Source organism: Pimephales promelas, chromosome 13 (assembly GCF_988280905.1).
Source record: "Pimephales promelas chromosome 13, fPimPro1.hap1.1, whole genome shotgun sequence".
Classification (NCBI taxonomy): domain Eukaryota; kingdom Metazoa; phylum Chordata; class Actinopteri; order Cypriniformes; family Leuciscidae; genus Pimephales; species Pimephales promelas.
In genome coordinates this window covers 28,090,700-28,379,057 of record NC_142781.1, presented here as the reverse complement: position 1 = coordinate 28,379,057, position 288,358 = coordinate 28,090,700, and the positions used below count along the sequence as shown (strand labels likewise).

Genomic DNA, 288,358 nt, shown 5'->3' with positions numbered 1-288,358 from the left:
GCAAGGTAAAGCAGGCCTGTCAGTCAATACAGACAAGATGAATATTTTAAAGTACAAAGAAGATGATGACAGGGACAACTTCCTTTTTTAAAGACAGGACATTAACAAATTGAATGCAAATGATTTATGAATATCGACATATGAAGTTTTTGTCTCTCTTTGTTTATTTTGGATGATAATGGTGTAGATTGCCTTAAAGGGATAGTTCACCCAATAAGTGCGTCATCACCCACCCTCATGTTGTTTCAAACCTGTATGAGTTTCTTTCTTCTGTTAAACACAAAAGAAGATATTTTAACAAATGTTGGACTGTTCGTTGAAATGTTAACTGTCTAGTTACCAAAATGCATCAAAATATCTTCTTTTGTGCTCATAAAAGAAACTCTTATTGGGTGAACTATCCCTTTAAGGCAATCTACACCATTATCATCCAAAATAAACAAAGAGAGACAATGCAACACTTCGATGTAAAACTACTTACCAAATGTGAGACAGTTCTAGAATAGGCAGTTTCGACTTCGTAAAGAATTCCTTCGCGGCAGAGCCTGAACAACAGAGGACGGATTCATTTTGGGTTGGTAAATTTAGTAGATAGGTATGTTACTGTTCAAAATGAGGTCTTAATTACCAGGGATTAAACCAGTGAGATCTGCCTGAATGGTCTTAAACTGGTTAATGTAATACTGTCTTTGCTCATCTGTGATTTTCCAGGGGTCGTCGTAACCGCTGGTCTGCCTTTGGATTTCATTTGTGATCATTGCAGACATCACAGTCCTTACTGTTGTGCTCTCCGGCTGGAAAAGAAGAGGGAAAAAAAAGATTTAGATTTTGTAATATACTCGTATATGTGCGCTACGGTTTAAAAGTTTGGGGTTGGTAAGGTTTATTAAACAGTATAAACAACTGCTCAGCTACCTTCTTTTACAATTCCTTGTATTACTGGTAATTTGCTGGACATGCATCCAATTTGGCTTTGGCAAATATTTAATATAGTCTACTTTTGTGCTGCCGTTCACACAAAATTAAACACCTGTTCTGCCACAGAAGCCTTGGTTCCAGCAGGCTATTGGTGACAGACTTCATTGTATACATAACAAATGTATACATGGAGGCCTGCACTCTATTACCTGAGCTGAGGGGGGATGCATTGGAAGTGTGCTGGAGGGAGGGGTGTCTGTAAAGCTGACCCAAGTTTCTTGGACAGGAGGGGGTGAATGGGCGGACCACATCCCGTCACCTGTTACCGGTCCTTAAACAAGACACAGATAAGGGAAAGACATTAATTTAATTATTTAATATTAAACACCCACCATTATAACAAACTGACCTTTAAGTTAGATTTGCCATGGACTTGCTCAGGTACACAGAAATAAGAGCAACACTTCATAATAACTTTTATTAATTTATAATTACCACATCGATATTAAATATTATATTACAACATTTAAATAAATCTATCATATCATTTTTTAATGTTGGCGAGGAAGGTTATTCTGTTTCCAAAATAATGAATCATGCCATTATTAAACAGAATACCTGGCTGTGCTTCTCTAAAAGGCGGCCAAACAACTCCTGGCACTGAGGGCTGTCTGTCCACGTTTCCACCGCTGGCCTGGCGTTTGTGCTTCCTCCAGGTATGGGGCGAAGTGGGAGGGGACTGGTGCGGCGACACTACAGGAGATGTGGTGTCCGGCTGGAGCCAGAGATAAACTAAATTAATTACTTAGTAATCCTTTTGGCCAAACAGACGGCCTCAGAAGAGAAGACACATGGTGGAGCTGACAAGTAGTCATTTATCAGATCTGGGACAGGACATACAGTACAGGACTAGAAACTCCATGAAGCAGCCAGGAGTTAATTGCCATGGCACAGTCCAATGATCCTTTGTGGGGTTCAAACTTGCAACTCTTCATCTCTTAAAACTTCCTGTTTTATCTTTCTGCTTTCAGCATCAAAGACTACATTCATGATCAATAAATAAAAAAATAAAATAAAAAATAATAAAAAAAAATACTTTTTCTATTTAAATAATAATTTTTGTTTCCACAATTGGCTATACAAAGCGTATTACTGCAGCAAAAACAAATACATTAGGGATGGGCAACGATTAATCGCATCCAAAATAAAAGTTTGTGTTTACATGATATATGTGTGTGTGGTGTGTATAATTATTTTGTATATATAAATACTAACACATGCATGTATATAATTAAGAAAAAATGTGTTCTTAATATATCAAATATTTATATTTATACATAATATTAAATATGTATAAATATATATTAAGTATATACATGCAAATATATACATGCATGTGTGTGTATTCATATGTACAAAATAATTACACACCACACACAAACATATTACGTAAACACAAACTTTATTTTGGATGCGATTAATCGCGTTTAATCATTGCCCATCCCTAATCAACACACCTGTTTATTTAACTACAATGTTAAATGCTAAGTTAAATGCTAATATAAGTTAAATAATAATATTAGATATTTTTTAAAAATATATTAAAATAATGGGATCTGGCCTTATACTTATAACCCCATTTTAATAGACCCCAAATTAATAGACATGTTTTAGTTTTCAAGTAAACGAACAGTCAATATTGTTGTCCTATTAATATTACCAACATAAGACAATGACTGACTACATTCATCCTGAAAGGCCTAAAAAAACAGATTTTTCTTCTTCATATTTTGACATATTTAATGATAGTATGTGGGATATATGCTGTAGTACCTGAGGATCAACAGTGGGCACACAGGGCTGAATCATCTCGTGCGCTGACACTTTTTTGGCTTGCACTCGGACTGGAGGTCTGGGGAAGTAGTGTCCCTGATTCTCTGCGTCTGCGAACATGACCGCGTGCCTCGTCTCCAGCTCGTTCTTGCCCATCACAAAGCGAGGGAGCGGTAGATCCCTGACTGCAAATGCAACTCCACATTAGACTTCTACACACAGAGCCAGATTTAACATTCAGCTACTGTCAGCAGACTCAGCACTACTAAACTGATGGGGGTTTTTTAGGTCAAAAGTTTTCATTACTAACTTTAAAATCAATGGAACAGAAATCAATAGAAAACAAGTTCATCCCAAGCATATCTAAACTCCAGGGCATTGTCAGCAATTTCCTGTTGACTGTGAGTTCTTGCAGTATCTTCAAGGCTATGAGTCGGCTCTTATTTCCTGCTTATTTATACCACTGTCAGTTTCTCATTCGTTTACAAGGTCTTTTGTCTAATCTTCCAAAATTCTTGTAGAGCGTTTGCACAGGGCTTCCTGTTTGGAACTGTTATATATGTGTGTATATAATAGCAACAATAGCCTTCTCTATAAATTATTTATTATTGTTTTTTATTAGTGACACATTTGGGGAGAGGATATATTCCAAAACTTTTTTGAAAATACAGTATGAGAATTAACTGCATAGTTACAAGAAATGTTTACCTTGGCTTGGATATTATAAAATTTGCATGCATAGAAAATAAGTCCTCAGATTCTTTCTTGTGGTACCCAGTGACAAACCTGAATGAAAGGCTCATTATGCGGGTCATTGTCTTCTCAGATGTGAATCAGAGCATTATTTTGATGATTTTGTTTTATGTGAATGATTAGGCAAGATGATTTTCAGATCATTTTGAAGCAAAAACGCCTTATTTCAGAAACTTTCATTTTTTTTTTTTCAAAAATACAAACATGTAGATACATGTTCCTCACATATTATGGTAGCCCTGTTTGTGCTAAATAGAGTGCAATTACACCTTTGCCAATAATATGTTTATAAGCAACTGAAAAAAGCACAAATGTCAGGGCATGTCAAAACAAATCTCAAGGACCCCAAAAACACCTTAGACCCCAGAGGGTTAATCAAACAACATAAGACAAGGAAATCCCTCACTGCTCTTAACTAAACAGCTTTTGTAACTTTAATAATGATTAATTTTCATTCACTGAAGACTATATGCAGTTATTTACGTATTTACATGTGATTTCTTTATTCAATTTCTGTATCTGAAGACTACTGTTAGATATCTGAAAAACTTAAAGGGTCACTCCACCTCTGGAAAGATGAATGTGTATTTAAAATGGGTAATTTATGTAGAAGAAATGTGAAATTATTTTTGATTTGGAGCTTTTTAGACTGAGAAAAGCCAGAAAATGTATTTTTGGCTTATGTGGATGAAAAACAAACACTCCCAGAATGCATTTGCTTCGTTGCCCAAGGAGACCACGCCTACCGTTAACAGAGCGCAGTAGTTAAACAACAGTGTAGGCTATTGAGTCTCCGTGATGAGCCTGCCCGAAAATGTGTTTCGAGATCGCCCAAAATGTCCGGGATTCGGCTTTTGCGTTCTACAGTCGCCATTCATCATGTTTACTGTTGCGAGCAGAACGAGTGAGGGCCGTGTGGAGAAAGATGCGAGGCCGGTGCCGTGATTACCGATGAGCAACACCTGTGAGACATAAGTTACCAGTCTCGTATCTCTCATGAAGGAGCGGGAATTTTCTTAGCAATGTTAAAACGCACATCAACCAATCACTTTTTAGCGTTCATGTAAACACTACATTCAGATTCACCAATTAGAATGAATTCAGTTAGACTGAAACAGCTGTGCATGTAAACAATGAATGGCGACTGCAGAAAGCAAAAGATGAATCCCAGACATCGACGGCAGGACATGTCCGGGAATAAGAGGATGGTAACCCCTAAAGTTACTACTCAGCTTTCACCACAGAACAAGAGAGATAAAATGATGATTTTTGTGTCATTGTAGGAGGAAGTGAAAAAGGTAAATAGCAGATCTCTCTCGTTTCAGGGGAAAATGAGAGAGTGTTGCATGACCATTCAATACTATGACTGGGTTTCTAACAATGGAAAGCTTAATGCAAATGGGTGGAGTGCCCCTTTAAGAAGCACTGTTTATTTAATTAGTATCTTTGCTCTATTGTATTTATTAGTACTGTTGCTTGTAGCTTGATTATTTGTTTGATGACTATTTTTATTTGACAGCAGGCAAATAGTCAGTTTTCCCTGAACATAGCACATACTGATCCAGTGATTAAAACTAAACCATAATCAATTTGAACAGTTACACCCCTAATAGAGAGAGAGAACAACCATGATAGACAACAAACAAACTGGAACATTTGCATTTGGCTTAAAGGCACAAACAGTTCACAGAAATATACAAATGCAAGAGAAAGGAAGTATTTTTTATCCTCTAGTCTAATTCTTGTTATGTAATGGGGCAGCAAATGTCACATTAGATTCATCTGCAAAAATGGATGCGATAACTTCACATTAAAATAGTATTTTGATTTGGTGCATACAGTACATACAAGTAAAAATAGCTATAAATAAGGTTTGTTGCTACTCACCACTGTTCAGGGTCTCCACACGCAGGGGCATTCCAGACTGGGCCAGTGCAATGAGCTTCAGTGCAATGTAGAACTGACTCCGACCGAAATGGCCGAGACGTGTGGCCCCACAAAGTTCAGTAATCTAAGACAATGGAAACAAAACTTTCAGTTTTGGTGATGTAGGCCTAAATGCACATAAAAATACAATATACAGCAAAGAACTAAAAATAACTAGTTAAATATTTTAATGACTAGTTACTCCAGTCTTCAGTGTCACATGATCCTGCAAAAATCATTCTAATACACTGCTTTAGAGCTCAAGAAAAAAAAATCTTATTATCAGTGAGTGGTTCTGCTTCATATATATGTGGAAACTGTAATAGTCTTTGATGAATAGAAAGTTTAAAAGAACAGTAGTTGTTTGAAATTTTGTAACATTATAAATGTACTTGCTGTGCTTTGATCAATTTAATTCATTCTTAATGAATAACGGTATTAATTAATTCTTTAAAATAAAAAAATATATATCTATAACTGACCCCAAACTTTTGAACAGTAGTGTAGTGTATGTATGTTACAGGCCAGGCATAAAATGAAACACAGTATACATATGTAACAAGGGGAATCTGCTCTCCATCTCTCTATCCAACAAGGATCCCTAAAATTAGAGAACAAGCAGTATGGCCAAGTATTCACCAATATAATAGCAGCCTACCTAACTCCCTTAAAAAAATAATATTTAATACACATTACTGTGCCCACTTGACTGAATGACAGTTTTCAATCTTAAATGCTAAATATTGATATAAAAATTAATGAATCATGTGAAATCAGAGCAAGAACATATAACAAAACTCTAATATCTCACAAGTAAACCTTCAATGAAATGTCCTTCTGTCAATTACTTTAGTATTACAGATAAATAAATCTGTTGCTCAGACAACAATAAATATGTAATATTCACTAGAAACTCATGGACACACCCCTTCACGAAACTTTGGCCAAAGATCTAGAAGCAACTAAACTAAGAAGACCACAAGTTTTTGAAATGTTCATGATCTAACAATACCCTACCAACAGATGAGTGTTAGCTAAGCACCAAGTGATGAAACAAAAACATCTCTATGACACTTCAAAAACCATCAACCATATAAGGGGTCTCCCAAAAGAAGCTTGACAGACAGTATAAAACTGTTGAGTTTTAAAGCATATTATCGACAAGTTATGGACCAGCTGTAATACAATACGTTTGAGTGATGTCTAATTCCCTAAATAAAATATCACATTATGCAGAACACCACCAAACCTTCTTTTTTGTTAATTATACTATCAAGTGAGAAAAACACATTTCAAGGGACATCAACCTAATGGATTTCCTGACATAAGCAGAAAAATACAATTTATGCTCATATGTAAGAGGAAGCAGGCATAACTAATGAGTCTACAGACTTGCACAACAGGAAACAAAGTTTAAAGATGCATCACCAATTCATCTGTGCAACTCGTCAACAATGAGATAGATTCATCACTCCGGTCTACATACTCTTGACATCGCCCATATGAGCCATTAGAGTCCTTGGCATGTCTGAGACGATGAACTCAAGTCACCAATTCGATCTATTTACGTTACGTGTAACGTTATAAGCATAACAACACATATCTGCTGACTAATACACACACACATATCTGAATTAGATGCATACTCTACCTGAAGCACCACTTCGTTTGAGAGCTGGGCCGCCCGGAAGAGGTCGAGAACTTTGCCATTGGAAGCCACTTTCTTGGTGTTATCGACATCACAGGAGAGGAAGAGTTCAGAGTAATATTTCTGCTCGACATCGCTCAGTGTTAAACTCTCCATCGTGGCATCAAACCCGCAGCTGGTGTCTTCACCTTATCGGGCCAGCGTCTTGCCTTTCGGTTTATGAGCAAGACAACAAAAAAACTAGCAAAACACAAGTAAGACCCTTCTATGAATTGGACGGAAACGAAAAAGGATGCTTTGAGGTGCTTGTTGTTTTTATGTACCGTTAGTCGCTGTCTTTGCTCTTGTCTTTTGGCCCTCGCAAAGTCAACCAAACTAATAGAGCCTGGGACGTCAGAATTCAGCGGTAACAACGTCGAGACTTGGTTCAGCTGTTGCGCTGGCTCTTCGAGAGCTGGATATGGCCGTCGGTGGAACAGTGGAGCTCGTGTAGCCGCGAAGTGATGTTAGGAATAAAGTTTCGGGCTCTTCGGACTGCTTCCCTCTGCAGACAGAGCCGCCATTCCTGGACCCCGTGACGTCATGGCCCAGGCGCTGAGGACCCGGATGGAGTGTGGCGTCACAGATGTGCCGTCAGCGATCGTGTTTCAAAAATCTGCTGCTTCATATAAAAAAGCAAATTCGGCTTATCTAAACCACGTTTTAATATTTTGTTTTAATATACACTGTTTTGTTTACTTATTTTGTTTCTTAAATATATTGGGAATAAGTATAATGAAATCCTGTATTTCATAGTATTGCAATTTATTTATTACTGTGATTTAATAAATTTTTTTAAACTTTTATATTTTAAATTGAGACAAAATGTTTTATTGTATGGTCCTGTATTAAATCTGTTGGGGTGTATAAATATATGTAGAAATGTGTATAGTACTTTAAAATAATTTTGCTTACAGATGAAGATATATTTGATAACATTTAGCATGACATGCATTATGTGTGTGTAAATATATATATATATATATATATATATATATATATATATACTAAACTGCTCAGTCAGCAGGGCGATATCCTTCAAGTAGCAACATCTGTCGCACAGTGGGATGGGGCCATCGAGGAGGGGAGGTGTTATATCATGGTGTGAGAAGAGTGTGGGAGGGGTTAGTGTTGTTATTAGGAGGGGCTAATGATAATGATACAATGGGTTGTTTAAAGTGGGAGGGGTTAACGGTGTGGTGGGGAGGTCATGGCTCAGAGTTCGTAATGAGAGAATCCGATCTGATAGCAGATATGTTAACTGGACTTTTTCCACACAGACTCATCATATGCGTTCCAGTCGAGCATCATTGCACTCTAGATTGCGATGGAATGGATTACTTTAATTTTGACTGTGTCAATTGTTATTATTTCTTTTCATCTTATTTTTGGTAAAAGTCACCCCAATGCTCCTCCTTGCATAAGAGGTTGGATACCTTGGTTTGGTGCTGCTTTTGAATTTGGCAAAGCACCTTTGCATTTCATCCAGCAAGCCAGAGCCAAAGTAAGTTTGCCCTTTGAGAAAATTACTTGAAGATGTATAGACATATAAATAAATTTCTAATACTACTAATAATTAATATTTTAATTTTCATCTTTGCAAGTGACAGTGCAGTGGGATTTGTGAAATTTTGGTTCCAGTGTTGTTAATTTTTCCCACAATATATATTTATATTAAAAAAAAAAACCTGTAAAACTGTATTTAAAAGTCTGCTAATTGTCTGGGGCATAAATCATACAGGTTTGATGACAGTGGGTTCAGAAGTCCAGCTCCTCCCATGCAAATTGTGATGAACCTGCTGCACTCAACTATTATGCGACAAATTTAAAAGCACAGTGTGGTAATTAAAATTGTAAAAAAAATAAAAAAATAACAGATATGTATTATAATTTTATGTTTTACGTTTTATTTTAAATCTATATTATATAACCAATTTAATCATATTAGAAAATGTTCACTCAGGCTTTCTATCTAAACAAGTTTCTTTGCTCTACCATGCTTGCTTATATTCATAATGCATGCATATTTATTAACATTGTGGGATTGCAAGAATTTTTTTTTTACCTTCATTATCTATAACTGCAGAAATATAACCCAGACACTGTGCTGGTGCCCTGTGGCCAATCTTGGTGTGTTTTGTTTTTGAGCTGTGCCATACTAACCGAGTTTGAGGACAGCTCAGTTCAGCATCATTAATTTATGCAACTAGGGCAGGAGCTGCACACAGTGGCCTTTTTTTTTGACACAGTTTTTGTTCTGGCCACGACTGTGCCAGTTCTGTGAAAGCATTGATGCTAATGAGAGGTTTGCTGAATGGACAACTGCTCTTCTGCCAAAGCAAAAATCACACAAAAAGAGTGTTTTCAAGTCATTTAAGGTTCACTTGGGGTCACTAAATAAATTGCCTGTTTTGCACTGTATTTTTTCGTTATCATTTGTATGAAATAGAAATAATAAAGTACAATTCCTAAAACTATAATAGCATTTGTTTTTTTCTAGTATGGACCAGTTTTCACTGTTGTAGCTGCTGGGAAGAGACTGACGTTTGTGACCCTAAATGAGGACTTCCGAGCTTTTTTCACTTCCAAAGATGTTGATTTTGAACAAGCAGTGCAAGAACCTGTTTACAACACAGGTACATGTTACCAATAAATGCAATCAATTTGAATCAATGTCATTACTCTCTTACACACGTGACCAGGCACGTGCACACATAAAGGGGCTTGAGCACCTGTCCTTTTTATTCCTGGAAAGAAAGTGCCCTTTTATTCTGCGGTGCTTTAAAAAAAAAAATAATAATAATATATATTCCTGTTTGCGCACAGCCTCCCTTTCAAACAAATATATTTATTGAATAGTATATCTAAATATCAGGTCAGGAGTTCTGAAGCGCTCCCTCTCTCTCTCTCTCTGTGTTTTCTTGGGTTGTGTTGAGGTGAGTGGCGATGAACAAAAGATTAAACTACCAGTGCCTCGAATTTACTGCTGATTAGCCAAAGACAAATATAGTTAACCTGTGTCTTGCTATGCATGCCTCATGAGCTAGCTAATGTAATAAGTTAGCTAGTTTAGCTAAGGAAAATATATCATGGCCATACAGTGCTATTGTACTAAATGGGGTCCAGTTGAATACAATGTGTGTCTAATAACATCATCACAATCGATAAACTGATACGCAAATTAGGCGTCAACTAGTTTTGTGCACATTTGCATCTAATTGACAGGGCAATGCTGGTAAATAGGATAAACAAAATAACTAAAGCCACAGAATGTCCCCAGTTAATGACTTGCACACATCAAATGTCTATCCCCCTGGAATTTAGAAAACTAAATTGGTGAATTAGGAGAAATCTACAGATGCAAACAGATGGAGGATAGTAGGTTTAAAACAAACTCCTTCTGAATGTGGATTTTGGAGGTTTTTGATGATGTTGGTATCGGGAGGTATTTGATGATGATGATGATATAGTCCTCCCTCAAATGTGAAACCAAGTCCATGTCACCATCAGGTGACAAATATATACGTGATTGAAATTATTTGCATAAAAAAACATGCACATTGTGGCATGGTTTCCTTTGCTGCTTTATAAACCTAGTGAATACTAAGGAGACCATGGTTTCATTGGACCAAGATTTGAGGAAATAATTTTTTTTAAAAGGAAGTCAGAGTTGTGTTAATATATACTTTTTTGTTTTAAAAAAGTAAAAAAATACGTATTTAGGAGAATTGCTCTTTTTTTACTTGAGCCATGCCTCTCAAAATGTCTGCATTTCCCTGCACATGACCTTGGAACTGACTGAACTCAATATAAGATAAACGTCATCTGTATTCAGTGATAATGTGATTACTCATGTTAACCTTGTTTGCGTTCCTGTCCAGCTTCTATCAGCAAAGACAGTTTCTTTAAGACCCATCCGACATGTATCAGCATAATCAAGGGCAGACTGACTCCGGGCAACGCAGCAATGCTCTCCGCTCATCTCTGTGAAGAATTTAATGACCATTTGGAGAGCCTTGGAAGCGAAGGATCTGGACAGCTAAATGAGCTCATCAAGTATTTCCTCTTACATCAATTATTTACATTGTGCTATAGTTTCCCGTAGAGAACAGTAGATACCTTCCATGCACTTTGAAGCAACTGGTTAACATGGAAATGACCAATTCTGTGCCTAATAATGCCACTGCATATCATTAGATTATGATTATGATATGTAGACTATAATATTTTATAATCCACTACATTAATCCTGCAATCTGACAAGATAAATGCAAGTCTTTAAAACTGAATTAGACACTTTTTAACTTGTTTTCAGGAGTGTTATGTATCCAGCAGTGATGTGTAACTTACTGGGTCGATGTAACTCCCCCAGTAGTGCCCTATCCAGGCAGGAGTTCCTTGAGAAGTTCACAACATATGATGATGGATTTGAGTATGGCTCCCAACTCCCAGACATGTTCCTGAAGTATGTGAGCTGTACTGCCTCAATATGACTGAAAACTGCAATTATTAAGCACAATTAGTTTCCTTAATCATGTTTCACAAGTTACTTAAAACGATACTCGACTGAAGGTCTTGCATATCTACATATTTTTCTTAAATGCATTCAAAACATCTATAGCCAAAGAGGTAAAGGATGTTCCTTTTCTGTCCTCAGGGAATGGGCAAAGTCAAAGCAATGGCTCATTTCTCTGCTAAGAAATATGGTTGCCAATGCAGAGGAGACTCTCTACAGTGAGAGTTATGGAAAGGTAATATAGGTAATCTATACTAAAAATTCCTCCACATGTTGATGATAAAACAACTATGGCAATTATGGGGATTTTAATTTATCCCTGGAAACCGAAATGGAGTGCTATCGTCCAACTGTTTCTGTCAAAAACAGTGTGAAATGACTTAAAGTTTTACTTTATGTTGATCTCAAAACATATGGCATAGAGTCTTGAAATGTTTAATGTTTAAATGTATGAACATGTTTGCACAATAGAGGGAGCTAAAGAGTTTCATTCAGGCTTCCAAGCCTTTTTGTAGGACGATAAGACATTTGAAATTTCAGTTTTGTTCTTCTCATTATCATATATTTGGCATTATCATATATCAGCATAATAGACTCATTCTATCTGCCATACCTGGTCATTGTTTAAACGAATAGTGTACCCAAAAATGTAAATTCTGTTACTCACCCTCATGTCATTCCAAAGTAAACCTGTATTCGTTTTTGAAGACTGTTTTTGAAGGTTCCCATTGACTTCTATTGTATGGACCAAAAAATATAATGGAAGTCAATGGGAATTAAAACTTTTTGGTTATCAACATTCTTTAAATCTGTCTCTCTTTCTCCTTAGACTTTACTACAGCACCTGACTACTTCAGTATCTGACAAATATCTACCAAATTATGGTTTACTTTTGCTTTGGGCTTCCCTGGCAAATGCTATACCAGTAAGTGAGAGGTTTATGTCAGTGTTGTGTGAACCCAGATTAACAAAACGTACTGAGACCAAACGTTTCACTTTTTTCCAGATAACATTTTGGACCATTGCTTTTATCGTGTCCAATCCTGAAGTGTATAAGATTGCAATGGATCAGATCAGCACTGCCCTCGGAGACCAAGGTAAAAACAAATCTCTCAAAACAAAGGGGTTTCTATGTTTCCTCAACATTAGACAAAAAACCTGATATATTTGGTAGCACTTTATAATTGCTTTCATTATAAACATAAACTAATTTAAAAAATGTGGGTGTCTATAAGATTTTCCAAAGCTTTTTTTGTAGTCTCTTATGCTCACCAAAATACAGTATATATTGTAATATTATTACAGCTTAAAATAGGAGTTTTTTTATTTTTACTGTAATATATATTAAAATGTAATTTATTCCTGTGATGGCAAAGTTGAATTTTCAGCATCATTACTCCAGTCTTCAGAGTCACATGATCCTTCAGAAATCATTCTAATATGCTGATTTGCTGCTCTCAATATTTGGGACCACTTATTCCTGAATTTCCTCACAAATCCACTAGAGGACAGCAAGCTCTCATGCATTGTGTTTTTCAAGCCCTACAAATCTGTTCAGAAAATAATTCATATTTCCATAAGCACTAATAATCATTATTAGCATGTTATCAAAATGAATCATAATGCACTTCTATATGCATATTGCTAAAGCACATGACAGTTAAATAGGATATAATAAAATTGTTTCATTGTGCTTAGACAGATCCAACCAGGCTTTGTTCATAGTGAATTAGACATTCTCTTAAGCACACATCATGGATAGTCACTATAGTACTTATGTGTTTGCTTTGCATTGAAGACAAGGAGAAGACAAAGGTGACCCTAGATGACTTAAAGCGGATCCCATATGTGAAGTGGTGTATCATGGAAGGCATTCGGCTGAGGGCCCCTGGAGCCATCACTCGTAAAGTAGTGCGACCTCTCAAATTACAGGTTAGCCATAACAGATTATTTAGTGTACAATCGATTTTTTTTCAGTGTTTCTCTTGGATTTATGCAAAACAAATACTATAGTAGCACATAGATAAACAGCATCTTTCCTGTGTTTTAATATAAACCGTAAATACAATAAAGAGAGAAAAGCTTAAATTACATTCTTAAAATCCCTATCCATAAGTGCAGGCTGTGTGTTCAAACAAATGTTACATTTGTAGACTACTACTAATACTAGAGAGAGAGAGAGAGAGAGAGAGAGAGAGAGAGAGAGAGCTGTAACTGTAAAAAATAACCGTGATTTTAACGGTAAAATACTGTAAAAATGCTACAGTGCAAAACTGTTAATTGGTAAACAGAAAGTTTCTGTACTATACACGGTAAATAACTGTGATATAATTTTACAGTAAAATACCGTTAAATTTACAGTTTTTGAAAGTGAAAAAGAATAAATTGACATTCCCACAATTCCCTGTGTGACACTTCACATTTTATGTATTTTTGTTGAAATAACTATGGTTCCTCATAGTTTTATTGTTTTTTTCCTAATCAGTTATGTAGATTAGGGTTATATGTTACATTTAATGTTGTTAAATTAATGTTTATTGCATTTTTTTAATTTCATGTGTGTTACCATGATGGTGCTTAATGTTTGTGTGAATGACATTGTGCAGCTTCTTTAATTAAGTGTTGCTTTATACAAGAATTCACTTGTGATGAGCTGTAATTGCTCATGTAACTCGCATCACTGCTGTGATGATTGTTGGTTGTCAGTATATTACAATGGTCTAAAACAGATATCAATACATCAATAAGTTGGTAAATCCACATTTTATCAGAAAATAAATTACGGTTTATTACTTTAAATTTTAAGTTAAGTCTGTAAAACCATTAACGCTCCTACCGTATTTTTAACGGTAAAGTTCTGGCAACCACAGCTGCCGTTTTTTTACCGTAAAATTTACGGTTTATTTTTTACAGTGAGAGAGAGAGATCTGCCTCACAGATTGCAAAGCAAACATTAACAGGCTTTCTGTCAGCTAAAAAGGAACTGTATCTATGTATGTGTGTGTTTTCTGCTTTCAGAATTATATTATCCCACCTGGAGACATACTGATGTTGTCTCCTTACTGGGCTCACCGAAACCCCAAGTATTTCCCAGACCCGGAAGATTTCAAACCTGTGAGTTACTTCACCTTTCTGAATGACCTCATGCCACAGGATGAGGTTAACCCAAATTCCACTATAAACCAAAATAAAATAGACATAAGACACATGCTCATAAAATGCTTTTCCCCCAGCAAGTAAAGTGCTTTACTATTAAATGCTCCTGCACTTTTTGAGGAGTCTTTTTACATCGTTTTTTTTTTTCTTGCTCTATGAGGTATCAAAGATAGAACCAGCATCTCTTTTATTAGTATTTTCTTTCAATAAAACTTCCTTCCAGTTTGTCTGGCAAGCTGTGTAGTGCTGGTCACAATGTGCTTGGAAACTCCAGCTGTGCTCCATTAAAACGGGAATAATAGGCCTGACAGTTATCTTCACAATTAACCTTCCGGCAAACGCCTATAGAGATTCCATTACATTTCTGTCTACTAATGTCTTGAAAGAAATAGCATCACTCACAGAGACTGTCTACATCTATACTACATTTAAAACTCTCTCTCTCTAACAGTGGAAATGCACTTAAATATTTTACACACTGAATATGGCTGTGGTCTAAATGAACATTCAGTAATCTTGTCCATTGGAAAACTATACAAATTGTTTTGAATCTATGAAAACCTTGGAGGGCTGGACTTTTTGACCAATTCAAAAGTTGCTTTAATTTTGTCGGCTTTTGAGTTGCTAATGGAACTCGAGCAATTATTGACTTATGCGCACAATAAAGCCGCATTAGTGAACGGATGGACATTGCATTCAAAAAGTTATTCAGAGATTACTGTAAATATGTCTTGTTATTAAATGAAACCTTGGAGCGCTGGAATACGGGCTCTGTTGGTGTATTCTGGCCCTCGTCTGAGTAGATTATTTTTAATGAAACTTTTCTTCCCACAGGAACGATGGGAAAAGGCAGATTTAGAAAAGAATGTCCTCTTGGAAGGGTTTGTGGCATTTGGAGGGGGGAAAAATCAGTGCCCAGGAAGGTTAGAAAAACTGTTGTGTTTATACGAAATAATCTTTGTGTACACTTAAAAAAAATTTACATTCAATAAACTTCAATAAATAGAGGAAAGTATTCCATGCAATTAAATATATAAATACTATAATTTAATATTTTTCATGTATTCTATAAAATTGTTTAAATGTTATATATATATATATATATTTTGTCTAACGTTTTTCAGGTTTTTGTCAAACGTTTAATATTGAAAGTGTCAAAGACAACATATTGCAACACATTGATTGTTTTTATAACAATATTTTCATCCAACATTTTCATCCTTAACATCCATCACATAAACCACAATGATGACAGCCAAATATTTAAGGAAAAAGATGCACTTGACAGTTGACACATCACTTATTACTCAAAGGGGCAACAAACACAACCACCAGTGCCAACACAATAAACAGTCTAATGACTTGCAGATTTAAACATGGCTCTGCGTGCTGGGAAACAATTGCATGAAATTCTATTTTAACTTATTTTAACTAATGAAATACTGAGGAAAAAAATTTTTTTTAAATGTATATTATCATGCATCATAGTACTTGTTTCTTTTTCCTTTGACAGCTGTTCTTTGTCTTGAACTTCTCTGAACTTTAGTTTAGTCAGCTTAGAGAGGTTAGGGCTTTCATGCCATGCACATCTGGCTGCATTTTAGTTCCTTTTCCAGTCAAGCACGTACAGCTCCAGTTTACTTGAAATCGATAGAAACCTTAGTCAAGATTACATTTAAGTAAGCAATAAAAAATTAGCAATAAAATCTGACAACAATAGTGAGATCAACAGTGAGTAACACTGTTGATATCTGAAATCAACTGTCAATCAATTTAAAAATTATTCACACTTTTTTTTTTCTGTAATTAATCGCACCTAAATTTTTATTAGGGCTGTGCAAAGATTAATAATAAAGTTTGTGTTTACATAATATATTTGTGTCTATAATGTATATTTGCGATGTATAATTATATAAATACACACACATGCATGTATATATTTAAGAAAATGTGTTATTCATATATAAATATTTATATATAATATAGATTATGTATTTACAGTATTTACGTGGAAAAAAATTCTTAAATATAGACAAGCATCCATATGTATTTATATATACAAAGTAATTATACACATCACACACACACACACACACACACATTTATTATGTAAACACAAAGTTTTATTTTGGATGTGATTAATCGCAATTAATCTTTGCACAGCCCTAATTTTTATATTGTAATAATTTAATGTAGAAACAACAACAAACTAACGAATGACGAACTAACAACAAGGAAGAACAAAAAATGAACATACTGGACATCCAGAATATACAAGCAAGAGTTTGTTGTTAGTCACCAGCAGCACACCAGCCCCAGACAAACAACGAAACTCAAAATTGTACTATTACAGTATAGCTAACATTACCACAACAGCATATCTTGGTTCTGTTAAAAATAGCAAAACCAATAATACTCATATGTAGAGCTGAAACAACGCAACCTTAGGGCGTTTTCAGGCTTTCCTGCTTAGGTCTCTTCAGTGCTGGAAAGCTTTTCTAATATAAAAGCGGGTCCTAAAGCTCTTGCCTGATCATAATCATTCTTGTCCAGTTATATTGCTCTGACCTTTTCTCTTTTGCAATGTCTCTCAGCCATCACTCTTTCTACAGTCTTTGTTCAAATCTCTTGCTCACTCTCTGTCCTCCCCAATCATGAGTGGACACACCCCCTTACTTCTGATTGGCAGAGTCAGAGAGTAACGGAGTACATTTACTTGAGTACAGTACTTAAGTACAATTTTGAGGGATCTGTACTTTACTCGAGTAGCATTTTTGGGGAGTACTCATGACTTTACTCAAGTACATTTGAGAGGGAAATATTGTACTCTTTACTCCACTACATTTCTATCCATAACCGTTACTACTTCTAACATTTTTCCTAACTCCATGTAGGACGTTTTTGTACATAAATGTAAGCACTGTGGTAGTAGTAATGCAATATTTCGAAAAATTACTCTTGTACTCTTGACACTTGACAAGTAATTTTAAAACAAATGAAGTACTTTTACTCAAGTAGACATCTGACTGTAGTACTTTTACTTGTACTTGAGTAAAATTTAGCAAGGAGTATCTGTACTTTTACTCAAGTAATAAAGCTGTGTACTCTGTCCGCCTCTGCTGATTGGCTACTAACATTATACTAGTGTTTTGGGGTACTCAGTCCACTCTTAGAAAAAAAGGTACAAAAGCTGTCACTGGGGCTGTACCTTTTCAAAAGGTACACTTTTGTACCCAAAGGCTGCATATTGGTACCTTAGTGGTACATATTAGCACCTAAAATGGACATATTACCACCTAAAATGTACATATTAGCACCTAAAATGGACATACTATCACCTAAAAAGGACATATTAGCTCATGAAATTGACATATTAGCATCTAAAATGTACATATTAACACTTAAAATGTACATATTACCTCCTAAAATGTACATATTAGCACCTAAAATGGACATACTATCACCTAAAAAGGACATATTAGCTCATGAAATTGACATATTAGCATCTAAAATGTACATATTAACACTTAAAATGTACATATTACCACCTAAAATGGACATATTAGCTCATGAAATTGACATATCCTAAAATGGACATATTAGCACCTAAAATGTACACATTAACACCTAAAATGTACTTATTAGCTCATGAAATGGACAAAAGTTTACCTTTTGAAAAGGTACAGCCCCAGTGACAACCTTTGTACCTTTTTTTTTCTGAGAGATTCACTTTCAACAGCGTTTTTCAGAAATCGCTCATTGCACCTTTAATGCTCTCGGGGGCTGTTTTTGCCTTCAAGGTTTGGTCAGAGTCTTTACCCTGTAGCAGGAACACTACGGGTTGCACTTGGCCTATAGCAAATGCCACAAGCTGCACCAGCCCATCTTTTCCCCTTTGGCTCTATTGATGAGAATGTCAGTTCCCTTGGGTTATTTACACCAAGGCTGGCACGATAAGTTCATAGCTGTTACCACCTAGAACTTTGCCAGCGTGTGATTCGATTTACAGGTGATGCTTGTAAATCATGGAGCTGCATTATTGATAGTGCGCACAATGGGCCCATTCCTGGTATAGTGCCATGTTGATATAAATCCATGGCACTGCTTTTATGTTGCACTGAGCATTCTTGGCCCTAATGTCCCAGCCCTTTGGGCCCCGGCTGATGACATCATCAAGACCACCACGGGGAGTGTGCGGCCGGGGTCAGTATGACGTTAAAGACTGGAAGAACTTTCCCAGCAGCACAGGAAGATCAAAAGCATAGGCACAGACCAGTGACCTTTCGAGACCCCCCAGAACAGATGCATGATAATCGGTCTGGGAATATATGAGATGGAGAAACAGATAACAAAAAAGTAAGAGAGAGGTGGAGTAATATAGAGAGGAAGGCAGATGCATATTGGGAGCTAATAAAAAAATGAAATCATGAATTATTTAAACAAATATGAAACATTTTCTATTATGCATAGCACCACTGTTGGGGAAAGTTACTTTTAAATGTAATGAGTTACAATATTGCGCTGCTCCATAAAAAAAGTTTCTAATTGCGTTATTTTGCATTCATTTTCCTCACCTGGGCAGGGCTTGCTTGTTTGTTTGTTTTTTAATAACAAAAAAAGTTATATTTTTGGCAAATGTAAAGGCCCTTTCACACAAAAGTTCAATAAATAAGCCTCAGGCAGAAGGAAATGTAAATTTACGCCTGTACAGTAGAAGGTGCAGCTCAAACAAACCTTTCAGTTCAAGAACAGAAGAAGAGAGTTCAACTACATAAAAATTAAACTACAATTTGATGTTTATTTACAGTCATTTTGCTTATTGGTTTGGTTGAATTGGGTCATCAAAGGCACTGGTTAATAAAGTGAGAGTAAATACATAAAGTAGTTGTGTTGTTTAACATTTCACTATTGACGGTTTGCGTAATATTCGGAGTTATAATTTTACTGTTTTTATTAATTTTGAGGGATACTGAATCTGTTTTTGTGTAAGTGAGATGACATTTAGTCTAGATTAGAACTACTATAACCATTATGTTTACACAGCATACACAACACCTGCACCTCACTCCCGATTTGTCTCAACAAAGGGAACAGGAGTGGTGTCAGTTAATAATTGTGAAAACAAAGAACTTGCGTTACTCATTTGAAAAAGATATTTGTTGTACATTTAGAAATAATGCCTTACTTTGCTGGTTACTTAAAGTCGACGTGTCATTTTTTCCTTGTTGTGACGTACAGTAATTGAGTAAACAGCTATGGAGACAGAATTGATTGTTGCCATTTTTTGTTTTAAATTTTACTGGAGGACATGGGGAGGATGTTTCAGCCCCGGCGCCGCCGATTCATGTATTAGCCAAGACTGGTGCATAGGCCTATTCAGTCCTGAATGGCCGGATTACACTTTAAACTGTTGAAGTATTGGGTGTTAACTTATGTAAATAATGTAATAAAATATGAAAAGAAAAGATGCATAGGCACACACATATTGGCCTATATATTCAAATGTTCACTAACATCGTAGGCTATTGATGCAGTTTTGTAGGCTAGTCATGTATTCTTTTTATTATGTACAGAAATGGACCATGGTGAAAATATTTACACAGATTTTCAACCCTATTTGAATTTAAATCCCATTTGAATATAAAAAAAGTCTAGTGCAAACATTACTCTCGTCATCGGCAGCTGTCAGTCACTGTTGCTAGGCGACAAGAACAATCCTCCGCAGGCTAGACCGGTCCGAGCGCTTCAGATGCGCACTTTGATATGGGACGCAGCTGTAGTTAGCAACAATTTGTTAATATTGTGACAACAGACCTACTTTTTTACTTTAATTTTCAAAATAACCTGTGGTGGAATGTAAGGAACTACATACTTTGTTAAGTATTCGCATACAAATGTAAAGTAGCCTACTTTTTCCCTCAAAGGACAGCAACACTACGCATTGTTTTACATTAAACTACACAAAGTCATATAGTTTAAATGCATCAACGTAACGTTGCATAAAATAATGCAATAATGAATAATAAAGAAATAATGAATATATATTTTTTTACTTTAAAAAAAAAATAATATAAGTGAAAAAAGTTAAACAAGAATATATATATATATACACTCAGCTAAAGGATTAGGTACAGAGAACTCACTGTCATGTTCAAGAAACCAATTTGAAATGATTCGAGCTTTGTGACATGGTGCATTATCCTGCTGGAAGTAGCCATCAGAGGATGAGTACATGGCTAGCCATTAAAAGGATGGACAGTGGCATTTAAACGATGGCCAATTGGCACTAAGGGGCCTAAAGTGTGCCAAGAAAACATCCCCCACACCATTAAACCACCACCACCAGCCTGCACAGTGGTAACAAGGCATGCTGGATCCATGCTCTCATTCTGTTTACACCTAATTCTGACTCTGAATGTCTCAACAGAAATCGAGACTCATCAGACAAGGCAACATTTTCCAGTCTTTGCAAATTGTAGCCTCTTTTTACTATTTGTAGTGGAGATGATACCCAGAGTGGTACCCATCCACCTCAAGGTTGTGCGTATTGTGGCTTCACAAATGCTTTGCTGCATACCTCAGTTGGTTATTTCAGTCAAAGTTGCTCTTCTATCAGCTTAAATCAGTTAAAATTTTAACCAATTGATACATTCTTTACATGAAGACCCTAAAGAATCACACCAACTTGTGGATAATGGGCATCCGATGACCCCTTTAACATCACAATCACATTCTCTCTGGAATAATTTAAAATTCCATTGAAATATTCAATCTATGCTTACCAACTTCCTGCATTCAAATGTCACATTGTCATAAGGCGGCTCAGTAATAATTTCTCAGGCTTGTACAGATCTCTCAGCTGGACATGGCCATAAATTAGTACACTGAGTGTGGCACACGCACACCCACGTATTTCATTTTTCTCACTCAATATGATTTGATTTTGATCATTTTAGAGGATTGCTACTTGCGTCAGTAACACAGTGCCCCTGAATGAGTCACGGCCCTCAAGGTTATTTGAGATGATTATTTCAAGAATCATGACTTGCATCTCTCACCCTCCCTTTATTGCCTGGCATAATTCCTTTCTCTGTCTCACCCAGGAATCTTTCATTCTTGCACTCGGCTGCATCTAATATTCCTCTTCTCCCATCCGCCAAACAAGGCCACTGTGGCTATGATGAATGCAACTGGAATTTGAACGCAATACAAGACATTCATTCACATTTTGCTTTTCTACCTGCAATTTCAATCACAGTTTTCCCAGTATTCAGCAGCACTCGAGGGAGGGAGGCAGCTAGACATCATGCAATATACCATCAGAATACTAATACACATGCTATTCAAGCCGGCTTGTGAAGTGATGAGCACTTCAGAGTGACGAGTTTGCTTCTAGAAATGTTTCTTAATGAGAAAGAGCACATGAAAAAGAAAATGAACCACTTGTTGTTTATTGTGTCATCAGGTGGTATGCCATTATGGAATTGCATATGTTTGTTGCCCTCATCCTCCACAAGTTTGAATTCACCCTGTTGGATCCAGTGCCTAAACCGGTAAGCAACATAAGAAAGAGTAACATCCAATAGAGAATGGTAAATAAGCCTTGAAAGAGATGGCTTCAAAGTAGGCATTAGGTTAATCATTTCCAGATGTGTTCCTTCCTATGGCAGTATTTACCCAACAAGGGGCCAATCTAATGCTTAAGCACCATCCTGCTCTTTACCCTTGCAATTCTTGGGCCTGACCAAAAATAACTTTGTAAGTTTTGCCCACCAATGACCAAGTTCATTCCAGAAGCGTGAATCATGCATTCATATATGGGTCATATACATGTATTCAGTCAAAAAAAAATCTGTTTTACAGCAACTTGATAACTTGTTGATATTGAAATTTCGGAAACATTTTACAATAAGGTTTCATTTGTAAACATTAGTTAACACTTAACTGTCACTGTCCCACAGGTGGGACGTTTGCCACTATATTTTTAAAACAATAATATCTTAGTAAATACCTTAAATAATATTGACAAACTATATATCATTTGAAAGCTTACAATCTCTAGTTTCCATATTTGGTGACTGATTTTCAAAATATATTACAGAGGAGCCATAATTTATCAATATGCAACAAGAATATTTTCATACTCATAAGGCGTGTTCAGACCTTTATTTTAAAATAGCAGTAAACATGAAAATTCATGAAAAAATGGTGGATACCTCAGTTTGTTTTCATGCCAAAAGTTCAAAAGATAGAATCCATTCAATTATTTTGGAAAAAAGGTCTGAAAAGTTTGAAATATCAAGAAAAAAAATAATAAATTCACCATTTGTGACGTGGCAGCTATGACTTACATGCGTGTTCTTTGTATGTGTTTCTTAGAGGTTCAATTCATATCAAAATCTGCCAAACTTCCCATACTACTTCTGAATAGGATCTCTACTTCAGAAATTGTATGAAAATTGTGAAAATAATGGTTCATATCACTCAAAACACGAATGGAAATGCAGACGCCCTTATATGGGCAGTAATGGAGTCTGATTGTGCCCTAGTGAAAAAGTTTGGTACTGCGCTCAAACAAAATCTTACTGAAAGCTCATTTTTTGAGATATCAACCTAAAATTTGAAACACAACTTGTTCAGATTTTTGGCTTTGATCTTTCTGCCGTTTTAGAGTAGCCCAGGTTTTGAAAATATATATTTTATGTAAAATATGAATAATTAATATTTTTACATTGTACATTTCCATAAACTCAAACTTCTATAACTTTTTTTCTGTTTCACTTTCTTAATTTATTTCACTTCTACAAAAATCTGCCAAATGTCTTCTTTAAAACAAGACCAATCATATGTCTATATTCCAAAGCATTCTTGAATTACAACCATTTAAGTTCGAAATGTGCATTTTCATCTATATTCAAAAAAAGGGGGGGGGGGGTGACAGTTAAGAGGTTAATGTATTAACTAACATGAACTAACCATGTCGCAACACATTTGTTACTGTATTTGGTCATCTTTGTTAATAAAAATCCAGCTATTCATGTCAGTGCATTAACTAATGTTAACTAATACAACGTTTGATTTTAATAATGTGTTAGTAAATGTTTAAATTAACCTTCATTAACAAAGATCTGTAGAAGTGCAGTTCATTGTTAGTTCAAGTTAACTAATGAAGTTAACTAATGAAACCTTATTGTAAAGTGTTACTGAAATTTTTGATAAAATAAATGAAAGAGACTTAATTTCAAAAACATTAAAAAAAATCTCTTGAAAGGTGGTGTAGTTATATAGATTTGGATAAAACGCTTAAAAATGCTTAGAAATTTAAATAATGCAATAAATTCCTACAATGTAAAAAATATTGTTGGTTTAACTAAAAAAAATAAGTAACCTGGATGCGTTAAAACTTTAAGTTCATTGAAATTGAAAAATTGAGTTAAAACAATGAAGGAGATAAAAATATTATGTTATCTGAACCGCATAAATTATCTAAGTTGATTTGACAGAAGAAAATACATTATGATTTTTACAGTGTACATTGTAAAATACTTACAGGGGTTGTACATCACATGCATGTGGTCATTGCACTTGGTAAATATATGCATCTGCTTCTTGTAGAGCCCTCTGCATTTGGTGGGAACCCAGCAGCCAGATGGACCCTGTACAGTGAGATACAAGCACAGATAGAGCGCATGGGTTCAGAGGGCTGTGCTACTGCTTTAGAGCTCTGTTGACAGTCTTGACATAAGGCTTGTGGTGATCAACCGCATAATATCCTGGGCTGAGCTTCAGAGGTTCTACGCTGAATGTTAAACAGTGACTTGGACACAGGCAAATACTAAATCAGAAAGTCAGACAATGCTAAAGGTAATTTAGGATATTAGTTGTTTATATTACAGTTTTGTTGGGTTAACCATAACTGATAGCTTATATATGTCAGAAAGCATGAGGTTGTGGAAATTCCTCTCTCGAACTGAGAGACTACATCATTTTCAGGATGTATGAAGTAAACAAAATGTGATGCCGTATGCGACCGCATATTACAGCGAAACATCTTGTGCATGATATGGACAAAGTAAAGACAAAGTTTATAGACAATATAACTAAGTGGAGGTTACAGAAATATGTAAACACACTATTACATGGATAAACACTGTGCTTCTTTTCTGTATAGTGGTGAAAAGGATTGTTTCTATAAACACATCTGTCTAATAGTCTGTAAGTTCTTCACTGCATCTGTGTACACTCATTTTTGGATAAAACATTACATGAGACAAGTTATTGAGCAATTGTATGTGCTTGGGTGCAAGCATCTTTAATTTGTAAGGCAAACAGAATGTTTACATTAATTAAATATGATGATGTACTTGATCGGATTTGTATACATTTGGAAGGACTGTGGACTGTGTTTCTTTCAATAAAGGACAAGTTTAATTGTGTTTCAATAAATAACATGTTTTGCTGCAGAAGTTTCCTTCTTCTTTATATTTCCATTTACTTACCAACCATGTGACTGATTTTGCCATTTGAACATCATCTTTTGTTGATCTTGGAACAAAATTCCCGTCAAACAAACATAGCCTAACATTAAAATCTTATTGAATAGGATAGGAATGTTCATCCAGGACCAACTATGTTGGATCCAGAAATGTGTCCTACTTTGCAAAATCATGGGAGGTACATCAAATAGCCTAGATCATTCCAGAGACGTTCAGCAGAAGGCTAATAGGATACTCGAAAGTGGTGTGATGTAACAAAAATAAAGCACTTCATTTGACATTATTGTTCTAAGAAGAATCAATTAAAAAATAAAATATACAAAAACTCTAAAAACAACTGTGTGCTACTGGTCAGATAATACAAGTTTTGTAATTCAACATTCATTAACACACTGTAAAAACAATTTGTTGGTTTAACTTAAAAATTAAATAACCTGGTTGCCTTAAAATTTTAAGTTGATTGAACTGGAAAAAGTGAGTCATCAGAAACTCAAAATAATAAGTTATCTGAACTAAATAAATTATTTAAGTTGATTTGACGAAATACATTTTTTTATTTTTTTTATTTTTTTTACAGTGCATGATCAACAATAGAAAAATTACACAGAAACTTCCCTTTTCACATCAAGAGGGTGGTGGTCATGATGATATATTTGATGATGTGATTTCACCCTCTAGCTAGTTTTTAATGAGGTAAACTGGTGATGTTATCTTGTTTAACTGAATAGAGCCAAAGCTACATAAATTAATATTTAGCATGAGCACTAAATACATCTAGCCAGCCACTTAAAATCTGATTTTACTTGAGCTATTGACCTATAAGTAAATAAAAAAGCATTAAATTATGTTAAATAAATCACTGCTGAAATTTTGTTAATATTAGGCTTACATACAATAATAAGAAATAATATAATAAAATGACCCACTAAGATTAAAAAAAAAGTTCTTACAAGCTGTTTTCCTAGCCTGGCAAATCTGATCTTCAGCTAAAAAAAAAAAAATTAAAAAAATAAAAAATAAAAAATAAAAAACAGCGTAGACCAGCAAACCAACTCCAATTGTTTCTCTCAGCAGGGTTTCTTTTTTTTTTTTTTTTTTTACTATAGTAGGCTATAATTAGATACCCACAAACACTATCACATTTTATCGCATTCAACTCACCGCACAATTCAACCCATGCTTCAAGTGTTTTCGATTCTGACAGAATTTTAAGTCTCTGCTTTGCCCTGCACCACATTTACTAAAAACAACCTGCTGAACGTGTCATAGCGCCGCCGCAACATCTAACTGGCGAAACCTCTGACGTAGTTTGGTGAATTTACATATTCGCTTTTAGGAGAAGGCTATTGGTCCCAGAATCTCCCCCGCGCACGCAGCGCTGCATTTCATTAGTGGTTAGAGCAAACATCATTTGAATGCCGGGAGGCGGTCATTGGTGAATCAAGCTGTCTGCAGTAACGTCAGGAGATTAGTGAATCGCAGCTGGAATGCGAGCTTGATTCACAAAGGCAAGAGAGGGAGACAAAGCCACCGCGCAGAAGATACGCACACCGGACTGCCACATCCCGCACAGGTACCGAGAACCGCGTCGACTTGCTCCATTATATCATCCTGTATCTGTAGGCTACTGTATTGTTTTGACAGGTGTTGCTGCTTTAATAAATGCTCAGAGAACGAGAGAGTGTCAAATGAATGCAGCTTTATAAGTGTTTTTACTATTCTACATATAGTAGCCTATATATTATGTAGTAATAACTATAGTGTATGCTACTACTATAGTGTTTACTTTATTCTGCACTGCTTTAATCCTGCATGCATGTCAGTTTAAAAAAAAATTACTTTTACACGAGTTTATGGGGACTTAGAAAGTCTGCATTGGTAGACAGATATGCTTCAATAACCAGTCTTACAATCTTAAAAAGAGTATGCAAGACATTTGATGATGCTATTGAATTTGTAATAGTAGCCTAGTTTATGAAGTGCACTCCTTGACCTTGACAGTGGTGTGCTCTAATGACAGTTGCTGGAATTGAAATGTTGATGTGGCATGTTCACCATAAGGGTTTGTTATATTAGTCATCAGACAGAGAGACATGATAAAAATAAACCCTTATTGCGAACAGAAGAAAAGTGAATGTTAGGTGATGACGACAGAGGGACCGCTCCTCTAGTGATGACTCAAAGGGGATGCAGCAAACAGGTTGCAGTAGACTGTGATTGACACTTACCCTTTTCATTTTGCCCTTTATGCACTGTACAAACAATGCATATTATATAATACAGAGTTATTTATTTTTAAACAGACACTGTTTGTACCCAAAGGCTTTTAAAATCTCTTAGTTGTAACTAATAAGGTCATGTACACTGTAATATACTATAATACACTATAATAACTATTAGAGTATTTCGTTATACATAATTTTCTTAAGGACCAGGGACCAGGGTCCTTTATATATATATTAACTTAAAAATAAGTTGAAGAAAAATAATTTTCTGATTAGTGTGCAGTGCACACTAGCCAATTATCTATTTATAATTGTTGAATGCAGTTTTTCCAGAATATGCTGCATCTCAGATTGACCACATAAAAAACAATATTGGAAAACAATCATATTTCTGAAAATAACCTTCCAAATTGCCCAATTTAACATCTGTAGAATGGGTTTTAATTAGGTCATGAAAATAAAACTAATTTGATTGGGCAAACGAGATTAATTAATTAAGAGATTGGTTACATAATTGTTTGAGTATGTATGTATACAGATAATACACAAAAAAAATTGGGGTCAGAAAGTCAATATTAAAGCATACATGAGGGTATTTAAAAATGAAGGTTGATTAAACAATATTTAATAGCATACTTGTTTACTGCATTTGTTTGTGTGTACTGTAACTGTTTTCCCCTTTTAGTTTGTATGGCTAAAATGAAGATTTGGTGAATGATATTGATTATTCATTAGGTGAGTTAGGAGGAGGAACCATACATTTCCGAATGTTTAGTGACCTTAGTCATGCCAACAAGCAAACATGTCTATAGCTTTTAGTTAAACAGTATACTTTTTGGCTGAGCTTTAAATACCATTTCCAAAATTAAAGGCACTAAAAATCTAAATCTGAGCACCAATAGCATGCTTATGCTCATCCTTATCTCATTCAGGGTCATTGTAATATTGCAAATGAAATTGATCCCTGTCTGGAAGTCTTCATATTAATCAAGTTCCTCACAATCTCTGCATTTCATTAGTCCTCGTTCTATTTTTAGCCTCGTTTACACAGGGCAAGAATGAACCAGACAGCTCCATCCTCTATCTATAGCCTTGAGTGAAAGTGAGAGCATGCGTGTGTTAGAGAGCGTGTATGTGTGGCTGGTGATGGGCTATTGATCCCAAAAATAGCTGCGGGAGATTTAACAGTGCGTGTGACACCGGCGACAGTGCTGGCGGTTGCCCACGGACCAAGCTTGTCAGGGGGGATCATGGGAAGAAAGGGCATGTGGAAAAGCTCTATGGAAATGGGTGCAAGCTGTTCCCCACTTACCGTTGTTGTTTGTGTGGGCTGACAAGAGACCAGTTCTGCTTTAAGCCCATCACCTAATCTTTTGGTGGAGCGTTAGTTACCGAGGCCAGGGGTTAACATCTGCTCGATGGGGTTCTGGGAGGTAACTGTTCTAGTTCCGTGTCACCTGTCGTGAGGACAAGCGCTTCCTATGCTGCCTGCAGGGTGGACAGAGAAAATACAGGTCATAAATATCTTAAAGCAAGACAAGGATTTATATATTTCACGTGAGGGTACTTTAAGTAGCTTTTTTATAGTTTTCCCTGTTTTGTAATTAAAGAATGTTTTAAACAATATATGAGTACACACATATATTATTGCCTCTATTTGTTTGTGTTTACTGTTACTGACCCTTTGTATAGCTATAGTTGAATGATATTGATTGATTTTTCTTCAGTTTAGCTCGGTTTTTAGTCAGTCCAGTTTCATCAATGTAGTAAGTAGACTGCAAAGTGTGCAACCTGTAAACAATTGAAAAAAATCATGCGGATCAAACAATATTTAAGAGTATAAACTTTTGTACTTTTGAGTATTGACTGTTTTCACCACTTAATTTTGTATAGCTACAAAGAACATTTGGTGAAAGATTTTGACCAGGAACCATATATTTCTCATGGTTAGTGACCTTAGTCATGCCAAAAAGCAAACATGTCAATGGAAAACATTGTAAGTGGACTGTAAATTGTAGAATATATCCTGAAAGCAATTGATGATATTAGAAATGGTTGTGTACCCCTTACAGCCATGAAGGGAGAGCATTTATTTGCCAACATGAGAAGTGCTCCGTTCCTCCAGCGGGTTTACCTCCTTGGAGGAGAGGAGCTGGTAGTCCTGCAGTCCACCGTGGGGGAGTCCTCACTGGGAGACAGTTTCCAACAAATCACCGACTTCAATGATCTCCCCATGTCCCTCTTCGCCTGCAACGTAGACCAATCAGTATTTGAAGACCATGAGGGCAAGGTAAGGTTAAATGAATTTCCTCACATATTCGCCAGCACTTCATTTTAAAAATCACTCCTGTAAAGCTGAAATGGAAGTTCATTTCATTTCAGAGTCACAAAAATGATTGTTTCCAAACAGGATTCGAAAAACTTTTGATTGGTTGAGTTCAAGAGTCAAAGAGCATGAAAAGAACGGAGAAGAACATTAAAAATAAACAATATTTTTTCCCATTTAGATAGTTTTAGATGTATTGTGGCACAGTAAAAACCTCATGGAGACATAGGAACAAAGGCAATTTGATTGGTAGGTATGCTAGAATGCTCCAGTGGAAAAGCAATTCCCTCGACTTGCATTACAAGATTTTGAATTAGGCCTCTCCAACCCAATTATCCATGTAGGCCACTTCAGGTGTGAAATTCAGCTTGAGGGCTCTCATCGCCGCTGCTTTCTCCTTATTTGCAAACGCTCTAAGGAGTGAGTTTACACCTAGAGGCAAGGGATATATCTTTCACTTCTTATGAAAGCCTATTTGTGGTTTTGCTGCTGCTGGTATGATTTGCTTATGATGACCTATTGACAAAATGCAGATTACTATTATGTTTCTTCTTCCCATATTTTCAGTTCAGCATCTTATTTTCTCACAATAGATACAGATCCAAAAGGCGGCATGGCTTATTAAAGCTATCTTATGTAGTAATGAAAAGCTGTTCAACACATTGGTGATAAAACATGGGAGAAATGTTTGAAGTCACGATGAAACGGAAGTAGCAACAGATCTTTTCTTCTTTATTGTGACATAGATTCAGGTGTAATGGGTTATCTTCATTCATTGATTGTCGGTTGGATTTTTGGGTGTTGCACTCAAAAATGGTGACAGATGAACATGGGCTTGCAGAGCCGGAGTTATGCTGAATAAATGATTGGAGAATTCCTGCATACAGTATATCACCAAATTCTCACCAGAAAATTCCAGTTATGAGATTTTGATAAAGCAAAATTAAAAATGAAACATATGGATGAATATGCATGTAGATTATAGATAGAATTGTCATTTCATACCAACTATAAAGAGTGAAAACTCACCCAAAAATGTAAATTCTGTCAGGGTAGTTCCAAACCCATTTGATTTTCTTCTGTTAAACACAAAAGGAAATGTTAAGCAGAAAGTTAACCCTGCATACAATAAAAGTAAATGAGAGTGGGTCCAAAATATTGCTAATATTAGCATTTTGCTTAACATCTCATTTTGTGTTTCATGGTAGAACGACATGACAAAATTATGACAGAATTTTCCCTTTTTTGGTAAACTATTCCATTTAAGATCGATCGTTCAATCATTTTGCTATAGTCTGTAACAGAGGTATTGGCCGATAATGTATTGCATATCGTGATGTATATTTTTGGATTATCGAAAAAGAAATAATGTAGAGCAGGACTTGGTTCAGTCTATCAGTTGTTGATTGGATGGAGGAAGATCTTAATGCAAACTTGCAGTAGATTGCAAGAATAGGGGCAGGGTTGAAGTGGACTAAATGATTGGGAAAATCCAGCATACGTCACCAGAGAGAAGTCTATTGTTTCACTGGAAGATGTTGTTTTGACATCATCATTTTGATTAAATTATATGGGAAAAGAAAAAAAATGAATGAATCACAATGAGATCATTAAGACACATTTAGAAAATGTAATGCCAACTTTAAGCTCTTTATGTTACATTTCTTGGAACAGGAAACACAGCGGTTCCTGTATATTTGACCTCTAGCTGAATATTTAGCCCAGACCTTCTTCGAACAGTTTTAAGAACACCGATCATGTGATATGCTGAGCTCTACCATGTCTGTCTGCCTCTCTGACCTGAACTGGATTGCATCTCACACACACACGGAAAAAGAAATCTGAACACACACGCACATAGGCTACACTTCTTACACTGATCCATCCTGACAGCTACTCTCAGACAGACTAGATCATCTGATTGAAGGGCTGTATAAAAGGTGGTCCATGACTCGCTCCATTGAGTCACAGGCTCCAGAAGGGCTCCTTATGAAATAGAACAAGTGCCCTGTCTTTTACTCTCGAATGACTCCACTAATACGAACATGCACACACAGTATTCTTGAAAAGTGTCCCCTTGCCTCGCATTATCTTGAACCTGACATGGCACGAATCATGTGGTTAATTTCTTTACATAACAAGAACTGTGTTGAAAGTTATTGTTTTTAAGGTGAATTCAGTGATCCATAATCAGGGACTTTGTTGTACCATGCTGTTAGTTTGGTTTGGGGCAAGGTTGTGTGGCTTCAATGCTTTTGTTAAAAGTTAAGTTACATTGTAGCCTGAATAGAGTTTAACTACAACACTGTGACACTGTGGGTGTCATGCAGATTTTTATTTCAAAGGGTATGCAAAATTTAGTTTTATATTGTTTTTTAAAAACATAATTATGCATCCATAGTGTCCATTGACAGCTGTATATTATGCTGCTGTCACTTTATATACACAGATCTAATATACACATGCAATTTTTTTCACTGCTGTTTACGTTCATAGACATAACCGACTGTGTTTATGTGAACTTTGTGTGTTTTTATATAACCTTATGTGTATTTGACAGTTTAAGCACAATAAGATGTGAAAGAGAACTTAGTTTAATTCTCACGGGACACGCCGTCTGACACCCAGCTTTCTGTGCGCGTGCTTCGGAAATCATATATCAGAAGTTTAAACTGATATGGCTTGAAAGTGCATGCAAATTAAATTAAACTTTAATGATGAAAAAACTGCAATGTCACATGAGCATGACCACGATAGATGATAATCAAAACCAAACAAATGTTTTGTCCGTTTTTGGCAGAGTATCCGGGCCACGAGCTGTAAAGACACAGCATTATTCTGAGTAATGGGTGGGGAGCAGCAACTCATTTGCATTTAAAGAAACAAATGCACGAAAAAAAAAAAATAATCCACTAAAAAAATAATTTACACATGGTTAATAAATGATTCGTGGGGTAATTTGAGCTGAAACTTCGCAGACACATTCTGGGGACTTATATTTCATCTTATTATAAGGAGCATTATAGGTCACCTTTAATCGTGTACCAGTCCTGGTCCTAATCAAAAATGAATAAATTATCAAAACAGTTTAACAAACAAGAAGTTAATACAAAGTTCTGCCTTTTTAGGCACAATATTGACAGTTTTTGCTCTACCAATAAAAATAATACTAAAGTCACCTAACGTCTAACAAATCAGTGTTTTTGAACAAATCAGTTGAATGAACGATTCACTGACTCACTAGTGAGTTCGTCATGAAACGTCACTGCACAGATCACATCTCTCTCGCAGAACTTTGATGTCATAGACCAGTCGATCTGCAAAATTCGACACACCTAAAGAGTAGTCACTAGTTTAATTCATAAATGAATGAATCATTTAAACAAATCATCTAAGTGACTCAATCATAAAAACAGCCACATGACGCCACTTCCTGGCATATTGATGTATCTTGCAGAAAGCGTTTTCGAAAAAAACTCAAACTGTTGTATGATTCATATTAAATATTATTTATAGTAATAATGTATATAACAATAGTTTCTCTTTTTTATTATTTAAAACATCTTACTTAGATCTTAGATCTAATAAAACATGGCTGTTGACAACCCTAGGGTAAAAATAAAACGTAGTCAAACAAACGCAGCAATTTGTGTTTGAGAAAAACTTGTGCCAAACAGTTCTTTAGCCACATAGCTCATCTTTGAGAACTTTAATTATATTGTCTATTACAGAATACGAACCCCTATCATAAAGAAGGGAACATATACTTAATTAGCCAGCTAATTGTGCTGATAATTCTGCTCTTAATGTTTGACTTCTTCCCCTACAAATGCCATGAAATATTAACTGATTAACAGAGCATGATTACATCTCCTGGATTGGCCAACTTTCATAAATGGCTTTTTGCTGAACTGTTGATAAAGATCTTCTCCCCTTCCTCTAAATTGATTACAGAGCACATGGTTGTGGGATGCAGAAGCTGCCTGATAGCTACTCAACTGATTGCTGTTTAATGAATCTGTCTCTGATTGGAAGGGGACAGTTTTGAATTAATGGGTGCAATGGGACTGACTGGCCCATTTATTTATAACTTGTGTTGATGGAGCTACGAAGGATGTGCTATCGTCGGTCACCATAACGTAAACAGCATTTCAGCTTGATTTTTTTTTTCTTGTTTATAAAGTGAACATGTAATCAAAAACCAGACTTAAAAAAGTATTTGATACACCATGTAGACATATTCTGATTCTATATCAACAACTTTTTTTCACAAGCTTAATTACTGTATGTACATGCACAATAACGGTTCCCAGTTTGTTTGAATAAGACCTAACCAGGAAAGATTTGCGGTCACTTGAATTTCAGTATACTGAGGTAGTGACAAATTGGGTCCTCTTTTAAATTCTCTGGCAAAATGTCTGTTTTAGTTAGCTTATGTACTAGCATAGCATGCAGATAGCCAAATAGGAGATTAGCCTGCTGTAAAAAAAAATATTTTCAAGATCTGTTATCACAACATATTTTCTTTGTCAAATCAACTTAATAATAATTTATTTAGTAGAGATAACTTATTATTTTGAGTTTCTGATGATTAAATTAATTTCCTTCATTGTATTAACTCACTTTTTCCAGTTCAATCAACTTAAAATTTTAAGGCAACCCAGGTTACTTACTTTGTTAAGTTAAACCAACAATATTTTTTTACAGTGTAGTAATCACAACATTTTTTCTTTTGTCAAATCAACTTAAATAATTTATTTAGTTCAGATAACTTATTATTTTGAGTTTCTGATGATTAAATCATTCTCCTTCACTGTATTAACTCAATGAACTTAAAATTTTACGGCAACCAGGTTACTTACTTTTTTTTAAGTTAATCAATATTTTTTTACAGTGGGATATCTTAGCTACACATTCACAATTATCATTATCAGTAATCTATAATTACTTGCTAAATAAAGTAAATGTCTAAATATTTAAGTTGAATAATGAATTATTTATTTGATTTATTAGTTCACATATTTTAAATGTGTAAAATTTGGGTGTACACTGTAAAAAAAATATTTTCAAGATTTGTTATCACAACATTTTTTCTTTTGTCAAATCAACTTAAATAATTTATTTAGTTGAGATAACTTATTATTTTGGGTTTCCTTCATTGTATTAACTCACTTTTTCCAATTCAATCAACTTAAAATTTGAAGGCAACCAGGTTACTTACTTTTTTAAGTTAAACCAACGATTTTTTTTTTACAACTGATTGAGACCTGAGTTCAAGATCTCTGCAACCACAAGTGAATGCCGCAAACACGTAGATGCTATTATAGTCAGCTGCCATAATGTCATCTGCATCATCTTAGAAGATATTATTATATTTCTATCCTTATTTTTCACTCATGTGTATGAGATTATTGCATTTGAAACATTCTACCCCCATAGCCGGCTGTTGCTCGGACGTAGCCCCCTGTGACCCTGCAATCCCTTCAGCGCAAAGTATTCAGCATCCCTGATTGGATTTGGCTAACATCCGGAGAGCAATGGAATGCACCAGATTTATGAAGCTTAATGACAGATGACAGCGAGACAGAATAGGCTGTTGCTATTCTCGTTTCTCCCTCTCTCCCCTCTCGCCTGGACGCAGACTGCTGTCGAGTGCCCCCACTTTGCTGATTGATCAAGGGAGGTCAAATTGTTGCAAAGGAGCATCAGCACCGTGCCGTTGCCTTCAGCCGTGATTCGCAGCGCTGTCAAAATGTTTGATTGTGTTTGGCACCTCTGGAAGAGGCACTTCTTGCGCATCTGAGCCGCTGAATCAATTTAGTAGGCTGTGATTATATTAACCCCATGAAAGGCCCAGGTGATGCATAGGATCTATTTAAAGACGTATGGCGTTATTAGCTCCCTAAGAATAGGAAAGCAATCTTACAGATTTTACAAAATTGACTCTTCTGTCAAGACTAAAACCAACTGTCTTCCTTTCTAATTATGCTGTTTTGACAGCATGACAGTTTTGAAACTTTTTTTGTTTTTACTTTCAGTGAGAACTTTGTCAAGCGGCATTCAAAGACAATTTGTCTTTTACTATTTAAAGTGATTGCCCAGCCAAAACTAAAAAATCAAGTAGTCACTCTCAACTCATTCCGAACCTGTATGACTTTCTGTCTTCTGCGAAACACAAAAGATGACATTTTGAAAACTGTTGGTAATCAAACAGTTTTGGTTCCCATTGACTTACCATTTTTGTCCATATGAAGTCAGTAGGAACAGAATCTGCTTTCAGTTACTTGGTTACCTACATTTTTTTTTATAATGACATACTGGGAAGTAAATGATAGAGTTTTTATTTATGGGTGAACTATCCCTTTAACATTATTTGGCATTTGTCTCCACATTGTGTACTACATACTAAGAGCTGTTTATATAGTTTTTATATTGCGGTGGCATTTACTGATAGAATTACCCACGTCAGCCAGAGGTACGTCATGGCTATCCGTCATAGACTTTTTCTGCGTCTCTCCCTTGAGCTCACCCTGCATCAATACAATCTCCACTTTGGAAATGTCACGCACGTAAACCTAGACATGATTCACATAGTGTCTCACTTATAAGCTGCCACTTGAGTTGTTAGCATGGCAAACATGGAGAAATGTTCTCTGCGACAGGGGATCGATTACCAAGCTTGCAGAAAGGCAGAGTGAGATTTATCCTTCAGATATGCTGTTTTTCAGTGCATGCAGTTCACATTATAAGAGGTGTGTGTGATAAAGGCCCCCAGTTTGAGCCATAATATTCTTCGCTGTTACCACTAAAATAATATTCCACTTTATTTAATAATTTATTTATTGTATAATGTATTTTTGTCCATTAAATATTAATATACACAAAATATACAAAATCTGCATTTAATGGCATAAAATAATGTTAAAATCAGCGATAATACCTACATTTAAATAGCTGCTCCTCAGTGTGAACTCTGCCATTGGGGCCAGTTGTGGCAGAGACACATTCTCATTGTAAAAACATTTCTTGGCTCTGGAGCAACTAGGGGTTAAGTCAGTGTCTTGCTCAGGGACACATTGGTGTCTCGCAGTGGATTCGAACCCAGGTCTCTCACACCAAGGGCATGTGTCTTATCTGTGTCACCACCACCAAAAATATAGAAAAAAAATATTATTGAATGATTTTCAGTCAGAATGGTATTCTACATCCTGTTTGTTATCTCTGTCACCTCTGGCTTGCTTAGCTGGGGAAACTTATCACTAATAATTTAGTGATAATTTCACTAATAATTTAATAATTGACGACCTTTACAATGGAGATGAATCAACACTGAACTGACTTCAGCAGAATAATGGCGTTTTTATTTTCCTTTTAGACCTGCTGTACAGCCGAAATGACTTCTGTTTACATCATTGAATCATTTTCCTGTTATCACTCTGTAATGAAGTTCATTGATAAGGGAAGGAGCTGGCGGGAACCGGCGAACATTCAATGTTAACTTTAATCCAAAACAAGATGAAAGTATAGCGGAAGCACCTCACGGACGACTGCCACATATAACCGTATTAAAATATAAAACATAACATAAAATCCAGGCCTGGTCCTCTCTCATCCTTCACTGTCATCACTCCTCCTATTATCATTGTGGAGCCCCTACATGGGACTCACATCAGATGTGGTGTGCAGGTGACGCTCATCATCACTTGCGCCACCAGCCACGCTCCAGAGACAGAAAAACTGAGTTTCGAATAGACACAAAAATGGACTCTTCATTGTACAGTTTCCTATATGATGTCACTACAAAACCCTGACAAAAGACAGAGGAAACTAGAAGACTTTAGAGGAGCTCTAGTTTCATTGGGGTTATGTAATCGAGCTTGCTGGTCATGAGTTCTGCTTTATATGGTCATATCAGTTTTAAGTGGAGTTACAAGTATGGCCTTTTGTTCTGCATGAATTCCTTTCCTCAGGCCGAAGTACTATGGCCGTTCCAGTGTGTGTGCTCGACTACTAACCCCAACCTCCTGCTTGAAAGGCTAAAGTTCACCAAACGGATGAAACCATAGCCCAGTAATGTGACACTGCAGAAATATCAGACGTCTGCTCTCTTCAATGACGTTTATAGAGTGCAGGGACACGGAAAAAAACAGGCTAATGCTATCCTCAAGTGAGCTATTAACATTCCAGTGTCACTCTTTTATTGTGCTGGCTAGCACTGATACGTGGTGCTATGGTTCTTGTTTTGCAAACTGTCAAGGTTAAATACATGAATGGGGATCTATTAGCATTAATGTTGCTCATCCATGCGGAACTGTGCATGACGTGTGCATGACCTCTCTGCTGTACCTGTTCCCAGTGCTGCGCTCAATGTTTTTGCCAGGGGGGTTTAATACCTCCCACTCACTAGTTACTACTCATGCTTATGTCATCATATAGTGCTCTCTCTCCCTGCATTCTACTGATCAGCCCCATTTCATAACGCTCATACCTCTCATCCGCCGGCCATCTTTTATAGCATTTTCTAAGTGTTAACGACACTTCATAACAATCCTGTGTCCATGGAATATGGTAAATCTTTTCCAAAACCTAGCGTGCTGCTTACCTAGACAACACATTAAAGGGATACTCCACTTTTTTGGGAAATAGGCTCATTTTACCACTCCCCCAGAGTTAAACAGTTGAGTTTTACTGTTTTCAAATCCATTCAGCCGACTTTCTGATATTTAGAAGAATATCAATAACCAAACAGTTTCTGATCTCATTGACTTCCATAGGAAAAAAAAATATACTATGGAAGTCAATGAGACCAGAAACTGTGTGGTTGGTTACTGATATTCTTCTAAATATCAAAAAAATCGGCTGAATACATTCGAAAACGGAAAAACCCAACTGTTTAATTCTGGGGGAGTGGTAAAATGAGCCTATTTCCAAAAAAAATTGGAGTATCCCTATACTATAAGTCATAACACATGAAGGCTGTTGGCAGCATAATCATGACACCTTCTAAGATACCTTACTTTTGCAGCAATGAAGGTAATGCAATGCATTGTGTTGAGCTGAGTGAAAAATTGAATTCAAGATGGTAAACAAGGCCAGAGAAATGCAATAAACGATTAATTATATTTGAATAGTATTTATTATTATTAATTACATTATTTCATTCCATACTGAAAAGGATTGAAAAATCTGGTTGAATAATATTCACTATGCTTACACTACTGTTCAAAAGTTTAGGATGGGTAAGATTTTTGACAATGTTTTTTTGAAAGTCTTTTACTAAGGCTGCAATTATTTGATCAAACATACAGTAATAACAGAATTAAATTAAAATATCTATTTTCTATTATATATCTTAAATTTGAATGCATTCCTGTGATGGCAAAGCTGAGTTATTAGCAGCCATTAACACTTCAGAAATCATTCCAATGTGCTGATTTGCTGCTTGCTTCAGGCACTTGCATGTGACATTATATTATTAACATTTTACTAAAATCGAACAGAGTTACAAGGTTTTTGAACAATGAATTTCTTAGAATTTGGACATATTTGTTTTGTCCGTCATTAGAACGTCAGTAAGTGCATCACATTACGTTTTCATCACCTTACAGGTTATAAAGTTTACTGTAGCCATGTGGGCACTCGGTTTTCTTAGATTGAGGCGTGTGTGAGGTTTTAGCGGCAGTTTGAGGATCCCATAGACTTAAGAGTTTTAGTCACAAGCTCTTTTTAATACTTTTCATTGGTTAAATATTTGCAAAACCCACAGACAGACATAATGGGTAACCAATAGTAATGATTTAGGAAATGGAGACACAAGGTTTCCACCCTAAAGCAACAATATATTATGTATATTGGAATGCAGTGTAAGAAACTTTGGATAAAAGCATCTGCCAAATGAATTAATGTAAATGTAAACACATGTTGCATTCATTGGGTATCCATTTGCATCTTGGAATAAAAACTGTATAAAATGTTCAGTATGAGTTGTATGGTAGTGTACTGTTCTAAACATCGCCAATTTTTGCCCATCTCACATTTAATTAATTTTCAGCATCGTATTCATATAACATGCATTACATGCCACAGCTGCCTACCATTTAACCTTTGTAGGCATGGGCAATGATGTTGCTTCTCTGTTCAAGACCACAAATCAAAGCCTGTTGGAAAGATAGCCAAAAAGCTCTGGGCTCTGATTTATTGTAATCAAAGGTTAGAGAGTGTCTATTAGGATGCAGCTGCTACATGAATTAGCACCACAATGAATATAAAAGTGCTCTAATAGACTAGAGAATGTTGGTGCCATCATAGATTCATCCTTAGAGATGAGTAACACCTAAAATTTACATGGGCATGAGCACATTATCATTGCTTTAAAGTTTAAAATCATGGACTTATATATATATATATATATATATATATGGAAAAAAATGCTATAAGAGATGGCCAAAACAGCCCATTTAATGCTAAAGGTCAGATAGTGTGGAAATCTACTTTATTTCCACTTAATTATGTAATTATTTTAATTTTAAGTTACTTATTTTAGCATATATATTTTTTTAAAGTCACTGAAATCACTTTGGTGTACATTTACAATTACATTTTAAAGGCGTAAATAAATCTCTTTCACAGAAAAAATATATACATATGTTACTTACATTATCAAAGATGAGTTTTAGGCTAGCGGCAACCTTCCGTTCTCTCTCTTGAATCCAACACGGACATGACTTAAACTGCAATTCATTTGACTGGCCACTAGAGACAGGCTGTAACGGAATGGGTGGATTAAGGTGCAGGACTCAAGTGCAAAACAATGGGTATATTTATTTAGTAAATAACACAAAACTACAAAAAAAAAAAAAACTCCCTCATGGGGGAAAACTAGACTAAACTAAATCAGGCTGGATACAGGAAGCACATGGATAACTTGGACAATGAACCAGCAGCACAGATTAAATAGGGGAACAAACATAAGAGGGTAATGAGGCAGATGGGGGGAAATTAAACAATAACAAGATAACAAGATGGGCGGGGTTTAGACAATTGACAGGGGAGCACATGTCACAAGGAAATAACATGACAGCCATAACATGACAGCCATGTGCTCACAACAGACCAGACTAAACACAAACACATGACAATCCGGGAGTGTCACAGCTCTGTCACTAATCCAAGAGAAAACACAAGGGTGACAGTGACACGGGCTCCAAAAGAAAGTTAATCCCATACCCCGGTTAATATGTCTAACAGAAAAAGATATGTTTACAGCCTGGTACAAAAAATGTTTTTTTGACTATATTGCTAATTTTTCCCTTCATGACAACTGTGAGGGGGGTGAAATTTTTTTCTAACTCATCCGTTTAAATTTTATTAAATTATATTAAGTAGCTGTTTGTCTGCTGTCTGTTAGCGTCATGTCGCCTCAGCTAATCCCAACTCTTTTCACATTTTTTGGTTATCCTGGAGTGAGGCGCTGCCAAGATGGTGGCAGTCGGCTCCGCCCACTTTGGGCTTAAAAAAAAACACTCTAGTACAGATACTACTATACTCTCTTTTAGGTGAAAAACTAATTTACTGCAGGGGGACTTTAAATCTAAAGTTTCCATCTTAGTTTTAGTTTTAATTTAACCTTGCAAGAATCCTTGAAAAACATTTTAACTTGACAAACTGTTGCTTGGATGTTTCCTCATCGTTGTGAAGTGTTAAAGTCTATTACTGTGAGACCGCTACAGAGGGAAGATCTGAGGACGTTTTTTTTTTTTTTTAGCTATAATGCTGGTAAAATATTAATGTCCTCCTAAAGTATGCACGGTGAGTCAGGGTGAGGTTTTACTGCATCGAGCGCTGGAAATAGCTCACTCAATCCACATTACTCACAGCAAGGCTCTTTTTAAGAATCCTGCGCAGAGATTAGTGCCATTGTGACTTCCAACCCTGACAATTTCCACACATATTATCAAAGTGTGCGCTATGAGTAATGACTGTAGAACTGGGACAGGACCCATTCGTTCCAAGAATTCTCTTTTAAAGATATAGGCTAAATGCACAGTTAATGTTAACAGATATATATATATAGTATATACATACACATTTGCTCACAATGGACAAAAGGACTTTCTCTTTTTCCCTGGCTATACTGCCTTAAAGGCGATGGGTGTCATTTTTCATGTTATGAAAGGACAATTTAACAAAAAATAAAAATTGATAATTAATAATAATTTGTTACATTTATATAGCGATTTTCTTGGTACTCAAAGCACTTAACATATGGAAGGGGGAAATCTCCTCAACCACCACTAGTGTGAAGCATCCATCTGGATGATGCAATGGCAGCCATATTGCACTATAAAGCAGATTGATGCAGTCAATCAGTGTATTATATGGGGATGATTAGGGGGCCTTGATGATGGACAGAGGCCAGTGGGCCAATTTGGCCAGGATGCCTGGGTTACACCCCTACTCTTTTTCGAAGGACATCCTTGGATTATTTGTGATCACAGAGAGTCAGGACTTCGGTTTAACGTCTCATCCAAAGGCAATTGCTTATTAATAGTACATTGCAATTGCTTATGTATAGTAGCAATATGGGCATCATGATGGACATCATCTTCTGATCCCTGAGCTATTACTCTAAAACCAGTCCACCCCCGCCACTGTCACATGACCACTTACAAAACAGGGGTTTACTCCACTGATTCTAAGAAAAGCCCCAGTAAAGCTTTTTTTAACATATTATAGTGTTTTTTTTTCTACAATGACATATAACAGGCACAGATTTAAAATTGATGTGATGATGTATACTCTAACGTAATACTTTTTACACTTCACCCAGTCTTTCTGCAGGTTACATCATTAAACCAGTCTTTAGTCATTCATTTATATGAATCATTCAGAAACAGTTCCTTTAGTCACGAGTCAAGGCATAGGCCATTGATTCAGATTTGTTCAATAACACTGATTCATTCAGGAACGAAACAAGCGTCACGAGTGAGTGACTGAATCATAAAATCTAACTATTTGTTCAAAAACAATAATTAATTTGGTAACTAAATAAAGGACTGCTTTTATGAATGCGTGATTGACTAACACCACCTGCTCTTGCTCAAACACTCATGGTTTATTCGATTGTGGAATTGTTTGGAGATATTTACGAGCAAAATAAGACAACATTGTCTAAACATTGTCTAGGACTGTTAAAAGCAACATCACACTCGCAAACGTATTCTGAACTAGTACAAAGATCTTGTAATATAATGCTTCAATATATAATGTAAAAACCCAAGATTCTTTGGCTGTTTGGGGGACCTTTTATTAATAATTGAATATAATTTAGAGCTCATGCCATTCTTTTGGGAACTGTATATTTCCCAGAGCTTCTATCGACTGTTGTTTACACAAGTGAGTCAGTGAGCCAGAGGTGAAAATGAATTCGTTTTTCTTTAGTCTGGGACCTGCGCCACCTTGTTCATGACTTTGTCATTTTTCAAAATAACATTTTGATTTCTCTAAAGACTTTTGTAATCTTGGCTCCTATGCAGAATTAAGTATAAACAAACAAACAACTGTTTCCTATTCATCTAGCCTAGCGTTAAGATCAACATTTCCAATATGATGCTTGATAACAAATCACCTAATGACTTCTTTGCTTTTTCATCGGGTTCCTCTGTTGCTTTTGTCGTCACATAACAAGGCCACATTGAAGGAATGTAATATTAGATTCAATTTTGCCTTGAGATGTGCAATTTGTGTATCTGCTGTTCTCTGAAGACATTTTTGAACAAACTTCTTCCCCCATCAATAAAGAGTAAAACAGTGCGTAAATGTCATCAAACAAATCCTGTTAATGCTAGCAGATTACAAGCATGTCTTTAGTTAAGACATGGTATTTAGTGTTTGCGGGAAGGAGATTAAATGAGATCCAGCCTGTTTCCTTGCAGAATGACAAATTAATCAAATTAAGAAATAATTTTTCAATTCCCCTGATGCATCTGCGCAACGAGTTGTTTGTAAAGATATTTATCATCCTAAAACAACTATTTAATTTTTCCCTTTTTGTGTGAGACCAGGGAGTTTATCTACAGCAATAGTTTATTTTCAGCTGTTATCTACGCTGTAGTGTTGCTGTTGGCCAATATTGTCTGGTGTACTTGTCAGATCTCTGGATCTCAGCTTTGCTGTTGTCAGTTGCTATAAGTGTTTAAATGCCCAGGGAGGATCTCTGCTGAATAAGAAGATGCTATATCATTTCCATCACATCTCCTGGCAAATCACCAGTGAATTTTTGCTTGTGTCGCTCTTATTCCACCTTGTAAATTTCATGCAAATAGCCAGCTCAAGCCTCATTGAGATCTTTTTTAGTGCCAAGGGCATATGTGAATATCATTATTCATCCTCCAGCTCCAGGATGCTACATTACAGCAACCTTTTCCTTTTTTTCTTCTCTTTTTTCCGCTACTGCATTTTAGCAACCACACAGCAACGCCCTGGCAGCCTCCCAGAGCATATATAGGCAAACAACGTAGCAACCACCTACACCTTGTCAACTAGTCAGAACACTTAGCAATAGCATATTCATTCCCTGGCAGCCACCCACCCCAACCAGAACAGCTTTGCAACCATTCAGAACACCTTAGCAACCACATAGCAACGCCCTAGCACCCACCCAGAACACCCAGTAAACCACGTGGCAACGCCTTGCAACCACCCAGAACAGCATTGCAACCAACGCATTAACAGTATTAAACCAACTTAAACTAAAATGAAATCTGAAAATATAAAATCAAAGCTCATTCAAAATATGAATAAATACTATCATAATAAATAATACAAAAATAATACTGGTTCTAGCAACCACCCATAACAGTGTGGAAACCATTCAGTAAAAGTTAGCAACCGCATAGAGATGCCCTGGCAACCGTTCAGAACACCTTAGCAACCACATAGCAACGCCCTAGCACCCACCCAGAACACCCAGTAAACCACGTGGCAACGCCTTACCAACCCCCCAGAACAGCATTGCAACCAATGCATTAACAGCATTAAACCAACTTAAATTAAAATGAAATCTGAAAATAAAAAATCAAAGCTCATTCAAAATATTAATAAATACCATCATAGTATATAAATAATACTAATTCTAGCAACCACCCATAACAGTGTGGAAACCATTCAGTAAAAGTTAGCAACCACATAGAGATGCCCTGGCAACCATTCAGAACATCTTAGCAACCACATAGCAACACCCACCCAGAACACCCAGTAAACCATGTAGCAATGCCTTAGCAACTACACAGAACAGCATTGCAACCAATGCATTAACAGCATTAAACTAAAATGAAATGTGAAAATATAAAATCAAAGCTCATTCAAAATATTAATCAATACTATCATAGTAAATAATACTATAATAACACTGGTGCAACCACCCATAACAGTGTGGAAACCATTCAGTAAAAGTTAGCAACCACATAGAGATGCCCTGACAACCATTCAGAACACCTTAACAACACCCCACCCTAGCAACCACCCAGAACATCCTAGTTTTACCTCTTTGTTAGACAGGGAACAGTGGAGAGAAATGAAAAAGTGAAAGAGGAAAATTGATCATGTCACATTGAAGTCGCAGAGTATAACCAGTGCATCACATATCTATATTTGCCCTTTTTCAGTAGCAGCCTTGTCGAACGCAAATGAATTAGCCTTTGCTCGCACTAGGATGTTTTATATCTGTTGATAATGTACTACTTCTGTGGACAGTAGTGGTGCAGATTGGTGACAGTTGGGGGATTCTTGGATAAAATCTCTTCTTCCGGGGATCAGAGAAAGCTTAAGGCTTAAAATGGGAAACGAAACTCTCAAATGTCCTGTTGCAGTCTGACATGTGGGTTATATGAAAGCTAGTTGTTATATTACTCAGAATCTGCACTGTAAAGGAGGTGTTTACCCCAGCTGCTCTGACGTTAAATTGTTATTTAGTTTGTTTACTGGCAGTCACCATGTATACATATATGTATGTGAGAGATAAGGAGACAGGTCAGTCAGGGAGAGTAGTTATCTGGAAGTGTGTGTGTATGTGTGTGTGTGTGTGTGTGTGTGTATTGGCAGGGGAAAATGTGGGCTGGTTTTTTCCTGCCTTGTTGCTTTGGAGTGGAAAGTTGATGGAAATATCCAGAGTGTGTCCCGGTTGCCCAGGGCTGCTGTGTGTGCCATAATAATCTCGACTCAGGACTCGTGTGTGCGTGTGTGTGTGTGTGTGTGTGTCTGCCAGGGGGGAGTTAGTGGTCACACCTGACGTGGGGAGCTCTCCGAGGTCCTGAACGCCTGCTTGTTACACACACACACACACACACTTACTGAGCTATTTAAATGAGGACATACTATAGATTGTTGATAAAGATAACTAAAACTACTCAGTCCCTAAACATACTCCACAAGGAATACAGTATTTTGCTTCATATTACATACTAAAAATAAGTGAAAACAAGTCTTAAACAAGTCTTAATATCTTATAGGCTACAGAATTGCTTCTATTAAACATATCTTGCTTCAAGTTCGATGTTTTTTTAGATTGCCTACCTGAAACTATACCAATAGATTTTTTGGGGGTACCTGAAAAACAAGAAAAAATAATCTACATATGCTTAAACAACTGACTCTAATCTGACAGTGTTGTCTGCCTGTTAACTGTTACCCTGCCTGCACTAATCATATAAGCAATATGTAATGTATTGTTGTAACAATAGGAAATGCAGTATTTTAACCCACACAGTGCACAGTATTGTTGTTATCGTCACTTTAAATTCAGAATATTGTCAGTTGCTTCAGCATCCTGGTTTGTGTTTTCTTTATGAATGAAAAGCAGTTTTGAGGTTGAATAGGGCACTGTTCAATGTGACAGCTCTTTTTAAAGCTCATGGATAATGCTTAACAATTTTATGCTTCTGTTGTCTTCTCTTGTGTATATAATTACTAGCAATTTCTCTGTGGCTGTATTGCTTTTAAATTTACACAATATATTCTTTAAATTTTAATATTGTGAAGCTTTTAAAGCTGCAAGATGAATTATCAGTTTAGTCCGTCTGACAGCACTTGACTCTATATCAACCTGTATATATAATGTAGTATAAAGATATTGATAATGTCTTATAATTCACATTGCAACATATAGGGGAAACTCAGGAAAGTATAATACCACTAATTTTACTCCAGGAATATTTTTTTAGGGTTATAAATATTTGTATTCAAACATTAATCTTTTTTATATATTTAATTTCAGGGTAATTTCCAGAAAGTTTCCATGGGAAATTAAACTGGGGGATTTTGGAAGTATTAAAAAAAGTGACCAGGGGCTTCATGAATACTGTTACCATAAATTCTTAGTTACACAGCACATAGAAGTGGTACAGTCATGGACAGAAGCCCTATCAACTCGTATCAAGCTCAGCTGAGTAGCTGAGTATTATATCAGCCATCTTCAAAACTGTTTCCTTTCAAACTGCACTTCCTGTGACCTACACCCTGCCGCTTTCTTAGAAGCACAGCTGCTTCTTGGGTTGCCTAAAGAGTGCTGATCCCTGACATTCACACTCACTTTCAGAAGCCGTGCAGAGAAAGAGATGGGCTCAGGGACCAGGAGACCCTCAGGGGGCCTTCAGACACTGTGCCATATGCTGGCAGTGACGAGAGCTGTGCAGGCGGCCAGTGGGTGAGCAGACCACAGGGTTGCCAGACAGTGGGGGATCAGGCACAGGGGTTTCTGAGGCGAGATGATGATATTATTACACGCTAGGCTGTGTGTGTGTGTGTTCAGAAAATAGAATTACAATTTCTGTCTTGTTCTCTTTTTGTTCGAAAATAATCATGGTGCACCACTGGAAAAAAAATATTTTCAAGATTTGTTATTTTATCACAACATTTTTTTCTTTTGTCAAATCGACTTAAATAATTTATTTAGTTCAGAAAACTTATTATTTTGAGTTTCTGATGATTCAATCAATATCCTTCATTGTATTAACTCATTTTTTCCAGTTTAATCAACCAGGTTACTTCATTTTTTTTAAGTTAAACCAACAATATTTTTTTACAGTGTTTATAATTTTTGGACTGCCAGCTTTTTAGGAATTATTAAAGGAGCCCACTTTGCGTGCATTCATGTTTCTCAGAACGACAATATTATCGTTTGTCGCAATAATTTCTTGGACAATTTATCGTCCAGCAAAACTTGTTATCGTGACAGACAGGCCTAGTCTCATCATCTTGTTTAGCTCAACCCATATAAGCCTGGTTTAGTCATTCATTATCTGTAAAGTCTTGTTTAGGGTTACACTGCAATTCAGAGCATTCTCCCTGGTTTCATGTCTCTTGGTTTTGGGTTTCTTGCCTGTTCCGTGGATTACTCTTTTTGCCCATGTTCCCTGCCTTGTGTTTTCATATGGACTGCCTCCCTCTGTTTGACCTTGCCTGTACATTGGATTACCCTGTTCACTAAATACTGCATTTGGATTTTCAACCTTCTTGTCTTGGAGTAGTTTGTGACGCATGCAGAATTAGGCATTAATAAGTACTAATAACAGCCAAAGCTAATATCCAAGTAATATGCATAGTAGTTAATAGTGGGATTTGGACCCTAAACTAGAAGTGTTACCAAAACAGTTATTTAAATGGTATTACAAATTCATGGTATTAGCTTTTGGTGAGCATATGGACTTTCAAAAACATCAAAAAAAATCTCCAACCCCAATTTTTTTTAACTGTAGTATTAGTGTTTTTTTTAAGAATGTCAACCAGCCTGATACAGTGGCATTAAAGCAACCAATGGCGTGAGTCTGGGGCGGAGCTAACTGTCCAGCCGACCAATAGCAGATGGAGTGAGTGCTTGAAAAGTAAATATTTTTGCAGTTTTGTTTCATGTTGCTCAGAAATGATACACTTCACCTTTACTTTATTTGAAATGTAGTCCAATATTGTCATATAGCAAACTATATTACACTTTGCTAGTTTCTGCTGGGGAAAAAAAGATTTTCAGTCACTTTTCTTGCACTAAAATGTTATACAACAACATTAGATTTCTTAGACGCAGCACTAGATGGCAGACTTGTTTGAAATGAGACTGACCTTTTTTTTCTCAGATTACTTTACAGTCTCTTTGTTGTCCATTCCTTATGGATTTATACATTATTATACAATCTTTACTTAAATAGATGTCTAAATAATAATATATATCTGGAAGCAAAGATTTGAAGCTATATCCCTCAGGTACCATGACTTATCAGTAAGATTACTGGATGAAACGAGTAGCTAATTGGTGGAAAAATAAAAGCATTGACAATTGACTAAATATCACACTCCTGTGAGGTGAACATGGACCTCTTTTTTACAGCGCTAGACTAGTACAAAATAGTCTCTTACTCCCTTGGGAAAGTATGCTTGCAATGTTTTGTATTGTTGAACATTTGGACATGCTATAATGTTTTACTGAACTACATTGGCATGGCCTTCCTTCTGTTAAACAAGATATTTCTGTCTTGATTGAGTTCTTAAAGGGATAGTTCATCTAAAAATAGGGTTTGAGAACCGATTCTCATTCAGATATGGTTCTATTTATTTATTTCTATTTAATTAAAAAAACCTTCAGATTAAAAAGATACTTTGACAGTGTTTGACAGCAAAAGAAATGTAGTCTGAATTTGAAAAAAAGATGAAAGAGAAAGACAGAGCTGCTAAGAAATAAAATGAATATAATAGAAAGGCAACATTATTACAATGAACTAGATGGTGTTGTCCAATTTGCAGAGAATTACTGATTTGAATGTGATTCTGACTCTTTTGAGCCAGATCTTTTTAATTACTCATTTAGAAATCCATCTCAAACCGAACAGTTATGTTCCCAATGACTCACTAATTTACTTACAGTGTCATGCAGCTAACAGGGAATGTTCTCAGAACTTTAGCTATGAAAATAATCTTCAAATAATTCAAACAGAATGTTCATTCAGAGTTATCTGGTCTTTAATAATGTTCTCAAAACTATAGCACAAAAGCATTTATGAATTTAAATTTACCTGTATGAATTTCTGAACACAAAAGAAGATATTTTTAGAATATGGTTAACCACAACAAGTCAATGAGTCCCATCACCTATTTGGTTACTGATATTATTCAAAATATCTTCTTTTGTGTTCAGCAAAAGAAAGAAATGGGTTTGGAACAACTTAAAAATGAGTAAATTATGACAGAATTTTCATTTTTGTGTGAACTATTCCTTTAATGGTAATGAAAGCAAAATGTTCCAAGTATCCCAGTAAACTGGGATACGCTATTCAGTTTTTTTTTTAACACCATAGTAATAAGTTGGCCTTTTCTAGAATACGGTACAACTAATTAGGTGATTTTAATGGTGAAATGGACAACTGCATCTTATAGTTTCTTCTGTCTGAAAGTTAATTTTTTGCTTGTTTTCCCTGTTCACTGCAATAAGGGTCTCTCTGAGTGTTGTTTCTCTTCACTTCAATTGCGATTTACAATATACCACAATAACTCATGAAAGTGCACTTCTAACAGGATGGAGAGAAGGCAGCGTTACGTAACCCCCTCTCGCGCTCATTCCACAAGACTCTTACCTCTCTATAATTGGCAAATTCATGGCAAACAGCCCCAGATAGCAGAGGTTAATTGTGTTTTAAGAATGGGCACGATGACAAATTATAAGCCAGCGTCTTTGTGACCCTTGTGTATTGGAGCCTGTCTCTCTTTAGTAATCTCCTCTAGCACACGCGCTCATCAGAAAGCTCTCAAGACGAGCAGGCAATCATACATGCCAAGACGCACTTCACACGTACATATTTATTCTGATCCAAGCTGTCATGCGTTTTCTCTATGGTTTATATAGAAAATAGGTAGAGTTCTGAGCAGGTGTGTTTGTTTATGCATTCATTCCTTAGGTTAGGCAGCTCAAACAGCCCTGGAGCCAAAGTCATCAGGCTGTCAGCTTCAAATGCAATTGAACAAGTCAAATGGAACTGAAAACGTCTTTTGCAGAATTGGCAATAGTGTGCGATAATGTGTGACGCATATGAAGTGGAGAAAACTTTCAAGAGCATTGCTAACCGTTATTTGAAAAAATGTTTGTAGAAATAACCATATAGTATAATTGGCTATTGTTAACTGCAGGTGACATGATCTCAAACAAGAGTTTGTATAGAAATAAATAAATAAATAAATAAATAAATAAATTTATACACACACATGAGAGCAGAAGCATCATGCCCTTTCAAACTGTGTTTATACCTTTGACTAAATTCCAATTTCCTCCACAGCCTTTTAGACAAACACTTTTCACCTGAAATATTTTGTTTTTAGGTATCATGCTCCCTGCAGTTCACAAACCATAACGTCATTGAGCGTTGACAAAAGTGACTGTATTATATTTCCTGGCATCCAGAGTTGTTTAGTTAAAATGACCAATATAACTATGCTGTCTGCAAGCTAGACTTGAAGTCACCACAAAACATTTGATATCGACAGCACTGTCATGGGATCCTTTTCACCAACACCTCCAAGCACTATCTACACACAAATTAAAGGACTAGTTCACTTTTAAAAAAACAACTTTTGCTGATAATTTACTCACCCCCATGTCATCCAAGATATCCATGTCTTTCTTTCTTCAGTCGAAAAGAAATTAAGGTTTTTGATGAAAACATTCCAGGATTTTTCTCCATATAATGCACTTCAATGGGAACCAAACGGTTCAAGTTCAAAAGACAGTTTCAGTGCAAACTGCAAACTATTCAAAGGGCTTTAAAGGATTCCAGATGATGAATAAGGGTCTTATCAAGCGAAACAATCGCTCATTTAAAAAAAAAAAAAAAAAGTTCAAGTTTTATAAGCTCAAATGGTCGCCTTGCTCTGTTCTGTGATGCGCGTTCGTGACTCTCCTGTTCGAACTCGTTCATCAAAATGAAGGAATCTTTTCCAGAGTCAACTCATTCATTTCGTTCGTTGAATGAACCAAATGACACGAAAAAAGATTCTTTCATTTTGATAAACGAGTTCGAACAGGAGAGTCACGAACCCTTATCACAGAACAAAGCAAGGAACCATTTAAACTTATAAACCTTAAACTTTTTTTTTTTTTTTTTAATGAGTAATCATTTCGCTTGATTAGACCCTTATTCATCGTCTGAAATCATTTAAAGCCCTTTGAACAGTTTGCACTGAAAGTCTCTTTTGGACCTTGAACCGTTTGGTTCCCAGTGAAGTCCATTATATGGAGAAAAATCCTGGATTGTTTTTATCAAAAATCTTAACTTCTTTTCGACTGAAGAAAGAATGACATGGATATCTTGGATGACATGGGGGTGAGTAAATTATCAGCAAAAGTTGTTTTTTTTAAATTGAACTACTCCTTTAAGTTATTGTCTTTCTTTTGTGCGCAAACCTTCTAGAGAACAATAAACACTCTTGATTTTTTTTTTGTTCAAACAGGTAAATTATTTGGTTTTACATTCTTAGTCAATCCATATTCATCCCAGAACATCTCACCTTTCTAAGTCTAAATATACTCCTCTAATCCACTGATAACACAATCAATCAGATTTGTTAATGCCAGTCCAAGTCTTCTTGGATTACAGGTATCTAAATATAACTCAACTGGAATGAAATAGAAGAACTTTTTCAAACACTAACACGGCTGAGCTCAGGGGTTGAGGATTAACTTCTGATAATGACGTATAGGCTTTGCTAATCTCTATCTGTGTACGGAGACACAGCATGTTCAGATTCCAGATCGCAGCTGTGACTTTATTATGATGCAGCGTGAAGGTCTCGAGCAGCTGCCAGTACCTTTGACAACTTTTGGGATTGTGTGTTCTTGTCTTGGCCCCGAATCCTAATGGTTAAATTCACATGAGGTCATATTGTTTCCATACATCACAATGTCTCCAAACGTTCCATGTTTAACTATGAGATAGACATGGAGACCACTCTATTTTCCCAGAAAGCTATTCCTCAGTCTGGGTCTCTCACAACTGGAACTGGTTTATTTGACAGTGCCCAATGTTCATTTTCTCTTTAAATAAGCAGAAGCGATGAGTTGTCTCCATGCTGTTAAAATAGCTCTGATGAGATTGAATTCTCCATCACGGGCCCAGACAAATAAACATACGACTGCCAGATCTTCCGTTTCATTTCGATGCAAATGCAACAAGTGCATTCGGTTTCCATTGGCGTCCAAGGGGACCAAGTATAGCTGACAGAAACTTGGCTGAACTGGATGTTTAGTGAGGTGATGACAGAGGTGAAATCTATTTTCAGATTATCGTTGATAATAAATTCTGTTTTTATATTATTCTTGCTGACATTCGATTATAATTTTTTGCAACATTTGGCAGCCTTATTCATTGGAACATGAGCAGAAAAAAATCATGTAGTATGTATTTTGCAAAAACAAAAATTGTTGCATTCGGCTTAGTGTGATAAATTATGCAAGGAAGGATTTATACACAAATTTGTTCTGCTCGTGTTTCTTGAATGAAGCCCATTAACTAAATAACAATAAAAACAGCATGGGGCTACTTTTTGTCACGATGCACACAAAGGACGACAGAATCCAATATCTGTAGTTTATTTAAGGGCAATCCAAATTCGTAGTCCGCCAGGCAAGGGTCAAAATCATACAAAGCAGTCCAAAAACAATAAACAAAACGAAAACCGACTTGTAACAGACCTCAGCAGAATCATGTGACATACAACGCTGACTACGTTTACATGCAGCCAATTTTCGGGTTATGGTCGGGTTAAGGTCACTATTCGGGTTTCTGAAACATTAGGAATAACCCGTTTTCATGCGTGAGCAGAGAGAGTTTCTCCTGTATACAAGGAATTGCAATATCCCGATGTAAACGGTGACGTGCGGTTAGCGTCTAGACGTACGGACAACCTTAAGACGCAATATGCGTCATTTCCGATTCTTCTTCCTGTATCCAAAGAAAACAACAACAGCTGCACGCAGATAATGAATAGTTCGGGGCAGACAGCGATCGCCATTGTTTGTGCTTTGATGCTGGCAACGTTAATGACCTCGCTCCAAAAGTATGCTGTGCTGCGTGTTTCCCCGGGTCTCGCCATGTTTACTTCCGGTACTGCACACGGATTTTTGTATGCGCTGAGAAGTTTCTCTACTCAAAAGACCAAGATTCCTTGCAAATAGAACATGCACAGAACACAAATCACTATGGGGATATGCCAATACGCGTTTACATGATCAAAAATTCGGGTTAGAAAAGGGGTACCCCAGGTATAATATAGGCTACCGGATTTAAAATCCGGGATATGAGCATATTCGGGTTTTTGACGGTGTTTACATGGCCGTTCGCGACCGGGTTATTGCTAATATCCCGGTTTTGAACATGTTTTTGGCTGCATGTAAAGTAGTCAATGTGATAGGGAACAGCCAATCCATCGACCGGAAGTTGAAGTCTCGCGGGAGCTGCCATCTTGTAGAAGAACTTCACTTGCGTTAGCATTCCCATTGACTCCCATTCATTTTGGCGTCACTTTGACAGCGAATAACTTTACATCTGAGGTGTTTGAAGACCCTATTTGTCCTTTTATTTATTTCTAAAGAAACATGACAATGTATAAAATGCTCCATTACCTTGTAGCTTATGTTATGGCCCCGTAGAAGCAGTTTTAGTGAAAGTAGGCTAACGATTGCGTCATACCCACGCGACTAGCTGTCGCGTAGTAGAGAGATTACCGTATGGACAAGAGAAGAAGCTCGCGGGCAATCTGGGAAACGTGGAGGCAAAATGACAAAATAATTAATCAGAATACCTAGCAGAATTGTCTCCATCTCCAAGCTCATGGACAGCTCCTATTCACACTCTCCGCCTCTGCATGTTTGGGAAGGGAATGATTCAGATTTTTCATGCCACATCCAATAGAAGACAGACAGGGTGCTCTCGTCACATCTACGTAGTCAAGCTCTATTTGAGCCTGCGCGTCAGGGACGGAATTGCTAAAAAAAAAAAAATCGTCTCAATGAAGTTCCAATGAGATCGCTCTGTCCATTTCTTATACTGTCTATGGGAACAGCTGAGTGCAATCATGAGTGATGGGAACAAACAAAGGATTATGGGAAATGCGGTTCCAGACTGAATGGTGACAGGAAGGGAAAAAGACCTCTAGTGGACACTCGGGGGAACACAAACCAGACACTGTGACACTTTTTTAGCAATGTTGCCGAGCTATTGTTGCTTGGGAACTTTCCCATTGAGAATGGGCAATGAATTTCTATCTTAATACATTAGATCGATCGTGGGACCTGTATCTCACCTGGTTGCCCATTGACGGCAACATTGCTCAAAAGGTTGCCCAGTGTATCATCATCACCTTAGGCCATGTTCACACAGCAACAGAATACGGTTGTCAGTCCTGTAGAGTCTTTAAAGGGTTAGTTCACCCAAAAATGAAAATGAAGTCATTAATTACTCACCCCCATGCTGTACCAACCCCGTAAGACCTTCGTTCGTCTTCGGAACACAAATGAAGATATTTTTGATTAAATTTGAGAGCTGTATAACTACCACATTGGCTCCTAAGGGACTGCCTCTTGACGGCCCAGAAAGTCAATGAAGAAAATGTTTAAATATCCCAAGTGACTACCGTGGCTCAACTATATGTTTATCAAGCGACGCGAATACTTTTTGTGCGAAAAAACAAACAAAAATAACGAGTTTATTCGACTATTCCTTTTCTTCCTTGTAGGCCAGAAACGAGACTTCCTTAGATTTCCACGACGCATGCGCGAGAATTGCGATCTCCTTACACTACTTCAGTTCAGTTCTCGCGCATGCGTCGTGGAAATCTAAGAAAGTCTCGTTTCTGGCCTACAAGGAAGAAAAGGAATAGTCGAATAAACTCGTTATTTTTGTTTGTTTTTTCGCACAAAAAGTATTCTCGTCGCTTGATAAACATATAGTTGAGCCACGGTAGTCACTTGGGATATTTAAACATTTTCTTCATTGACTTTCTGGGCCGTCAAGAGGCAGTCCCTTAGGAGCCAATGTGGTAGTTATACAGCTCTCAAATCTAATCAAAAATATCTTTATTTGTGTTCCGAAGACGAACGAAGGTCTTACGGGGTTGGTACAGCATGGGGGTGAGTAATTAATGACTTCATTTTCATTTTTGGGTGAACTAACCCTTTAATACGGTTATGTTCACAGTCACACATAGTATGGTTATTTTTTTGGGAGTGACAATCTCATTCTATCAACTCACACACATTTGTTGCTGGTTTTCATGTGTGGTTTTGGTAACTTAGAGCGACTGAGATTTGAGCTCATCTGAAGGTTTTAGGTTTTAGATTAGTAACTGTTCTCCACCGGAGCAGCTCTCGTCAGTTTTGAGTTGTACATGTGAGCGGTGCGACTTAAATACTCCACTTTCAACAAAAGATGCAGTCTGTTATTATTTTGGTCACTATGGTTACTGGTAAGAGAATAGGCTTGAGTTCCGTTACACATTCGTTTGTCAAGACGCTACTGTAAGTTATTATTGCTGTATACAATACAGATTATACAATACAAAGCAACTTCACATTCATAAACAAAACAAAAAATTAACAGTAATAATGTTATAAAGTTCTTCAATTGGGAAATGTAAGCTATAAAGGAGCTCTAAAAAGACAATAGTGCCACTGCCAGGTCAATTTAGTTCAAAGTTGATTCAATTTAGTTCAATAACAAGATCTGCAAAAATATTGTTTTAGATGTTTAAATCCAATATATTTTAATGGAAATGGAATCTCATAAACGTTGATGTTCAGATGAAAAGTTAACAAGCGTCTAGCCGTTCAATAAATGTATTGAGGTGACATCGAGTGGCATTTATGGTCAAGAGGAAAATTAAAACTTTTTTATTTTATTTTATTTAATATTATAGTTTTTTTAGTCCAGTGTCTTCCCTTCACATCACGTCGACCTGACATCACTGCTCGTTTGCATAAAGCTTGTTAACCTGCGAGGCAGATGTTCCTGATTGGCAGAGACACATTGTTGGCTGTCTCATGCTTGACTGGGGCTGTATGGCTCGGCTGCCGTGTTCAGCGGTCACGCCGAAGAGCTCGGATCTGAGTCGCCGTGACTCATGCACAGGCGTCACTGCACCACATTAGTCCTTTAGTGTCACTGTCCGGCCCCCAAGTGGTTAATGCTGTTCACGCCGCTTCAGAGATACAGAGAGAGTGCATTTGATGCATGGTGGCATTTGTGAGTGAAAGAGAGCATTGTAGAGAGGGAGGGAGTGGTTGTGTGTGGCCTGGTAAACCCTATATTATAGGGACAACATGTCCCCACAAAGATGGCAATATCTGAAATCATCACCTTCTTTTTTCTTTTTTTTTTTGTCCCAATGAGGAAAATGAGCACTTTAGCACACAGATTCACTTCTTCGGTCACACAACAGGCACCTGCACCATGGATTTAAACCTCCTGTGCATCACCGAGCCAAACTGACCACATCAACCCCAGATTTGTTTATGGGCGTTTCTTCAACTATGGACACATTTGGCCCTGTGAACTTTTAGAAAATAAACTCTCGTATAACACATTTGCAGCACTCTCGGTTGTTTATTTAATTTGTCCACTAACAATGTCCAACTGTGTTTATACATGCATCACAGGAGAATTTTTGTCGTTTTCGAGCAGGTCATGAACATATCACCATTTTATAATGATGAGACAATTATATTTCCATCAAAATTGTGAAAAAATGACAGACTTCTTTGTCCAGCTAAGGCTATTATACTTTTTTCACACTTTTGCAAATATTGTAGGTTAAATAGGTATTTGGAGTCAGTACGATTTTTTTTTTTAAGTCTCTCCAAGTTATGCTCTCCAAGCTGCATTTATCTAAAATATCGTAAAACAGTAATTTTGTGAATGAAATATGATTACAATTTAAAACAACTGTTTTCTTTTTGAACTGTTTTCATTATTTTAAAATGAGATTTATTCCAGTGATGGCAAAGCTGCATTTTGAGTCTTCAGAGTCACACAATCTTTCAGAAATCTTTCTAATATGATGATTTGGTGCTAAAAACTATAAAAAAACGTCTTAAACTATAAGAACATAGGTCTCTTAGGCTTTCTCAATTTCAACAGGTTTTCTTAAGTTGAACGCATCTGTCTGCTTTTTTGGAATCTGCTCTTAACCTGATTTTATGTCTATATAATCCCAGCCATAAATTGTTCTTTGGGTCAACTGAAATCCAATATGAAATGTACTAAATCCCGTCGAAATTGTCCCTAATCTCTTTGAAATTGGCCTTGATCCCATGGAGACAGGTCTATCAGGCATGACATTCGTTTAAGCAGAAGCTACCCACAGCAACACCCCCCTCCTCTGCTGGCATTCTGATGTCACCAAGGTAACCGCCTGGTTACCTCGGGCCAAACGAGGCAGGGCTTTGACCTCCAGCATGTGTTTGGAGCAAAGATTAAGGTCATGTCATGAGAACGAGAATATTACTAGCAGAAATGATGACCAAGGTTCAACACTCCATTGGTCATGGTGTATTAGACAGCTCTAAAGGACAAGACTGAGGTTATGACTCTTGAGTCATCTTGTAGAATACATTATACGTCTTATGTTTCCATATATACATTTCAAGAACTAATCACCCCACTGTATCTTGCATCATACTATATATAATACAGTACGCTGTAGAGTCTATTTATACTGTGCTAAGTTGGACACCCATATCTTGCTAAAATTGTTTTGTGCTTAAATATATTAAATGTCCTGATCAGCCTCTGATGCATTTTATAGCATACAGCCGTATAGTTATTTGGCCCTATATTAGACTAGCTGTCAGGTTGTGAACTTGCATGTTTTTTGGCTCAAAATGCTATGATTTGGGGTCACCAGGATTATGTTTGAAAGAAATGTATACGTATAAGCTATATTCTGCAGGGATGCATTGCAAAGGGATTTAACGATCACTATATAATGAACAACATATTGAATTCAGGCTTTTATTCACATAAAAACATTCATTAACTCACACAGCAGTTGTGGTAAATAGAAGCTCAAGCATGTTCACTTGACGTGCGGAAACTAATGAGGTTCGTTCTCGTATTACGCAGCACGTTGGAGCTTCAGCAAGAACCAAAGAGGTTCATTCTCATATAGGGCTTGGGCGTCGTGACATCATTACTTGGCGTGGCCGTCATGTTGACAGCTTTGCGAATGTAAACATAAAGCAAGTCGAACAAGGAGAAGCAGCAGAGTTGGGAGAAAGAAAAGAAAAAAAAAGATGTTAAAATCCCTAAAAGGATGTGGAATTTACCGGGATATGTTAAATAGGGAAACCAGGGTCCGGTATGTGGACGAATTCTGCACTTTTAACGTTTTGGATCCAAATTAAATTTTTTACGTTTGAGCTTCAGCGAGGTTTGTTCTTGCGCATCAAGCAGGTTCAGTTGAGCTTCTGTTTATGTTCGCTGATCAATGTTAAAATGTAAATAAAAACCTTAATTAAATCTGTTCTTCATTTAAAGCAATCGATCTGAAAGATATCTGAAGAAGTCTTTAATCTGTTATTGTTCCCACAGGTAAGATACTGAAGTCCCAGTTTTATGGCAACCATCGCATATAAATAGTGATGTAGCCTACATTAGCATCATAGCTCGATGTGTTGGAGTTTTGTGCTAACGGCCACGGCTCAGAGCAAAGTAGCAATTTATTATGGTCTTTAATTCACGGCTCAGTCTAGCTGATTCAAGATGAAAAGGATTTTGTAGAGTGTTCATCAAAGGGGAAATTCATTCTGCTTTTAAACTGTGCTGAATGTGAGAGAATGTAACATTGTCTACTTGAATGAAATTATGTGTCCATATATTTCATGAATATCGTGTGCGCGCTAAAGTGTGAAAGGCTTTCTCTCTCGCTCTCTCTCTCACTTTCTACCTCGTCTATTGTGTGTCTGACGTCAATACTAGCCTTTCATCAGCAGTGACATTAATCAGCTCGCTGCTGTCCTCTCTTCTTCCTTTCCTCGCGTCTCTCTCATTCTCATTGTGTGGTTATCTCCAAACTGCTTCACTGCTCTCTTTCATTCTGAAAACTCTTGTCTCTTTGTTTCCCATTTATTCTTCTCTTCTTGGCTATGTTTGGAATGGAATACTACTAGCATTCTGTATAAAATATATTGTATATTAACTATTTTGTAGTGTTCAAATGTTTACGCCTTCAGTTTTAATAAGAAAGTATTTTTTCCGTCACAAAAATATATTTTATTTTACATATACACTAACGTACAAAAGTTTGGGGTCGGTCTAATTATTATTTTTTTTTATTTTTTATTTTTTAAGAAGTCTCTTATGCTTCCCAAGGCTGCATTTATTTGATCAAAAATACAGTAATATTGTGAAATGTTATTACAAAATTAAAATAACTTTTTTTCTATTTTAATATATTTTTGTAATATAAGTTTTGTAATATATTTATGTAATTTATTCCTGTGATGGCAAAGCCAGATTGTCAACATCATTGCTCTAGTCTTAGTTCTTAGCTCTAGTGTCACATGAAAACAATACTTTTTTTCAGGGTTTTTTTCTGATGAATAGAAAGATTTTTTTAATATAAAATTTATTTAAATATGTTTTGTAACATTATTATAAGCTGTCACTTTTGATTATTTTGCATCTTTGCATTAATTTTTTTTTTTAAAAGTAGTGTATATTAACAAGTAGTGTGACAAATAATATTTAACCTATTTTCACAAAATGTCAGGTAAAAAGTCTCAAATTAACCTCTTCTTTTAATTCCTGAATGTGAAATAGTATGCCGTATAGTACATGGTACCCATAAATACACACACACACACAAATATATTTTGTATGCTGTATTATTCCGTGTCTGTTTTGGTTGCACACTGCACATTATTTTCCAAATCTGAGTTTTCCAAGCATACGTAAAGTACTGCATACCACCGAAATAATGATAGTACGCTACACTATGGCAAACATATCCCTCACACACACTCTCAGTATCTCAACACGCTCTTTCTTTCACCTCAACATTCCCCCGGAAGGTCAGTGTAAGTCGGATCATCATTCCAGACAGGCCTTTCACACGCACTCTTCATCTTCATCTATAGCTGCAGATCAACATTTGAACACACACACACACACACACACACAGGAGTCTGCTGTAAAGTATATTCAGGTGGTTTCAGTTTGAGCTAATAATCTCCTTTCTCCGGCCGCTCCCTGCAGACGCACACACACTATCTGCTTCATCAAATTAAACATGTTCAGAGAGGAAATAAAGGACATCTGGCCACCTGATTCTCCTTTAGGTATATCTAATGATAACAGTGCTCCCAAACGAAGTGTGAATGTGTGAGTGCAGTGCACACCTGTTGACACACACAATTAATACATAAAATAATAATTTGTGTAAAACCTGATGATTATGCTATTTAGAATGATTGATCGAGAATGTCCCTAAGGGTATGTTGTGCTTCAATCCTACCAAAATTCTATGTATTCACACATTACAGAATTATATTCTCTGTGTTTGAAACATAAAATTTCAAGTTGCTTGTAGAAGACATTTTTGTTTGCACTGTTTGAGCAATAGTAAAAATAGTATTAACTGCAGTAAAAATAAAGTCCTTAAAAATAATTTAGCAAGTAAAGCAAAAAAATAAATAAAAATAGAGAACATTTATTTAAAGATGATTTGGGTTCCTTGTGACTGTCGCCTCTGGCATGCTTAGTTGTGGACACTAATATTCAACAATATTATTGATCTGACTGGGCTGATGCTGTTGTATGAGAACTGAACTGAGCTGGATGATGACATCATTTTTTGCAGAGCTGCTTTATAGATGAAAAATTATTTAATTTTTTTATTTTTACAACAAAACTGAATCAGCACTGGACTGACTTAAGCCGAAATGTATCATTTTTCTGTTATCACTGTAAAGATGCTTTGAAACAATCGGTATTGTATAAAGCTATAAGATGAATTGACTTGACTAATGATTTTTGAGACCTTTGATTCTGAGAAAACAGTGATATCTTTTCTGTGTGTCTGTGGCAAAGCGGTTAACTCTGATTAAGTATTCAGCACCTGTATTTGTGCTCTGCATGCGGAGCATTCCTGCATAATGGATGTATTCAGACACGGTTCCTGTGACTCTTACCCTCCTGATGTTTGTGACCCGTGCTAATGGTCGTACCCACTCATGCTAGCACACACACACACAAACCGACACTTTTAAACTGCATAAAGAATTCACTATGACTGAAGCTGAACTCTGTATTTCCTGTATGCATTTTCCACCAAATCTGAGCATGTCATTTTTGTACATAGCAATGAATATAGATTTTTTTGTAAATGTTTTTGAAAAACGTCTCTTATGTGCACCATGGCTGCATTTATTTGATCAAAAGTACAGTGAAACAGTATTATTGTAAAATAGTATTACAAATAAAATATAAAAAAATGTATTGCCGTGTAGCCCTCAAACCGTTCACTTTATAGCCCTTAATCCTGTAATTGTGAACAAATGGGCACAGAGGACAAATGGGAGGTGTGATCTTAATTTTTCTTTATTATAAATGTTATATCACTGTCTTTGATAAAGTTTTGTCTATCCATTTATTTGTTTTTATTTTATTCAAATATTTATTAATTTATTTACTACAAAAAGTACCATATTTTCTATGTAAATTATGCTTATTTTATGTTTATTTTATTTTTTTAACTACATTAAAATATCATTCCAATAAGTTCTAAAATCTAAAGATGAAGTGACTTTGCTGTCACCTGGTGTCTTATTTTGGCTTATTTTAGAATGCTCTAAATTACAGTTTAGTTTCCTATTCATTTCTATGGGTGCCCACCCATTTTTGACCCAAATACAAGAATACAATTTTTTCACCCACTTACTGTAACATTATAGATTTAAGTAAAAAAAAAAAAAATGGTGTGTGTTCAGAAGGCAAACGTAGGAAAAGTAGCCAAGTCTTGTACCGCTCAGATCAAGGGAAGTATTTTTTAAAGTTAAATCAAAACTACAGTATTTTGCCCACATATGTCCAGAGTACGGTTTTAGGGTTAAACTATTTCAAAAAGTAATTTATTCCTGTGACGATAAAGCTGAATTTTCAGCATCATTACTCCAGTCTTTAGTGTCACATGATCCTTCAGAAATCATTCTGATATGCTGATTTGGTGCTCAAGAAACTTTGTTTTATTATTACTGTATATTAGATTGTTAAAACCAGTTGTGCTGATTTATTGTTTTTTCAGGATTCTGTGATTAATAGAAAGTCAAAAGAACAGCATTTATTTGAAATAAAAATCTTACATATAAATGTTTTACTGTCACTTTTAATCAAGTGATTGCATCCTTGCTTAATAAAAGTATTAATTTCCTTAAAAAAAATGCGCTATGATTCAAAATGTTTGCACTCCATCCATCTTCTACTTCAAGTCAACTTTTTTGTGCCAATCTGACATTCTGTTTTTTACATACATAGTGTGTATTTGCATCTGTGCGCTGACTCTGTGTATATGGATTTATTGCAAACTGTGTTCAGCGCTGTGCTGGAGGGAACTGGGGATTACAGCATTTCCATAACAAAGCCCAGATAGATTGGTTTAGAGTCTACGAAATACTGCCACTGCTATTGCTATTCCACACTTGTAGAGTGTGACCAACCTCAGAGAGAGCATCACTGTCAGTCAGACTGCATGTTTATTGTGTCACATGGTCTCCTGCCCTGTCTGAGATCACCTGCTGCTCCAGCATGAGCTAATTTTAATGTGACAATATAGCAGGAAGAACACGATTTCTATCATGATTTATTATGGAAGAGCAACTACCGGTCAATATGAGCACCTGGTTTACACAGCAAATGATTAGTTCTCGTAAGTGAGCAAAGTACTTATTCTGAATGACAAACTGTAGATTCAGACACCATATCCTTCAAAGCCCCAAGCGATATATATCCCATCTTGTCCATATTAATAAAAGTTTGTAGTGCTAACTGTGGTTTAGCAACACATTTAGTCACATTTCATTTCAATGCTGTTATTGTTAACTAAAACTAAATTTAATTAAAATAAAATGTTTTCTAAAATAAAATTATACATTTTCGCTTAAAATTTTAAAATAAACCTAAAATGAAAGCTAAATAGAAATATATTAAAAAGAATAATAAAATAATAAAACCACGTAAAATGACTAAACCTAAAATTAAAAATGGGAAAAAAGCTAATTGATTAAAGCTATTTGTTATTAATAATAACTATGAATATAAATAAATAAAATACTTTTAATGCAAGATGGTTTAAAACGCACACAAAAAAAACTTAACTTCTGGCCCAGTTCAACCCTGGCCCCTCACCATATTTGCATATTGAAAATAAAATCATAAACTCTAAAAATTGCTGGGTTGTTTTAAGCCAACTTTGGGTCAAATGTGGACAAACCCAGCCATTGGGTTACATTTTTAATTACATTTTTAACGTTTGGGTTTGTCCATATTTCACCCAAAGTTGAGTTAAAACAACCCAGTGTTTTTAGAGTGTATATTTTTTTTTAAATATATATATATATATATATATATATATATGAACATATATATATATATATTTATATCACAAATTTGAGTGCCTGCTGATCCCACACTATCTTCTGCTTCTTTTTGATCTACATTCTGCTTGGCATAAAAATGAATGTCACAATGTTCACAATTCTTGTAAAGTGCATAGACTCTGTTTTTAACCTTTCAAATTGAATCCACAGCTTCCTCTAATTCAGACCATCTAGTTCAGCCAAATATTATTTTTAGTTTTACACCGGTCTCCCTCCAACAAGGTCACAAGGAACATCGGCATTCTTCTGTAACATTTTTATAATGACTTTCATCAATAACATTAACAAACATGATTGCGTTTAGGTTAGTCATCATTAGTCCATGTAGATTTAAACGAAAATTAATATTTTGGTATATGAACTTTTGACCTGTAAGTAATGTTTGTTGACTTGTTAATGAAAGTTCATTCTTTCTTTACACCACAGGAAAGGTAGAGTTGATGAGGAAGGGCACACCTTCTTAAGGCACCTCAGACTTGTTGTTTTTGGATAACTTTACATGGGCAGAATTAATCAGTTTTCCCCAGAGAGGGATCAAAGTGCAAAGATAGCATGCTGCAAATTATATGACCCTTTTAGTGCATATACGACAAACTGATGAGCTAAAATGATGAAATAGACCATCTGCAAACCCTGAATTGTCAAGAAACTATCAACTGACCTAGTTCAAGAACAAATATATTACAAAAATCATGGTGCAGACTGACCAAAGCCTTTCCAGACTGGAAGAAACAGATCACAACTGACAGAAAACTGTGTTCACAGACTAGCCATACCACCATTCCCATTACATGCTTGGAGAAAACGTCGAGGAAAGATTAGCATATAGAAAAGTTTTACAAGTCACAGTCTCCTCAGAGAGCTTTCACCCGAAGTCCAAGGTTGTTTGAAGGATGTCCAGAGTGAATGCTCTGTCCCACTTGGTATAATATAAATAGTTGTCTTGAAAGAATATAGTGGTGTAGGCGTTTGGAATCCAATTAAATTCATTTAAATAAGGCGCAACTGTGACAACTCACTTTTTCAGTGGCCTGGGTTCTGGAAGTATTTTTTCCCACAGACATTCTATTTTTCACACAGACATTCCAAAATAGATTTTTGAACCAAACTATCTGGCTCTAATTTAAATCACAACATTACAACCTTTGATTTTGAAGCAAATTTGAAAACCAAAAGACAATGGTGTGTATACTTGGCGTCTTTCGCAAATTATGTAATCAAATTTTTAGTCAAATGATTGAAATTAAAGCCACTGACTATAAAGTAATTGATCATAAGTATAGAAAATGGCATATATTTCAGGTTTGAGGTCAAACACTAAAGATTTGTGCAAAACTTTTGCGTCATTTTCTAAATGTCGATAAAAAACTAATGTGAAATGATGGTGTTTCCATTAACCGATGTTATGCGACTACAACTTTTTTTTCCCTCTCGCGATAAGTCATTTCAAACATCATGGCAACGAATGTTGGTAGGTTTATGTAGCCACCGCATAGCCATTATTTTTAATCGAAGGAGCCATGTTATCCATTAATGGCAAGGAAAGCCCCTTAACACTTATTGGATGAGGTCTTTCTGGGTGTTTCTCCCAAAAATGTGGCATTTTTGATTAGAATCCAGAATTTCCGTAAGTCTTTTGTTTTTTTGTGAGTTTAATAAATAACTCTGTCCAAACACACCGCGCCATCTTTAAAGAATGATCAACTTTTACGTATATGTCATGTGACCTGTAAATGCGAAAATGTTTCCATTGCAGTTTTGCGAAATATTCCTTCAAAACTCATTTGAGCGCAAAAACTTTTTTGCAGTATACAGGAGTTTTTGCAAAACTGACGTGTTTCCAATGAGTTCAATTCGCAATTTCAATTTGCACAGTTTGAAGGGTAAGGGAAACGCATCTATTGTAGTGCATGGCATAGCGTTCGATCCATCTAACAGTGTGTTTGTGTGTGTGTGTTACTGATGGTGTTGTCATCCTCTCCTTTTAATTAAAAAAGTCTCATGGCATCTCAGGAAGTATTACTCTGTTCTAGCCTTGTCATCCTGAAGGACCCTCATCCCACTTGCACAGTCACTATCAGCTATCCCAATTGGTGTATATAGCAGGAGCCTCATATCCATCCATTATTGTCAAGCCTGCTTAGATTAGCAGCTTCCATCTGGGCTTTTCTGCACCAGGTGTTATGTAGTGAGGCCATTTTCCCTCTCAAGGTTGCCTTGGTGCCAGAGTCATTTAAGCTGTTCATTTATTGACTCGCTCCGATAAAACCAGTGCTTCCATCGAGAAGGGACAACGTAACATACTCGTACAGGTCCATTCTACCAGTGCCCTCGGAGTGCTGGAAAAGTAAACACGATCTTCTGGGGACTCGGAGTTAGTGCGGGCACTGACCTTTCCGATTGTATCTCACATGCATCTGTTTTTGTCCTCATTCTATCTTGTGTTTTTCCATTCTGACCCTATTTTATGGTCCTTTATTACCTGGATTATAATTCTGATTGGCCAAGTTTTGACATTTTGAAGTCAAATTTGTTTGTACAACGTAAATGTAATAGACTGTGCAAGTTTCATGTTGATCAAATCATTTCAACTGAAATCAGTCCATCGTTCCAGACTGCACTTTGCAACCTCTTTTCCTGATCTTTTGTCAGAGATCGCACTGGTGCCACCACCATGTTGGCTAACTGATAAGGGCTGCCTTTTTTTAATATGAGAAACAAACGAAAACAATAAACGAATAAACGAAACAAACATGTAACAAAACCAAACAACTGGTTTGAGCTGCGCAACACAGCCAGTTGATCAGCTCAGACCAGTACAGCAATGATCTCAGAACAACTACTCACGGGTAGGGATGGGTACCGAAACCCGGTATTAAACGGGCCCCGGTGCTGAATTTTGAAAGACCGCTGTATCGATAAGCTCGGACGTTATCGGTTCTGCTGTCGGTACTGGAGAAATAAATTATTTATCATTCCTATAAATACGTTATCTTGAACATGTTTATATCGCCAGCCTTTTCTATATATAAACTATATTTTAATTAAACCATTTGTCTGTGATGCAAATTTGAAATTCGCAGTTCAGAAGGGAGAGAGAAGAGAGAAGAGAGAGAGCGATCTCTCACGCAAAGCCACAGCACGCGCAACACGACAGCCCTGCTTAATGAGTGACAATGAGGACAGAACTAAACATTCAACGTGGTTACACTTTAGATGTGGGATATTATTCTAATATATTTTGTATTTCGGCTTCCAAAGATTATATAAAGAAGATATTTGAGATAAAACCGTTAAAAAACAAGACGCATGATCTGTCCAGCTTAACTTCCTTTACTTCACAGCACTGCGGAGCGCTGTCAGTTCTTCCTAAAACCCAAACGTACCGTCAGCACAATCGGCGATTGTTGCAAAATGCTGTCTTCTGCTGTTGCAAGATCAAAAATGGCTATTAAAAACACAAAAGCCTGCGAAAGAGCCTGTTCACAAGGCGGTGCGCGCTCCGAAACGGACTGCAACGAGACAAGAAAAGTAGCCTATACTTTGGGCTTCGTGTGTCCTCCTTAACTATCAAATATACATACAAATGTCAAAATGACCAGCTCTGAGATTCGCTTAAACACAGTTTATTCACTTAAACACAATTATGTCTTAAATGGACGTAAATAATAGGGAGAAAATGATGGTGCTTCAGTTACCGGTTACCGATTAGATTTGGTCTCGGTCTTAAAGGGGCAGCAGTCTAATAGCCTAAACTTGCTGACGATTCAGCCATTAATGCAAATCAAACAACAAAAGGCAGAGAAAATCACTCACAGCTTTTGAATAAGTAACTTTAGATTTAATAAGCATTAATCTATCTATGATAAACTAGTGCTATTTTATATTTGATTACTAAATTAGGTTTCTTTTCAGACAGAAACAATTACCTGAAAAGATATGTTAGTACACCTTCCTGAAATTAAAGCACTTTTGTATATAATTTGTATCTTTGATTGATTTTATTCTTGTGTTTGTACTTGTTTTTTTTTCTTATGTGTCCTTTTTTTATTAAAAAAAAAAGCCTGCACATTGCTGCATAACAAAAATATATTTTTCTTCGTTTTGCTTTTTCTATTTTACATTTCAAAATATAGAGTTTAATTATGTTCTTAATTCTTAAAAAAAAAACACCAAAAAGAACCGATAAGAATACCGTTAAAGTACCGGATCGATAAGCGGTATCGGTAAGAGTAGTAATACCGATAAAACCTTAACGATACCCATCCCTACTCACGGGTGAATATCGATCACATGATTACTACACAGTGCTGTGGGGGATCCAGTGAGGAAGCGTTTTAAATTCATAGCTGTTTTAACATCACTGCAGAAGCATTCAAATTCAGTGCAGGATTCTTGGTTGTAAATTGTAGACATCAGATCATATCAGCGCTGACGTGGAAACCAGAAAAAAAAAACATTGTGCCATGAACGAACAAGTTATAGAATGCTTTTTAGGTGATGTACGGATTTGAATTTTTTTTCTGATACGATAACCGATAATTTTCTTATTGGGCCGATATATAAAACATTAAAAGTGAACATACATCGGTCGATACCGATATGGATACCCTAATGCTTTTCGATTCACAAATCACCAATTCACCATTCACCATGGATTTAATGTAGTAACTCTAACTGTAACCATGGTTTTGTGGCAGAAATAGTCAAATGATTTTACATTATTAATTTCAGGGTTCGTACAACCTTCAACTTCACACTTCAAAGCTCTAAATATTATACAGTATAAACGTTATTTTTAAAGTGATAAAAGAATTTTAAAGAAACTATCTCGTGGCAAATGCTTTTATTTAAAAAAAAATTAAAAAGGCATGAAATTACCACTATAACGTGTAACATTTATTCAGCTTATTAGCCATTTCAACTTGCTAATATAGCTTTTTTCCCACATATTTAACTTTTAAATTTATATTTAGGTATTGTGAAATCCCTATTATAAAATATCAAATCCTCAATAAATAATTGTTTGTCAAAGTTTGATGCTTTTTGTTCTGAAGTATGAAGTTGGAAAACTCAAGTCTCATGAAAAACTAAAACTTCTTCAAATTGTGAAGAATTACACTGAAAGCAAGTAAAGAGTGCTCCTTTTATAGTCACTGAAGCTGTCGGTTAGTTCAGATACTATTGAAGACCATTGGTACATTTAATAAGAGTGAAATTAGGCTGTTGTTAAAAATACATTGAATCAGTGTTTTTCTGCACATTCGCATTTCCAAGAAAATAAACTATAACTATAGTAATACCAATTAGTTACTGTACTTATTAATGCAAAACAATAGTAATTTTATAAAAAAAAAATCTTTGAAAACAGGTCTAGTCTAATGAAATTGTATTTAGGAAAACTAATTGTAAGAAATGTAAGCAAACTAACTTGTGTTCTTACATTACCTCAAATGTTTCCAACAATGTGTAAATTAAAAGAAATTTGCACTTTTAACCAGTGTAAGATCCCTCCTCATCCACATTATCCTGCACTAAAAACCATGTCAACACAGTGAATCTCATGAAACTATGCGGAAGTAGTAGTTGCAGTGTCTAGCACACTTCTCCATTGTTGATTGTCATGGACCACAATTATTCATTATTCTTTGCAGCAGGTGTTGTTGCCAAAAAAAAAAAAAAACTCCAATAAACAGAAATGTACGGGTGAATCAAATGACCCAAGAAGAGTTTTGGAAACGATGATCAATATCAGTGTGACATTTACTAACACTGTTTAAGTCTGGTGAACAAGTCAATGGCAGTGTATGAGTCCGACTTTTTGCTAAATGCTGTGGCTCCGTTCAAATGTGCGATTCTTTTTGAACTCGTAAAACTGTGCTTTGTTAACCCACCATTTAATTCATGTCATAATTGATTAATTTAGCATTAAACATTACATTACTTCCGGCTAATTCATTAGAATAAAAAAAAAAATCATGCGATCCTGTCCTGTCGGATTGATTTCCATCGGCAGTGGAGGTGATGACAACAACTCCCATAATTCAACACTCCTTCACTGCATCATCAAGCCACGCCTTATTTTGTTATTTTGTTTTAAATGTACGACCTCTAGTGGCGAAAATTACACACTGTGCCTTTAAATCCATTCAAATCTTCACAGTGTTACTTTATTGTCCTCAAACCTATTACAAAATGATTGTGAATATTCAATATTTCCAGGACATTTACTGTACACATTAACAGATTATTTGCTAAATGACGATTCACAAGGGTTTTGTAATAAAAAAAAAATGTTTACTAGATAAATATCAATACAATGTGAGTCAGGCTTCAGAAACAAAAATAGCCATCTAAATTTAGAAGACTCTCCTATGAATGCCTTCTTCTTGCGTGCTGAATGATGTCACAAATGAGTAAGATATTAATAACACACCTGTCTTGCCGAGATACACAGATCTCATCTTTCTCTCTCTCTCTCGCTATTCTTGTTGTTCTAGACGTCTCTTTTCTGTCCGCTCACACTAATAGTGCCTATGATGAGACTCGATATAAATCTGCAGTGCTGAGTCACTCTCCTGTCTTCCTTTACCCAATCTATCAGACAGATGGAGGAATAAACTGACAAAAATAAGAGGTGGAAAGACTTTGAAAAATAAAATATCTTATTGTGTTTCCCACTTTAAACACATAAAGTGTTTTTGGACCCAAGAAAGAGACAAAATGTAAGGGGAAAGACTTAGAGTATGAACTAAAAACAGCTCTGTGCAAGAGCAAGCGAGCATTCATAAAGAGAGGCAGTGATGTCACTGCATGGAGTGAGTGAGAGAGAGAGGAGAGGGGTGGGGGCGCACACTCCGCTTGCCGCCTACTGAACACACACACACACTCACACACACACACACTATCTGAGAGTTACAGCAGGCTGTTCAGAGCAGGAAAGCAACACATCCAAGCACTCAGACGTGCTGCTCACATACTCTGTCAGGGGCCGGTCATCCCTTCACTCTGAGTGAGCCCAGCATGCCCTCCAGGAGCGTGGACTGTAATATCTCCACCCTCATCGCCTGCGCGGTGGAAGTGGAGGTGTTCATCAATCGGGAGGTCAAGGTAGGGCAGGAACTTCCATTGTTTAGGTATACAGCGAAGAGTTAGCGTAACCGATTTAGAAAGACGTTACAGTAAGACTGTGTCACATTGACATCCTTCATTCTGAAGTACAAATAAAAAGGGTTATAATGTTTCGATCGTGTGCGTATGTAATTCTAGACTAGAGTGCATCATTATAAATCTCTAAAAAAGACACTTTTTTTTCACTGAAAGGCTCATCGATTGAAATTAAGTGCTTTTATTTGCCTGTTTAAATGACTTTCTGTCTAATAGTTGTTTTGCACTCATTTGGTATTGAATGAGAAAAGGTTTGCTTTGAGTCGTACACTCTCTTTCCATTCACACCGCACACCTCTCATTACAAAAAATACACTCAATCTCAGTGCATCGCCATCACACTCCTGCTCTGAAGTCTGTAACATGGTCATCTTTCACATCACAGACCCTACATGGTCAATATTGATTCCACATCCTTCATTTGGATGGATGTTTACAATGCTTCATTGCACCCTTTGGAATCAGTGGAGGAATCTATTTTAATTGAACTCTATTATACTGTACTTGGCAATTTAGTAAATATTAGGGCTCGGCAACCAGGGTTAGATCTGATGGGGCCACATATCTTTGTCCTGACAACATGTGATGACAATTTGAATGTTGTGTATCCTCATCGTGCATGGAAGGAATGTCAGTAGCGAAGGATTTTTTCTTTTATGACTATCAGAGCTCTTAAGCACTATGCATCCAGAAATAAATTGGATTTTTTTGTGTGTCTAATATCATGGAAGCATCTACAAAGGAAAAATAATGAGACAATAATTCCGTATAGCGGCAATGCAATTATCTAAAATCGAATCTGTTTTCATCACACTGAAAAAACTAGCCTAGAAATAATTTTCATAGTTTTGGTCACGTCCCCAAGAGCCACTGGTGTTACATTAAACTATGCCTTGGTGTCACACACAAACAATATTTTGTAAAGCGAAATAGTAGAGGAAGATTCTGGACTCTTTTGTCTCTGTACTACAGTATTTAGTGTTGTCTGACAAACACTGTTAAAAACATATGAAAATTGTTTAACTACCTATTTTCTGTGACAGCAGAAATGGTGTTTAAATGATGTAAACAACATTAGGGTTTCTATTTTTTTTTTTTGAAGAAGAAGAAATGATGCACTGCTCTTGCCATACAACAACCATTCATAGTCCACAAAAAGAAAGAAAAAAAATCCATAGGATTTGTGCACTAAATTGCAAGTCTTCAGAAGCTATGGCTTTGTGTGAGGAACAAACCAAAAATGTGACTTGCTAACCCTCTAACCCACTTCCAAATTTAGATTGAATTATTACTTTGAGTATTGTGCATTATACAAAGCTCAACCCTCACCCTCAAGCCATCCTACCGTCTTTTTCCAGCCAAACACAACCAAAGATAAAGGATTGGTTAACTTTAAAAAAAAACCTTTGCTGATAATTTACTCACCCCCGTGTCATCCAAGCTGTTCATGTCTTTCTTTCTTCAGTCGAAAAAAAATTAAGGTTTTTGATACGCGATGTGCGTTCGTGACTCTCCTGTTCGAAATCAAAATGAACGAATCTTTTTCCGAGTCAATTCGTTCATTTCGTTTGTTGAATGAACCCAATGACACGAAAAAAAGATTTGTTCATTTTGATGAACGAGTTCAAACAGGAGAGTCACGAACGCGCATCACAGAACAGAACAAGGCGACCATTTGAGCTTATAAAACGTAAACTTTGTTGTTGTTTTTTTTTTTTAAATGAGTGATTGTTTCGCTTGATAAGACCCTTATTCATCGTCTGGAATCATTTAAAATTTGAGTTTTCAGTATGTACTGAAACTGTCTTTTGGACCTTGAACCGTCTGGTTCCCATTGAAGTCCATTATATGGAGAAAAATCCTGGAATGTTTTCATCAAAAACCTTAATTTCTTTTCGACTGAAGAAAGAAAGACATGGGCATCTTGGATGACATGGGGGTGAGTAAATTATCAGAAAAAGTTTTTTTAAAAGTGAACTACTCCTTTAAATAACATTCGTGGGTCTTCCAAGTTTTATAATGGGAGTGAGTAGTGGCTGAGAATTTGAAGCCCAAAAAAGCATATCCATCCATCATAAAAATAATCTGTACTGCTCCAGGGGTTAATAAAAGCCTTCTGAAAAGTGAGGCAATGCATTTTTGTCAGAAAAATATCCATATATATATAACTTTAGAAACTATCACTGGCCTTTCATTTTGGGGGGAACTAACCCTTAAACAAAGAAGGTTTCATGTTGTCAAGAATATAGACTGATATCGCAATATTTTCCAGTCTCATATAATACCTCCAATGCATCCCTCCTATTCACCATTATAAGATCATGTAGTGATCTGACCCCCTGTGTCCGTCTCTTCCTGCCTCATGAGTTTCTCGTGACATGTTTCACATTGCCTGCGCTGTGACTGGGCTGAGTTTCAGCTGGGCCATAATGCTGAGTAATAGCAGGAAGAGCAGTGGGTCTTCTGGGCTTTCCACATTTATTTGCTCCTTGCTGGAACACGGCAAGTCAGGAGGTCACTTTTATTTTCTCTTGGTGCCATGGAGGTGACCTGCTTCCTCTAATAACAGCAAGAACATCTCATGCGCTGCAGCACGACTCAATTTCCGGTTCACCAAATAGGAATCCAAATATTAGATTTGTATAGTGTATTTTTTTCTTTGTTCTCAGCCTTTGTACGCTGCGAGGGAAGCCTTTTGATAGTCCTTCTGATTGTGATAAAAGACTCAAGATTATGTTTTCATCCTGGCCCCCTTTTTGTATGATGTCACAATTAAAAGACCTCATCATCTTATGTTTCAAATGAAATCATTCTCGCACTGATTGGAGATTGCTAGATCAAGCAAAAACAAATGTTCTGCAAAATTTGCATCATACGCCCGCAGCGAACAAGTATGAGACAATTATATCTGTTTGTTTACATCTCTGTATTATACTAGATCCCAGTATGCATGTAATTTAGGCTTGCAGGCTTGCCTAAGAGAAGCATTATGCTGTTTTATAGTGGTAAATCCAAAGAGTTATATTTAACCGAGGTCAAAGTTGAGGAAAATGAGCTTGAGAGGATCTGGCCTGGATCTGTACAAGATGAATAGTCTCTCTCCATGCAAAGAAAAACTCACCTATTTCTCCTCCCCCTTCTGAGGCTAATTCATCTCCCAGCAAGGAAAGGATCTGGTCTTGATTAAAAGCAGGGGACTGTTAAACTTGACATTCATTTCAGGATTAATCTTAAGGTTAGGCTCAGTTTGCGTTTTCGCCTCTTCCACCCTCCATTAAGACCGTTTTCAAGCCCCAGCGTGAACAGTAAACACACGGTTTGGCCAAGGAACAGCTGTAATTTCTTAAATGCCCACATGCCTAACACACTATCCTCAAAAACGAGTGGAAAAGCGTAGAACCTCGTTTTTTTTTTCTCCTTGATGTAAGGCCAATCATTCCATTCTAATGGAGTCTCCAGCCATATCTGCTGTTTACATTTTTGTATTGTCATCTGACATGGCATATTGTCATTGGCAGGAAAGCAACTATGTGAAGTTAAGTGAGGTGTCACTGGGCTAATGCGTGTTATTTTTAGCATCTCTCTTATCCTTGATGGACTTTTTATCTGTCTAAGCAAAAAGCTATCAACCGAGTGTGCCGTCGCGCAGTAATTTCATGCTTTAGTGGGCTGAGATCATACAGCGGCCTAGACGTCACCACAGGCTGTTTATAAACTAACATGGCTGCTTGGCTGCTTCCAAAACAAAGGATTTTTCCCTTTCTTACTTATATAATTCAGCCTGATTGGTCCTTTGACGCTCCACTCTCACCTAAAATGGACATGTTCTTGAGAAGGTCAGGTAAATTTGTTCCACTGACGTCCGAATCAAAAATGTAGACTGATCTCATGAAATTGCGATTCGTATTTCCATTTTTGGGGTGCTATCAAGACGCATAATCATTTTGCAAAGGCTGTTGACTTAACGTTACATTAATGTATATAAATATATGACGTACCCCAACACCGTCCCTAAACCTACCCATCACTCGGGTTAATAGCATTTATGAGTCTTCCCCTACCATCCTAGGAAAAAAAATATCACTCCCCAGATGTAGATCTACATTTTGCTTCGTTTCGCTCGGACATTTAACGGCGTGTACATACACGCGGAATCACTCGGACATTATTGGCGTAGGCATACACATGGATACACGCAGATAGGTCAAAATGCGTATAGATAACACGCCACTTTATGTTTACGCAAAAGTCATGATGTCTGCAATATGTCTGTTTTTCTTGCACAAGCTCATAGCAAATTACCTAATGTTTTCTAGCTACCTCCGGTTCTGGAGATTAAAGCGGAGGAAAACCGAGGAAAACGGGATTATGGCAGAGTCTTCAAAATGTACTGTCCTCCCATCTTTGAACCGAAACGTACATACGTTTAGATGTAATTTTATATATAATTATGTTTATTTAATATAATTTTAAAAAGAAGCATAAACACAACGAGGGGTGTCTGTTTTTTTCCGTTTTTGTGACTAACGTTTCTTTAGTATAACCATGGAGTATAAAATTCAATATAAATTCTCGGTATTGCATTGGACTCTACGATCGGCGGAAGTTATCGAGCATCCTTACACCTTCACCGGAAATACCGCCGTGCATAGAGCCCATATAGGCTACTAAACAATACTTCTCATTTATTTTGACCATACTGCAACAAAATTTTGAAGGTAGAGTCCGAAAATGTAAATTCTGTCATTATTTACCATTATTTATCAATCTAAACCATGACATAAAAGAAGATATTTTGAAGAATCTTTCAACTGTTTTTGTCGTCAAACAAAATCGAACCCCCATTGACTTCCACTGTATAGTTAATAAACTGAGACAATCTTCAAAATATAAGATTTTCCATAAATTCATAGGAGAAAGATTAAAATTTTCCAAGTTCCATAGAAGAAAGCCACACAGATTTGGAACGACATGATAGTGAGAAAATAATGACTATGTTCATTTTTGGGTGAACCATCCCTTGAAAGATTGGCAATCAACATCAACTGATACTAAAAATTAAAGATATCTATTAAAGACATCTATAATACATTAAAAAAAAACACAAAATAGTGCTTTAGTCAGAGCAGTCACCATCTTCCACAAGCTAAGTAAGCTGTGATGGAAGTACAGTCATTTCATTTGTTGAGTCACCTGGGATTGTGCTAAAAGAAACTTTGATGTATGGCACTCACAACCTTTAGTTTTAGTTTGAATTGAATTAAATATAGTGTTTACTAATGTCAAAGGGGATGCTTTCATTTTGGTCCACAAATCAGAAGACTTTACACAAAAATTAGTTTGAGAAATTCATATTTTTAATGCATCAAGGGCTAGAATTACTAAACAGGGTAAATTAGCGTGAGAGAGCAATTTTCCAAGTGGAAAATTCTGTGCGGTATCGTACAGACACAGCCGGATACTTTCCATAATGACCAACACAATCTACCATGAGCAGCGCAAATTAGCATCTGGTTTAAGACATGTTTATTTTTGGGTGTTAAATAATGCCGCAAAAAACAGTAAACTGAAGAGCACAAACCTTTGTAAATCACCGTGCATGATTCATTCAAATACACTCCTCACATCAATTGCAATAAAGTCACCTGCAAAAAATAACTGTCCATGCCTTTTTCAGCTCAAATTCTTCACTGCATGTCTTTAGTGAATCCTTTAACACCAAAAGAGGTTGGCGCAAGCTATTATTAAATCTGGCCCCAAGTTGGTAAAAATACAATGTATTGATTTCTCAGTGTCATAAAATGTAAAAACGGCCCGTTTTCACAGACAGGATTTAGATTGAGCAAGGATTAGGCCTTCGTTCAATTTGGACATTTAAGTAGTTTTTTATAAACATGCCTTAGAAAAACACATTACTGCTGTGTGCATCTTGAGACCAAACAACAGCACTGCCATATTATAAGATAATGTGAAACCGGGGTATTGTATTTGTATTCAGAGCTTCATAGCCATAGTGACTTTGTCTTGACAACTTTACTATACCAGCAAGTACCAGATGGTATCAATGTTCATTTCCACCACCTTAAATGAGGGCACTTAAAGCCAAACTGTTGTTGCTGTTTTTAAACGTGTTTCAAGGTGATGGCAAATGAAGAGCAGACCTGTCGATTTGCTAATGTCCAATAGACCACTTGGAGTTCGAAAATAGAAAAATATAGAGTGGGGAGAGGAGAGGGATGTTAGATCTGTGCCATTGATTGAACCAAAAGCAGCATAATACACAGATTTCTATGCATTCAGTTGAGGACAAATGCATTCAGTACCACTGATATTCAGACAAAGTACTGATACTTTCTAGAGAATTTGAAATGTTTCTGCCAGTCTGCTGTCTTTCTCTGCACTTGCCAACTTTCCCTGCAACCAATCAAAGTTAAATATTTGGATCTTGTTTTGAAAGAAACCTAGATGATACACAACAGTATCATGAAGAAATGCAACAATGGCATGTTTGTCTCTGCACAAATAATCTATTAGCAGTCAAAAAATTTTCAGCATGCAATTTAAAATGAAATCCAATTAGCTAGTAGTTAGTCGGACATGTGTGTGTGTGTGTTGAATCTACTGAGAATGGAAAATCTACTAAGTGCTGGTGTTTTGAAAATGGTAATTATATAAATATAACATTCCACAGATCCTTTTATGATTAGATAGAGTAATATTTTTAGAATGCCAGTGGCAAAATATTCCACTGCACATAACCCCTGCCTGCATCCTCCTCCCTTCATCTCAGTGTCCATATTTGTAAAGGAATGTCATTTATTTCCACTACAAATAATTTGCTTTGAAATGTACGCTGAAGGCTCTCAAAAAGGAACATAACACCATGTGACCCCTTGTAATAAAGTACAGTCATACTTAAGCTATATTTATCGGTTTAAAATATTTATTCTATTTGTTTATTACTTTGTATATTTGGCCTCATACTCACTAGGCACAAAGTGATACTCATAACCTCAGTGTTTCCATTTATTTGTGTTTACATCTGTTTATTTTCTAAATACATTACATGGCTGTGATGGCTAGATGTTGTATATTTTTGGTGTTAATAAAACTAGTGCAAAGTGCCCGTGCAAAATCATTTTTTTTGTGTATTTTTGGTTATTGTTGGTTTGGTGTGTTTGAGTGCTCATTGTTACAATAGACAGCCTAAGTCCCTCCCCTTCCGGACGACCACCATGGGACCTTATTTCGGAAAAATATTGAATGGTAGTCAATGGCGAGAGACAACAAATATTTTGATCTCGTTTGAATTATGCCCTGAATTACACATATGATGTTTGTCAATTTAAAAGATACATTTTAAAGTAAAGAAAGTCGCAGTTTGATGTAAAACCGTTGAGGTATAAGACTGTTAAAATACGTAATTACAAAGACTACAAACCCCAAAGGTGCACATTTTCTCTCAATGAATGAAGCTAACTTTACTGAGGCTAATGTCTGTCATTGTTTCTATAGTCTTACGTTATAATCGTAATGTTACGCCGTCATACCTGATTGTTTTGTACCAAACTGCACACACACGAGCAGCGGATCTCACTCGTTGTTTCGCTTCCCGGGATATGTAGTTCATAGAGCGATTTTCACATTAAACTAAATGTTACTCTTCTGTTTTATGACAAACTGCGACGTTTTTGACTTTCAGAATTATCTTTTAAATTGACAAACATCATATGTGTAATTGAGGGCACAGTTCAGACGGAATAAAAAGATAAGCTGTCTCTCGCCATTGACTACCATTCATATTTTTTTCTGAAATAAGGTCCCATGAGCCGGAAGCGGAGGGGCGGGACTTAGGCTCTCTATTGCACTGCAAAACTTCAGTGACTTTTTTTATTTGTGCATATAGAATACAGACATAATGGCATACAATAAATGTGGAAAACTGAACTACACGATTCAGGGTACACAGTGAACTCCACAAAAACGCTACGCGCTATGATGGCCGTGAATAAAATATAGTAATCAGAAGTAAACTAATGTTTAGCGATATCTTTTGCATATCTAATCCAAACAACGTCAAACTCGGCACTGCACTTACTCGTGCCCGTAGCAAGACACTTGTCAAGTTTTCAACGGTTCGAGAGACATGCGAAAACAGACAGACACACAGACGTTTCTATAATTTATAGATAGATAATAATCACTACTATTGTTCATACTTGGGGTTAGTGATTTTATCAACCCTAAGGGCCCTATCTTGCACCCGGCGCAAATGACTTTGTACACTGACCCATGTATCATTCCTATTTTGCACCCGCGCTAAGCGGAAAATTCTAGGGAATGAACTTGCGCTCCCTGAGCGGGTCGGCGCAAAAAGGAGCCGTGTTTCGCCGCAAACAATCCCTGGTGCTATTTTGCAGTTCCAGAAAACAATTGCGCCACTGACCAGAAAAAAAATTGTCTAATAGTCTCAGTGGCGCGTTGCGTGTACATTCAGATGCTATTTTAAGTGCACATGCTTGGCCATAATACAGAGTGAACAACGCACATACACTGTAGATGATTCTCTCATCAACACGGATGCATTTTACTTTTTGCAAATGATACATTATTATAAGAACAAATAATTAAACACGAGGGAAATCATTGTTGTGTCCATGACGATGGCAAAAATATTTACACATTTACCCAAAATTATTATATGCATGTTTAACAGAAGCTTATTTGGGTGGGTTTGTCCCATCCCCAATGTCCCTTCTCTTTCTTTTACGGCCCTGACAAGATTATCGATCTCCTCAGCTGTGAACTGATTGTGATGCGCGCCTGGTAAATGCGCCGTTAGAAGAATTGGGCCATGGAACAAGCGCACCTCGTTCATCACGCTCTTAAAGGGAATTTGATATGACGCTCTTATTGGTTTGTTTCCGTTACGCCCAAACCACACCTATGAATAATGAAGCTACTTCAGACCAACCCCTTTTAAACTTGCGTCAGGCGCAAGAGTCACTTATCCCGCCGGTAAAATAGCAACAGCGCCCAAGACCCGCTCACAAAGTTACTTGCGCTTCGCGCTTTATACTTGCGTTTCAGATCGTTAAAATAGGGCCCTATGTTTTAACCTTCTGCTTGGTAAACTTACTGCATTGTTTGTGCTATGATCATGAATTATAACTCCAATTGTGCATGGCTGCATTTCCCAAAATCAATAAACCTGATAGTTGTGAACAAACCTTGACGCTGTTTACAGTCCATTGTGCCACTGAAAATTCAGCTCATATTTGAAAAACCATTTCTCACAACAAAAATTGGGAAATGTCTGACCAAGGGAGGCTAATAAAGCTAGTTAAGATGCCCGATAGGGACACCAGCATCCACAACACAATATATGCTGATGAGCAGTATTGCTGTGACGTTAGTGAATGATCTCATTTCAAGGTGCAGTGGATCAGACGAATGTGCTTTGATCTGCATTTCACACACCATCAAGTTTTCGTTAGATAATTCGCTCTGGGTACACTTGACATCTTGCAAAACTTCAGGAAAGTGCTGAGTCACAAACCTGGAGTATAGAAAATGTGCACATACCTAACGGACTGGACTGTTCTGGTGTCACCTGTCATCGCTGAGTCACTCAGAATCGGCCCAGCTGTCACTGCTGATACACACCTCACGTCCTGGCACACGGCGGACACGACACATCCACAGCTGTCATCTCCGGGGACATTCACTTTTGGCTCTGAAATGAAGGAATATGCTGGAGGTTTTTCAGATTGTGACAGGATACAAGATGTTTGGCGAATTGACGCTGTGAAAGAGAACTGGCTCAGCTATCCATCTGTTTCTTCAGGAGAACCAGCGAGCAGCTCGAATCCTTCATCTTCCCCTGTCTCTAGACATTTTTATAGAGCACATTCACTATTTCCTGATGCTAAAAAATGACTTGTTTAGATTCTATGTGTTGGGAAGAATTGAACAGAATCTCTAGCGGCAACAAATTGTACACTTATCACAGAGCAATCCCTTAAAGCAGGAGTCTCAAACTCAAGTTACTTGAGACAATTTGATTTGCATGCAGGGTTTTAAGTACACTGTAAAAAAAAAAAAAAAAAAAAAAAACATTTTCAAGATTTGCTATCACAACATTTTTTTCTTTTGTCAAATCAACTTAAATAATGTATTTAGTTCAGATAACTTAGTATTTCGAGTTTCTGATGATTAAATTAATCTTTCATTGTATTAACTCAACTTTTCCAGTTCAATCAACTTAAAATTTTAAGGCAACCAGATTACTTACTTTAAGTTAAACCAACAATATATTTTTTTTTTTTTACAGTAAACTATTCACACCTGAAGGGCTGTATGATTCAGCCACCAGGAAGTATTTTATATATAGCAACTTACAATTGCTATACATGTCAGAGATTGCACGCCTCTGGAGCAACTAGGGGTTAAGTGTCTTGCTCAGAGACACATTGGTGTCTCACAGTGGATTCGAACCCGGGTCTCTTACACCAAAGGCATGTGTCTTATCCACTGCACAATCACCACCCAATATGGGGATCAAACCAGAAACTTTTGCTTTTTTAGTCACAAACCTTAAATTCTACATGTATTAACGTGCATCACACCATCCACAGTTTATGTGATACTGATTTCACATCCACAATCTCTACCCCATTTTTTTTTTTGATACAAAGTAAGTTTGTCTCTTGGGCCACACATCTACTTTCCCATGCCATGTTAGGTATAAAAGTTTCTCATTTTAAATTATTGTTTGTCATCACACTGAAGTGTTTCACCAGCGGTTGGCTAGAAGTTTAGGGCATATTTGAGGGATTTCATGTTGAATACCTATTTTTGGTGTACACAATAGCCTCACTTCCAAGTGCTTATGTGCAATGCCTTTAAAAGGCAAAGCAAACCCAACACTGAGACATTAACCATTTTAACAGGTCTCTGAAAATAATGCAATTAAATACCTCACTAAGCTGAACAATCAAATCAGGAATGTGATAGCCTATGCACATTTGATGGCGTTCTTTTGGAAAATACTAATAGGTCTAAGGTGTTTCTATTCCAGCAATCCTGTTTCAGATGCTACCCTAAAGGAGTTTCATAACAGCATGTTTTTACTTATTTAGTAAGCTATTTGAAAAGCTTAAAGCTATCCCTTTAAAGGCCACTATCCCTTTAAGTCCTCATGGTGAAGGTTAGAATACATTTGATTTGGGAAAATCCTCTCTTTAACACATTAGGCTGAAAGTGTTGAAGGCTGCTCAGGCCCAGCAGGACTGATTACTGAACTGAGAGACAAGCTGCAGATAGAATTGCTTTCATCAGTTCCTCTCCTGCCCAGGAAATGAATATAAAGTGTCATACCAGATTCAGCCAATCTGTCTCTGGAACAGGGTCCAGTTCTGGATGAGCCGATTGGATGTTTTGCGAGGCGGGCCTAGTCCAAAAACTGCTCTGTCTCATAAAGAATACAATGACATTCATCCTGTCAGCGACATGCAGACATTTATTGGCTATCATTCTGTCGTGGCCCTGATGAGATTGATATTGGTGGAACAGCTCTTGCTTGTTTCTGGCACAGTAAAGAAGCATTCCTGCGAAGAAACTTTCTCTGCCCTCTGTTAAGACATGAATTATTCATGTTTTGACATTTGCCAGTGAACAGAATTGAAATATTCGTCTCTTGTTAATATACCTTGTTTATTTTCTGTCTTTCAGGAAATGTTCGAAGCGCTCTTCCTTGCGTACGATGAGGGTGTGACGTTCCAGCAGTTTAAGAGCTTCCGACGTGTACGGATCAATTTCAGTAACCCCAAAGCAGCAGCCAGTGCTAGAATAGAGCTGCACGAGACACCTTTCAGAGGAAAGAAACTCAAACTCTACTTTGCCCAGGTGAGAAGAGGTAGTTAGTTGCATATAATACAACAACAACAAAACACAAACTTAGCATTTGCCAAGTGATAGTCACTTCTCTGACACACTATTACAATGCCATGAACATTAATAAATGGATGGATGGATGGATAAAGAACCAGAGCAACAGATTAAACAATAGAACTAAGGATGGATGGATGGATGGATGGATGGATAAATAACCACAGAGCAACAGATAAAACAATAGAACTAATGATAGATAGATAGATAGATAGATAGATAGATAGATAGATAGATAGATAGATAGATAGATAGATAGATAGATAGATAGATAGATAGATAGATAGATAGATAGATAGATAGATAGATAAAGAACCACAGAGCAACAGATAAAACAATAGAACTAACGATGGATGGATGGATGGATGGATGAAGAACCACAGAACAACAGATAAAACAATAGAACTAACGATGGATGGATGGATGGATGGATGGATGGATGGATGAAGAACCACAGAACAACAGATAAAACAATAGAACTAACGATGGATGGATGGATGGATGGATGAAGAACCACAGAACAACAGATAAAACAATAGAACTAATGATGGATGGATGGATAAAGAACCATAGAGCAACAGATAAAACAATAGAACTAATGATAGATAGATGATAGATAGATAGATAGATAGATAGATAGATAGATAGATAGATAGATAGATAGATAGATAGATAGATAGATAGATAGATAGATAGATAGATAGATAGATAGATAGATAGATAGATAGATAGATAAAGAACCACAGAGCAACAGATAAAACAATAGAACTAAGGATGGATGGATGGATGGATGGATAAAGAACCACAGAGCAACAGATAAAACAATAGAACTAAGGATGGATGGATGGATGGATGGATAAAGAAAAACATAGCAACAGATTAAACAATAGAACTAAGGATGGATGGATGGATGGATGGATGGATGAAGAACCACAGAACAACAGATAAAACAATAGAACTAATGATGGATGGATGGATGGATAAAGAACCACAGAGCAACAGATAAAACAATAGAACTAAGGATGGATGGATGGATGGATGGATGGATGGATAAAGAAAAACATAGCAACAGATTAAACAATAGAACTAAGGATGGATGGATGGATGGATGGATGGATGGATGGATGGATGGATGGATGGATAAAGAACCATAGAGCAACAGATAAAACAATAGAACTAATGATAGATAGATAGATAGATAGATAGATAGATAGATAGATAGATAGATAGATAGATAGATAGATAGATAGATAGATAGATAGATAAAGAACCATAGAGCAACAGATAAAACAATAGAACTAACGATGGATGGATGGATGGATGGATGGATGGATAAAGAACCACAGAGCAACAGATAAAACAATAGAACTAATGATAGATAGATAGATAGATAGATAGATAGATAGATAGATAGATAGATAGATAGATAGATAGATAGATAGATAGATAGATACTGTAGATAGATAGATAGATAGAATAGATAGAACTAACGATGGATGGATAGACAGATAAAGAACCACAGAGCAACAGAAAAAAACAACAGAACTAACGATGGATAGATAGCTAGATAGATGGATAGAGAACCATAGAGCAACAGAATAGATAGATGGATGGATGGATGGATGGATGGATGGAGAATCATAGAGCAACAGATAAAACAATAGAACTAACGATGGATGGATGGATGGATGGATAGATAGATAGATAGATAGATAGATAGATAGATAGATAGATATATAACCATAGAGCAACAGATAAAACAATAGAACTAACGATAGATATATTGAATAAATGTTATGTGGAGTGCGGCCCTTGTTCGATTTTGCCAGATCTTTGTTTAGAATGCTGTTCTTGCATAATGTTCTCAGATTTTAAACATATAGTACATATTTGTGAATAGTTACTTGAGAAACATCTGGCTAGATCTCCAGTCAGGTCTGGGTTCGACTGAATCCTGGCTGGACTAACACACTCTCTGGCTCTCAGGTGCAGAAACCAGCATCCGAAGGAGACAATTTGCACCTGGCTCCTCCCCAGCCCTCGAAACAGTTCCTCATCTCCCCTCCTGGCTCACCTCCAGTCGGCTGGCAACAGATTGACGAGACCACACCGGTTATTAACTACGACCTGCTGTATGCAGTTGCCAAGCTTGGCCCAGGTCAGTCACAACTCGCGCTCAATCTTTGTTTTAAGGCATCATTATCTCTGTGCATCATGTGCTAGTATGAAAGGTCTACACCTGAACAGTCTTGCATACTGAGATATCACGTAGCATGCTACAAATCCTTATCCTCTCAAATCAAGCACATCCATTACTCACTCGGTGATCCGTTGTCTTAAATTGTCCCCTTCACTGCAGTGCAGGTGATTACTGTACATCCACCATCCTGCTCCTAATCAATGCGCGTTCTTCAGCCGACCTTCAAGGGTGTGTGTGCGCGCGAGTCCCGCTGTGCCCTGATGAGCAGTTACTGTAGTCAGTGCTTGTGGAGCTGTAATGTGTTTTGATTAAAGCTGCCGTATAGATGCTTCTGTTTATCTGGGTGTTTGACAATGCAGACAGGAGGCTGTGTTTGGTATGGACCACACACACTTCCATACAGTGGGCCTGTGAGTGCCCTTGCTCTCCTGGGAACAGCTCAGCCATCTCGGAGTAAATAAGCACATTACGAAGCACCTCTGGGTGACCTTTTTCAGTGTCTCTTTCCTATTAATGTGTATCTCCAGTTCCCAATTAACAAGCTACCGTGAATTTTCTGTGGATTTTTTTATAGCATCATGTATTAAATTACAAATGGATACTGTTCTTCCATAACATCTTTGTCCTTTGTCTTTCCGTTGTCCGCAAAAAAACACTGTGGTGGAACTACAGTATGAGATGAAATGATAATTGACTCTGTGCACGAGAAAAATGCTAACTTCCGCCTTGAGGGCGGATGTTGGGTACTTCGGTTCCGGTTGCCGTTGTTTACATCCTACATCAGTGGACCGGCTATCGAAAGCTTAGCTATCTAAATATATTTGTCTAAAACTATGTTTGTTTGTTCATTGTCAAGTCAACCAACACAGTTTTCACTCATATTTGGGTGGAGCCAGGCGCTGCTGCATTGTGAAAAGTAAACGATATTTCACATTTTGTCACCGCACCCAAGCAGTCGCTATACAGAGTGGAGCGTTGCGCATCCATGACAACTAGAAGGAAGTTTTTAGGCTACTAATTATTTATTATATTATACCCTTTAACCAGGAGAAGCCCCTGGGTTTAGAACCTATTTTGCAAGGGAGACCTGTTTAGAAATATGTGTGAACAGCCTAATATGTGTTAAAGGAGCAATGTGTGATTTTTAGCGACATCTAGTGGTTCGGTTGCGAGTTTGCACCAGGTTTGCACTAAGGGCTCAGCCCACTGCTCACCCCTCCCTTTCGAAGAAGCTACGGTTGCTAAAACGGGACAAACATCTCGTCGGCTGAGACAGCAGAGAATAGCCAGAGTAAGCCAAGAGTGTGTAACATTGTCACTGTTTCTGTACCACAGTCCATTATAAACCACATCATGAATACTGTTTACAAAGCCATAGTCAGGTGAGGATCAAGGGTTTTAATATATAATTTAATAAAATAATATTAATCAGCTGATTGTCTCACAAACGTAACCAGCAGCACATTTATCCCCACATACTGTAGTAGCAGCAAACCCATAATACAGCGAGGGAGCAGCTATATATTTTTTCTAACAGGGTAGTAATAGTTTAGCTGGCTAATATGAGCTGTTACTGTGGCTGAGCTGGGACGCGTCTGCATGAGTCCAAAGGTCGGAAGTGCGCGCGCTGTTACAATCATGTCATCTCCGCATCCCATAGATACTATTTACTACACACAATAGGCTTTTTTTTCTCTGATTTTGAAAAATCTTCGCGATCGACTTTAGTGATAAAAGACTTTAGTAAAAGTCTCTATCGACGGGTTAGTGATTCCTGTAACGTACTGTTTTACGGTCAATGACATGAATACTAATCATCAGCTGTCTCACGAACGTAACAGCACATCTATCCCCAACATAACAAACCCATAACACAGCGAGGGAGAACTAAGTTACATGAAACAATCCCAACTACATATTTTACACCACTCACAAGGGAAAACCCAGATAGCAAACTGACATTGAATCAACGTGGAAACGACGTCTCTCATGACATTGAAACAACGTTGATTTGCTCATCGAATTAACGTTGAACCAACGTCAGACGCGGCATTCTTCAAAGCTAAATGAAATCGAAAATTGGTTTGCTTTCATAACGTTGAAACAACGCGTTGATTTCAAGTTGATTTTCCGTTAGTTTTGAAAGAATGACGCATCTGACGTTGGTTCAACGTTAATTCGATGAGCAAAACAATGTCAGATCAACGTTGTTTCGATGTCATATTTCCACGTTGATTCAATGTCAGTCTGCTATCTGGGAAATCACTACTCACGGAGTGTAAGGCTAGCTTTCTGCTACTTCTCTTTCAAGGTAGTGATGAAACGCGTTCTGTAGCGCTGTTTGTTCACATTCGGCTACGGTAGGAATATGACGTCACAACATGGCGACCTTCATAGAAGGGGATTCCCGCGGTTATGGAGCTATTAATGTCTCATTCTAAGGTAATAAAAACATTACGGTTAATTAAGTAAGTTCTTTATACACCACTGAAAACATAGTTATGGATGTCATATTGCATTTCTGTTAATAGATACTCAACTTTGTTACACATTGCACCTTTAAACAGCCTAACTTGATAACGAACGAACCAACGTCGGATACCTTTACTCCCTGTATGACATGTATAGTGGTTGTCAACACTGATCTATATGACATTCTATATAGATAGTGGTTGTCAACAACATAGCCTCTGAACATCATAAACAAAACAATGACCAGCACAAACTGTTCTGGAAAATGCACTTTCTAACGCATGATTTCGCATTTTATAATGTATAGAGAGATATAACAGTTACCAATTCGCATAGCTTGAGCACGTAGCATGGCAACATTAATGTCCGAGTGATTCCACATGTACCGCGTATGTACACGCCGTCAAATGTCCGAGCGAAACAAAACAAAATGTAGATCTACATCTGGGGAGCGATATTTATTTTTTCCTATATGGTAGGATATATATATATACAATAATAACGTTAAGTCAACGGTATTCATAAACACGCTGAAAAGAGATGCCAAAAATACGTGATACATGTCATACATACGCAATTTCATGAGATCAGAGATCATGAGCATGGATGTTGTTGTGACTTAACGTTCCCTTCAAAATTATGCAAATACTGAGAAATGTAATATTTAAACCCCTTCTCTCTTTCTCTGGGGAGCTGGAGGAAAATCATTAGCCAGTCGATGAACATAATCGACTGTAATATTCGGCAAATGTTCAAGACATCTGGAGAAACATACATCCTCTACGACGTCCATCAGGCTACCGGAAACTAGACACCCCATATCGGTTTCGCAGCCGGAACTAGCATATGCTAACGTGCACATAGTCCATTTCATGGAATCACCATTATTTGCTTTTAAAGAAAAGGACTACAACAAACGGCTGGTATGGACTACATGACATTCCTACGGGGTTAGTGACATCAGCTTTCTGCAGATTTGGTCTTACCATCATTGACTCATCATTGATTGATCGAATTTTACGAGGTGGCTAATTCGTAACAATTCGTACGACCTCACTCGTACGAATTAGTACGATTTTACTACATCGTACATATTTTACGAATTAGCCAATTCGTATGAATTCATACGAATGACCTACCCCTGACCCCGCCCCTAAACATAACCGTCACGTGGGTTTAGACAAATCGTACGAATTCGTACGAGTGAGGTCGTATGAATTAGTACGAATTAGCCACTTTTGAATCACTTGTACGAATTGGTCGTGAGATAGCGTAGGAATACTAGACAATCCCAGCCATCAGTTAAGAATTGCTTTGAATCGCTTTGAATCCATCAGCCTTGATCTGCAGAATTAGATCTTTCCAAAATCAAGCCGAAAACACAACATCATTACTGTCAGTCACTTTCACAGCTGTTTTAAATTAAACAATCCATCTGAGAGACTTTTTTTTTTACCCATAAGAGTGCCATGCGGTTTCTCGTAACGCGTCTAAATATGTCAGTATTATATCACTCAGCCTGATCCATCTGCCTCCCAGGCTCGGGCATCATCGTCTTGTGTTCTCGTCTAAACGGCTGCTCGGCACATTCAGTCCATTTTGCCTCGTTTTGCAACCAAACAGCTTTAGAGCATGTAGAGCACGTGAGTGTATGACGGCTTAAAAGCTCTGGTTGGCAGTACATCGCTTATGGAACCAGGTCAATTTTGAATGCCACCCTCTGTTTGTTTGGTCTATTTTTAGCTGACAGTGTAAAAGGCGTTTGGGGATTATGGAGTAGGAACATTTGAATTATGCAACAGGGCCTGGCATTATGGACTCTCATCCATCAAACCCCCAAGGGATCAATTTCAAAATCCTGTGAAAACATCCTGCTGAATTCTAAATCTCTCTCTGTCTGGCTCTTTCTAAATAACTACGGAGGGTGTTTAAGTATAACTGATGTTTTAACCTATATTATTTATGTAATGTAGCTACAAATAAGTCATAGCTTATCAGAGTGTTACAACACTAGTACTTCACATATTGTTAAAGGAGTAGTCCACTTTTAAAAAAACTTTTGCTGATAATTTACTCACCCCCATGTCATCCAAGATCTCCGTGTCTTTCTTTCTTCAGTCGAAAAGAAATTAAGGTTTTTGATTAAAACATTCCAGGATTTTCTCCATATAATGGCCTTCAATGGGGTCCAAACAGTTCAAGATCCAAATGAGAGTTTCAGTGCAGCTTCAAAGGGGTTTAAACGACATCAGACGATGAATAAGTGTCTTATCAAGCAAAACAATCGCTCATTTAAAAAATAAATCAAAACGTTTAAGTTTTATAAGCACAAATACTCACCTTGTTCTGTTCTGTGATGAGCGTTCGTGACTCTCCTGTTCAAACAAAATGAACAAATCTTTTTTTGAGTCATGACTCGAAGGGTCCTTGATTAGGTCTTTATTCATCGTCTGGTGTCGTTTAAAGCCTTTGAAGCTGCACTGAAACTCTCATTTGGACCTTGAACCGTTTGGACCCCATTGAAGTCCATTATATGGAGAAATTCCTGGAATGTTTTCATCAAAAACCTTAATTTCTTTTTGACTGAAGAAAGAAAGGCATGGACATCTTGGATGACATGGAGATGAGTAAATTATAAGAAAAAGTTTTTTTTTTTTTAAAGTGAACTACTCCTTTAAAGGTAGAGTAGGCAATTTTCAGAGAGGCTAACGAAAGTGAGCTAGCTTTGAAAGCATGAGATCAAAAAGATTCATTTAAAATGTACATTTAATTCATTTTATTTAATTAAATAACAAATTACATTTTTTTTTTAAATAATGTAATAAATAATTTAAATAATTAATTATTTAAATGCATTCATATATGACTGATAGCAACACAATAATATGCACAGTCCCAAGCTTTTCACCATCAACTTCACAGAAAGAAATTATATAATAAAAAGATTTTACATATCTTTATATTTATATCTATATTTATTATATTTATATCTAAATAAAAATGGCAATGGAAAAAGCAGGGGCTAACTGCTTATGCTAACCAGCCAAACCTTGCTCAATGGAAAAATGCATGCATTTCACACTGTTTTACATCAGAGTGACACATACAACACTTACTACTGCACATATAAACATACACAGCAGTGCTAGATTTGTATCAAGTGGCCATATCCCCTCAATGGCTGAGTGAGTCATTCAGAGTTGCATAATCCAAGAGCGGTACATTGAAACAGCTTCACTTTTCTAGTGGTTTCACTGCCTGATCTGAGATGTGAATCAATCAGAAATGTGCTTTCCACATGTTTAGGGTGAGAAAAGAAGCCACAGGCTGGTCCTAAAAAGATATTTTTTGTTGTTGTTAATCTCTGCTTATTGCATAATGCCGATAAAATGCTTATGGTTGTGATGATTTTATGCTAATGGAAACCATATCTTTCATTTGTGGAGTAGGAAAGGTTTTATAGGACATAGTACATGACAAAATACAAAATAAAAGTGATTTTTATATTAACAACAACACATAAACATCATTCTCTAGATAGATACCATCACATTTAAAATGAAAGAAGTGTCAAATATAAATTGTCTGAGGATAACGCATCACGTATATGCTTGCGTAAAATCAATCTGAACTGAATTACAGGACGGGAGATCACACTCCAGAGATCAAGCTGGCATCTTCCGACAATTAACAACTAATCCTCTGCTTTAAGTCTTTAAACAACAACATTTAAAGTGAATTTAGAGAACAGTACATTATTATTATTTATTACCACTTAATTGCCTGTCAAAGAAGTCTAAAGCGCAGCATTGAACCATATGAAACAAGGCCTACACTACAGTAGATTCAGTGCATGAGAAAAGACAAGGCACACTGAATTGCATAATTCAATTCAAATATACCCATTTCACCTGGTTGCAGCTGAAAAAGGGATACATTTATCTAGATATTTTGATATACTGTACTATTAGAGACTTCAGTGAAGATTTTTGACTCATGACTCATCAGAATTATCCTCAACGGTTTCCTACTGAAGTTTAAAGCAGAGACGCAAGATAAAGCATGCTTGCTAAATGAATCTGGAGTCTTTATTTAATAAACTAAATTATCAATTAAAAGGCATGCAAACATTTTATATTAGCAGCTAAATCTTCACAAATATTTCATGAATATTCAGTAGCCAGTCCTAATTTCAATATTAATTTTACATAACGTTGACTGAGATCTGTTTTGCCGCTTCAGTGACGTTTCAGTGCCTCAAAGTTTTGACCTTGTCCGGTCACAAAGCCGGCGCATGTTAATAGCAATTGAAGGCAATTAGGGAACAGAGGAGACGGTACAAACTGGTGAGCAATCCACAGCACTCAAGTGGAACCATGTGGCAAGCTAAACAAACAGCCCATTCAGCCCTGTGTTAGACTGCTGTCGGATGGCAATAATGATTGTGGTTGTTGTGGAAGGAAGCTTTTTTTCCATTGTTAAGCGCGTGTTTCCATACACAAGTGTGTGTCTGAGAGGCTGTGTTTTCCACATGGCCCGCACTGAAATTGTACAGTACTACAATACACGCACACTCCGGCTCATTAAAGCAAAAGGCTTTTGTTGTTCCCTGCTCTGTTTACAAGGCACATACCCAGCCGCTTCACCCTGAGAAAGCAAAAGCACTTAATGAAATATTCCTGCTGCATCTGTGGACGCTTAGATAACAGACCTGGAGCCAAGCATGTGGGGCGTGCAGGGCCCAGAGAGGGTTCTTATAGCTATACAAAGCACAAGAACTTTTCAATTGAACACCTATGAACCTGATCTGAGGCTTAGAGAGCATATGCTTTATATTTGTACTGGATTAAGATCTTAAACTATGTGGCATATGTCTATTTATTAGCATAAATGCATTAAGAACTGTCATGCACAATAGTTTCTTTATAATGAGGGGCAGGGGCCTATCAGTCCCCTAAAAATAACAGACATTGACATACACAATTTGAGCATGTATGGCAGAGACCTGAACGCATGAAAATGATGCAACACTGAATTCACCCTGAGAGACACACACAATTCCAAATCCTTTACTTCAGGCTATCCTGAGCTAAAGAATATTTACTTTATGCTTTTAGAGCCCTTTTAGTTATGCATACTACACTTTTTACAGCATTTATTGTGGTTAAAGGAGTATTTCCCTTTTAAAAAAACTTTTGCTGATAATTTACTCACCCCCATGTCATCCAAGATGTTCACGTCTTTCTTTCTTCAGTCGAAAAGAAATAAAGGTTTTTGATGAAAACATTCCAGGATTTTCTCCATATAATGGACTTCAATGGGAACCAAACAGTTCAAGGTCCAAATGAGAGTTTCAGTGCAGCTTCAAAGGGCTTTAAACGACACCAGACGATGAATAATGGTCTTATCTAGGACCCTTCGAGTTATGACTCGAAAAAAGATTTGTTCATTTTGAGAGTCACGAACGAGCATCACAGAACAAAAAATCCTGGAATGTTTTCATCAAAAACCTTAATTTCTTTTTGACTGAAGAAAGAAAGATATGGATATATTGGATGACATGGGGGTGAGTAAATTATCAGCAAAAGTTTTTTAAAAGTGAACTACTCCTTTAAGTTTTACTACAAAGTTTGGGGTCGGTAAGATTTTTTGTTTTTTTGGAAGGAAGGAAAGAAAGAAAGAAAGAAAGAAAGAAAGAAAGAAAGAAAGAAAGAAAGAAAGAAAGAAAGAAAGAAAGAAAGAAAGAAAGAAATACTTTGAGGATGCATTCGCTTGATCAAAAATGCATCATAATGTTCACAAAAATATTAAGCAGCACAAATGTTTTCAACAATGATAATAATAAATGTTACTTGTAAGACTGGAGTAATGGCTGCTAAAAATTAAACAATTTTAGTTTTACAGTATTTTTGATCAACTAAATGTGGAGCATAAGATACTTATTTCAAAAACATGAAAAATTACAGACTAAAAACTTCTGAACGGTAGTGTGTTCAATGTTAATTCATTATTGATCATAAGTGTCTACATCACGAAAGGTGTTCAAAAGTATTCCTCCGAGGGTTCTGCCACTGTGAAAATCTAAAGGTGCAGTTTTTGCTTTTTTTCCCTGACACTGCTGATCAATCCATGCGGAAACCCAGGTGGACGTACCAGCGCTCTGAAAGGTCATAGTGCCACCGTAGAGGTTTGAAACAGAAATAATGTCAATGGATCAAAGCACGCTACAGCACGGCTCCTCACTTTTGACTATTTATCTGAGGGTATTTGCAATCACGCTGGCAGATGGCTGACACCGAAAACGCAGCAATTTGCACGAGTCATTATCCATTCACAGGCTGTTATTCAGTCTGCAGCTGGGATTATCAGATTGGTCCTGTTTTCTTGTATAAAGGGTTAATTTTTTTCAATCAGAAGAGGGGGTTTATTTTAAGGACGGTTGCTTAGGAATGCAGAAATTGTCATTTGTGTTTTTGGAGAGGAGGACTTTAAAAGGATGAACGGAAGTGAAGTGTTTTGCCCCCTCTTTCCAAAGAATGCTCTAAAAATACCCTGTGCCGGCCCACTGAACCTATACTAACCAGACGAAATCCATCTGGCCTTTCTGCAGCCACACACGCTCACCACCTCTCTCTTCTCAATGGTGCACGCCTGTCATACACACACACAGCTCTTGATAAGTGGCGGAGGATAGAGCTGGAGAGATGTGCTCCGCATGCCAATGAAATCACTGCTGATTTAATAAAGACTTGTTTTTAGCAGCTCTTCCTGCTTTATGAGGGACAGCGAAGTAACATCACCACAAACACCGAACAACCTTGCGTTTTTATCCCCTTGTAGGGTTTCTAACGGCCTAGGAAGCCTTTAAAGTTTCATCTCAGCGGTAACAAGCTTGATTGCTTGCTCTTTCTGTCTTCGACTGTCTGACCCTTGACGTCAATATGCAGCATTGACGTCATGCCCAGGTTTCTGAGAGAAGCTGAGCCCTCAGGAGGCTGTGCAGGAGAAGAGGAATGCGGCGACGGATTGTAAATTTGTTGGAACATTGTTTGAACGACTGCGTTTTGAATGAATAAAACATAAGATGCGTAACTGAATTAGGTCAAAATAGTGAGAAGATTAAAACTTTGGATGCGATTCGCGTTTGTTTGTGCGCAAGGAAATATGAGCACATAAAACATAAGGGGAAGAAAGACAATGTTAGCCAGAGACTTCTAGAAAAGCATAAGATGAGAGGGTCTTTAGAGTGTGCTGGATCCTCTGGGTGACCACAATGCACTGCACACACATACCGCCCAAAGGCACATTGGTAAACTTTGATTCAGCTGCCTGTTCTGTTCTATCTGGTAAACAAACACAATAGAGTGAATTCGTCTAACACGTTTCAAATATTGACCCTCATCTAGCCGTCGTGAAACAGGGATGGAGAGATGCAGAAAAGCTGCTTATCTCTTGTGAATGTGTGCGGTTGTAGTTTTAATTACCTGAAGTGTGGAAACCCCCTCAGACTGCTCTGACTGACGGGCTCTGGCGATTTCTGAGTGAAGTGAACAGATCTCATTCTGGTAACTTAGTGTTAAGGATTTTTAGCATTGGATATATAACACTGTTCCCCAGTGCATTCGGTGTATGTTTACTGCGAGTATTGCTATGGTTCATTGCTGGTATTCTCTGGCAAAACCGCAGAACTCACAGCCAGCCTGAAACATCCTCACTATGCTCACATTGAGATCTGGAGAGAGAGAGCGCCCTCTAGGTCTCATTGTTAATATTGCAGGATAATGTATTCCAAATTAGCACTGATGCTAACATGTGTTTTTCAAATGACCAAGTAAAAATGCACATCTCTCTCTGCAAATGTTTGCTGAACAGTTTTTTTTTTAAACCACACAGAAGTAAATTTGACTTGTCAATGCAATGCATTTGCTTAAAAGTGATTGTTTACCATTAACCATTACCATGTGACATGAGATACAACCAGGGATCTAAGTTTTATGTTGCATGGAATGCAGCATAAGCATTTTATGTACAAAAACTTTATTTTAAGAAAAAAATGTTTAATGCAAAAATTATATTTAAAATCTGATATTTTGAATGAGAATGAGAATAATAAACAGCAATGTATACCTACAATACCATTCAAAGGTTTGGTGAATGAATCATCAAATCTTACATCCAAGTTAAAAACACACTCAATTAACAGGTTAAAGGAGTAGTTAAAAAAAGTCTTCCTTTCTTCAGTTGAAAAGAAATTTAAGTTTTTCGATGAAAACATTCCAGGATTTTCTCTATATAATGCACTTCAATGGGAACCAAACGGTTCAAGATCCAAACGATAGTTTCAGTGCAAACTGTTCAAAGGGCTTTACACGATTTCAGAGGATGAATAAGGGTCTTATCTAGCTAAATGAAAAAGCGAAAAGTTTTTTTTTAAGTGAACTACTCCTTTAAAACTTTCTATCTTAAAGGGATAGTTCTACCAAAAATGAAAATTCTCTCATAATTTAATCACCCTCATGTTGTTCCAAACCTGTATATATTTCTTTGTTGTGCTGAACACAAAGAACGATATTTTGAAGATATTTTGTAACCAGGCCGCTTTGGGGCACCATTACCATAGGGGCCAAATGTTATAAGTATTCGATATATCAGCCAGCCCTATTCCAAACCCTCAAGCTGACAGATTCTCCTCTTCTACACACACAGGTGAGAAGTTTGAGCTGCACGCAGGCACGGAGTCTACGCCCAGTGTGGTGGTCCACGTCTGTGACAGTGACACGGAGGAGGAGGAGGAATCAAAGATCAACCCTAAACCAAAAATCATCCAGACCCGGCGCCCAGACCTGCCAGTCTCACACTGAACTCTACAGCTCCACACAGAGTCAGGAGGATTTGACCCCTCCACCATCTCCATCACAGGATCTCGGCCACCCTCCTTCAGAACCTTGTTAAACACACAACCAGGGTCTGAGGGACTCTGACCTGTGTTTCTCGTTCAGCACACACATGTATAAAATCCTCAATGTGCTGTCACAAGTTTTTTATTTTATTTTATTTTTTTTTTTATGTTGGCAATACTCTGTGTTCAATATGGCCGCTCTCTGTCCCTCTTTCCCAATCTGACTCTGTTGTAATGTCATCTGATCACCAGTTAGAGGCAGCATGTACCTGTCCCTGCTCTCACCTACGTCTCTGATTGGCTACTGGACCGTGGCACGTGATGGTGTCAGATGTGCCTATTGGCTAATAGCTGGCCATTTGGCTTTGCTCTTGCACAGCAAATATGCATCATTTGTACCCAGCAAGCCATTAATAATAGTATGTTCTTCATAAGGGCATGCAAGCCACTAAATGTGGCTAAACACCAGCGCTGCATGTGGCACCCTTAAAAATATATCTAGCCTAACAAATTTCTGTCAAATAATCCTAGAACGGCAAACGATTTACTTGTGCATTGCAAAAAAGTGCAGACTGCAGGAATAGTTCCCTTCAGGCCAGTGCATGTTCTGGTAGCAAAATATATGTTTTTATTTCCCGCTATGTATAATTGTCTACATGTCTCGCCGACAGTGTTCTTACAGAAAAACGATGCTATTCTGAACAATAAGCTGAATTTTTTGTTCATACCATGCACCTTTCAATGAAACTGAGTTGCTCCTTCAATATGAATCTTTTTTGTTTTTTTATTCGTCGTGTTTGGTGCCCCTTGTAAGACGGAAACCTTAAAGAGCTTTTCCCCCCCATTACAGTTTTGATGACATCACTGGCTAATCAGATGTCATTTAATGAAGTCTGTAATATGCATGGTTACTTGTTTCTAGAATTTATCGTAGTTGTCCAAAACCATAGATTTCCTCGTAGTTTGTGAGACTTTGTTCACTTCATTTCTAATCATTTCAAAGAAATCATGTATGACGCTATTGAGACAGATCTTCCAAGTGCTATTACACAGTGTGTAACAAAAAGCTATTGTTATGAGGGTGAAGCCGACCTTTCTTATCCTATTCAATATCTTTTTGGTGTGCTTAACTCATTTATGGATTATTTAACCAAAAAAAAAACTGATTTATGTATCCATAGTACATAACGTAAAGGCATGCACAAACCATACAACCCTGAATAGTCGGCAAACAAACAGTAGTTAGTTAAGGTATAAAGGTTATATTTTTTCTTCCAAGACTATAAATGACACCCGTCCCGGACAGTATATCAACACTGTGATGTGTCATTACTGTGATACTTGACTGACACCCTACGGTGAAGTATTATTGTACGAGTGTGTTGTGCATTTAAGAAGGTTATCAGGCTTAAACATCTGTTGTTCAGTGTTCACGGCCTGTTAAGGGTAGCCACAGCTTTCATATTACCATGTTTCCTGTTGAATTGGATTGTTCCTTGGTCCAAATGCTGTCTGTCTGTGTCCATTCGCCTAAAAGAATGTAGAAGTAATACACCCCATCCCAATGAAGCAGTGACTCCTTCGCTGTTCTGGAAACAGGGTTCTTACTGCTCTCTTTTGACATTGCCGGCTGCATTGTGACACAGATGTCTCCATATGCTACCGCAGCCTCAAGCCTTATTTGATTTAGCGCTCACAAGGTTAGCAGTGCACACTCTGGTCCGCTTCTCTGAAAATAAGAGGCATAGGATCAGAACACGTCAATACGATACATGTGCAAACGAATGGGGCGAGAGCAATATAACAAAACCGATACCAACCGTCCACTGCCTTGGACTTTCCCTTCCAATTCATTATTGCCTGCTTGGCCAATCAGCTCTTCCCATAATCTACAAAAATCTATCGCAGTCTCTCATGCTGCCAGCCTTCCTTACTGTCGTGTAATTTAAGATTTTTGTATTGTTCTGTATTGCACTTTCTTATTCACATGACTGTACACAGTATCATTCAGTAACTGTATTTCCTTTTATTTGTCATGTACTCCTGAAGACATGATTAATATCTCTGTTCTTAAAGTCTTTGATCTGGAGTTAGTGTCACTGATGTTGGAAAACAATATCTGTATTGTGTACTCGTGCAAGACCATTGGTGTTCTTGTCATCTACATGTGCGTCCTGCCTGCCGACACTAAGGAGACATATCTGTATATATTAATCAATATTTTTACTGCATTTTTGTACAAATATTCATGGTAGCCATGTACAAGTAGTTGAGATGATTCTTTGTTAGTATTAAAAAAAAAGTTTGGTTTTAAAACTCTGGTGTGAATTTTGATGACTATACTGTACGATAGTACGATAGATAGATAGATCTCACGGAACGCGGTGATGACGTGTGATGTCTGCGCGACTGCACCTGGCGTCCGCCATCTTGACACAGGTAGCTCGCTCACTCGTAACATTGTGTTAATGGTACATGTACTATTTAAATAACCATAACTTGCTCAATTTTCTACCGATTTTTAAACGGTTTGGTTTGTTATAATCGTCAGAGATGTAGTTATGACACAGCATACTTGTTATGAATAATAAGTGTATAAATAAAAAATCATCCAGATAATTATAGCCACGTTAATAACGTTTGTAAGAAACCAAACCGTTTATGAATCCGTCAAGATTTCAATGAGATAAGAGTATTTGTGTTCGTGCTGACCACTTATCTTACATCAACTTGCCTGTGACAAGATGGCCGCCGGTGATGACGATAGGAAGTCCGCCTGGTAGCTATCAAATAAAACGTGGGTCTACCGGAGCTAACACTTTTACTTGGCTTATTCCCAACAAGAGATAAGAACACTCACGTCCCATACACCGCACGACCTTGAGTATTTTTTTTTTTTTTTTTACAATTCAAGGTGTTTCCACAATTAGTACAGTCGTTGACAACTTAACAGGCACCAGTATCGCTAACTTTTTCCACTTGTATTTCGAAGTAAAACCTTATGAGCTACTCAGGCAGGCCCCTATTGCCTTACACATCTCTCTCCATGACGGTGAGGGACACATTTTTACATTAGGCAGTAAATGAACCAAGAACATCTGATCAACTTGAACATTAACACACATAACTTTACTATAGCAAAAACTTAAACATCTTACTGTAATAACACATAAATCAACTCTTAAAAAACAATTACCCATAATGCACCCAGCTGCTAGCGCTGACTGAGGTCATTACGTTAACATGTCTATGGGTATAATATGCTATCGGATTAAACTAACATTTTTTGGTTCTGAGAAGAGAAAAAGAAAACATCAACTCAATAATATAATTAAACTTCTGGACAATAATTTGACCCATTTACTTTACTGCCCGCAACTGCCATGTTACTATCCACCGGAAGATGGCAGTCTTACCATGTGTTACTGATAACTAAACTACTCGATTAAATATGATGTCCTTAAGTCAATTGTATTGCATTTTGCTTGTCGCCTTAAACTTTAAAAGTTACAAAACTTTTGTGACCCATCCGGTTACAAATGTGGCTAATCCAAGTAAACTGAGTGTGTGCGTTCCAGTCCCAGGTTCTAGGGCCAAAGTGAGTGCGTCACCAAGTGTCCTTGTTTCACGACATTGCTGAAAGCAGCCTGTAGGAAGCTGTGCCAGGCCAGGTTCCTGAGCAGCACCAGTGCCAGCCTTGCCCAGAGAGACCCTCTCTGAGTGTGGCACAGGAAAAGGTGCATGGAGCGGTCGCCACCTGCTCAGAGGATTCGCCAAAACCACACCAGAGACCCTCCGTAAACACCAATTGCTTTTCCAAACACACAATTTTGCTGTGAACACTGAAGGAATTGTCTTTGACTCACGTAGAATATCACATTCATTGTACTAATAATACAATTTATGCTTTCTCTCATTTTTGTATTTTTTAAGTTTTGCTTTCTTAAATGTTTTTTGACGTCTAAACTGTATTGAACTGGTTACTGGTTGTGCGTCTCAAAATTTTAGTTTGTAAAGGATATATTCCAAATGAGATATCAAACTATTCCCCCAATAGTGTTGTGATGGGTGGTGGTACGGTAGGCCATCATGACAAACGGACTGTAAGAACTATAAGAAAGAAAATATCTCTAGAAAAACGTCCTGCCAGAAAATTACCAGTACCTTTGTTTACAGACATTTATTTTAACTCACTAGAGTCCTTTAAAGGAGTAGTTCACTTAAAAAAAACTACTGCTGATAATTTACTCACCCCCATGTCATCCAAGATGTCCACGTCTTTCTTCAGTAGAAAAGAAATTAAGGTTTATGATGAAAACATTCCAGGATTTTCTCCATATAATGGACTTCATTGGGAGCCAAACGGTTCAAGGTCCAAATGAGAGTTTCAGTGCAGCTTCAAAGGGCTTTAAACGACACCAGACGAAATATATATATATATATATATATATATATATATATATATATATATATAAGGATGTATTGCTGATGTATCTTATGTTGTAGAATAAAATGTGAAAATATTTTGAGCATGTGTTCACCACAGAATTTATTTCAGGCATTTAACCAAACACCGCTTCAAAAATGCTTACTTGTTTCCGAGTTTTGTCCTTCAAAAACACATTATTTTTATTTTTTCAGCACTCCATTTAAAACACCAGTGAAAAATCAACAGAAAATTCCTTGATATTAACATCATAAATTGGGAAATGTTTTAACAGACTTTCCTTAGCTTACTGTTTTTAATAAATGAATAATTCTTATCTCTCTTCTCATTAGGAGAGCTACATTGTTGACGACACAAACAATTGTGCACGAAAACCAAAGAGCCCCTGTTTTTTTGCAGTGTTCCCTGTAAAACATACACAGATTCCACTGTATGAATGCAAGGTGCTGTGTTTGTTTGTGTGGGATTGCAGTCAAGCCTTAATTGAGGAGATGAAATATGTGGTGACACTTTTAGAGAGGGACGACAGCGCTTGTTCTTGCAGCTGGGATAGAACCAAACGCATACAGTAGGTAGCGGACAGATGGAGGGATGAATAGATATGTATGCGAATGGAATAGACAGATGGATCGTGAACACACAATCCTGCCTGTCGTAAACAAGAACGTGTCTTCCTCTTCTATATTTAAACTTTAAATGTATACTTGTCATTGCATTAGATAGAAAATGTCACTTGGTTTTGTAATCAAATGCAATGATCACAGACACACTCACATACAAAAACCATTATAAGTCAGTTGCGTTATATAATCTCTTTTTTTTTATTATTTATATCCAACAAAGACATATAGGCCTGGGTATTGCAGCACTGATTGCTTTAGTTAAGGCATGTTAATATACATTTGTCCAGTCACAGGACAGGAGAAGGGTATTAATGTTTACTCTTCAGCCCTATTGGACAGGAGACCCCTGTGCCGCCCAGCCCACAGTAGCCATTGGGGTTCTTGCTGAGGTACTGCTGGTGATAGTCTTCTGCATAGTAGAACTCCTTGGCCATTGTTACTTCTGTGGTGATGGCTCCGAAACCCTCTTCAGTCAGCACCTGTCAAACCACAAAAGGCCATTTTTGATTAAGACTGTATACAGTGACAGTGAGTGTATGAGCATTTAACCTGATGAGATCTGTGTCATTCCTGAATTAGAAGAAAACAGTAGAATGAACGTATATAAACCAAGTATTTTTAAGTAATTTTCTATTAAATGTTCAAATTAAGATTTTTGATTTTCACAGGACATTTTTTTTGCCTGATCTTTACGATTTTGTAGTGCTGTGGAAAAGTTTGGGGTCTGAGATTTTTTATAAGAAATTAATATTTTAATTCAGCAAGGGCACATTAAATTGCTCAAAAGTGACAGTAAAGACACTTAAATGTTACAAAAGATTTTTGTTTCAAATAAATGCTGTTCTTTTGACCTTTCTAATCACCACAGAATCCTGAAAAAAAAGTTTTCCAACAACAACAAAAATGAACATAATTTTTTTCAACATGAATGATTTCTCGAGAATCATGTGACACTGAAAACTGGAATAATTCAGATTTGACATCACGGTGGTAAATTAAAGTGAGAGACAAATTTATAAGGACGGGCAGATGTTCACTTCTCATTCCAGATGTTCAGAGTAGTCCGTTAGGAGGATTATGGGAAGGATGAGTACCCTGCACTACTAATGCCTGAGGCCAAGCACACACTCCCAATGATCCTGCAGCATCCACACACAACTGGTGCATGGTGTTCATATTGATTTAGTCTTTCTCTCTCGGAGAGAGCTTGATTGTTTGGGGTTGATGAGAGACAGCATCGGGCATTGTGGTGTTTGTTTGTGAAACTAAGAGATCACTGCATCTGATTACCTTACCAGTGGACAGTTCAGTATCTGAAGATAATAAGACAGATGCTTTAATCTGAATGGAGCAGCTCCATTATTTGTAAATGTAAAAAATGTAATTATTTAATAAAAGTCAATTATTTAATTAATAAAAATAGCATGTATTTGTAGGCCTTCAGAACTGCCTTAATTAATTCATTCTTTGTGGCTTAAATTCAACTACGAGCTGGAAACATTCCTCAGAGATTTTGGTCCATATTATCATGATAGCATCACGCAGTTGCTGCAGATCTGACAGCTACAAATCCATGATGTGAATCTCCCGTTCCAGCACAACCCAAAGGTGCTCTACTGGATTGAGATCTGGTGACTGTGGAGCCCATCACTGTCATGTTCAAGAGACCACTTTAAGATGATTTGAGCTTTGTGACATGGTGCATTATCCTCCTGGAAGTTGCCATCAGAAGATGTGAACACTGTCGACATGGTCAGCAATAATACTCAACTGGCACTAAGCGGCCCAAAATGTACCAAGAAAATATCCCTCGCACCATAACACCAAAAGAAGCCTGAACTGTTGATGCAAGAGAAGATGGATCCATGCTGAAAGACCAAAGACCATCCCAAGACTCGACCATTTTACTTTGTAAAACAACTGTAACACAGTTGGCTTATTGCTTGAGTCCTCTGCCTTTCTCAACCTCGATAGTTTGTTCAAAATATAAAAAAAGTTCAACCTTTCTCAATTTTCGACTTCACTGTGACACCTGAAACGATTTAGTGCAGAATTACACTCTGAAAAAGCGGCATTCACATAGTTTCAAAACAAGTAAAAGGTTTTTGCTATAGCGCTTAGCAACTTTTCTGTCACCAACCTTTCCCATTCTTTAACCTCTTTCTCTCCATCTCTGCGTCTCAGTGCCTGTGTGAGAGCTTCTGTGAAGAAACCTGCCAACTAGCACATTTTGCTGACCATCTGGTAAGAAGCAGTTATGCACCTGTTAGGAGCAGCTGCAGGAGACGAGAGCTAGGTACAGACATATCATCTCGCTGACTTTTTATAAAGTCCTCGCAAAACCTGTACATCCACCCATCCATCAGGTGCCCTAAGGGGCCACAGGGAGCTCCGCCAGAGAGGACAAATTAATACAGGTTCAACTGGAAGGCATGTGGGCAAAATGTGCCTGCTTTCACCAGATGAAGCATTTCATCCTGTGCAGAAAATTGAGGTTGCCACAATGTCACGGTATTTGAAGAAAACACTTCAAATTTTCAAAATTGAGACCTGCTGCCAAGACCAGTATGCTTTTCCATGCTATTTTCCAAATACTAATACATGTCTTTATAGAAGAAGTGCATATAAACATTTTTTTTAATACATTAAATCTTGATTAATGCTAATTTATCATTCTATTTGAAACTACGTCAACCGACTCTCAGAGTATTAGTCATCTAGTTTGCGAAGAGATTTAAAGCTGCGTTTTTGAAGAGTGAATATGCGTACATGCTCTGTAAATAAAGCAAAATAACCGAGAAAAAAGTGATTACTCCACCACCTGCGTGACATCATTGACAAATTTGCATATCAGCACATTGCAGAGAGCGAACAGCAACACTACCGGCATTTGTTTGAAAGTTGAGCCGCAGCTCATTGGCCACTCACGCAACAGCACCAATCAGCTGCGATATGTAGATGACGCTGCGATTGCTCAAAACTCATCTAGACTACAGTTTTATGCCTTTATAACTAGGTAATTAGTAGAATGTCTAAAGCGGAAAATGTTGGTAACGCTTCCTTTTACAGTCCAGTTACCCATGTAAATACTATGTACTTATTTTAGTAACTAATTACTGGGTAATAACTAGTACTAACCCTGAACCTACCCCTAAACCCGTGTACTTACCTTATATTAGCCAGTACTTTCTAGGTAAGTACACTGTAAGTATACTGTAAGTACTGTACTGTAAAAGGAAGCGTTACCAAAATGTTCTTTAAAATTGAGTCAAGATCCCTAGGTTTTCTTCATAGAACCCTATTGAACTTTTTTTTTCTAAGTGTATATTCAATAAAATCACATGAACCACTTCACTTCTGAAACACAAAAGTGAAACGCTTCTTTTTAGTTTTTGCTGTGTCCTTTTTTGAGTCAGTAAACCCATCTGACATGGCCTAACAATGCCTTCACACTGGCTAAATAACTACTCTCCAGGTCTGTACCATCAACCGCCACTCTCAGTGCCAAGCAGCTGCTGGCCAAACTGGCATGGGCAGAAAGCAACAAATCCCAGAATTCTGATGCCCGGTGCAGGGTCAGGCTCCACCATCAACACACCAGTGTGTGCATGTGCAGCTATTAGCAGGAACAGTCACCAAGGAGACATGCAGCGTAGTGCTATCAGGGAGAAGGGGGATATGACCAATTTACTGTTAATGGCATATCAAGTTGTCGATTTCCATTTCGAACTTTTGGATCACAGATATGGACAGCTGAACCAAAAACATTGCTGAAAACAGACCAGAGCTATATGAACCAAAAGCCCGTAATTATGAGGGATGTTAAGATGCATTTATATCAGGTTCACATAGGAAACTGGAAGTTTTATTACACTCATTCTGGAATACTTGATTCTTATTGGTCTATCGGGCTGTCCAACATTTGTATGATGACATTATATGTATTGTAAACAGTATTTGATAGTCATCCATGGCAGACAGTTATTCATGTTTTACATATCACTTCAGGTTTTATTTTCATCTAATTGGCATTGTCTTGTGACTATAAAAATGGAGCCACAAGTTAAAGCAGGGGGGGCACTATAAACTATCCATTAATTAGTTCATTAATAAAAATAGCTGGATGAAAGAGAACTTAAATTAGATGGCGTTATTTTAACCCTAAAACTGTAGGGAAAATAGTTTTGATTTATTTTTTAAAAATACTTCCCTTGATCTGAGCGGTACAAGACTTGGCTACTTTTCCTAAGTCTGCCTCCTGAACACACACAATTTTTTATTTGACTCAATTCAACAATGTTAAGTGGGTGAAAAAAACCCTCCTTAATCTTGTATTTGGGTCAAAAATGGGCACCCATAGAAATGAATGGGAAAAACTGCAATTTAGAGCATTCTAAAATAAGCCAAAATAAGACACCAGGTGACAGCAAAGTCACTAACCTTTAGGTTTTAGCTCTAAGAACTTATTGGAAAGATATTTTAATGTAGTTAAAAAAAATAAATAAACATAATTTACATAGAAAATATGGTACTTTTTGAAGTAAATAAATTCAAAAATACCCCCAAAATAAAAAAAAACACCATAAATGGATAGACAAAACTTTATCGAAGACAGTGATATAACATTTATAATAAATAAAAATTAGGATCACACCGAAGTCCTCTGTGCCCACATTTGTCCACAATTACAGGATTAAGGGCTATAAAGTGAATACGGTTTGAGGGTTAACGCTCCACTACTGGAGCAGGAAGATTTTTAAAAATAAGCAATATTTCAGCAAGGACATATTCAGGGTTTTTTTAAGCTAGGGTGAATTAAATTGAGCAAAAGTAAAAAAAAAAAAAAAAAGTTTATTGAAAATAAAAGGCTGTTCTCATGCACTTTCTATTCATCAATTTTTTTTTACATTTTTTTTAAATCAAGGTTTCCATAAAAATAAGCAGCACTACTGTTTTGATCATTGAACTGTTTCTTGAGGACAAAATCAGCATAGAATGATTTCTGAAGGATACTGCTATACTGCTGATGTCTTCAACTAGCTATCCAATAAAATTTAAATTTTATTTAACATATTTTAAAGCGTCAATTTTTGGTATCGACCAGCAACAGCATTAGCATCTGTCATTGCCAACACATCTTACCCACACTGTATATTACAGATAGGAAGCGAACTGGAATACAGAGCTGTAAGAGCTCAGGTTTGTGCCATTATTTACCTTCATTCCTTTGTCTGTGGAGATTTTACTGAGCTTTATGTGGCTTTGATGTGGAGAACAACATTCAAATGAGCTCGCGGAACACAATTATTTAATTCCTTGAAGAGGATTCATGTTTTATAGCAGCTGAGTACAAGGAATGTAAATAGCGTCCGGTTCTTTGATTTGAAACTGCCGGGAGGGCGAATGAATAAATAGCAATGAGATGTTGCCCGGTTTATCCTATTTATCCTTTTGTTTCAGCCTGACTCTAGCCAACAATTGAACTCCAATCCTCAGCCTGGCTCAGGGTCTCTGCTCTGTTTTTATTGTTCACCTCATCCTTTTGTCCTTGAGCTCGAAGTGGCCTTGATGACGAGATGGCCAGTCAAAACCAGCAAATCATTTCATTCTCTGAGGAAGAGTCATTTTTATATGAATCAAACCTGGAACAAATCACAGGTAGAACACGTTGCTTTGACATATAATGAGTGGAAATCATATAGTGAGGTAAACAGTTATTCAACCAAGTCAATTAGGCTTTAATTCCTGTCTGTTAATAAAACAAAGAACACATTGCACACATTACACTCACCGGCCACTTTATTAGGTACACCTGTCCAACTGCTCGTTAACACTTAATTTCTAAGCAGCCAATCACATGGCGGCAACTCAGTGCATTTAGGCATGTAAACATGGTCAAGACAATCTCCTGCAGTTCAAACCGAGCATCAGTATGGGGAAGAAAGGTGATTTGAGTGACTTTGAACGTGGCATGATTGTTGGTGCCAGAAGGGCTGGTCTGAGTATTTCAGAAACTGCTAATCTACTGGGATTTTCACGCACAACCATCTCTAGGGTTTACAGAGAATGGTCCGAAAAAGAAAAAACATCCAGTGAGCGGCAGTTCTGTGGGCGGAAATGCCTTGTTGATGCCAGAGGTCAGAGGAGAATGGCCAGACTGGTTCGAGCTGATAGAAGGGCAACAGTGACTCAAATAACCACCCGTTACAACCAAGGTGGGCAGAAGAGCATCTCTGAACGCACAGTACGTCGAACTTTGAGGCAGATGGGCTACAGCAGCAGAAGACCACACCGGGTGCCACTCCTTTCAGCTAAGAACAGGAAACTGAGGCTACAATTTGCACAAGCTCATCGAAATTGGACAATAGAAGATTGGAAAAACGTTGCCTGGTCTGATGAGTCTCGATTTCTGCTGCGACATTCGGATGGTAGGGTCAGAATTTGGCGTCTACAACATGAAAGCATGGATCCATCCTGCCTTGTATCAACGGTTCAGGCTGGTGGTGGTGGTGTCATGGTGTGGGGAATATTTTCTTGGCACTCTTTGGGCCCCTTGGTACCAATTGAGCATCGTTGCAACGCCACAGCCTACCTGAGTATTGTTGCTGACCATGTCCATCCCTTTATGACCACAATGTACCCAACTTCTGATGGCTACTTTCAGCAGGATAATGCGCCATGTCATAAAGCTGGAATCATCTCAGACTGGTTTCTTGAACATGACAATGAGTTCGCTGTACTCAAATGGCCTCCACAGTCACCAGATCTCAATCCAATAGAGCATCTTTGGGATGTGGTGGAACGGGAGATTCGCATCATGGATGTGCAGCCGACAAATCTGCGGCAACTGTGTGATGCCATCATGTCAATATGGACCAAACTCCCTGAGGAATGCTTCCAGCACCTTGTTGAATCTATGCCACGAAGAATTGAGGCAGTTCTGAAGGCAAAAGGGGGTCCAACCCGTTACTAGCATGGGGTACCTAATAAAGTGGCCAGTGAGTGTATATTTAATGAAGATAAACAGACTAGTGTTCATTTAGTATCATTTAGATACTACCGGTATTCGAGTTTTTAGTAATATTAGAGTTTTTATTTATTTATTTATTTATTTTGCATTTTGTTATATCTTTTTGATATTTTTTTTATTAAAGTTTCAGTTGTAGTTATTTTAGGACATACAATTAAACAAAATTAAGTTTAAATTTAAATTTTGAATATTTTATTTTAGTAAATGTTGCAGCAGTTTCAGTAGATGGTCACTCAATTTATAACAATTATGATAAGAATAACTTTATTGCATATAGCGATTTTGAAAGTTCATATATGAAGAGTTCAGATGCAAAAGCTTCTAAATGCCATTTGAAATTTTCTTCTTTAATGATGATTTTTATCAAACTTGTATATTTAAGTTCAGTAATATTATGATGATTTTTATCAAACTTGTATATTTAAGTTCAGTAATATTACTAAACTTAAATATACAAGTTTGATAAAAATCATCATTAAAGAAGAAAATTTCAAATGGCATTTAGAGGCTTTTGCATCTGAACTCTTCATATATAGCCTATATAGTGTATATATAGTATATACACTATATATTTTTTTAACTATGCCCATCCTATAGAAAAAAAATCTTTTTTATGTTACATTATTTAAATAAATAAATATATGAATATATATGCAAGTAACTTATGGCTGTTGTGTTGTTTCTAGTCTCCAGTCTTCTAATCCACATCATCTTTTATTTCTTACAACATGTACAGTATATGCAAACCAATGCTATCATTATAATTATAAGAGTTAATGTTTTAACCAATGGATTTCAATGGAAAATAAAGCTCGCCATTGTGGAAGTCAAGCATTGATCTCAGTCTTTTTAGTGAATATTCGCAGATGACGTGCAGCTTTGATTTTTCCAGTGTAGACAGCCTCAAAACAGTTACGATGCGTCATCAGACATGTCCAGTCTGGACACAGCATACGTTTTCTTTTCTTTAGCAGGGCTTGGATTGATCTACTTCAATCAGCAGACACAAAGAGAGAAAGCGACACTGGCTGGATGAGTGTTTCTCTCTGCGTGTCAGTTCTATCTTTTATTCATTTGTCCACTTATTCAATCAGATCTTCATTATGACACATGCCTCCTGTGGTCAGGGGTCACTTTGACTCCGGGGACCATGCGGTTCACCCCACCCATGAGTGATGCTCAAGTCATACGGCTTCAGAAAGGGGGTCGTCAGCCTACAGGGACCCAGAGTCCTCCAGAACAAAGAGGCTAGACAAACACGATCTGCAGACAAACGCATAGGGCCAGACTCAAATGACCTTATGCACAGCCTGTTCAGTTCAAAGTATGAAGACAAAGACGTTTAGATTCACTTTGAGGGACGCGGTGATGGATGATGTCAGTTCGTTTAACTGGAAAAACAATCCAAGATAAAATGAAAATCGTAATGACCCTTATTTTGGTTTTCCATGAACTCAATTGAAGTTTATCTTTTATATGAATCTCAGAATGCAAAAATGATTTATAAAGGAATAAATCAATAATTATATAACAAAAAATACTGCTATTAAAATTAGGACATAAAAAACAAAAAAACATTTGAGATGCTCCAGATGCTAAAATATCTCTGAATACCTCTAAATTTCATGAGTGAAATGATTACGGAGCCATCTCTGAAACATGTAGTGGAGTAGGTGGTGTAGTGCTGAGCTGTTTGGTGACATGTTTCTGTGTTTTGTTTACGCGCTGCTAAATGCATAAAATTCAGACTAATTAATTTGCGTGTCAGACAGAGCAGTCATTAGGTATGCAAATACCTGCATGTCCTGGTTAAGGGAAAAATGTGAGAGTCAGAGATAAGGAGCCTTTTTTTTGGTGAAGCAATTTCATACTGCAGAAGGATAACTGTAAAATTAGAGGGCAGGGAAAGCTACAGTATGTGTCATAAAGCTAGCATCGTATGAGCAAGAGGAATATTTGAGGCAAAGATTAAACACTTTTAAAGGTGACACATAAGCCTACTCAAAAAATTACTTGACTTGGTAATGCTGTTATCTTTTACAGTGGAAAATAAAGGCGTAAATATCTAACGAAACATCATGCAACTCACACAAGCAATGGTGACCATAAGAAAATTTTTATAAAATCGCCATATAATGTTACACAAAATGCCCAATAAACCACACTTAAAATGTATTTTAAATGACAAAATAAGCAATGTTATGAAGAATACGATTCTAGGTGGAGGTTTTAAGGTTTGGGCTAAGAGTGCGCGTATGTGTTTTTGTATGATAGTGCAGGGTTTGCCCTTGAGATCAGGGAGTGTGTCTTTGAGAACGCATCCGCTGGCACTGAGAACGGCATGGCTGGTGAGGAAGGTGGCACCGTTCGTTTCCTGGCAGCTCTTTGCTTCTGTCCACAATGATGTTTAGGGCTATGTGCTCGCCAGTGCCAAAAATCTGTTCTATACCATTTGTTGAGGTCTCTTGACGATACCATCATGAAGGAAAATGAAACCTGGAGCCGCTAGAAGTACGACAACGGGAGGAAATGGGACGGGAGGATCAGTGGTCAGATGGTAAGCAGGGAAAGCAAACCATTAAAGACAGCCAGCTTTCTGATCTGGAAACAGTATTTCTGGTGGGCATAAATTTGCTCTGATGCTTTGGGTTTGTGGGGGTTTAATTATGCTTCAGATGACACAGACATAAATAATCATACACAGTTTCTCTGGATGTTTTACAATCTTTATGAGATGCAATGTGTCAAAATATGAAGTGTGAAATACAGCACGAGACGAGAAGAGACCATCGGATGAGATGAGACTATATGATACGAGACAACACGAGATGAGTCCTGACGAGAAGACATCATCAGATGAGATGAGATGATACAATACGAGAGGAAATGTGACGAGAAGACATCATGAGATGAGACGAGATGAGACGAGAAGGAACCATACTAAACGAGACATGACGAGAAGACATCATGAGATGAGATTGAGACGATACGATACGAGATGTGACGAAAAGACATCATGAGATGAGACGATACAAGATGTGATGAGAAGTCATCATCAGATGATACGAGATGAGACAAGATGAAACAAAATACGAGACATGACGAGAAGGCATCATGAGATGAGACGAGATGAGACGAGAAGAAACAATACAATACGAGACATGATGAGAAGACATCAAGACGATACAATACAAGATGTGACGAGAAGACATCATGAGATGAGATTGAGACGATACGATACGAGATGTGACGAAAAGACATCATGAGATGAGACGATACAAGATGTGACGAGAAGTCATCTTCAGATGACAAGAGATGAGACAAGACGAAACAAAATACGAGACATGACGAGAAGACATCATGAGATGAGACGAGATGAGACGAGAAGAAACCATACAAAACGAGACATGACGAGAAGACATCATAAGATAAGACGATATGATACAAGATGTGACGAGAAGACATCATGAGATGAGATTGAGACAATACGCTATGATACGAGACGTGACGAGAAGTTATCATCGTATGACATGAGATGAGACAAGACGAAACAAAATACGAGACATGACGAGAAGACATCATGAGATGAGATGATGCAAGATGCTACAAGACATCATGAGATGAGATTGAGACGATACGTTACGTTACGATATGAGATGTGACGAAAAGACATCATCAGATGACATGAGATGAGACAAGACGAAACAAAATACGAGACATGACGAGAAGACATCATGAGATGAGACGAGATGAGACGAGACGAAACAATACAATACGAGACATGATGAGAAGACATCATAAGATAAGACGATACAATACAAGATGTGACGAGAAGACATCATGATATGAGATTGAGATGATACTGTACGTTACGATACGAGATGTGACGAGAAGTCATCATCAGATGACATGAGATGAGACAAGACGAAACAAAATACGAGACATGACGAGAAGACATCATGAGATGAGACGAGATGAGACGAGACGAAACAATACAATACAAGACATGACGAGAAGACATAATACAGTAAGATAAGATAAGACGATACAATACAAGATGTGACGAGAAGACATCATGAGATGAGATTGAGACGATACGATATGAGATGTGACGAAAAGACATCATGAGATGAGACGATACAAGATGTGACGAGAAGACATCACTTCTTGTACTTTTGGTGAAAAATAAATGTAGCGAAGCTGAATACTTTATTTTTATTCTACTCAAGTAAGAGTAAAAGTAGCACAAAAACGAAAAATCTACTCAAGTACTGTAACGAAAGTATTTGTAATTATTTACTTTCCACCTTTGGATGAAACGAGGAGAGATGAGACGAGATTTGATGAGAAGACATCATGAGATGACACGATGATACGAGACGAGACAAGAAGACAGGAGAAAAAACAAAGAGTAAAGATTCCAGAATAAAATAAAAGAGATCCAACGACAGACTCGCCAAGAAGCCAACAAATGAAAATGGTTAGAGAAGAGAAAGTGTGAGATGAGACGAGAACAGATCAAATAAAACCAATAAAATCAGATGAGATGAGACAAGAAAATTACAATGGTCAGCCGCACGGAGCAGGAGCGAGGGCCGTGATGAGGAGCATTGAGGAAGGCAGGACGCAGGAAGCAAGAGCAGCAAAGAAAGTTCAGTTTGTTACTAAAGCAATTTGAAGACAGATTTGGCCGGCAGATGGTTGGCAGCGCTGTGTTTGTTAAACCAACTGGTCGGGTACATTAGGATGTCGGGGAGCAGCATGCATTGAGTCTCCATTTAGAACAGCCACACAAGGGGGAGGGGAAGAGGGGGTGCCGGCCTGGCAAGCTGGTCAGGAAATAACGGGAGCGGTCGCAGAGCGGCCGGGGGAAAAGTTAATTAGCCCACGCATTGCCCGCAGTCTCACACACAGACACACACTCTATAATGAGACTCAGGTATGTTTGACTCCTCACACAGATAGAAAGACCTAGAAAATACTGATCCAATCACCTCGGCCCCCTTCCACATCCGATTTATTCCTGTCAATCTACTGCAGTCTGATCTGGCCCAGCGTTTCTCTCGCTCGATGTGTTTCTTTTGCTTTCTCTGTCTGTTCATGTATTCGTCAAAAACATTGGCATGGGCCCCTTGATGGCAAAATACAGTGGCATCGGAAAGCCTGTGTTATTGTCGTTGACCAAAAAAAATTAATTATGAAACACGTTGGCAACAAACTGAAAAAAGTTTAAGAGGAAGCATTACATTTACTAACTGGAAAATAAAAATGAACTAAAACGAAACTGAAATTAAATTATTTAATAGGGCTGTCTAACAATTAATCGCATCCAAAATCAAAGTTTGTGTTTACATAATACAATATATATTTTATATATTACATAATACAATTATATATTTAATCTATATACAGTATATACATGAAAATATTTCTTAAATATATACAAGCAAGTGTGTGTATATATATATATATATATATATATATATATATAATAATAATTATACACAGTGCACCCACATATATTATGTAAACACAAACTTTTATTTTGGATGCGATTAATCGTGATTAATCGTTTGACAGCCCTATTAATTAACAGTAAATAGTAATATAAAAAAAAATTAATTAAAATAAACCTGAGAATAAAAAGATTAAAGCTAATTCATAATTTTAATAAAAAATATGATAGTACTACTAAAATAAAAATGTGACAAACTAGCGAACTGTGAGAAATTCTAAAGCACAGTTGTGTATATTTCTACAATAATGTGTTTATTATTGACTCAAACAATAAAAATGCCACCTATCATAAAGAAAACCACTTTTGTTTCATCAGAAGTACTGTACAACTTAATTTTTTACTATAAAGCAGTGTCAACAGTATGTTCATGTTTTCACAAGCAGATGTCTGACCTTAGCAGACTGAACAGGAGAAATGAACCAGAAAACATTTCCAAAATGAATGATGTAGATTTAGCCAATATTTCCGCTGTTTTGAACTCCCAAAACAAACTCCAAACAAATTCGTTTTGACTTGATTTTATTCGAAATGACGTCATCAGTTAGTTCTTTGATTTCGCTTCAAGTATTTTGGGGCCTTTATTGTGCTTTTTGGGAGCTTGGCACACTCAACCTTTTTTTTTTTTTTTTACCTTATATTGAAAAGAGTGGCTCAAGCATTCTTAAAAAAAATCCACATTTTGTGTTCCCTGTAACATGCAAGTTTGGAATGACGTGAGGGTGAGTAAATAATGACAGAATTGTAATTTTTTGACTGTTCCTTTAAAAATCAATTAGCCATCCTTGGAAGGCCACACAATGAAAGTAGAAAAGCACCACAAACTCCCACTTCTGATACACCTCCTCCCTCGTAATTACAGCCCACATTATCCATGGGAGACTGGTGGTGAAGGTGCGACTGGGCTTTTACTGCGCCAGCGTGTAATAGAGTGAGGCTGCAGTCGCTAATTAAGGCCATTGTGATTTCTTGCAGACATTGATGGGGAGCTGTAATTGGTGGAGTGCAGTCAATCTCCTGGATTTTGCTCAGGGCGCACACGGAGACTAGGTAAACCACAGATGTGGAGACCTCGGAGGGGAAAAACCTGTCTTTTGTTAGCCCTTAATTGAGATGCTAATAGATGGGAACATGCCACACCAAGTTCTTGAGACGTGAGGACAGAGAGAAGGTGAGAGAGAGTAAATGAGCACAAAGGCAGGGGGTGGATGGATGGAGCTCTACCCCCTGTAGATAAGACACAGTGCCCCCTTGTGGTTACTCATACTAGCATTGTAGCTAGCATTATTATGATGCTACCATCTCTGCCAATTAACAGCCCATAAACGAAACAGGAAGGGCAAAGCCAGAATATTCAATATCGAACAATCTCACTGTGATCGATAAGAGCATCTCCTTCCTTTAAACCCTGAGTGATCCTCACTCTCTGCAGTAATACAGTCTGCTTTTGAAGCAAAGTGCTGTTAGCTTATGACATTCATGTTTTGCCTTGAGAATCAGCCGAAAGATGATCTGAACAAGGACGCTAGGGCAGGTCAGTGGGGTAAAAGTGTGTTGTTGTCAGCTAAAATGAGGGCAGATGGATTTGGTGGGATTCCGCAGCTAAAATAATACAAGGCTCCAGTGCAGCCAGATTTGCAGATCTGCTAAGCTAAGTAGGGAAAAATAAACTTGTGTTCTCATTTTGGCACTGGTCTGTTATTAATATTCTTCGCTTTGAACTTTTTATCCCTATGGTGAAACTCAATGAACATTGCATGCGTGAAGGGGCTGTGGCTAATTGCATTTTTGTGTAATTATGGGATGGATGGAATTGATGGTTGCTTAGCAACTAGCGGGTTAAATTCACAATATTCAAAAATGTCAGCCGCACAACACCGTTTGAGCTAAAGACTTCAAATATTACACAAGAGTCACTCTTCTCAAGGGGAACAAATCTGCCCCAAGGACGTACATTTCTGCATGAAATTTTCTGTTAGTACTGTATATTTTAAAATCGTCTTCTTAGGAAGCACTCGTCATCTTTAGACATGGTTTTTGAAACATGCCATTATAGTAGGGTAGGAAGTTCACCTGCACCCGAAAGATATATTTTTTTAACCTAGTTTTTTGTAATCCTCAAGGTGTCTAGAAAAGGAATTTTGATGTTCCCCACGCAAATTTTTGACCCATATGTGATTTTTTGTATCATCTTTTGTGTCCGTGCTTGATTTTTGGCTGCGGAAAATGAAAACTTTAAATCTACATAAATCTACATGTAGATTTAAATCTACAATCTGAACAATACATCCTACAGACACAATCTACCCCATTTTCTCTTCGTCTTTGCATGAGGAATTGATAGATATGGGTATTGTCTTGATTAGATGATGTATAGTGCATAAAAACTCAAATAAACACCAAAAAATGTCAAAAAATGGTGACATTGGATCACTGGAACTCCTCCCCTATGGACCCTTCTGATATACGTTTTCTAACTTTTAATTTAACTTTTTTTTTTTAATTAATGCAACTCTATAGACTTCAAGAATACTCAATAAACTGGTCTTAACATCATATCAGGATTAGATGAAAGTCGCCCACACATAATACTCTAACTCAATACAATAATTGTATTATTTTTTTTTTCAATTTTAAACCTGATGTCAATAAGTCCATTTCATATAGCCTACTTCTTTACACCTACACGCTTCTGCTAATTGCTACTTGCAGCTGTATTTGATTGATTGTTTTTGGTGGAATCCAAAATGGCCGACAAGTTCACGACTTAAAATAGCTTAACATAATGTGTAAAATTGTACACTGTGCCAAGTCTCCATCTGCACACACTACGACGTTCTTACTGGAGTGATGGAAAACATTCAATAAAGAATGACAATTTTTCTCCTCAGGCAACATGCTAAAACCTTAAGAAGCTAATGTCACAAGTGGGCCGCTCTATTAAACGGCTGCCTTTTCCAGTTAAAGAAGGAGATTTTTACATTTCCGCATGAACATTCCTTAATGCAGTACGTGTTAGTGATCTGTATTTGGTGCAAAATTAAAACATTTTAAGATATGTTGGAATTAATATGCCTTCAGAAAGTAACAGGGTTAACAGTTTTAGATGAATTTGACATTACAACCCATGTGCAACTACAACATGCTTTTTAGAAATAGAATAAATAATGATATTTATACAAATATCCACTTTTATCCACAATATCCACTCCACAACAGCAGCCTTGATGAGAATAAGCGACTTCTTTCAAAAACATTAAAAATCTTACCGACCCACAACTTTTAAGGAAAAGAGTAAAAGCTGACGTTAGCTATTTTCTTGTAAAGTAATGTTACACTGAGTGAAAACCAGCACTGTTGCCCCCACAACAGATACAGTAAAAATCCCTCCAAATTGCCAACACCCCTCACACGAACACGAGGCGCTATAATCCTAAAATCCATCAAATCTTCCCTTACACAACACAGACGGGCCCCCAACCCAAGATCTGAGTCCCTCATCCCAACCAAGCCGACACCCCCCAACGCCCCCAGGTCTTCCTGATTTCTCCCTCTCCTGTCCCTCACTCATAATGGACCCAGCTGCCAGTCAGACCAGGCTTTATTAACCCCTTGTCTTCTGACACTCATTTCATTGTGGCTAGGGGTCAACAGCTGATTAGAACACCGGTGAGGCGGCACTCTACAGACGACCTTCGACCCCCGGCAGCCTCTCCGTTTGGGCAGCGGGCCAATAGGAGGCAGCGCGGCCTCCCTTGTTGCCATGGAGACAGGGCCTGCCGAAGCGCAGATGGCTCAGCAGGGGGTGGAGTGGGTGGAGAGAGAAAGACAGGAGACAATGGAGAATGGAGTGAATAAGTGAGAGAGAAAAAGGGGAAATGCAGTTAGCAGGATGGCCGGTAGAAGGAGCGTTCGAGTCTGCCGGCGTCTCAGAAAAGGAACACAATGAGAAATGCAGAGCCTCGTGCAGCTAAAAGCTTCTTTGACAGCATGCAGCGTTCAAACTCCAAACTCCAGGTCTTATTCACCTGACCAGCTAAAAGAGAGCCTCTCCTGTGGGACACACTTGATTTAACCCTCGTGCATGTTCTGTTGAGATTGCCTTTACTGGCTATATGTTCAGAGTGGCTTATGTCTTATTTTTGGGGTCAATTTGAGCACAGCAAACCCACATTGCAAAAAAAAATAAAAAATACAATAAAGCAAATCCAATGACAGGACAGTACTTTTACACCAGGGTTGTCAAACGATTAATCGTGATTAATTGCATCCAAAATAAAAGTTTGTGTTTACATAATATATGTGGGTGCACTGTGTATAATTATATATATATATATATATATATATATATATATATATACAGGTATATATATATATATATATATATATATATATATATATAAATACACACATCTGCTTGCAGAATACAGAATATAGATTTATATATAATTTATATTACATATAAATATCAATATTTTATATATAAACTTTTTTTCTTAAATATACATGTATGTGTGTGTATTAATATATATATATATATATATATATACAAAATAATTATACACAGTGCACCCACATATATTATGTAAACACAAACTTTTATTTTCGATGCGATTAATCGCGATTAATCGGTTGACAGTCTTTTTGAACATGCTAAACAAAAAGGGTAAATAAATGATGCACCATTAAAACGCAACACTACAGTATCTTGGTAAATTCGGATGAACTGCTGCAAAATCCCTTTTCTATGAACCTGAAAACGCTCCATTTTCCAAGGACAAAAAAAACAAACCCTATTTTTTCTTCATACCCTATTTTATGAAACAGAAGTATTTTAGAGGGTTATAGAGTGACTCCTTTCCACTCACTAATAAAACCCTTGACCATGAAATTTCAGGACGAGAAAACAAAGCAATTAACATTGGAAGATTCTCCTAAGCAAAAGGCTGTTCTGTCTGAGTAAAGAAGGCTTTTACAAAACAGAATAAAAACATTAAGGCCATCATTATTTTATTGTGAAAATGCATCCGCTAGCAAATATAGTTTTTGACATAATATAATATGTATAATAAGGTTATAATAAGGTATAATAAGGTTAATAGGTGACCTCTATGGGATAAAGCGCTACAACCAATTAGCATTTAAGAACAAAGTTGTTTTTTGTGATTTGAAACTGAACAGAAAGTCAGATACCAATGGTGCAGGCCATTGCTGGAGCCAGCGCTCCATGAAAAAAACAAATTGCACCCTTATGCTTTTCCCACTTGGGAGCCCTGCATCCCCTACTCTCATCCCCAGGGTCCCAATACTACAACTGCTGTCTGTAAGAATGACTGTGTGTGTTAGAAAAGAGAGACATTTCCTTCATTTGGTCACTTCAGTGGGCAGGACTCAACAGTGGTCTGATTTTCAGCCATTTTTCTATAAGAACTTTAAAAAGAAATTTGATTATCAATTATCTTTTCCTGTGGTTTGGTATCTCAGCAACAGCTATATACAGTATATAAACTGTGTATTTAAAATACATTTTAATACATAAAAATGCATATATAAAATGTATATTACTTTGCAAATATACACCTGCCACTTTCTAGAAGACATCAAATCCAGTCTTGATTGTGGAGGTGTGGTAGGGGCAAACTTTCTAGATTTGAGAAAGGCCTTCGACACAGTTAATCACCAACTTCTCATCAGCAAACTATCTGTTTTTTCTCAATCTTAATGATAGACAACAATGTGTTAAGGTTGACAATACAAAATCACCCTTAAGACCATGCAACATGGGAGTGCCACAAGGTTCCATTCTGGGCCCCCTGCTTTTACATTATACATAAATGATCTGAAAACTGAGTGTAAGAGTAAAATGCATGCTTATGATACGGTGCTATTTGCACATGGGAAAACTGTGGATGAAGTCGCTCAAAAACTGACCAAAGAGATCAAGAAAGTTCATCTTTTGTAGGGTGTGGTGATGGCGCAGTGGATAAGACACATGCCTTTGGTGTGAGAGACCTAGGTTGGAATCCACTGCGAGACACCAATGTGTCCCTGAGCAAGACACTTAACCCCTAGTTCCTCCAGAGGCGTGCGACCTCTGACATATATAGCAATTGTAAGTCGCTTTGGATAAAAGCGTCAGCTAAATGAATAAATGTAAGTTTCTTGTGGTTGAAAAACTCATGCCTCACCTTAAATCTAGATAAGACTGTTTCAATGTTTTTTTACAAATCGTTATACACAAGTTTCCGAGGGGCGCTCCTGTAAAAAATAAAGTGGGTGAAACTTCCGGTGAGGCGGCGGAAGTAGCATTCCAATGGTATTTTGTGTGTTAGTTAGCGAAGAGGCTAGCTGTTTTTCGGAGAATTATTTTACTATTTAAAGACGCAAATCTTTATGAGAGATGTCGTTACGGAGCTCAGGGACAACATGTGCTGTTCGCGGTTGTATGTATAACCGGACTAAACTAGTTCAGTGGCTTAAACGTGATTGTTTTGAACATAAGCTGAAAACGAAATCAGAGTGATCCTGCCAACGACTGTAGTTTCCATCACCTCCCAAAAGACGACGAATCTTCCTGTGTACATTTGTTTAAATTCTTAATATTCTATAAACTCTATCAGCATGTGATTGGCTGTTCGCTACTGATGTTACACCTAAACTCAGGATCAAAGCCTGTGTTGACAGAATACCAAATGTGCCAGTTAATGTATTCAAGCAGCACATTCATTTATAATTTTGAATAAACTCCAAAGCACAATGACTAAGTGTCTATTTTTTATTTGAATTGTTTGTCAGCTCGCACAACTGTCTGTCACCATGCCTTGATGAGTATTGATAATTAATAATGTTATTATAATACTCCCAATCAACGACTGCGGAGGGTAAAGGTACTGTTATTTCACCCTTTTGAATTTCGTTGAGGTTGTGTTCCCACATCGTTAGCTAGTTTGGATCGCTATAACTTGAATGACTGTCAACTGTTGAATGAACGAGTGTCAAGCATGTCAAATCGCCCTTTGTTTACTTCCAACCGGAAGTCGCGCCCACTTTTGACGCAAGGCCTCATGGGGCGTAGGAAACTTGTGGATAAAATACAAAATTGTCCAAAGATCTTAATTGATGGACAAATCATTTCAAATCATGTCGGTTACCTGATCAAAACATTTAGGTATTCATATTGGAATCAAATTCAGGCTGGAATCAAATTATGCCTTTAAAATAAGCATTTTGATTATGAGCAGTGAGGACTTGTTCATGTGCGAGTGTGTCAGTAGACATCAGTGTCCAGTGAGATCCATCCTTCCTCAAGAATTAGTTGCTGAGATACCAAATGTACCATATCACGGAAAAAGATATTGGGTATTGTGTTCAGAATTTGTTCAAAATGGAGTGCTCAGCAAGAGCGAAGAGTGACTACGCTGTTCATTTGGGCTCTTTTGATGTGGAAAAGAGAGACTGCAGAAACCTTTGGTATCAGCACAAAGGCAGCTGAGATCTGATGTGATGTGTGAAGAGAGCAAGAGAGAACACTGGGATGATGAGACAGTCAAGGTTATCTCGTCAATAGTCATGACACCATCCGTAATGTGTCCGAGCGTGAATACTGGCTCGCTGCTAATTTCATTTCAGACAGTAAACTGATCTAAGGGAATGAGAAGGAAAACGGGCCAAAAAACAAAGTATGATCATACACACGGGGAAGGGGGAGGGAGAAGGGTTTTGAAGGAAGAAAATGAGACTACAGGGGTACGGTAGGGAAGATTAGAGCTTGCAAGAACCACAGTCAGTTCCTCTGCTTCTATTGTTCCAACAAGCTCCGCTTCGACGGAAAGGGTGGGGTTGTTAGCATGAACCACATGCAGGTTTGTAATGCATTGCACCACCGAGAGCAAGAAACCTCAATTTTCGGCTCGGCGACAGAGCCGTTCTGCAATTAGAGAAAAATATATGCATAATGCAGATGGCAGCATTCGCACTCAGCGCCGAAAGGCTTTGAACCTCCTCATGCACGGATTTGAAGTCTCCTTTCTCCAAGCTGTCTAACAATACAAAGAGAATTACTATTTCATGTATTATACTTCCCTGCTTTGCAGAAAACCCGTTTCATCTGCTACGGATTCACAGGTTATCAAACAGTGCGAGAATTGTTGAGGGATGTAATCCTAAACACCTGTCCCTCCTTACCATCCACTCGGGGACCAGGGATGTTAACATTCCATTAGATGCGGGTAACATCGATATGAGCAGCTTTTGTTTTCTATAGCAGGACTGCTCTGATAGGGTCGTGGACAGAAGGAAAATACAATACTAACTCCTGTTGTATTATTATGTGCTTTATAAATAAATTGAACCTTGAACCTTGAACCACTATATATATATATATATATATATATATATATATATATATATATATATATATATATATAATTTCAAGGACAATTTTGGCACTTGTCCAATGTCAAATCTTGATCCTGAAGCTAAACCAGTTGAGAACCACTAATCCACAAATTGTTGTGTTATCATAAAGATCACCCAAGGGCTATTAGTGGGGTCTTCGTAAAGGGAGGGGAGAAATAGGAACAAGTTGTAGAGGGATACCTTCTGATATTCATCCTTGGAGCGCTCTGCCTCGGAGAGTTGTTCCTGTGTGTATGCGTAGATCGCTGATCGATAGGTCGTTCCAACATCGTTGCCCTGGCGCATTCCTATCATAGAAAAGGCAGTGATATGTCAGTGCTAAAAACAAGGGGACAGAGGATCTGTTCACAACACAAATGTACAATGTAAATTACATTTTTTGGGTGAATTACTCCTTTATGTAGCATGTGATTACAGTTTATAAAGTTATAAATATGGATACATTTCTTACAAACATGAATCGCGTAGCTTCAGGAGGCCTTCATTAACCCCTCGAGCAGTATGGATAAATTTTATGATGGATGAATGCGCTTTTTTTGGCCCTTCACTCTCATTATAATGCTTGGAAGAGCCAGGATATGTTTTATATAACTCCGATTGTGTTTAGCTGAAAGAAAAAAAGTCATAAACACCTAGGATGGCTTGCGGGTGAGTAAATTATGGGATAATTTTCATTTTGAGTGAGCTAACCCTTTAAATGTAGACACATGAGAACTAAAGTAAGTCATGTATCCCTGATGTAATCATGCAGTGCAGCCACTCAGTACATCTTCTGTGGGTCCAAATTTAGCATCTATTAGTACTCTAGTCTCTCGAGAAACAAACTCCCAATCAACCAGATATGAAATCTTGGAAATAGTGCAATTTTTAATTAAAGCTCTGTTCTATCTGTTCTTGATCCAGATATGACTTCATAGATTTATAGCTGATTCTACAGCTGCGTCCTGAACAGATATTTTTGTTGGACGGGAAGAGTGCATAAACCATGCTGAAGAAACTGTGCTGTGAGTCTGTTATAGCTGTAAACCCATTTTTTTTAATTACTTAGAGTTTTTCATAAGATTTAGCAAGATTTTTATGTCCTTTAAAACAGAAGTTAAGAAAAACCATGATTTCACTGCGACCATTTACAAGTATGAGAACCAGATGAGTGTTAGTGATCACCACAGACACAATCAGTACATTATACAGGCCATCTCGATGAGTCTGAACGTGATTGGATGGTCGAGACACTTTAATCTCTGATCTGAATTCTCTAGATCATGATTGCAGCCACTCAAACTGTTCCCTCTCTTCTTTGTGAATTCATGAGCCTCTCGTACCTCACACGGCACTGGAACTTAAGATTGTATTAAGTTAAACAACTGTTCTTTTTACAGGTCTTTAAATGCTATTTTGTTCTTAGCCTTTCTTAAATTAACACTGCGCTAAACAAAAATGACTGTGTACTGGGTTTCAACTAATAATTGCCCTGTCTCAAATGTCACACTTCATGTGCACTTGTGGTATTGTGGACTTACAATGGCTGCCGCGATTGCTTCCCAGTTAAAGGGTTAGTTCACCCAAAAATGAAAATTAAGTCATTAATTACTCACCCCCATGCTGTACCAACCCCGTAAGACCTTCGTTCGTCTTCAGAACACAAATGAAGATATTTTCCATTAAATTTGAGAGGTGGATCACTGCTACATAGGCTCATAACGGATCGAAACTTGACGGCCCAGAAAGTCATTGAAGAAAATGTTTAAATATTCCATGTGACTACAGTGGCTCAACTATAAGTTTATCAAGCGACGAGAATACGTTTTGTTTAAAAATTTAAAAAACGACTTTATGCGACTATTCCTTTTCTTCCTTTTTTGGCCTGAGACAAGAGTTCAAGAGATTTCCATGACGCATGTGCCAAAACTGAACAAGAAGACGCAATTCTCGCGCATGCGTCGTGGAAATCTCTTGATATTATTTCGTGACAGAATGAAATGTTACCTTGTGTGGGATTGTGGCTTTCCCAGAATACCTTGAGCAACTGTGCAAAGTTGATTTTCTCAGGCTCATAGACCACACGAACCACCTCAGTGTGCCCTGTTTTACCTGCGTGAGGAAGAAGAGCAGAGGCGCCTGTGTAAACATCATTGCCAAAGTCACGGTGCACACACATACACACTCAGGTTAAACAGAGATGGTGCGGGGTCCCATTCCAGTGAGGTCATCAAGGGTCACTGATCTTGGCTTGACTGGCCGCGTCTCCAGCGGTAGGTTCAGGCCTCCATATTGATTAACTTTATGTGTCTTTTGACCGTGTCATAAAAGTACAAGGGCAGTCGATCTACCTGTGCTCATTGCATCAGCTGGGTGCTTTTCAATAAGCTGAAAAAGAAATGCAACCTGAAGGAGAAAGCCATAAAGAAAGAAAGAAAGAGAGAGGGTGTCCCAGAAGGACTCGTAAAAACAAGACATTTCTTTGAAATTACTCTTTGCGGGTAAGCAAGCTTGGAGGAGAAGCATCAAACAAACACAAGCACAATACATTACATACTCAACCTGATGATTATGCTCTCTTTAAGGCTGCTTTTAAACAACAGCACAGCCATTTGTAACATTCGAAAGGCAAGACATCTTTAAAACAACTACTGAGCAAAACTGCAAAGTGTTTTTGTTGTTGGTATTATCCTAAAGAAGCCATCAAAGTTTTATAAAAGTATTAAGACAATTACTTTCAAATTCAATAAGGTGAAAACACAATGGGGGGGCACTGCACCAGCTGATTGTGTTTATTTCCACTCGCTGTCTGCATTGTTTCACACTCTAATTCACACACACACACAAAAATACTAAAAGGCAATAGCACACAAACACAAAATCTGTGTGAAACAATTTGCATGTCACAAGTGTTTGGTTCTTAGTGTCAGGTTATGTGTTTGCACTAAAAAATGTACAATGATTTGATATGAATACAGTTCAGTACTACTTTTGCACATTTAGTGCTTTGTTTGTTATATATATATATATATATATATATATATATATATACTGTATTTATATTCAGAACCTGAATTTATGAAAAACCTGAATATATATAAAAACCTGAATATATATATATATATATATATATATATATACAGTATATATATATATTCTTACTGAACGATTCTTTTAAATTAATGAAATTCATGTGGTTTTTCTATGTGTGTATCTGTGTTTACATTCATTTCAGTGCATAAATAAACGTCCAAAAACAGGATTCAAAGTATTGTCTAGCTATTTTTATGACTATGTCTATATACTATATTCGCACTATGAGCAACATGTTGCAAATTAATCAGAGAACATGAAACCACTGTGACTAGAACCCCAAAACTGAAAAACCATGGCCCTAATTCCATATCTCCCATCATTAATTTATTACCAAAGAAGTCTGCTTAATAATCTCTGGTTCAGTCTTATGGGGGGCCTTCCTCTACGTTATCTCCAGTAAATCTATATTGCTTTGATATTAAAAAAGTAATAAAGGACTAACCTGTGGGGTTATTTTCATTACCAGGCAAGACGACGGAGGGGTAGTAACATTATCAGAGCTGAGATATGGAAAACCAAAGCCGTGCCATTGGCCATACACCCAGGGCCGTCGCTTCAATTCACGTCTATACAATCAGCATTGTAATAATACATTTAGCGAGTCGGCGAGTCGCAATGTTCCCAGTTGTCCCTCTCTGATGACGGCCCTGCATATACCCTAAATTAAACAAAGGACCAAGTTGAAAGGTATTAAAACACTTTTGTTGTCTGGGAACTGCATTAACTTCAAAGAACAATGCCATGGATTCGCTCACATCATGGTTATTATCGTTTACTAAACTAAAACTATGAAAAACATTTAAGCTGAAATAAAATAAAATATTAGCTGAAAAACTTAAACTAAACGCAAATTAGAATTATATAATAATTAGCTTTTTAATAAAATTGCACCATCGGTGCTCAGTCTCAAACTAAAACTAAAACTGAACTAATTATAAATTAAACTTAAATAGAAATAAATAGAACAAATATTAGAATGACAAAAGCACCTAACAAAATGACTAAAAATGTAACAAAAACTACCATAAAAGATTAAACAAAAAAAAAGCTAATTCAAAATATTAATATATATAAATTAAAGTAAAAAACTAAAACAACACTGGCTTACACACTCAACATAAAATCAAATATTGCTTTTATTTTAACTTGAAATATAAAGAATGAATAGAAAAGAAACTTAAAAAGTATTTTGCTTGTTTTTTACACACTAATTATTGTTGTTTTGTTTTTGTCTTTCCTTTTTCCTTCATTCACAGTATTCATACACAAAATAAGCCAGTCTCGAACTAAAAAAATTATCTATATCTATATATATGTGTGTGTGTGTGTGTGTGTGTGTGTGTATACATAATGCATTATACATAAAGAATTTAAGTAAAGTAAATTAAATTAAATTAAATTAAAGGGCAAGCAAACTTTTATCTTCCTACCAAAGTCAAATTTTACAGTACTTTTATTAGGTGCTTGTTCATTTGGATACTGCAGTTTCATCTTCTCTGGCCATCCATCTATAATCTTTTTTTAGATAGAGAAATACACAGCAGTATAAAATGACTGCCACAGCAAAAGAAAGCTACATTTCAGCACTCGTTGTAACCTTTTGACAGTATGTTATGCAAATGTTCGTAGATTCAGCGATAAGACAATGGCGTTCTAATGGAGGCATAAGAGCCGGCAGCATTATCCTCCAACTGTGTTATGCATGTTGGTTTATGGAAGAGTAATGAACCCATTGAACCTGCTCCTATACTTCCCACTTCTCTCTTTACATTCATCCCTCCCTCCCTCTCAGCTTCTATTCCTCTCCCTCTGCTCAGCTTTCTTCCCTTCTTCATTTCCTCTTTGAAGCGTCTTGCCTATTTTTCTTCCCATCTCCCAGCTCCAATCCTTTTTCACAACCCCCATTTTTTTTTGGTGAAATCCCCTCACCCACCCCCTCTTCGGGCTGTGTCATTCTAGACACAGTGAAGGTCAACCACAGGCGGCCATATTTGCTGCTGCTTGAGAATAGCATACATTCTAAGCAAAGCAGTGATGCAAGTATGTGTTAAGGGAAGTGCCTTCTACAGACTATCAATACAAGGGGGAGCAGTCAAAACTACACTCCACTGAAATTCAGAAATAATGGTTATGTGTGATACTGAAAGGCACAAGCACACAATCCTCTCATGATCTCTCTTTGTGCAGCTCTGATTCTGTTTCAAAAAATGGTTGAAAACAGAGACTACGGGCTGCTTCAGTTTTAAGGGTCATTCTATGAAACTGGCGCCTTTGAAACAATCAAATAAATAATTTGTTTAACTTATAATAAATAGGCACTATATATATATATATATATATATATATATCAGTTCAAAGAATTCTGAAAAGATTTTTTTTTTTTAAATGCAAATCAGAATATTAGAATGATTTCTGTAGGATCATATGACACTGAAGACTGGATAACCTGGTAACGACTGCTGAAAGCTTTGACATCACAGGAATATATATATATATATATATATATATATATATATATATATATATATATACACACACAACTATAGAGTTTTTTTTTTACACATCTTTTTGTGAAGGGAGAAAATATCACCCGCTTTGTAGAATGACCCATAAGATGCTATTTTCTATGATTGTTTGCATTGGTGGCTTTATCTTTAGTGCATGTTTCTGCTCGGCGGACATGTCTGTACCCTTTAATCCCCTGTTGACACAAGGTCTTGTGCAGACGGGACTGAGATTAACACGGAAAGAGAGAGAGTGCGTAGACAAAGCGAGAGAGCATTTAAGGATCATGGCACATCCCCTCCCCCTCAGGTGCATAAGTTAAATCCTGTGTATGATTCTATCGTACTGCTACAAAGCCTAGCAGCCTGCCTATATTTTTAGACATCAAGGCAGACTCCCGAATGTACTGGGAGGAAAAAAAAAATCCCAGAATGCACTTTGACAAGCTCTGTGAAAAAAAAAGAGAAAAAACTCAAGATGGTGGATAAAGTAAAAGGACTAGATTAGAGATATACATATAATTCATTCATTGTTAAATAAACATGCTGTGTTTAATATAATGTTTTGATATAACAGTTATCTATTTTTATAGATTTTAAAATAATTAATTTGCTGAAAATTAAGCTTCGCCATTAAATTACAGTCTTCATTGAACCTGTTCCTACTATAGACTATAATTCTGAGCCCTATTTGTATGGTACTCTGCTTATGTAGTGCATTTAGTCACTTATGAGGTTTCATTTAGTTAAGATGCTGCCTTAGAAGGTAGCTGCCTATATATTAGGCACTGAGGCAGCTCACTAGGTTTTGAAAAAGATTTTTTTTTTTTTTAAGAAATGAAGCTATGCATTCGCAAGTCATATCGAAGAGCACAACATAAACACCAGCCTTATCTTCCCATTTCTTCTGAAATCCTGTTACTTGTTTCAAAAGGATGTCAGCATTCAACCCCTGTGGAGGAGAACAGAGTGTTGCCAACCATTTCAGCACCAGCATGCGTTTCAGCACCAGCCAATGGACAGCTCCCTGTTTTCAGCACCCCACGCTGAAATATACCCGTTGTAGTGATGGACCACCTGCTGAATCATCACACCCGGCTTTAAACAGCTTTGATTCTCAAAATGTACAGTTTCTAAGAAAAAGAGGGAATTTAAATATAAATGCCCTGCAGTGAGATGCATGTTTGTGTCTTAACTTCACAGTAAGAAATAGCTGTGCATACTCTGTGAGAGACCATTAAAGCAAATTCACTCGATAGGAAATCACAGGGAAAGCTCGGGAGATCAAAGCCCAGGCCCGTCATGCTTTTCTAGGCTCGGAAAAACTACCAGAGTAAGTTTGAGCTGAGAAAATCATCAGCTAAACACATCTGTACTCAGAATGTAAAATTAATTTCATTCAATTTATTGTTCAAAAACAATAATTTGTGCATTTTTTATTTATTTATTTAAAATGTATTTATTTAATTTTTTTAATTTATTTATTTTATTTATTATTTAAATGTTATTTAAATATTTATTTGTAACGGTAGCAATCTTGTGTGTTTATTTGAAAAATGTTTGCTCTACTGTTTAAATGTTTGTATAATAAATAAACCTAAATTTAAACCTATACCTATAAATAAAAAGGTAAAAGGAAAAGTCCTTCACCTTGTTTTATTTTTCTCTTATTTGGTAAATTATGTCTTTGGTAAACTATTTTGATAGCTAAATATAGTAAACAAAACACACTCATCAACTTTTAGATGAATTTCCCCCACTGATTGATATTAAAAACAACTCAAAGGCGCAATTAAACTTTAAATAAAGTGTTGCTGAATAATTTTTCTCATGTTATGTTTTACTTCATCAATCAGTTTATACTATTCCATATATCCAAGATGTCCACGTCTTTCTTTCTTTAGTCGAAAAGAAATTAAGGTTTTTGATGAAAACATTCCAGGATTTTCTCCATATAATGGACTTCAATGGGAACCAAACGGTTCAAGGTCCAAATGAGAGTTTCAGCGCAGCTTCAAAGGGATTTAAACGACACCAGACGATGAATAAGGGTCTAAAATCCCTTAATTTCTTTTCGACTTAAGAAAGAAAGACGTGGACATCTTGGATGACATGGGGGTGAGTAAATTATCAGCAAAAGTTTTTTTTTTTTTAAAGTGAACTACTCCTTTAATGCATTCTTGTTGAGTGACAGTGTATAAAAATAAAATAGGATTGCTGAATTCCTATTCTGTTTTCCCGTCTTGTTTTTTTTTTTTATGGAAAAGCCTACTATTCTAATTCTAAATCCCAAATCCTGTAGGATAAGGAAGGGGAGGCTTGGACCTAAATACTACTACTAATAATAATAATAGGCCAACAGCTGGCACAGCTAATGCAAACCCAGCCATGTCAAAAACACCCATCTTGATTACTGCATTCAAGCAGAAGCTTCATGGTGATTTTTGGACGGGCAAAGCTCGACAATATGAGCATGTGTTGTTTTGTATTGGTATATTAGCCAGTTACTGGATAATTGCTATATGAGCAAGTGTTATCCTATTAAGTATAAGCATATATGAATGCCATCTGGATGCTTACAGATGTTACGAAAAAGAACAAGACTATAATTACAGTACAAACTCTTCTATTAGTGCATTTCTCAAAGATGCTATTCAACACCAATACAGTTCATGTATAATTCGTGATCCTCAATTTGTGCACACATTCTTTATGTGGCTAGAGCTCCACAGACAATTGTGGTGTGACTGACAGCTTGGAAACGGTAATCAGAGACATACCTGTGCACACCTCCTCATAAGTCGCGTTTGGGGTGTAACCACCAGAATAGCCCACTTGAGTGGAATAGACCCCCTTTTGCTTCCAGAATTTCCTCTCCGCACCCCAGAAACAGCCCATACCTGTGTTAAAAACATAAAAGAAAAAAATAATATTCCCAATAGAATATTTCAGCCATAAACTGATCCAAATCATCATATTTCTATTATTGCCAGAAATTCAAAAGATAGTATTGAGCATTTAATTCCATTCAAAGTATACATTCAACAAACTATACACATACATTTCATGCATTCCATGGAAAACCAAACCCATGACTTTGGGTTTCTAGCACCATCAATTGTTCAAAAAAACACCAAGGAACAGAAAAGTAGCCCAAATGACTACCCTTTCCTCAATAAAGCTATCATTCAGCTTCAAAAGACATGGAATTTAGTGCATATGGAGTCATATGGACTGCTTTTATGATACTTTTAGGATGCTTTCAAGATTTTTCGGCTTTGACAGAAAACCTACTTTAAAGAAAATTTCCAAACATATAAAGCATACAGGTTTGAAGAGACATAAGAGTGACTAAATAATGACACAATTTTAATTAGGGGGTGAACTATCAATGTCAATGTCATGTTTATTTGTATAGCACATTTCCAAGGCCTAGGCCTACCAAAGTACTTCACACAAAACAATAAACACAGACTGATACACTAAAACACAATAAGTAAATGAATAAATAAATAGCAAATACTAAGAAATAGAATACAACATACATCAAGGCGGCTCCCCTGTGCCGAACGCTAATTCAAACAAATGAGTCTTCAACAATGATTTAAAAATGGACAAGCTACCAGCAGTCCGCACGGCTACAGGCAATGAGTTCCAGAGTGTCGGAGCAGCCACTGAAAAAGCCCGATCACCTCTGGATCTGCGTTTAGATCTAGGAACCTCCAGGACCATCATGCTGGCTGAACGGAGGTCTCTGGAGGGCCTATGCAGCCTGACTAGGTCCGTAAGGTACTCTGGGGCAAGACCATTGATACATTTAAAAGCAAAAAAAAAAAAAAAAAAAAAACCCATTCAAATTAGATAGACACTAAGATTCTGCAGTGTATATTACCATTCAAAAGTTTTTTTAGATCAAATACTTTGGTGTGCATAAAAGGCTTCTTTCAAAAACATAAAAACAAAAAGTCGTTTCCCTCACCAAATTCTCTTTGCCGTGTGTTTTTGCTGTTCTGCAGGGAACAAGCCTCCTCTAGCACCTTCCCAATGGTGTTAAATTAGGTCCTATTTTTTCTATTCAAAGCTCTATATTTTAGCTACGAATTTACAATCCCATAAAACTAAAGACTCCTCCATCACACATTTACTCAGGGCCAATAAAAACATATCAACCACCATAAAACATAAAACACCCGCTGTAAGCATTTATTACCAAATAATACTATAACAGTAAAAATAAATTAGAGGGTAACTAGTATATCGTTATCTACTGCAACATCCCACGGGTGGAAAGTAATTCAATTGTTGAAAAAAAACAAAACAAAAAACGCACACGACTGTCAGCTTGACCAGATTTCTCTGATTTGCAAGCTGCTGTAGAGAAGCGAGCATAAGGCATATGATAGAGAATCTAGAATCTGGAGCTCAATTACGCCGGCCCAGAGGGACACCCGAACGCCAAGACTATAAGATGATGCTTTCACATGGGGGACGTCAATGTTCGGTAAATGAGGGTGAGCGCTGTGCTGCGTCTAGCAGGAAGAATGGCACATTTTCACAGAGTCAAAGGTACCCGAGTTACCCTTCATCGCTCTCGACGGGGGGTTTGTGATTTGCAAAGCCGCATACATACTTTGAATATTATTTTATTTGTATTCAGGACCCTGTGATAAAACAGCCATTTAATTCCTGTCTGCCATGATGGATTACACAGTTTGAGGCCTAAATAAAGAAAAAAAGGAGGCTGAACAAATGCATTTATTAAAGAGATCCTAATCAGCAGTCTGCAATTAATCGGCACACCCCTCCCCTATATTTTCCTCATCCTTTTGCAGTTTTGGTTTTGCACTTCTTCAAGGGGATGAGGGGGTGAATGAGGGGACTAATTACCTTCCACCGCCGGTCGTCTACCCCCATGCCGCGATCACACGCGCACACACACACATCTCACAGCTCGGATCACTTACCGAATAAGACCATCTGCAATCCCTCTGGGAACGGTGGCACTGTCCTGTTACCATTCACGTCGTGCTTAGCTGCAGGACACAGGGGAAACAATGGAGAGAATGCCCTTATAAATCAACACAATGTCAACAGGACTTCATAATGTGTTCTTCCCGACGCAAAAGCACCACAACTCACTGTATGGAAGAAACTCCCAGGAGGATAGCGGCTCTATTCCTATGCAGCTCATTAAGTGCAAGCCATAAGTTTTGGCTTTATTCCTTTATCTTTTACTTTAGGAGCACCGGGAAGATGGGAAAGGACATAGGGAAGGTTAAAGAAGGGGAGGTGAAACAATGTTTTAACATGTGACAGGCATACAGATGGGCCAAGGCATGGAAAACCGTTGCGTGGATTAGAATAAATAGAGGTTACCGAGTTCAACATCTGGGCGCAGCCATGCCGGAGCTTCTACATGCACGTACTGTATGAGTATGTTGCCATGGCAGCAGGGCATGCCAATACAGCCATGACTGATGGCGGACCTACACTGTAACTCACTCGCGGCCACACTAAAACTAGGGGAGAGCTTAAAATGTCAAGTTAATTATGCTCCGAATAAATAAATAGATAAATTAATGAATAAATGTTCAGTCCATAATTAAAAAAAAAAAGTTAAACAAATGAATAAATGTAATGTTTCATGGGTTGAACATTTATTTAAAAAAATAAATAAAATAAAAGTCCCTTGGAGATTTGTTATCGCTTTAATAAATAGATGAAAAAAAAAACATTAATGGCTATTATAATTGCTAAATAATTGAATGTTCAGTCCATTTTTGTCCTTTCATTTCAAAGTCATATCTTTAAAATGTTTTAGCATGTAAGGCCAGTGGTGTGTTTCACAAGGGGCTTGCTGAAATCTGGATGTGTTAAATGATGTTAAAACAAATATATGCCAATTGGTGGTGAAACAGAGTGCAAATCTTCTTTTGGCACAGTAAACCTTTCCATTTTAGGATTAAAATGGCACTCGAACAATGCAGTGAAAAGAAAGGCTTTCTGTGGAAGCCACAGTTCTAATCTAATCTGTGTAAGTGGACTGAAGAGAAGCATTAGAACAGACTTCATTAAATCACTTTTACATTCAGACTCTCTGTGCTGATCTGTTTCAACCGCTCAACACTCTCTTACAGCGTACAGTACATTGAGCAAAAATTCCATGTCGTCTATTCATTCAATATCAATCAATATAAAAAGAGAGAACACCGGCTAGAAGAATAAGAATTGTTTCACACTATAATCAAATGTCTATTACAATTCACTCACACTCGTGGCATTTCAAAAACTTTCTTTATTTTGTAACTTTTATTTTTTTGTAGAAAAATATCCTGGTTGCTCTTTTCAAAATAATGACAATGAATCAGAAAGGACACAAAAACACCATAAAAGTGGTCCATGTAACTCTTGCACTATATCTATAGGCTGACTAAATGAGAAGCAAAATCAGTCCAATTCATCCAAATCATTTAAGCCGGTGTTGTGATGCATTGAAAAGTAGTATGGACCACTTGTATAGTGCTTTCTTTGTCATTTTGGAGCTTGACAGCCTTCTACACAGACAGAATATTCTTTAAAAATTCATCTTATGTCTTCCATGGAAAAGAATGAATAAAAAAATGAGCTTTAAATCAACAACATGTTTCCACTGCACACTAAAAACAGCAAGCTATACAATAAATCTGCTAAATGGACCTAAAATACTATTACCTCAAGTATTATTTTATTTTCACTTTTTACATAGCTATTTAACTTTTTTATATTTAATATCTTATCTTATCTTATAATATTACATTTTTCAAATAATATTACATTTTGCCAGTCAAATCAAATAATGTATGAAAAAGGATTGAAAAGAAAAAATGTGGCTGATACTGCTTTCGGTTCTTTTGTCACACTTGAAACTGACCTGTCACACACACTGCATTACAAAAATACAGTAATCCATGCGGTGTCATCTAGGTGTTCTTTACCTCAAGGTAATCTGGAAACTGCACACATACTACAGGCTTTCAAAATCACTTAAAAGCAGGTCATTCAGATCACCCACCATATGTTGCTCAGGCCTGGTCTGCAGTGTGAGGCATAGAGTGGAATAGTCTTATTGATCTGCAGTGCGTCATTTTGAAAAGTAGCTTGCCTTACTATAAGAACTGGCAAGAGCTGAGGGGTTGGTCAGTGGCTGTGGAGTGACCAGGGTAGGGTTGCGCCACAAGCCATTCGTAAATTGGAAAAAGGTACAGGTATAAAAGGTACAAGCCTGTGTACTGGACGGCTTTGCTGGGGGAAAGAGCTACAATCCCATGAAGCGTTGTGAAAAGGTGAAAAGAATAAAAAAAATGGAGAAATATAAAAATGCTCATTTAAAAAAATCCCTTAAAGCATTGTGAACAGAAGTTCTGTCAAGACAACTCTCAGAATGCTTGGCATGGTAATGGGTATAACAATATTGATATATTTGGTCATGGCTGAATAGATCTGCTACGCTGCTGCCACTGTAATGCTGTACAATATAGCGCACATGAATTACCCGTAGCAGATCTACAGTATACAGGTGGAGCTGGGGAAGGGGGAGGGTTTCTAAAAGCGCGCAAATGCTAACCAAGTATTTGAAGGTTGAGCATGTGAGCACATTGTCTACTGATACAGCAGGAACCAATCAGCTGCATGTGGCTAATAGAGAATGATGTGATTGCAAGCAGGTTGAGTTTGAGTTGAGGTTGAGTTAAGATCAGCCTGCGCAAATGTCCATACTTGTAACTTAAGTGTCCATTTATGTCAAAACTAGACTAGTTGTAACTTACAGCCTCGCTGAGCTACAGAGCTCTCTATTACCCTCTCATCCCGCTCCTGCTCTCTAATGGCCAGCACTCACCTTAGCTGTATTTTATATAGTGTATGCTTACATCTCAACCCATACCATCATGTTGAATCCAAAGCACTCAGCTCTCTGTGTCAGATTGACAGGTGCTTGGAGGCAGATAGTATTAAAAAAATGGCTATGAACTTACATGACCTTTCCTGTCATATGCAATTACTTGATTTATATTTATTTTTAAATAATTCAAATTCAAACTGATTCACGAATGAATCGTTCAGACATATTTGGTTCATATGATTAATTGAAAAAAATTAAAATGATTTATGCCTTTTGTAATCTGAACAAATGATGCAAATGTCACTTTAGGGGCTTCAGACATTACTACGGCATGATTTTTACTGTACACAAGAATTAAGATGGCTTTATATATTTTAATAATATATATTTATATATCATTTATTATATCAATTTAATAATCAATGAACTAAATAAATTAAATTAAAATACATTATTATATAAATGATCAAATAACAATTACAAATGTTTAATTAAGAATATTATGTATTCTTAGATTAAACATTTTTAATTGTTATTTTTATATAATATATATTACAATCTATATATATATATATATATATATTCTAATATGGAGAATTTAATAATAAACAACTAAAATATTACTGAAATGTTTTCCAATGAGCTGTTTTTCCCCCTAATGCAGACAGAAAATACTGTAGTTGACAGTGAGGCCTAAAACTTAGCGTGAACCCCTCATTATATCTAACCAAGAGACCGGGAGAGATCTGACAGGGAAACCGGCACAGAGTCGTTCGTGCTCCTCCAGTTCATCCCTTGCTGCAGTGTGTAAAAAAGCGCAATCGCACCAAGGCCTTTTCTCCGCCGTGGCTAATGCCCACCTACCACATCTCTCTACTTTCATTATCTTAACGCAGAGCCGGTAATTGCCGCCTTTCTGGAACAACAGAAGCATATTCATTAATGGTCGGACACCCCCCACAGTCAGATAAACAATCTAAATGTAAATGTCAGCAGGCAAAGACAATGAGTCGAGACAGAATATTAATGGCTCAAATCTAAGCGTGGCACGCTTTCCTCTCAGCCGAAGAGGATGGGGGGAGGAAGACACAACCGAGGGGGAGGGGAGTGGGGTATTATGAAGCATTCTCTCCATCCATCCATCCACCCATCCATCCCTCGCTCTCTGCGTCTTCTCTACACCCCCCTGGTTAATCCAGTGCCATGTGCCAAAGTATTCCCTGCCACCCCGGTCCTTTGATTCGCCCCTCCCACAACATCATTGAAATTCATATATGTATGGTGCTTTACATTTTATTAATCACTACTGATCAGAAGCTCTTTTGGCTTGGGCTGAAAGAGGCAGGGCTTCATTAATGTATCAAGAAAGAAAAAAATAACATCTATTGGCTCTCAAAATAAATTTTTCAAGATATAGTCGTGCTTAAATCATTTATTCATCAAAGCCAGGGAAATTATTAGGACAAAAACATCTTTTGGTGCTCACTAATTACCTTGTTCTTGACAAACAGACAAAATATCTTATTCTCACTATCTAATAATTAACACTAGGAGAAGAAGCAGTGGCATGAATTTGTTTGTTACATTTTCTTCGCACCTCAAGCATCCTTCTGGTCGAAAGTTTGGGCAGGGACAACTTGTACGTCTTGTTTAACAATGATATTCTTCACAAGAAAAACCATTTTCATGAATAAACATCACTGACATGTTCAAATCTAACATTTATAAGGATGGAGAACGGTAGAGGGCATGGGGTCTAATAAGGAAGACAGTGCCATGACAGTCCCACCCCTGAAGCAAACATTTCCGCTCTCTTAGACTGTTCTGTCCGGGTTTTGGATGAATAATGCCTAGGAGCCTTTTTCGTAAAGCCGAAAAATCTGTCTGAATAATGAGGCTAATCACAGGAAAGTCTTTATCCGTGCTGGCATTTGCACTCTCTGCCAGCCAATGCCATTCCTGCGCAGCGCTCTTCGAGTTAGTGCTGCTCTATTTCAGCTCCGCACACCATAGCTATAAATATTCTATTAAATATGTAGAGCTCCTTAAGAAAAGCCAACTTGGACTGTCAGACAAATATTAAGCGGCATTTAACCAAACACAAGAGTTTTAAAAAAATGTAAATTGTAAGTTACAAAGATTAAATTTATTTACATTTATATATATATATATATATATACTTGTGTTTGGTTAAATACTAGTTAGTATTTAACTAGTATTTTCCTTTTTCCTTGAAGCAAATACTTTTTCAAAGCTATCTAAAGTAATATCTATCTATCTATCTATCTGTCTGTCTATCTATCTATCTATCTATCTATCTATCTATCTATCTATCTATCTATCTATCTATCTATCTATCTATCTATCTATCTATCTATCTATCTATCTATCTATCTATCTATGTATCCATCCATCCATCCATCTATCTACTGTATCTATCTATCTATCTATCTATCTATCTATCTATCTATCTATCTATCTATCTATCTATCTATCTATCTATCTATCTATCTATCTATCTATCTATCTATCTATCTATCTATCTACATCCATCATCTATCTCCATCCATCCATCTATCCATCCATCCATGCATCCATCCATCCATCCATCCATCCACCTACCTACCTATCTATCTCCATCCATCCATCCATCCATCCATCCATCTATCTATATCTATCTACACTCAAAAAATTATTTCGCTGCTTGTCGAAATTGCTTTAGATCAGCTTAACACAATTGCTATACATTTTGTCCAAACTTAATTTGATTGTGTTCAATCTGTTTAAATATATGTAAAATTTAAGTTTACTTAATCTGTTTGTGTTTGATTACATGAATGATTTGTGTTGCATTTACTGAAACTGGCCTGTGCTTGTTAGTACCAGCATGCTTTGCATATGGCTGAATTAAGAGAGAATAAATGTCTAAATTAAGTGTTATGTTATGTGTTTTTGAGAAAATGAGAAAAGGGGACGACTTTATAAAGCCTTTCTTAAAACTGACAATCTTAAACGAAGCTGTGCCCAACCATAGTAAATTAGTTGAATCAACCTTACAGTTTTTCTCAATTGCTTTCGCACATTTTTCGAAACAGTCTTAACATTCTCTAAACTGTGAGTGCAAATGTCACAACTGTTTGCAGGAACTTCAAAACTTTATAGCATGTCTGCAAAATGTAGTTACTCACCCAAAACATTTAATTCATGCTTCAAAACCTAGTTATTTTGTCAATAATTTGGCCAAGGCCACCAAAATCTAAAGTATTTTTGTCATTGTGTGAGCCACACTGGTCAAAATGTTTAGTTGTTTTTTCACCACAACAGTCAACCATGAAAATTAAGGGTTTACTGTAAACAAATCTCATATTTGTTGAGAAAAGTCAATAGTATGTAGAAAAAAAATATTCTATGAACATTTGTATTTTTACAGTGTTTATTTTTGTACTTCATGTGTACACAATATAAGTGTATTTACTGTACATGTAAAGTAACTGACAAGAGTAACACGATTTCACTTTACATTTCATATTTGTGTATTACCACAAATACACAAACAACAAATAACATTCATGAAAAAAAAAAAATATATATATATTCTTGGTGGACATCTTGTCGCTCACGTTGGTCAGGCCAAAGATTTTCATCAACATCACATCTGATGTTACCATTGCCACACACCGTGGAAAAAAACTCCTTGAATGCCGCACCCATCCCCTGCAATGGTCAGATTTATGACATGATCCACAAGTGTGGCTCTGATTTCATCAGAGACTCTGACTCTTCTATTTCCACCTCTTCCTCGATTATTTCTTCCTCTACCACCACCACGTATTCTTACGTGCCTTCCAATTGCTCTTCCATGAGTATGTTGGTGCAGTTCAGGGTTGCGAATGTCCTCCATTCTATATATTCTCTCTCTATATATATACTCTCTCTCTCTCTCTCTCTCTCTCTCTCTCTCTCTCTATATATATATATATATATATATATATATATATACTCCCAATATTGATTGGTTAAATGGTTAAATGGTTGATTCATATTAGAGGTAATTTGCAATTAGATTGCGAATGCAATTAGAAGTCATGTGCCATTTTAGCAAACATTACAAACAATGTCAATGTCAGATATATTTTAGAATATACATTCATGTATACTAATTATGATAATTGAATAGATCGTTTTGAATGTTATGGCTTACACAATAAAAAATGTCTGAGAAGTTCTGAAGTGTTTGACAGTGTAAGTGAGAATCGAGTCATCAGTTTTGATCAACAAGCCATATACAATTATTTGTTGTCCAAACTGCAGACAGTTGTATGTACTCTTTGCACACATGTGCCAAAGCAATTGCAATTTGCTCAAATCAATAAGAAATTACAATCTGATGTGAAAAAGAAGCGAATTGTTCAGAGATCTGAACTTAATGTTTTGGGAAATAAAAAAAACATTTGAGAACTGAGCCAAAGCAATTGAGAAAAACTGTAATACATTAAGTTGACCCAACGTAAGTACATTAAATTGGAATTACAGAATTGCACAATGCTGAAATAATAAGCAAAACCTTTCCATGATTTTCTTATGTTCATTCAAAGAGTCATTTTTTGAGTGCTATCTATCAGTCCGTCTGTCCATCCGTCCTGTCTTATCTTTCTGTCTGTATATTTTTTTCTGTTTAAGCAGCTCCCAATTTCCCTTTTTTGTGAAGCAAACACTTTTTCAAACTTCAAATGAATATATTCTAAAGAAGCGTAATCCAACAGGGGCTCAATTATTTTAAATAGCATCTTTCAAACCCTCCATGATCTGAAGCATGGCGCAAAATCCATCACGATACAGGAATCAATCTGGGATCTGATTCTAGGATATAAGGAATGATCTTTTTAGGGCTAGTGTCGACTGACTCTGCTTCTCATCTGGACAGATTGTTAGAATACAGTACAGTGAGATGCTGTATTATCCCTATAATAGATAGAAAATTGAGTGATCCACTGGCTGAGAATTCAAACTAGCAGCATAATATTCTCTCCCTCTCGCTTTAAAGATCCTGCAGGCATGGCTACACTCATTTACTTCCATGTTCATAGCTCTCGGTTTCCTTTTTCAGGTCTTCATTGATCTATCCCAGCCAGCCCTACTCCTACTACGTACGCCACTGACATTAGTTCTCTACTCGATCAGCTTTTATCCAGTGGTGCAACATACTAAAAGTACTAAATTATCAACATTTATCGGTAAGTAGTTCGATGAATCGGTTCTTTCTCCTGTTTAGCACACTGGGAAGAATGACTCATTCTAGTGAATCAGTTAATCTGATTTAAATGAAAGGATTAAAAAGTGATTCAAGTGCATACTGGGTTTTCAGCATGAGTGATGTTTTTCTGACAGTGAGAAAAAAGAGCCAGGACAACTGTTTTCAGAGCTGAGACTCATTGATTACTCTGCAGTGACTTTAATGAAGGAGGAAGATTACATTTTGGGCAATGCCCCAAGAGTGGAACTATCCTGCCAGAAAGGACTGCCCGCAATAAGTCAATGGCATTCCCTTATGAATTGCAAACTCACAAAAACACTTTTCTTTGATCGCTATTGTGCTCAGAAGCTTGACTTGTGACAGTTACACTTTGAAGCTTAAAACCAGCCTTGTCTGCCTTTCATGTTTCAAAGTCTGTGACAAGAAGCCTTCCATCATCTCATAACCACCAGTCACTGATGCTCTTTTAGGCGAGTGCAAAAAAAAAAAAAAAACTTATTTAGTCAAAATACTCAGCTAATTTAGAATGATGGTGTAGTTAAAACATTATTGTCTTTTTTTCTGTACAAATTAATACTAAAACAACCACAAGGCCTAAGTTCTTCACAATATGTAAGGTCAGTAAAATAAAAAAGTAAAAATAAATGAATGCTTTTATTCATTAAAAGGATACTCCACTTTTTTTTTTTTTTGGAAATAGGCTCATTTTACAACAACCCCAGAGTTAAACAGTCGAGTTTTACCGTTTTCGAATCCATTCGGCTGATTTTCTGATATTTAGAAGAATATTAGGAACCAGACAGTTTCTGGTCTCATTGACTTCCATAGTAGGAAAAAAATATATGGAAGTCAATGAGACCAAAAACTGTCTGGTTACTGATATTCTTCTAAATATCAGAAAATCAGATGAATACATTCGAAAACGGTAAAACTAAAATGTTTAACTCTGGGAGAGTGGTAAAATGAGCCTATTTCCAAAAAAAGTGGAGTATCCCTTTAAGCTAAGGATGCAATAAATTGATCAAAATTGTCAATAAAGACATTTATGATGTTACAAATTATTTCTATATAAAATGAATGCTGTTCTTTTAAACTTTCACCAAATAATCCTGAAAAAAAATGTATTCATTATGATTTAGAATATAGAATAAACAATAGGACATTTATATTAAGTATTATCATTTGCCATTACAGTCACAGTAAAATAGGCTAGATTTAATGAATATGAATTCACAAGGCAAAAACGGTGACAAAAAAATCCTAAAATTAGCACTGGGATGAAGGATGGATTTGAAATACTGAATAATGCTTGCTCAAGCAACTTCAAAGAGCAGTCTTGTGGAGACGTGTGTGTGTGTGTGTGTCGAAAGGAGAAGGTAAAAATGGACCAGACAGTGCAGCTCTCAGCGCTTTTGTTTTCCCCCATTCTGTGGTGAAGAGAGCCTGTGAAAAGCGATTGGAAATGGTTGTGCAGAGGGGATCAGGCTATAGCGAGTGCTGTGTGTGCAAGGCGATATGCTATCTCAGCCGTGCACCTCTCCTCCCCCTTCCAATGGCTTCCTCCGTGCCCACAGATTAGCAGGCCCATGAGGCCTGGGAGTCAGAGTGCACACGCAGCCAGACGACAGACCTGGCGACTTGGGTAACGCGTGCCTCGCCTCGCCCCTCCCCCTTCCAGAGTCTCTCAGCATCCCCTTCCACCCCCATCCTGACTGCCTCTATTCAGAGTGACATTGATGAATGGGCATGCTAGGCTAATGGCGGTCTGCGGCTGATTGGAGCAGCCTCCTTTCTTTTTAATAACAGACCCAGTGGCCGTCATCAGCTGCATCATTTCTTCACAACGACCGTTAGCACCATTACGGCTATTGTGAGCCATAATAGCAATTATCTTAGCGGAGTGAGAGCGCCTTGATGCAGGGAACAGCCATTACGATCTGAGTGCTACGCCGGAGACTTGAGAGTGGCAAACACAAACAGCAGGTAAACGCTAAGAGAAATGAGGTGAAATTAGCTTGGCTACGCTTCTTCTTCAGCCGGGCCTCTGTAAACAGATTAGCACCGAGGCCATTCATAAAGCGTCTCAAGAAGAAACAGGAACGAGATGTGAGCTGACAAACTTAGAAACATTCCTGGGGTACTTCAAAAAGCATTGGAAATTCTCCTTGTGATGGCACAGGAGGCTTTCATTCGCTCATGTTTAAATATGGCAGCCACTCGATCCTCTTCCAGTTCAATTCTTCCTTGTAGGTTGAGCCTTTTCATTCATACACACTCTAAAAAATATTGGGTTGTTTTAACCCAATTTTGGGTCAAATATAGACTAACCCAGCCATTGGGTTACATTTTTAAATTACATTTTTAACCCAGTGTTTGAGTTTGTCCATATTTGGCCCAAAATTGGGATAAAACAACCCAGTATATTTTAGAGTGCACATTTTTAAACAGATTTTGAAGGGTTCATCTGCATGTTCTGTCAAGACTCTTGATATACAGTTAGTATTTACACTTTTAACAGCAATAGGTTTTGAATTAAGTAGTCCCTTATCACTTGTTTCCCTCTGTTTTGGATCTTATCTTATATCTTTTGGTTCTATTCTATGAACAGAGCTTCAAAGTGGTTTGCTGTAGGAAGTTAATTACTTGTTTTTGATTAAAAAGGCCCTTCTGGAAAAATAGTCACCTTCAGTTCTTGCACTTGTGCCCTTGTACACACACAATGCGGTATGTGCGCACATATGTTCCACTGTTTTAACAACGCATTATGTCCAATAATAGGGTTTATAGGGTCCAATAATACAAATAAAAAAGTGCAATGGAAATTTTCAGGGAAAGAAAATGTTGGGAAATATTGCTCTATATAGAACTCTCTATCACAACAGAATTTTAATTTTTTTTGCATAATTAATATAATATGTCACCATCCATTAAAAAATCCAAAAAAAAGGAAGTGCAAAAAACAAGGTTACACTTTAAAATAAGGTTACATTTGATAACATTAGATAATTACATATTAAAAAATACTTCTAAAGCATTAATTAATCAAAATTAATGTTCATTTAACTTTCATTAAAAACAAAAGCATCTGTTAATATTATTTAATGGACCCGAGCTAACAATGAAGTGTTGTATTTCTGTTAACAAATATTAATAAATACTGTAGCAAACGTATTGGTCATTGTTAGTTAGTTAATTAGTTAAATGTGTTAACTAACGCTAATTATTTTAAAGTGTGACCAAACAATTTGTGTTACATCTGTGAACAAAAACATATTTTAACCTATCAATGATTCAACACAAAAATTCCGATGTACTAGAAAACTACAGAGATTTGTTTAAATGAAAAATTGTAGAATAACTTTTGCAAAGTGGAAAAGTGAATTAAAAGGATCCATTGCCAGAGGGACAAAATAATGGACTGATAATGGAAATGACAAACGATGTATAGAGCCACAACTGTCCTTTCACATGCAGAGTGACAACAATTAAAAACATTCTCATGCTGATTTATTTAATGTCACATTCCAGATTCAACACAGGCGCTCACTCTATAGATAAATGTATTGGCCCAACAGCTAATTTCGAATCTGAGAATATCCTGGAATGACGAGAAGAGTGGATTGTTAGATGGGGACTGAATCAGCCATTAAAATACATCATCAGGATGGCCAATTTGTCAATTTGTCAAGCATCTAAACAGATGAGGCTCTGTGGGATTGTGATACATTGATTCCTCAGCAGGGGCCATGATAGGAAATGAGAATGTGGTCAAACACCACAAAACATTTGAGCAGGAACCCAGCACTCAGGAGAGTCATCAGGGCTTGTCTTAATTCAGAATACAAATGCTAGATTGATCTCCACTGACAGGCCTAAGATTATTAGAACCGAGATTGAGCATGATGGAGCTTTTGCAAGGACACATTTGTTCACATGTGCAGTTGCTAGGGTGTTCATGATGGTTGCTCACTGGCCCCAGTCATAACTTTCTATAATATTCTGGATCAATGATAGAACTCCTTGAATGTAATATAAGGGAATAATATAGCTAGATTTTGCTAACGTGACCACACGTTGTAATTTGAAAATAGCAGTTTCAGCCAGATGAGTGATCTGACATATAGCGTTGCCACAGACGATGGCAAATATTAGGCAATATCTTTCAACGATTACATACATGCAAGTACCATAATTACGAGATGACAACCCGTGACATTCTACTCAGAGCCTTTCTCGGACTCCGAATTATGCAATGCAACTATATCAACATGGTCATGAGGTATAAGTCGAAGCTCTCAGAAAATTTCAAGTTTACAAGTTGTATTTGAAAGTTCTACGAGGACGCTTTTTACGTCGGAATCTCGTAATTACGCTAATGCGTGAATGCACCTTCTGACCGCAGAATGCAGTGACTGACCAATAAGAATCCAGTATTTCAGAGAGCTGTGTGATAAAAATAAATAAAAGCAAAATAAAATTCATATTACCAGAAAAGGATAAACTTACCAATAAGAACAGAACGAGATACAAGCTCCACAACATATTAACTTCGTATGCTCATGTGGATGGATTTCTGATTTGAAGGTAAACAGTTAAAGGAAACAATGGTGGGAAACAAGTAAGACCCTATCAGAAATAATATCAAACAAGTCTGAACTTCAACCTAATGCTACAGTGCTGCCATTTCTGGTGGAATATTATTGGTATAGGCTTGATTTATCGCCCTACTATATACAATTTCCAAGCAGTAGCAATAACTTATGCACTGGAGGATTCGAAAACATATTACCGAAGGAAAGTTCTTTTTAGAAAATATAGAGTTAAATATAGAGTAAAACTCATGGAATAGATTATGTGCTTATCGAATGTGATGAGAAGTCACACAACCTTGAAAGCTCCAGCCCCCATAAGAAGACCCCTGTCTACATCGATAGGGACCCCAATCTTTTTTCTTTTTGCCAAAAAGTGTCATTTCAACCAAACTCCAACAAAAGCTTAAGAGCTTTTTTTTTTCCAAATAATCTTTCTCTCAGGTTATGAGTCTCCAGAAACGGGCACTGTGGGTTTGTTTCCTTTGACAGGCCTGTGAATACAACTCACTGCTTCAACTGCATATGGCGGTTAAACTCAATTGCTCCCACAAATTAATCTGACCCTGAACATGCCCGGTTATTATGAAAATAAGCCAAGAAACTGATAAATGCAATGCACAATAAATAAAGCATTTTTGGGTTCCTTTTTCTTTCTTGAATAGAAATCAACATTCATCAAACAGAGACACACATACACAGGATTCAACAAAAAGGAAGGCTGACTTGAGCTATACATTAAATAATTTGATTTAATCATTTTATGCCTTGCAAAGAAAGAAAGATGTATAGTATATTTAAATATATTTAAAGAAATATGTGTGAAAAATATGTGATAATAGTGAAAATATTAATATTATTAATATTTCAAATAGATTAGTTAATTAAAAATGGTTTTAAGAAACTGCAAACATGACATTAACAATTGGATTTTTTTAATTAAACATGTAAATAAAAAATGAAATAAATAAATAAAACACCACAACACAAAATAAATAACAAAATAAGATAGTTTTGGGTTGGGGGCCAATAAAAAACATAAAAAGGAAGGAAAGGCATAAATCTGAAGCAATGGCCCAAAAAAGGCCTAATAATTGCTGGCCATGAGTAATGTCTCAAAGACTCGATTGCCCTTCAATTGTCTTTTAAATAAAGCACAATTTCTCTGGTTGGGTCTGGAGTGATTTGATTTTTCATGCAATCATGACAAATTATTTATCAAATGGCGCATGGTCTGACTGGACTCCGGTCAGCGGCTATTATTCTGCATGTTTCTGATTGACAAGCCCTTGAGTGATAGGCGAGATGCAGCAGTGATGGTGCCGCAGGAGTTCAGACTGTTACTGCTGTGCCTCTTGTTAAGGGTCCCTCCGGCTCCCTCGGGCCTTGGCCTTTGGTCCCTCTGTGGTCTAGCGGCCTCCCTGTGGACTTGACTCCAATCAATGCACAGGGAAACCCATTAAGAGCCACAACACCGAGCGCGGACGGGGGGCCAAATGCACCCTTAACAAAAGGGAGAGTGGCCAACATCAGTTGAGTTAAGGGGTTGTGAAATATTAGGTGTGTGTGTGTGTGTGTGTGTATATGTGTGTTGTTCTCTTGTCTAGAAGGAACCTCACAATAATGTGGCCCTGCGGAGCCTGCTTTGTCAATGGCTGCAAAGAAAAGGGCTCTGAAAGGACTCGGTGCACTGGTGCAATTAGCCATCTATGGAGCCAAATATATCTCCCAGATTCTATCAAGACAACTTGAAACCCATTCAGTTTGTGCTCCCCAGAATCAAGCTTTTGTGCTGCCTTGAGGTAGATGCTCTGTGAATAGTTGGCCTGTCGCATCCGTCTTAACTTGACCTTTTCAAAAAATTACATAAAGTGATATTTGATTGGTTTGCGGCCAAATAAACTACCGTTTAAAATGTTTGTTTCTGGGAGATTTCTTAATGTTTTAGAATAAAGTCTCTTATGCTAACAAGGAAACAGTAATTAAAATTTAATAGCGATGATCTCCTGCAGAGACAGAAGGCTTTTGTCACACTATTACGCCATAATGTGACAAAATCCAAAATGAGCCGTTTGGGAAGCTTGCTTTCAATAAAGCTGATTTTGGACTAATGAGGAAGTTTGGAGTTCTGAAACTTATAGGATATTTATGTAGCTCTTACAAGCAGTGTTGTAGTACTCGAGACTCGGACTCGTCTCGGTCTCGAGACCATATTTTAATGGTCTTGGTCTTGTCATGGACTCGTGTCCATTTGGACTCGGAATTGACTCGTACTCGAACATTTTTTTTTTTAGGATTCAGAATTATTCCCGAGTCCACTCGAGTTCAATTAAAAATATTTTTCATGATTATTAATGTATGTGAATAAAATATTTCTTTAAATTGATTGACACGCCCAGTGATTAGTGATTTTCTAGTGCGCAACTGCGCATGACAAATTGTAATAAAATTACTTTTAACATCACCTACTATGTGGCCGTTTTACCCTAAACTGATCATATTTTTTAAACTCTAAGTAAATTCAGCAAAAAAAAAAAGGATTTCTCTAAGTAAATAAAAGTAAATTAGGTAATCAACCCTCACTGGTCTCGGTCTCGACTCGGACTCGACCGTCTCTGGTCTCAGACTCGACTCTCTATGGACTCGGTCTTGACTCGGACTCGACTCTCTCTGGTCTCGGTGTCGACTCCAACTCGACTCTCTATGGACTCGGTCTTGACTCGGACTCGACTCTCTGGTCTCGGACTCGACTCTCTATGGACTCGGTCTTGACTCGGACTCGACTCTCTCTGGTCTCGGTCTTGACTTGGACTCGACTCTCTATGGACTCGGTCTTGACTCGGACTCGACTCTCTCTGGTCTCGGTGTCGACTCGGACTCGACTCTCTATGGACTCGGTCTTGACTCGGACTCGACTCTCTCTGGTCTCGGACTCGACTCTCTATGGACTCGGTCTTGACTCGGACTCGACTCTCTCTGGTCTCGGTGTCGACTCGGACTCGAGTGAGGTGGTCTCGACTACAACACTGCTTACAAGTCAAAAGATCAAGGAACATTTTATTTATCAGTTCATGAAATTGTGACTTCACTTTAAGTAACTTCTTTGCCTGAATTGCTACTGCTTTCCATGTTCATATCATAAGTGTTTATAAGGTTAAACAAAAGCAAACAGCTAACAGATATCTTTTTCCAGTTATTATAGACTTTGTTGGTTTGTATGGGAAACATTTGAACGAGTTTGCACATGGATTTAAAGATGGATTTAAAGATATCCATTTATTACCGTAGCAAGTAGCAGAGCGACAAAGAAAGAAATTCTAACAGAAGTGTTGCCACATATTCACTACTGAATTGTGAAAAACTTACGTTTTTCTTAAGTGCCCTAATAATATGTGAAATCATCACCTTTTATGTTAAGGGTCATATTTGCATATGATAAACATCTTGCAAAGAGTAGATTCACAATACGGTCTATATAACAAATGCCTAAATGTTATGTAGCCAAGCTGGCTAATGATAGCTAGGTTGATTCTTTCCTTACACATACACAATTACTGTTTACAAAAATGTCAGATATATTTTTTTATTTTTTTTGCGCCATAAGTCCCACCAGGTTTATAAATGTTTTAAAATGTTTACACACAGCCAGGTACAACCACAGTTTCACTGCTAACATAACACATTCCAAAAACAGATAAGGAGAAAGTCGGTTTACTCTGGACCCATGCTGTTCAAGTGCTAATAAATGGGTGCTAGTCTCTGCACAGCAATCAGGAGCTCAATAAGTAATAACCATTCACCTTGGCTAGTTCCACACCATTACACCAGCACTGCTGATGACTCAGGAGACACTGCAGACATGGCAACCACTGACAGATTGCAGGGGGAGGGGGAGCCATGGAAGAGGGCTTGAAAGCAAAGGAGGATGAGGAGGAAAGAAAGAAAATAGGCACAGCATGAGAACGCAGAATGACGACCTAGGAAAGCACACAAAAACGACAGGAGGAGGAAAGTGAGAATTTTGGGCTAATGGAGGGCTGACAGTAAAATGATGAGACCCATTATGACATTTTTGGAGGGAAACTGCTGCATCCTTGCACAGCTGCAATGTAATTCGGATGCTAGTGAACTTCAAAAATATCTTATATTATGGTTTCGTCACCCTGCATATGGATTTAGATACATTCCTACGCCCATGTTCATCCCAGTGAACATGATTTCACCAAACACAACGTTCCTGGATCAACATCTTTGTTGGTCCTCGAACAGCATTTCAATCAACCAATCAGATTTGAGGGACAAGGTTACAGTTTAGGTTTACAAACAGGGTTATGCACCTATCATTTCCCTCTGATTTTAGGGATAGTCATGGGTAGGGTTAGGACTTAGGAAACACTTCCTGTCTGATGTCTGAGCGACTTTGCAGGCTCAAACTGAGTGTGACGACAGTTGTAAATCTTCTAGTAGCTGTGCCAAGACAAAAAGTTGTTGAAATATGTTGTCCCGTTGCTATAGACAGTAAAAGGATTCTCCCTCGACTTTATGCCTCCATGTCCCCCCGATTGCCTCATAGACCATTAAAGATTGCCTGCGAGCTTCTCCTCCTGTTTCTACGGTAAGTGTATATTGTGCGACAGAAAGTTGCGTAGTGATGACGCAATCATCATCCTATTTTTCACAAAATGGCATCTACGGGGCCATAACGTAAGATACAAAGTAATGGAGCGTTTTATACATTGTCGTGTTTCTTTAGAAATAAATAATGGACAAATTAAGTCTTTGGACGCCTCAGGTGTAAAATTATTTGCTATCAAATGCTGCGTTTAAGTCCTCCTGGGAAGTTCGTACGTACGAGGTGGGAAGTCGTGTTTACGACGTGAGGTGCGTTCAAGTCAGTTTCGTCGGAGCAAAATGGCGTTGTACCTTCTTTTAATGAATTACATGAAAATACAGCAAAGGTTTGTTAACTCTGCTAATAAAAAAAAATGAAGAACAAAGAATGTGCATCAGGTGTGTTTTTCTTTTTATGTTTTTTATTAGCTTATGAAGCCAATGTAAACTCTATCATTAGGTATAATTTTTATATTACAATGATTTCAGAAAAAGCCTTACAATGTCAATGAGTAAACATTGAAATTCAATTAAAATTTACTGTCAACAGACGTTAAATGAACGTTTCTCACTGACACGCCCCCAACTCGTACAGATCGGGGCTTAAAGAAAATCCCGAGCTCCCCACTGGTATTTACGACATTGTGGTGGCGTTCAAGTGCGTTCAACTCGTAATTACGATCTATACGAGATGACTTGAACGCAGCAAAAGTGATGCCAAAATGAATGGGAGTCAATGGGATGCTAACAGCAGGTGAAGTTCTGCTACAATGGCGGCTTCAACTTCCGGCTGATGGATTACCTCTCTCTGTGGGAAAAGAACAGTGCCACATACTGGTCTGGCACGTAAACTACATTGTTTTAAGTCGGTTTCAGTGGTTTCGTGTGTATGTGGATTATCTTGAGACGAAGCCGTGTTTATGGAATTTTCGGATCGGATAGGGTGTGAATGTGGCCGAAATTTGCAGACAAGAAAGTTGTTCCAGCATCAACAAAATATGTCAATAAATATTTTGATGAATTACTTGCAAACCTAAATACTTAAGTGGGCAATAGAACTACCTTTAAATGCATCTGGTACGAGCTATTCAGCCATACTAAATTGTTCAGCAACATTCTCTTCAAACTCTTACTTCATCATGATGAGAGTTGACCTGAAAGAGAAACTGGCAGTAGGCATTTCTAAAGGCAGTGCGTGCCTTTATTAAAAATCAAGCTTGAATAGCTAAATGCATTTGCACTGACATATTTGTATAAACGGTGAATTACTCAAGCTTTCCAAACAACATTTAACTAGCGTTCCCGACACATACTTTATGGAAGAAATGAGATATGGATTCCAGCATTTCACATGGCTCTTATGCATGGTCCAGTCATATAGGGGATAGAGACTACATCATCGGTCAACCAGACACTCTCATCTTGGACCATCAAAACAGACCACAAGTGCTGCTGATACCGCAATAAACTTTCAGAGCATGACGTCCTCGTACGCCGCAAAACACGGCTTGTTCGATAGCTCTCTGCGATCAGGCAAGTGCTTTGATCCACGCCTGTGTCGTCTGGCGATAGCGACACAGCGTCTGTGTGTATAATGAGAGCTGATGAGAGGAGCGGCTACGCTCTCAGCTATTACGGCCCATTGTTTCAGCTGATTATGCCGACTGCCTGTCTGCAGCGCTGCCAACACATCATAATCAGACAAAAAAAAAGGCAAAACAAGCCGACAAACCTACGCATGGGATGAAAACAGCGACAACACACTGTATCTGGCCCTTAACTATCTGCTGTCATGCAAAAATGGACGGCACAGATAGGATTCCTCCAATGTTTTGCATCACCGTGAGGCACTGAGAAGGTTCGGCCGATATGGACTTTTAAAAGCACTTTGTCTGGAGGTGAATCTTTATGCAAGGAGGAAATAGTAGGCAATCATATTGCTGACATGAGACTCTGGCCAAGCTCTTATCCATTACAGGGCTTAAAGGGGAGACAAGGCACTTGTGTGTTGGAGAGGCCATGTCATCCAGGATGCTTTTAATGCACTGCCATTAAGCTGGTCAATAGGTTCCCAGACGTCCACCACCTCAAGAATGAGATCCGATGGTCTTTTGAAAAGTCCAGCGGTTGATTGCAGTCGAACATATGGACGGAGATGATGGCGAGGTAAAAGACTGAGATTGCATCCACTCAATTGAGGAAATATGCTTGTTGGTATAATCCAAAGAAAAAAAGAACATGGGTGGACTCGTGGAAAGCCTTATATGCAGCTCTGTCTGCGAAAACAGCATTCGAAAGAGAAAAATCGATCCATAACACTTTCAGAACACTTTAGATTCTTGTGTTACACTGTGAATTGCATCCATTTAATAAAGAAGGGGCATCTGACGCCTGATACAGACACTCGGTCATATACAGACTCAGGGTTTCGTAAAAAGGCATTTTACCTAGCCGGTTTGCCATACAAATAAAATTATTATTTTATTTTATTATATAACATGTCAGTAGTACAGCTGCTACTGTTTCAGCTCAACACTAGCTGGAAAAAAATACTACATCTTGGAATGATACGTAAATTTCTATAAATATTATATTACGTGTTGCCTGTAAGTGATAGCTAATGAAATCATAAGCGCTGCTAGACGCTATTAATGGGCTCCAGTAGGGCTGTATAAATATATATATTTAAAAAAAAAAAACGAAATCGAGATATGGGTTAGTGCGTTCATCTAAACACAAAGGCTGTGATTGACTGAAATAAGTATAAGCGCTGTGTTTGTCAGAGTGAAGTGTGGCACTGTATTCTTTTATATTCTTTTCATGATCTTAGAGGATAATGAGAAGTGAAATGTCAAATCAAAACTCAATTTGTTATTTTAGAGTGAAATATTACAACACTAATATTTCTTATTTTTGAAAATATTTTCATTTAGAAATAATAATAATTGTTGTTCTTACTATTATTATCATCATTATACTCATATATGATCACAAAACTCATCAAAATGATGATCATAATAATAGTAATAATATTATTTGTTTATTAGACATGATATATTATCCCAATTTTTTGGTCAAATTTTTTTTGCCCACAATTTAACAGAAAATTCACAATAACATTAGACCAGTAAATGCTAGTTTTCAGCCATTTGTTCACTTTGACACATCTGCACATATATTCTTATTTTATTAAAAAATAACATTTGCAGATGCGCCACCCTGATATTTGAGAATGTAAAACTACTGATATTTATAAAATTTGTTTATATGAAAATGCCACAATATATTATTTAGAATTTTTTTTATTATTAAAACACCATTTTAAATAGTTTTCTTAGTCACACCTGACATTTTGGGGGTTTAACATACCAATACATAAAATAATATTTATTATTTGAATGTACTAAAAATTAATTCAAACTAAAAAGGTTTTATTGAACAACATGATACATGTCATGAATTCATCACATTATTTTAAAAGGAAATAAATAATGCACGTGGACAAATATATGTCATAAAAATAAATCTCGCCTTAAGACTAGTTCAATGTTTTATTGTGTTTGTATGGTGTCATTGAGTGTCATCTAAGGTGCCTATTAATAAAATGTATAATACAAATAATAATAATAATAATGTCACTGACCCGCCTGCATAAAAAAATGACTTCATAAGACAAGCTAACAATGAGCAATGTCATGCATTCAGAGAAAGAAAGGGGAAAGCAACAGAATACAGAAATGTGCCTATTTATTTATGCCTAGATTAATACGAAGAGTTTCTTTTCATAGCATGCATTTGTGCAGGAACGCTTTCCACTAAATAGGCACAAGTGTGTTTGCCGGCTGTATATGCGGGAATGTGCGCTATTCAGGATCCTTTCTCGTGACACTGTAAAAGCTTTGGACTGCCTCAAACTGAGAGAAAGACCTTATTCACTAGCAGAGAAAAGGACAAAGCATTTCAGCATGTCCCAAAGGGACGGGCCGAAGCGGCAGTTTGTTAATAACACAGCTTATAGTGCAATAAAACCCACTCAGCTAAAGAATCATTAGAAAATAGCCCAAGTCTCTTTAATTGTAAATCACCTTTAAGAAGTGCCGAGAGAGTCATCGCTCACCACGTCCAATGAATAAAGGAAAAATCCATTAGCTGGCAACTATTTTATAGGAAATAGAAAATTCCTCAACAAAAGCCTGCACAGGGGAGGAGGAGGAGGGTGAGTGGATGATGAGGGCGTGAGAGCTGTGTGCTGGGAGGGATGGTATTCCCAGCAGGAAGCCTGGCATGTGCCAACCACTCATGTGTCAGCCCTGCATGCATCCTTCTCCCGGTCAGGGGGCCTGATTTGGGACAGGACCTCCAGGGACAGCCAGGCCTGCGTTGAATGACCGCAGAAAGCTTATTAGAAGTAAACAGACTGTTCTCTAGCAAGCCAGCCCGGGGATGTAAACAAACACATATAAATAATATCACTACGGCTGGTGTGGAATGAATGCTGATTATTTAATCATTATGCAAGGGATTGACTATGAGAGGGATTATATTTGGTGGCTTTGATCTAAATATTCAGCTTTTAAATACCTTTATATATATAAACTAGGCCTGTCAAACGATTAATCGCATCCAAAATAAAAGTTTGTGTTTACATAATATATGTGGGTGCACTGTGTATAATTATTTTATATATATATATATGAAGAGTTCAGATGCAAAAGCCTCTAAATGCCATTTGAAATTTTCTTCTTTAATGATGATTTTTATCAAGCTTGTATATTTAAGTTCAGTAATTTTACTTAAATAACAATTAATAGGTAATTATCATTGCCATTTAAGTGAAATTACTGAACTTAAATATACAAGTTTGATAAAAATCATCATTAAAGAAGAAAATTTCAAATGGCATTTAGAGGCTTTTGCATCTGAACTCTTCATATATATATATATATATATATATAAATACACACACATGCTTGTATATTATAAGAAATATTTTCATGTATATACTGTATATATATTTATATATAATTTATATTATATATATATAAATATAAATATATATATATATATATATATATACATATACATTTATATATTATGTAAACACAAACTTTTATTTTGGATGCGATTAATCGCGATTAATCATTTGACAGCCCTAATATAAGCTATAAATTAGGGAAATAACTGGTAATAGCCTATATTTCATGAATTTTTAAAAACTAAAATACAACTGACAAAATGTTGGACACAATTAGTCAGTATCTACATTGATTTAAGTCTCACAGTTAGAATCGAATGGACTGGTTAATGCTTTATGTGATTAAGGAGCTAAAAAAAGGACCGGCTCATAAGAGTCGTTCGTTCAGGAATTGAACAACACTGTATGTTTTTGACTCCCTAGAAATAACCGACTCATAAGAGTCATGTTCATTCGGCAGTCAGACACGGGGCTGCATCCAAAAACTTAGGATCTGACTTACTGTCTCGCTACCTTATAGGCAAGGACTTTGCAGGCAGCGTTTGTCTTAAACAGCAGATCATCAGTTTAATGATCTATTGCAAAATAGAGAGATTTGGTGAGTATTAAACAAATATCGAGTTACTACAGTAGTGATTTCGCACTAGAAATTATCAGAAGTGGAAAATATACATTTACACAAACTGACCTGCAACTGCAACTTACACCGAATGGAAAGCATTGGATTATGGGATATCAAAGGCAGTGAAGGATACATCTATCTTGCCTTCAAAAATCGATCAGATGAAGGCATCTGACAGAAAGTGAAGCTAACATTGCATTCGGACATGCCTTGATGCCTTCCTACCTTGGAATGTGTCCTTCGAAGGCAGCATTTTAAGTTTTTGGGTGCAATCGGGCTGCACACTCGCTAAAAAGAACCGACAAATATGCGTCATTCATTCAACAGAAGAATGCACATGTGAACCTCGTTCTTTTTTCATTTTGTTCCCAATAACCAACCCTAAATGAGCTAAATAATAGATATCTAAATATATAAACAAGACTTCACATAGTCTTCATAATAAAAGCAAATGAGATTTTTCAGAAGTGAACCAGGACAAAAATCACAAGTCACAATTACATAACGTAAAAAACGACTGTGTGGAGCAAATGTTAGTGCAGCAAGACAAATGTGCGTTTGAAGTCAAGAGGAAGATTGTTTCAGTTTGTGGCTGTCATTACTGTTAGCTAAAGATGAAAGATTCAGATTTGATTTTTTTTTTCTTGTTCTCTCTCATCCTCCTACTTGCCATTGTGTGGCGCAGCAGAATCCGTACATAAAAGATCTGTGTATGTAGCAGTCAGCTCTGCCAAAATAATGGGCAACTCAGCGCTGACTGTTTTACCTGCAATTAAGGGAGCTAAAAAGATAATTGTCTTAAAAGCACGAATCAGTTACATAAGGTGATTTTGCTCCTTCTTGTGGTGCGCCCAAGACGACACATTATCTCTTTGATATATGACTCTCTCATCTGCCAAAAGGATACAGAGAAAACTGAGCTGTCGGAGAGATGTAGTAAATATCATAACGCCTGTGGTATAATATTACATTTACTGTATTGCACCACAGTATTACAACATAACCAATATCATACCGGTTCCAAATACCCTTGCCTGTTCTTTACCTGTAAATTTGTGCAAATAGTGCTTTCAAATATAAGTAAATGTGCTTATTTAAGGGTGGAAGGGGGTTATATCATATCTTACAACATCACCAGGATCTTTGGGTTCCCCCAACTCCAAAATGCTAAACTGTACCTATCAACAAATGCATTGGTCAAAAGAAATGGTCAGCAACAACATTGTCACCCATCACATCAGCCCCTGAAAAATACACTACTGGTAAAAACATTGGAATAATTCAGTTTTTTTTTTAAAGAAGTCTCTAATGCATTTATTTTGTCAACAATCCAGTAAAAATAGTAATATAGTTAAATATTATTATAAAAAAAGAACTGTTGAATAGAATTTTTAGAAGCCATTACAGTGTCACGCGATCCTTCAGAAATCATTCTAATATGCTGATTGGGTGTTCAGTTCTTCTTATTGGTTATTAACAATGATTCTTATTAACGTTGAAAACAGTTTTTGCTGCTAAATATTTTTTAAGGAAACTGTGATCCATTTTTTTCAAGATTCTTTGATGAATAGAAAGTTCAAAAGTACAGTATTTAATTGAAATAGATAATATTATAAATGTCTTAACTGTCAGTTGGAATAATTGAATGTGTCCTTGGTGAATAAAAGTATTCATTACTTCTTTTCTTCTTTTTTACTTTGAGCACCAAATCAACACATACAATGATTTCTGAAGAATCATGTGATACTGAGGACTGGAATAAATCACAGAAATAAATGACATTTTAATTTATTTATTTTTTCAATTTATTGAAATATTTATTGAAAATGTTTCTTTTAAAGTGTAATAATATTTCACAACATTACATCTTGTTCTGTACATTTGCTCAATAAATGACATGGTGAGCATAAGGCAACATTAAAAATTGTTAATTATTTCAAACTTATAAATTACTAATAAATTATATAACCCAATACTAGTACATTGTAAAAATTATTTTCAAGATGTGCGATCACAGCATATTTTCTTTTGTCAAATCAACTTAAATAATTTATTTAGTTCAGATAACTTATTATTTTGAGTTTCTGATGGTTAAATTAATCTCCTTCATTGTATTAACTCACTTTTTCCAGTTCAATGAACTTAAAATTTTAAGGCAACCAGGTTACTTACTATTTTAAGTTAAACCATCAATATTTTTTTTTTTACAAAGAATAGAAGAAAACTAAACTTAGTCTTAAAGTAGACTTAAAGTCTAACGTTTTTCATTTCCCACAATGGCCCACCAATAGCCCCGCCCCTGAACAAAAGAGTTGTTTTGAAGTGGAAAGAACATGCACTGGTGTGAGAACATTCACATACTTTTCCCAAAGGTGCTGGTGCTCTCCACCCCCTCCCTCAGCCAGCTAAGCACTTTCTCATACAGTAATATCCTGCAAGAATGTCCAGCTGTGCTTTCATCTGCTGATTTCATTAGGCAGAGTAGGTAGATATCAAGGATTGCATTATGCTTTCCTGTAATTCAATTCCCAGTGTTCCCAGCTGACACGTTCTTTGCATTTGCGAAGACACTTCAGCTTCCCCCACCTACGTAACGTACCTATACAGCAGCACATTTAAAGTAATTTCCATCTAGGGGGTGAGGGGGGGGGGGGGGGCTCAAGTCTGATTGGAAAGCTATTTATAGCGCTCATGAACAACGATGCACTTTGATACAGCTGCTCCAGGTGGGCAACTTTCATGTGGTTTGATTGCCAGCATGGGAGCATCATCCTGTATTGAAACTCCTCGGCCACAGGGCCACGATGACGCTGGCGATCTGCAGGGCTGGGCCTTTGAAACAGCAATATTCAAAAGGAGGGGGAACATCTAAAGGCGAGGCCCATGAAAAATTAATGCAAAGGTGCCAAGTCATTTCCATGCAGCAGCGCTGTAGAAGCCCACTCGTGTGACTAGAACATTTTTGACAGGTCAGCCAGGCGGAACAGAGCAGTGCAGGCATGTGGTCCACTAAGGACGTGGAGAGAGTGCAGGACATGCTGATTCCTCTGCCTGTCAGACCGTCCAGAGGTGGCCTGCCACTTTCAGAGGACACCCAGGAGTGAAGAACAGTGTTCATCGCAAAAGCAGACAAAATACCACTATTACCTTCATTTAAATGGTTCGCTCACCCAGGAATTAAATATCTGTCATCATTTACTAAGCCTTATGTCATTCCAGTTCGGTTTAAATGACTTTCTTTGTTCACCGGAACACAAAAGGAGATGTTGGCAGAATATTCCTACAACGCAAAAAGATCTGTTGGAATGCCAACAAAGCACTCTTACGGCGAACGTATATCTCTGAAAGACATATTTTTATTTTTTTCAGAAACGCGCAATAAAACATTAACAGATTTCCCTAACATTAGTTATTTGTAGTTAATAGTTATGTATGCGTTTTAACTAAAATAATATGATGATGCATTTTAAAAAGAAACTTTAATGTTTCTTTGGTGGTTTATGGGATGAGTAGTTCCTTTGTTCGGAAATGAAAATATGTACACAGGCTTGTACCCTTGACTTTTTTTGGATTTTCTCTTCGTTTCTTCACTCGAAATCATATGTTGTATGCTTATGAGTTCAGCCGTAGCTGGTTATCCTCAGACATGCTCTAAAACTCTTTAGATATGGATTTTACAAAATGTCAATGGGAGAAATGAATGGGAAATTTACTTCCGGCACCAACGCTCTCTCGGGCTGTGGACTGTTATGCTCTATAGTAACTGGGCGACCCACAGTTTGAAAAGCCCTGGTCTATATGACTAGTGACCTGCATTTCAAGTCTTCAGAAATGCAGAAATGGTATGGCTGGAATGGCGTTCCTTCTCTGATGATGTCAGTTTGAAGGCTTGGGTTGAATATCCTTAACCACTCACCTCAGACCACGAGTCTTGAGAGGACGTGTGTACGGAAGTAAAACTGTCACAACACTAAAGTACAGATTTAAAATCAGATTTGTGTTACAATATTGAAGAAAAGATCTGTTGCTCCTTTTCAACTCCGTTTTAAGAACTGATGCGAGAAATCATGCGTCTACTCTAACATAATGCTACGAGCTGGTAATCTGTTCTTTGCATAATGCTATCCTATGGCTTCAAAAGACTTCAGAAGAATACAGCACATGAACTACTTTTAGGGTGTCCTTATTCATTTTTGTAGAGGGGTAACTATAGGAAAAGGAGTGGACAGTGTGAATAATCTGCATAACGTCTCATTTTACGTTCCATGAAAGGGTTAGGAGAGACTCAGAAAGAGAGAGCTCGGAAAACATGAGACTTACAACAGAATCTCTTAAACAACCAAAGCAATAACTCAGAGAGGTATCGTCTGCCATATTAACAGAGCAGAAAGAGCCCTTAACATGTAGAGTGTATGTTTACATGTGTGTATGATATAGGGAAGTGACACATTTTTTTTTCAAGAGAAATCTGAAAACTGCGGAGGAGAGAGAGAGAGAGAGAGATCCGCATTGGATCAAAAGTAATTATTCACAACAGGAGGCTGCAGAGTTAATTCGACCAATCAGAAGAAGGGTGGGGGAAGGCTAGAGAGAATGAGAACGACATAGAGGTGAAATCAGAAAGAGAAACCGCATCAAATAGAAAGCTGTATTTACATGGCTAAAGCGTTCCTCAAACTTCATGTTCAGCTATGGAATGAAAGTGTTCAGTTCATTCCAGTTCATTTGATATTGTCACCATTGGCAACAGCATGTAGTCACCCAAGGACTGCCAAGAGACTATCATTTTGTAAAATGCCCAACACTTAATCACTTCCTTTGTCATGGTGATTAAACAAGGCTGTTTGGAATAGAATGCAAGTGTATTGCTTGAAGCAGACTGCACAGTACACTGTATAACGCCCACTATTTTGTAAAGCTTGTAAGCCACGCCAAACATCGCATACAGTAGTATACAACAATGATGTGACATGACTTCACTGTAAAATAAATATTACTTTTCATGCAGTGCAATAATAAACCATGGTTCCCTTGATAAAAAAAACTTTAAAAAAACTAGGGAGGCACCGATATGAACATTTTGGCCGATACCGATAACCGATAATTCTTTATATTTGAAAGCCGATAACCGATATATCAGGCGATAAATCTAAATCCAATTTTTTTATCCTTTTTGAGAGCCTGATTGCAAAAACAAAAGTCTCACAATTAAAATCCATTTCCCGATCACACAATTATAATGTTCTCATTATAACTTCATGTAGCCGATATGACATTTTGCACTTAGCTATATTTTCTTTTTTGATTACAATCATATTTCAAGCAATTAATATCAATCATGTTGAACAGTGCGCATCTTAAGTGTCTCAAGTGTCAAGTGTTGAAGGAAATAATTCATTATTTATCAGCTTTAATGTATCAGCCAAATTTTATTATCGGGCCGATAACGCCCGATACCGATATGGTGGCCGATATATCGTGCATCACTTAAAAAAAAACATTCGATTTTTCCATTGGCTTTTGGATTATTCTAAAAAATATGCTTTGTAACACGTTTTGTTCATCATGACACTTCACAATGAGTGAATTTTGAAGCCTAAATAAATGGGTATGAATAAATTATACCACGGCCGCATGACATCACCAATATTAAGCTTTCAACAACTATTTCAGTGAGTATATTATAAAAACATTTCCCCTGAAAGTCTGAGTTTGGTCTGAGACTTTGCAAGTCTTTTTCAAGTAAAAGCTCAAGACTGTGTGATGATATTAGTGTGTACATATTTGTACATGCAACAAAAATAGTAGCATGGAAGAACACCATTTAAAACACCTCACTATCAATCAGTTTACATCTGTGAATGATTCAGTTTGAATCTTTGAATCTCTAAGATGCAATTTTTACACATCTCCTCAAGACGTAGTTACAAAAAAGCACTTAAACCATTGTCGGTCAGTGTGTTTACAACATTATTACCTGATTTTCTTCAACTACAGAACATTTAGAAGTCCTCCAAAAATAGCAACCTAGAGACGCTACTGTGATCTGAGGAACTGGCGACTCTCGTACTGCAACAGAGTGCATGTGCGACAGACAGGGTTTTACCCTCCTGCTCCTATTCTTTCAATATAAAGGAAGACAGGATCGCTAATGAGCCGGTAACAGGTAGACGTGTGGCCACAGAGGTGAAGGAGTGAGAGAGATCTCTTTGTGAGTGAAAAAGCTTCCTTCTCCCTTCATCTTGCGATTATGTGTCAACATCAAACATGGCGACTAGCGCTCCACACCTGCCTGTCAGAGCAGTTCTTTGGAGCTAAGATTAAAGGGAGTTTTTGCTCACCAGAGGTTACAAAAACAGCAAAATGAAATGCACTGTAGGACCCAGAACACATCATATCTTTAATTCCTTCAGTTCTTTGTTCAGACAAACGGATGGATACGTCCTCCGAGCAAAGAGAGCGAACCTGCATTAGGAATCCAAACACATTTTCGAAAGAATAAATTTTATCTCTTGAAACAACCCTTCAAGCTGTGAGATTTGGAATTTACCATACGCACACCCATGATGCCAAATCCACCAACCCAATGCAGATATGCTATTCATTTGCTGTCTTCTTGGACTCAACTGATCAAAGCCATTCCAACTTCCACCATGTTGAAAAAATAAAGATTAAATCACAGCTTTAAGAATGGAGACGTCACTGAGCCTTCATACCAGGAAAAATCCCATTCAGTTAGGGAAAAAGAAATTCATATATCCAACCGCATCACCATTTAAAGTAGATATGAAATAGAAATAAATCACCTTATCTATTATCCAAATAATTGTAATTGATCTTATTGAACAAGTCTTCCGTTGTTTCAGGCCTTCTTTCATCTCACAAAATCACAATTTCAAAATTGACCAAATATCTGTTGGTATATATGTCCATTACATTGCGAAAATGTTGAAAACAAACAAATCTTTGTCCAAAGCATCTTTGTCAGACTGTTAATTACAAGAGACCATGATTTCGGCCAGTGCAGTTATAATGGTGCAGTTACAGTGCAGTTATAATATAATAAAGTCAACTGAAGAAAGCATTCTGGTGGGTTTAGAACTAGAAATAGATATGCATTCGTATTAATACTAAAAAAAGTATTTTTTGAGTTGAAAAGTAGTCTAAATGAAGTTTTTAACATCAGCAGATGAACTTGTATTTCAATGTATACAGTTTTTTTTTTGTTTCCTTGCACAATTTAAATTTGATTTCAATGTAAAATTTGCAGACAAAGTTAGCCTATATAATGTTCTTAAAGAGATACCTGAAGATCACTCAAAAATGAAACTTCAGTCATCATTTATTAACCCTCACATTCCACACATGTATGACTTTCTGTCTTCCCACAAAAGATGACATTTTGAAGATTATTGAGAGCCAAACTACATGATATAATTTCTCAAAATGACATGAGGGTTTTTATTTTTTTGGGTGGACTATGCCTTGTGGTTAGTAGTATATTTTAACATTTCTCCTGAGGTCTTGCCCCATAGACTTCCATTGTGTATGCATAGGTTTCCACAATTTTTCCAAACTGGGGAACGAGCCAAAATTATTTTCTGATAAAGCTTAACCTTTGAAACCAAAACACTCCTTAAATGCTTTCTCAAGCTGATCAAGTGCAAGCCCATTTAAGACCTTGAACTGACTTGAATTCCTTGGTCCAAATCTATCTAGCCTGGGTTTCCCCATGCTGGGAACCAATCACAGAACGGGGAGGGAGCAGCAAGACGATGACGACGTATATGCGACACACCGAAGCAGTTTGTTTATATCTATGGATCCATCTTAGTGGACGCGAAGTTACCTTTTGATACAGCCTTTGTGTACACACAAATCTCCTAAATCTCTGACCCATCGTCTTCTTCCTCGTCTAATTTTCTGTCACTCTACATATGCCATCTGGTACCATTGAACCGATTGGCTATGAGCTATGTACAGGCGCATTTGATAGACATTCGTTGCACCCAATAATACGTCTCTGGGCATTCGTAAACCACAACTCAAATACGAGAAAATGAACATGCGGTTTCCAGACCACGTCTCATTCTCAATTATACGTGGTCTGGCGTTAGCCAGGCTAAATCTATAGATCATAAATCATTACACAAACATTAAGCCAGTACATAAGCCAACTTTTATAAATCAGTGGCAAGACAGACAGGTCCAACATCTGCTGAAAGCAATACAAGACCTGTGTGTTGACAGATGTGTTCTTGAGCGGGCCAAAGAGCACTGTGGGAGACAGAGGGAGTGTGTAACAGCCTTTTTAAACGATCTACTTAATCACATCACACTTGCAGATCTTCCTATTCTCTACACATTAGGGTTCTAAGGTCAGATTACATTTGCATTCATGCATTTGGCAGACACTTTTATCCAAATTGACTTACAAGGTGCATATTTATAGACCATGTGTGTTCACTAGGAACTACAGGAACATCACATGAGCTACAGCACATTCAGCAAAGAAAAAGACTATTCCAAAATGATACTAAAGGAAGCTAGAGTCTCAAGACTTTAACTGACTTAAAGAGGGTCAACATGCACAATGATTCATCAAAAACACCACACTGCTTTTCTGCAACCATTAAATGGTGTACTGCTAAGTTGAAAAAAAAAAAAACGTATTGCTGAGAAAAGGCATGCAACATATTAGGTTTTCTATTTTCTCCCAAAGAAGTTATGAATAATTTACAGCCACTGTTACACATGCATGGTTGGACTCTTCTACTTGTTCACTTAGGCAGGAAAAAAAGCTCTCAAGTGCCCAAAATACAATCCTCAAGCATGAGGAACTCAGTTCTCAGTAATAAAAAAAAAATGCTGATGTAAAAGTATGCAATATTTAAATACACAATACTGTTCAGAAGTTTGGGATAGGATTTTTTGTTTAATGCCTTTCAAAGAAGTCTCTTATGCTCACCAAGACTGCATTTATTTAATCAAAATTACAGGAAAAACTGTAATATTGTGAATTATTATTACAGTCAAATAACTGCTTTAGTTTATATTAAAACATTTTTTTTAAATGTAATTATTTTTTTTATGATGCCAAAGCTGAATTTTTAGCATGATTACTCCAATCTTCAGTGTCATATGACCCCTCAGAAATCATTCTAACATGCTTATCTACTGCTCAAGAAATGAAATCTTACCGACCCAAAACATGTTGCATTCTTCAATGTTAAAGACTTAAAGGTTCTTTTGGAGATCTTTCTAATCAATTTTACTTGGGAACGATATTTAGACATTACATATACATTGTACTTATGAAACACAACACACCTCACCTTAAAAAAGTTAGAAAAGTTGCCAGAAAGTTACCAAACAATCATCTAATTATCTAACATCTAAATATGGTGTAGAGTCAAGCAGTTTCACGACCAATCTTTCTCAGTTCTGTCCATTACTTTTGTACTTTAATGGGTTCAACCTTTGCAGAAGCATTTTACTTTAAATTATTTAAAAATATATATTTTATACCAAAGATAAGCTTTAAATGAACATACTCAATTAGGGTTGTTGATTTAGATCCATCCAGGTGTTATATGAATAATCTTGTTGATAATTCATATTTATTTTTTAGAAAGCAATGGAGAGTATCCAACTGGCATTTTTCAGTTTCCCAAGCTGTTCTGAGATGCTTGTGGCAAAATCTATATATATATATATATATATATATATATTTCTACTTCATAAAACAAACCGGAAATGGTACACAGAACAGTGAAGAGATATTCAATTTGGATCCATCTACAAAAGGTCATAAATACTGTCTGGTGATTAAAAATTCAATGTCCAGATGATTAAAATTCAGCCGAAGAGAGTTTAGGCCTTTGCTTTTTTGAGTATTGATGTAAAACAGAGAAACCTTTTCAGAAAAGCATAATATCAAACTATAACACCAAACATCATCATGCACCTGCTCTATCAGCCATGGGCACCTGTCTTATGATGAAACACATCTGGCAAATTCATCCTGGCACAGAATCAACAAAATCTATCTCTGTCTCTTCTCCATTCCTGCCCTTTTCACAGTTATTAACTGGAAGCCTGCTGATGCAGCCAGAATCCAAGTGCAATGCCAATGGGTGGCTGTGAGAGACAGAAAACCTGTGTATTAGTATAAAAGTTGGTGAGAGGAAGCTATAAAGGACAGACGGATGCCGTCACCGTATACCAAGCAGGGTTGTATGAGAAAAAGCAGTCATAGAATAAGTTGAAACTGATCATTCTCACTTTTTATGAACCTCACATCCTGATAAATATAATCAACCAACGATAACAGCACAACACTGTAACAATGACTCTTCAGTAGGGATGGGGCCGATCCGATCCAGTATCGGTATCGGGACCGATACCAGCGTAATTCACGTATCGGATTTTTCCGATCCAACCTGCGGAGAAATCCGATATTTATGATCCATGTCTGCGCTTTAACGTTGGCTGCTGAAATGACTCCAAAAGGGATTCCTCTGCTAGTCTGCTAGCTGGCTGCAAACTGTGGAATGGATATCCTGAACGGAGGTGCAGCTCAATCATAGACTGTAAAAAATAGGGCTCAATGAGACACACAGACGCCCGCTCAAGAAATCCATTCCGCAGTTTGCAGCCAGCTAGCAGGATAGCATTGAGCTACCAATATGTTCGCTGTGTGGAAATCCTATGGTGGAAATACTTCACACTGGAAACACCGCAGCAGAGCAAGACAGCAAAATGCAATGTTTGCAAAGCCGTATAAATTAAACTATTTGTCTGTGATGATGCAGAGAAAGAGAGAGAGATCTCTCACGCGGTGCCACAGCACGCACAACACGACAGCCCTGCTTAATGAGTAACGACAGAGAAAACATAGCCTGGTTACACTTTAGATCTGTGATATTAGTCTGATTTCCAAAGATTAAAGAATATATTGAGGTAAAAAAAAAAAACATTAAACAATAGCCGCATTCTGTGTAGCCAACTTCCTTCCCATCGCGGCGGTGCACTGTCATTTCTCCGTAAAACTCAAACTTTAAGACAGAATCAGCACGATCGGTAATTGTTGTAAAATGCCGTCTCTGCTGTTGCTAAATTGCGGGACGCTTTTAATAATAAAAAGAGCTATTAAAAGCACAAAATTTGCGCAAGAGGGCGGCGCGCGCTCCGAAACAGACAAGCAAATTATAATTGGGCTTCATATGCGCGTCTAAACGATCAAATGTAGCCTGCACAAAAATGTCAAAACGACCGGCTTGGAGATTATCACTTAACTACGTTCATTTTAGACATAAATGGTTTATGGAAATAGTTGGGAGAAAATATGGTGCATCAGTAGACTATGAAATCCGCACTAGTTCTTAAAGGGGCAGCAGTATAAATGTGACGATTGCGACATTACTGCGAATCAAACAACAAAAGGCAAAGAGAAAATCACTCACAGCTCTTGAATTAATAACTTCAGCTTTAATAAGCATAAATCTATCTATGATAAACTTTGCAGTGCTATTTTACTTTTGATTAGTTTATTATAATTCTTTTTAGACGATATACCTGAATGTTAGTAGACCTTCCTGAAATTAAAGCACTGTGTAGGCCTGTATAATGCGTATATCTTTGTTTAATTGTCTATCTATTGTTTAATATATCTATTATATATATATATATATATATATATATATATTGACATAGGCTACATACGTACGTATCATCCTTGTTTGTAGAGAGGTGTTTATTTCAGCATCATATAAAATCAACAATAATGATAAATAATGTTAAAGCAAACACAGGTCTGGTATCGGAAAAGTATCGGTATCGGCCGATATCCAAAGTCAGGTATCGGGATCGGATCGGAAGTGAAAAAATGTGGATCGGTGCATCCCTACTCTTCAGCATCAAGAATACCAACTGAGAACCCCCCCCCCCCCCAAACTTAATGACTAGCATGTGATTGTATCTGTATTAAAATGAGACCAACCTGCATTATTTGGCTTGAAAGAGAAACCACTTACAGATGTTAAGAAATCAACATCCAGGCCTTCTTTATACTCCACTGTTGACCGCAAGCTTTCAGCACCAAAATGGCCGACCAACAATCCATCTTCTTCTTGTAAAGCATTAAATTGCCTAATTCTGAAAACCTGAAAACAAAAACAGTCATGCCCTCACTTATCTAAACACACTGTGATAAACCGATTTAAAAGCAAAACATTTTTGGATTATGCTCTTGGTTTTCTGGAGTCACACCTCAAAGAATGAAGACTGTTGATGGGGACACTTGGAAAGTCAGCTTACTTCCTCCTCCTAGACGAAAACATCCATTTCCATCTTAGGAACGCAATGTCTTGGTTCTGGCTCAAAGTTTTAAAAGTTTAGTCCAATCATGGAGGCGCAAACTTTTCTTTAGCACATGCCGTTTGTAGTTCCAGACATTCTCTCCAATAGTGAAGCCATTAGAACATAAATCAGATGCATCTTCATTTGCGGTTAAGATAACAAAGACCCCTGAAGACACATGGTCATCTCTTGGCGCAAACAACTTCAAAAGTCCAGTCCAAAAAAATGAGGAACAATTTCGTCACCTTTGCACTAGCTTCTTGCAAAGTAGAAGGTAGTTTTCTTCATAGATTTGTTTTTTAGCACTAAAGCTGAGCTCCTGCACTCTGGGTATTTTTGATTTCCTTTGCGCAAAAGCTGAGCAAACAGACAAAGGGAGCTGCGATAAAACCCTGCCAAGTCTCGCCTGGGTTTTTTCTCTTCCATTCCTCTCCCTCTCCGTGCTCCCGCACTCCCAGCGTGGCAACTTTCCCGAGAAACCCTGGCGGAGCTCCAGCCTGTGTCTGCTCGTCTGGGCCGCCCTCCTCCCCCCCGAAAAAGCGCCAATTTAGGCAAATTGATCAAAACGAATCTCAAATTAATTTCTCTTCTCTGCCATTCCCTGCCACCAGCATCCAGATAGGGTCCCCTCCCCTCCTCCCTCGCCAGATGCACAGACGTGAGGACATTGGAATGTCTGTCATCCCAATCTCCCCAGAGTCCCCGCACTTCCAACGTTCCTCCTTTGACTGCCCATCCGCTTCGTCCGTTGTTAGCCACTGGCACTCGAGAGTTGCTCCGTGTTTCACCTACTCACTTTCAGATGCATCTTAGCAGGGAAAAGTCCTGCCGCCGTTCCTCTTGTCAGCGTGTGCCAGAACAGCACCTTCTGTGCTTCTACTGCCATTTTTGGGGACATGGCAGCGATTCTGTGCCAAAGCGGGACGGCCCTAAGGACACCCTCCCTATACATGGAAACCAAACCATGTATTCAAATGCACTATCACAAAACTGTTGTGATATTTAGCATGGCAAATGAACAACTAAAGGCTGGGAAAACAGGTCTATATTGCACTGATAATCTATATTTCCTATTAGATATAATTTTAATATACCAAATACTCTTTGCTGCTTTGGTTAGAATTAATGTTTAAGCAAAGACCACATGTATGATGTTTAATAGCACAACATCCTCCTTATTAAAGAATATGAAGAATTTTTTCCGTACCATTTAATCGACTATCAAAGCACTATTCAAATTTCACATTACTTTTCTTTGCATCTTTTCCTGGGAACAATCCAATATGCTTTTAAACTGACTCCAAGGTCAAGAATTCCACCGGATGAAAAACTTGGACGTTTTTATTTTTTTGGTGTTAATAAAACTGTCTAAAATCCAAAGCACTTGAAATACATATGAAATATTCAAGTATAGTCACAAATGTCTGTTATATTTTTGCCTATCAGAAGTTAAATTGTGTGTGATTATGGGTGACACTTTTTCGCCAAGATTGTTTCGCCACCAGGGGTCGCTAACCTCTTCCAATAACAAAGGCGTATATTAATGACGTATATTCCGCATTAAACGAAATTATGGATCTTGTAGTCAAGCTGATGGATCCTTTATGGATGAGTGAATACATTGATGTTATTAAACTTGACTGCAGTATGAAGCAGGCCACGATTGCTAGACGTATACCAGCGCCACACGCAACGCGAGTCCCACGGATATAAAGGAATAAGGAAATTTAATTCTACCGAACTACATGCTGAATTACTCACACAGGTCAGTTTATTAGAGGAATTAAACTTGAAGTAACGCAGCGCTACATCACTTGCTCTAACAGTTTATCACAGTAAACTGCATTTGAGTGTGTTTGATGTTAGTTAGGTTGTTTGTTGGCTGTATGATACTAAGCTACATTAACATTAGAGAATAACATACAGATTGTATTCTAACTTTTCATCGTTGAACTTTATAACATTGATTAGTTTTATATACATTAATTTGCTCACCTGTTTGCTCAAGTAACATGCAACACTCACGTCTCTGTCAAGTCGAAGTTAGTCGCGGATGAGGAGCTCTCGGCATCTTGAAAGACGTTAATCTTCGTTCTAGTCCTCTTTTTGTCTCAAAGTCTGCTTGCCATGGTCCATAATGTTTGAACCAAACCCTGCTAGGGAGTTGAGCACGCATTACGGCATAAACGACCCAGTTTCCCCCGTTTGTCACCATGGTTACTATTGCTACGAGGTCAAACCTGGCGGAAACAGGGGGTAACGCGGATATGACGTCATTGACTGGCGACTCCTCACCCCTGCTCACACGCCCCGTTTCCTTGGTTAAAAAAAATAAAAAAAATAAAAATAAAAAAATCGCAATTTTCTCACGATTTACAAATAGTTGGAAACATTTGGGATATTGTAAAATATATAACATTGGCCTAGTGTTTTTTGGGATATTTTACTGCAAAAAGGAAAAGTTCATCCAAAAATGTTACATTCTGTCAACATTTGCACACCCTCATGAATAAACAAATCACTGTTTTAAAGTAAATATTAAAAAGCCATGTCAAGGGAGGGGATTTGTATGTTAATAAAAATTAGAATAAAATAAAAAAAGTACAATCTAAAAAGAAGTTCACACCAACTACATAACATGAAAGAACTGAAGCAGTTCCCTCAGCACATGAGCCAAGCGCCCACAAAGTTTTTTTTTTTTTTTTTTTTTTTTTTTGTACGAGCTGCTCGTGTTCAAAGAGACATCGCACTGCCCTAAGCTCTGATCTCATTCTTCCATCTGTTCTGTGGTCTGTAACCTTCAACCAGGTTCATTACATCTTCAAAGCGAGACACGCGTGTGTCAGTGTTGCAGAGTGTTACCTGGCAACCTTCCAGCTCCGCGGTGGAGTCCCGTTGCCAAGGGGAAGCCTTGAGAGGCGAGCGCTGATGATCAGTTCACTGCAGTCTGAAGGGGTGGATCCCTGCACGGGCACGCTTCATGCCATTGCACAGAACGCCAATGTGAGTCGCATGTCAAGCAGCCTGCGGATGCTCCTAAGAGCGATGCATTACAGACACAATATACGTATTAACTTCAAGGCCGATTTGCAAAAATAACCTATCATCAGCTACTCTTAAGATTCCCTTCCAACCTAAGTCCACCACAGCTGTCCAATTTAAATGAATGCAAATGCAATATCTGCAAAAATGGGAAGGAAATGTCCACTTGGACCTGCTGCTGGGAAGACGGCCCCAGGGCTGGAAGCCAGAAAATTGCTAGTTCGACCTCCAAAAGAAACATGCCTTGTTGTATCACTATGGGCTCTATGCACGGCGTTATTTCCGGTGAAGGATTAAGGATGCTCGATAACTTCCGCCGATCATAGAGTCCAATGCAATACCGAGAATTTATATTGAATTTTATACTCCATGGTTATACTAATGAAACGTTAGTCACAAAAACAGATAAAACAGACACCCCTCGTTGTGTTTATGCTTCTTTTTAAAATTATATTAAATAAACATAACTATATATAAAATTACATCTAAACGTATGTACGTTTCGTTTCAAAGACGGGAGGACAGTAAATATTGAAGACTCTGCCATAATCCCGTTTTCTCCGGTTTTCCTCCGCTTTAATCTACACAACCGGAAATGGACGAGCATCCTTACGTCAAATGCGGAACTTATGCGTGCATATAGCCCATTGTGCCCTTGAGCAAGACAAGTGATCTGCTCCAAAAGGGATGGTTTTCACAAAAATGAAAAGTCTGGTCTTGTTACTCCTACCCATATGCTGTTATTTTTTCAGTGGAACACACTGTTTAAAAAAAAAAAAAAGAAAAGATGCTATATAGTTTAGGAAATTTAGAGAGGGTGTGTAATTTTTTGTTGTTGTTGTATAAACTAACCTTTTGAACTCTCCCTTAAATAACTGCACCCACGTTATTCATTTCACTTTGGATAAAAGTGTGCTAAATAAATAATTAGTTACTATTCAAACTAAATGCTTTCTTTTCCGATTAAATCATGTCACTTAAACTGTGTGATTTAGGATTCGTAGCAAGCCTCCTGTTCCCTTCAGAGCTCTTCACTCTACTTGAAGCAGCATTTCCATTTTTATGTAAGAGTCTGAGTCAGCTGTTCTGTTCCATTGCAAGTGAGCTTTTTATTGCCCTTTACTACCCTGTACTCTTGCCTCTGAGGAAAAAGATAATGAATATTTAATGCCAAGAGTGTTGGAGATATTACTCGATAAAAAAAGACTTACTCTGAAAACATTTTCCTCCACCTAAATGGTACTCTAAAGTGAAAAATTGATAAAAAAAAAAATGAAAAAGAGAAAAGGGGCTAAGTAATATGTGCTGATACTTTTATAGGGAGTCACAAAACGTATATGAATTGACTATTGAATACGGAAATGGGAGTAAATAAAGTCTGCAAATATCCGATGTCAAGAATTAACCAGGTGACCGTTAGATGTTACGCCCGTTTCACACATACTCCGTTTGCAGTGCGTATGCGGTCCGTATTTTTTTCCGTACCCATGTTAACAGGTTAGAGCTTTCACACTGCACGCGGATGCAGTCCGTCGATCCGTTCCAGTTGCGGTGCGTATACAGCAGTGCAGAGATCGTTTCCGTACCGAGTCTATTTCTGCTGTGCTGCAAACGCAGAAATAAAGTGACAGCGCACGGTTCGTGGTCAAAATGAACTCAGATTGACCTCGAAATGTAGTAGTTTCACCATAAATGCATTTAATTCAATAAAATGTAGTAATCTCTCCATAAAGGTATTTAATTGTTTCATATTTTTACTTTAAGACATCTTAATATACAAGTAATGCATGGAATTATGCATTCGTTGTTTAAATCGTGTTTAAACGAGCATGCGTCCATTCAAGTTTGTAAAAGAGAATCGCAAAGCCATGGCAAAACTTTTATTTAAAAAAAAGTTACTGCATAAGGTGAACATATTTTGATTACCAAAAACCAGGACACATGGCCCAGAAAACAAATGATACTCGAAGTTTACTCAAAGATGCCTTATTAATTTCAATACAATTAAAATAGGCTATGCCCCCTCTGTGGATAGAAAATTGTTGTATTAAGACACAAAATCAGATGGCTTCTCAGAGGATACTCAACATGTTTTATTATGACAGGTTGGTTTAAAAAATAATGAATGAAATAATGCTTAAAAAATAATGTCTCCTCTGTATTAGAAAAATAAATATATCAATATTAATTAACTAAAAGAAATACCTTCAAATTGAACAAAAATACCTCTCACAAACGTACAAAAATGAACTAGTTTCCTTCCTCTTTATCCTGTTTTTCCTCCTCATCCTCCTTGTCTGCTCATCTCCTATATTTTGCTATAAAGCTGATCTTTTCCAGCGTTTTTTTTTTTTTTTTCTTTTGAAAACCAGGACATCACTTTATAAAAAACGGCCAGGAAGGACGTGAAAACAGGACTGGGATAACAGGACTGTTGGTCACTGGTCACGCTATTGCTGCATAACTTCTGATTTTGAAATAAAAATAGCGAGTGTTTGTGGTACAGCTCACGCAATGCAAACGCAGCATATGTGAAAGCACTTTAGCGCGTGCGGCTCCTGTACCGGATACGCACCGCAACACTCACCGCATACGCACTGCAAACGGAGTATGTGTGAAACGGGCGTTAGTGTCGCACTGCGCATGCGCGTCACACAGATCCAGGAAAAACAAAACAAAGCCCCCGTTTTCTCGATCGCTGAAGACCCATCATAGATTTCTTTTTTGCACACGTAAGCTTATGCTGCAATTCCGTAACATATAACATTGAATGTATCCCATCGCGAATTAAAACCTTACAGCGCTGCCTTTGTTTGAACGCTGATAGCCGCGTTAGCTCGTGAACTGAGAAAGTCAGAGAAATTCACAACGCCATACCTGACACTTTCATGCTCTGCTCCCTTCCAGGCAGCGCTTCCTCCGGAGTCGGCATTCGCACTTTGGAGGACATATCTCCCATTCTACTTTGGATAAAGTGCCTCCAAACCAAACGCACGGAAGTCCGCGCGACCATGAGCACAAACAAGCCGCACGCGATGCACTTGTTGTGTAACGATTGCACAAGGGCGTGCTCGTTACTTAACTCGAATAAAGTAAAATAAGTATGCTTATTAATCCAATGCTAAAAAGACTGGTGTGTTGGGAGATATCGCTTAGTGATCAAAAACAGCTTATGAGCTTGGAAAAGATGTGTTCTTTTTAATTAAAGTGATATATATTGATGGCTCCGTGGTGACAATTATGTTTAATACTACAAATATAAAGTCTATTAATTTATGTGAGCTTAAAAAAAATGCTAGTTTTAAATAAGTCACACCCACTTTAAAACAATAGTCAAATGCATCAACTTCATAACCTACTATTTTGTGTAGCCTACCCACTAAGTTATTTAATAATCAAAATGCTAATAATTATGTAATTTCTTTGTGCTGATCATTAGGCCTATATGTGCTTGTGTCAGTTACTAGAAGTGTGTGATTTGTATGTGTAATAATGCCTAGTTCAAATTGAAAGTCAGTTCTCATCATAGGGTTCTCATCAGTTAAATGTCGGCGCAGGTAGTGTTGCACACGAGTGGTGCGCATGCGCGACCAAAAATCAAAAATGCGCTGGGTAAATAAGTTCAGACCGCTCATTTTCACACCGACATGGTTGACAGCTGTTAATACACAAACACCGTTTTAGACACTTTAATACTGTACAAGATTTCCATTTCCTGAATGCATAAATCTGCCAGTTTCAGAGCAAAACGCAAAGCTTCGGCAGTGCTAAAAACCAAAACCATGCAATGCCAGTAACGTTACTAAAGTACTTACTTCCTGGCAACCCGCCAAAATAAAAGTTGGCTGGCTGATTTTAGACTTGAAAATGTTATAAATTCATTAAAAGTGAAAATGTAAATATTAGTTTTGTATTTTTTTTAAATGTACTATAAAATAACATGTTTAAAATAAAAATATTTTTATTTAATACTAATTTAAAAAGCATACATAATAGTATTATCACACTTTATTTTGTCTAACTAAATCAGAATCGTTTATTTTTCATTGTAAAACATTGTCACGAAATTTAAAATGCTATTCCTGGTGTGTAGAATAATACATATACACTCTCAAAATGACAGTACTGGAAAGTGCAAATGCAGTGCAAAACAGGCAAGATAATCCTTCATCATGCGGCCCTATTTCTGTAAGTGAGTGTTTAGAGTTGTGATGGCTGTGGGAAAAAAAGCTGTCCCTGAATCTGGATGTGTGGGTTTTAAATAAAATACAGTAATACTATTATTAATTATTTTATTTTTTTATAATGGGTCACATGTGCAGTGTGAGCACCAAACCAAATCTCTCAGAACCAAACTGGAAAAACGTATGTGCACCCCCACCTATTAGGCAAGTGTTTTTTTGTAGAAATTTAGTTACATTTCTTTTACATGATCATTTTATGTCAATTTACGATGTATTAATAGACTTAAAGAAAGGTGATTACATTTCAAATAATATGCAACTAGCCTATAGCAAAATAATCTAATATCATAAGACCAAAACAGAACATTGAATAGAGACATTTCTTTGTTTGAGATATTCCCGGGCCCTTGCGAGCACTCAGAGACAGTGTCTTTATCCATGTGTCGTCAGCATAAGGGTGGATTGAAAAGCTTTACCATCTGGAGTTCACTGCGTGTCGAATGTGTTTGTTGGAGACACGCGTGCGGCAGACGACAGTCCTCAAAACTGCAACACAAGAGAGGATCAGGAGACCTCTGCTGACCTCAAAGCAAGAGCAGGGGTGGATACTAACCCTCACAATACATGGAGGTGGAATTCTGCAAAGATAGATAGATAGATAGATAGATAGATAGATAGATAGATAGATAGATAGATAGATAGATAGATAGATAGATAGATAGATAGATAGATAGATAGATAGATAGATAGATAGATAGATAGAGCACTACTCATATAGTGAAATACAGGCCTGCATAATAGACAAGACGTTGTTGTACATGTTGTAGTTGACTGGTTTACATCACTAACCAAATGAGAACTATCAGTGATTAAGGAGTCGTTGTAAACGTTTTCGTGTACCAATAAAACGAGAAAAGGATGAAGATAAATCAGTGTTCGACAATAAATCAATGCGGCTTGAGGGATGAGCGTGTATGGGGGATGGGACTCAACGCGCAGATGACAGGCCATATGGAGTCGGCCTTCATTTTTGGACACACTTTGATGAACTAATACTTTCAGAGGGTGTATCGCGGTGTTAACAAAATATTTATTTCACGTGAAATCGTTTACATCGAAGTATTAACAGTCATTGGTATTATGGCGCACGGTGACCTTATTTCTTCAAGAGACTTATTGGTTTATTTGCCAATACGCACTGTATTTAGCATTGTGTTAAGACTAGAATAAGCTACATACAAAAAAAATCTAATCAAACTTAAAAATAAAAAACGTGTTTTTGTTGTCATTCATATTATAAACCAGTAAATGGTGCACTCAACGCCACTTGTGCTGTGCATTTAAAAAAAAGTGAATAAAAAGGAAAAATTGTTTAGAATACACGACGATTTAATAAAACCGTGGCATCGTGAAAAGTGCAGAAACTATTTTCCAAACGGTTAACGTTTAGTAAGCCGACAGATGCCACCTCTTTCCACCAGAGTATAATCCTCTCTGAAGGGAAGGGAACACAGGAGCAGGACGGAGAGCTTCAGTGTGTGTGATAAACTGGGCTGCTCTCCTCCTCTCTGTCAGATCGCGCTCTGCATCACACCATTTCACATGATGACCGACTCTGCTTACGAGCACCGAAGCCTTCTGCTCTGGCTATTTGCTTCTAACATGCATTTTTCTGCTTTGCTTTTTTTCGTTTATCATGAAGAAATTCGAGTGATGCAACATTGCAATCGGGAATGATTTATGTCGCATCCTACAGCACCAAGGTGCGCAAAAGCGTGCGGAACATTTGATGATTTTTTTTTTTTTGAACGACGCTCCTCTGCACCGTGGACATTTCCCCAAACTGGATATATGGACAATTATTATCTCGAGGGATAAAAACCTGTTATTTAGGTCCTGCTTCGCAAGGTGTATTTGTGTAAGTTTTGATGAAATCGATGTGCGATGTTGTTATATATTTTTTTAAACAAATTGTTAATGTCAATCAACTGCGTCTGTTTTACTAAAGCATGTTTCTTTTTTCCTTCTTATAGCTCATGTGATGGCAGAATGTAAATGCATTGAGGGTGCCGCTGTATCGATATATGTCAGGCTATATTAATTGGTTCTTTGATTTTCAGACTGAATGGATCGCCTAATTAAAATCCAATTTGCGGGGAATTTTCCTCTCGGTGTATATGGTGCAAGGTCGGCTTTTGACAATTGGTCCCCTCCACTTTTCCACCCAATATTTAGTTTACCCCCTCCTGATGCAGGTGCTTTCAACTGCCCCCACCTACTAACATATACCCCGCCCGACCCCCCACACGAGGCGGCGGTGTCTCTAGTCCCACAGATTCCCCCTTCTTTCTTACCTCTGCTGCATTTTGCATGAGCTATCTAGGTCATTAGCATTTTAGCGTATGCAAGACTTGACAAAGCTGGTGAGGAGCCAGATGGGCCCTCTACTATTTTTTACATCTCATGGGAGTTGAGCAAGGGACCAACTGCATGCAGCACGCCACTCAGCGCCTTCTTTTTATTGCCATCACTCGGGCCTTGTGTTGCACCAACACATGATGGGGAGATGCGCACCGTCCTGTGGAGATAACACACTCGTGCCATTCGAAAAAGAAAAAAAATGGGTAATGTAATACCTGGGACCGCTTGTTTGAATTATTATGTGTGTGTTGATGCACAGATACTTTAATGCATGCTGCTACGTGCAATGTTGGATGCGGATGCTGATGCTACACCAGTCGGAGGAGGACGTAGACGTTTTGGTGCAACATCATTGCTGCATGGGATATCTGTAGCTAGTTGTGCGATTCTCAACATTGTGGTTGAAAACAGGCCTGCTTTTCTTCGTGTTCACAGCGGACCTTGATTTAAATGTCCATACAATTAAGGCACGCGGTGAATGCCAAGAGAGACGGCAAATATCATCGATGAATGATTTTAAAAACTGCACGACGCAGATAGTCCGTGCTTGCCATGCATGACAGGTTTTTTTTTTTTTTTTTTTGCGAGAGAGAGAGAGCTTGTGTGGAGGCGAACCGACGCATCAATGCGGCCAAAGTGAGCTTTAATATTTAATTGCGTTCTTCCATAATTTTGTGCTGCGCAAAAGTGCGTATCCTCGAATATTTTAAGTGTCATTATGGGCTAGTTCAAAATTAAGAGTTCAAAACACTGACAATTAACCTTGAGGTCTGATGAAACGTTATTTTGTTATTTGTCTATTTAGAGGACGCTTTTATCTAGAAACGCCACATAGTGTCTTATTTCAGACATGCATATGGGACACTAGTCTTCGGGAGAGGATGAAGAATAATGGTTAGACAAGTTGCGAGGCCTAAAATGACAACCAATTTAAACAGAGCACACCACAAACCGTTCCGGATTTCTTGAATTTCTGACAGCGGGTCCTGTATGTGTCCTCATTCTAAAGGCACAGAAAATACTACGCATGTACGTTTGTATTGCATCATTGATACTGTAAATCATTTTAGTTTGTCAATAAAATCTCATATTCACAAAGCAGACATTAATTTCTTTCTTTTTATACGCTCTATTTGCCACTGTGTTTCGATTTCTCGGAACATAAACACTTTTTATCTCTGACTTTTTGTGAGTAACATTTTTTTTTAAACAAATTTTACAAAAACAAAAAATAGGGATGCTAACGATGCTCAGTAATTACAACGCAGGCCGCGAGCTATAGGCCTTAAGTGTCATTTAGATACAAAGTAGGCTAACAGATTTTTAACAGCAATTTAAGCGATATTTCATATAAATTCACAATGGCGTTCACAATTTTCAAAATCAACATTTTATTTGGCGTCGAAAAGATGGCCTGATAGAATATTTTTTTTAGAATATAGCCTACTTTTTATCAGTTCAAGAAAATGTTATTTAGGCTACGGTTGCTTCAAAACACTGTTCTGCTATAACGCAACACCAAGAACGTTTTAAAGAACCAGCAAGAACAGCAAACATGTTCTTGATGGTTCTTTGGTGAATTTAAGAGGAACATTGAAGAACCTTTATTATACACACTTGGTCTATATTCCGGTTTGATATATTGGAAACTTGCATTTCACATTATGGCGCCTTAAACATGCCATTAATAACAGCTCCTGACATAATATTTCATCTTCACTTCATATGAAATGTTCCTTTTATATACATCCTACACGGTGTTTCATCTTTGTATAAGAAGACCACTCTAACCGCGCTCCTTTTCAAGGTCATTTATCTATAGCGAAAGGTTGCTTTTGGAAATGTGGGCCTATACGCTTTTGTCAAATCATTTTTATGATGAAATAACTGGAGATATTGAACTGAAACTAATAAATGTCACTGAATCTATTATAATAGGTAGACGCGTATAGCTAATATCCGCCAATCAAAGATAGGCTATAAAAGAAAAGAAGCTTTTGTTGCGTCATAATAATTTGAATTTAGGCTACCGGTCGAATAGTTTTACGATTTTCGTCCACGAGGCTACTAATCAAGCTTAACGTAATCGTAATGTATCATAAAGGCGGCTAAGTTTAAATATTTTTAAAATTCCACTTTACCTCAGAATATATAGAAACGGGCAGGCCTTCTTCCTGCATACAGATTAAGCGTTCAGACAATTCAAGCTAATAAACGGAGAGATGCAATTTTATAAGCCACACGTGCATTAGGCTGGTTTTTATCATTCCAAAGGTTCAGGAAAAAGAAGTAAACGCACACGGGCAGTTAGCATGACATAAATGGCCTCATTCTGGAAGTGAACGATGTAACGTCCTCGAACCAGGGCACTAAAATGGTAAAAGACATCGTAGTAGAAAAAAATGGGGAATTATGCAGAACACAGAATTTTCCGCCCTTTAGCGACGGAGAAGCGAACCGTGTGTGGCCTTGTCGAAAATGCTATATCCTTTAAAGGGTATTTAAGGACACTGCATAATGTCAGATCAACCTCATTAGGCAGAGGTGTAGCCTACATTAGCATATTTCATCAAAGGAATATTTAGGTCGCAGATTAAATTCAGACAGCTGCCCCTGTGTTTCAATCAGCGAGTTGGTAATTTTTGTAAATGTTGATTCTTGAAGGACGCGGGGACACAGTGGCAGTGTGACCCTTTTTTACAGTCTATGAGTGTGACACAAAAGGAAGTTGTTTCAATGGAATTTGCATGGGTGGATTTCATTTATTGGAGAAGAAAAAGAACAGTGAAAATTGCAAATCAAGGAAATATAACACTAGAATAATGCTGGAAAACCGAGACTGTTCTCACCAAATACAGTGATTTGTTAAATGGTTAATGAGATGAGCAAAACTGTCAGGTAAGACCACTTGTGACGATTAAAAAAGATTTGTCCTGGGTGCAAATTATACAACTATTTTAAGTGAATTCGAGTTTTAAAGAATTAAATATTAATATTTTCTCTGTCTGGCACAATGCAAATTATCATTTCACACCACTATTAGTAGGCTATAATAACTAAAGCTTATGCTGTAGGCCTATAATGAAGAGATATAATGACATTATATAGGCCTACTACGTGTAATGGTTTACCGTAAAACACGTTTGCAGGTAAAAATACGCCTTACTTGTAATCTTAGAGAGAGAGAGAGAGAGAGAGAGAGAGAGAGAGAGAGAGAGAGAGAGAAGTAGGCCTATGTTCTTTAACTCGGACTCTCAATTTTTTGACGTTTCTAGTGCATGTTTTGGGGGTCTGACCCCCATAAATCGTTCCTTTGTGGCAATTCATCTTTTCTGTCTTTTTATACAACAATGCAACTAAGCACCATCAGTGTAATGATCCATTCTGTTATATAATAGGGAGAAACTGAAATCAAACCCACACATAAGTCCACTCATTTCTTTAGTTCTTATTTTTTACATATTTTCGTAGTATAAATATGCCTCGAGGTTTAATGCGCTTTTATGAAACAAAGATCTGGTTCGAAATAAAAAGGAATGTTCCACATTATTACATCATGAGAACTGAAATTGTACCAGGCCACAAATGTAAGCGAGTGTGAGTGTGTCCTCTCTCTCACCCAAACACCTTATGGTGTCCACAAGGTGGCGTTGTTTGACAGGTGACTATTAATTATCATAAACCAGCTGATCATTACACATTAAATGTAAATACACCAGTGAATGCCACTGATAACTTATGAGTTTGGAAATAATATATTAAAAATATTAAGCACCATAGGCATATAGACTTTCAGAGAGCTTGGAAATGTTATAGTTCAACAATAATTCTGATTCATAAAATATGGACATAATATTATTTTTATTTCACTTGAATATTAATTTAAAATCTCTTCATACAAACGTCCATGAGAACACTGACAATGTTTAGAATATAGTACGTTATTTATTAAATATCAAAATATCCAACTCATATGAACTAATGGAATATGTATAATAGTTACAGATATTCAAAAGAAGACATTTCAAAGGCTTTCTGTAGTTAAGCAAATTTTACACACATTAAATGACCTTCAGGCACTGACCTTATGATACTTTAGATATAAAAAAGAAAAGGCCAGGGAATGACGACAAAGAAGTGAATATTACCTTTGGATAAGAGAATGGAAAAGGCGGATTAAATGTTTAAGCAGAACAGCCGAGAGGCGAATGCAAGGAGGTGAAGAAAAGGATGATGACAGATAGAGAAATAGATAGTGTGCACCTTCCCCGATCTTAGTGGAAGGAATATCCGGCTGACGGGAGACCTCCACACCACTGTGTGATAAATTTCAGGACATCTTGACATTCTGGACTGTGAGTGGTCTGAAGGGTGAAACAAAAACAACCATTATGATCAAAGCACCACAGACGACCCTAGGCAGGATGGGTGGGGAAAAAAAATTGTGAGATAATGCAAAAATTGGATAAAAAAAAAAAAGAAAAACAATGATGATGATGAAATGCATTGAAAGAGAGCATTTACATTTACTTCAACACAACACATGCTGATAAATTCAGTCCTGTGACTTAACTTTTGATCAAGAGAGCATATTAATTATAATTTCAAACGATTGCAGAGTGTGATTGAAGACTAATTGTGAAAGCTCAAAGGTAACAATGACTAATTTGTACCTTGGTAGCCATCAAGAATTTATTCCAGTCATCTTTATTTGCTGCCATCCCTGGTCTTTTGAACTCAATTTTGTTGCGTAGGACAGGGTAACCTGTGTTCCAAATAAAAAGAAGAAAAATGTACAAACTTTCATGTTAGTTGTACAATTCTACTCTTAAAAGGAGCTTGTTTAAAGGGATAGTTCACCCAAAAATGAAAAATCTGGCCCATACAATGAAAGTTGAAGGGGTCTAAAACAACACTCACAGGGTTCCAGACTGTGACCATTTTTTGAGAATGTGCGAGTTAAAATTTGAAGTGGTCACATATGTACGAGTGGACGCTCGCGCAACAGAATGCTGTTGTATCAGCTGCTGTAGTCCGTAACTTATGTTCAAAATGAACGAGTAGGCTACATCATGAATCCATGTTCCAAACCGTGTTTTTGACTTATCCTGAATCACTACGGTACGCCAATAATAAGTGTTTATATTCGGACTATTTTATCCCGGGGTCGACTCGGATGCGGAGTTGCCTAGACACGTGCAGTTTATTTATTGACGAACGTAGACGTCACGTGCATTAAGGCATATAAAAATGAAAATGTCTCACGAAACAGCGTGCCCCTTCCTACGTCTTTTCAGCGGTTAGATTAGAGATGAAATTATTATAAAATGCAGAAGGTAAGGAGTGTTAAATTTCTGATTTTTGAACTATAAACTTTGATAACGAAAAATCTGTATTAGCTTATTATAATACTCTAATCTTTTAAAATGTAATGCATGCATTTGAATGTTTAATAATTTTTAAAAAATAGAAAGATGATGATAGATAGATAGAGTTGATTATGATTCAAATGTAAATAGATAGATTGTGTATAATTCAAAACTAAAATGCTTAAAATTACAGATTAAAATTACTGTCCAAAATCCATGAAAATCCTGAAATTTGGCAATGATAATTTATATATTACAGGTATTTATTCAGCAACTCTAAAGGATTAAAACCACTTTTCATCAGCATGCATTGATTAATCCCATGGCATGTCATCCAATGTGAAAGAAAATGAATATTTTTTACAATATGAAAATAATAAGAAGAAGTTTTGCAGCTAAAATTAATTCCTGGGCCTATTACACATTCAAGTGCAATAAAAAAAAATCTGCTGCCAGGTTTGGCCTTGTGTACAGTTATCTAAAAGGAAATGTATAGCTAAGAGAAGTACCTCTCAGTACCAAAAAAAAAAAGAAAAAAAAAAGTGCGACCAAATCAAATGCTGGTGCGACCAACTGAGAAAGTTGGTAACACCAGTTCAACCAGTGGAAAAGTTAGTCTGGAGCCCTGACTCATTGTATGGACAAAACACACAAAAGAAATTCCTCTTCTTTTGAGTTCCACAGAAGAGAGAATCACATACAGGTTTGGGTTGACATGAGGGTAAATACAATATGACAACATTTTAATTTTGGGGTGAATTATCCCTTTAAACGAGCCATTTTAAAGGAAACTGATCCAAGTGTCCCAGCACACGCTGGACTGTCTTTTGTGCAGACTGCCTCACCTGTGATGACGCAAGGTAGGGACCGGATGCCAGAGCCGGCAGCCACTAGGGAGGCTTCATATGTGCCCCTCTCATCCTTCGGCAGCACCTGCTCCACCCGCTGGTCCATGGACACAGTCAGAACCCATTCTCTAATCTCCTCCCTCTTTTCCACCTAGAAAACAGCCAATGGAAAGAGTTTGCTCAAAGAGTAAAATAAAAACAAAACAAAAACACAAGCAGCGGTGCAAGTATCATGGCGAAGGCTTACAGTAACATGCAGCTTCGTAGGTACGGGGACCTCAAATGGAATATCTGTATCCTGGAAGTCTGTGTGATCTAAAGCATCCAATGTGCCCTCGTCGATGCCCTGGAAATGTAGAAAAAATACAGAAATTAAATGACAACACTTAAAATACGAAATTAATCTGCACTACCATTTAAAAGTTTTAGGATATTTTTTTAAATAAATCATGTATGCGCATCAAGGTTGCATTTATTTCATCAAAAATATAGTAAAAACATAAATACTGTGAAATATTAAATAACACTGTGAAATATAATGTAATTTATTCCTGTGATGGCAGAGCTGAATTTTCAGTATCATTGCTCCAGTCTTCAGTGTCACATGATCCTTCAGAAATCATTCTAATATGCTGATTTGCTGCTCAAGAAACATTTCTTCAAGATCAAGATTCTTTCAAAATGTTCGTTTTTTTGAATGTTCGTTTTTTGGGGGATTGACAACCGAATTAACTTACAGGTGTGAGTCTCCCAATGTCCCGTTCACACAGCAACTTACAGCAGCAATCTCGAATACTGTCTGTACGAATGTGCGACAAGTGCGAAAGTGTCAAGCCTGTACTCTCTTACCAGTAACCATAGCGACAGTGACCAAAGTAATATCAAAGATGGCGACGTCCATAAACATCAGAGAAAAATCATATCACTTTTGAGTCAATAAGAGTCAATCCATCAAATATCCATTAACCTAAAGCAGCTTGAAGAGCATTTGAGTCGCACATAGAACTCAAAACTGACGGGAGCTTCTACGTTGGAGACTGGATCTAAAAACTTCAGATGACACACAGCTCAAATCTCAAACACCGTCAGCTACCAAAACCACAGAACGGCTCTGTGGTCTCTAGTTCAACCCGGTTCCGGTTCACACAGCGAGGGTTTTATGAGAATGTGGTTGTGAGTCCTGAAAATTTGGGGGTGTGAGTCCGGTTATAGAACGGGGTTGACAGACACTCCCGTGAATAACAAAATTGTGTGTGAACGTAATAAGGACTAAACTACAAGACAGACAACCATATTCTGCTGCTGCCTTTACTGTTACTTTTGATATACTTAATGCATCCTCACTTAATAAAATAATTATTTTCTTTTCCAAATAAAAATGCCCCTAAACACCTTTCATTGAATAACTGGGGGCAACAAGAAAGCTAGACTTCTGCAAGCGGTCTGTTTGTTTCATTCCAACTAGATGTTTTGCGGTCTCTGTAACTGTCTCATTTGAAAGATACTCATCAGACTGCACACACACACACACACACACACAAGCAAAAGCCTTTTACTTACATCAGCCAAATCCAAGAAGCGGTTGAGGAAGATAAAAGCCATGTTCTCCCATCCCACAGCCTGCATGAGAAATATTCATCAGTGACACGCAGAACAGAAACAGCTCAAAACAAAAATGAAACGTTTAAGAAATATTTAAAAGAACTCCAGAAAAAGGACACATTGCTGCTTCGTCTTCAGAACGCGAAGAAACTCGAACGGCTCTGTGAATCAAATTACTGGAGCGAACAGAGGAGAATTAAGCCCAATTCCCAGGGCTCTTAGCTGCCCTCCTGTGTCACATGAATAGTTGAAGCAGCAATGTGAGTGTGTGTTTGGAGCTGGGCTCACTGTGAGTTCACCTTTGCAGCCAGGCCAGCCTCATAAAAGGCCTTGTCAGCTGGAAAGAGCTCGGTGTGCCTCAGGAGAGAGACGGACAACTTGGCAGCCACAGAACTCTGTAGACAAGTAAACATTACATTGACACGGATAACATAAAAGAGAAGTGCTTTGTATGTTTAACATTTTTCTAAATAAAATAATGTGAGACGGGCTTTATTTTATCCATTGGCATTTGCTTGTATGTGAAAAATAGGCTATGATATTATCGGTTTATGTTGCTCTTCTCCCTACGGCCATTTTTACATTAGCAGAAAAGTTGGTGCAATTTTTTTATGAATGATTATAAAAGCATTTTTTTTTCTCTTGAATAATGATGATCATGCGCAATAAGACATTCAAATTTCTAGTTTGTCTGTATATGCACTACCGTTCAAATGATTTTTAATATTTTTGAAAGAAGTCTCTCATGCTGCTTATGCATTTATTTGATCAAAACAGTAAAATAAAATATATTCAGAAATATCATTGCAATTTCGAATATTTTGTATTTTAATATAATTCAAAATGTAATTGATTACTGTGATGGGAAAGATGAATTTTCAGCATCATTACTCCAGTCTTCAGTGTCACATGATCCTTCTAGAAATCATTCTAATATGCTGATTTGCTGTTCAAGAAACATTTCTTATTATTATCAATGGTGTGTAACAGTTGTGCTTAATGTTTTTGTGAAAATCGTGATTCCCTTTTTTCAGGATTCTTTGATGAGTAGAAAGTTGAATTGACAAACATTTATTTGAAAAAGAAATCTATTGTGACATTATTCATGTGTTTTCTGTCACTTTTGGGTCAATTTAATGCATTCTTGCAGAGAAAAAGTATTAATATCATAAAAAAAATCCAAATCTTACAGACCCCAAACTTTTGAACAGTAGTTAAAAGAAAGGGTTTAAGTGGTATCAAAACGCATATACAATACTGTTTGCATATAATAAAGATCATCTTGAAGTGTGTACACACCAGCTGGTCAATGCCTCGGGCTGCAGAGCGGGTGGCGTAATAGTGAGCAACCAGCAGCATCTGCTCAAACTCCTCATGGGCTGGAGAATTAGCTTCTGAAGACTTGGTCAGGTTTTCACACTGCACAGCACAGAGACACCGTAAGATTCACCATTTCCCACTTGAATATAGAATCAATACTGACTAAATCTCCCAAGTGTAAGCTGCCATAGTAACTCAGAGCTCACCAGCAGTAAAAGGACGTCCCTCAGATCGGCCCACATCCGATAAGCTTCTGCACAATCCCGGTCCCTTAGGCTCACCAGCTCCAGGAACATCCGCTTGTAAATGTTAAAGTTCTGCAAGATAGGAAAGAAGATGTTGCTGAGGAAAGATTAAACACTATAGGCTTAGATTGAGTGGACATTTAACAGAAAATATTTTCTGCTTTCTTTTTAAAAACAAAATATGGACAAAGGACTTAAAAACATGGATTGCATTTACCATGCATAAGTGCACGTACCTGTGAATAAGCTGGCACACCGTGCTGGGCGTACAGGTCGAGCACTTTCTCTGCCCCACCCTCTTTGATCAGGTGAGTGGCGTATAGGGCAACGTACTTGTGCAGGATCTTAAAGTTCTGTTGAAGAATAATAAAGCAGATACTCTGTGAAAATGGCACGTTTTGTCTCCACACTGACACGTCTGGCGTGGCAGAACAGATGAATTGGCACCTGTTTTGAGGCTGTGTCAATACATTTCTCCCACTGTCCTCTCTCAGCATACATGTCCAGGGCAGCCACCACATCTACTCCAACCAACTGATTGAAAAATAAAGGAAAACTGTTAGGATAAATTAAAATTGAATAAATAAAACTATTACAAATAATAAACACATTTAAATAATATGCATACAAATATCACATAATAAAATACCACCAAAACTAATAATTGTTAATTATAATAATGACTATTATTATTTTGGTTAGTATTATTATAAGAATTAATAATAATAATGCTGACTTATAAAGGAAAAAATAAAAGGAAAGTCATTAGTACAGATTAAGTTTTAAATAATTAATTAAATAGTTTAGTAATAGTTTAAATAGTAAAACAATTATTTTAAAATATTTTAATAATAATATCAAAATAAAAAAATGTGTTCATTATAATAATGACATTTAGTATTATTATTAACATTAATAATAATAATATCCCTTTAACACATGCGTCTCATTGTCAAAATATTGTATAATCAAAACTTTCTTCTCATTCGTACACAATTTTATAGTACATGATATAGCACTTCCTTGATTGGCAACGTTTTATGAACATGCACATTTAACTAGTTTCCTCATTAACATTCAATCTTTCTTTTCAATGAAAAGCCCTGACCTGCATCATTCAGCGACGGTAAATGTAACTAAACTGCCAGTAAATCATTGCAATGAGAGACAAGCGCTCACATCAATTTGGTGACTCATATCTGTTATTCTAAATTGAATCAAGCCAGTCGTCTCACAACAATAACTGAAAACAATGAAGTCCCGGAGCGAAGGAGCTACAGTCTGCAGTATTGTGCTATGCTCATTTAAAGCATTCTTTAACCTTAACTTCCATTGCTAGGAAATAGATTTAAATTTGTCAGACTTAAACAGGATTCTGACAGCTAGCAGTTCCCTGACATGCTGCTCATGTGGGCGGGCGACATGAGTTCGATTAACAATCCTGTTCCCTCTCGCTCTCCCAAGGAGGTCTGCGATACCTGGAAAAAGCTATCCGGTAGCATTCTCATTTATCTCAATGGCAAGTATCAACTATTCTGAGCTACAAGTCAATTCCATGCTTTTATGAGCCGTCAAAAAAAAGAAAAGAAAATCCAGTCTTTGGCAAACCAATATAACGATTTAGTCCTATTTAGATGCTATTAACTTGCTACTTCATATGCTTTTTCCCTCCATTATGGTGTAGTTCCATCTACCAGAAGGCTAACTGACCTATGCTAAACAGCCAACACTTGACCCTTTGTCCTCTCCCCATCGTTTAAAGTCCTGTACTTAGTATTACTGGATCAAGTGCTGTCGAAAAAAGATACGTCTTCAGCAGTTTCTTTTCAAGATATTAACACTTTCTCCTTTCTCTTATTCTATTCTTAAAAAAAAAACTTTGTTAAATTAAACTGTGAGGGGTCTTAGCACTTACATATTGTTGTCCTACTGTTAGTTTAACTGCTTCTATTGCTCTCATTTGGATGAAAGCGTCTGCTAAATGAATAAATGTAAATGTAAATATCTATAATCTGATATAAAGAACTTACAGAGTCAACTTTGCCTTGATTTTTCAAGTGATCTTTGTAGCGCCTGTCCACATATTCCTCTAGCCTGTGAAGAGAGGAAAGGTCATAAAAACTAATTAATTCTTATAAAGAATGACATCACAGTATTCTCAATAAGGCATAAATATCAATTCTATACTACCAGTTGATCTTTAAGAATACACCTCATGCAGCAACCGGAAAGCATTTAGACTTGATTCCTAAACCTTTTTAGGAACTGTGCTTAAATAAAAGGCAGTCAAAGATAAACAGCGAAGGCCATCTGCACCTCTCTGGCCTTGTGCTGTTGTGCACTTCATTTGTTGCACTGAGTGATTTTTCTGACAGCGAGAGAGTGATTTCACTGCCTCCCTCTTACATTGTTGGCTGTAGCGTTGTTAGGGGCGACCAGTCTGCTAAGGGCTCACCTTGGATCGAGCTCCTTGGCCACTCTTTTGGCTTTGTTCCATTCTTCTCCCTCAATGAATGCATCTATGGCGTTCTTAATGAGGTCCAGGTTGAGGTAGAGCTCAGCAGCCTGAAAAAAAAACATTTTGTACCTCAATAGGTCCACGGCTCAAGGACGCCGAAGTCTATGAGCTTTTGTGTCATGTACACTAAATATATACTCACACACATGGGCACACTAACACATTGAAAGCACCATTTTCTCTCTCAAAATACAAATAAAAAAAGGTAGTATTGTTGGCTTTTTTTGTTGTATTTTTCCTAAAAAAAAAAATCTAAAAATCTTTGAGGAAAATAAAAAACAACATCAATGTTGAGTTTCATTTACTGAGTGTGTTTCTATACCTGAAAAAAAAATAAAACAAACATACTTCGCTGTACTTTCTGAGCTGAATCAGCCGTGGCCCGACAACTTGACTGATGTCCACAGCCTTGTCATGGGATAAAAATTTAATGGCCAATTCTGCTGCCTAAAGGACATGAAAAGATAAGAAAAGCTTAGTAAAACTGTAGATGCAACTAAAATCCAGCTCTTAAGGAGCATAAAAACATACTTACAGCAGGCAAGTGAAACATGTCTATGCAATTCATTTTGAAAGGAATGCACTAAATGAACAGACATTTAATGGAAATTGAGTACAGCTCTCTAATGGATGACACATAGAGAAAAATTTGCAGTTGATCTAGGTTGAAAGATCAATGTTTTGATTCCTTTTTTATAGTTCAACTTCTTAGCTGAAGCTTTTTTTTTATTTTCGATTTGAGCCTTTAGTCTAATAAGCTGCTAATGGTGTTCTGTCTCTATTCTGATTTTTGCAAGACCTTCAAGCTAAATAATAAACCTAAACACTCAACACACCCTGACTTCAATGCAAAAAATGATCAATCAGTAAAAACGTATAAGGGATGCAGATGAAAATGCAACGTCTAGTCTTAAATTCACAGGTTAATTGAAATATCTGGGAACCTTTCAAAGAGGCAGACGGCTTTGTCAAAATAAGCAAAGCTTTTATAATATTTATAAATAGAGTTTTTTTAATTTATTTGAAGAGCAGAGAAGAGTGTATAAGTCTAGCATTTGTTGAGTCATACCCAGTGTTGTGTGTGATGCATTACCAAGTAATTCATTTCTATAATTTCATTATTTCTTCCTTTGAAAAAGTAATGGATTACTCTGAATTTGTCCTTAATTTAAAAATAGGTACTTCAGATATAATTCATAAATAAATATATATACAGTATATATATATATATATATATATATATATATACACACACACACACACACACATACCGGTATATAATATTCAAAATAGTATCATTAGTAAAAAATAATAACACTAATAAAAATTCTCAAAATGATAAAAAAAATAATGTCTTACTGTAAGATGCAGTAACATTAGTGAATTTTTGCAGGCAAAAAAGCACAATTGTCTATTGTAAATAGTGTATAGATGTATGAAGCAAGCAACGCTCACACAGGAGTCACTTTCAAACTAAGCTGATTTCTATTAGTTAACAAAGCAAATTTGAATGTCAAATTCAAAAATGAAAATTCCTTTAATCATACCAGCTGGCACGTTCATGAAATAAGTGATTTTTTTACAGAATGATTGAGAAAATTACAACACAATGAATATTTAAAAAAAAAAAAATGATGTCAAAGGTCTTTATGAAGTTAGATTGTATAGTGACTGCTGCCAGGTGGCTCTGAGTCTGGACTTTACCTTCATCCAACACTTCAGCAGCAAATCCATGTTAGATGAGTCCTTAACTTTCAGATAGCAGTCCACGGCTCTGGTATACTCTCCTGTCTGTTCCCACTCCTGAGCCTGCTCAACCATACTTTCCACACCCCTTTAAACACACACATATACATTTATTTCTCCTAGACTTTTAAGACATTGTCATTTGTTTGCCATTTCCTGCTTTCCTTCCATCTCTATTAACCTCATAGCACTCATGAGAAGAAAAACACTCACTGCTTTTTCTTATTCTGCAAAAGCATTAAGTGATACAATTTTATGAGTCCTGGCTAAATAGTGTGCTGATTATTTTACTAAGGGTTTTCAAGTCTTTAATTAAAACACTCAATTTATGAAAGGTCTTCAGACTTCTGTGCTTCAAATCTTGAGATGGCATGGCGGTTAAAGACCATGAAAGCCACATAAAAAAAAAGTAGCATGTTTTGTGTGCATAAATGATGGCTTTAAAACTGCCGAGAATTGAATTCCACGGCTGTGAAGTCTAGCACTCAACCAGTATCACTTTCTGCCTCGTACTACGTAAGGTTTCATCAGAATGGACAGAGGCAAAAGAAACCAACATGGTTGAAGGGACACCTAAAGAGACACACGTCCTACACCTCTGGCTTTGGAAAGAGAAAAAGACATTTGGGATCATAAAGTGACCAACTGAGTCAATCATAAAACACAACATAGCAAGAAAGTTCAGACTTCTGATTGAAAATAGGTTAATGATGCAAGAAGCCTAAATTACTGCTGAGTGGGCCTTGAACTGACTATGCAAAATGTTTCCCCTTTTCTTCCCAGGGAAGACAGCGAAGAAGCCTTTGATGTTTTCCCACAAGTCATTAAAAATAGGAAAATTATCAGTGGAGACGGATTTGCTGCGTGTCTGTGCGTTAATGAGCGGCTCATTATGGATTTAATTTAGGATAAAAAGCTGCCATGTTCTAATAAAGGAGGGAAGCCAAGCAACGAAAAGAGGATCTGAATGTAGTTCAGAGCTGCAAGCTTTTCCACACAACTGCAGAGCCCTAGTTTCTGAAGGACAACAAACAAGGGAGGATGTTCTGGTACAGCGAATGAGACACAAACGAAAGGAAGGCAGAAAAAAAAGAAACAGATAGTAGAGGAGTTAAAAGAGAGTTCTTTTACCAGTTGCCCTCACTCTCATATTCCTTTTGAAGGACGCTCAGCTTGCTGGGCAAATAGTCTTTACAGATTCGCATTGCATCAGTCCACATCCCAGCATCCTGCAAAAGGAAGATATGATTCTTCAAAGCCTGAACTTAATATTCATATGTTCATACTAAGAAGAAATCTGACTATAATCTGATCTATAATCAGAAATCTGACTAGAAGATATATATGTATATAATTACAGAAGACAAAATTGATCACAATTTTTTATATATATATATATATATATATACTGTATTTATTAAAATATAATTGTGATCAATTTTGTCTTCTGTAATTCTAAAGTTACATTTATTACATTTTTTGTGTTTGGCTTTATTCCTGTGAAGTTGGAATAATTTTTTAATTACAATTTAATATGTTATTTCAATGCAATTAATTCTATAAAAAACAAATGTCTTTATCATTCTTGCTGATACGCTGCTCATAACCAAAGGGATTTTTCTATCTTTTTTCTATCAAACAAATAAATAAAACAATAAATAATGTAATAAGAAAATATCTCACAGAACTTTTAGAATTTTACAATCAGATAAAATATGAAAATGAATGATAAAACATCACCTTTTGTGTTTGACAGAGATAAAAAAATAAATCAGGGAGAGTAAATGGCATTTTTGGGTGAATTATCTGTTTAACCTTTGGTTTTTACATTTTGGTAACTTCAGAAAGTAGCTAGAAAGTTAAGATCTCTTTGTGCTTTATGAGGATGTTGACCGCAGCATGGGTATCTTCAAAAGGCATCAAATCCATGATATTCTACAATGAAGAACACTTTTGTTTTGTTGTCCAAGTACAGATTGTGTTTTAAGAATTGAGAACTCTTACTTTGTAGTATTTAATAGCCAGTTCAGGCCTTTGTGCCCTTAGTAGGAAGGCCTCAGCTTTTTGGAATTCCTTCTGGTCAAAACAGAACTTGGCCTGGCTCACTAGAATATCTGCCACACTTTCCGGATCATGAGCCTCAGCCACTCTCTGGGCATTACTCCAGTCCTTGTTATGGACGTGCCTGCAATAGAAACAGACACAGTCATCCATATTTCAAACCTAATTTTTAGAAATTCAACAATGCAATCTATATACAATAACGACATAATAAATCACGAAGTAGTTGGATTTAAGACATTGCGACTATAGAAAAACCAATGAAATAATTGAACAAAGTTAAGTAAAATATGCATGTTCTTTGTTGCACTTGAATAAATATGGATATTTATTTTATAAATGTAGTTTATAAAGTAAGTAATTAAAAAAAAATAATTGCAATGAAATAAATTTACCTATTGCCTTTTTCAAGTCTTAATCAGTATTTTTCTCGTTTTCCAGTACAAAAATATCTTAACATCGTCAAAACAAGATAAAATAACTTGCATAACAGGTTAAAATGAAACAAAAAAGTTTTCAAAGAATACGCCTCATTTTTCTTTCTCCATTGGGAAATGTATTTTTAAGCATAAGCTTCACAAAATATTGTTATATTTGTATTTACAAGAGCAAAAAGTGGTTGGCCAAATATATATATATATATATATATATATATGTGTGTGTGTGTGTATTTTAGTAGTATTATATTATTGTTTAAGGATGTTTAGACATTTGTATTGGGAAACAACACAAATATGATTTCTTAAGAGTCATCAGATCATCTTTCTTTCACTGAAGTGACAACATTCTTGCCACAGTAGCAGTGGCAGCTCAAAACTCCTGCATGAGATCTACAAATCAAACACTCTCAATCCCAGCAACACCTGCTTCCAGTCACTCATTGCTTGTATTGTGAGAGAGTGCAGGAAATCTATCAGTAACCTAAGCAGACAAAAATTTCTGAAGCGATGTAATCCAGGCAATTGAGTGGTCTCTGTGTGTGTACTAAGGTAGGAAAGTGTGAAAGCTCACTCACATTAGCACAGCCTCCTTGGGTTTCCCAGCTTTGATGAACTCAGTCTCAGCCTCATTGAATTTGCCCTTAAAAGTTAAAAATTACAATTAACACAATGTGCACCATGCAATCATTAATAACTAGAATAATAAACTCTGGGTCTGCATTAATTAACTCTGCATTAATAATAAGAATAAAAACTTGGTGTGGGCCTGTCTTAGAGTAAGTGAGTAATATGTCATAATAAGACATTTTAATACAGCAATATTTTCAATCAACTACATTTATTACAGGCAAGTGGGAAATTAACTTTTACATTTTTTGCCCACTAGCTACATTGCCTGGTGAATGTTAATATTTTTTACCAGCCACTTTTTTATATACTTATTATTTTATACAATTATATTGTTATAGAACATATTATTATTATTATATGTATTTACATTTATTAAATACACTCAAGTAGGCCTGTATAAAATAACTTTCACATTGAAGTCTAAATTATAAAAACCAAACCAGACATATTTATGCTCAAAAACTGAACAAAGTGGAAAAAGATCCCAGTTTAATTTGCATTCAAAATCTTTGACCTTGAAAATGGACTCGAGTCTCATTTTGGTTGTTTCTATCTACTTTACAATCACACCCACATTTAACAGTGTAGAAAAGGGGAATCATTTCTCCCCAGTCAGTAATACCTGGTCCTCAAGGAACATGGCATTTTTTAGATGGATATCAGGAATCTTCTGTTTCATGGAGAGTCGGGCCAACTCAAAGGCAAAGTCAAATGAGCTAAAGAAGACAAAGAGCATTTCGTAACATAGTAAATGGATATCAGTTTTACTATAATGCATTGTTAATAGTAATCTGTATGTACCAATTATACCCGAGGAGAATTAAAGGAGAGAAAAACACTATTAAGTCCTATCATTAGGTCTTGACTTAACAGAGACTTACTTATTATCAGCTGCAAAGTCAATGGCAGTTTCCAGAAAGCCAAATTTGTTGAGCAATTTAACGGCAGCCTCTCCTCCAAGACTTTTTGCCCACAGGTAGGCCACTTGCTTATGAGCACTGGCTCCTCCATGGGTCTTTGCTATCTGTGGCAAAGGCATGAAGAAGAACTTACAATATTTGAATTTCTCTACATTCTACATGCTATCAACTCAAACATCTTATAAGACCATTTAGTGTGCACACACACCCGATAAGCTTCCTCCCACATATCATTGACTCTATACATGTTTACTGCAGCTTTCCAGTCCAGACCCTCTAGGTAGTGATACTCCGCTTCCTGATACCTGGATTCAGCCTCTAGCTCCTGTGATAAACACAACAAACGTGATCATGTTGAGGACTTAGTGAGCCATGAACAAGGCTAAACTGCAGCGAAAGATACTTGAGTGTTTTGTAACAATGTCAATAGGAGAAATAAAATAATGGCCCAAATGTTAACATGAACCTTGGCCAGGTGAATGTGCGTTTCCTGAAGAAGGTCTTTGTGATGAAGAGCGACTAAACGGATCATGTCATCATACATCTTGTTCTTCTTGTACATAGTGATGGCCAAGTCCGGTTCATCTACTGTGGTAAAAATCCTATAGACAGAGAGGTAAACAAAGATTCTTTAGACCGTAAATTCAGAGTCAGAAAATAAAGCTTTTGTCAATCAAACATGAATTAATATATTAATTAGTAAAAAAAAACATAGTGGTCAGATTTTAAAAAAAGGCAGTGTGCGTGTGTTTACCTTTCAGCTTCTTTGTACTTTCCCTCTTTCTCCAACTCTTGCGCTCTGCTGATATAAAGGGCAGACACATCCTCTTGTGTCATGCACTTCACAGCAAGCTGAGTTGGAGATGGACAGAAAGAGAACAAGAGAGGAGAACAAAATGATACATAATAATTCAAATGTTAATGGATCGTGATTAGTGATAAATGAAATGTAAATTGTTCATGATTTGAATTAAGAAAAAAAAAACAAATGCAGTTGTGTTCTCAGCTTCCATCCATCATATTTTTGATTACCACTACACTGATTTATTAGCATGTTGCTATACCGTTGTTAGACTGTTCCTGATGGTTGCTAGGCAGTTGCTTATTGGCCAAAGTCAAAAAACTCAATGTTTCGATTCTCTCATTCAATGTAAATCTATATCATTTTAATAGCAGACAAAATTATTCATTGTTATTCATTAATGTACAATTTGCAGAAGGGCACAATGTGACACTTACCTTATGAGCTTGCTCCCATCGCCCAATCTGAGTGTACATATCTATAGCATCTTTAGTATGATCACCCTTCACAAACAGACGTTCTGCCACCTGTAGCTCAGAGAAATGATGAGTCAATAAATCAGCAATTCTTTATTCACTACGGTAAGCCTAACTGCGTATATACATCATCTCGTCATATCCATAAATAGAGAAAAGTTTATCCAGTTAGGTTGACATGGAGCAACTAAATCTCCAACCTTCAGGCAACCACCCATTTAAAAAAAAATGGCAAACAGTCTGCTGGCAAAAACAAAAGGCGACAGAGCTCGTAATAAAACAAGAATCAACATTGGCTTGGAGAAAGTCAGTTCATTATGGTTGTAGCGCTGGAATTCACTTTCAAGGAAGTACAATGTCTACTAATGGGTATAGCTACAGTAATGTCTTCAGCTAGTCAGCTTGAAATCCTTTCCATCTAAATTGGTTATATCTCTTAAGCCTCTTAGTAAATGTTTTATTAGCAGTAGATAAGCATATTCATCCGCACACTCACACAAGAGCCGAAGCACAACCAAAAAATGTTCTTCCGCAAAATGCATGAAGTTTTGTTTTTTTTAACCGCCAAAAGTTACATAGTCTACATTTAATATTCAATAGCTGAAATGTGCTTTTTTTCACCTCAAACTCTTGTACAGAGGCATAGTGCTGGGCAATCTTCAGGTAATATTTGCCAGCAGTCTTGTCCTCCTGTAGCTCCAGTATGTGCAATGCTTTCTTCCACTGGCGTGCTGCGATTGCGGCATCTATGGCCTTGGTGGAACGTCTTTATTAGGGAAAGAAACATCAGTTATATAAGGACAAACAAAATGGCGCCTGCCATGGTTAGGAGCAGGTAGCCCTAATAGGTGACACCACAATAATAAAAATGTGGACACAGCAAAATTATAATGCAATTATCTCTGGGAAATGTTCTTAAGGCTATATGAAACGAATTAGAGCAGAAGGAACAATTTGAGGTTCTATATAAAATTAAAACTAATGAAAAAACAGAAAGAAACACAACTCTACATTTCCATTCAAAAGTCTGTAGTCAGTAATATTTTTTTCAAATGTTTTTGAAAGAAGTCTCTTATGGTCATTAAGGCAACATTTATTTGACCAAAAACATTAAATTGCACATTTGTGACAACATATCTGAGCAAAAGTGGTTGCATAGTAATCTGTATGTATGCAAAAAAATAAATAAATAAAATCACTGCATTTTTCTTAAATTAATAAATCTGAAGATCTGTTTGGCTTCTTCTGAAAACTCAAAGTTGTCCAACAAGTACAAAATCATCAAAGCGAGCCTTAAAGTTGTTCATCGGCTTCTGCATGAAAACAGCATGTTAGGTCATATCTTTCTCTCCCTGGGTTTGCTTTCTCCCCCAAAGGTTTGGGGAAGTGGACAATTTCACCTTCAGAGATCAGTCTTGAAAATCTCCCAATTTTTTCAGTAAAACCCAGACAGCTGTTATCAAAATCACAAACTGTGTTGTTCAGTCCCTGCATCTAAAGTTGAGCTCATTAAGATTTAATGTAATGTCTGCCAAAACTGCAGCTGTTTGCATCTTCTCTACATCTTCCAAAAACTGAGTTGCCTTGTCACTCTTTTGCTCTAATCTCCTCCCGAATGGCCCAAAAGCGCTTCAAAGCCCTGCATTTGATGTGCCATCTGACATTGTTATGCAGTACTAAGTCATATAGTTGGCAATGACCTCTGTCAGAAAGCCTCTTAGCTGAATGGACAATGATGCTCTCAAAAAGTTTATCAGTTTCATCATTGTTGTCATGGCATACTCAGATTAGCACAAAAATTGGCAGACTGGTGTATAATGTAGTGGTAAGATATCAGGTCAGTGTGCTACCTCTAATAATCACATTCGCAAATTCTATGTCTATAATAATTATTATTAAGTCTATAATAATCACATTCGCAAAGTCTATGTCTGATATCGATGGACGTTCGGTTTCTGTGTGTCTGTCCGCTGCTTGCTTGGTCTTGCAACATTGTCTTTCACGTGCAAAGATATATACATATAATGATGCATTTGGATGAGACACGTATCTCTTCGTGAGAGCAGAAATTATGTTATATTGTTATATCGATATTGTTTAATCCTCTTTGGTCAGCATTGGCCCTTTTCTGGGTCTGGACACGGCCCGTGGTCCGCCATTTGTATATGACTGCTCTAGAAACTCACCCAGCTTCTATGTAATGGTTGATAGCAGCATCCAATTGTTTCTGTTGCACTAGGTAGTCACCCCACACTTCCTCCAGCTTTACAACTTCTGCAGGAAAGGCAATACGAGCCAGATCGACCGCTGTGGAAGCACAGAGCAATCAGCAGATGTCAATAAGGGCATAGAATCTATAGCTCTAATGCTTTGCGTTACAATTGACTTGTTCCAGTTGTAATGTAACACACTATCCTGATTGTTCTTACCACCTATGCTCACCTTTCTTAAAAGCATTTCCCTTGCGGTAGCACTCCAGGGCTCTCTGATTATTTCTTGTCCTTTCAAACAGGTCGCCTGCCTGTTGAGTTCAATAATAATTAGAATTACAACAGTTTCCCTTTGGAGCAATACCATGTCAGTTACTTGGGCGAGTGGATCTGCTACTCAGAAGAAAGTTATGAACGCAAGAATCTTGTCAGTAGCCATTTTGTCAAGCCACATACAAATACCGCTGCATGTAAAACTCACTCTCTCATAGAAATCTCCTTTGATGAGCGCAGCAGTGATGCGGCTGATGATGTCTTGGCTTGATAAGAGCGCATCTCTACTCATGGCCAGCCAAGCAGCTTTGGCAGGAAGTCCCGCTTTCAGGTAGAGGTTAACAGCACCAGTGAAGTCTCCTTCATTCTCCTTCACCTCGCCGGCTTTCTCATTCTGATTGGTCTCCATTAGGTAAGAATAGTAACTGCGTCTCAAATTGTCCAACTCTGGGCGGCCCTTTATGGGATAAACATTTAATATTAGTAAAAAGTTGATTTTAAAGCATCATAGACAGCTGCTAAATGCACATAATAAACTGCAACTAACCACATAAGTGGGCATAGTTAAGATATCAATTTTATAAGGGATGAGAAAACTCTTCCTATATTTGTGTTTGACTGCTGACTGCATTAAATCATTAAAATTCAAGAGACATTAAGAATCCATGAAATAATTTTCTATATAGTTGGCAATGTGCAGTTCATGATAATATTAATAAATTGAAATGTTTGATTTTAAGGACATTTTTGTTTACTTTTGTACAATAAACAATTATGGTTCTGTGTTGGATTGGCACTTGAGTTCTAATGTTCAGTGTATCTGGGCAAAACCTATTGAGAACCCCTGCTTTAAATAAAAAAATACCAAAAACTGTTGACTAGACGTTATGAAAATTATGTTAAAAAAAGATACCTTCGCCTCTGCCACTGCGATACATTCATCCCACATGTGGAGCTCCTGGTACATTTCCATCACTTCATCCACTGCATTCTGAGGGGTTACAGAAATATTACTCGGCCATCGAGAAATAACTCAGAAATATCTCTGGTTTATGAAAAAATTAAATTGAAATTAAAATTTAAAAGTTTTAATTTTAATGTTTTTAATTGATTTTTTATTATTATTAACTATTATTTTTTTAAATAATAATTTTATTGTTACATTTAACATTTAATTATTTTTAAACACAATTTTAATAAGTTTATTTTACAATTTTAAAATGTATTTATTTATTTTATTCTAAATTGTTGAATTTAATACTATGGTAAATGTATTTTTAAGCCACAATCCTAGTTGCAGATATTAGAAATTGTTCCTTACCTGTTCCATGTAATACATCTCTGCAAGTTTAAAGTTCTTATCCAGCATGGCCAGCCGAGCTTTCACCTGGTAGTGGTCTGTACCATCACCATCCTATAGGAGAGTACAGTAACATTGCATTTTAAAATGCATAAATACAGCAACATTCTAGAAGTGTACAGACATAACTAGTTTGATGCAATACATACATTTTCCTTTGAGACAGCATCTGCAATCTTGTTGGTCTCATTTAAGAATCGGGCTTTGGACACATCCCCAAGGGCTGCAAAACACCTGCAGAAAAACCCAATAACACATCAGATGAGAAAGAGCAAACAAATACAAACAGCATCACATGGCATATCATTTCACATTCGATCACCAATGCTGCAATGAGTCATGGCATTTAGATTGGACGGCGCTTATCGGTCATGATCAGATGACCAAAAGAGTATCCAAGCAATTTCTGAATTTGCATTCTCCTTGACGGCCAGAGCACGTTTTCTCTGCATGCTTTATGAGCATATTCATAATAAACCAATCCTCACTAATTTAAATTCCAGCTTCAAACACTCTTAAAAATGCTTATACAGTCAAAGGAAAACTCTAAACATGCTCACTGCCACCTAAAGCCACTGGAAGCATTTTTAAGAAGACTTTTGGTGCTTAGATCTAAAGCTTTTATCCTCCCGCACAAGCTAAGGTGAACATTTTTTGCCCTGTAGCACAAGATTACACACATTTGTCTTTAGGCAGAATATTATCTGAGACACATTTCAACATTTAAAGTGCGACACGCAGAGCACCAGTGCAAAATAGCAGCTTTCTTTATGGTTCTTTTGACGAATGCTTCTGGCATGTATTGTAACATTTTATTATTTAATTCCTGAGATCCATTTATAATTTACAACAAAAACATGACCACCTCTTCTCTGAACCATGGAATTCAACAGCCTTTTTTCCTTAAGTCAAATATGTTTTAACAATCCCAAAATCAAGTCTGAATAACCTTGTTGTTGACATTTACAAGGTAGCTACATGTTTAATACATGTTTAAAGGTTAGTTTCAATAAAATATATATTGCAGTAAACAATATCATTTCGAATGATCAAGTAAAATAATATATTCATAATATGACCCCTTTAATAATGTATCACTACTTTGTTGATTCAATGTGTTTATATTTAATTTAGTTCTTCTGTAGTGCCAATTAAAAGCTTAAAAAAAAATCAAAGGTGCAAAAATAAATGCAGCAATACTATAAATAGAACAATAGAACTGTTAAGAAAGAAGTATTGTGTTTACATAATCATGTGAATGGTATTTTTTTAAATGGTAAGTTTTTAAAAAATGATGCCAAGATGATCTGTAAAGGAATTCAAACAAACTACAATATTTCTTAGTTGTCAAGGTTAGACGCACGATTCGGACAGCTATGCTGAAGTCATCGCAGCAGTAGCTGAGTCATAGAGGTGGGTGGACTGTCTTGCTTGTCTAACCTCTCAGCGATGTGGAGCTGTCGTGCCTCTAGGGAGAGTTTACTCAAAGTCTTCCACATGGCCTCTGTCTCTGCCGACATCTCCAGGGTCTCTAGGAATGCGGTTGCTCTGTGCGCACACGAATAAAAGTCCAGCTATGAATAAGGATGCTTACATAATTGAGGTCTAGTTGGTGGCTATGGTGTTTTGTTTTTACCTGTAATAGTCACCATCATCAATGGCTGTGCCAAATTCAATCAGCCCCTCATCTAGAGTGTAGGAGACCGAGTTAACCCCTTCAGTCACAATGACTTCAGTTTTGCCATTGGATCTCTCCAGGTCTACAATATCACCCTGTTGCCAAAACAAAGCTACGTGATTAAACTCACAGTCGCCTCAAACAAGAAACTTAGACAATGCAGAGTGAATTCATTAAACAAAATCTGTGTCTTATTCACCTGCAGTTCATTATACCACTTTATTATTTATTTTTTTCAACTAATTATGGCTGAAATAATTCATGATGATCAAAAAAACTGTGTTACACAACCATTACACCTTTTGGGTCAGTAAGATTTTTTAAAAAGAAATCAATACCTTTATTCAGTTAGAATACATTAAAGTGAAAAAAACGTGACATTAGTAATGTTACAAAAATAAATCCTGTTCTTTTGAACTTTCTAGTTATCAAAGAATCCTGAAAAAGTCCATGTTTCCACAAAAATAATGAGCGCATAACTGAACTGTTTTCAAAAATGTTTGAATGTTTCTTGAGCACCATATTAGCATATTAGAATGATTTCCAAAGAAACGTGTGACACAGAATACTGGAGTAATGATGCCGAAATTTTTTAAATATATTCCCATAGAAAGCGGTTATTTTAAATTGTAATAATATATTGCACAATATTACTACAATTAAACATTTTTGATTAAAATAATGATCTGGGTGAACATGGGTGAGACTTCTTTAAAAAACCCACAAAATCTTACCGACCCCCAAACTTTTAACTATAGAGTATATAAAGACATTTTTTGCTTTCTAACAGCCAATTTGTGTCTGAATTGCAATGGTGGAGCAATTCTGTGAGTTGTTTGCATTGTTGCTGATTTGAATAGTTCCTTTAGTTAATCAGGAGCTCAAACAACATAGACAGTTCACTCTGAGTGACCTGTAGCTTCAGCTCACCTTGAGGGGAAACATTGTGACCCTCTCTGGGCTGTCGATGGTGTACCAAACACACAGGTTTCCTCTGTTCTGTGCCACAACTACATCACTACTCGGTACCCACTGAACGTAAGGACAGAAACTCAGCATGGTGCTCTTTAGGCTACTCTCGATGTCATACAGGTGGAGCTGAACATGAAAAAAGAGACAGAAGTGACACATCGTTCTGATTTTATTAGCAATATTACAGATAAAACAATAATGTTCCTCACTTACCCTTAATTTCTTGTCCCTGAAAAGCAGTTTACGCCCCGTTTCATTCAGCTCCAGCCAGTCTATCTTGGAGTCGTGGCTTATAGTGCCCAGATTATACCCACCCACCAGGTCCACTGAGAAAAACAGGAAAAAAAGAGAAGGATCATGAAAGGTGAATGCACCAAATACCAATGCAGATTCTTTTCTGTTGATCCAAGGTCAGGAATGAAGCATTACAGTAACAACTTTAAAATGTTTTAGACAATGTTTTAAAAGAACAGATGGAGTATTTTCCATCCAAAAAAACAACAACCCTTTAATAAGTAGAATTATAAAAATTTGGAGATCCATTTACTGCCATGAATGTCACCATATAAACATACACAAAGACATGCTGCAAAAACGGAGGCATTGCCTTTCATACAGACCCTGTACATCCGTGCCCTAACAAAAAAAATCAATGAGTCTTTCATAAATCACGTTGTGTGACGCTTCCCCACATTTCTGGCTCTTTGTTCACAAATAACTATTCTGATGGGAAGCATCGCTTATGAAGGGGGGCGGAGAGGGGAGAAACAAGAGGAAAAACGCTTTCCAATTTGTACTTTCTGAACAGGTTTTAAGCACATGGATCAGTGAGGGGGAAAAGCACTCTGCTGTCTGTCAGAGGAAAATAAATTGGATGAAAGTTGTTTCTCATTTTCACCACCTGAAGAAGAAACAAGGCAAGCAGGACGGAGGGAGCATGCCAGGACTTAATTAGCACAGGAAGTGGTCAGAGCCGTGGCAGATGGCCGGCGGTAGCCGGTGAACGAGAGGGCTGTGACGATGACACAGTTACCCTAACCATCTAATTGAAAGGTACTGTCCGAACTGACTCAACATCAACACACCTTCCTATTGACCCATAAATGATCTTTTCTGCGGAATCATGTGGAATAGGCGTCCCATTTATGTAATCAATACCATCGATGACATAATTTCTTTTAGCTGATGATGACAATAGACTTGGACTGTCCTCTATGAGCTAATGTGACTATAGTTCCGTATAACTGCATTTTTGAATTCACTCAATGGGCAAAATTTCTAAATTAATCTTTAATCACCGAAACTGTCGGAAGCAATAAGAGCAGGATGACGTGATTAGTCAAAAAAACTTAAATAAAATGACGTCATTGCTAAATACCACCTGAAAAGCACTACATAAATAAAACCGAGCTGCATACAATTCATTCATAAGTCTTAAATCATTCAAAAGTCATTTAACTGTATTTTCCTCACTGATAATGTGTTGTTATCCTTCAGCTACTAAAATGATTATTTCATTTTAGTAAATAATCAAGAGCTGGCAGAAGTAGTGGGCAATAACTTACCAATGGCAATAGTTTTGATGTCAATCAGGTAGGCCAACTTTTTGTTGGTCTCCACTCCCCTCTGCCTCCTCTCATTCAGACGCACGCTGCAAACACAAACACACAAACCAAGGATTGAACACTTGCTGTGGGTGCTGAGGGACCTGTCAGTGCTCCGTCAAGAGGAACCAAGCACTGCAATCTGACAGCACCTGACAGGCTTTTTACATGAATGCTGATTTGTGATGACTAGGTCTGCTCACTAAGAGCCAGCTGTATGGATCAATAGCAAAAGTGCTTTTCAGAGCAGAATGACAGGAGGAAAACTAGGAAAGGTAAATCCCGCCATCTAGTGGTCAGCTTTATAAATGACTTTTTTAGGCAATGTACAAAAACGTTGATTGCTATAAAAGTATGCTAATGCTATACATTAAATGGTACAACAAGGAAATAAAATAGGCTTGTATCACACATATAATTATATAATGTATATTTTAATGGGAAATACAATTGCATAGGCAAATAAGGTTTTTCAATTATTTTGATTAAGGATAATAAAACTAAAAGTGGTAAAAAAGTAAATCATTTTGAATTTACTTTGCCTTTAAACAATAGCTTTTGCTTTCCAAAATGTAATGGCAGACCTGATGAGGTGTGGGTTCATAAACTCTGTTCGAACAGATCCCAGGATTTCATTGCTTCCGTATTCCACCAGTGCCAGCTCCCCAGCATTGAAAATCATGCACACCTACCAGGAAATATAGCAATTTACAATTAGCCAGCAATGAGTTTAATTATATCATCTAGAGCTGCATGACTTATTAAACCCAGTTGTTTTCATTTGTGCAAAGCTCATAAACAACTGAAGCATCTTAATAACACACAATAACACCAAAAAAGACTGTACCGTTTCATTTTCAAAGAAAAACTTTTCATTTCCCCCAGAGCCCTGCCATGCGACCTGAAATTGGAGAGTGATGTTATTTAATGAAGTACATCATTGTTTCCATCAACTTTTGCTTTCCACTACATTACACAGAAAGAAGCAGACAGACTCCACAGCCAAGGCACTTCACCATTATCCTGTTTGTCACACTGAGCTTTCTTCCAACTCCCATGAGAGCACTTTGGAAACTCAATTAAACATGGATTAACACAGTGAACCATAAAGCCCTTGAACTTTTAATTAGACATTTCAAACTTTTGTTCGCCCAAAGAAGCCGTTGACTTGCCCAGAAATAGATTAATCCGGACAGTTTGATCTAAATAGAAGCATTTTCATTCTGACGAAACGACACAACAGAAATAAAGCAACTGTAATTAATCAAACAAGTCCAAACCCGACATCCTACCTCACTTAGTTTGTTGGACAACAGGTCTCCCAGCAGCAGTGTGTCAGAGGTGTGCGCCACAAGATATCGATCCTTCCCCATGACTTTCACTTCATCTATCTCATAACCATACTGAGACTTCAGCACCACTCGTGTGCCAGAGGACAAATTCTTCACAATCACCTAGGAGGGTTTAAGAAGCAAGGTTCTTTAGTTTGCAGGATGTAAACAAGATTAAAAACAACAGTCACTACTGAAATAAACGCAAACTGTGCACTTTAAAAATCTTAAAGTAATGCTCACCTGACTTAGTCCTACATATGTCATCTCAAATTTGTTCTTGTAAATACTCCTGCGGAGACAGCAGTCAAACATCTCGACACCACCACACAGTGTGCCCTGCAATTTACAAAAAGACATTTAATTACACATTACCTCCACAGCCCCTCAGTTGTCTCAAGTGGCAAAGCTGGACCTCAACATCATTGAGCCAATGTTTTGTGATCCTGCTTATGTCTTACCAAAATATAAGCATTGTGCAGACAAACTTATGAGCAGAACTGATTTGGGATATTTTCAGGATTAGTGATTAAATATAAACATTGGGCCACTTTTCACTTAATGCATTTTCACAGATCAGATTTGTTAAAACTGTTTAGTTTACACTTGCAAATGTGTCTCCAAAAGACGAAAATAAATCCGATCTACAATTCCCACGGTGTATGGAAATTCAATGTAGTTTTATTTAGCATCAGCTTATTTCAACACCAAAGATGTGTCAGCACTGGTGAGGGAATATAGTTTACCGCTCACCAATTTTAATAAATATTACTCTGTGCTAAGCTTTGATGGTGTCACACCGAACATTACATTTCATTTGAGGCAGTTTGCGCATCTGCTTGCTGAAGAAAGATACTTAACTTTTTATATCTGTGGCGATGTGTTGCAACAGCGCTGTCATATTTGACAACCAGGAGCTGGTATAACGAGCACTCACACGTTTATTTTTTTTTTTTTACCATTTTAGAAGGAGTCAAATTTACACGTGGGATCAACAACCAGATGCATTTACACTTGTCCAGTCTGGAATGTGTCTCAAACCGCCTCCTAAAGTGGTGATCGAATTTAAATCCGTCTCGAAAGAGCATTTACATCTGTTCTTTTCAAGAGTGGATAGCTATCCGATGAGAGAAGATGCATGAAGTGACGAATTGTAAAAAGGCGATCTTTAAGAAATTGTCCGTCCAGACTGACCACAGAAAGCCGAGAGCCGTCTTTCTTCCAGGATAGAGCGGTGATGGTGTACAGGTTTGGAATTTCTTTGGGAGAACCTTCATCCCAGGCACCTTTTCGAGGACTCCAATTGAAAACTCGCAATCTAAAATAAAATTAGATATGTCAAGACATTGACTGAATGTTTTTGTTTTTGATTTAATGTGTTCTCTCACCTGTCATAGCTTCCTACAACTATGGACTGGCCACTGGGGCTAGATGCTGCAACTGTGAATTCCTTTTCAAAGTGATCTCGGCTGTAGTCAAATGTCTGAAGCACGTGGCCCTCCTTCCCATAAGCCACGATCTTCTTGTCACATCCAGCCACAATTATGCTGTTGGTTCCCCATGCCAGGGCATAAGGTGGGCATGCATGAGTCAACAGTTTGCCCTTTCAACAATCAGAACAAATCAGTCATTAATTCGCTTGCAGATATGATATTTATATTAACATCTGTATATTATGTTGTAAATACATTTCAATATAATAAAACAAAATTTTTACCTGAGATTCTCCAGAACCTTCATCGTCAAAAAAGTACCGAACGACCGTTCCATCTGCATGACCCGAGAGGATTCCCTTCCCCGAGACACTGCAAGAATGGATCAATTGAGATACAGTGTTGTTAAAATTCTAAATTGATTTAAACTGAAATAAAAATAAATCTATATAGAAATGTTAAAAATGCACACAACCCAATTACTAAAACTTAAACTAAAATTACAACTTAAAATATAAAGGCTAATTAAATTGTGTAAATAGTATAATAGTATACACTGATAAAGCAAAAAATTATGACCACACACAATAGTAAATAATAGTAAAATTACACTAAACAAACCAGAAAAGGGTACTTGGACAAAGAAGCGAGCATCATGGGGTCAGGATTTTAAATAAGTATACATACTTTGTAGTTAGTGAGACAACATAAGAATCTGTTCCGTATATCGTGGAGGACTTGCTTGTTTTTGTATTGGCTTGTCGAACCTGAATTTGACATTAAACATTCACAAAATGAATCCTCACAAAATAGGAAATTCAGCTTCAGTTGTAAAACAGAAAATGCACCGCACACTTACTTTTCCCTCTGCAAGTCCAAATATTATTGCATGCTCTAACGGCCAAACCAGACATGTTACAGCACTCTATAGAACAACAACAAAGTTAATGCGCACAATACATAACACTTCAGCCTAATGATGTATTTTATTTATCATCAGAATACTTACTGTTTGAATAAATTTGTTGCAAATAACCTTTTTATCTCCCCTGGGACAGAAAACATATAATAAGAAATTAAAAATAATTCAATAAAGCTTATATATATATGAAGAGTTCAGATGCAAAAGCCTCTAAATGCCATTTGAAATTTTCTTCTAAAATGACCATTTTTATCAAGCTTGTATATTTAAGTTCAGTAATTTCACTTAAATGACAATTAATGGGTAATCTTCATTGCCATTTAAGTGAAATTACTGAACTTAAATATACAAGCTTGATAAAAATGATCATTTTAGAAGAAATTTTCAAATGGCACTTAAGAGGCTTTTGCATCTGAACTCTTCATATATATATATATACACACACACACACACACACATATTATTAGTGTATTATATTAGTATTATACTGAGACTACTTACCACTCCTCTCCAATTTTGTAAACAAATATGATGTTGTCAGTTTGAGCAACAGCTATCTTGGTTGAATCAGGGGAAAATGCCATGGACTTGACCACATAGGCTTTCTTTCCATACTGCAAAAAAATTAGTCATGACTTACAATACTTTTTCCTGCTGTACTAACATACGTATGGCACTGGCAGGATACAAAATTAATTTTGAATATTTACATTAAATAAGTTGCTGATAACTTACTTTGGGGTCTGCAGGCTTTGTGGTAAATCTGTCTCTTTTCTCTCCCTGCTCATCATACAATATAACCACTCTATCAATAGTGCACACTGCAAACTTTGCATTGTTTGAAGCCCAAGCCATACAGGTGACTTTAGCAGCTCCATCCTACAGAAAAGAAAAAACAATACAACACTACTTTCAAAACAGAGTCTTGGAGTCACTTCAGATTTAAATAATATTCGTTTAACATTCGGAATTGTTCGGATTTTGCATTTATTACTGTTTCTTTGCACAACTTAATGTTTTACTTGATATCAGGCAAGATACATATGCAGTGTTGCTAAGCTAAGAAGCGTTCTCATGCCTATGCATAGATAGCGGACTACTGAGAGCTAGTAAGCTAACATTAGCATCCCTAAATAACATGGTAAAATGTTTTACCTGAGGGGTTAGAAGAGTCTTCAGGTACTTTAGCTGCATCCTTTGCATTTATACAAGACTCGGTTATAAGGACGTATTTCTTGATATAGCCATGTTTTGGGTAATAGTAGTCAGGCTGAAGACATTTTGGTAAACATAGCTTTCTCCCTGGTTACCGTCGCCAAGGAGCCCGTCTAACGGAGAGCCTTGGCACTTCCTTTTTGCCTCACTGTATCATCTTGGTTGCAGTTACATTAGAATTCCACTGGAGGTGATCGCGGGCGAGTGCAGAATGAATGGGAGTCTATGGGGCTAAACGGCTAAATGTGTCTCTTTCACCTGCTTGTCGTTAAATCAACATAGATTTTATTGTTGATTCCGCAAGTTCAATATATATAGGCCAAAAGTCGAATGAACGAGTACTTATGTCCTTTTGATTTCTTACAGGTTAGGCCATTGTTGGCCGGAACACGCTAGCATTCTGCTATTGTGTGACGTCATCATAGTTTTGAACGAATTTTTAGAACAGATAAGTGAACTTAAAAATGCAATTTTCAGCTGAGTGTATTATCTTAGCCCTCCCCTTTGAATGCAACTTTAAAATTACTTGGAAAAAAAAATTACATCCTGAGAAAAGTGGATTTCTGGGGGTTAAACCCCATTGACTCCTATTCATTGTGCACTCGACCGCGAGCGCCCCCGCATGGACAGAGACGTGTTACTGCAGCCAGTCCAGAAACCGACATTCTCTGGTATGACGCAATTGCGTACAATGAGATTAGACATGTTTGACTCTTTTAAAGCCGTTCTATTTTAAAAAATATATATAATAATAATATAAATCAATTTAATACTGTTTGATGACAGCTTTTACTAATCTTGAAAATAAAATACTGGAGATGCCGGGGATTGAACCCGGGGCCTCATACATGCAAAGCATGCGCTCTACCACTGAGCTACATCCCCTTCCTGTTTGAAACTCATGAGAAAAGGTAATTTAAAATGTGGAATCATTTATCATATACACCTTTATACGTACTGTACGTACATACATACAGCACACACACACACACACACACACACACACACACACATATATATATATATATATATATATATACACACCATATATCATACAGGTATCATACAAATATCATATATAAGGTATCATACAAATAACTGCATCAGTTTTAATACAGACATTTATTAATCACACAAATAATTCCTCATTATAACATTATCATGACATTAAACTGTGGTCACATGCTGTAATAGCAATATCTAAAATTAACTACACAAATGTACTCTAGGTGACAGGTCAAACAAACACCATTGTGACTGGAAAATGACAGATGTGACATATAAAGACCCAGTTTAGATAGAACAAGCTGTACCTGAGATCCAAACTTACCGAAGCATGCTCAACGAGAAGAACCACCAAAACAGCTATGTGAAAAAAACAGATCAAATTATATCAGACATGCATACTCAGGTTTTTCAGAGCTTTGAGAGGATACTTCAGAATCTCTGGTTCATAAAAGACATTTTTGAACTCATTCTTGGAGCAGTCTTTTACTTTTTTGAAGCCTTTGTTCGAGTTTTTATTCCACATTGCAAGAAAGACGTTGAGGGAGAGATAGTCTTGGTCACTGGAGCTGCAAATGGGATTGGAAAACTGATCGCCAAAGAACTTGGACACTATGGAGCAACATTAGTCTTATGGGATATCAACTCTGAGGCACTGGACAAAACAGCAAAAGAATTAAAGCAGGTATTAGATGTGCGAGTGTATGAAACAGGAAGTGTTTCTGGACCAGTGTTGTTTACATCTTGTGAAATGGTCTATACCTGTGACTGCAGCCGAAGAAGTGAGATCTACAAGGCTGCTGAACTGGTAAATAATTCATAATTTATGTATAACAGGTGTATTTTTAAGTTATAAAAATTTCAACAGGTTAAAAGGGAGGTTGGAGATGTGTCAATCTTGGTGAACAATGCAGGCATGGTAACAGGAAAATATACTTTTGTTGAAGCCCCTGACAGTCTGGTGGAACACTAAGGGTCAATGTTGCTGCTCATTTCTGGGTAAAGAAAAATAATTCAGTGTTTTCTTCATGTTTTACATTCTTATAACCTTGGTTTTTATGTTATGGGAACAGTGAGCTTATCGTTATCTGAAATATTTGAATTCACAGACTTACAAGGCGTTTCTCCCAGCTATGTTGCAACGGAACCATGGGCACCTGGTCTGCGTGGCATCCCATGGAGGGTTGTTTGCAATGAATGGGCTTGCAGGTACATTTTAGAGAGATTTTAGAGATGTTGTACATCATTGTGCAACACTAAACTTTAGATATTGCACATTCATGATTCAGTGTTAAATTGAGGTGTGATTTAAAAATAGAATGGGATTTTCCAACACGTTTTGTCCACAGACTACTGCGCAAGCAAGTCTGCAGCAGTGAGCTTCGCAGAATCTATTGCACTGGAGCTGCTTGTCCTTAAAAAGGAAGGAATCAAAACAACAATAGTGTGTCCCTATCTAATAAATACCCAAATGTTTTGGGGATGTCAAACAAAGTAAGCGAATACAGTTTCCATTTATGAAACATTAATTTGAGATTTGTCTACTAGTGATACAGTAACATTGATATTTTAATTTTTTAAGGAGACCGTCTTTTCTTCCAGTCTTGGATCAGAGACATGCAGCAAAACTAATTGTGGATGTCATACTAAGGGAGAAGATGTACTTGCTGTTACCATCAAGTCTATATTTCTTGATTTTAGGCCTCTAAATAAATACTTGTTATTGAAGATAAAAATTTATCTCCATGCCATTCGCCAACCTTTAATAATTAAAAAAACAAATAAATCAATAGCAAACAGTTAACAGAAATATAATAAATGTCTCAATAATTTTAATATTGCACAAAATGATTGGCAAGATTTAACTATACATCAACTTGACCCACCTATTCATGTTCTTGCAGTCTCATACCTGCCAAACTGGGCATCATCTTTGTGAACTTCTTTGGTGGGATGGATCTGATGGATCACTTTAGAGGAGTTCCTGTACCCATCAACAGTTACAAAAAGCCTCAGTGCCAACGAAATGACAGTGCCAGTGATCCACATGCCACTCTTGTCTATTACAACTAACAAAAATTTTCAAAACACTGTAAATCACCAGTGAGTAATATCAGTCTGCTCAAATGTACCAGTGAATAGAGTACAGAATTGTTAATAATGTTCCTTTTTTCTCTGTGGTCCATTTGTCTTCAAATATATATATATATATATATATATATATTATATATATATATATATATATATATATATATATATATATATATATATCTTAATTTTTGAGTCTGTGTGGGATTCCATGCTGTCAAAGCAAGCTTTCTTGGACTTCACAAACTGGGTGTTTCTATTACAGTAGCTATATGGGAGTGACAGTAAAGTTTACATCTTTCTCTCTTCTGACTGCATCTGTATCAATCTCTATATTCAGTTTATTTCTAATAAACTCTCTATTCAGTTTATTTCTAATAAAAATGTTTAATGTAGTCTCTCATTCACCGCTAGAAGTTTACCCAACTATGACAAGTTCCACTTTTGAGAGATTCAGATTCAGATATAAAAACACATTATCATTTTTTAGTTATATTTTTGGGGGTAACCTGGATCCCCCAATTCCCTTACTACTGTTGAAATACTGTTACAAATGTATTTATTCCCGAATAAAAGTTTTTTAATTCCCCGACCATGCCCAGATTGCCCACACCAGGTCAAATAAAGAAGGTAAAAGATTTTTTGAGAACAAAGTACAGCACTGGGTTACAACAGGCCTTCCCCCTCCCTTTGACGTCGTGCTGACGCGTAGTAGTTTTTCTCGTATAAAACCAACTGAAATCCACGCGCTCGGCTCCACGCTGCTGTGACTGGAGCAGAGCGTGGACTACACTAATTGACCTGACCTCTTTTGGTTTTAACCTTTAAATAAAACATCGTCACCAGCCAATGAGCGTCTTCTACATCAGGACAGCATGGTTTTTGGCCTAGACAGAGATATCTAAAATCGCATATATTTAACATTACTCCGCATCCGGGTGAACGTCATCTTGAGCAGCGTGGTTTTCACGTGGGCATTTCGGCGAAAAGGAGAAAACATACGCATTACGCACCTCTGGGCAGCCACTTCGGTTCAAAAACTTTAAAGCGATAGATATTCGCTGAGATTCGTTTTTGCTTTTAGAAGAACTAGTAACACTCAGCCATGTCGGAGAAAAGTGCATCTCTAGTATTGGAGGACGGGACAGCATTTAAAGGCCGTCTGTTCGGTGCCGTATCCTCAGTGTCTGGTGAAGTTGGTAAGTGAAATCAAAGGAAATGTACTGGAAATATGTGTCCCGTCAGCCCTATTTTCTTGCCACTGCTATAATACACTTCTTCCTCCTGTCCTCTTACCGGCCGGAATGTGATTCATAAATAAGATGAGAAGGAAGTAAGTTACACGTGTCTGATTTCGCGCTTAACGTTTAAAGTGAACACTCCTCAGTAGCTACTTCATAGGGCACGCTAGCGCCACATCCCAGAAATGGTTTCTGGTTCAGTGGTAAATCGTTAGACAAAAGTTCGTGATCTTTTGTCTTGCCATATTATTTTTTATGTCTACAGTAAGAATTCTGTAGTCACCATTAATTCAAATAAAATATTTTTTCAATAGAAAAGCTATATTGTTTAAAAAGCACCTCCAGTTTAGATAAGGGTCAGGGCTCAACTGGCCCCATTACAAAAATGTTTTACGTTTTATTTGATTTTTAGCAACACTTTTTGTATGTGATTTTAAAAAGTAAAGGAACAAAGAAAGAACAAGTAGGTGCTGGAGGTGTGTCCAAAAGTTTGGCCTGTATAATTTTTTTTGCTTTGAAGGCCAAGACCAATTAAATGCAAACACGTTTGCAGGTCAGAGCAGAGGTCTGACTTGTTCTTGCTCATGGATTTTTGCGGTATTACTGATAACCTGCCCCCAACCAGTAGTCATACTAGGATAGTCATGATGTTAGAATTTCATAACCTGTCAAATTCCACTGTTCTTGATACAATTACATAGCACCACATTAATTGATATTCTAGTAGCCCTCATTCGGGTCATGGGGTCTATATGACCCCAATCGACTCTTTAATAATAATAAAAAAAGGTTCCCTTCATCTCAGTGGAATAAGATTTTGTGACTTTTCATACATTATCTATCTATACACGCACAAAAACTGGGGTTGATTCGGTTGTTCTGAAGGTATGTAAAAAAAAAAAATGATTACACTTCTGGTCTTCAGGGCCAATATGACCCCACATTAAAATGAATTGCAAATGTGAAAAAAACTAAATATATTTTTTTCATGTGTCAAAAAAAAAAAAAAACTGCCATAAATCTGAAAATTTACACACAGAAATGAAGGCCTAGTATTAGAGCATAAATGCAATGCATCATAAAAAAAATAATATTTCATATGCAAGCTAATGGTGTAGTTGAGAAATTGTGTGGTATATGGATACAAAAGTACTTTATATCTCCAAAAACACAGCATTAATGAATAGATGAAAGATAAACAAAAATATATGTATTATTTGTATGATTAAAAATGTATATTTTTTGTACAATTACTCAATCAATTGTTGGGATTATATAGACCCCAAAGCCCAGTAGTGTAAAAAGGAAACGAAGACTATTTGAAGGTTAAGGCCTCTTAAAAAGTCAAAACAATGCTATGTTATATATATATATATATACACACACACACACACACACACGCATATATACATTGATGTCCCTTTTGATATCCCTATGTCATACATTGTGTATCCTCAGTTTTCCAGACAGGAATGGTGGGTTACCCAGAGGCTCTCACAGATCCCTCTTACAAGTCTCAAATACTTACTCTGACGTACCCGTTGATTGGCAATTATGGTGTTCCTGAAGATGAGGATGGAGAGTTTGGACTGAGCAAGGTTTTTTTACTCCCTTGTATCCACATAGTCTTCTTAATAGTACATAATTCTTCTAAAACAGATTATTATAATACTACTGGTATGGTTTGTTCTAAATATTCCTTTTTTTGTGGTCTAGTGGTTTGAATCTTCCAGAATCCATGCCGCTGCTCTCATTGTTGGGGAGGTGTCTAAGAATCCCAGTCACTGGAGCTCCGCCAAGTCTCTGGATAAGTGGCTGCAAGAGCAAGGCATCCCTGGACTCGAAGGTCAGTCAGTGCAGGCATCCTTGCTTTGCTTTTTACTTATACAAAGTAAAGCAAGTAATTTGGTTTAGATTTTAGCATTAATCTGATACAAATCTTCCTGTAAAATTAGGGGTTGACACTCGAAGCTTGACCAAAAAGATCAGAGAAAAGGGAACCATGTTGGGGAAACTTGTGGTGGAAGGAACTTCAGACCACAACATTCCGTTTGACAATCCGGACACCCGCAACCTTGTTAAGGAAGTTTCCATGAAAGTAGGTGGCTAGCTTTGATAATGTTTTCTTTTCAGATCAATCTTAATGTGTTTTTATTTTGTTTAAAGACATTTTATTTCTTGTGTTTATGCTAACAGGAACCAAAAGTTTTTAATCCAGAGGGAACAGTGAGAATCACTGCCATAGACTGTGGCATAAAATACAACCAGATCCGTTGCTTGTGCCAGAGAGGTGCCCGGGTCACCGTTGTCCCCTGGGATCATCATCTGGACTGCAATGGTGAGCCATGGTGCTGTTCTCCACATTGATATGTTGAAATACAATTTAACATGATTATTGTTGGGCGATATGATCAAAGTCTTAAACCATTATATGAGTAATGTTATATATCAGTAAAATGACCAATAGTCAACTTATGCTACTAATGTAGCGAAGTACAAGATCCTTGTTACAGAAGACAAGTAAACAGTCAGAAATACAATAAAAACAAAGAAACTAATACAGAAACTGAATAAATTAATCAAATGGAATATAAGTCTTCAAAGTCTTCACTAAATACATTAAATATAGATCTTTGTTAAAGTTTTAAAAGTTATTCATTCAAGACCAATGAGTGATTTTATCTTTGCCTTTTGTTGTTTGATTAACATTGAGACAGACTGAAGCAGTAATATTAGGCTGTTGTCACTTTAAGTGTGAATCCATGGATACTGTTACACATGCAGTTTCTTTCTCAACTGTTTACATTTACTTAAGACATAACTGACTGTTTTCGAGGATATTTACTAAAACGACATTTTGGTATGTATGCTATTTGACCATTTAGGTGGCTTCATGTGCTTTTCATGAAACAGTTTAATATCAGTAACGTTCCGAAGTTGAACAACTGTATACTGCTTTTTACTATTCTATTTATACTATTTTTACGCACAGCTGAATGTGGCAGCAGCATAATAATCACTTTACCTCGATTACCTTTTTCATAATTGTTGGACGGCAAAATAAAAATCAATTGTGATTACTTGCACAGCCCTAGGAAAGATGTGTTTTGTTATATACATTTTAACGATAGTGTCGTCTGCTATTTTAGGAGAATGAAAATGTTATCACTTTGGTATTGCTTCTGTTTATCTCTAGACTTTGATGGGTTGTTCATCAGCAATGGCCCTGGCAATCCAGAGTACTGTAAGGAGACGGTAGAGAACGTACGGAAGGTGGTATGTGTGGAGAGTCCCAAACCTGTCTTTGGGATTTGTCTGGGCCATCAGCTGCTATCTTTGGTCATTGGTGCAAAAACGTATAAAATGAAGTAAGCAATCCATTCATCTTTTTTCACTTTCCGCTATTAATGCACGTTTCTTATTAAAGGGATAGTTCACTCAACTAAAATTCTGTTATTTACTCACTTGTATCATTCCAAACCTGCATGCATTGTTATTCTTTGGAACAATATTTTGAAGAACATTGGAAACCAAACAACATTGGAGCCCATTTGACTTTCCATTGTATGGACAAAAAAAAATCTTCATGTTCCACTGATGAAAGAAAGTCATGCAGTTTTGTAATGACATGAGTGTGAATAATGGCTAAAAAATGTAATGTTATCTCATTAATAGACATTTTATCCTTGCATGTATTAAAGTAATATAATTATTTAAGTGCATTTTAATGCCGTTTTAACACTTCCATCTACAGGGAAATTTTATAAAAAAGATTTTTAGAAAATTATTCTTTTAAAAGTATAATGCTCTTATGTTCAAACTTATTGTAGTTCACCAAAGATGGTTATAGAAAAAAATATAGGATTTTTGCAGTTTAACTGAACCAGACAGCATCACGCTATGGTCAGTGGATTGTAGTGTTTGCAGAGGAACAAAAGACTGGTTCTTTGGCCTTTTCCATGCCATTCCAATTTTCATGAAAAACCAACATGGTGTGAAATCTAGTTTATGCTGAGCTCAGCCGTCTAGACGGGGGCCACTGCGTTACTCCTGGGATAAGCGTCATTGTTTTTCTAAGAGTCCTGGGATAGTTGTTTTGTTTGCATGTGCTCAAGGCTGTGATGCCAGTCTCGGGCATTCTTTCATGCCCTTTTCCAAAAGCGGATTGTCAGCAGGCTCATTCAGAGGTGGTTTATGTCTGTCAAGTAATGCAGCTTCTTATTGTGAATCTTAAAAGCTACAACTTCGTTCATGGTCCCTATGTATTTAAGGTATGGTAATCGTGGCCATAACCAGCCCTGCATCCATAAAGGAACAAATCGCTGTTTCATCACGTCTCAGAATCATGGGTTTGCTGTGGATCCCCAAACTCTCCCAGAAGACTGGGATGTGCTCTTCACCAACGCCAATGACCAAACCAGTGAGGGAATTGTTCATAACCACAAACCACTCTTCAGGTTTGCGTTCATTTCTCATTTGTGTGCATTGTTTGTTTATATTTACATTACCCATTTTACTGTATTCATGTATAAAGGTGATATATTTATATCTATTCTTGATATAATTTTCAGTGTCCAGTTCCATCCTGAACACATGGCGGGTCCCACAGACCTTATTAGTCTCTTTGATGTGTTTCTGGATGCAGTCAAAGATGCAAAAGATGGCAAAGCTGGAAAATCAGGTGATCTGTTATGATGTATGCCTGTAAAGCTATCATGATTATTGTAGGATTGTTTGCACACTTGTTTGATACTTCTGCAAATGTTCCTATAGTAGTTATAGGAACATTTGCAGAAGTGACAAATTACTGCAGAAGTGACAAATTACTCTAACTAATATTTTATACAGTTAAGCAAAGGCTAACAGAGCACCTCACTTACCCTGGATCTCCTGACCCGGAAGCGTTTGTTCGGCCTCGTAAAGTTCTGGTTCTTGGTTCAGGAGGGCTTTCCATTGGACAGGCTGGAGAGTTTGACTATTCTGGGTCTCAAGTGAGTATTAAACAAAAAAAAAAACCTTGAGACTGTGTGGATTGCAAATTAAGGAGTGCATCTCACAAGCCAGCTGTTTATTATTGTTTTCTCAGTTTCCTTCATTAATTTGAAACTTGCTTTTTTTTTTTCAGGCTATAAAAGCTCTAAAAGAGGAAAACATCCAAACCATTCTTATAAACCCAAACATTGCCACAGTACAAACCTCAAAGGGCCTGGCAGACAAAGTCTACTTCCTCCCGATCACACCAGAATATGTCACGCAGGTAGGAGAGAGCTGTCCATCCCTGATTAACTCTCTAGGCATTCTTTTCATGACAGATTTTGAAAACTGAAATGATGCTTTTAACACAAAGTTTAGGTTTGACTTAAGAGCTTAAAAAATGAGCTCAACCCTCCATCCTTCTACCCCTCAAATAGGTGATAAAGAACGAGCGTCCAGATGGAGTGTTGCTCACATTCGGAGGTCAGACGGCCTTGAACTGTGGTGTGGAGCTCACCAAGCAAGGAGTGCTGGAACAATACAAAGTGCGTGTGCTTGGAACCCAAGTAGCCTCCATAGAGATGACCGAAGACAGGAAGGTCTTTGTGGAGAAGATGGAGGAAATCAATGAGCATGTTGCCCCCAGTGAAGCGGCCATGTCTGTTGAACAGGTTAGCTCATTAATCTAGTGTACTTTAGGGAATCTCATAATGTTTTTATACTCTAGGACTTCTAGTTATGATGATTCATTTGCTAGAGACCATCTTCCTAAAATACAAAGCCTTTTTTATAAAAAATATAACGAAACATGAAAAATATTTTCATGTATTACCATGTGTTGCCATGTATTTTCATGTGTTGCCAATACTAAATAATTTGCTTTTATTTGTCTTTTTACTAAGGCACTAAGTATATATATATATATATATATATATATATATATATATTTTTTTTTTCTTTTTATATATATATATATATATATATATATATATATATATATGAAGAGTTCAGATGCAAAAGCCTCTAAATGCCATTTGAAAAATTTTCTTCTTTAATGATGATTTTTATCAAGCTTGTATATTTAAGTTCAGTGATTTCACTTAAATGGGAATGATAATTACCTATTAATTGTTATTTAAGTGAAATTACTGAACTTAAATATACAAGTTTGATAAAAATCATCATTAAAGAAGAAAATTTCAAGTGGCATTTAGAGGTTTTTGCATCTGAACTCTTCATATATATATATATATATATATATATATATATTCTTTATTAAGTTGTTTTAAATGTTTATATACACTCATACATATACTGTGTTTGTATATACATGTGTGTCTTCCAATTATTATTATTTTTTTAAGAAAATTTTCATTTGACAATAAATTTTAAATAGATAATTATATTATATCCATATTGTGCTTTTAGTAGTATTAAAATGGTTAGTAAAATTTTCTCAATGCATGCTTATCTAACTTTTTTTTGTGTGTTTCCGACAGGCAGTGGCTGCTGCTGAAAGACTCTCCTATCCTGTTCTGGTCCGTTCTGCGTTTGCCCTGGGTGGACTGGGTTCAGGCTTTGCCAATAACAGAGATGAAATGATCACGTTAGTTACCCAGGCCTTTGCTCACACATCACAAGTCCTGGTTGACAAATCGCTTAAAGGCTGGAAGGAAATTGAGTATGAAGTGGTGCGGGACGCCTATGACAATTGTGTTACGGTACGAAGCTCCTAGAGCTGTGGTTTCCCTTTTATTCTGACATTTAGACTTTTACTTGAATCCAAAATGATTTACAATGCCTTCACATTTTACCAGTATATATGGTCCCTTGTTTTCTTTTCTAAATTGATATCTTTTCATTTAGGTATGTAACATGGAGAATGTCGATCCTCTAGGAATTCACACCGGGGAGTCAATAGTGGTGGCTCCTAGTCAGACACTGAACGACTATGAATATAATATGCTGAGAAACACGGCCATCAAAGTTGTTCGCCACTTGGGCATTGTGGGAGAGTGCAACATTCAGTATGCCCTAAATCCTGAATCCGAGCAGGTAATTCAGTCACTTACAAGTTACATCATCCAGGAATAATGGATTTTAGGAAGTTGTGGTCAACCCATAATCTCATGCTTGTCTTGGCAGTACTACATCATTGAAGTCAACGCTCGTCTCTCACGAAGCTCTGCATTGGCCAGTAAGGCCACCGGTTACCCTCTGGCCTACGTGGCCGCTAAACTCGGCTTGGGAATCCCTCTGCCTGTGCTCAAGTGAGTTCTTTCCTTAAAATGAGCTATTAAACTAAATGTAATTGTACATTTGAGTATTGTTATTTTTAAAGTTGCTTAAAAGTGACTGTTTTCCAGGAATTCGGTGACTAATTCCACTACAGCAAACTTTGAGCCTAGTCTGGATTACTGTGTAGTGAAGGTTCCTCGTTGGGATTTGAGCAAGTTCTCTAGAGTCAGCACTACAATTGGCAGTTCCATGAAGAGCGTTGGTGAGCATCATACATGGAAATAAATGGCAGCTGAGATCTGTTTATTATAATTCTCAATATAGCGTTATTGTTAACTAAAACTATTAAAATTAGTTTTGTTCATTTCAATAAAGCTGTAAAGAACTTTTTTTCTAATACATAAATTAGAACTGTTGCCCAAGTGCTAAAATGACAAATAATTATAAATATGACAACAGCACATAATACAACTAAAATTAGATTGAAAACTGTAACAAAAATATTATAAAAAAATAAATATATAGTAAATATAAAAAATAATATATAAAAATATATATAGATATAAAATATATATATATATATATATATATATATATATATATATATATATAAGTAAAAAAATACTAATATTAAATATTAATAAATACTAATATTTTATAAATTCTCAAATAAATTTTTTTTCAAGATTGGTTGGGGTTACCAATTTTGCCATATTTTTTTTAACCAATGTTTTTTATTTTTTATTTATAAGAACATTGATTTATTTTTTTATATAAGCTTGGCCTGTTATATTAGCATACTATTCAAAGCCTTATTGTTCATTTGGTGTTAAACCTTAGGTTTTTTGTTATTGTAAGAGGGACTTCTTAAAATCTTTGCATTTTAAAGGCCATTTATCTTTTTTTTAACGCATGTGTGCATTTTTAAATGGTGTAGTTTGAATCCTTTAAAAGTTTTAATTGACAAAATGGTATGTTGTGAGCTCATTCAGCACTCTCTTCCATCTTAGGAGAAGTGATGGCCAGCGGCCGCAGCTTTGAAGAGGCCTTCCAGAAAGCTTTGAGAATGGTGGATGAGAACTGCGTTGGGTTCGATCACACAATCAAACCAGTGTCTGAAGAGGTTTGTACTGAAGATACAGATCCTCCATCTCACTCCCATGTCTGAAATAATGATGCATGAAAACAAAACGCTCTCTGAAATATTGTATTTTGTATCTCAGGAGTTGCAGACACCCACAGACAAGCGCATCTTTGTTCTGGCAGCTGCGCTGCGTGCCGGCTACACAGTTGAACGGCTTTATGAGCTGACCAAGATAGACCACTGGTTTCTGCATAAAATGAAGAACATTGCAGACCACGAGAAGCTTCTGGAGATGTATAATCAGGATGAGAGCGCAATGCCACCTGAGGTCATGAGGAAAGCCAAGCAGCTGGGCTTCTCGGACAAACAGATTGCCCAAGCTGTGCAAAGGTACCTAGGAAAAGTGCTCATGCAATATCTCACAGATGTAAATGCTTTTCGTTTGCAAAATCAAACCGTTTCAAGACTTGTTTGTACCAGAAATTTGTACCTCTTTCCCCCCACTGCAGCACTGAGCTGGCTGTGAGGAAGATGAGGCAAGACTGGAAGATTCTTCCGGTGGTCAAACAGATTGACACAGTGGCTGCCGAGTGGCCCGCCCACACCAACTATCTGTACCTGACCTACAACGGCTCAGAAAGCGACGTGGTCTTCGAGCAGCCCCATGTCATGGTGATCGGCTCTGGGGTTTACCGCATCGGAAGCAGCGTGGAGTTTGATTGGTGCGCTGTTGGGTGTATTATGGAGCTGAGGAAGGTGAATCCCACCTCTATTAAGCATAAAATGTGCCTTTATGTGGCTTGAATTAAAGCGGGAAATATAAAATCATAAATTTGTCAAATTTCAGTGTGTTTGTGAACTAATCTATTTCACAGATGGGATACAAAACAATTATGGTGAACTACAACCCAGAAACTGTCAGCACAGATTATGATATGTGCGACAGACTGTATTTTGATGAGATCTCCTTTGAGGTAAGTGATTTATGTGGATCTTGTTTAGCTGAAATATATACTTTAAATCTCCTTAGAATTAGGGATGCACAATATATTGTTTCCCTATCATTTAACTGCTGATATTAGAGATTTTACTTTGGAATCTTAATTTTCCTTATTCATTTAGATCCATTTTCAGTCATATTTTAAATTAATGCAATCTTTTGCAAATCTCAAATTGATAATCCTTCTGTTATACTGTACTTTATAATGTGTGTAAAGTAGCATTTGTGAATGATTAGTGCTGTTTTAGGATCATTAAGATTGTGCTTTTAATCACAGGTGGTGATGGACATATATGAGATGGAGAACCCAGAGGGAGTTATTCTGTCCATGGGTGGACAGCTGCCCAACAACATCGCCATGTCCCTCCATAGACAGCAGTGCAGGATCCTGGGCACCTCACCGGAGTTCATTGACTCTGCAGAGAACCGCTTCAAATTCTCCAGGATGCTGGACACAATAGGAATCAGCCAGCCCCGATGGAAAGAGCTTTCAGATATTGAGGTATGTTATAAAAAGAATACATTCAACTTCAAGGAAGTTCTTTTGTAATTGCTTGTAACTTCAAATGTCCCCTTGACATTCCTTTTGTAGTCTGCTGTAGGTTTCTGCAAGACAGTGGGTTACCCGTGTTTGGTGAGGCCGTCATATGTTCTCAGCGGCGCTGCTATGAACGTTGCGTACTCTGATAGTGAACTGGAAATGTTCCTGACCAATGCTGTTGCCGTGTCAAAGGAACACCCTGTCGTTATCTCCAAATTCATCCAGGAAGCCAAGGTTAGTCAACACAAAGAGGGAGATGTTTTATAGACTTTTTGAGGCACTTTCAGTTCTCTGGAAAATTTGGGAGAGGCAGGAGTTAATTACTGGGTTATACAGTCATTTGGTGCAAAATGAAACATTGCCTGTTTGAACAGGTTTTTCACCACTGCCATCACCGGAGCTGTAAATCTTGTACAATAACTGTATTCCATGCCAAAAGTCTCTTTACTTTTCTAGTTGCTCAATTTGGGAATGGAAGTGAAAGATTGTACTTCTCATATGACTGTGTAATTAGGAATTCACGCAATATCGATACCATACTGTTTTTAACAGTGGATATTAATTTTGAGTCTAATGTTGTAATGCCCAAATTCACTTTTTTGCTTTTAAAATTATACTTTTTTTTTTAGACCAACTAGTATAGAATTTGAATATCAGCCATTTATCGGTTATCAACCAAAAAAATAAAAATAATTGGCCATAATTTTAATATCTATGCATCCTAAGAGTAGTGTTATTCTACTATTATTTGCATACCACGATAGTATTTATTCATAATTCAATTATCTTTTATTTTTATATCTTCAGTTTATTCTAATTTTGGTTTCAGTCATTTTTTGATGTATTTCTATTTAGCATTTATTATAGCATTTTATTAATTGTAGTACTTGTTTTGTTAATTTTATTTTATTTCCACTTTTTCAATAAATTACTGTTTGTGTTTAAATAAATATTTACTGTACAAAAATATATAATTTTAGTTAACAATAACAACACAGATCCTTAGTTGTAAGCTTTGAATTAGCTTGGCTTTCTGTAGTACTCTAGTGGTTTTGCCGTGTAAGCTGTTGTGTGGAAAGCTTTATGCACTAAATTTTGTGATGATTTATAACCATCAGGAAATAGATGTGGATGCCGTGGCCTGTGATGGAGTGGTTATTGCCATAGCTGTGTCTGAGCATGTGGAGAACGCAGGGGTGCATTCTGGAGATGCCACACTGGTGACTCCCCCTCAGGACATCAACCAGAAAACCATGGAGCGCATTAAGATGATCGTTCATGCTATCGGCCTGGAGCTTCAGGTCACCGGCCCCTTCAACCTGCAGCTCATTGCCAAGGTAATTAATTGTAATTTATTTATTTTGAATAGCTAGGAAGAGTAAGTTTCAAAATCTTTGCTGCTGAATCTAAATGGCATGTTTGTCAACAGGATGATCAGCTGAAGGTGATAGAATGCAATGTGCGAGTTTCACGCTCCTTTCCTTTTGTATCCAAAACACTTGGTGTCGATCTTGTTGCCCTTGCAACAAGAGTCATTTTGGGAGAGGAAGTTGAGGCTGTTGGGCTCATGAAAGGGACTGGCATTGTGGGAGTTAAGGTAATGAGCTTCACAATGTCTGTTGACTCTTGGTGTCTGGGATAGTTCAGTTCCAAGTATTCCCTTCAAAAACAGTGTTTTCGAAGATCTACATAAGCTTAATCTGTGTGTGGCCCTCAGGTTCCTCAGTTCTCCTTCTCACGGCTGGCTGGAGCAGATGTGGTTTTAGGTGTTGAAATGACCAGCACTGGAGAAGTGGCCTGCTTTGGGGAGAACCGATATGAGGCCTATCTAAAAGCCATGCTCAGCACCGGCTTCAAAATCCCTAAAAAGAATATTCTCCTCTCTATTGGTAGTTACAAGGTAATGAGTTACTTGACCGCATATGTTGATTCACTTGAGTTTGGTTGCATATAAGTCCACTTTTTGTCTTTCCCTCTCTACCTTTCCTGTCGTTTCCTTCCGCGTCGTTCACTTGCATGTATGCACTTTCAGTGCCCACTTCTCGCGGAACGCTTTGAATTGGTTTTTAAATTGAACCTCTTGGAATCGGCTATGGAGCTGATTTATTTTTAGTTTGTTTTGTTTTCCTTACAAGGTTGTTTTTTTGCACCATTATATTGGCCTGTATGCTTGTGTTATTTTTTTTAATTCTTGCCAACAACCCAATCGTGTTGCAATGTGGTCCGTGCATCTGCCTGAAGTGTACATATTGAGTAGACTCACTCACTTGATCAAAATTGAGGGGTCATGGGTCTAAATAATCTGTCCAAATTAACTTTCCTCACCTACTTGGAAGTTGAATGCACTTAAAAATGGTGGTTAAGGATTCACCCGAGGGGAAGGGCTTGGGGAAGTTTTGAGTTCATGTCTAAAACTGGAGTTAAACGAAGCCATGATACCCTAGAGTTATTCTCTCTAATAAATTTTCATAATCTATTTCACATTACTGAAAGCTGTGGTTTGTATTATTATTATGCTATGGCAAGCATCACTATTAAGGCAAATTTATACTTCTGCGTTGAACCTACACCATAGCTATGTCGTAGGCTGTGTAGTACGCGTAGCCTGACCTGCACCTGTAATGTTACAACTCTCTCTCATGTTGATCCAAACCTGTATTGTATTATTATAATATAGAGTTTTCAGTGTCAGTTACCAGACAGTTGATGTAGCCATTGATAATGGAAGTCAATGGTTATTTAAATTAAAATATGTTCTTTTGTGTTCAAAAGAAGAAATGCATTTAGGTTTGGAAGAACTAAGGGTGAGTAAGTAATGACAGAATTAAACTTTTTGGGGGTACCATCCCTTTAAAGGGTTAGTTCACCCAAAAATGAAAATTAAGTCATTAATTACTCACCCCCATGCTGTTCCAGCCCCGTAAGACCTTCGTTCATCTTCGGAACACAAATAAAGATATTTTTGATTGAATCTGAGAGCTGGATCAGTCCTAGATAGACTGCCTAAGGGACTGGCTCTTGACGGCCAATAAAGTCATTAAAGAAAAGGTTTAAATATTCCATGTGTCTACAGCGGCTCAATTATAAGTTTATCAAGCGACGAGACTACTTTTTGTGCGAAAAAAACATAAATAACGACTTTATTCCACTATTCCATTACTTCCTTATGGGCGCATGCGCGAGAACTGAGACGAGGACGTTCTCATTCGTCTACTTCTTGTTACCGGCTGCTCACCGCTTAGGAGTTTTACCGCCACCTACCGTATAAAATGATGATCCATATATAAGGCGCTCCGGATTATAAGGAACACTGTCGTTTTTTGAGAAGATTAAAGGCTTTTAAGTGCACCTTATAGTGCGGAAAATACGCTAATTGAAAAGCGCATGTACAGCGCGCATCTTCCTCTGCTTGTAAACAGAAAGTTTTGCGCTTCCAGCTATATCAGCACATCATCTTATACGGTAGGTGGCGGTAAAACTCCTAAGCGGTGAGCAGCCGGTAACAAGAAGTAGACGAATGAGAACGTCCTCGTCTCAGTTCTCGCGCATGCGCCCATAAGGAAGTCATGGAATAGTGGAATAAAGTCGTTATTTATGTTTTTTTCGCACAAAAAGTAGTCTCGTCGCTTGATAAACTTATAATTGAGCCGCTGTAGGCACATGGATTATTTAAACCTTTTCTTTAATGACTTTATGGGCCGTCAAGGCAGTCTATCTAGGACTGATCCAGCTCTCAGATTCAATCAAAAATATCTTTATTTGTGTTCCGAAGATGAACGAAGGTCTTACGGGGTTGGAACAGCATGGGGGTGAGTAATTAATGACTTAATTTTCATTTTTGGGTGAACTAACCCTTTAAGCAGTTGGGCTTCAAACAAATCACATAGCGATGCTCTAGCAACCTCCCAGATCACCTTAGCAACTGTATTTTTAAAACCACTTTAGCAACTACATAGCAACAACCAGGAAAGCTGGATTATAGTGGTGCATGTTTTGCATATTCACTCTCATTTTCATTAGAGAATAATGGAAAAAAATTATTTATTTTGAATTCTTTCAGAATAAAAGCGAGCTTCTGCCCACAGTCCAGACTTTGGAGAGTTTGGGTTATAACTTGTATGCCAGTGTAGGCACCGCTGACTATTACACCGAACATGGAATTAAGGTACCGTGGAATAACACAACACACCATTACTTAAAATGTCTAGTGCTTAACTTTTTAAAGTGTTTGAGCTGGCAAAATGTTGCTACTAGCCTATTACATTTGTTTGTCTGTCTCTGATCAGGTGATGGCAGTGGACTGGCCATTTGAAGAGAGTGACTGCAATAATAAGGACAAACAGAGGAACATCATGGACTATTTAGAGGAGAACCATTTTGACTTGGTCATTAATCTGTCTATGAGGAACTCTGGTGGAAGACGCTTGTCGTCCTTTGTGACCAAAGGTTACCGCACTCGTCGAATGGCCATCGACTACTCTGTACCACTCATCACTGACATCAAATGCACCAAGCTGTTTGTTCAGGTGAGCAGTGACACTCATACTGCTGACGACCCCACAGAATTAAACGTTTTATTTGCTTTGAAGTCAACTACATGCTGTCGTATCCCTAATAATTGAAATATATGTGGGGTTGGCAGGCACTGGGGCAAATTGGTCGGGCTCCTCATGTAAAGACTCATGTAGACAGCATGACTTCACAGAAACTCATCCGTTTACCTGGTGAGTATGGCTGTGTCTTTTCAGATGTTATTGTTTTAATTTGTCAAAACGAATAAATTAAGATGGCTAATTGTGATGGTTGATGCCATTCTTACTTCTATGTTGAAAGGTTTGATCGATGTCCATGTGCATCTGCGGGAGCCTGGTGCCACCCATAAAGAGGACTTCTCTTCTGGCACAGCTGCCGCCCTGGCTGGAGGAGTCACCATGGTGTGCGCCATGCCCAACACTAACCCTGCGATCATTGACCCCAGCACCTTGACTGTTGCACAGAAGGTAACGTCAACAAATTACAGATTTGGTTGGTTATTAACATGAAAACAAATGGGGAAGTTGTTTATGGACTATTTTTCTGTCTTGAATACGTCAAGCTTGCCAAGGCTGGTTGCCGCTGTGATTATGCTCTTTTCGTGGGGGCGTCTTCTGACAACGCTACTCTACTTCCGTCCATTGCAAGCTCTACTGCTGGTCTGAAGATGTACTTGAATGACACATACTCCACTTTAAAAATGGACAATGTTTCTCTGTGGATGGAGGTAAGAAGACCTGAGGAGGCTGAGGAAACATGTTTGACAACAGTTTCATTTTAATTTAATATATTTTTATTTTCAATACATGTAGTTTTTATTTTAAAATGTAAATAATTTTGTTTTAAACTGTGAATTTTGTATTTTAAATAAAGTAAAAGCATACATTTAAGTTTAAATTGAATTTATTTTAAATACGCCTTTGCCTTTGAATATTTCATTTATTTTATTTTTGGTGATGCAATTTATGTCACATCTTAAGTATCATTTCCTTTGCATGCAGCACTTTGAAAAGTGGCCAAAGCACTTGCCCATTGTGGCACATGCTGAGAAGCAGACAGTGGCGGCAATCTTGATGGTAGCGCAGCTGTATCAGAGACCTGTTCATATTTGCCATGTTGCCAAGAAAGAAGAGGTAAGAATCCTTGTTATTTGTGGTGGTCTGACAACTGCATTGCATTTTTACCTTCATAGTCAAGTCTTCATCCGGTTTCTTTTACATGTTCCTGTGATTTTGTAGCCAACTAAAATCATACGTTGTTCGTCAGATTCTGATCATTCGAGCTGCTAAACAAAAGGGTCTCCTGGTGACGTGTGAAGTGGCACCTCACCATCTCTTCCTGTGTGAAGATAATGTGCCTGCCATTGGGAACGGAAGAGCACAGGTGCGGCCCATGTTGGGTACACGTGAAGACATGGAGGCGTTGTGGGAAAATATAGACATCATTGACTGTTTCGCAACAGACCACGGTAATAATAGGATCAGATTTCACTGCTGTGCCTCACATCTAAAGGCAAATATCAGTACACTTTCAAATACACTAACCTGAGACCAAAAATGTTTTTAAAATTTTGTTTTTTAAAATTTAAAAGTGTTTTAAAAATTTTGAAAATCAGCTTGAACATTTAAAGTTACATCTAGACCCTGTTCTTTCCCTAGTGTTCTATATCTTTTATAATTGATTAGACAGACGGACCTTCCTGTGGTTGATCAAAAAAACAAAACGCACTGACTTTCAAGCTATCCCCAGTCCTACAAGCTGGCACAGTCCTAGACAATAGTCTATTATAATAGGCTTTATTTTTGAGTTCAAACTACACCTTCAGATCCCTTTTCAAACTATCCTGACATTGAAACTAACTTGACTTAAAAATGTTAAACTGAGTACATTAGTTTTTTTTAAAGCGTAAAATACCTAATTATTTTTCTACATATGGGCTAATTAAACCCTTTTGTTGTCAGGCATACTTGTATAATACCATTTAAAAGTTTAGGGTTTGTAAGATTTATTTTATTTTTTTTAATGAAAAAAGTATTATGCTCCCCAATTTTACATTTATTTAAAAAACAAACAAAAAACAGTAACTTTGAGATTAATATTTACAATGACTTTTCTTATGAATTTTGAAAACGGTTGTGCTGCTTAATGTTTTTGTGAAAACAGTGATACATTTTTTTTTCAGGATTCTTTGAGGAAAGGAAAGTGCAGAAAAACAGAATTTATTCAAAATACAAATATTTTTTAATTATTTAAGTCTTTTTGATCAATTTAATGCAACATTGCTGTTAACATTTTTTTTACTTTTTTTGCTCCCTAAGTTGAATGGTCGTGCACATCCATTTACGATGGCCACGTCATAAATTGTTCTTGGAAGCTTATATTAACTATGTATATATTTTTGCAGCCCCTCATTCAGTAGAGGAGAAGAACTCTGAGAAACCACCTCCAGGTTACCCGGGTCTGGAGACCATGCTTCCTCTGCTGCTCACGGCTGTCAGTGAGGGTCGCCTTACCATTGATGACATCATCAAGAGGCTCTACGAAAACCCCAGGAGAATATTCTCTCTTCCTGCTCAAGAAGACACTTACGTAGAGGTATTTCAGAGTTACAAAGCTCAGATAGTAAATTGCTGCCTGAAAACTCAATGTTTTTGATATTCAAAGTGATGCTTGAATTTTCCAGGTGGACTTGGAGCAAGAGTGGACTATTCCGAAGCACATGCAATTCACCAAGTCAAAGTGGACACCATTTGAGGGCATGAAAGTGAAGGGAAAGGTCATGAGGGTGGTGCTCAGAGGAGAGTTGGCCTATATTGATGGACAGGTAAAGAGATAATGGTTGTATATTTGAGGTCAGTAAGATATAGATGCGTTTAAACCTAATTTTGTAGTTGAATGAAATCTCTTATGTTTTTCGAGACTACGTATGTTTATTTGATTCATATTGTGAAATATTATTACTATTCAAAAGCACATGCTCATCAATTTCTAGGTTTAATCATTCCTTCCTCTTTCTCTTAAGGTGTTTGTACCTCCAGGTTATGGTCAGGATGTGAAGTCATGGTCAACAGCCCCGCCTGGAACAACCGATGTGACAAAGGATGCTCTCAAGGTAACATTCAATAAATGTTCCCTGAAAAACACCCTGAACATGCATTGTTCACTGTTCAGCTCTTGCTTTTTATTGTGTACTGGCTAACAAATAAACATGCTTGTTCATTACAGCGTGTGATTGAGGCAATAACTCCTGAGCGCCTCCGTCAGGCAGCACCTGTTGATGTGGTCCGTAGCCGTGCCCCGAGCCCACGCCGCTCAGCTGGGGATGGACGCTTCATTCTCCCTCCTCGGATCCACCACGCATCTGATCCTGGTCTGCCACCAGGTACTATGGGTCTGCTGTGTATTCACTCTGAGATTGTGCGTGAGTTTGTGGGAGCTTGTTCAGCTGAACCATAAGCTAATCTAAAACAACATTTCAAGCAAGACATGTTTTTGATATGCAGGTTTTAAAAGATCTACCATACATCGCCAAAGGGCATTGGGTAACGTCCATGTGATGTGTATAGCTTCATCTAATCAATATGTCTCATGATTCTGCAACTGTCTGAATTCATTCATCTGTTTTTTCCATATTCCTTATTTTCATTAATTCAAGGTAATTCGATGCATGCAAAATACTGTAAAAGCCAGATTTTTTTTAGTTATTAATTTGGTGATTTTTACATTTAACACATTGCATATTGTACTGGGATAAGGCAGATATTTAAAAATGTGTTAGAAATGAAATTTTAGTGACCAACATGACCATGGTTTTGTTAATGTGCTGGAAAGGTTCAAAACTTACTGATGTTGAAGTCTTATATCGAAAAACAAATAAAATTAGCATCACTATGCACTTTGTTTGCATGCATGTATTTATAATAATAACAACAACAAAGACCGGGTTTCAAATTAACTAATAATATTAACATGTTATCTAAAAAGCAATTTCAGTTTTCCAGCTTTAAAAAAAAAAACTTTTTTTTTTGGAAAACTAAAAATAAACATTTTACCTAGTATATTGGCAATTTTATATGAAAAATGTAGTTATTATTGTACAGTTACTAATCGATTTCTTCATACTTTGTGCCTCAATGTAGAGCTGAAGAGGTGGTGTCATTTATACCGTGATGTTTAAATTAAAAAGTGATGTTTAGAGCTTTGTCATCCTTACCTTCTGTTTTCTCTCCCAATCTTTATTTGTTCTATTTGGCATATTTTAGCCTTTACAAAAGCTTAATCAAAACAAGACGTGATGGTCCGTTTATCTGTTGCATGCGGTTCCTTGTGATTCAGGTTGATCTCAATGAGCTTATCTGCAGTGTCTTGTTTATTGGTGTAAAGTGAGATTGACTGCTACACACAGCAGTGAAATATTGTATGCTGATTGTGACGTTCTTTGTCTTCCATTACCAGAATTGGCTCCTTCAGCAGAGCCATACGCACACCCTCCTCCCCTGGCCAGGATCCTGTCACCTCAAGCTGGGCAGCAGCAGATCCTGCCCCACCCCCAGACCTCCCCGCTGCTGCACCCGTTGGTGGGCCAGCACATCCTGTCCGTGCGCCAGTTCAGCAAGGAACAGGTGACATCATGTTGTCCAGTTCTGAAATATTGCTTTTGTGCATGTAAAAATTGTATTTACAGTGCCTCATCAATCTGTCTTGGGCTTTCAGATGTCCCACTTGTTCAATGTGGCACATACTCTTCGTCTCATGGTGCAGAAAGAGCGACCCTTGGATATTTTGAAGGTACACGTGACTATTAATAAAAAAAAATTGCCACTTCTTTTTATTTTAAAATATCAAGTGATGTATGTTAAAACAAAAATAATGTCGTAAATTTGTGAGTCTGAATCAGGTTCTTTTCTATGAATGTCAAAAAGATTCAAATCGGCTCATGATTTGTTAATTTGTGTTAGCTTGTTCAGGAGAAGTGTGTTCACAGGGTTGTAAATGTAACAAAAATTGTTTGTTTATATTTATTTTAAGCATTTAGTAATTTATTTGTAATAAACACTTTAAGTAGGCTATTTAAAAAGTGTTAGGACTATTTGTATGTTTTTAAAATGTATGCGTGATGTTACAAAAGATTTCTATTTCAGATAAATGGTATTTTGAAATCAACATATTAGAATGATTTCTGAAGGATCATGTGACTAAAGACTGGAGTAATAGATGCTAAATTTCAATGGTAATTAGTTTTGCCATCACATGAATGGATTAAAATAGAAAACATTACTGTTTTTAATGGAATTTTGATCAAATAAATGCAGTCTTTGTGAGCATTAAAAAGAGAACATTTCAACACAACCTACTTTTTTTGTGTGTGTGTTTGAAGTAGGATCAGTTATTTGCTTCAAGGTGGGTGGTGGGTCTCATACTAAAATGATTGTTAATAGAATCATTAAGGAACACAGTAGAATGAGCAGATTGGACCTTGATTCAACCTGTCCTGTAGACCACATTTATCTTTTAATTTTTGATGGTGTAATTCGGTCCAATAGCAGAGTAGATGTCACTGGAGGATTTGTAGTTTATTACAGCCCATCTTGAACATTACATAAACCTCCCCCAGCAGGAGTATTTAACTGCTCAAGTCAGCAGAAGTCTGGAGTCAGGATTGTGTTCAATCTGGCAGTGACGTGTCACAGTTTGAAGTAGATCTCTTCCTTTAGAAATGGGCATCTGTGGCCTTTGGAAACACAACCTTTTGCAGAAGGAGATGAAATGAACAAAAATGGAATAAGTTCTTGTAAACTCTTCATTTAATTCTGTTCTTCTCCTCTTCTCCCAGGGTAAAGTCATGGCCTCCATGTTCTACGAGGTGAGCACTCGCACTAGTAGTTCGTTCGCAGCAGCCATGCAGCGTCTGGGAGGTTCAGTGGTCCATTTCAGCGAGTCCACATCCTCCACACAGAAGGGCGAGTCTCTGGCCGACTCTGTTCACTCCATGAGCTGCTATGCTGATGTCATTGTTCTGCGCCACCCCATACCTGGAGCTGTAGAAGTGAGCCACACATTAATGATTTAAAGGAGTAGTTCACTTTTAAAAAACCTTTTGCTGATAATTTACTCACCTCCATGTCATCCAAGATGTCCATGTCATTCTTTCTTCAGTCGAAAAGAAATTAAGGTTTTTGGATAAACATTCCAGGATTTTCTCCATATAATGCACTTTACTGGTAACCAAACGGTTCAAGGTAAAAAAAAAACAGTTTCAGTGCAAACTGATCAAAGGGCTTTAAATGATTCCAGACGATGAATAACGGTCTTATCAAGCGAAATGAACAAATCTTATTCATCAAAATGAACAAATCTTTTTTCGTATCATTTGGTTCGTTCAATGAACGAATTGACGCGGAAAAAGATTCGTTCATTTATACAATAATTATATACCGTTGAATTTTTGTGGAAACAGGGATTTTTTTTTTTACAGGATTCTTTGCTTCAAAAAACAGCATTTATTTGCAATGGAAATCTTATGTAACATTATTAATGTCTTTACTGTTACTTTTGAGGAATTTAACGCATCTTCTATGAGTAGAAATATACATTTGTAAAAAAAAAACAAAAAAAAAAACGCAGGCTTGTAAATGATAGCGAACTTTTGATAAATAAACTTTTGAAAGTTTTGAGACATGACATCTAAATGGACAATTTTCTTCATAAATATTTCTTGGTGGTTTGTGCAGAATTCCTCAGTGCGTGTTTTTCTAAAAGTATTATTATTATATTTCATCATGAAAACTAAATTATTTGTGTCTTTGTTAAAAAATGAATTTATTTGTGCTTCTGGTTCGTAGAGTGCATCAAGGCATTGTCGGCGGCCGGTGATCAACGCTGGTGATGGAGTCGGAGAACATCCCACTCAGGCCCTTCTGGATATCTTTACGATCCGAGAGGAGCTGGGAACAGTCAATGGCATGACTGTGAGTTAACATGGGAAATATTCTGTCTTTAACTTATTAGCTCATTAGCTTGCAATTTCCACTTGGAGATGAAGTGTGTTATTTCTGTTGCACTAGCATCATCAAACTGAGAATCCCTTCTCAAAGTTTAGCCAATGTTGCTGTGTTCTGGACAAGATGCTCAGTTTTTATAATGACTAACTTTTTTTTTTTTTCTTAAATCTCAGATTACCATGGTTGGTGATCTGAAACATGGCCGCACTGTGCATTCTCTGGCTAGACTTCTCACTCAATACAGGATCAATTTGCGCTACGTGGCCCCCAAAAACCTCACCATGCCCGCCGAGATCATTGACTTTGTAGCCTCTAAAGGCATTAAACAGGTGCGTCCCAATCAAAAATATGAATTCAGGAGTGGACCGTTACTTGGGGGCTTAATATTTGCATGGCCGCATTTCCCTTAAATGTGTCTGTCACAGGAGGAGTTTAACAGCATTGAAGAGGCTCTGCCAGAGACTGACGTCCTGTACATGACGAGAATACAGAAAGAGCGATTCGCCTCTGAAGAAGAGTACAAATTGGTGGGAGACTTTTCTGATGAGAACATTTCATAATTTATTTCAAAAACATCATGAAGTTTTTATAAAAAGATTTACTTTTTCTGACAGTGTTTCGGGCAGTTCATTCTAACCCCACATATCATGACGGGAGCCAAAAGGAAGATGGTAGTCATGCATCCTCTTCCCAGAGTCAATGAGATCAGGTTTGCTATTCTCAGTTCAAAGCATCTGGTTAAAATCTAATTTTCAGGAGGAGTGTCAAAGCAAGAATACAAAGTTTTGTTTGTAGTCTCTTGTAATCCCATATTTTGTTTTCAGTGCGGAGGTGGACACGGATCCTCGAGCTGCTTATTTTCGGCAGGTGGAGAACGGGATGTATATTCGGATGGCACTTCTGGCTACTGTGCTGGGTCGATGAAAGGACCATCATGGTTTAGGCTTGGACATTTGGATGAAGGGAAACATTTTGTTGGCAACGTACGGATTCTATGGCTATTGTTTATTCTGTGTACCCCCTGTACCCTCCATTAGGTATAATTTTTTAGGAGAAGTACCCAGATGTGTTGTTCCTTTCAGTATTGACACTAAAATTGAATTTTCTTATACTGACTATTTGATATAAATTAGTGCAACCACAGTGGAGTGTGTGTGGTTAAGCTAGTTCCATCCTGAATATCTGAGATCTGAGATCATTGCATTAATGTAGCACTCTAGAACAGCAGGCTGATCAGTTTCATTTCAGTATTAGAAAAAATCTTGCAAACATAGAAACAATTTAACTACTACATCTTACTGTCATAATTGTTCATTCTGTACTTTTTGTTGTCCCTTTACAACAGTACAGACATCATGCTCATTTTAACATTCCATTTGATGAACAGACATTTGTTATTCAATCCACTTGGTGCAAATAGTTAAATATACAGTATTGTAGGAATATTATTTTTCATTAAGGTGCAAAACTTTTGTAATTTGTATTTTTAGAAAATAAAAAAAGATTGCAATCTCGGATCTTTCTCTGTTCTTTAATGTCATTCCACTGCAACATCAGTCAGCCTGCCCTGCCCTATAAGCACACAATATATAAATAAAGTACAAATAAAAGGAGACAATATCACCATAAAGCACCTGAACATTTGCTAGACTGAACTTGTATTGGGTGTTTTCTACACTGACAACTTCACCAAAGCATTTATAATCAAAATTGTCAAAATCAAGGAAAAATTCCAAGTACGCATCAAAAATGACATCTGTTGAATTTCTATAAATTTACATCTTAAATAAAATTCACATTGAAATGGACAATCTCACCCCAAAAAATCGAACATTTACATGGTGCTTTCATTACTGGTTTTTAAATGGACTACACAATCATGATTTGATTATTGTTATTTAAAATGCGTGTAAATAAACCAACCCCCGCTAAACGATCTACAAATTTACATCGTAGCTAAACAACGCTTCTTCTGACTTTTATTTTGAAGACTAAAATAAACTACATAAACCCTTGTTTTGTCACATGATTTTGAGTCTTAAATTCAACTTTGCCTTATGTGTGGTGTGTTTAACCGTTAGACGGGTTCTGGTTTAACCTGAGAAGTATTTTTGCTTTGACTGATAAAAAAAAGCTATATTAATCCGCTTCACCTGATACTATCAAAGTCAAAGCATCGATTACGTCCAACGGCATTCTACGGTTTAAATCCATAGAACGAGAGTCGACTCCGCTAAAGAATCGAATCACAGATCGTGCCCTTGTGCGCGATTCCCATTTCAAGGGATCCAAACATGCTGGAGACTCGGTTCAAAGAGTCGACACCAGTATCAAGCGCGTCCTCCTCAGAGCGCTCTACGCTTTCAAGGCAGGGAGGACATGCATGCGGCGATAGCAATGAGGAGCTGTACATAGGATATCTAAAGAACCATTCGGCTGAGTCCTCTATGATTCAGCCACAATTGACTAACATATTACCACCCTGTTCAAGGTGAGTTTCAATCGACTGTGCTGAAATGTGCATCTTAAAATCCACACACATTTGCTATCGTTGCTAAACCTGCTAATGCTAACTGCCTAGTCAGCCGTTTGCTTCATCGATAAAAGTAATTGCAAATTCACAATGGCCCTATAAACCAGTCAGCATTGTGTATGAATTTCATACTAGTTGTGTTATGAATGTACATCTCCTAGAAGACTTATATTCAAAGTGGTATTGTTGACATTAGGTATGAAATAGACGGTCGAATATCGTGCTTTCCCAGATCCAATAGCAATCCTGAATAAAGATGAATGAACTCCATGTGTAACGTTACCTGTGTTAACTGATCTTATTGTTTCTAGTAAGTTAGCCGTTGCCCAGGTCAACCCAAACGGGTCATGGTTAAAGTGAAGAGTGAAGGAAAAGGCAGGGTCTGAAGGGGATAGTAATCTGTACTGGTCTGGATTAAGACTGGATTATAGTTTTACAAGGACACTTGCCCGTTACAAAAGCCAGTAAGTAATGTAAATAAATATGATTACTATGATAATAACTCGGATGCATATCCACGACAGGACAAAAATAAACCTTATCAATGAACCCGTGACGTCACAAGACTCATCCCAGATGTGTTTAAATGCTGTCACTGGAGAGGTAACACCACGTGTTTTTGTTCAGACCTATTGTGAAGTTTAGCACATTATTATAACACATGTATTTTTAATTAATAGTTTTTTCTGCTCCATTTTATACAGATGTTTTTGTTGTTTTGAGTAGTGTCATATATGTCGTTATCTATTGTTCAATCTACCCAATACGGGTTGGCTGTTACAAGCCACATGTTTACCTGGTCTTTGAGAGATGGAGGTAATGATTTATTTCTAAACAGTGGGTTTGAGTTTGACCATTTAGATTGAACATTGATCTCATACCCAAAAGTGTGCAAAATTAACTTAATACATTTTTATTATGTGAATTGAGATTGACTACATCACCCACTGGTCCTTTCAAAGACATTAAGTCCTCTGTTATGATTAATGTATTGGTCATAAAGTCTAAAAAACAGCAAAGAAAACAGCAAAGTACAGTGCTTTTAGATAGCTTTTCTGCTTCTGGGCCACCAAAGCTGCATTTATTTGATCAAAATACAGTAATATTGTTAAATATTTGAATTTAAAATAACTGTTAATTACAATATAAATAATACTATTTTGATTTATGGTAAAAATAATTTATTCCTATGATGACAGCTGAATTTTCATCATCTTTCAGAAATCACTTTAATATGCTGATTTCCTGCTCCTGCATTTTTTCTTATTAATATCAATCAATGTTAAAAACAATTGTGCTGCTGCATTTTTGTGGAACATGTTATACTTTTTTCAGGACTCTTTGTTGGTAATTTTAATCAATTCGATGCATTTTTGCTGAATATAGGTTGGTATTTATTATTATTATTATTATTATTATTAGCCGTCTTGACTTTTAAAGGGATTGTTGATCATGTTTCTAACGATTTTGAACTGGCCTGGAAGCATTGGTGTATGTTGCATTAGTTTTGAATTGAAATGGCATATAAAGTTGTGTCAGCTTCATCATGCCGGACTGGTTCATTTTATAGCATTGAGCCAGTTGTCATCATCTGGAAGAAAGTGACCTGTGTGATTAATGATTTAGTGTGTGTTCTTATCAGACATTGGCACAGCCGCTAGATTCATCCAAAATACACCGACTGTAGAGTTAAGCCTGAGATAAGCTTACAGCTTGATGAACAGAGGCTCATCTGAAGCTCGCACAGCTGCAGTCTGATACGTGTGAATGGGGTGATCGGTTAGCTTTCTAGTGTATGCAATCGCAACCTTCATTGAAGATCTGAAGCTTATGATTGTTTTCCCAGGCTGTTATCATATCTCTGGTTGTGTGATCATCTCTTAACTGGCTCTAAACATTTCTTGAATGAATGAATAGAAATTATTTCAAGCTTAAAAGTCAAGTGTGGGTTAGGGGGTTTGCAACTTGGAAAGACAGGGCTAGAGTGCAGAAGTAGAGTTTTGGATGTACAATTCTATTCATTTCTCTCCCAAAACAATTTAAGAACGTAAACTTTCAAGCTTCTGTAAAAGGTACAAATCACTTCTGTAGAAATCACTTCAGAGTTTAATTGCCAGATTTTTGTTGAAGAACAGTACTACTACTACCCATAATTCCAATCAGCGAAATAACTGTTACCATGGAAACATACTGTTGTAAAAGACGTGAGCAGCAACCGCAGTCAATCATGGAGAATTGTGGATGAAGTATTCAAGTGTCTATTGTTTATTTTGCATTTGCAATAATAAATATACACAAAATAATTTAAGTTTTAGTCGATGAGTTTTTAAACGTGTTTTAACAAAGTCTCTTATGATCACTGCAATGACTGCATTTATTTGATCAAACGTACAGTAAAAAAACGCAATATTCTGTAAATAATATTACAACTTTTTATTTGCCAAATATATAAAAAATGGAAGAGTTATTTAAAATTTAAAGGATAAAATTTCAGCAAATTTCAGGATCAGGATTATTTGATGAATAAAAAGTTAAAAATAGTTTTTGTGACGCTTTGAGCGCTTTTGAGTGAAATTGTAAACACCTCTGATTGAACATTGTGTTCAAGCACTTATCGGATACGTCTGAAATACAATTCTTTTGTGAAATTGGCAAAAACACACATTTAAACATTTATAGTTTAAACTTGAGAGGCTTTAGTTTCACAATGGTGGTGATATGGTTTAGTTGCTGGTATTTCTCAGAAAGATCCATGTTCAGTGTTTAAACCACTTAAAACGGGCTTTCATGATCAGGAAAGGTGTCATGTGTATACAAGTGTCTATTAGCCTTTGTCAACATGGGGTTTGTGAGATCAGCAGAACATAATCTTCTTTAGCAAAGGCGTTATGAGAATCGGGAAGCCGTTGTTCTGCCCACCATTGCATGCTGGTACATATCCTATGATTATGAGTGCACACATCTTATTGCCTAATGGTTTCTTAGTAGTGTTAAAGTCATTTCCTGATGGATTACTCATAACACCCAAAACCTGCACCTGTTATTTCAACATCAACAGAGTTCACCTTCGCCACACCTTGTACTTGCACTGTGTGCTATTAAAATAGAGCCGAGTGCTTTCTGCTTGCTTTGGCTGTGTACATTGTTCCATGTGTCAATAATGGGCTGCTGCAGAAGAATTTGAAGAGCAGCTCCCTTTGGGTGATATTAATTTTTTTAATGCATAATTTTGTCTGTTTTTTTTTTTTTTGCTGTTGTTTAGCTTTGAATCATGGCAGATGTCAAGCCGCCCTCTGACAGGCCTCAGAGGAAGATGTCCACTACAGGGGACAGTTTATACAAGGTCCTGGGACTGGAGAAAGGGGCCACGGCAGAGGACATTAAAAGAGCCTACAGGTACCGTTTTACTCCACTACATTTGATAAAAACATATCATTACTATTTTTTTTATTTTACTGAAGAAATTGCCATTTGCTCTGAGACGTGATTCGTGAATGAGCTGATTCTTTTCAATGAATCTGCTAAATCGGTTTGCAAATCACACTGAATGATTCTTTTGCGAATTGGACTATTCTCGAGTGAACAACTCACTGATTCAATGATCCGTTCCGAGCGAGTCTCTAGTTAACTGAATATAAGTCTGACTCAAAATGAGCAGAGAACCGGGACATCCTCAGAACTTTAGTGTGCGTACAACTGATGGAGCAAAAATACACAAAATATATTACCTAATTTTGTCTTGTTGTCTTATTTTAGGAAGATCAATATTATTTTTTTCAATATATTTTACACTACTCATTTTACAGTGCTTAAAAGTGATTTTTGAAGTAATGATTATTCATTTTATTTTTATTAACTTAAGTTTCAATTCAATTTAGCTAAAAAATATTATATTAATACATTATTTTAACAATTTAATTTTTATGTAAATCATCGTATTATTTTTAACATTATTGCTAATACTCCTAAATCAAAATATAAGGCTTATTTTCTTTTTTTTTACTTATCAGTAAGCATTTGACTTTATTATTATTATTTATTATCGTAATTATTATTGAAATAAACTCTCATTTTTATGTACTTTGCATTCCCTTTGATAGAAGCCAAATCAAAATATCTGCTAATATCTGTTTAACCCTTTATGACCTGCCATAGAACAGTTCCACCAAAGTATATCTTTCTATTTTTACATGCTGTGCTGTCATTCTTTTGAGCATTTTCACATGCCATACATCAAAATAATCCTTACTTTCTCTACTTGAAGGCTATGTTTGTAATAAATCAATAGTACCTAGATAAATATCTCAAAAATGCAATAAACAAAAAGAAAAACAATTTTTTTGAAAAAAAATCTCTATATTTTATTTAATACAAAAAAATGATAAATGTAAACCTCAAACTTGTCAATGAGAAAAATGTGCATAAAACAGTTTAAAACTATACAGAATTGATTTGAACTGTTTACATCAATTAGTTTTTAAGATACACTCATTTAAAAAGGGGGAGTAAAATGCCATATGTAAAATATTCAATTACATTTGTGGTCAAACAGATAACATTTTGCTTTTGAACATTGATTGAACATTGAATTGGTTAGAATATAAATTAAATAGTCCCTGTCAGAACAATTAATAATAAAATAAATATAAAATAAATAAATAAAGGCGATGAGCAGAAGGAATTCGGTGCGTCCGTGTACTTTCATTTTGACATAACGTTGCGCGCATGCGCACACGTGTGTGTGTGTGTGTGGGGGGGGGTGCGTGTGTGTGTAAATGTGCTTGTATTTGCGAGTGTATAAACGAGAAAGAAATGATAGAATGAAGCAATGGTAAAAAGACAATAATGATAAGAAGGAACATATAGCAGATGGGAGTCAAGTGCGAGTCAAACCTATTATATATTCAGTCAAACGCATGGCCAAAAGACGCTGCTTCTGACGTCACTACATGCGACACAAGCTGGGGTCAAAGTGCACAGGAAGTGATGTCGTGATCAGTCCATGGATCCGTCATCGGAAGACGCAACTACCAATTGCGGATCTATAGCACATGTGTGCAAAGACGTGCAATGCATTTTTGTGTGTTTTTTTGGAAACGCGCATTATTACAGACTCATTAGAGGGTGGAAACCGCGCAACATGAGCATGTTGAGGCTTGATCTGCCATGTGCACCGAACGTGATACCTCAATGCGCCATCGGAAGGCGTTACTATCAATCGCAGATCTACAGATCATGTGTGCAAAGACGTGCAATGCATTTTTGTGATTTTTTTGAGAAACGCATTTTGCGCATTTTGTACAGACTCATTAGAGGGTGAAAACAACGCAACATGCGCATGTTGGAGGCTTGATCTGACAATTTTACATCTCTGGTTTTGTATGCAAAAAGAATGATTGAGCTAGCTACTTGGTTTCAGTTTCTATAGGCTGTTAAACAGACACACGCAAACCGGAGCGCCGACGCTCCCGTCGGTCTTAAAGGGTTAACAAGTTTCAATCATTTCAATTGAGTTGTTTGCCTTGCAGTGCAAACAGCGTTTTACAAAAGATTCATGACACTCAAAATTCTTTGTTTTTAAAGAAAACTAGCTCTGAAATACCATCCAGACAAGAATCCAGAAAATCCTGAAGCTGCAGACAAGTTCAAAGAAATCAACAATGCCAACTCAATCCTCACAGATGAGACCAAACGTAAAATCTACGATGAGTATGGTTCAATGGGGCTCTACGTGTCCGAGCAGTTTGGAGAAGAGAGTGTCAAATACTACTTCCTCATGTCAAAGTGGTGGTTCAAGGTGAGAGCTCAATTCCCTATAAAAAATTTTATTGACAGTTCATTACTGACTGTCTTTACGTAAACTCTACACTGACCCTCTTTGGTGACATTCACTCACTCAGAGATGCAGTTTTGATGAAATGAGTTTGCTTAGCATGAAAAAAAAAACGTAAAAAAAAAAAATCTCTTTTCTAAGATTAATCCACTACCATAATCTGAGCAGAACAGATGTTATTTAGCAAGCTTTGTTCTATTTGAGAACGATATGTTCTGAATTTACTTTACAGATGATGGTGGCTTTTGATCCACATGTAATAATTTTCTCAAATAAGCTTGATACAGAAGTCTGATCAAAATGCATCTGTTTGTTGTTTCTTTTTGATCTACAAAGCTATAAATAATCGCTGATGTGCTTTGTTTTGTTTTTTTGCCAATCATTTCCCTTGTGTTTCAGCGTAGGAGCTATCGGAAGCTCCTCGAACTTTCTAGCATGATAGTGTCTGACCAACAATGTCAGTATAGCAACTGAGTAGTAGCTGGTGGTAGCATCTTGCTAACGTCCCGGGCGCCGAAGCTTCCAACATGCGCCTTTCTGAGATCTATGATCTGAGGTTTGTCTTTTCCGCAGGCTACGGTCATGTGCTGTGCCGTTTTCTCCTGTTGCTGCTGCTGTTGCTGCTGCTGTTTCTGCTGTGGAAAGTGCAAACCACCAGAGGAGGATGACAACTACCAATACGTGGACCCAGAAGACCTGGAGGCCCAGATCAAAGCAGAGCAGGATGGAGGAGGTGAGCCTTGAGTTTGTTCGGAAAGGGACTCTAGTAACTGATGTATCGCTTATCTGGCAGTTTGTTGATGTCGGGAATTGTTCAAAAGGCTTATGAACTCCTGAATTAGCTGTTTGAATCACTCTGCTGATGAATCTTTCACTGAATTAACTCACTTAATCCGTCAGAATGGCCAAAGGATAAACATCATTATTATTGAACTGCAAGTTATTACTTTCAGCAATTTGTGCTTTTTGAATTTCTATATATGTAATATATAGAAATATACTGTATGTTCACAAGTTTGGGGTTGGTATAATTTTTTTTTAAAATAAACCTCACATGCTGACCCAAAGCTGGAATGATTTGATCAAAAATAAAACAGTAGAACAGTCAAACTGTCAAAACAGTAGCATTGTGAGATATTATGATTTTTATTTGAATGTTAAAATGTTTTTACAGCATCATTACTCTAGTCTTCAGTGTCACATGATCCTCCAGAAATATATATATATATATATTATTTTATTTTTTTAAATTATATTTTATTTATTTTTTTGCTGCTTAATATATATATATATATATATATATATTAAATATATATTGATATATATATATTTGAAATATAAATCTTCTGTAACATAACAAATGTTTTTATGGTGACTTTTGATAAATATAAATCCATCCTTGCTGAATAAAAGCATTAATGTCTTGCAAAAAAAATATTTCTGACCCCAAATGGAGTAAATTTACTTTTTTTTTTTTTTTCATGTATAAACTTGTAGGCAGACGTTTTTGAAATTAATAACTTGCAGTTATATACACTAAATTCATTTATTAATATATAGCACTGCTGACTATATAATGTCTCTATTTTACAAGGGAAGACTAGATAGTCTTTGCTAAAGTCTCATCTGCAGTTAAGGTGGCTGATCGTCCCTGCTGTCTCGGTAGAGACACGTGATGTTGCTCAGGTGGCATGTACAGCAGGAACAAATTTACCAGATCAAGCAAAAAGAATAAACATGCAGCTATTTATAACTCTGGTTTTGCTTATATAGATGTCAGTGCTTTTGTTGGGTTTTCCTCTGAGGGTTGTTTATTATTAATGCTCATACTTAGAGGGATTTCAACATCAAAACAAATTGAAAAAAAATAAAGAAGTTGGATATTGTCGAGTATAATCAGTTCTGATGGATCCTTCTGTCTAGTCCTTTAAATATGGGATAAATAGTATTACCGCTGACATGATGGAAGATGGATTGCCTCCGATTCATATCAAATCACCCATCATCTTCAAATGTTGCACTACATTTTATTAATAGTCCAGTTTTTAATTCCAGTCTAATCTTGTGTTTGAAATGACCTTAAGGTGTCTGCAGTTTATCTTCTTGTTGAATTAAAAGACAGGACTCATTTTACTTGTCTTGGCTGTGATCGTTCAAGATGCGGATGTATCAGTCAACTAGGACGTTGGGTACTGAGTGCCTCTTGTCTTCCTGATGCTAATATGGCTTTTATATTATTTATGGAGTGCAAGCACGAGGTGTTTGGTCAATTTTGTTGTGTCTAAATTTAGCACTCTAGCAAGTATGACAGTCAAGTTAAGTAGACAAGAAATACTGACATGTTGCAGTCCTGTAATATTGATGAATTTTTTTGAGTATTGTATTTTTGTGTTTAGGATTTCCTGTTATTCTTAAAGATACCAACTTCAGTATTTTAAGTACCATTTTTTATTTTTATGAGTATTACAAAATGTAGACTATTTACATTTTTATACAAAGTATATCATACAGATATTGCCCTTAATGTGAAGTTAGTGCAAACTAAGTGGATTTAAATTGTTTACATGTTTAAAGCTTGCATTTAAAAGTATAAACCATCCTTTTTTCAGCTGTGAGAGAGTACATTACAATGAAATCAGTTTCATGTGAGCTATAATGTCAGATATAATGGTTTTACTCTTTTACTCGACAGGTGAAACAATAATTATTGTCCAGCCTATACCTAGTCCTGTTCCAGAAACCTGCAGTGAAACTTTACCGGATTCAAAATGACTTGTAAGACTAAATATTTATCGCCAGCATGAGTCACTCCATTGTAAATGTCCACCTACAAAACCCTGTGTTTGTCCATGATTCACACCATTGTCTTTCACTAACATTTGGATTGCAGCATTTGATATTTTCATTTGCTGTTACAAAGGCTTCGAGTTAGTCATTGGATCTGGTTTTCAGACTTTATTAAACATTGTAAGGCCCAATTTCTTGACGACCTCACTGAGGCTTATTAATCGGTGCTAGTACTTTCACAGCACATTCGGTAGATTCAATGTTGGAACTTTATGCAATGAACTGAAACTCAAAGCCATTGACTTGCATTATCTGGAGATCTTGAGTTGCGTTTGCTTTACTAGGCACATGCATGAACCTAATGCTTTGCATGTGCGTGCTGTGGATGTCCTTGTTTTGCATGTTGTCAGGCCGAGCCTTTTTCTCCTGTAGGTATTGGAGTTTGATGAACAGGAGGTGGAAGGACACCATCTGACCATTTAGTTTATGATAGTGCCTGCCAGACCACACTGCTGAGAAATTAATAACTTTATAATATTTCATATATTCATTTATTAACATCATTAATATGAACAAAAATATTAAAGCTACACTGTGTGATTTTTACCCCCATCTATAGGTGAAAAGGTTTATGACCATCCAGTGAATATTAGTTTCTGTTCCTCTCAATTCCGATTTCGTTTTAACTCCTACGGTGGCCAATGTAGTCCAAGATTAACATGGCTTCCAGTTCGACCTCGTCCATGAGTGTTAACTCCAACATAAACGCGAAAGGCGAAGCTTGAATTAACGCGTATGTCCCTCTTTGGCTAATGTACTTTAAAGATGGAGGGGCAACATGGCGACCGGCATTAGAACCCCTTACCCGTACGTATTTTCAATGGCATATTATACACTCACGAGAATACTTTATTACTTGAACGAAGTAAATATACATTAATGAGCACATATATTTTTGAAAGTTTTTTTAGCTAAAAATAAACTAAAATAGTTACACAGTGTAGCTTTAATGTCAAGTTATTATATTATAAATATATTATATTATAAATATTGTAAATATATATATTTTAAAGAAGCTAAAAAATAATGCATTTGATTGACCAAAGGGACAGTAAAGACTTTTATATTGTTGCAAAATATTTCTACATTAAATAAAAGCTGTTTTTACACTTCTTTTCAAGGAATCCTGAAATAATATGCACAAAAAATGGTTTAAGTAGCACAACCATTTTCAACAATAATAAGAAATGTTTCTCACGCAGCAAATTTGAATGATTTCTGAAGGATCGTGTGACACTGAAGACTGGAGTAATGATGCGGTTAAAGTAAATTACATTTTAAAATGTATTAAAATAGAAAAGTGTTTAAAAATGTAATACTGTTTCATAATATTACTGTTTTTACTATATATTTTTTATCAAATATATGCAGCCTTTGTGAGCATAAGAGACTTAATTCAAAAGCTTAAAAAAATCTTAATGGCTCCAAACGTTTGAACAGTAGTGTATACTATATATAAGAAGATTAAAGATTATATTTAAGAAGATTAAAGTTAAATTCATCAATCTGGTGCTCATTGAGAGTTCAAAATTAAGATCTCCAACCCAAGTTCAGTGTGCAAATTGAACAATGAAAACAGTCGGTGAATTGACCAACAATAACTCGCAATACATGCAGAGATGAAGTTCACTGCATGCGTTCACTGTGAACGAGCCGTAAACACCGGGTCACAAGCTGATTGTGTATGAAAAGTGTGCTCTTCGCTTTGAAACACGCAGCTCAAACACATGTACGTATTTAAATAAATCGTTGTCTTTTGCATTTTCGGGGCACAAAGCCATATCGCACTTTCGATATTAGTTTGTATACTTTGCCAAAGCAATGGTGCAAGGACCTTTTATGTTATTTTATATACGTTATGAAACTAACGGCACACTGGGAAACACTGGCTAGACATCACATTCACTACATGTTATGTGTTCTGTTACACAAATGTAATTAATGATGAGGAATTCAAAAATGATTATTATTATCCTGCATTACAACCACTTTGTTAAAGGATCTTAGGATATGCCAGTGAGTGCGAGGATGAGTCAGCAGGAAATGGGATTTTCTGTTGGGAAGGTTGCGTCAGCATGAAGCAAAGCTGTCAAAGCAGGTGCATGTCACCGATAGAAACACAATCAACACGAGCCGTTCGCACTGAGGCACCGCTGGCCTGTCATCGCAGCCATCTGTTCACCAATGTCATCTTCATCTCACCTCGCATCTCCATCTATAGCCCATTTTACCACCCCACTACTGTTTCGTGTCACACTTCTGTTTCTTTAGCTCTCTGTTCCAGTGTTTTGTTTTTCATTTTCAATGTTTTGCTAGGAGTGATTAATTGTAATTAAGAAATGTTCGATTTTTATTCTTTGCCGCACATGGATGCTGTCCGTTAGTGGGGCGGTGATTTGGAAGAGCTGCATCAGGGAAGGGAGGTAGGTTTCTTGGAGCGGAGCTGTGACCACAATTGGACATATTCCCAAGAAACAACATCTGTTGTACTTCACTATTGAGAAAAGTGTAGGCCTAGTGTGCTAGCGAAACCCACATATCATTCATACCATTAAACCTATTGATAACGCGCCTCAGTAAAACTGTATGTTCTGCCGTCTAATCTTCAAAAGTGGTGGCTTCATGCAAAACTGAAACAATTAGTGTGTTTATCTGCATCATTTTAATAGTACGGATATGTCAGCTGATATTTGGACATTTTGAGATTATCACCACCTGTTGATATTTCACCCAACTTGGAAGATGAAAAGACGTGGTGGTTCTCTCTCGTCTCTTCTCTTTTGGTAGTATTAAAGCCACACTGTGTGATTTTTACCCCCATCTAGGGGTGAAAAGGTATATGACCATCCAGTGAATATTAGTTTCTGTTCCTCTCAATTCCGATTTCGTTTTAATTCCTACGGTGGCCAATGTAGTCCAAGATTAACATGGCTTCCAGTTCGACCTCGTCAATGAGTGTTAACTCAAACGTTAACTCGAAAGGCGAAGCTTGAATTAATGGGTATGTCCCTCTTTGGCTAATGTACTTTCAAGATGTACTTTCAACATGGCGACCGACATTAGAACCCCTTACCCGTATGTATTTTCAATGGCATATTATACACTCATGAGCATACTTTATTACTTGAAGTAAATATACATAAATGAGCACATATATTTTTGAAAGAACTAAGTATTTTTAGCTAAGAATAAACTAAAAGAGTTACACAGTGTAGCTTTAAAACGGCATGAGACCAACAATCAATGGATAATGGATCCTGCAAATTTGATCTTTTTATCATACATCAATATACATGCTTGTACATCTCGGCATTGTCCAAAACCCATACGTGTTGGCCACTGCTTTGTAGTTTTGTTAAGTAATTGAAGGCATTTTATCCAGATTCTAATTCTGTCCTTTTATTATTTATTTTATAGGCTCAAATCTCCCTATTTGGATCCAGCCCAGTTCCACCCTCAACGCCTCAGAATCCACGCATTTCACAGCCAGCCAGTCCGTGTACAACACCCAGAAATGAGCCACCCTTGCCTGCTCCTGGTCCCGGTCATCAGGTCGAGGGGGTCCTGCCGATGGACTCTAAGGCCCCTGACATAATATGCTGATCGCAAGGCATCATGGCACTAGGACTAAACCGTGCCACTGCGTCATACTCTGACCCACTGCAAACGAGTGACAGTTTGCCAAAAGACAAGGAAGCCAATCTCACTTTATCTGTGTCTCCGCTGGTGTGTATGTCTGTCTGTTTATCTGTAACCACACATTCATTTCCAAAAGCTATGAGACTGGTGCCATTGGGCAGTGCTCCAGAAGGGAAGTGGGTTTGCTTTTGAGGTGTGTCATTTTTTTTTTTTATCTGGTTCTGGCTATTTTGTTTATTTATTTTTTTGTGTGTTAGAAGCATGGATGTGAGTGGAATGACCATGTGAGTGCATGCAAAGCAATATCAGCATGCCTCTACTATACAGCATCGGAACGTGTGCAAAACCCCTCGCGCTTCTCTTCATCCAAAAGTGGAGTCATAACATGGCGATTTTTTTTTTTAGTTTGCTTCTTCAGACTGGAGTTTTTCGTTCTCAAGTTGTCTCAATGTTGCATTTCGTTTAAGATTGAATCGGTCAATCTTAATCAAATGGCAAGACATAGCTGCGTAACGTCTCTTTCTGACCAAAGCCAAGGCAGACGCCTCAAATGTCATCTGATGTGCCGTGCTTGCTATTCCAAGCCGTGTGCAATGGTCGTACGTTTTCTAAAATCAAATCGCTTGAATATGCTGGTGAAAGGTGTTTTATTTTTTCTTCTATGCACTTTTTTTCCCACTACCTTCATAGGAGGCTTCTAATGCAAATCTTATGGCTTCAGCCCTTATGGCTACTTAACAACTGAGAAAGCAAGAATATCTGTAAATGTGAATTTTTTTTTTTTTTTTTTTTCAAAATGGGATCAACCCTGCTTTTGACGAACGCCACCCCAAATCATTGAGCAAACCTGCGCTTCCCCCGTGCCCTTAGGTATATGACAACAAAACGCAAATATTTTTAATGATCTTATTTATTTTTAATATATCAGAATTGAGATTGTGTATGACATGTTCTGACTCGAATGATGCACTGTGTAAACTTCGTTTTGAAATTTGGGATCTGCAAGAGACTCGTGATTTTAGCAATAAGGAAATGCCCATTGTGTTAAATGTGAAAGACTCAACCATAGTCAGGTTACTGTTAGAAACCCTACATTAGAGTCAGTAGATGCCAAATGTTCTCCGTATAAATTGTTGTTCCGAATGTCATAGTATATACTTGGATTGTACATCATTTTGTTTCTGTGTGCAAATAGTAAAGTATGTAATTAGTTCAAGAAGTGTATGATCATCTGTCTGTCCCGGGGGGGGGGGGGCATTTTCTTATAGCCAAGACGTTTTCTTTTTCCCCGTAAAAACTGGATATTGCTTTCAGAGAATAAACTTGCCAAAAGATAAAGAAATCAGGGCAGTCATTCATTAGAAAGCATTGTGATATGATCTGCTTCCAACCCAACTGTTACATTTTTTTTTTTTTTTTTTTCCAATGGTACATCTACATGCTGACTGGATCATTTCATTTCAATGGACGAAGCACATTACAGCAATCAAATCTTTTTTTTTTTCTTTTTTCTTTTTTGGCACTTTGTTTTGGGTGCAAATGATTTTAAAGCATTTGAAAGGTTTTGGCCTCTTCGCCAGTGCACATATTAAGTTTTATGATGCTGTGCGTAATAACTTTGTTGATGATGAGGGGGGGTGAAAGCCGAGGCTGGTCTGAATTTTCCAATGGCCAAAACTAAGCTAAGAACCACGACACTACATTGTTACTTTCCTCCTGTTTTACTCAACATGGTTCGTAATGCATCACATATTTAATTGTGTTTATATTATTGAATCTGAATTCATTAAATAAATGGGGATTTGTAAAAACTTGCGTTTGAGTGATTCATATTGTGAACTAGCTTTACGTCCATGTTGCGATTACATGGCTTTCAGGTTTTCATTTTTTTAATTGGTACAATTAGGCTGTGGTTGGAAATGAATTGGAGCGTATGTCTGCTATCTGGTTAACTTCACACTGCTGCTTTATGTGCTATAGTTGTACCCATAAGCTTTTAATCAGCTTAGAGTACAACTCTACACACTCATTAACAGTACTTACAACATACTTGACGGGAAGTGCAGACTCGGATTTAATAATGGTGAGGGTCATGTGGAAAGGTTTGATTCCTGTGTGTTACAAGTTTCAATGCATTTGCTAAGAGTGGGCCAAAAATGATTTGTCAAATTTCCTGGATGTGGGGAAGGTCGGCTTCTTTAAGCATTAAGGTAAAGTAACCTGTGCTAAATTGTGAACACAGTTCGAATCCACTGTGACACCAATGTGTCCCTGAGCAAGACACTTAACCCCTAGTTGCTCCAGAGGCGTGCGACCTCTGACATATATAGCAATTGTAAGTCGCTTTGGATAAAAGTGTCAGCTAAATGTATAAATGTATGCAACCCTGTTAGGAAAGGCTGTAAAGGTCCACTGTGGAGTAAATGTATGCTGTTGATTAAATGAAGTATCAATGCATATTCACAATATAGCATGGCCTGTCAGTTGAGCCTTTTTGCTTCTCTAAAAGCCATAATGACAATAATAAAATGATAGTTCACCCAAAAAAATATGATTCTGTCACTTCAAACCTGTTTGCATTTCTGTCTACTGTGGAACACAAAAGAAGATATTTTGAAGAATGCTGGTGCTAACCAAGTTTTGGTTAATATTGACTGGATAAAAATACAACACAAAAAATATCTTGCAAGTTACACCGGTTTGGAACTAAATGAGGGTAGAAAATTTTAATTTTTGGTTGCAATTTTTGGGTGACCCATCCCGTTTAAGGGTTTTTCATTTAAAATTGTGTATTTTTGCACACCTAGCATGCCAATCAGCATCCAGGACCTGAACTGTAAGTTTAAGAATATATATAGATATATATAAAAATGTGTCTACTCTACAGTAGGGGCCAAAAGGGATGTCTGGCCTTGGGAAATATACAACATCTCCCTTTATTAAAATATTATTTAAAAAAAATTTGTTTAATCTGTAAGCATATTATTGTGTATTTTTGCACACCTACCATGCCAATCAGCATCCAGGACCTGAACTGTAAGTTTAAGAATATATATTAAAAAATGTGTCTACTCTACAGTAGGAGCCAAAAGGGATGTCTGGCCTTGGGAAATTTACATCTCGCTTTATTAAAATATTATTTAAAAAAAAAAATATGTTTAATCTGTAAGCATATTATTGAGATGGGAGTCAATGAAACATGTCAAATTGTGCACACATAAATTTTGGCCAGGCTGTCAAATTAATAACTTGCACATGCAAAAGCAAGAGAGAACCAACAAAATATTAATAACTGCTTGTTTTAGTCTTTGTATGCTTTTGCCTGTGAGCTTCATTGTTTTTCTGTGCACTTTTCTTGCATAGTAAAATAAAACCTGTAGCTGTACTTACATTTTTTTTAAACAAAAAATATTCAAATATATATATTTTTTAAATATTTACTACATATTTTGATGGTTTAATCATTTTGACTTTTGGCCACCTATGTTTTGAAATAACATTTCAAGAATGTATATTTCTGAAGTAGATTTCATTAGTAAAGAAACCAACTAAAATGGGAAGTCAACAGTAATAAGGAACATTAGAAATAACGCTTCGCTAGAAATTTGACATTTATGCATATAAAAAGTTAATATGATTCAAATTGAATTTAAATAAAACATTTGCATGATTGTCAACATCTAGCATCCAATTTTATAATAGTTTTTGCTGCCATCATTTAGTATATGGAATACATAAAGATTTGGTTTGCAGGTAACCATGTGATTTTCATGTTATCCAGTGGCAGAATTCAGGGTGTGTTTGATGCACTTAATTTTGTTTTAAGTGTCTAATGTCATCGGCGCCAGCTCAGGCTCATGGGCCCGGTTGTCTTGCTAGGCTTTGAGCCGCGTACACCAGCTGCTCTGTCTCCTGCCAGTCCAGCCCACCCTCTCCTCAAGTTACCAGAGATAACACAGCTCAGAGAAATCTGTCCTCCTACCCCTCCCTCGCTTGGCCCCGGGCCCCTATGATAGAGCACTAAGCGGGGACTCTTAGGGATATCACGGGGTGTGCAGTTTGGACAGTAACCCAAGCCAGTACAAACACAGCCCAAATATATCCACAGCCACTCTGCGGTTGGGGATCGAATGGGTGAAGACTGGCACTAGTGTAGAGGCAAAAAGAATAACAGAAGGAAAGAAAGTTTAGGATCTTACTTTTGTTGGCTGAAAGGTGTCCAAAAAGCAGTCTGGGATGAACTTCACTTTGGCCTTGAAAGCAGGGTTGGGAGACTCAAGTTCAATGGAGAACTTGGAGAAGCAGCTCATTTGCCCAATTTGTCTGGAGATATTCACTAAGCCTGTGGTCATCTTACCCTGCCAGCACAACCTCTGTAGGAAGTGTGCCAATGATCTTTACCAGGTATTGCTTCATTCCTATTATAGTGTTCTAGTGTCCTATTTGTCAGGTTGAATGGTCATTCTCTAGTCTACAGTATGTGTAGCATCCAGAAACTCCATTAACATAGATCTGTTCAGTTTGAAGTCTTAAAGGGTTCACCCAAAAATGAAAATTCTGACATTAATTACTCACCCTCGTGTCGTTCCAAACCTGTAAGACTTTGGTTCATCTTCGGATAACAAATGAAGATCTTTTTGATGAAATATTAGAGCTTTCTGTCCCTCCATTGGCATCTACACAACTACCACTTTGACGCTTTATAAGGAGATTATAAAACGAATCCAAATGAATCGAGCAGTTTGGTCCAAATTTTCTGAGGAGACATCACTTTGAATGATGAACAGATTGAATATTGGCTTTTATTTACATATAAACATTCATCAATTAACACATCAGTTGAAGTAAACAGAAGCTTCAGCAAAAACCAATGAGGTTCATTCTTGTGTTTCGCAGCACGTTTGAGCTTTCGCAAGAGGTTTGTTCTCATGTGTCATGCAAGTTCGGTTAGCTTCTGTTTATGTTCGCTCAGTTAATATGTGAATAAAAACCTAAATTAAATCTGTTCATCATATAAAGCGATCGAGTCTCTTCAGAAAATTTGAACTAAACTAAATTCATTCACTTCTTCCTGAACTTCAGCCAGCTCCTTGTTTCCTGTCTGCCATTATTGGCCAAATTGATTAATTCAGGTGTACCTGACCTCAGTAGTCATGGCAACAATAATCAGACACACCTGAAATAATCAATTTGGCCAATAATGGCAGACAGGAAACAAGGAACTGGCTGAAGTTCAGGAAGTAGTGCAGCTGGGCATAAAGCCAATTCATATTTTTCAAGCATCAACTTTTTCAAGCATCAGCGTGTAGCTGCGGAGGGACAGAAAGCTCTCAGATTTAATCAAAAAGATCTATTTGAAGAGTTCAGATGCAAAAGCCTCTAAATGCCATTTGAAATTTTCTTCTAAAATGACCATTTTTATCAAGCTTGTATATTTAAGTTCAGTAATTTCACTTAAATGACAATAAATAGGTAATCTTCATTGCCATGTAAGTGAAATTACTGAACTTAAATATACAAGCTTGATAAAAATGATCATTTTAGAAGAAATTTTCAAATGGCATTTAGAGGCTTTTGCATCTGAACTCTTCATTTGTGTTCTGAAGATGACAAAAGTCTTATGGATTTGGTCGAAATGAGGGTGAGTAATGACAGAATTTTCATTTTTGGGTGAACTATCCCTTTAAAATCTGGAAGAGATTTGGCATTCCTCTTTGGACTTTGAAAACGTGGTTTTGGATTTATGAGTATAAGTCTGGTTAAAATTACTTCCACATTTTGTTCTACAACATAAACTACTTATAATAAGCCAACATGAAAGTTGCTTAAAAAAAAGCAGAATCAGCCGCATATCAGAGCAACTGGTGTTCGGAATGAACAAATCTCTGAGTGAATGATTCAATGACTCATATAGGCTAATAAGCTGGAAGGGTGCATCTTGAGACTGCGCACTGAGTCCTCGTCAAAACAAAAGATAACATCTGCTTTCGTGTCTGAATTATTTTTGTTTTACATTTCATTATAAACTCTGACTCAGTTTACTTTCGTGATTATGTGTGCAAAGGACTGTGGGGGATTTAATGTACATCCGATGCACCCTTCAAAACAGGCCAAATGAAGGACACGAAACGAAAGGCCTTCCAAGGATCTTTCAAATTGAGATGGCCTTCAGCGAGGATTGATGAAATAGCAGCCGAGATATGCAACCTTCTCAGGATGCAGCCTTCCGTTTGAGAAACACCCAGACCAGACAGCCACTTGTGAACTAATCGTTGTTTTTAAATGACTCGGTTGAGTGAGTGATTTAACTCAGTCGCGTGACGACATCTAGTGGCATATCGATGCATATGATATTACCTGTAGAGAGAGGGCCACTGAAAATGCTACGTCCTCTTGTCTGGAATATGCAACGACTGACAAGAAGTGTTTTTTTGTTTGTTTGTTTTTTTATGGTGTGAGGAAACAATTATAATTAGGTTACATATGAAGGACGGTTGATAAACAGGTAAATACTAGGAGATTAGAAAGAAAGAAAAATAGGGTAATTTTCCCCAAAAGCAAATTCATAATAGCTTATTTGACCATCGTATAGTAGTAGGAACACCTATTTTTTCCGTCTATGAGGTGCACAGACAAGCGGAATGAAACAAACAGCAGCGAAAATTGTCTCAATCATTCAAATTCAAGGACCGGATCTGTTGTTGACATTCGGTGACGCCGCCGAGAAGCTGTTGTGTGCTGTCGTGTATTTGGTATCAAACTTGGACATTTTAAAATATGAAACATTTGATGTTCCCGAAGTTATTCTATTCCTCAACCTCAAGTTTTAAAAGTCATTTTTTGAGTTGACTACTGTTTTTTGAGTTTGAAACAAACAAGACCTTAGAGGCAAAGCAGACAAATAGTGATTAATAATCATTTAGCATTTCTGATTTATCCAAAAACTCTTTTACTTTGTTCCTTTGTTTGAAGAATTAGTAGGCATCTCGTCATCAAGATGGGGTTCTCAATGGAGCCATTAGTATTCCCTCTCAGAGTGGGTGACATTGTTGGTAGACTTTACCATGATTGAGAGCTGCTATCCATCTATCTTCCCCTTTTAACAATTACCCAAAGATAACTGCCTGACAAATTACAGCTCAATTTGGCCACACAGCAAGTCTGCTCTTTTCTTAGTCCTACTTTATTTTGTATATTAGCCACATGGAAGATGAAACAATCTTAAAGGAATAACTAGCCTATATGTGAAATGCCATAATTGATATTGTTGACAAATCCATTAGCTCACAGAAATTACACTGGTGAGTGCAAACGCCGATTAACTGATGTTTTACTAATATTCTTTTACTGGTTTAGGCCTCTAGCTCTTTTTGGCAAAACCGGGGCTCTACCACTCAGTCTACAGGGGGACGTTTCCGCTGCCCATCTTGTCGCCATGAAGTGATATTGGACCGGCATGGTGTATATGGCCTTCAGAGGAACCTGCTAGTGGAGAATATTATTGATATCTACAAATCAGAGTCTACCAGGTCAGTTTCGACTTGGAGTCATCTCCAAAGCGCTGGCTTTCCTGGGCCTGTTCCAAGCTCCAAGAACAAGCATATCTTTTTTGGAAGCACTGATATGAATGATAGCTATTTGTTGTAGATAATTCAAAGCAGTTTTTTCTGTATAGAGATCAAGCAATCCCCCCCAAACCGTGTAGCAAAAATACACTGTATGCAAATTTAAATTGTTACAAAAGTCTAGTGACACGCCACTAAGCGACACTTGTTCTGTTTCATCAATGAGGCTTAAACCCTGTGTAGTGATTTACACACATGTGGGAGATTTTCTGCCACGCCATGTAAACACAACAGAGACATGGGACCTGAGGCTCTGGTGACTGCTCCAATCCTTTGCCAAAACACTAAATATAACTAGGACGCTTTATCCCTGTGGCAATAAACAATGTGTCATGAGACCTCCCGTGAAAAATATGCGTAATTGGGTATAATAAGACAGATAGTCTTTGAGGTCTTTTGTAACAAACGCTGTGGTGCTTATCATGAATACGTAATGGTTAGTAATGTGTCTTTGATGGAAAGCAGGTCACCTGAATGCAGAGGTTGTATCAAAGACACAAAAGATCAGTTGTGTGTGTGTGTGTGTGTATATATATATATATATATATATATATATATATATATATACAACTGATCTTTTGTCTTCAAAACAACCTCTACATTCAGGTGACCTGTTATATCAGCTAGTTCAAGTTTTCACAATAAACTCTGATACATTATTGAAGTAAAATGTGTTTATTTATTTTTATTTGTTTAAGTTATTTCAAGGAGATTTCAAGAATGTCTAAATTTTTTGACATAAACTTATAAATGCTAATTCCAACTTATAAATATATCCCGTAGTAATATATCCATTCACCATAATATGGTTTAAATGACTATCAGCAGACATCCACTGGATGGCAGTCTTTCATAAACTTATTCTGTTTTGAACAGGCCTGCTGCCAACACACTGTACATACAAACCATCTCTTTCCACTAGAGAAGATAGATTAGGACAGAGGCTTGTTGAAAAGGTCTATGTGAGTAATGTGCCCATTTTAGGACAGAATATCATATTAGTTGCATCAATCACTTTTAAACGGAGCACCTGCTGCAAATGGCTTTAACGTCAGATTTGGGCATCAGATCTCGATATAGTGATTCACCTCAGGGCAAGTCACAAAGAAAGAATGCTTGTTGTTGCGTGTGATTTATCATTACATGCACAATTTTGAACCAGTGTCATTTGCTATTCAGAATTGAATTAAGGATGTACTATTTTAAATTTTGAATTTGAGTAGAGGTAGCAAACTGGAAGAATTCTATTGTAGAATTCTAATTCAAATTTGAATTGGAATTCTGCAGATTATAACTAGTTTTATTTGTAGTTTTAGGATTCTAGAATTTCCATCTCACTTATATATATATATTTTTTTATATAGTTATTTTAAAATAATGAGCTATACATTGTGTGGTGCTGTATGGCAAAATTAAAATAAAATTTGATTGCTTTGAGTTTGATATTTGTTTTATGGTATTTAACTATTCACAACTTTTAGGTAATTAAACTGTATTGGTCAAGAAAAAAAATCTTTTTTGATTATGCTGTAAGGTGCAGTGTGTGTCTATACAGAAACTGACTTTAAAATGAAGCTATTGTTTGCCACTGTTATTGCCCAGAAAAAAAGAAACAAAATTTTCAAAAAGATTAAATATTCCAAAAAACTTTGACGACATGCTCCAATAGCACGTTAGCTGCGTCACTAAATAGAAATTAATGAATAAAAATGTTATATTATATATTTATTTATGTTATATTTATTATCATAATTACTTTTTCCTCTGCAACCTGGGGGTCAGCACCTTGCTAAAGGGCAATGCAAATATTTAAGCTTTGGACCATACCATAAATCTGTTTCTGTTTTGACTCTACAGGTTACTCCTGCCCAAAACAGACCAACAACAGCTGATGTGTGACCAGCATGTGGAGGAGAAGATCAACATCTACTGCCTCACCTGTGCGACACCGACATGCTCCATGTGCAAGGTGTTCGGGGCTCACAAGGACTGTGATGTGGCCCCACTGCCGGTCATCTACAAGAGACAAAAGGTAGAGGATTTGCATACAGTATAATTGACTTTATCAACCAGAAAATCTGGGTTCTTTTTTAAAGCTTGTTTTACTTAGTTTGTTGTGGTTTGGCTGACCTTAGAATAAAACACAGGCTATTTTGAGGCTGTGGTGTGACACTTAGAACTAGACAGATATGTTTATATCACGTTGACCAGCAGGTTTCACACATCGCAAGGGGCTCGATCTCACCAAACTTCTCTCGCATCAACACCCACTTACATGTGAACACACATACAGTACACACACCACCAATGACTCCTGCCTCAACCAATGACTGCTTTCTCTTCAAACAATTACCTACTTTTTTAGTTTTTGCTGCATCTAATTTGTCTAACAAATGAGCTATTTATGTTTTCTGAAGAGATTAATTAAGAAGTCAAATTTAAAAGAGCCCACCCAGTCTGTATGATATTCCAGTCCCTAAATATGACTCAGAGTCGGAACCCTCCTTCATATTAAAGGTAGACTATGTAACTAGTTTTGTTCAAAATCAATAACATTTAAATAACGTGTCAATACACAATCTATCCTTCTTTTTCTTTGTAACTGATGAGATTAAGGTTGTTAAAAATCAAACAAACAAAACAAATGTGTTCCGTCACACAAAAAATGTGCAGCATCACAGCAGTTTTGTCACTTTCGGATGCTTTCTTAAAGGGGACATATGCTAAATCCACTTTTTTTTAGCCCTTAAATGCAATTTTAGTGTTTATAAGTACAGAAAAGTTTAAATTATTCTCTTCAGGTGCTGCGTTTATATCTTTATAATATGTTTTGGTCATATTTTGCAACCAGTTAAGATTTTTCTGTTCTCTATGATGTATTTTGAACAATTACGTCACAGTATTTGCAGCGGAACCGCCAAATAAGGACATTGACTACCGGCCCAACACTTCGAGCAATCCGCCGATTTTATTTCTCGCTCTGGATAAGCCATAGTCATTTATCTTGCCAGTGTGCTTGTTTTAACATTAGACATAATCGACTTTCACTTATAACACAATAAAGTTACATACCATTGCAATACATCCACATGAAGACGTTGTTCTGCAGGTTCGTCGTCTTCTTTTTCATTGATGGACAAGTCTTCTGTTGTTGACATTTTGTTAACGTGTGAATAAAAATGTTCTGTGACGCTGTATAATCATATATTTCTAATCAAACTACAAAAATGGCTGAACGGGGTGTAGTTGAACCTAGTGTCAACTCAGCAACCTGGAGAGCGGACAGGGTATGACACATCTCCTTTGCATTTAAAGTGACCGCTCCAAAACGAGTTGCTCACAGACGCACATCAGAAAAGGGGTAAAATAGGGGCCTGTGGAGCTATAATAATGAGGAATTCAGACCCAAGCATTGCAGTTTCGCTTTATATAGACCACAAATGTATGACTTATATGTAAAAAGGACCGATTTAAAAGCATGATATGTACCCTTTAACCTACATGATATTGAGCTCTTGACCTACTGGACCTCTTGTGAAATGGCTTGTAATGAAGGTCTTCATACCAGGGTGCAACTGGCCCTGAGAAATGAGTCACTCCTCCCTGTTGTGTTTGAGTCATAGCAGCTTCTTCTGGTCTTTACCTTTTATTTGTTAGTTTTTGTCCTCTGTAAGTGCCTGTTCTCAGCTCTCTCTCTCTCTCTCTCTCTCTCACTCTCTCTCCCTTCAGCAGCCACCAGATGAACAATGACTAAACGTATCAGCCTTTCCCAATAGAAAAGCATGTGCATGGTGGACACCATATGTCGATCTGTTATTTGCAGTGTTCCTATGCTGAAGGTCAGATCTCATCGTTAGAAGTAGTCTCTTCTTGTAGTATATCTACTTCTGTGACTCTTGGTTTTGGGGAACTGGAACAGAATGACGTAACACTAGGATTATATTGGGTGCTCGATGCCCAAAACCGGCTCCCATACCACCATAATTTTTGCCAGGTGGCTATGATGACATTTTCTGTTTTAGTCATGGCCCACTATAAACAGTGAATCACTCATTTCAAATGCAAATCAGCTAAGTTTGATCAGTCATGACGGGTAACATTTCTACAATCTCGGCTTTTAGTTCACATGCTGTTCTCTTGTCTGTAAGTGTGGTTATCACAAGTCTGTCATGGCTTTCTTGTGAAAGATGACACGTTGAGTGCATTGGTCATGTGTCCTTTTTTATTTTATTTTATTTTATTTTATTTTATGAAGACCTGTCACAATTTGGTTATATTCTTCTGTTTTGTCTCAGACAGAGCTAAATGATGCCATAGCCATCTTGATGGCAGGACATGACAGAATACAGGCCCTGATCTCACAAATGGAGGATATTTGTAGGAATGTCAAGGTGAGAAAGAAGTGTTACTGTAAACCACAACAATTATGATATTGTGTGATAGGACTGGGTGATATATTGAATATTCAAGATATATTCATGATGATTTTCAAACTATTTACTTGAAGCTATAACAGTCGCTGGCAATCTTTTGCAGGAAAATGGTCGTCGGCAGATGCAGCACATCTCTGATAAGTTTGATGAACTTTTTGCCATCCTGGAAGAGCGTAAAAGGGAACTAGTAGAGACTATCGGCCGTGAGCAAGATCAAAAACTAGGCCATGTTCGCTCCCTGATCCGTCTCCAAGGAGACCACTTAGAGATGTCAATCAAACTGGTGGAAACAGCCGTCCAGTCCATGGAGGAACCTCAGATACCCGTGTTTCTGCAGGTACAAACTCTATCTATCTATCTATCTATCTATCTATCTATCTATCTATCTATCTATCTATCTATCTATCTATCTATCTATCTATCTATCTATCTATCTATCTATCTACCTATCTACCTATCTACCTATCTACCTATCTACCTATCTATCTATCTATCTATCTGGTTCAAAACTTTTTTGTCAACAAATTAAGAGTTAAAGGTTATTACAGAAGGGATATCTCTTTTTATCACTCCATAAATCATAAAATACTGTTAACAGCCAGAAAAAAATAATTATGTTTTTAGGAATAAAATGTTGCAGAAAATCAGTTGAATGATATATGATTAAACCAGTGGCTTGCGGTGGTGTTTTAAAATGAGGAGGCAAAGTCCTCACAGTTTTTTAAAACACACACACAAACCTATATATATATATATATATATATATATATATATATGAAGTTCAGCTGTTTTTCGGGAGAAAGCAGTGATATCTAAGTGGGTGAGTTGTTTACTTACTTTTCTAATTAGTCTTCCCATTAACGGCATAATTTTCTTAATTTACACCCATTCGCGAACAAAAACAAGATGCAGGATTTATCACACAAATCAATCATATCCATAACAGATCCAATCATTGCCTCCTCTCACGTGACTTTCCTCCATTCATTCTCAATGAGGGGGGCTGGCATTGATTAGTGAAAACCTTCCACAGCTGGGGACAGAGGAATCCAGACCCCTGTCCTTTGACTAGTGGCTCAATCGGTCAATACTTCACCATGGCTGAGAGCTGCACTCTGCAGAAAGAGACTTTAAACATAGGTGATGGAGAGGTGAAATTGTGTTTTGAAACAGCTTTTACTATAAAGCATCAGGTGCAGTGCTGCTCTTTTTAAATAGCACTTCTCATGGCAAACAGAGTGTCAAAGGAGGCTGCCTAACAAGTGTCTGTGATTTAGGATGTGGACACGAAACTATGATGAAGAGGACTGGGGGTTTTATGTTTTAATCTGCTGCAGAATCCTCTAGTCCTAAAACGAGTGTTCTTCTTTGCTGTGTTCACAGAGTGTAAAAGAAGTGCTCAAGAAGTAAGTCAGCTATGAGTGATGTGTTTTGGAAGTGTCTAAAAGGGATGGTTCACCCAAAAATAAAAATTCTGTTATCATTTATATCATGTTACATATCGCGTATGACTTTCTTAATGACCGAATTTTAATTTTACGTTGAACTGTCCCTTTAAATTAAACCATATTCAGCATGTGTGCTTCATCAATATCTGATGCCTCCTAAAGACTAACAATCATGATTAACAACATCACAGACAATGACTCAACCAGCCTCCCACCCCTAGCAACCCACTGTATTATGCATTGGTTCATAATATTCATCTACATCAATATTGTGGGAAAGATTCTGGATTTATTGAAATCCGTAATAATACTGTCTTCTGCGTGTAAATCAGCTCCATTATTAAAACACATTTTTGCTGCTTCTTTTGTTTTTGTGACTTTTAAGCAATTTAATGTTTCCTTGCTGAATAGAAATATTAGTTTCTTATCTGCTAGCACATTTAATACTCCTCCAACAGACATTCTATGACTAAAAGTAACTTTGAACCCTAACATCTAACTATAACCTAACAGTCTACTACTCAACTGATTGGTAGTTAACATGTATCTGCAAAGTTACTTATGGTTCATATAATGTCTAAATAAAGTGTAAACAAAGAATATTACTGATTCCAAAACTTTGAACTGTGTATTTTAAAAGAAATGTAAGATTGAAATGTAAAGTCCCTCGGTGAATTATGCTGACTATTTTTGTCTTACAGTCTTTATGAGCATTGTCAAGCACAATATTCAAACTCAAAATCAATGGCGATTTTTTTTTTCTTTACAAAAACTTTAAAAATATGAACAGAAAATAATATAATTTGTTGCGATATGTAAGTCTATATAGCCATTTTGGCTAAACATTCAACCTTTTTTTTAAATGTAACAGAAAAAAAAAGAAAGAGAAATGGTCATGGATTATTAACTTTTTTTAATAATGTGCCATTTGTTGAGGCATCTGTTCAAATTATAGTGATAAATAACTGGTACTTTACAATGCTGTAACCTTATAGGTTATAGTGGGGGGGAAAAAGTTTAGCTTATTTGGGAAAATATGATTTGCAAGTTAAAGACATGAACGTTTAACGTTGAGATCTTCATAGGTATAAAATGCAAGTCTTCCATTGATGCAGCGAGGTAATTGCCTCCAAAAGCAAAGAAAAGGCAAAACGAAACTTTATGCAGCTTGCACAATAATGTATGAATCAGCATTCATCACATTTTCCCCCAAAACCTCTAACTGTTTCAAAAAATGCTTACGCTTACAACACTGTCTAGCTGTGTCTTATGTTTCATGCTACCTTCCACCTGCGGAGACTGCGAGTGGTGCCTCGTGCACCTGCGTCACCAGCAGCCACGGGGAGATGGAGGAACTGGGACCTAATGCTATCCGTCACTTTTATATTTGTCCGAGCAACTTCACCGCTCTGTCCTTGACAGGATCACAGATACTGCCAAGGCCACCAACATTGTGCAAACGGAGGCAGGCTTTGAGAGCATGGACCACTTTATCATCAACACGGAGGATGTGGCCGACATGCTGAGAGGCATTGACTTCCAATCAGGTAAAGGCTTCACACCTATGATGACATCATCTTTTCATATGTCCAGTTATTTGCATTGTTAAGTTGGAGTTGCATTGCAATGTATTTAGTGATGAAACATTCTTTTGTTGCAGGTGAAGACGGGGAAGACGGCAGTGATGAAGCTCCTGGAGACCTGATCAACTCACCTGGTCAAAGTGGTGAATCAGGGAGATGTTAACTTATTTTTAAACCCAAGGTTAGTTTCAAAGATGAAATCATGGCCTTAAAGGGATAGTTCACACAAAAAGGAAAATCATTTGCACGGGCTCATGTCGTTCCAAACCTGTATGAGTTTCTTTCTTTGGTGGAACACAAAAGGAGAGATTTTGAGGAACATTGGGAGCTAAACAACTTTGGAGCCCTTTGGCTTGGATGGATAAAAGGACATTTCTCAAAATATGTTCTCTTATGGTCCACAAATGAAAGCAAGTCAAAAGTCCTTAGTTCACCTTAGTAGGTTAGTTCACCCAAAAATGAAAATTATGTCATTAATGACTCACCCTCATGTCGTTCCAGGCACACAAGACCTCCGTTCATGTATAAACATTTTCAATGGAGGGACAGAGATCTCTCGGACTAAATCTTAAATATCTTAAACTGCGTTCCGAAGATGAACGGAGCTCTTACGGGCTTGGAACAACATTAGGGTGAGTCATTAATGACATAAATTTCATTTCTGGGTGAACTAACCCTTTAAGGGAATTAGGCTTTATTTATTTATTTGTACTTTTTCCAATGTTCTAACATTGGAACATGAAGGTCTGAAAACCATTTAACCAACCCTATAAAGCCTACTGTATCATATCTGATACACACATTTCTAAGGCCTTTAAATTATCCACATCCTGTTGAGCACAATCTACTATATCCCTGATTTTGTTCTGAAATTTGGTGTGAATTTTATAAATGTCCACCTTAAGGTTCTGGTACATGTGTCTTTTTGCTGTGAAATCTTTTCTGATTTTTATTCAGTATATGTAAGAATAACTTTTATATTGTTAGTTATATATTAGGATGAATACTTATTGGACTGAACTAACTTAGGTTTAATTGATTATCCATTCATCATAAAAAACAACAACATGTTCACATGTATCAATGATACATCAGGCTTTTGATGAAGGTTCATGTGTACATTTCTCGATCATCATTGTATTGCATAGCATTATGTTATATTTGCCCATCAACATCTGCACCAAATTGCTTACTTTGGGCATCTGAATAAAATTAAGTTGTTTTTCCTCCTTAAATATGAGCTTTATATTCTTCTATATCATACTATATGAGTTATAAAAGCCTGATGTATTAAATACAATACCATTTAAATGTTTTTAAAAAATTTCTCTGAAAGTTTGATAAACCTTTCTGATTCAAAAGAACATTAGAATTTGGGACTATTATTTCATATGTCAGGCTTTACAGGGTTAAAGTGTTTCTCTTCTCTGTTAGTGTGAATCTGGCAGATCATGTAGACATCCCATCCTGTGACGTGAACATTCTTGGCAACAGTGGCACTCATTGTGTTGAGTACACTCGTCATTTCCTACAAAACTCTATTAAAATTTGCTGACTAAAGTCTCTGTTTAAAAAAATTTGGATCTGAAAGGGACTCACTTTAATTGTACAGACAACAGTATGATCATGCTTAATTCATCCTTTTATTGTACAGCATATACACATTTAAAAATAATGGTTCTAAAATGTTTTTTTTCACAGTGATCCCATTTTTTTGGTTCTTCAAAGAACCTTCCAAAAAGCAGTTCTTAAAAGAACCATTTTTTTTTATTAGAGTAAAGAACGGTTTAATAATCTAAAGAAGGTTCCATGGATGTTAAAGGTTCTTCATGGAACCATAGATGCCAGTAAATAACCTTTATTTTTAAGAGTGTGCGAGTAAATAGTAAAAACCTACCAACCAAGGTGTAAAAGTTGTTTCTAAGATTCATGCTTTATTCAACTTGGAAAATACTATTTGCACCAAATACATATCCTGTTCTTTAAGAGATAACCTGTCATGCTGGGGCATCCCCAACTCTGCAAGCTTTCTTTAAATAACCGTTCCTCTTACTTCAATTTAAAGGTCAGAAACCTCTTTAAATCAGGGAGCGTGGGCCAGGACAGGCACTTTACTGATCTAATAGGACTATGTCCATTGAGTAAGTGCAGCATTGAGAACAGGGCTAAATCGCAGTGGCAGGCACTCTGCATCTTTTACCTCTTGGCTTCCGATGGTCCATCCACCCCCACCTGTGCTGGAGCCGTGAGTCCACCTCCACCCATTACTTAATAACCGCTCGTCTCTGTGCCACCAGCTATGGATATATGGCAGTGGAGATATATGACGTGCTCACGGACGCTGACCTTGTCACTCGTGCTGTCAGCTCACTGATCAATTCATGGAGGAAAGGAGAGGGAAAGAGTCATTTGAAGAAGCAGACTCCACACATGGAGTGTGTCCACCCGGTATGAGGATGGATCTTATTTTGAGGACGAGGTGCGTCACAAGCCGATGTACCGGCCTTTGCGTAATTTAAAGCTGCAATTTTTCCTAGAAAAAGTTTTTTTTTTTTTTTTTTTGCGGGTGTCAGAAGCAGGATGAAGAGGCAATCTGCGGCTTGTTTAACCGTTACTTGAGCTTAATATATCATTTAGGGTTTCCTTTCTTTATTGTATGCTTAAATGGCTAAAAAACAGTTTATGTAACGCGTTGTGCACAATGACACGTCTTCAAAACAAGTGTGTTTAGTCAACATGTTCTTGCCAATGCAAATCACACACTGTCCTCTCCCACTTGCCCCATTTATGACTAAAATAGACTGAGTGTAAGTGTGGAAGATTAGGAAAGATTTAACTCGTATATTTTATTTTTCATTTCCAGGGTATTTCCTGTGCTGACTTAAGAGAGACTATAAGGAGGAGGTTTTGTTTAATCCTTTTCAACATGGAAAGAGCGTCTTTCATCTGGCATTTTGTGGCCCTAAGACTCTGAGCTATAGTTCAGTAAGAGGAATTACAAATGTATTCATAGCTTTTACATTAAATCTGTGTTTATGATGCAGTTTTGGGTCTTTTTGATCACATAACTTTAGCAGAGTTGAGACCACTTAAAGTTAGAGGAGAACATATGAAACCAGAAAACATTTGTGGGTTGTCCAAATTATATATATATATATATATATATATATATATATATATATATATTCACTTTGTGTTTTCATTAAAAGTGGTGAATGACGTGTATAACATGGGCTGATATTTCTGTATTTGTCTACAAATACACCCAACCTTGTTTCAAAATAATGATTAATGATTCATTTGAATTGAAACAGCAAATGTATACCTAGTTTTGTGTAATGTTAATTCAACCCGTGTCTGTTGTGATCATTACCACTTTTAATGGGTGATATTGAGGTTTACATGTTTGCAGTTACTTGTAAAAGGCATGTAGTTTCATTTATTTCAGCAGATCCATGTTCAAAATACAAAGTCATGTTTATGCATTTAGGTGCAATATAAGATGTCATTTACATAATGATAAGCAATATACAATGTACAGTATATCTCTAGCACTTTGTAATATTGTCCAACATTATTGTCACAAACGTGGGTTAGCCTCTTGGTCTGAAGTGCAAAGATCATTGTTTCCCACCATGTTAGGAGAACATACTTTTGCACTTATACAGTGAGCATCTGGGATTATATAGGCATTATTACCAAAGTATAGCATTTTATGTCATGAGAACACTCCCATTGGCAAAGTAAGAGGTTGCAACCAAACCAGCCATACAAAAACGACCCTTAACAGTGGCCCGTTTACGAGTGGACAGTGAGCATCTGCTGAAAACCATATTATAGAATAGCAATAATAGGATTTGTCATAGTTTAGTAGTGCTGTACTTCTTGCGTTCATAACACTAATAAGGAGGCCAATAACTTTAAACACTAAAATGGTACCAGTCAATTGTAGATTGATTGATTTGGTAACGTATGGACCCTCCTGCACAGCGTTTAGAGGTCCTGAACAGGTCTGTTGTGGCTTTTGCATGTGGTTTCCCATGTTCTGAAATGGTCCAGAGGTCATGGAGACAGCAGCAGGTCACCAGAAACTCTTCTGGCTAACAGATTGATGCCACTCTTAAAAATAAAGGTTCCACATAACCCTGATGCCACAAAAGAGGTTGCTTTAAAGAACCCACAAACTAATAGCCTGATCTGAAGATGATTTTTGTTTTTTAATCTCCAAAAAACCCCACAGCCAACTCAACAACTACAAAGGAGGTTATTTACTGAACCAAAGAACCACTGAAGAACCTTTATTTCTAAGAGTGTGGGTCGAGCAGGAGGCATCGGTGAATGTCTTTATGCTTTAGCGAGAGTTTTGGGGGTGTGAAAGAGTGCATTGAGCTTGTTCTTTACTCGCCGATTGAAAGTATCATCGTTGAACTACAGCTACTTCCCAACCTCATCTAGATATTTGCGGTTCAGTCCCGCCTGTTCCCTTTGATTCTCGTTCCGCGCCATTTCTATCATGTTTCTCAGCAGGTGGAAGGTGAGGTCGATGGAGATCGGAGGGTCGTCGTTCCGTTTGGAAAACTCCTCTAAGCTGTTGTCCTCGTGAGGAGAGCGCAGCTGCGCCGTGGGGAAGTGCTGGAGATGCGGGACACCGCCTGCTTTCTGCGCTCCGACGGTTCTCTGCAAATACTGAAGGAGTTTTTCGCCCAGCAGGAACGACACGGCGTCGTCTCCAGCCCTGTTTAGGAGCACGTCGTCTAGCTGGCTGCTCATAAAGCTCATTTCGCGGGGTCGACAGGTGCTCAGCGGGATGTGGGTGGTCAGTAAGACTGAAGTAATGAGCAGGACCAAAGGGACGGGCTTCATGCTGGACACAGCCGCGCGCTTCCTAAGGAAAACACCCAGACCCAGGTGTGTTACTTCACATCAAAACAAAACTTGAATACATGCTGACTATGAAATACTTTCTGCTGTTTTAAATAGGCTGTTAGTAGTATGAATAACAAAACTGACATTAGCAAGCGAGTTATTGTAGATAAATAAAAAATGCTTAGGCCAATACAAAGAAAAAAAGTTCGGTTTGTAGTAAATAGACTTCTTTAAAAGCAGGCTACTGCTATCGATTATAAAAACAATAGATACATTTTAAGTTGATTCTTTATAACATTTGGATTTTTTAGTCAAACGTTTGTATTGATGTTAATTCCAAAAATAATTACAAAAGGTTAATTTTTAAAATTTAAATTAGATTTTTATTTGTATTATGTTGGCTAATATAAAATTATTAATATAAACAAAGTTGTAAGTCGTAGCATCAAACAATATTAAGAGTTAAACAGAATTAAGAGTTTGTATCTCGTTTAAATCGCGGACCAACAGTTTAATAACTAAGATCGTAAACATCACAGTAAATGTCTATTTGTATCTTACAAACCGTTGTGTTTTAATTAAAACGAGGAAAAACCGTCAACTAATATTATAATAATACATAATCTACTCTACTAGACATAAACCGAACCTTGAAGAAATCCAAACAATCAGTTCATGAATGAACAATAATGACAGTCCTGTAGGCTACAATATAAACACTAAGATCTTGTTCTCTAACCTAACCTTGAATGGCCTCAGTCAAGAAGTTGAAAGCAAGTCATGTAAGGTAACTTACTCGATCGTCTTCTGTTGCTTCAAAGGTACTTGTAAGGAAGAGTGTTTGCAGACAGACTGGAGTGGAGCTCCTGTAGCTCAATGGTTATATACATCACACACCGCTCCATTGACGTCAGTGGAGCTGCATAAACTGCTTGTAAATGAGGCAATTCTGAACTGGAAGGAAGAGTGGAGTAAAGGTGCTGTAGATCCGAAGGACAAGGTGAGGCGTTTTTTTTTTTTTTTTTTTTTTTGTCTCTCCAAAGTTTTCAATCAGCAAAGATGATCTTGATGCCATTGCAAAGTCATGAGCTTAGTTTCAAAGAAAATGTATCCGAAGTTGGAACAGACAGGTGATCCATTGATGGTGATACTTTGACAACTTTTTGTAAATGCACCTGAGCAAAATGAGCTGAGAAGCTGCTGTCGTGATGGGTTTCTGCATGGATGGTCATTTGTGGTCAGGAGGAGAGCAGAAGCGCGCGACGGGGACACGAGACTCTGTCCAAGGTGCTGAAATTCTTCAAGGCGCAGCCAGACCTCACTGGTTCATTATATTAGATGGGTGAGGTGGTTCTGCACTTGTTTGTTTACACACACACACACACATATATATATATATATATATATATATATATATAGTGCAAGAGTAATGGAGAAAATGTTAATATTTTAATGAATTTTAATCACTGTTTAACCCCCTCAGACCTGAATTATGTTTCAAGTTTCTGAAAAATATAAAAGTACATTTTCACAGCTCATGAGATTTCTAAAAATGAAAACAAATGAAAAAAAAAATTTATATAATTGCTTTCATTGTGATTTTTTTTTGTCCATTCCAATGGACATCAGGTTAAAACAGGTGTACTTCCCAAAAATGTACCAACATGAAATAAATTAATAGACATAAAATTTGTTGGTCTATACTTTAACTGTAGTTTTTAAGTGTAGTGTTACCCCTGTCGTTTTTGTTTTTTTTTGTGCGAAAAAATAAGTTTTGCCAATCTTCTTGAAACTCTGGATTCTGATAGAGGGCCATGAGACTTAGACCTGAGTGCAAAAATGGAGGCTCTAGAACCTTCCAGGGGTGAGATATTGAGATCCCAAGTAGCATTACTGCCATTATAAATATCTCAACATATCAGCTCTGGAAGGGTCTACAGCCTCCATTTTTGCACTCAGGTCTTAGTCTCATGGCCCTCTATCAGAATCCAGAGTTTCAAGAAAATCAGAGAAACTCAAAATTTCGACCCGAAAAAAACGACAGTGGTACCCCTTTCGTTTTTTTTCTTTCGGGGCGAGAAATTAAGTTTCTCCAATCTTCTCAAAACTCTGGATTCTGATAGAGGGCCATGAGACTTAGACCTGAGTGCAAAAAGGGAGGCTCTAGACCCTTCCAGAGCTGAGATATCGAAACTCAAAAATTCGACCCGAAAAAAAAACGACAGTGGTACCCCTTTCGGGTTTTTTTTTTCGGGCGAAAAATTAAGTTTCTCTAATCTTCTCAAAACTCTGGATTCTGATAGAGGGCCATGAGACTTAGACCTGAGTGCAAAAATGGAGGCTCTAGATCCTTCCAGAGCTGAGATATCAAACTCAAAAATTCGACCCGAAAAAAAAAAACGACAGTGGTACCCCTTTCGGTTTTTTTTTTCGGGCGAAAAATTACGTTTCTCCAATCTTCTCAAAACTCTGGATTCTGATAGAGGGCCGTGAGACTTAGACCTGAGTGCAAAAATGGAGGCTCTAGACCCTTCCAGAGCTGAGATATCGAAACTCAAAAATTCGACCCGAAAAAAAACGACAGTGGTACCCCTTTCGTTTTTTTTTTTTCGGGCGAAAAATTAAGTTTCTCCAATCTTCTCAAAACTCTGGATTCTGATAGAGGGCCATGAGACTTAGACCTGAGTGCAAAAATGGAGGCTCTAGACCCTTCCAGAGCTGAGATATCGAAACTCAAAAATTCGACCCGAAAAAAAAACGACAGTGGTACCCCTTTCGGGGTTTTTTTTCGGGCGAAAAATTAAGTTTCTCTAATCTTCTCAAAACTCTGGATTCTGATAGAGGGCCATGAGACTTAGACCTGAGTGCAAAAATGGAGGCTCTAGATCCTTCCAGAGCTGAGATATCGAAACTCAAAAATTCGACCCGAAAAAAAAAAACGACAGTGGTACCCCTTTCGTTTTTTTTTTTCGGGCGAAAAATTAAGTATCCCCAATCTTCTCAAAACTCTGGATTCTGATAGAGGGCACTGAGACTTACACCTGAGCGCAAAAATGGAGGCTCTAGACCCTTGCAGAGCTGAGATATCGAAACTTAAAATTTCGACCCGAAAAAAAAAACGACAGTGTTACCCCTTACGTTTTTTTTTGGGGGGCGAAAAATTAAGTATCCCCAATCTTCTCGAAACTCTGGATTCTGATAGAGGGCACTGAGACTTACACCTGAGTGCAAAAATGGAGGCTCTAGACCCTTCCAGAGCGGAGATATCGAAACTCAAAATTTCGACCCGAAAAAAAACCGACAGTGTTACCCCTTACGTTTTTTTTTTTGGGCGAAAAATTAAGTATCCCCAATCTTCTCGAAACTCTGGATTCTGATAGAGGGCACTGAGACTTACACCTGAGTGCAAAAATGGAGGCTCTAGACCCTTCCAGAGCTGAGATATCGAAACTCAAAATTTCGACCCGAAAAAAAAACGACAGTGTTACCCCTTACGTTTTTTTTTTTTGGGCGAAAAATTAAGTATCCCCAATCTTCTCGAAACTCTAGATTCTGATAGAGGGCACTGAGACTTACACCTGAGTGCAAAAATGGAGGCTCTAGACACTTCCAGAGCTGAGATATCGAAACTCAAAATTTCGACCCGAAAAAAAAACGACAGTGTTACCCCTTATGTTTTTTTTGGGGGGGCGAAAAATTAAGTATCCCCAATCTTCTCGAAACTCTGGATTCTGATAGAGGGCACTGAGACTTACACCTGAGTGCAAAAATGGAGGCTTTAGACCCTTCCAGAGCTGAGATATCGAAACTCAAAATTTCGACCCGAAAAAAAAACGACAGTGTTACCCCTTACGGTTTTTTTTTTGGGCGAAAAATTACGTTTCTCCAATCTTCTCAAAACTCTGGATTCTGATAGAGTGCCGTGAGACTTGGACCTGAGTGCAAAAATGGAGGCTCTAGACCCTTCCAGAGCTGAGATATCGAAACTCAAAAATTCGACCCGAAAAAAAACGACAGTGGTACCCCTTTCGTTTTTTTTTTTTCGGGCGAAAAATTAAGTTTCTCCAATCTTCTCAAAACTCTGGATTCTGATAGAGGGCCATGAGACTTAGACCTGAGTGCAAAAATGGAGGCTCTAGACCCTTCCAGAGCTGAGATATCGAAACTCAAAAATTCGACCCGAAAAAAAACCGACAGTGGTACCCCTTTCGGTTTTTTTTTTCGGGCGAAAAATTACGTTTCTCCAATCTTCTCAAAACTCTGGATTCTGATAGAGGGCCGTGAGACTTAGACCTGAGTGCAAAAATGGAGGCTCTAGTCCCTTCCAGAGCTGAGATATCGAAACTCAAAAATTCGACTCGAAAAAAAACGACAGTGGTACCCCTTTCGTTTTTTTTTTTTTTTTTGGCTGAAAAATTAAGTTTCTCCAATCTTCTCAAAACTCTGGATTCTGATAGAGGGCCATGAGACTTACACCTGAGTGCAAAAATGGAGGCTCTAGACCCTTCCAGAGCTGAGATATCGAAACTCAAAATTTCGACCCGAAAAAAAAAAACGACAGTGTTACCCCTTACATTTTTTTTGGGGGGGCGAAAAATTAAGTATCCCCAATCTTCTTGAAACTCTGGATTCTGATAGAGGGCACTGAGACTTACACCTGAGTGCAAAAATGGAGGCTCTAGACCCTTCCAGAGCTGAGATATCGAAACTCAAAATTTCGACCCGAAAAAAAAACGACAGTGTTACCCCTTACGTTTTTTTTTTTGGGCGAAAAATTAAGTATCCCCAATCTTCTCGAAACTCTGGATTCTGATAGAGGGCACTGAGACTTACACCTGAGTGCAAAAATGGAGGCTCTAGACCCTTCCAGAGCTGAGATATCGAAACTCAAAATTTCGACCCGAAAAAAAAACGACAGTGTTACCCCTTACGTTTTTTTTGGGGGGGAGAAAAATTAAGTATCCCCAATCTTCTCGAAACTCTGGATTCTGATAGAGGGCACTGACACTTACACCTGAGTGCAAAAATGGAGGCTCTAGACCCTTCCAGAGCTGAGATATCGAAACTCAAAATTTCGACCCGAAAAAAAAACGACAGTGTTACCCCTTACAATTTTTTTTTTTGGGCGAAAAAATTAAGTATCCCCAATCTTCTCGAAACTCTGGATTCTGATAGAGGGCACTGAGACTTACATCTGAGTGCAAAAATGGAGGCTCTAGACCCTTCCAGAGCTGAGATATCGAAACTCAAAATTTTGACCCGAAAAAAAAAAACGACAGTGTTACCCCTTACGTTTTTTTTTTTTTTTGGGCGAAAAATTAAGTATCCCCAATCTTCTCGAAACTCTGGATTCTGATAGAGGGCACTGAGACTTACACCTGAGTGCAAAAATGGAGGCTCTAGACCCTTCCAGAGCTGAGATATCGAAACTCAAAATTTCGACCCCGAAAAAAAAAATGACAGTGTTACCCCTTACGTTTTTTTTTTTTGGGAGAAAAATTAAGTATCCCCAATCTTCTCGAAACTCTGGATTCTGATAGAGGGCACTGAGACTTACACCTGAGTGCAAAAATGGAGGCTCTAGACCCTTCCAGAGCTGAGATATCGAAACTCAAAATTTCGACCCGAAAAAAAAACGACAGTGTTACCCCTTACGTTTTTTGGGGGGGTGGAGAAAAATTAAGTATCCCCAATCTTCTCGAAACTCTGGATTCTGATAGAGGGCACTGACACTTACACCTGAGTGCAAAAATGGAGGCTCTAGACCCTTCCAGAGCTGAGATATCGAAACTCAAAATTTCGACCCGAAAAAAAAACGACAGTGTTACCCCTTACGTTTTTTTTTTTTGGGCGAAAAATTTAGTATCCCCAATCTTCTCGAAACTCTGGATTCTGATAGAGGGCACTGAGACTTACACCTGAGTGCCAAAATGGAGGCTCTAGACCCTTCCAGAGCTGAGATATCGAAACTCAAAATTTCGACCCAAAAAAAAAAACGACAGTGTTACCCCTTACGTTTTTTTTGGGGGGGCGAAAAATTAAGTATCCCCAATCTTCTCGAAACTCTGGATTCTGATAGAGGGCACTGAGACTTACACCTGAGTGCAAAAATGGAGGCTCTAGACCCTTCCAGAGCTGAGATATCGAAACTCAAAATTTCGACCCGAAAAAAAAACGACAGTGTTACCCCTTACGTTTTTTTTGGGGGGGCGAAAAATTAAGTATCCCCAATCTTCTCGAAACTCTGGATTCTGATAGAGGGCACTGAGACTTACACCTGAGTGCAAAAATGGAGGCTCTAGACCCTTCCAGAGCTGAGATATCGAAACTCAAAATTTCGACCCGAAAAAAAAACGACAGTGTTACCCCTTACGTTTTTTTTTTTGGCCGAAAAATTTAGTATCCCCAATCTTCTCGAAACTCTGGATTCTGATAGAGGGCACTGAGACTTACACCTGAGCGCAAAAATGGAGGCTTTAGACCCTTCCAGAGCTGAGATATCGAAACTCAAAATTTCGACCCGAAAAAAAAACGACAGTGTTACCCCTTACGTTTTTTTTTTTGGGCGAAAAATTAAGTATCCCCAATCTTCTCGAAACTCTGGATTCTGATAGAGGGCACTGAGACTTACACCTGAGTGCAAAAATGGAGGCTCTAGACCCTTCCAGAGCTGAGATATCGAAACTCAAAATTTCGACCCGAAAAAAAAAACGACAGTGTTACCCCTTACGTTTTTTTTTTTTGGGCGAAAAATTTAGTATCCCCAATCTTCTTGAAACTCTGGATTCTGATAGAGGGCACTGAGACTTACACCTGAGTGCAAAAATGGAGGCTCTAGACCCTTCCAGAGCTGAGATATCGAAACTCAAAATTTCGACCCGAAAAAAAAAATGACAGTGTTACCCCTTACGTTTTGTTTTTTTGGGCGAAAAATTAAGTATCCCCAATCTTCTCGAAACTCTGGATTCTGATAGAGGGCACTGAGACTTACACCTGAGCGCAAAAATGGAGGCTCTAGACCCTTCCAGAGCTGAGATATCGAAACTCAAAATTTCGACCCGAAAAAAAAACGACAGTGTTACCCCTTACGTTTTTTTTTTTTGGGCGAAAAATTAAGTATCCCCAATCTTCTCGAAACTCTGGATTCTGATAGAGGGCACTGAGACTTACACCTGAGTGCAAAAATGGAGGCTCTAGACCCTTCCAGAGCTGAGATATCGAAACTAAAAATTTCGACCCGAAAAAAAAACGACAGTGTTACCCCTTACGTTTTTTTTGGGGGGGAGAAAAATTAAGTATCCCCAATCTTCTCGAAACTCTGGATTCTGATAGAGGGCACTGGCACTTACACCTGAGTGCAAAAATGGAGGCTCTAGACCCTTCCAGAGCTGAGATATCGAAACTCAAAATTTCGACCCGAAAAAAAAAACGACAGTGTTACCCCTTACGTTTTTTTTGGGGGGGAGAAAAATTAAGTATCCCCAATCTTCTCGAAACTCTGGATTCTGATAGAGGGCACTGACACTTACACCTGAGTGCAAAAATGGAGGCTCTAGACCCTTCCAGAGCTGAGATATCGAAACTCAAAATTTCGACCCGAAAAAAAAACGACAGTGTTACCCCTTACGTTTTTTTTTTTGGGCGAAAAATTTACTATCCCCAATCTTCTCGAAACTCTGGATTCTGATAGAGGGCACTGAGACTTACACCTGAGTGCAAAAATGGAGGCTCTAGACCCTTCCAGAGCTGAGATATCGAAACTCAAAATTTCGACCCGAAAAAAAAAAACGACAGTGTTACCCCTTACGTTTTTTTTGGGGGGGCGAAAAATTAAGTATCCCCAATCTTCTCGAAACTCTGGATTCTGATAGAGGGCACTGAGACTTACACCTGAGTGCAAAAATGGAGGCTGTAGACTCTTCCAGAGCTGAGATATCGAAACTCAAAATTTCGACCCGAAAAAAAAACGACAGTGTTACCCCTTACGTTTTTTTTTTTTGGGCGAAAAATTAAGTATCCCCAATCTTCTCGAAACTCTGGATTCTGATAGAGGGCACTGAGACTTACACCTGAGTGCAAAAATGGAGGCTCTAGACCCTTCCAGAGCTGAGATATCGAAACTCAAAATTTCGACCCGAAAAAAAAACGACAGTGTTACCCCTTACGTTTTTTTGGGGGGGGAGAAAAATTAAGTATCCCCAATCTTCTCGAAACTCTGGATTCTGATAGAGGGCACTGGCACTTACACCTGAGTGCAAAAATGGAGGCTCTAGACCCTTCCAGAGCTGAGATATCGAAACTCAAAATTTCGACCCGAAAAAAAAACGACAGTGTTACCCCTTACGTTTTTTTTTTTTGGGCGAAAAATTTAGTATCCCCAATCTTCTCGAAACTCTGGATTCTGATAGAGGGCACTGAGACTTACACCTGAGTGCAAAAATGGAGGCTCTAGACCCTTCCAGAGCTGAGATATCGAAACTCAAAATTTTGACCCGAAAAAAAAAACGACAGTGTTACCCCTTACTTTTTTTTTTTTGGGGGCGAAAAATTAAGTATCCCCAATCTTCTCGAAACTCTGGATTCTGATAGAGGGCACTGAGACTTACACCTGAGTGCAAAAATGGAGGCTCTAGACCCTTCCAGAGCTGAGATATCGAAACTCAAAATTTCGACCCGAAAAAAAAAACGACAGTGTTACCCCTTACGTTTTTTTTTTTTGGGCGAAAAATTTAGTATCCCCAATCTTCTCGAAACTCTGGATTCTGATAGAGGGCACTGAGACTTACACCTGAGCGCAAAAATGGAGGCTTTAGACCCTTACAGAGCTGAGATATCGAAACTCAAAATTTCGACCCAAAAAAAAAATGACAGTGTTACCCCTTACGTTTTTTTTTTTTGGGCGAAAAATTAAGTATCCCCAATCTTCTCGAAACTCTGGATTCTAATAGAGGGCACTGAGACTTACACCTGAGCGCAAAAATGGAGGCTCTAGACCCTTCCAGAGCTGAGATATCGAAACTCAAAATTTCGACCCGAAAAAAAAACGACAGTGTTACCCCTTACGTTTTTTTTTTTTGGGCGAAAAATTTAGTATCCCCAATCTTCTCGAAACTCTGGATTCTGATAGAGGGCACTGAGACTTACACCTGAGTGCAAAAATGGAGGCTCTAGACCCTTCCAGAGCTGAGATATCGAAACTCAAAATTTCGACCCGAAAAAAAAACGACAGTGTTACCCCTTACGTTTTTTTTTTTTGGGCGAAAAATTTAGTATCCCCAATCTTCTCGAAACTCTGGATTCTGATAGAGGGCACCGAGACTTACACCTGAGCGCAAAAATGGAGGCTTTAGACCCTTCCAGAGCTGAGATATCGAAACTCAAAATTTCGACCCGAAAAAAAAAATGACAGTGTTACCCCTTATGTTTTTTTTTTTGGGCAAAAAATTAAGTATCCCCAATCTTCTCGAAACTCTGGATTCTGATAGAGGGCACTGAGACTTACATCTGAGTGCAAAAATGGAGGCTCTAGACCCTTCCAGAGCTGAGATATCGAAACTCAAAATTTCGACCCGAAAAAAAAACGACAGTGTTACCCCTTACGTTTTTTTTTGGGGGGCGAAAAATTAAGTATCCCAAATCTTCTCGAAACTCTGGATTCTGATAGAGGGCACTGAGACTTACACTTGAGTGCAAAAATGGAGGCTCTAGACCCTTCCAGAGCTGAGATATCGAAACTCAAAATTTCGACCCGAAAAAAAAACGACAGTGTTACCCCTTACGTTTTTTTTTTTGGGCGAAAAATTAAGTATCCCCAATCTTCTCGAAACTCTGGATTCTGATAGAGGGCACTGAGACTTACACCTGAGTGCAAAAATGGAGGCTCTAGACCCTTCCAGAGCTGAGATATCGAAACTCAAAATTTCGACCCGAAAAAAAACGACAGTGTTACCCCTTACTTTTTTTTTTTGGGGCGAAAAATTAAGTATCCCCAATCTTCTCGAAACTCTGGATTCTGATAGAGGGCACTGAGACTTACACCTGAGTGCAAAAATGGAGGCTCTAGACCCTTCCAGAGCTGAGATATCGAAACTCAAAATTTCGACCCGAAAAAAAAACGACAGTGTTACCCCTTACGTTTTTTTTTTTTGGGCGAAAAATTTAGTATCCCCAATCTTCTCGAAACTCTGGATTCTGATAGAGGGCACTGAGACTTACACCTGAGCGCAAAAATGGAGGCTTTAGACCCTTCCAGAGCTGAGATATCGAAACTCAAAATTTCGACCCGAAAAAAAAAATGACAGTGTTACCCCTTATGGGTTTTTTTTGGGCAAAAAATTAAGTATCCCCAATCTTCTCGAAACTCTGGATTCTGATAGAGGGCACTGAGACTTACACCTGAGTGCAAAAATGGAGGCTCTAGACCCTTCCAGAGCTGAGATATCGAAACTCAAAATTTCGACCCGAAAAAAAAAACGACAGTGTTACCCCTTACGTTTTTTTTTTTTGGGCGAAAAATTAAGTATCCCCAATCTTCTCGAAACTCTGGATTCTGATAGAGGGCACTGAGACTTACATCTGAGTGCAAAAATGGAGGCTCTAGACCCTTCCAGAGCTGAGATATCGAAACTCAAAATTTTGACCCGAAAAAAAAAAACGACAGTGTTACCCCTTACGTTTTTTTTTTTTTTGGGCGAAAAATTAAGTATCCCCAATCTTCTCGAAACTCTGGATTCTGATAGAGGGCACTGAGACTTACACCTGAGTGCAAAAATGGAGGCTCTAGACCCTTCCAGAGCTGAGATATCGAAACTCAAAATTTCGACCCCGAAAAAAAAAATGACAGTGTTACCCCTTACGTTTTTTTTTTTTGGGCGAAAAATTAAGTATCCCCAATCTTCTCGAAACTCTGGATTCTGATAGAGGGCACTGAGACTTACACCTGAGTGCAAAAATGGAGGCTCTAGACCCTTCCAGAGCTGAGATATCGAAACTCAAAATTTCGACCGAAAAAAAAACGACAGTGTTACCCCTTACGTTTTTTTTTTTTGGGCGAAAAATTAAGTATCCCCAATCTTCTCGAAACTCTGGATTCTGATAGAGGGCACTGAGACTTACACCTGAGTGCAAAAATGGAGGCTCTAGACCCTTCCAGAGCTGAGATATCGAAACTCAAAATTTCGACCCGAAAAAAAAACGACAGTGTTACCCCTTACGTTTTTTTTTTTTTGGGCGAAAAATTAAGTATCCCCAATCTTCTCGAAACTCTGGATTCTGATAGAGGGCACTGAGACTTACACCTGAGTGCAAAAATGGAGGCTCTAGACCCTTCCAGAGCTGAGATCAGGGCCGGCGCTCCGCACACGCACATCACGCACTGCGCGTAGGGCACCAAGTGCTTGGGGGGGCACCAAAAAATCTGGGTCGTGAAAAATCATCACAATAGGCTACTAGTATAAATAACAAATAAAATATGTCTAAAGCATGTTAATATACAAAAGCAATACAAAAGTAATATAGGCCTAGACCAAATTAGTGGAGAAAAAGGTGAATCTCCTGTGCCAGTCTCCCTCTGGTGCCCCCCCCCCCCTTCCCCACCTCGCAGTGGTATGTTCCTCAATCAGTGTCAAATTTGGCAGACACCTGATCGACATCAGACATGGCCTCGAAAAGGCACCAAGAGTCGGGGGCGGAAAAAAGGGAAAAGAAGAGACAGCGGGATGATACTCGTGTGCAGGTAAGACAATGTTTTAAATAAAAGTGTTAGTTTTGTAGGTGCCCTTGCTTCGTGTATGCATGTCCAGATGGGCGTCGCTAGTTGTGCAAATGATCCAGGGCTTTGCCCTGCATGTAGAATCTTTTAATTTAACGGGGGTCCGGGGGTTTCTCCCCCGTGAAATTTTTTAACTTGGGCTGTTTAAGATGCAGTTAGTTTGTTTGAGAAGAAAAGGAAGACCGCTTAGATACGTTTTTTCGTCGTTGTTGATGCGGATAATGCGGTCAAAGGCCCAAGGGCGACATCTATTGGTGAAACTGCAATTAGAGAAAAAAAAAACACAATCTCAGTGTTTGTATATTTTCATATGGAGTTGTCAAATTATTAGGGCCGGGAAAAGCTTAATCACATCCAAAATAAAAGTTTCTACATGATATGTGAGTGTACTGTGTATAATATGTTTGTACATATAATATACACACATATGCACGTATATATTTAAGAAATATTTGCATGTATATACTGTATATATTTATAGTTAATTAATATCATATATAAATTAAAATATTTTATATATAAATTACAAATATTTCTTAAATACATGCATGCAAATGTGCATTTATATACACAAAATAATTATACACAGTACACACACATAGGCCTATATCTGTCACGGTGCCGGTGGAGTGTAGGCAGAAGAAGGAGAACAAGAGGCGAATGCTCCAATGCAAACACTTTAATTTAACTCAGAATAGCCAACAGGCACGGGTACAGGCAGGAAACACTCACGACACGGAAGGGTAACATCAACATCGACCGACAATGACAGACTGAATGAGAAGGAACTAAATACACAGGGGAATCAAACATAATGAGGTGCAAACAGGTGAAACAGGACGCTGAATGGGTAGCTGATGAGGGAGTGAGTTCAGGTGTGCAGACGAGAGGATTATGGGAAGTGTAGTGCTGAAGACAAGACAGACTGGTGCAGACGGAGGACTGTGACAATATCATTAATGTAGACACAACAAACTTTTATTTTGGATGTGATTAATCACGATTAATCTTTTCCCAGCCCTACAAATTATGTACAGAATTATTATATTGTGCCTCATCAGACCCCTTTTAAAGGTAGAATGGAGTTTTGAATTTTAAATGTTCCAGTGACACATAGGCCTATATAAAAGACTAATGTGTGCAATATTTTTGTATGATGGTAATTGATTCAGTAGAATCCCTGAATATTTTGTCTCGTATTTCTGAATGCAGGGTCAATGCTAAAATACATGCAAGGAGCAACTCAAGGCCAGGAGGAAGAACCATCAACCAGCAGTTGTAGCCAGTTCCAAATATGTGTTTTTAGTAATTGTGGTGGTTTTTGGTATTTATAATTTTAACCTTTTTATTATTTATTTCTTTTCATATTTGGTGCCATTGTTAATGTAAATGTATTTAATTGCAGCAGTTATTTTGGAACTAAAGAAAACCTAACTAAGAAATTCTGAATGGTTGTTATTCCTTGGGTGAGTGGGTGGTTGGGGAGGGGGGATAAGGGGGCACCACCAAGCATTTGTGCTTAGGGCACCCAAATGGCTAGCGCCGGCCCTGGCTGAGATATCGAAACTCAAAATTTTGACCCGAAAAAAAAAACGACAGTGTTACCCCTTACTTTTTTTTTTTGGGGCGAAAAATTAAGTATCCCCAATCTTCTCGAAACTCTGGATTCTGATAGAGGGCACTGAGACTTACACCTGAGTGCAAAAATGGAGGCTCTAGACCCTTCCAGAGCTGAGATATCGAAACTCAAAATTTCGACCCGAAAAAAAACCGACAGTGTTACCCTTACGTTTTTTTTTTTTGGGCGAAAAATTTAGTATCCCCAATCTTCTCGAAACTCTGGATTCTGATAGAGGGCACTGAGACTTACACCTGAGCGCAAAAATTGAGGCTTTAGACCCTTCCAGAGCTGAGATATCGAAACTCAAAATTTCGACCCGAAAAAAAAACCACAGTGTTACCCCTTACGTTTTTTTTTTTTTTTGGGCGAAAAATTAAGTATCCCCAATCTTCTCGAAACTCTGGATTCTGATAGAGGGCACTGAGACTTACACCTGAGTGCAAAAATGGAGGCTCTAGACCCTTCCAGAGCTGAGATATCGAAACTCAAAATTTCGACCCGAAAAAAAACCCGACAGTGTTACCCCTTACGTTTTTTTTTTTTGGGCGAAAAACTAAGTATCCCCAATCTTCTCGAAACTCTGGATTCTGATAGAGGGCACTGAGACTTACACCTGAGTGCAAAAATGGAGGCTCTAGACCCTTCCAGAGCTGAGATATCGAAACTCAAAATTTTGACCCGAAAAAAAAAACGACAGTGTTACCCCTTACTTTTTTTTTTGGGGGCGAAAAATTAAGTATCCCCAATCTTCTCGAAACTCTGGATTCTGATAGAGGGCACTGAGACTTACACCTGAGTGCAAAAATGGAGGCTCTAGACCCTTCCAGAGCTGAGATATCGAAACTCAAAATTTCGACCCGAAAAAAAAACGACAGTGTTACCCCTTACGTTTTTTTTTTTTTGGGCGAAAAATTTAGTATCCCCAATCTTCTCGAAACTCTGGATTCTGATAGAGGGCACTGAGACTTACACCTGAGTGCAAAAATGGAGGCTCTAGACCCTTCCAGAGCTGAGATATCGAAACTCAAAATTTCGACCCGAAAAAAAAACGACAGTGTTACCCCTTAAGTTTTTTTTTTTGGGGCAAAAAATTAAGTATCCCCAATCTTCTCGAAACTCTGGATTCTGATAGAGGGCACTGAGACTTACACCTGAGTGCAAAAATGGAGGCTCTAGACCCTTCCAGAGCTGAGATATCGAAACTCAAAATTTCGACCCAAAAAAAAAAATGACAGTGTTACCCCTTACGTTTTTTTTTTTTGGGCGAAAAATTAAGTATCCCCAATCTTCTCGAAACTCTGGATTCTGATAGAGGGCACTGAGACTTACACCTGAGTGCAAAAATGGAGGCTCTAGACCCTTCCAAAGCTGAGATATCGAAACTCAAAATTTCGACCCGAAAAAAAAACGACAGTGTTACCCCTTACGTTTTTTTTTTTTGGGCGAAAAATTTAGTATCCCCAATCTTCTCGAAACTCTGGATTCTGATAGAGGGCACTGAGACTTACACCTGAGCGTAAAAATGGAGGCTTTAGACCCTTCCAGAGCTGAGATATCGAAACTCAAAATTTCGACCCGAAAAAAAAACGACAGTGTTACCCCTTACGTTTTTTTTTTTGGGCGAAAAATTAAGTATCCCCAATCTTCTCGAAACTCTGGATTCTGATAGAGGGCACTGAGACTTACACCTGAGTGCAAAAATGGAGGCTCTAGACCCTTCCAGAGCTAAGATATCGAAACTCAAAATTTCGACCCGAAAAAAAAACCACAGTGTTACCCCTTACGTTTTTTTTTTTTGGGCGAAAAATTAAGTATCCCCAATCTTCTCGAAACTCTGGATTCTGATAGAGGGCACTGAGACTTACACCTGAGTGCAAAAATGGAGGCTCTAGACCCTTCCAGAGCTGAGATATCGAAACTCAAAATTTCGACTCGAAAAAAAAACGACAGTGTTACCCCTTACGTTTTTTTTTTTGGGCGAAAAATTAAGTATCCCCAATCTTCTCGAAACTCTGGATTCTGATAGAGGGCACTGAGACTTACACCTGAGTGCAAAAATGGAGGCTCTAGACCCTTCCAGAGCTGAGATATCGAAACTCAAAATTTTGACCCGAAAAAAAAAAACGACAGTGTTACCCCTTACTTTTTTTTGGGGGGGGCAAAAAATTAAGTATCCCCAATCTTCTCGAAACTCTGGATTCTGATAGAGGGCACTGAGACTTACACCTGAGTGCAAAAATGGAGGCTCTAGACCCTTCCAGAGCTGAGATATCGAAACTCAAAATTTTGACCCGAAAAAAAAAAACGACAGTGTTACCCCTTACGTTTTTTTTTTTTGGGCGAAAAATTAAGTATCCCCAATCTTCTCGAAACTCTGGATTCTGATAGAGGGCACTGAGACTTACATCTGAGTGCAAAAATGGAGGCTCTAGACCCTTCCAGAGCTGAGATATCGAAACTCAAAATTTTGACCCGAAAAAAAAAACGACAGTGTTACCCCTTACGTTTTTTTTTTTTTTTTGGGCGAAAAATTAAGTATCCCCAATCTTCTCGAAACTCTGGATTCTGATAGAGGGCACTGAGACTTACACCTGAGTGCAAAAATGGAGGCTCTAGACCCTTCCAGAGCTGAGATATCGAAACTCAAAATTTCGACTCGAAAAAAAAACGACAGTGTTACCCCTTAAGTTTTTTTTTTTGGGGCGAAAAATTAAGTATCCCCAATCTTCTCGAAACTCTGGATTCTGATAGAGGGCACTGAGACTTACACCTGAGTGCAAAAATGGAGGCTCTAGACCCTTCCAGAGCTGAGATATCGAAACTCAAAATTTCGACCCGAAAAAAAAACGACAGTGTTACCCCTTACGTTTTTTTTTTTTGGACGAAAAATTAAGTATCCCCAATCTTCTCGAAACTCTGGATTCTGATAGAGGGCACTGAGACTTACACCTGAGTGCAAAAATGGAGGCTCTAGACCCTTCCAGAGCTGAGATATCGAAACTCAAAATTTTGACCCGAAAAAAAAAACGACAGTGTTACCCCTTACGTTTTTTTTTTTTTGGGGCGAAAAATTAAGTATCCCCAATCTTCTCGAAACTCTGGATTCTGATAGAGGGCACTGAGACTTACACCTGAGTGCAAAAATGGAGGCTCTAGACCCTTCCAGAGCTGAGATATCGAAACTCAAAATTTTGACCCGAAAAAAAAAACGACAGTGTTACCCCTTACGTTTTTTTTTTTTTGGGGCGAAAAATTAAGTATCCCCAATCTTCTCGAAACTCTGGATTCTGATAGAGGGCACTGAGACTTACACCTGAGTGCAAAAATGGAGGCTCTAGACCCTTCCAGAGCTGAGATATCGAAACTCAAAATTTCGACCCCGAAAAAAAAATGACAGTGTTACCCCTTACGTTTTTTTTTTTGGGGCGAAAAATTAAGTATCCCCAATCTTCTCGAAACTCTGGATTCTGATAGAGGGCACTGTGACTTACACCTGAGTGCAAAAATGGAGGCTCTAGACCCTTCCAGAGCTGAGATATCGAAACTCAAAATTTCGACCCGAAAAAAAAAACGACAGTGTTACCCCTTACGTTTTTTTTTTTGGGCGAAAAATTAAGTATCCCCAATCTTCTCGAAACTCTGGATTCTGATAGAGGGCACTGAGACTTACACCTGAGTGCAAAAATGGAGGCTCTAGACCCTTCCAGAGCTGAGATATCGAAACTCAAAA

The 288,358-nt window shown here is 37.2% G+C and overlaps 10 protein-coding genes, 1 long non-coding RNA gene and 1 other non-coding gene across 22 annotated transcripts in view; 6 read left to right on the top strand and 6 right to left on the bottom strand.

Moving 5' to 3' along the window:
* Positions 1-7,711, bottom strand: part of reps1 (RALBP1 associated Eps domain containing 1) — a 17,610-nt gene extending 9,899 nt beyond the window's left edge. For 2 of the 5 annotated variants that reach the window (XM_039692657.2, XM_089118823.1), the window contains exons 1-7: positions 7,082-7,711; positions 5,392-5,515; positions 2,752-2,936; positions 1,537-1,693; positions 1,128-1,249; positions 629-794; positions 482-545 (exon numbers count right to left, since the gene is read on the bottom strand). In XM_039692657.2, coding sequence (XP_039548591.2) covers positions 482-545; positions 629-794; positions 1,128-1,249; positions 1,537-1,693; positions 2,752-2,936; positions 5,392-5,515; positions 7,082-7,234 — 971 coding nt within the window. In that variant the 5' untranslated portion in view covers positions 7,235-7,711. The remainder of the gene's footprint in view (positions 1-481; positions 546-628; positions 795-1,127; positions 1,250-1,536; positions 1,694-2,751; positions 2,937-5,391; positions 5,516-7,081) is intronic. The other 3 variants (XM_039692656.2, XM_039692658.2, XM_089118822.1) reach the window with 2 other exon arrangements.
* Positions 7,712-8,327: 616 nt separating this feature from the next.
* Positions 8,328-25,255, top strand: cyp39a1 (cytochrome P450 family 39 subfamily A member 1). 2 transcript variants are annotated; one of them, XM_039693408.2, is made up of 12 exons: positions 8,330-8,621; positions 9,618-9,753; positions 10,999-11,173; positions 11,433-11,582; positions 11,775-11,868; positions 12,463-12,558; positions 12,640-12,730; positions 13,432-13,565; positions 14,652-14,747; positions 15,624-15,712; positions 22,255-22,342; positions 24,405-25,255. In XM_039693408.2, exons 1-12 carry the CDS (start codon positions 8,445-8,447, stop codon positions 24,471-24,473), a joined length of 1,395 nt encoding a protein of 464 aa, XP_039549342.2. In that variant the 5' UTR covers positions 8,330-8,444; the 3' UTR covers positions 24,474-25,255. The 2 variants fall into 2 exon arrangements, with proteins under 2 accessions (XP_088974951.1, XP_039549342.2); XM_089118825.1 differs by lacking the exon at positions 15,624-15,712 and having other exon boundaries at positions 8,328-8,621.
* Positions 25,256-26,697: 1,442 nt separating this feature from the next.
* On the top strand, positions 26,698-99,517 carry rcan2 (regulator of calcineurin 2). 2 transcript variants are annotated; one of them, XM_039692938.2, is made up of 5 exons: positions 26,698-26,858; positions 29,583-29,800; positions 83,415-83,588; positions 85,617-85,788; positions 97,009-99,517. In XM_039692938.2, the coding sequence occupies exons 2-5, from the start codon at positions 29,585-29,587 to the stop codon at positions 97,161-97,163; spliced, it is 717 nt and encodes a 238-aa protein (XP_039548872.2). In that variant the 5' UTR covers positions 26,698-26,858; positions 29,583-29,584; the 3' UTR covers positions 97,164-99,517. The 2 variants fall into 2 exon arrangements, with proteins under 2 accessions (XP_039548872.2, XP_039548873.2); XM_039692939.2 differs by lacking the exons at positions 26,698-26,858; positions 29,583-29,800 and adding an exon at positions 71,398-71,624.
* Positions 99,518-102,453: 2,936 nt separating this feature from the next.
* msraa (methionine sulfoxide reductase Aa) lies at positions 102,454-175,218 on the bottom strand. 2 transcript variants are annotated; one of them, XM_089118820.1, is made up of 6 exons: positions 175,023-175,209; positions 133,778-133,846; positions 131,594-131,713; positions 125,221-125,325; positions 123,415-123,521; positions 102,454-102,750 (listed from the first exon to the last, which is right to left on the bottom strand). In XM_089118820.1, the coding sequence occupies exons 1-6, from the start codon at positions 175,156-175,158 to the stop codon at positions 102,580-102,582; spliced, it is 708 nt and encodes a 235-aa protein (XP_088974946.1). In that variant the 5' UTR covers positions 175,159-175,209; the 3' UTR covers positions 102,454-102,579. The 2 variants fall into 2 exon arrangements, with proteins under 2 accessions (XP_088974946.1, XP_088974945.1); XM_089118819.1 differs by lacking the exon at positions 133,778-133,846 and having other exon boundaries at positions 175,023-175,218.
* LOC120493950 (uncharacterized) lies at positions 166,493-170,045 on the bottom strand. Its single transcript, XR_005625791.2, has 3 exons — positions 169,014-170,045; positions 168,779-168,907; positions 166,493-166,883 (listed from the first exon to the last, which is right to left on the bottom strand). It is a non-coding gene; the product is annotated as an uncharacterized LOC120493950 (long non-coding RNA).
* A 7,374-nt stretch (positions 175,219-182,592) lies between the features above and the next one.
* ift172 (intraflagellar transport 172) lies at positions 182,593-210,848 on the bottom strand. The gene is made up of 48 exons (XM_039692797.2): positions 210,666-210,848; positions 210,246-210,389; positions 210,012-210,124; positions 209,598-209,637; positions 209,448-209,513; positions 209,276-209,355; positions 208,873-208,960; positions 208,544-208,758; positions 208,350-208,473; positions 207,399-207,494; positions 207,117-207,278; positions 206,672-206,725; positions 206,409-206,512; positions 205,786-205,871; positions 204,434-204,546; positions 204,179-204,346; positions 203,207-203,343; positions 203,011-203,118; positions 201,720-201,804; positions 201,532-201,624; positions 201,124-201,201; positions 200,419-200,667; positions 200,170-200,248; positions 199,914-200,034; positions 198,349-198,493; positions 197,689-197,778; positions 197,204-197,301; positions 196,916-197,051; positions 196,658-196,774; positions 196,411-196,553; positions 196,152-196,245; positions 195,475-195,539; positions 194,403-194,583; positions 193,530-193,627; positions 192,357-192,486; positions 191,001-191,099; positions 190,590-190,699; positions 190,165-190,228; positions 188,582-188,668; positions 188,371-188,487; positions 188,096-188,206; positions 187,869-187,988; positions 186,869-186,964; positions 186,528-186,587; positions 185,215-185,313; positions 184,965-185,118; positions 183,424-183,515; positions 182,593-183,114 (listed from the first exon to the last, which is right to left on the bottom strand). The coding sequence occupies exons 1-48, from the start codon at positions 210,711-210,713 to the stop codon at positions 183,025-183,027; spliced, it is 5,247 nt and encodes a 1,748-aa protein (XP_039548731.2). The 5' UTR covers positions 210,714-210,848; the 3' UTR covers positions 182,593-183,024.
* A 690-nt stretch (positions 210,849-211,538) lies between these two features.
* On the bottom strand, positions 211,539-211,610 carry trnaa-ugc (transfer RNA alanine (anticodon UGC)). The gene has a single exon. It is a non-coding gene; the product is annotated as a tRNA-Ala (tRNA).
* A 356-nt stretch (positions 211,611-211,966) lies between these two features.
* On the top strand, positions 211,967-214,202 carry LOC120493886 (epidermal retinol dehydrogenase 2). Its single transcript, XM_089118818.1, is given in 7 exon segments — positions 211,967-212,538; positions 212,599-212,692; positions 212,695-212,729; positions 212,840-212,939; positions 213,080-213,224; positions 213,313-213,434; positions 213,631-214,202. Coding segments are annotated over 7 exon segments (1,146 nt in total). The 5' UTR covers positions 211,967-212,061; the 3' UTR covers positions 213,804-214,202.
* Positions 214,203-214,566: 364 nt separating this feature from the next.
* On the top strand, positions 214,567-237,947 carry cad (carbamoyl-phosphate synthetase 2, aspartate transcarbamylase, and dihydroorotase). 2 transcript variants are annotated; one of them, XM_039692670.2, is made up of 44 exons: positions 214,567-215,017; positions 216,518-216,657; positions 216,776-216,905; positions 217,015-217,157; positions 217,256-217,397; positions 218,256-218,427; positions 219,331-219,516; positions 219,631-219,740; positions 219,908-220,050; positions 220,185-220,316; positions 220,471-220,704; positions 221,533-221,754; positions 221,900-222,088; positions 222,179-222,303; positions 222,400-222,533; positions 223,282-223,394; positions 223,495-223,745; positions 223,865-224,111; positions 224,231-224,329; positions 224,633-224,857; positions 224,948-225,130; positions 226,015-226,233; positions 226,326-226,493; positions 226,614-226,796; positions 228,957-229,061; positions 229,183-229,422; positions 229,539-229,620; positions 229,730-229,896; positions 229,992-230,156; positions 230,431-230,562; positions 230,696-230,897; positions 231,834-232,024; positions 232,113-232,253; positions 232,452-232,541; positions 232,655-232,811; positions 232,933-232,971; positions 233,885-234,051; positions 234,143-234,217; positions 235,263-235,475; positions 236,272-236,397; positions 236,604-236,759; positions 236,856-236,957; positions 237,045-237,139; positions 237,255-237,947. In XM_039692670.2, exons 1-44 carry the CDS (start codon positions 214,924-214,926, stop codon positions 237,352-237,354), a joined length of 6,729 nt encoding a protein of 2,242 aa, XP_039548604.2. In that variant the 5' UTR covers positions 214,567-214,923; the 3' UTR covers positions 237,355-237,947. The 2 variants fall into 2 exon arrangements, with proteins under 2 accessions (XP_039548604.2, XP_039548606.2); XM_039692672.2 differs by lacking the exon at positions 232,933-232,971.
* Positions 237,948-238,783: 836 nt separating this feature from the next.
* On the top strand, positions 238,784-251,449 carry dnajc5ga (DnaJ heat shock protein family (Hsp40) member C5 gamma a). 3 transcript variants are annotated; one of them, XM_039692675.2, is made up of 7 exons: positions 238,784-238,921; positions 242,226-242,359; positions 244,547-244,760; positions 245,370-245,529; positions 247,489-247,571; positions 250,028-250,066; positions 251,061-251,192. In XM_039692675.2, exons 2-5 carry the CDS (start codon positions 242,235-242,237, stop codon positions 247,566-247,568), a joined length of 579 nt encoding a protein of 192 aa, XP_039548609.1. In that variant the 5' UTR covers positions 238,784-238,921; positions 242,226-242,234; the 3' UTR covers positions 247,569-247,571; positions 250,028-250,066; positions 251,061-251,192. The 3 variants fall into 3 exon arrangements, with proteins under 3 accessions (XP_039548609.1, XP_039548610.1, XP_039548608.1); XM_039692676.2 differs by lacking the exon at positions 250,028-250,066 and having other exon boundaries at positions 251,061-251,200; XM_039692674.2 differs by lacking the exons at positions 247,489-247,571; positions 250,028-250,066 and having other exon boundaries at positions 251,061-251,449.
* A 3,972-nt stretch (positions 251,450-255,421) lies between these two features.
* Positions 255,422-266,792, top strand: trim54 (tripartite motif containing 54). The gene is made up of 8 exons (XM_089118248.1): positions 255,422-255,686; positions 258,639-258,811; positions 260,765-260,939; positions 263,203-263,298; positions 263,444-263,677; positions 264,724-264,746; positions 266,211-266,335; positions 266,449-266,792. The coding sequence occupies exons 1-8, from the start codon at positions 255,519-255,521 to the stop codon at positions 266,532-266,534; spliced, it is 1,080 nt and encodes a 359-aa protein (XP_088974374.1). The 5' UTR covers positions 255,422-255,518; the 3' UTR covers positions 266,535-266,792.
* A 2,991-nt stretch (positions 266,793-269,783) lies between these two features.
* On the bottom strand, positions 269,784-271,234 carry ucn1 (urocortin 1). Its single transcript, XM_089118816.1, has one exon. The coding sequence runs from the start codon at positions 271,232-271,234 to the stop codon at positions 270,806-270,808; it is 429 nt and encodes a 142-aa protein (XP_088974942.1). The 3' UTR covers positions 269,784-270,805.
* Between the last annotated feature and the right edge of the window lie 17,124 nt (positions 271,235-288,358).

What these genes read in the sequence shown, in the direction of transcription:
- cyp39a1 (XM_039693408.2), top strand. Translation starts at nt 8,445, where the DNA reads ATGGAATGGATTACTTTAATTTTGACTGTGTCAATTGTTATTATTTCT. An exon ending in AAAAATCAGTGCCCAGGAAG is followed by an intron (nt 15,713 to 22,254) that starts GTTAGAAAAACT and finishes TTGTGTCATCAG; the next exon opens with GTGGTATGCCATTATGGAAT. An exon ending in TGGATCCAGTGCCTAAACCG is followed by an intron (nt 22,343 to 24,404) that starts GTAAGCAACATA and finishes TGCTTCTTGTAG; the next exon opens with AGCCCTCTGCATTTGGTGGG.
- cad (XM_039692670.2), top strand. Translation starts at nt 214,924, where the DNA reads ATGTCGGAGAAAAGTGCATCTCTAGTATTGGAGGACGGGACAGCATTT. An exon ending in ATCCCTCTGCCTGTGCTCAA is followed by an intron (nt 222,304 to 222,399) that starts GTGAGTTCTTTC and finishes ACTGTTTTCCAG; the next exon opens with GAATTCGGTGACTAATTCCA. An exon ending in CTGTTTCGCAACAGACCACG is followed by an intron (nt 230,898 to 231,833) that starts GTAATAATAGGA and finishes ATATTTTTGCAG; the next exon opens with CCCCTCATTCAGTAGAGGAG.
- trim54 (XM_089118248.1), top strand. Translation starts at nt 255,519, where the DNA reads ATGAACTTCACTTTGGCCTTGAAAGCAGGGTTGGGAGACTCAAGTTCA. An exon ending in TCATCTACAAGAGACAAAAG is followed by an intron (nt 260,940 to 263,202) that starts GTAGAGGATTTG and finishes GTTTTGTCTCAG; the next exon opens with ACAGAGCTAAATGATGCCAT. An exon ending in AGATACCCGTGTTTCTGCAG is followed by an intron (nt 263,678 to 264,723) that starts GTACAAACTCTA and finishes CTGTGTTCACAG; the next exon opens with AGTGTAAAAGAAGTGCTCAA.
- rcan2 (XM_039692938.2), top strand. Translation starts at nt 29,585, where the DNA reads ATGAAGGGAGAGCATTTATTTGCCAACATGAGAAGTGCTCCGTTCCTC. An exon ending in TTGAAGACCATGAGGGCAAG is followed by an intron (nt 29,801 to 83,414) that starts GTAAGGTTAAAT and finishes TCTGTCTTTCAG; the next exon opens with GAAATGTTCGAAGCGCTCTT. An exon ending in AGTTGCCAAGCTTGGCCCAG is followed by an intron (nt 85,789 to 97,008) that starts GTCAGTCACAAC and finishes CTACACACACAG; the next exon opens with GTGAGAAGTTTGAGCTGCAC.
- dnajc5ga (XM_039692674.2), top strand. Translation starts at nt 242,235, where the DNA reads ATGGCAGATGTCAAGCCGCCCTCTGACAGGCCTCAGAGGAAGATGTCC. An exon ending in GACATTAAAAGAGCCTACAG is followed by an intron (nt 242,360 to 244,546) that starts GTACCGTTTTAC and finishes TTGTTTTTAAAG; the next exon opens with AAAACTAGCTCTGAAATACC. An exon ending in AGCAGAGCAGGATGGAGGAG is followed by an intron (nt 245,530 to 251,060) that starts GTGAGCCTTGAG and finishes TTTATTTTATAG; the next exon opens with GCTCAAATCTCCCTATTTGG.
- msraa (XM_089118820.1), bottom strand. Translation starts at nt 175,158, where the DNA reads ATGGTCGCGCGGACTTCCGTGCGTTTGGTTTGGAGGCACTTTATCCAA. An exon ending in AAGCCACAATCCCACACAAG is followed by an intron (nt 123,522 to 125,220) that starts GTAACATTTCAT and finishes TTTCTATGATAG; the next exon opens with GAATGCGCCAGGGCAACGAT. An exon ending in CCAAGGATGAATATCAGAAG is followed by an intron (nt 102,751 to 123,414) that starts GTATCCCTCTAC and finishes GTGGTTTGACAG; the next exon opens with GTGCTGACTGAAGAGGGTTT.
- ift172 (XM_039692797.2), bottom strand. Translation starts at nt 210,713, where the DNA reads ATGCAAAGGATGCAGCTAAAGTACCTGAAGACTCTTCTAACCCCTCAG. An exon ending in TGTGGGAGGAAGCTTATCGG is followed by an intron (nt 196,554 to 196,657) that starts GTGTGTGTGCAC and finishes CCTTTGCCACAG; the next exon opens with ATAGCAAAGACCCATGGAGG. An exon ending in GCCAAGGAGCTCGATCCAAG is followed by an intron (nt 190,229 to 190,589) that starts GTGAGCCCTTAG and finishes CTCTCTTCACAG; the next exon opens with GCTAGAGGAATATGTGGACA.
- ucn1 (XM_089118816.1), bottom strand. Translation starts at nt 271,234, where the DNA reads ATGAAGCCCGTCCCTTTGGTCCTGCTCATTACTTCAGTCTTACTGACC.